Consider the following 245,034-nt stretch of genomic DNA (forward strand, 5'->3'; position numbering starts at 1 on the left):
TATATATACTAATTTCTAGAGCTTTAGTAAGAGCTTCTTATTTAGTTTATACTTAATATTTTAAAAACTAATACTATCTTTTATAAATAATTATAAGAAAAGAATATAGAACTCCTAAAATACTTAATTAGAATATATTTAAAGCTTACTAAAGTTATAGCAAGTATTTTATATCTTATTAAAGTTAGAATATAGCTTCTTTAGATAAGAATAGAATTCTGAGAGCTAATAGTACTAATTCGGATTATCTTTATTTATATAAAAGTTAGTTAAGGCAAGAGTATTACTAATAAGTTTACTAGAAATATAAATAATTTTGAGATTTTCTAAGAAATATAAATTAGTATTTTCTTATAGCTTATTCTTAATCTAAACTAGCTAGTTATTAAAGATAATATAATCTCTAGTAAAGAGAATTAGATCTAGAAGCTTAGTAATTCTAATATCTCTAAAGGAAATATAAGATATAGGGAATCCTAAATAGAAATAAATAAGAGATAATTCAGAATTCTTTTAAGAGAGGTTCGAAATAGCTAAAGTAGCTAAAATAGAAGTAATTAAAGCTACTATAAGCTAATTTACTATAGCTATATAATATTTAATATTATCCTTAAGCTTAGTATTATAGAGCTTAGTATTCTCGAAAATAGCTTTATTATAACTATAAGTATTCTTATATAAAATAGCTCTTTAGATATTCTCCTAATAGCTTTTTATAATAATATTAATATCTGAGAATAAGATATTAGATTCCTTGGCCTATTTATATAACTTTCTAGTAATAATATAGTTTTCGGTTTCTAGAAGCTTTATAATAAAAGCAAAGGGTTCTATTTCTATAGACTTATCTATAAATTCTTTAGGAATACTAATAGAATATTTGGTTTAGAAAGGGCTACTAACGGGATAACCTGAACTAGTAAGAGCTTTACTAGAAGCCTTAGTAAAAGTTAATATAGTTCCTAGTTATATAATATTCTAGGAAATTATTCTATTATATTTTTCCTCTATTATATTCTTTCTAGTAGTCTTATTACCGGTATATATATAGGGCCTATAAGGTTATAGGATAAGGCTTGAGGGTAGTAATCAGGTTACTAGCCTATAGATATCTATTACTCTAGGACTTAATTAAAGAATAGCCTTTATTTAAGATTCTTTGATTTTCGGGTTTTTAGGGAAGAATTTCTAATATATTACTAGTATATATTTATAAAGATATAAATACCTGATTTCTCTAAGGATTCTAAAGCTTTTTACTTTTATTATTCTAGAGTCTATTACTTGTATTTCTGAGATTCTATTATCTTAGTAGTGCCTATATTTCTAATAGTTCTAAATTAGTTTATTTAAATTTCTCTATAGAATTAAAGAGAAAAAGCTTTAAATACTATTATGGGTATAATATTTAGGGCTTAGAAAGCAAGATAAAAGGTTTTTTATAAAAATAATTCAAAGCTAAGAAAGAGAAAACTAGAATATAGGAGGCTATAAGAGAATATATATACCTCATAGTATACTAGTCCCGAAGGGGCTTAGCTTTCTAAATATCTCTAGTATATTTCAAGTATATTTCCCTAGTAAGGCGGCCGCATTACATATATCTAAGAAATATCTGGCATCTGGCAAGGCATCTCAGATACCGGGTATCTGGGAATTATAATATTTAGCTACTTTATTTATTTATATAAAGAACCCGGATTTCCGGCCCTTTTCTATTTCTTTTAAAAGATCTATTAAGCCTATAGTTACCTGAAAATAATAGTAGATAAATCTATAATAGAAATTAGTAAATCTAAGAAATACTTAAATATTATAGAATAATTTTAGTTCTAGCTATTTAATAATATTATAAACCCGTTTAGAATTCATATAAATATCTTTTATTCTAATAAGAAAGTTTAAGAATTCGATTTCCTTAATATTAAATTCATATTTACTAAGTTTATAAAATAGGTTATTTTTATATAGCCTAGTAAATATTTAGTAAATATAATTATAGTATTTATCTTTATTTCGGAAGTAAATAAGAATATTATTTAAATAAATAACTATAAAATAATTTAGAAGTTCTATAAATATAATATTAATATATATTTAAAATATAATTAGTATATTAATTAGCCTAAAAGATATTATAAGATATTTAATAATATATATTTTTAAGATCTAACTTTATAAAGATCTTGGTTTTTCGGAATTAATTAAGAGTTTTATTAATAAGAGAAAGCAAATACTAATTCTTAATTATAACTTAATTAAGTCTATAATAATTAATATAAAAATATAGCCCTTTATTTTTCTTAAAAATAAAAAGAATAAGTATTTTTATTAGGCTTTTACTAGACCTTATCTAATATTTATAAAACATATCTTATAAATATAAATATAATATTTCTAGTTAAGTTTCTAATAAATTATATAAAAGTTTATATAGAACTATACTATTTATATTAATGAAATATTTAATATTACTAAGATTAAGAAATTCTAAAACTTTATTAGAATTAAAAACCTCTAAGAAATTTTTATATTTATTATTTCGGAAATAAATAAGTATTTCTAAAGCCCCTTTTCGAAAGATATTAATTTACTATATTAAAAACTCCTGTTTAGTATTACTAGAAATATATAATAAAATAGAAATCTAATAATTATTATAAATATATAAAGCCTATTATCTAGAATAGTTATATTTATCTTTAATTAAGAATAAAACTTGAGATATTAGCTTAGGATATTAGTTAAGCTCTTTATTAAATTCTTTTAGTATTAGGATCTTAATATTATTAGGCTATATAAATATATATATTTATTATTTCTTAATATAATTTATATATTATATAAGAATTACTTTATAAAATTCTATACTAAAAATAAAGCTATAAAAGCTAATATTCTTATATTTATAGAACCGGAGCTTAAAAGAATATATCTTATTATAATTATTTATAATAAATACTTTAAGATTATAAACTTAATAGATCTTAAATCGGTTTCTATAAAAGGTTACAAATTCTTAGTTATATTTAACTAAAGTAATAAAGCCCTAATTTTAAGCCTAATTATTATTAAGGAAATTATAATCTAATCCGGTATTACTGAATCTACTATATATCTTTAAGATATCTATTTCTGGCTATATTAATCTTATTTAAATAGTGATATAAAGTAATATATCTTTTTTATTATAGCTAAAATTATTAATATTTAAGATTTAGTTTTTTCTTTTCTCTATTTTTTAAGAGAATTTCCTCTAAAGTACTCTTCTATAATAATAGTATTAATCTGCTTTTATAAATACCTTAATTCTTTTATGGTTTTAGTTTTATTAGAGTTCTATTAAGCTTATTTAATATATTTGAAATATTTCATATTTCCTAGAAAGTATCTTTTCTATTTATAAGTCTAATAAACTATATCTAAAATAGAACTAGTATTTTATTAAGGCCTTAAAAGAACTAAAATACTACTTAAGGATTTCTTATATAATTTTCGGAACTTATTCTTTCTTTTTTAATAGCTTTATAAATTAGAATTTACTAAGTTAAAGTTTTTAGGAATAGAGTTATTTTTATTAGATTTTCCTATTTTTGCTTTTCTTAATTTAAAATAAGTAATATATTCTGCTTTCTAAGCTTTTTTAAGCTATTTAGAAATAGATATTATCTTATTTCCTAAAAGAATAAATATAAGTATTTAATAAATCTTATAGTTAAATAGAATAGTATTAAGAGTCCGGATCTAGTTTCTTTTAGGATATAGGTTCTAATTAATTTCGAAACTAATTATTTAAATATATAATTTAGTAATTATTTTACTATCTTTCTAATAAAGATTTTAGAGTTCCTTAAAAGCGTTTTATTAACGGGTTTAAGATATTTAGAATATATTAGCCAAATAGGCCTTAAATTGCTTTTAATAAACTTTATATAATAGTAGGCTTTACTTTATTATAGTCTCTTAAATATTATAAGATTTGTTCCTAAAAATACTTATAATAAAATTAACTTTAGAAGAATATTTATTATAAATCTAAAATTAGATCCTAAAAATTACTTTTTAAGAGAATATAAATATTCTCTATTTCTTAAAGAACTTTCTATAATATAAATCAGGTATTCGGACTTTAAAAAGCTTCTTTTAGTTTAAATATATCTTTAAGATATTATATAATAGCTTCTAATAAATAGTATCGAGATTACTTTTAAAGCTTATTATATTAGAAAAAGAAATAAGTTCTAATTCTATTTTAGAAAGTTTTCTAATAAGAATTATTAAAAAAAAAATAGATTTATAAATAAAGTTTTTATAAAATATAGTAAATTATAAGATATTCCTAAAGATATCTTTATATTATTCTAATTATAGGATATATTAGTTAATTATATTTACTAATTCTTGCTTTTATTAGAATATTTTAATTTTAGTATATAAGCCCTATTTTATAACTTAAATAATAATAATTCGGGTATTAATCTCGATATTTTAATTATTACTAGAATTATTTCTGTTATTATTACTGGCTTTTAGAGGCTCTTAAGGGGCCTTATTAAAAGTATTAGATAAGCTTTTACTATTACTTATATCGGGATTAATCTAGTTAATTTCCTTTATAGAAATAGCTTTAGTAAGGAATTATATATTTTATAGATTTCGAAATAAAATTACTTATTAAACTATTTCCTTTAAAGATAGAAAGATTAGCTTATAAAGTATTTATTAGTAAATAATTATTACGAGTATAGTATTTAGGGCTTAGAAAGCAAGATAGAAGATCTTTTATAAAAACGATTTAAAGCTAAAAAAGAGAAAACTAGAATATAAGAGGTTATAAAGAAATATATATATTTTATAATATACTAGTCTTAAAGAAACTTAGTCTTTTAAATATCTCTAGTATATTTCAAATATACTTTCTTAATAAGGTAGCTATATTATATATATTTAGGAGATATCTAGTATCTGGCCAGATATTTTAGATATCGGATATCTGGGAATTATAATAGTAATAAGATAATAGAATAAATTAGTAAATTATAAAACTATAATATTAAATTTAGTATAGAACTAATCTCTATCTCTTCTATAAGATTTAGGGAAGCCTTCTCTAAATAAGAGGCCCTAATAATATATATATAATTAGTAATTTATAAGCCTAATACTTATAATATAAATAATAATTAGTTATAATATTTAAGGTTTATTATATTGCCTTTAAGTCACGTGCGATCCGAAATATATATATTATATAAAGCCTATTAATATATAATTAATATATATTTGAAATATTATTAGAATATTAAAGAATTTAAAGAATATAATATAATATTTAAAATATTTATAATATATTCGAAATATTATTTTTTATTTATTATTTTCTTATATTTATAATTAATAATAAGTATTTTTCAAATCTAGCTTTATATATATATATTTATTTTATAAAGCTTATTTATTATTTTACTAGTAAATAATAGTAGTATTTAATTCTTAATAATAATTCTATTTAGATTCCGGTAATTAATATATAAATATAGGCCGTTTTTTTTTAAATAAATATAATTGAAATATTAGCTAAGCTAATAAAATAATAAATTTATTTCTTTTTTAAGCTAATATTAAGATATTTCCAAAGAACTTTAAGCTTTTTTTTTAATAAAATATATATAAAACTATATAATAATTAGAATTCTAGTTCTAGATTTATATAATATTTTATTATATAATAATTAAATAATATATTTATAGCCTTTATAGAAAATATTTAAAGAAAGTTCTAATACTTCCTGGAAAATATAGCTATTTCATTTATAATAATAATAGTAATTCTTTAGCTATCTATTATAAAATAGATAATTAATAAAAAAATTATATTTTATATTTTACTATTTTAATAAAATTTCTAATATTTAGTATTTTTATATTACTTTTCTAAAAGAAATTAAAGAATTAATTTAATAAAATTATAAGAATCCAAATATTATATTAATATAATTTAGATTAAAATTATATAATATAAAATAAAATATATATTAGTCTTTTTTTAATTCTCTAATATATTTTTAATAATAATACTAAAAATATAATTTTTATATAAATGAATTCTGGTTCTTCTAGTAAAATTAAAGAAATTACTTTTAATATTAATAGAATTCCTATATTTAAAACTAGTTTCTTTTTTATATAATTGGCTTCTATATTTAAATTAATTAATATTCTAATTCTAATTCTATATTTATTTTTTCTTATTTTAATAGTAATCTTAATTATTATTCTTATTCTAGAAGCTTTACTTTCTATAATATAAATAAATATAATTATTATAGAATATCTTTATTTCTCGGCTTTTTTAGTTTTAAATATTTATATATTTTATAATTAGACTTATTATAGTTATAGTAAATCGATTTCTTTTAATTTAAATAAGTAATAATACAAAAATCATAATATAAAATAATAGAATTATAAGATATTTATATTTTATAATATTTTTATATCTTTTTTTTTAATATATTTAATTACTAAATTATTTTATAATTCTAGGCTATTATTTTAAAAATGTACTAGAAAGTAGAAGCTAGTAATACTATATTCTTTTAGGGCTTCTTTTTTATATTTATAAGAAATATTTTATTAAAAAGCCTTATAATAATTACTTATTTTATATTTAAGTATTATAATTACTTTACTAGTAATATTATTTATTTTTAAGAATATTTTATATCTTATAAATATCTTATAATATTTTTTGAAATCTGTTTAAAATATATAGCCTGGAACTATAAGGCCTTATAGTAAACTCAAGCTACTAAATTATATTTTAAAAAGTATTAAGAGTTTAAATATCCTATAATTCTATTATTTTATATTATAATTTTTATATAATAATTCTTTTTCTAATAAATAAAACAAATTATATCCGGTTTTATAGATTTTAATATAGGTATTATATTAGATTTTATTATTATATCTTTACTATTTCGATTTTATAAATCTTATAATAGAAATATATTTCTCTTTTATTTTTTTTTAATTCTTTTTCTTTTTCTTTTTTCTTTTTCTTTTTTTTTATTATTCTATTAGCTCTTTATTATATTTTTATTAAATAAATAGATTTAAATTATTTTTAATTCTTATAGCTATAAAAATAAGCTTTTTTTTTCTTATAAAATATTTCTTTAATAATTAATTTTATTTCAAATCTTTTATTTTAAGCTATTATTAGTTTACTAGTAATATATAATACTATTATATATTTATAGAATATTATTTATATAAGTTAATAAAGTTATTATTTTTTAGAAATAAGAATTATAGTATTATAGTATTAATATATAATTCCTAAATTTACTAAGCCTAATAGAAACTAGCTACTAGTTGAGTTACTTATATAATATAAGGTTATATAATTATTACTTATTACTTATATTTTATTACTTCTAATTATTTTTATATTATATAACTATATTATATAACTATTAATAATTATAGCTATACTAATATTAGAACCTCTTTAAAAAATATAAAAAATAGTACTTTCTTCTAATTATATACAAATTCCCTAATCCGGTCTAGTACTAGATTTCCCAAATACTTTATATATCTATATTACTTCTAAGGTTTTAGTTATATACTAAAGGCTATAGCCTTTTATATATAACTTTTCTTTCTATAATATTTTCTTATTTTATATATCTATTTTCTATTCTATTTATACTCGACTTATTTCTCTATATCTAATTATATAGTACTTGTATTAATTAGATATTTAAGGGTATTTATTAGCTTTAATTTTATTATAAAATTAGCAGAATTCAATTTTCTTTTAATTTATTTAACTTTTATAATCTCTCGTTATTTATATATTTAGTAAAGATATATTATATTAATTATTAGTTGCTTTTTTCGAGTACTTTCTAATTTAATAAAGTATATATATAATAATTTCGAATTTATATAAACTATTAATAGTAGTTTTATTTCTAGTATTTTATTAATTATAGATTTAGCTAAAGTATTTATATTAAAGCTATAAGCTATATTATAGAATTCTAAAGCTAGAATACTTCTAGTAACTCTCTTATATTTAGTAGAGAACTAGTAAATAATATTAGTATATCTAGTTTTATTTACTAGAATTAGAATATATTCGATTTAGGAAAAGAGATCTCTATTATTTATAAATAAAGTATTTATAAAAATAATTAAATATAAGAACTTTTTTACTAGCTTTATAAATCTTAGTTCTCTAGTAATATTTTTAATTTATTATTAAATATACTTATTAAATACTTTTATATTAGTTTCTAAAGATTTAATAGTTTAAATAGTAATTAATAGGTTATATAAAGCTTCTGGTTAATAGACTAATATAATATATATTTCTCTAGTATATTAAGTAATATATTAGTTCTTAATAAAAAGATTTTAATAAATAGTACTTTTATTACTTATAGTAATAGTATTTTTTATAGAAATAGTTTAGAGGTTTTTATATTAGTATTCTTATATAAGAGTAATTCTAGTAGTATTTATATAAATAATATTTCTATTAAACTTGAAATTATAATTAAAAGTAAGAAATTTATATTTCTTAGCTAAAAACTTAGTTTTTTATAGCTTTAGTTATTTCGTTTTTATAAAATTATTAGTTCTAATAAATAGAGTATTATTAATTTAAAGGCTAATAATTCCGAAGAATTATAAGTTAACTATTCTATAAAAAGCTTATTAATATAATAGAAATAGTAAGTTTTAAACTAGTAATTTCTAGCTTCTAATATATTATATAATAGTTTTATAATCTTTAGAACCGAATTATTCTTTAGATTTAGTTCTCTAATAAGCTTATAAAATAAATTAATATAAAAATTATAATTAAGTAAAATTATTAATTAGATATAAGCTTATAAGATATTATATAAATATAACTCTATAGTATTTATTATAATAATAGTAATACTATATATTTTTTATTATTATTATTAGCTTAAATAGTTAGTCTCAATTTCTTAAACTTTCTTTTTATATTCTTATTCTTAATTTTATTAATAAACCAGAAATTAAAAATATATATTTCTTTTAGTATCTGAAATCTAAAAGTAATCTCAAATATATCTTTTTCTAAAAGGCTAATAACTTTAACTTAATAGAAGTTCTTATATAGGTTATTATCTTATAGGAATACTATAAAATCCGGGTTCTTATAAGAGTATTCTTTATTATACTTTAATAAAATAGCGGAAATAGTAAAAGAAATTATATTTATATTACTTTTAGTTTTATTATAAAGTTTAGAAATAGTTTTAAATTCGGGGCTATTAGTAATAATTTTAATATTTCCTATATAAAAGAGCTTTATAGAAAGTAAATAAAAGATAGTATTACTATATAATAAAGCTAGTATATAGTTTTTTCTATTAATGGCTATTAGCTTATATAATTTATTCTAATTATTAGATTAACTAGTATTTCCTTTATATTATATAAGAATATTCGAATTCAAGAAAAGTTTATAAATATTAATAATATTAAAACTATTTCGGGTATTTAGAATATTTGTAATTTAATATCTAGCTTAAAGCTTCTAAATTTCTACTATTATCTTTTTAAATACTACTAATTACTATAATATAATTAGTAATAAGATATTATATTTAGTTATTTGAAATAAAGTACTATAAATTAAAAGAGTTAAAATAATATTATTAGGTTTAGTAGAATTATTAATAGCTTTAAAAGCTATTTAGAATATAGTATTTTTATTAATTTTATTAATTTTGGCTATAATAATAAAATAAATATATTAAATCGAATTATAGTAATATTTTATAATTCCGACGAAATTATAAGCTTTTATAAAAACGATTTTAATTTTAATTCCTATAATATTTATAAGCTAAGTAAACTCTTTACTAATAAACTACTTTCCGGTATTTATTATAATCTAATTAGGAGAACCTAAATAGGTATTAATCTAATATTACTTTAGGATATCCCAAATATATAATATACTAATATTTTAAAGCTATTAGCCGGCTTAATATTAAGTGCTTTTATTAATAATATAAAATATAGGCTTACTAGAAATATAGAAAATATTAATAATAATAGAATAGTTAAAGCTAATATTATTTTTTAGGTTAAACTTGAATTATTCTAGTAATTATTTGAATTTCTGGTATTACTTATAATACTTTATAAAGTATTTAAGGGCTTTTATATTAATATTATAGCCTGTTTATTCTAGTATATTTCGGAGTTTACTAATAAATAAATAACTAAAATAGTAATATAGATATTATAATTCGATTTCTATAAAAAAGCAAGAATTATAAATAAAGAATTCGGAAATAAAGCTTTATAGAATAATATTCTAAAATAGGAAAAAGTATTTAAAATATTATATTATATATTATAAGTATAAGATCTAGAGCCTAAAAGATATAGTTAAACTATTTCTATTTCAATAATTTAAAGCTAAAAAGAGAAGAAGATCTTAAAGAAGTCTCGAATCTAAATAATTACAAGCTATATACGAGCCTATATACTAGTTTAAGCTCGGGGTTATATATAACTATTAGATAACTATAGATATCTTATTTAGATACTAGATATTTCTTTTAGATATTAGATATTAGATGCCTTACTAGCTCTAGTCTAATTTCTACTAGTATTATATATTATAATAATTATAATATTATTCTTTTCTTTAAAATAAGCTTATTCCCGAGCTTTAAAAGTTCTTATTAAATTTTCAAGTTATAGGTTATATATTAAAGGCCAGGGCCTTTTATATATAACTTATAAGAATTTCTGTTTATATTATATAATTCTAGTAATATATTATTTTTAATATAGTCTAATTAATAGAAGAGATTTTAGGGTAATTCTGGCTATTTGAGGTTCTTATTATAAAAGCTCTCAAGAACTAGGGTACTATTATTTAATAAGAATATAAGATATTATTTCGGATCTAGATTCTATTTTTTCTAATAAACTCGATATTTAAGCTTTCTATAAAATAGCTTTACTACTAGTATCTCTTAAACTTTATATTTCGTTTCTCTATTTTATAGTTCTAATAGTAGAGACTTCGGATTTGCTTATTCGGAAAGGGAATTACCTGGATCTTTATATAGTTTTTCTATATAAAATACCGGATATATTCTTATTAATTCTAATAATTTGAATTTAAAGAAATACTTTATTTATTCTAGAATTTTATATAGTTCTTCTATTTAGTAGGCTAGCTTATAACTTAGATAATTATTCTTCTAGTATTTTATAATAATTTATATCTTGTTTCTTATTCTGAAGTTTACTAATCTATAATACTTATTAGCTTAAATAGTATAATATTCTTATACTTATATTATATTTTCTTATATTCTTTATTATAATTTATAGAGCCATATTACTAGAGCCTTTACTTCTTATCTATTTAGTTCTTTTTTCGGGATATTTAATTATATTTGGGTTTCCTAATTAAATAAGATTTGCGGTTTATAGTTCTTTTTTATAAGAAATAAAGACTAGTTTATAGTTTTATAAACTAAAGCTACTTACTAGTAATTAATTATTACTATCTATTTATTTTAATTATTCTAGTAATAATTTATATAGAAATATAATTATTAGTTAAAATACTAATTAATAATCTTTATTTAGCTATTAGTTTAGAGATAATTAGTAATTAATAACTTGAGCTTTATACTAATATACTTATAGAACTTGTTCCAGAAATCTAATATAAACTAGAGCTCTTAATTAGATACTATAGTCTCCGGAATACTAACTTAATAAACTATATAAGTAAGAAAAAAAGGCGCTATTTCTTTAATTATAACTATATCTCAAATAGGAATTATAATAGGACATTTACTTAGGCAATTAATAAAAATTACTATTATATTATATTTATTTCTATTTTCTAGGTACTTTTTAAAATCTACTAATATATATTATTAGAAGTAGTTAGGAACTAGTAATAGATATAAGAATTCTGGCTTCTTATCTCTGGGAATATAGAATTATTAGTAAGTATAATAATTATTTCTATATTAATTAATATTTGTATTTTGGTCTAGATAGTAATAATAGGCCTAAAGAAGCTATTAAAGCTTGGCTTGTTCTAGGTATCTCATAAGAAGCTATATATATATCTTCTAAATAAGAATAGTATATAAGAGTATTTTAGGTATTATTATATTATTAGGTATAAATAGTTTACTATATTATAAGAAAAGGCCGTCTTATAATACCTAAATACTTTTTTTCTTATTTCTTGCCTTATTCTATAGTTTCTCTAGCTCTAGTAACTTTTAGTTCTTACTTAATAGCTTATTTACTAGCTAGATACTATTATACTAGATTTCTTTCTAAGCTAGGCTTATAAAGGCCTTAATTAGGGCTAACTAGAGATCCTATATAAGATTATTATTAATCTTGTATTATAAGAGGAGAATTTGGGTTTAATAGGCTATTATTATCTTATTCTAGGTAATTATATTCTTATACTTCTTATTTAGGGCATCTGCTTATTTATTTGACTTGCCTACCTAATATATAAGCTTGAAATAATAATAGAAAAGATATTTTATTTAGTAAGCTTATTTTACTAAAAGCTTCTTTATAGTTATAAAGTATTTGAGAGCTTAATAGTTCGAGTAAATTATAAAGAGTACTTTCTATAGGCCTTTTAGCTCTGCTTATTATTTAGTTAAAAAGAGAATAATAATAAATATCTTTTTATTATAGATATTATAATTTAGCTTTACTAGCTATATAGTTTTAGAAAAGAATATTACCAGATACTAGAGTTCTATCTAGAGATCTTATTATAAAATACTAGCTATAACTTTATTTAATATATTTATCTTAATTGTAATAAAAAGGTTCGGGTTATAGTAATATAAAATTAGTATTAAGAATATAGCTTATTTTAGCTTTATAAAATCTTCTTAATACTAATCTATTTATTTAAACGGAACTCTTTTATATATTAAAGCTATTAGGGGCTTTACTATATAACTATATTTTATAATAAAATACTAATAAAAATTATAAAAACCTAGAAAGCCTTATATTTTCTTAACTATTTTTAGTAATTATTAGTTCTTAATAATTATCTGAATTTATTTTAATACTTCTAGTAAAGATAATAAAGCCTAGATATTTTATATAAGTAATCTTAAACTCTAATTTTTTAATATTTGCTTAGAGGCTAGTATTCTATAATTACTAAAGAATCTTTTATATATAGTCTTTATATTTCAGGAGATTATTCGAGTAAATTAGAATATTATCTAAATAAGCTATATAAAAGATATTAAAGTAATTAAAAAAAAAATATTTATATATTTCTAATATATAATAAGGCTATTAGTTAGGCTTTCCAAAAAAAACTTTATATTTATAGGCTTTATATCTTATATAGAATATTATAAATTCTTCTAATTCTAGATCTATTTAAATCTAATAGAATACTTATTAAATATCTAGCTTTATATAAACCTTGGCTTAGGCTAGCTATATAAGAATCTTATAAATAAGAAAAAGAAAATAATAATTCTTTAATATTAAGTTATTTAACTTATAATAATTAATATAGAATTAGAGAGCTCTATTAGCCTTTTTTATAAAGAAAATCAGGAATATAAAAGAAGACTAGTTTAGTTTAATAAAGCTCTATTAGAGGTTCTTTTTAAGAAAATACTTAATTTCCCATAGCTTATAAATTAATTATTAATAAAGTAGGAAATACCCTAGATTCTCTAGGCCTTTGAGATTATTAATCTAAATCTTATAATTATATAATTAATATAGAAATAAGATATTTAATACTTTCTTTAAGAAAATATTTATGAAATTCTTAAACTCTTTTAATAAGACTCTTACTAGCTATTATAGCTCTGTTTTTTCTGGCTATTACTTGCCCGGAATAAACTTATTCTTTTACTATAACTCTAGCTCTTTATTAATCTCGAAAAATAATATTATAAAGAAAAAATTCTCTTTTTTCTATAGGTTTATCTAGAAAATAGCTAGTAAAATACCTATAATATTAACTATAGGCCTCGACTAGATCTTATAGCTTTTCTTTAGATAATATAGTTTTAATATTTCTATTTCTAGCTTAAAAGAAACTTCTATATTTCCTAAGGCCACTTGTATTTCTTTATAGTATTAAGCTTAATTCTTTTACTATATATAGCTTTCTAAGCCCGGTTTAAGAAAAGAATAAGGGAATTTCCTTTTTATAAGCTAGAGTTTCTAGAACTTATTTATAGCTATAGCTTTATTTCTTTTATTTATATTTTCTTAATACTAGTTACTTTTCTCGGGTTTTAAGTTCTTATATATAATAATTAGGACCTTATTCTAATTCTTCTTTCTAGGCTAATTATCTATTCTTATAATTAATTAGAATACTAGTATTTATAAACTATTATTATTTCAAAATTATATTATATTTACTTAGCCCTATAACTAGTATAAATACTAGGACCTTTTATTTATTAATTAAGAATATAAGCTTAATATAATAAATAATAAATATGGCCTACTTATTATTAAACTCTCTTATATTATAGAATAATATTAATTAAATAGGCTTAATATCTAGAAATTATTTAATTATTTTTATAAACTTGAAATTAATAAAAGTATATTTATTTATTCTAGTATTAATAAAAGAAGAAGTTTTAATACCTAATCTATTATTACTAATTATATAAAGAAATATAAATATTTTACTTTCTAGTAGCTAGCTCAAATTAACTTCTATTATATTTATATAATATAACTCTAAAAAGAAATCTTCTTTTAGGAGTCCTTATTTCTTTATTTTATATTCTTAAATAGCTTATTTATAGTAAGTACTACTAGCTTGGCTACTAAGACTTATTTAGTATATTTGGTTTTAGGCTTTAGATAGTTTCTAGATATATAACTAAATTTATTATAATTATAATATTTGAGATCTAAGAATCCGGGCTTTAGAATAATAGGCTTATTTATTACTAGGATCTTAGAAGCAGGCTTTATATAAGAAGTACTTCTTAAGCTTAGCTTATTTATATCTTTATTAGCTTTCTTAAATACCTAGTTTTTCTTTTTATAATAAGCTCGGATCTACTAGTTATTTATAATATAATATTATATAAACTTTATAATATAAATAGCCGGGTTATTATAATATATAGCTATAGTTTCTTAAAGCTTCTAAATAAGCTTATTATTTAGGTTATTCTTAAAGTTCTATATATTAATATTTCTATCTATTATATACTTTAGAAACAGAATATAGAATTCCTAAAAAATCTGGCCCTTTTTTATAAATAGCTCCTTAAAGGCTTACTAAGTATTATATTTCTTATTCGGGTTACTATATAGCTTCTCTAGATAGGTATATAGTTCTCTAATAATCTCGTATATATATTAATTATTCTAGTTTAGGTAAGGAAAGATTAGTATAAGAATATAGCTATCTATTTGGCCGGAAATATAAATAATCTTAAGATTCTTTATCTAGTAAATATTAGAATTATTATAGAGCTTATTCTTAATCTAAACTAACTAATTATTAAAGGTAATACTATTTTTAGTTATATTTTTAAAAATAGAAAGATTAGAGAATTTAACTAAATATCTATTTTCTGAAATAGAGGAACTAGTTATTTCTATAGGCTATATAATAAGCTTTTTAATAATAGCTTTATTCTTTTATAAGGCTTACTTGGTTTCTATTAGCTAATTATAATAATTCTTATTATAGGTAAGAATATTATATGTTTTCAGAATTAGCTTAATAATCTTCTTATATAAAGCTTCTGGATTATAAAATAATTCTTAGAAGTTTGCCTTTAATAAGACAAGTTTCTTTTTTTTCTTAGCTCTCTAAAAAAGAATATTTCTCTTACTATAAGTATTAATAGGATATTTGAACTCCTTAGGAGATTTAATAAAAGGCTCTAGTTTACTTTCTAGTAATATACTAGTAGTATCTTATACTATAGCTTCTTCTAACTTACCTAATTATTCCGGAATTTACTTTCTTATAGATCTTTATTTAGTAATAAGATTATTAGTCTATCTACTTACTTAACTAGTCTAGGGCTTTCTTGCCTAGTTATTCTAGGGCTTTCTTTTATTCTAATATTAGTTAACTAGTATAGAAATAGCTATAATATATTATATTTATACTTATTAAAAACTAATTAAGTAAATATTATTTAAATCCTTTATAAGATTAAGAAATAAGAGAGCTTTAAATTATATTATAAGTATAAGATCTAGAGCCTAAAAAATATAGTTAGACTATTTCTATTTTAATAATTTAAAGCTAAAGAGAAAAGAAAATCTCAAAAGAGTTTCGGATCTAAATAATTATAAGCTATATACGGGCCTATATACTAGTTTAAGTTCAGAGTTATATATAATTATTAGGTAATTATAAATACTTCTCTTAAATACTAGATATCTTACTAGCTCTAGTCTAATTCCTACTAGTACTATATATTATAATAACCGTAATATTATAAATATAAAATATTTAGTAGAAATAATAAAATAATTAGTAAAATTATTAAAATAAACTCTTAGCTTATTTATATTAGCTAAGCTAAATAGAAATAAAATCTTTATAAATATAATATAGAATTATATTTACCTAATTAGTATTTTTATTATTATAAATTTAATAGAAAATATAGATTTAATACTAAACTAGATATTAATTTATTTTTTAGTAGTTTTATTAAGTTTAATACTATTATTAGTCTATTATAAAGCTTGGAATTAGTTAGAACTAGTAATTAAAAATCTAAAAACTCTAGTATTAATTATAATTCTATAAAAATAGTAAATATTATATTTTAATATATTATTAATTATAAATATCTAGATATTTTCTATTTATTTAATAGGCTTTAAAATATAGTTTTCGCCTATTATTTAGTATATAAGAGAAAGGGAAATAAGGTTATTTATAAGAATATTAGTTATAAAAATAATAGAAATAGAAGTAATAGAAATAGCTAGAAAGCTTTTAATAAAAATAAAATAAAAATCTAAATAATATTTCTCTCTTTTATTTATTTCTACTAATAAGGCTTTAAAAGTATTATTCTTTAGTTTATTTTTACTATTCTTATTATTTTTATTTTTTTTATTTTAGTAATATACTATATATAGGTATTATTAAAGTATTTATTAAAATTATAAAAGTTTCGAGATCTAAATTAGTAAATATTTCTATTTTTAAATCGAGTCTTTTTAGTCTCTTATTTCTCTAATATATGTTTTTATAAGTAATATTCGGGTCTCGTATATATAAAATACAATTTCGAAGTATAATTATTATAATTATAAGACTTGAAATAGTTATTATAAGTTTCAAAATTATAGCTAGATTTATATTAATAATTTCCGGATAAATAATAGCTTAAAAGATTTTAAGAATAGTATTATTAATTAGTAAAAAGAATCTTAATATTAATTTATTATTTCTTTTTATAAATAGTAATAAATAATTAGAGCTTATTAATAAATTAGCCGAAATTAGGAAAAGAATCCGAGACTATATATTAGTATATTAATATACCTTAATAGGAAATAATAATCTTATTATATAAGAATTCGGTATTTTATAAAGCAGGTACTAGTCTATATTATAATTTATATAGGCTATTAATTAGTAATTAAATAAGCTTAAATATTGTTTTTTTAGGATATTAAGTTATTATAGTTACTATTATAATAGTATTTTACTTATTTAAGTTTTAATATTAGAAACTAGGGCCTTTAAAGAAATTATAAATATTTATATAAGCCTTTTCATATATATTTTAAAAGAGCTAGTTATTATAAAAGTAATCTTATACTAGTTTCTTTAATATAATAGAGAAAGCTTTTACTAATACCTTTTATAGAAGCTTTATATATTAATAAATATTAAGAAAGATAATAAGTTTTTAATTAGAACTATTATTAGTTCTATTATATTTTTATATTTCAATATATATTTTTACTATTTCTCTAATTAGCTTTATAGTAAAAGAGCTATTTAAAAGTAATAGAAATAATAAGAGATTATTAGTTTTAGTTTTCTATAATTTAATACTAGTAAAAGTAGTTATAGATAATAAAGAAATAATAAATAATAAAAAAATATAAGTAATAATTAGTTTAATATATTAATTTCTTATAATACTATTATTTAGAAATATATATAATAAAATAATAAGGCTTGCTTTAAGATTTTATCTAGTAATAATAATATTATTAGTAATTCAGATATATTATTCTTTTTTCTAAATAGTATTAATTAAGGATTATATAATAGTAAAATAATTATAGTTATATTTAATATAAATATTACTATATTATAAAGTAGCTCGTAATTAATATAGTATATATTAATCTAGTTAATTAAATATCTTGAGATTAAAGTTACTAAAATTTTCCTTAAATAATTCTCAGAGATTCTTATTAGTTAATTTCTCTATTTTATACTAGAATAATCCAGTATTAAAATAATCTAGGATTTCCTTATAATTAGAGCTAGCTAAGTTAATACTATTCTTCTATTTCTTTATTTATTTATATTTATTTTAAAGGTTTACTATCTCGAATCTTTAGAGCTAAACTCTTTCTAGTATATATATATATAATTTATAATAAAAGGAATTTAAAAGTAAAGTAGTTTATAATAGATTTATAGAAAGGATTTAGTAATAAAAATATTCAGATATCTAATTAAAATACTAGATATCTAATTTAGATATTAAATATTAGATATTTCAGATATCTAGAAGTATTAAAGATATTAGAATAAATATTTTATTCTTAAATATTTCGTTTATAATAAGAAATTTAGGAAATGAAATATTATAATTCCGGAAAAATCTAAAGCTTAAAAGACTCGATTTAATAATAAAATCGAAGTAGTAATTAAAAAGCTTTAAGAGTATATATAAAATATATATTCCGGAAAAAGTATTTTATAAATACGAGTATTATATAAGTAGAAAAGATAGTTTCTAAGAAAGTAGTTTTAGGGCTAAAAGAAATTAATTTTAAAAAATAATAGAAGTTAAATAATTAATTAATTAAATAGCTAATTACTTATTAATTAGTAAGAACTAGAATCTTCTCTTTTAGGCTACCGAATACTTTTTTATAAAGTTAATAAGTAATTCCCTTCTTTAATATAGCTAGATTAATATTACTAAAGGCTACTAAATACCTTTTTTAATATAATTATTTTATCTCTAATTTATAAATATTAACTAATTAGTATTAATTTATTAGTAATATATAATATTATTATATATTTATAAAATACTATTTATATAAATTAGTAAAGTTATTATTCTTTAGAAATAAGAATTATAGTATTATAGTATTAATATATAATCTCTAAATCTATTAAGTCTAATAGAGACTAGCTACTAGTCGAGTTACTTATATAATATAAGGTTATATAATTATTACTTGTTATATATATCCCGTTACCTCTAGTTATTTCTATATTATATAATTATATTATATAATTATATTATATAATTATTAATAACTATAGCTATATTAATAGCTATTAAATAAATTATTTTACTTTTATAATAAACCTATATATCCTAAATTATCTAATAGATTATTTAAATAAAATATAATACTTTAAATATTCTAATCTGGCTACTATTTAATATTCTTAAATTTAGTAAAAGTATTATTATTATAGTTTCCTGAATCTAAGATAAAATTCTTTATAAATTCAATAAAAGTTTTTTAATTTATAATATTAATATTTACTAATTACTTTTTATATTTCTAGATATTTCTGGCTGTGTTTTTAAAATAGGAAATATAATATATAACCTTTATTATATTTATAGTTTAGATAATTCTACTATTTTTATACTATTTTAGTTCTATCTAATAAAAGAAATCCTAGGCTTTTTTAATACTTTTTCCTTTATAAATTAGTAATTCTCGGGTTTTTAGAGTCCTATAAACTAAATATACTACTTGTAATATAATAAGTTCTATAATAAATATCCGAATATTTTTAAAATAATAAATTTAAGCTTCTAGCTTTTCTAGATTTTCTTTTTATTATATTTCTGCTTCTAACTTAATAATATAATAATAAGCCGCTACTAGCTTTACTATTATTATTATTTTACTAACTAGTTTTAGTAATATCTGAATTTTATTTCTTTTTCCTAATTAGATAATAGCTAGAATACCTAACTAGATACTTTTCTAGATATTTAACTAGATTATTCTAGTAATAATAAAGGCGCTTTTTCTAATTATTATTTTAGCTATTAGTAATTTTATTTATTAATAGCTTAATTATCTTATAATAAATTGCTTTCTAAAAGTTAAATTAATTAGAATATAAGATATATAATAATAGAGTAATATATAAGTAATTAAGATAAATAAGCTATAAAGTAATATTTACAAATATAACTAATTTCAAGAATTAATTCTAATAAAAAAACTAATTAATACCTCTTTCTAAAACTAGAAATATCTCTCTATATATTTCTTAATACTTAGCTAAGTATATAAAGCCCTTTATTTAATTAGAAAATATAATATTATATAATTTATATAATTCTAATATAAGTTTTATCTATAATAAGAAACTAGATCTATAATATTTAATACTTATTTATATATTATTATATATATCTATTATAATATATTAAATAAGAAATAAGTATATGAAATAGAAATATAAAATAAAAGAATATATATAAATATATAAAGTATTTAGGAAATCTAGTATTAGATTAAATTAGAAAAATATTATTTTTTGCGTTTTTAGAAAATTTTTAGTATTAATATAGCTATTTCTTTTAGTATTAATATAGCTATTTCTTTTAGTATTAATATAGCTATTTCTTTTAGTATTAATATAGCTATTTCTTTAAGAATTATATATATAATTACAAGATTCGAAATACGAGATATAAATAATAAAATATAAGTAATAAAATATAAGATATAGTTATATAAACTCGTATTTTATAAATAACTCGACTAGTAGCTAGTCCCTATTAGGCTTAATAGATTTAGAAATTATATATTAATACTATAATATTATAATTCTTATTTCTGAATATTAATTATTTTACTAATTTATATACTAAGTATTTTATATATATTTCTAATAAATTAATAGATATAATTTCTTTTATATAATATTTATAATAAATTATATAATTATATTAGTTATTATAATTTATATAAATTTATTAAAGTAAATTATTAAAAATTCTTATTAATACTTTAAAATTATTTAAAGAAAAACTATATAAATATAAAGAACTTTAAAGGCTTTAGTTTATATATTATTTTTATTTTTATATAAAATAAAATAAAATAAATATATATTATATAATATTATATTTTTTATAATAATTTTTAAAAATTATTAAATTTTATTAATAAAAAATAGAATTATTTTTGGCTTTATAAAAAGTATCCCAAAGAAAATAAGTAAAATTCCGTACTACTAATATTTTTATTTAATTATTTTTATTTTTAATTTATAAAAAATTATTTTATTTTTACTTTTATAATTAATTTATTAAATTAAAGATTAAATTAATCTTATACAAGTAATATTTGATTTATTTATAAGAAGAAATAAGAAGAAATAAGCTCTTTACTTTATAAACTTAAAAATTATAAGGTTTTATAATTAGGAGGGCATTAAAGTCATGTGACGAACATTCCAGGAACTTAATTGACTTGAAGTTGGCCGCCTCCAAATTTAATTCGGATTGCAATTCCCAGCCACTTACTTTTCCTCTCCCCAGCTTTAATAATGGGAAACTCTGGATCCGTTAGTCTTTCCCCACGGGGGGAATACGCACCAGCTCCTAACATTAATCCTTCTATAGCTGGAATCTCAACTCCAACGGCGTCAATCGTCCTTCTCGACTACCCAGTCAAGAAGGAAAACCCTCAATCTCTACTCACTGGAAATACCCCAGATTCTCCACCAACACAAAACGAGCACACAACGATACAAATCACCACTCAAGAATCCCATCCACCTCCGAGCAAGATCGCATCCAAAGAGGCTGTCGAGCTTCCCCCTCAACAACGACCCACCAAACCCTCACTGCATCCCCAGCCTCGAACACACGAGACAGAAAATGCTCAAGAAGAAGACATTTTCGACTCTTTCCCGACCCTCTAATCCGACGAAGACGTTGTCCCTCTTCCCTCTCAACAACCACCCAGCAACCCCTCACTCCATCGCCAGCCTCGAACCCTTCGCCGTCAGAAAGCAGAACCCCAGTACCAAGAGGACGTCCTCGACTCTTTCGAGGCACCTGCAACCAAGAGGGCCGCCCTCGAACAACAAATTGGTGCTTCACCTCCGCCTCCTTGGACAGCCGCACAATCAAATCCAAACCCGCCTAGACCGCCGAGGACAACAACCCCCGAAAAGATCTATGTCCCGAAAAAGCCTATCCAGCTTTTTGGACGGCCGCATTCGAATGGCAAAGTTAAGGAGGAACTTATGCAGAGAGATGTGGGGTAGGGCAGAGAAGGCGGAACTAGGGGAGGAGTGAGATGTACTGTACTTGTCTTCGGCGGGCGAGGAAGGGCTCGTGAGGAAGAGTGGTAAAATTGGGTTGTGGGTTCTTAATTGAACAGGAAAAGTCGTGACGGGGATAGACGGGTTGAAAAGAGTTGATAGGGAAAGAGCTTGGATTACGACTTTGCTCAATATTGGATTCGGGTGGTTACTGAAATGCAGGAATAGAAAGGAGGAGGCGGGAAGGAGAAGGGTGGCGCGAGAGAAAGGGCGGGGGGCTTGAATCGTTACATTTCAACTCAATGAGATCCTTTATCAAGTTCGCAGCTAATGCGAGCGATGGTATACCAGACGCCGATCTAATCTATGTACGCCATTCCCTCTGTCTATGCTCCTTCCGTCTTAGTGCACCGCCCCAGGTAAAGAAATTCGTTTCCATGTCTGCTACGAGGCACTTACTCAATCGCCGAAACAGAGTGTCCGGCGGTAACAGGATTCATGGCATCACTCCACTCAGTCCTAAAATCCTGCCCCAGCTCTTTCTTCAACGCTGTCTCCACCGCTTTCAACACATTATCAAAAACGCCAAAGCTCGCAGGATTCTGCTTATCGTTGCCCTCCCCCTGATACACGCCCGTCCGCACCAGACAAGTATTCCATCCATACATATTCCCGCCGATAATATCGCTCTGAGGATTATCGCCGATCATATAGATGTTCTTGGGCAGTCGTTCCTCGTTGTGGATCGTGTCCATCCAGGATGTCATTACATCGTCCGCGTACTTATAGGTTGCGAGTTCTGGTTTCCCGTAGACGACGCGCTCGAGTTCCACGCCGGTGATGGCTTTGTAGATTGCTTCAAGTGCGATGCGGAATGTTCCCTGGGACATTCTCGGCGAAGGATGTTCGGTGGGACAGAGGAGATCGCCTTGTGAGAAGTAAATTGGGATGCGTTGATTGGTAGGATGTTTGGCCCGTGTGCCGAGGACGCCGTCCTCGGATTGTAGCAGGTCCATAATGATTTGCAGGTCCGTGGCGTAGTCGCGGGAATCCGAGAAAACGAGGATGGCGTCGATTTTCACTTTGCTGAAATCGCGGGGGGTGGAGGTGGCCCGTTGCTCGGCGGTGAAGAATTCTTTGAGCGGGGAGAGGGTGGGTTGCGAGGCGACGATGTCGTTGGGAACTACGATGTCTTTGAAACCGTACTGCTTGGCTACTTCGCGGCATTGGTAGTTCTCTCCACCAACGACGAGAACGGTGTCGTAATATTCTGCCAGAGCCGACATGGGTGTGTGAGATTGAATGAATTGTTCAGTGGAGATGGGTGAGTGGAGGATCTTTGAGAGTTGGGCACAGCGTGCAGCTTCCGGCTTTCCGGATCCGTTCGTGAGGAAGATGTGAGGAATTTTGATCCCAAGCTCATTGTCTCCATTGAGAATTTCAAGAACACGCTTTCCTTCCGGAATCAGGCGGTCCCCATGGACAAGAACCCCATCAATGTCGAAGGCAAATGCCATGTCCTTTGCTGCAGCTGTCTTCACTGATGACATATCCTGGACTTGTGAAGATAGGATGTCGCGGGTTGGCTGGATGGATGGCATGCCAGGTCTCGTAGGTCTTCCATCTGCAGTTGCAACCGATGAAAGACGAGATTGGCGTTTCGATTTTGGAATTGGCAGAGAAGCTCCGAAGCTGTTTCGTGAGCCTCGTCTGTCAACCTGCGAGGGTGAAATGCTCAAGGAGTGCATGAGGGCTTCGCTCTCTGCAGTTTGTGATCTCGTTGCTGGGACTTCGATTGTCCCAGTTGTTCCATTGTGATGGGTTGGAGGGTGGATAGTGTGGCTGTACTTTGCAGGAGAACCATGGCTGATGATCTTTTGCAGGTGGTCATACTTTGGTGTTTGTGGGGTGTCAACGCCAAAGTCGGAGTCGTCGAAGGCAGGCATCTTGAGGATGTTGAAACAAAGTGAAGGGGAGGCAGAGACTGGGTTGGGTTCTGTTGTAGACGTGAATGGGCAAAGGAGAAGTTCGACTGGATGAACAGGCTACCCCTGTGCGGGCTCCAAGTCGTATATATCTGGAATGAAATCAATGAAACAACACTAGAAAATAGAATCTTCGCCGCAAAACTGCACAACTGCCCAGCATGTGAATGTCGTCATGGTGGCCAAGAGAGCTCCCGTTATCTTCCTTAGGTCCCACAAGAGCAAGTTGTCCGTCGTACCAGGACTCACTATGAAACTCGAGCTCCAGTGTATAACATGACGGTGTGGAAAGTCTCTATCAAAAGCGGAGCGCAGGATTGATGCTGAGGCTGAGCCAAGCTTCAACTAGGAGCTCTCTGCCTAAAATCTTATTGGAATAGCCTTTCGGCACCTGGTTAGATAAGGTCACTGAGTGGATCTCTCGGGAGACTGAAGCTGAGCTATTCATATCAAGCTGTTTGAGTGGAAGCAAAGGGGTCCGGGATGACGTTTAAGAAGGCTTAGCGCGGGGCCGTCGACTTGAAGGCCCATGAATTCGCCGAGGACGAGTGACAGGCGGATGGGAGATCCACATGGCACGTTGCCTGTTCCTCTTTTCTGATGCAAGCTGGAGCCTTACCTAAAGACCCACCGCGATGGGCGATGGCGATCATGATGAAGATGTGCCGAGTGAAGCGTGTGATTGGTGATGCTGAGGAGAGAAGAGAAGAGCGAAACGCGCTAGAAGGATCTGAGCGATAGCGTCTTCCCCCTGTCAGGTACGGCTTCTGCTGGACGACGTCAACTCTTTCAGGGTCTTGACTCTACCTGACCAGAAACACCGAGTATCGGTTACAGATCCCATAATACGGGTACGCAAACGTCATATGCCGCTCTGTTGAGAATGGCAACATGCTGTGTCCACGGTCCGGAGAATAGTCGTGCAGATTCTGCAGCTGTTGAGACGGGATGACTAGTATCCTTCACTTACGGTAACAAGAAGTGACGCAGCACAGACCACTCGTAGAAGACACCTTTCGAATCCCATTCTTCTCGAAACATACAATCCTTCAGAAACAACAATGGGTTCCTACGCAGAGACGACAACGGCAGTGACAGGGCCGGTACTCAAGCTGAACAATGGCGTGGAGATGCCAGCTCTTGGCTTCGGAACCTTTGCCAACGAAGGCAGCAAAGGGGAAACACATAAGGCTGTTGTGCATGCCTTGAATGCTGGATACCGACATCTCGACTGTGCCTGGTTCTATCGGAACGAAGACGAGGTTGGGTCTGGGCTTCGAGACTTTCTCTCTCAGAACCCCTCTGTCAAGAGATCCGATATCTTCATTACGACGAAAGTATGGAACCACCTCCACGAACCAGAGGACGTGGAATGGAGCTTGAAGGACTCGTTGGCGAAGCTTCAAACACCATACGTTGATGCATTTCTGGTACACTGGCCCATAGCATCAGAGAAGAACGCCGACGGAACGGTCAAGATTGGCTCCGACGGAAAGGTAAGCAAACCCTCCCTCCTGCATACGTAAGCTAACGCCCATTTTAGTATGTGATCAACAAGTCCCTCACCGAGAATCCAGAGCCCACCTGGCGAGCAATGGAAAAGCTGTACAGCGAGGGCCTCACGAAATCAATCGGGCTCTCCAACTTCACAGAAAAAGGCATCGAGTCGCTGCTCAAATACGCCAAAGTCAAGCCCCAAATAAACCAAATCGAGATCCATCCCTTCCTCCCGCAACAGCCGCTCATCGAATACTGCATGTCGAAATCTATAATGCCAGTTGCATACTCGCCACTCGGCTCACAAGACCAAGTCCCAGGCACAGGAGAGAAAGTCAGCACGAACAAGGACCTGATTGCTATTGCAGAGAAGAATGGCTGGACTTTGGCACAAGTGTTGATTGCGTGGGGATTGAAGAGGGGATACTCTGTCTTACCGAAGAGCAGCAATGAGAGTCGGATTAAGGGGAATGCGAAATTGGTGGATTTGAGCGATGAGGATTTCGAGGCAGTGAATAAGGTGGCAAAGGGACGGTGGAGCAGGTTTGTCAACATGAAGGATACGTTTGGGTATGATGTGTGGCCGGAGGAGAGTGCGTAGCAGCATTTATTTTGGGGATTTAGATAGGATAAAATAGAATAGATGGATCTTAGATGCTTGATAGAATACCACCTTTTGTCTCGCAGGTCGGGCTTCATTTGTTACAGGGATATGATATGTAGGCGAAGCTGAAGAGTGAATCAGCATTGTCCCCATCCAAGTTTTGTTGCATATCGGCTCAATGTTTCAAAAGTTCTGGGTACATTGAGAATGGTCTCGATGTCCAGGGTGAACCGACCCTCCTCAACCGTTTTTGTAAATGGCATTCAAGGGTCCGCGGTTCCCGGTACATTGGGATGCCGATTCGACGCGGGGTTCTCTGTCATACAAGATTTTGCATTATTTCGTCCCAATGTTTGACACGAGTGATGATTTTTCACTGGGTTTTGGGGAATACATAAGCAACCAAACTCTAAGGGAAAGGCGACAGTGACTTGCCTTCAACACCCAGCAAAATTCTACATTTGACTTGACATGCTCAATATACCAAACCAACTCGGGACATTCGAGCAATCTGCAACAAAACTCTGAACTTTCTCGTATTTGAATTTCTAGCTGTTCTCGGGGACATTGTCAACCCTGTTTTTCATAGCTTTTTCCAAGGATTGAAACGTACTTCCACCAAGATCTCAACAATCATCCTGTCCCGTTTATCAAGGAAATTTCAAAGGTGTGTTCGTGCTATCTGAGAGGCGTAACAATACCAACCCACCTCTCACTTCTCTCCCTCAAAATATCTCGCATTCCACGCATCCACATTTACCAGTTTTCTCCTCTACATCAATATCAGAATCGCACCAATTAATTAATCTAAATTTCTTTCCGTCTTTCTGCCATTAAAACCTCCTTCGATACCGTCCGCTAAGACTTTCCTTTGTGAAGGAAGTGCAAGTGTCTCCCTCCTTCGTCTCAATACCAAACCCTCATCTATTCCCACCGACATGCCCCCGAAGTCCCTCCACACACATACCCCGCGCAGCAACCAATATACGTCCATCCAAAGCCGCCGAAGATTTCTGTTTCAATGTCAACTTTTGCTCTTTCTGTTTTCTTTCTCTCTTTCTCCCTCTCTTCCTGCTTCTTCGCTCTTTCTCTCTTCCAGAGGGAGGGGAGGGGATTGAATACCGCCATCACATCCACCGTCTACATCACCAGGATGGAGACTGAAGGGGTTGAAGCGTGATTGGTTGAGGGCCTAATTGCATTGTGTTAAATTTGAATTCATCTCAAGGTAAAAGGGGGGAGTTGGTGGAGGAGGGCGGGAGGAAGGATGATGTTTGAGAAATGGTGGGGCTGTGCCCACGGTATCGATTTCAGCTTCTGCTTCTACGAGGGGAGCAGCGACAGCGCATGTGGCAAGAGAGGGCGAGGAGGGTGAAGAGTGACTTCATGTTGTTTGAGGTTGATGGTGTTGGACGAGGTGGAAATCTTGTTCTTGTGGCTGCTCGACATGCTTCGTTGGGGAAGAGAAACCTAGTTCGATGAGAGCGAGACTTGTATATTAAATTATAAGGCAATTATGCGCCTCGCAAAGTAAACTCTTCTTCACACCTACTCTCAAGGCATCAGATAACTCGGGCACGAAACAGGACAGAAGAGCCGTTGCATACAAGGCTACCAGCGGCGCAACACACGATTAAGATCTATCTGTGCAGCACAGAAGAATCATTGGTAGCACGAGCACTGTTGTTTTGTTTCCCGTTGTCACGACTTCGAAGTATCGCAAGGGCGGGTGGTTGTTAGGAGAGGGGAGAAAGTGAAAGATCAGAGGGGAGAGGGACGGGCAGCTGATATCGATTCATGCGATATATGTTCTTACAAAGCCGCGGTTTTTGATTTGAAATTCGTCAACTGCTTCATATTCTGCACGGTAGGGTTTCCGTTGTGCAGGTAATCGCACTCCAAACCGCCCAACAATCCCATCGACCAACCATCCATCCTCCGATGATCAGTCCTTAGAACCAGCTGCAGCGACTATAATTATACACACCCCCGATTTAGGGTTCAGGCTATTACCGAAATAGCATCTATAGTCCGGACAGCAATTCTTCATTACCCCCGATGTCGACATCCCGCATTGTTCTTTTTCACTTGTTAAAGAGGGGATTGCGGGATTGAGTTTGGGGGAGGGGAGTGGGGAGGCAGTTGTGGTGAGACGTACGAAGGCTGCACACTTCCGTTCCCTGACGGGGAAGGAGAGCGTGGAGGGATGGATTGGAAGACCGTGGAAAGTTAAGATAGGGGTAGAGGGAAGATTTTGAGAGGCGAGAGAGAGGCGCGTACAGGGCTGTGCTCTACGATAGGAGCAGCTGCAGTGAGGGTCAGGAGTGCCAGAAATTGGGAGGCGGAGGACCTCATGTTGAATGGGGGGGTTGTGAGAGGGAGTTGGGTGCTTCGAGTTAATGCAAGATGCTACTTATTCCTGGACTTGTGAAAGGTGGAGGGGATATCCTAGATTTTGCTGCAGGGACGAAAAGAGAGACCCTCGGTAGCAAGAGGGGGGATTTATACTGTAGCTGCGGCTTTTCTGAAGTAGAGAGAGCAGGAGTCATGTGACGGTTTCCTGTCTACACACTCCCGGAACTTGTTCTATTCCACCGGGGTTATAATAAAAGGGTTTAGCTAAGATTACCTAGTTAATATAATTTAACTAAACTATTTCCAATAAATCCCATTAATAGGATTTTAATAATTTATAATTTTTAAAATATTATAATATTCTAGAAATTTACTCGTATTTAACTTTATATTTATACACTAGAGTTTGCTTAAATATAGTAGGTCCGATCTAAAAGCAATTGGAATCGTCCATAGAACCGGAGTCGTCCCTATTCGACTCGATCTCGACCTCAGAGCCAGAATTAACCTCCACGTCCGACTTAATCTCGGCCCTAGTGAGCTAGATTTGCCGGGGTCTTACCGGCTCTCGGTCTCCTTAGAGTCTGACTCCTCATTTCCCTCGTCGGCAAAAGAGGGCAAATCGTCGGCAGGAGAACGTTATAAACGGACTTCTCCTGGGGTAGAATCGTCCGAGTCGTCCGAATTGGTCGGAGGGTACTATACGCGACTAGGGAGTGGTTTTATTAAAATAGTTTCCTTTGGTTTTGAATCGGCGAGCTTGAACCGATTACCGTATCTCTATTTTAAATCAGCGACCCGAAACCGATTATCGTGTCTCTTATTTCAAACCGGAAGACTGCCGATTATTGGAGGGGGGTACCGGTTCTTTTACTCTCATTAATATTAAGGGAGCGTCATTTGCTCTAGTTAAGGGCTAAACTCCGAGGTTAACAAGGAAGGCCTCGGTACAATGATTCCCACTAGAAATAGAAATGAGGACGAGTGTATAGTGAAGGGGTAAAAAAAACATTCTTCGAAGCCAGCTCAGGCATGAAATGCCCCCGTTTCACTGGATTTTTGACTACAGGGGCTTAAGAAAAAAGCTTGGTATCAAATTCATTAAACTCGTACTATACAGCCTCCCAAACCAGTTCCCGCGTGCCAATCCAACCCGTTGTCTCTCCCCCGCCTCAACCTAATGCTCACCTAAAGCAGCAACAAGCAGCTTCTCGTAATCCCCGCTCGTCTCGCTCTTAATCCTGCTCACCGCACTGCGATGATACTTATGCTGATACGCGCCTTTAACATTATTCATATGGTTCCTATCCCAATGCATTCTAATCACTCTGTTCGTGAGCAAGGCGTCGTGAGTACCAGCGCCAGCCATGGCAGCCTCGAGGAGCATGGCGTCGCGCATTGCTTTGTCGGTGCCTGTGCGGAGTTGGTGCAGGAGGGCTGCTTCCATGTGTCCAGAGAATTCCTAAGAATTGAGCGTTAGGAGGGTAAGGGGGAAGGGGGAGGGGAGGTAAGGGGTTACCTTTATGATGACGGTTTCGAGGTCTCTGGTGAACTTCTGCTTATATGTATGCGCAATAGCCCTGATCTGCGCATCACTCCTCTGGCTCAAAATACTGCACACCAGCAGCTCATCCGTGCCAACCTTTCCTTCCGTCGCCTTATATATCTCCATGACATCTTGATCCACCTGCTGCGGAATCACAGGTGTGCTCTCTTCATTTCTGTTCGCTGCAAGTACCATCAAGAAATGCCTCTCCGTCTTCATGCTAAGATCGGCCTTGATATCAGATTCGAGAGATGTGCGGTATGTCTTCAGGTAGGCCTCTTTGATCGCGCGTAGGTCGGCATTCGAGCGTCCAAGCAGCACATCATTGAGCACTTTCTCCTTCGTGCCCGGTCCATCGGTTGCCCCTTTCAGGAGATGGATGTCCGTAAGCAATGGGCCGCGGATAATAGCGCATAGACCCTCCTCAAACCAGCCGCTTACTTCGCTTTGTACGTCGGCTATGAGTTGACGGTGGAATTTGCGCTGGTAGGTATCACGAATAACATTCACTTGTAGGGGATCTTTGTCTGCGAGGACACGGATCAAGGTCTTCTCGTCGGTGCCAAAGCCTTTCATGGCTTTGCGCAGGGCTTCTGCGTCTGCGTCGCCGTTCCAAGCAATCTGTTGAGGAGGACCGTATCCTACAGATGGAGGAGTGGGTTGAACGTATGGTTGTGGTGCGCCGTATTGTTGGGGTGCTCCATATTGCTGAGGAGGTGGTGCTCCGTATCCAGGAGCTGGGGATCCATATTGTTGCGGTGGGGGAGGTTGGCCATAACCTGGCTGTTGTGGAGGATATGCTGGTTGACCATATTGGCCTGCCGGTGGAGCTGGAGAACCGTATGGGGGCTGCTGAGGAGGATATGCTGGTTGACCGTACTGTGCTGGGGGTGGCGCACCATACGCTTGCTGTTGAGGGGGATATCCTTGAGGAGGGTATTGATTTGGAGGCGGTTGACCATAAGCCGGTTGGCCAGGAGGAGGTTGGCCATACGGTTGTTGAGGGGGAGGATACTGTCCATAGGGCGGTTGAGGGGAATCTGTTTACCATCAGCGTATGTCATCATCTCAATTGCGTGTACTCACGACCCTGAGGCGGGGGAGCGCCATAAGGAGGATATCCGCCCTGATACGCCATGTCTGTTCCTGCTGTATCAATTCAGTTCCGTCTGCGAATCTGCGAGTGATAAAAGAGGGGAGAAGTTAAGAGAAGAGCAAGAAGGGGGTAGCAAAGACGGAAAGGAAGCTTTTATGGTTGGTCGTCGTACGTGCAGGCGACAGTCTGTACCTTGGTCGTCGCAAGCCCAATGATGTCTGGCTGATCTGGAGGGGCAGTGCGCGCTAACGAGTAAAATCAGGCTGGACCGCCTTCCTGGTGAAGGCTGGGGCTGGGCAGCACGATGTGTGGATGGTTGAAGGTGGGGAGAGGGCGAGGCTGCTTCAGCCACCGCAAGCGGCTTGGCTGTGAGCGTTGGGCAGGGAGGGAATGCGAGTGTTCGGACTTGTGTAACTTTGGCAATGGCGTGTACTTGCAGGCGCCTGCCTCGGTCGTGTGATATTCTAGGTGTTGCGATGCGAAGGAGATGTGAAGGAGAGGTTGGTCTTGGTCTGATGTAGGATTAGTTAAGGGGAAGTGGATCGTGAAGAGGTTCGCATAATAATAAGCTTGCGACCGCACGCTGGAATCACTGCATAGGGCTGAAATGACGTCGAGTCCAGGCTCCCCTGTTCGCGACGGCGGAACTCTGGATGATTCGAAGAATAGCATTGCAGCTGTTGCTAAACGTTTGAACTTTCAATGTTCTTGTGCTACTCACGATATAATAACGGTCGAAAGTTATTGAGACATGTGCATGCAGCATGCAGCGTGGCTGCAGGAACGGCAAGCCAACCTCTGATTCCCTCCTCCCCTCTCACCACGAACCAACCAAACATTGTGACCGTGTCTCACAGCAAGCTGCTTGGGTCATTCACGAATTGAATGACGAAATTATTCCCTCCTTTCCGTACATTCTATAAGTTTGCACTTCTTCTTTATGTACCGCGACCACGAGTCTGCATTCCCCGTTCTGCCCGACAATTGACCTTTCTATTCCGAAGCTTCACGACAACCCTCGCCATGGGCGGCAACGCCTTCAACAAACATTCCCCAGCTCTCCCCACGCCTCGAATGCCCCCAGAAATCTACACCAAGATCCTCTCGCAAACATTAGATACATTACGGAAGCACTATCAACATGTTGGCTCACCCATCGAAGCACCAGGCAAGCCAGACTTCGGGGATATCGACATCATGGTCGCGTCCCCTCTGTCCCGAGATTTCGACACCTTAACTGCGCCCCCCAAAACCGTCGCTGAGAACCTTTCCAAAACATTGGGCGCAGCTGCCTCGATATTGGAGTCTGGGAACCCGACGATAAACCTCGCTGTTCCGTGGCCTGCGGAAGAAGTAGAGGAGCAGAAGTACGTGCAAATCGACATCCACGTCTGCAAAGACTCAAAGGACCTGACCTGGAACCTCTTCCACGCCGCACACGGCGACCTCTGGAACATCCTCGGCACGACCATCCGTCCCTTCGGCCTCACCGTGAACGACAAAGGCATGTACCTCCGCATCCCCGAAATCGAGCTGCTAGACAGGAAGAAGAGTATGATTTTCCTGACCGACTCCCCGTCTCAAATCTTGGCATTCCTTGGGCTGGATGAGAGCAAGTGGTGGTCTGAGTTTGGCAGTAGGAGGCAGATGTTCGAGTTTGCGGCGGGGTGTCGGATGTTCTGGGTTAAAGAGAAGGAGGTAGAGGGGGAGGAGGAGGAGGGAGGGGTGGGTGACGTTGTTGGGGAAGTTGAGGGAGGGGTAGGGGGCCAAGAGGGAGGCGAGAAGGGAAAGAAGAAGTTGAAGCATAATGATCGACAGCGCATGGCGAAGAGACCTATTTTTCGCGAGTGGATCGAGGAGTTTATCCCGCTTTTGAGGGAGGAGGGGTGGTGTGGGGAGTGCAAGGTCACCCGTGAACAAGTCATGGAAGAGGCTTTTGCGAAATGGGGAGTGGAGACGGAGTACGAGGAGAGGTTGAGGGCGTGGAGGCTGGCGAGACATGAAGATGAGCTTTGGAGAGAAATCAAGGGAAGCATACCCGAGGATGTCGATCCACCATTCAGAGGAGCGGCAATCAGGCAGTTGAAGGTGGTTATCATGGAAGGCGAGGAGTGGGAGGGAACCGTTCCCGATGCGGCGAAGAAGAGCGAGCAGGGATTCCATGATTTGGAGGTTGTAAAGAAGTTTGTCCTCGACAATTGGAAGAAGGCGGGAGAAGTGGGATGGGAGAGGCAGCAGAAGAGGGCCATGGAGGGGATGAAGGCTAAGGCAGAGAAGAAGAGGAAAGTGGGCGAGGAGCCGAAGGTATCTGTTTCATAGAACTGAGTGTACAACATTGGAGCTCGATGTTTGAGGACAAACTTGACTTGATCCGAACCTCTTGGAGTCAGTTGAAAGGCAAGTATAAATTAGATAGACCCGGGCTTACTGAAGAAAGTAACGTGCAAAAGTCATTTAGACCTTCAACAAAGCCTTCTCGTCAAGCCGGAACACATCTGGCTGAGACTCTCGACTTGTGTTTCTGATAGTCTGGCTATTGAATTGTCTTTCACAGCCCCATATCCGTTCTGAACAATTCCTTTTGCGCTCCTCTAGCAATGCTGACGGGTGTCCTTAAATGGTGCTGTCAATCTCCACTCCTAGTCGAACGCATGCCCCCTTCTCTCATCATATGAACCGCTTTCCTATTCTAACAAGCTTCGACTCGTCACGTATACTCGTTCCCTCTTTGCCTGTCTCTTGAACCGTCCTATATCCCCTACACACTCCATGCCTCTCCACAAACCAAGCTGCTGCCTCCTCTACGAATGGACTTTGGCGTGGTGTGCACTTCTAGCTATGTGGAGAAGCATAGCTGCTATATCATAAATTCATAATCTCTTGGCAAGATTCCTAGCATTGAAGAGATGTTACAAGGAATAGTCTGACTTGCAGATGTAAATGAAGTGTTGCTGTCAAGGGCTTGTGTCATGTTTTAGCGGGTTTGTCTTTTGAATGCGATGAAAAATAAAATAAAGTAGAGAAGAAATGACGAAGAAGGTTCAGTGGTCATTGTACTTATTTCTATTATACCATTGATCTCCAGCTCCCTTCCTCTAAGGAAATTATTGAGAAACCCACCCATTTGTCCAGCCTCTAGTGGCCGCAAGATCTTTTCTATATACAGTATGTGTTCATGGCATCCTGAAATCTTCCCCAACGCCGTTTTTGTGCTCAAGTCAGTAAATGATCTCGCTGTCTGAAGGGATGCGCTTCCGTGTTTCTAAATCTCGTCAGCACCGGCTCGCGGCAGGGGGGAGGGGCAACTCACAGTACAAACTCATCCAAGCTCACCGTCCCCGGCTCACTAAACAACAAATAAAAGTACTTCAACGTCTCCGTCAACCAAAAGCTCTCCATACCATCCTCCTGCTTCGGACTCACGCTCGTCACATCGCGTAACCGCGCGTTGGCGATCTCGGTCCGCGTGTGATTTGCAATAGGCTGCCACATCCGCCACCCCTTCTCCATCCACTCTGGATCGCCTGTGATGCGCCACATGATGAAGATACTTTCAATCGCTTCCGGTCGGAGCTGATAGGTCGAATCATCGACCCGTGTGAATCCATATTGTTTCCCCAACCCGGTTTTCTCCTCGTCGGTCCAGGTGCAAGAGCCTTCAGCGGGACATTGATCGATGTAGAAGACCTCAGGCATGATTCCAGAGGCGGTGTTTGTGTACGCCCAGTAGCAGGAATCAGACAAGCGGATGGCCATCGCGAGTTCGGAGGGGGAGTCGTTGATGCGTGCGCCGAGACCGACCATACCACCTACAAAGCAGCCGAGGTGCTGCACTTCTGTGCTGAGGACGGGGGAACCGCTGCTGGCTTCTACCTTCCCGGTAAACAGGATGTCTTGGTCGCCTGGTGTTTTGGGTTTGAAGAAGTGGTATTCGCTGGCGGGGACCAGAGCTGTGTTGTACATGCGGAGGTATTGGTCGCTCTTTCCGCCGAGAAGGATATGTTCCTATTTATCTTAGTATACCGAGCCACGTTTGGCGAAGGGGGTGGGACTACCTTTGGTAAGTACTCATACAAGGAGTCGGCCCAAGCACCTAGAGTGAAGGTTGCAGAGGGGAAATCAGGACCCGTTGTATCGACCGTCCAAGGCCACAGCCCCGGAATCAGAGTGTGGTTCTGTGCTTGGTCCAAGTAGCCTGTAATCCTCGATATCCCATCGAAGTACCTCTTCTTCCCAGTAAGTTGAGCAAGCCGTGTGAATTCGAGCGAGAGGGACCCTGGGATGATCAGCATTTCATATCCCTTTTACCCTTTCAATGTTCCCGAGCTCACCCATCTGCGCAATCAAAACATTGGTCTCCCCTTGCAGTTTCTTATCCTCTTTCCGCCAAAAGTAATAAGGCACCGGTATCCCATTCGCCGTGTTAAAAGCACGAAAGAGAAGTTCGCCCAATTGATCCGCTTTCTCTAGCAAAATCGGATATTTCCCCCCGCTGATATCATATGCTCCCAGCATACCACCGAGGTACCTGATCGTTGTCTCAAACACGGGTACCCTCTCCACATTCGGCTTGCTGAAATCGATACTCTCCAGAGCTTCTAATGCGTATTCGAATTCCTCCTGCAGGCCCATGATATACAGTGTATCGAGGCCGTCGACAAGCGTTGCGGCCCACCCGACGAATGGGTCTTTATACCCCCCTGATATGGGCAGCACTTCATCGTGCAGCCACGCATGCTTCTTATACCCCTCCCACGCGTGAATAAACGCCTCCTTAACCTCTTTCTGCCTCTCCAATCTTATGCCCTTCGCAGCTGCAGTCTCGGTCCCAAACTTTGCTTGTATTCGAAATGGACTAGCATTTTTGTTCGAGCTGCCTTTGGAGGGAGGAGGAGGTTTTGGCGTTGGGGGCACGAAGTCTTCGCCGGCGCCGAAACCTCCGTTATCTAGTGGTGATGATGATGATGGTGGTGGTGGTGGTGGTTCGTGGGAAGGTATAAATACAGTGTATATTACAAGTACGAAGATGGCGAAGGCAATGTAGCGGATCTGCCGTGTGGAGAGGGTAGGCGGCGCAACTCCATACCGCTGCAGCCGGCGGAGTGCTCTGTTCATGAACGATGGCGGATAGCGAGCCTTGTACTCATAGGAGAAAAACTCGGACGAAGAGACGGGCTCGTAGTCCATCGAGTGTCAGGAATAGCTGGCAGGGAGAGGGCAATGGATGTCGTGTGCTTCTGATGGCGTCAAAGTTCTCGGTACAGTTGACAAGATTCAGCCTTTAGGGAGTGTCGCGGGGCTGAACGGCGGCAGTTTCATTGAAGCCGTGCCAACTCGCAGCTGTGGGCGCGTTTAGATGATGACTTAGCATCTCAAGAAGCAGGTTCGCGGCGTTTGAGGTTTCCATTTAAAGAGTGATTGGTGCTGGGATCGGACACATTTGCAGATCCCTGAAAAAGGGGTCAACGCCTCTGATCTCCAGCTGGCTCGCTTGCTCCCGCCTCCCCAGCCACCCGCGCCCCTGACAACCGCAAGCTTTTTTGGCTTGACGGCGGCCGCTAAGGGAGCTTCGCCTTGCAGAATCGTATTTTGTCTGTAAAAATTGGTTGTTCTCTCTGATTTAACTCTTTCTCACTACTCTCACATGGAAGTGTAAAGCCAACGTAAGCGCGTTGGCTGTTGGCTGTCTGTCTTCTTTTTCGCTCGTCAGCCCCTGAAATTGGCATTTGTGCCCCTGCGACGGGCCCTAAATCATGATCTTCCGGGCATTCTGATTGGCTTAAGACGATGGGTCCAATAGCTGCCAAGCCAGAGATCAAATGCTTGTTCATCACTTGCGTTTTTGATCCAGTTCGAAAGTGCTTGAATCGGATTTTTAATCCTTTTGATGGAAGGTCACTTCCCTTCCTGAAAAAGCTGGCCTGTCTGAAAAACGTCGAGACACGGTAGAGGGCCAATGCCAGCGCCGGAAATTTCTTAAACTCCACTAAAATCTCACCATTTTTGTCCAAATATAGAATAGTGAAATTGAGAAGGACTCCAAATTCTGGGACGTTTAAACTTGTGAAGTTGCAAGAATGGAAGAGGGATTCGTTGGAAGATGTCGAGTGACAAAACGTTTACAACCTGGTCCAACCTCGGGCAGGAGAGCTTCAAAATCTTCAGCCAAGCGGGAATCGAATGGGCTCTCATGATCCAAGAATGAATCCTTCGAGGCTCTGCTGCTCAAACGCCAGAAGCTTTCCCTTCTCGTATCTTTGAACCTACCCACCACCCAGGTTGGAATGAGAGCAAGTCCACTTCGGGGCCAGGCGAGGCACAGCCTCTGCTCCCTTGAATAAGTTCATTCCCCAGCTTCACCCTCAGAATCGAGCCAGTTCCTTTCAAGCATTTCCTCCACTCTGACCCACTTGGAAAAGGTCTGCGGCGTCGACGGGAGAGAAATAAAGAGGTAAAACAAGGTTCCAGCCCCAAGTCCTGCAATACAAGCAATCCATATTCAAAAATTCCGATTTCTACTTCTCCACCTGTTTGTCACTGTCGTTCTCGATCTCTGTTTTTCTGGTCGCAATATATATACTTTGGCTTTGGCAAAGTTGCACGAAGCCTTCATGTCGGGTTGTACGAGTGCTCTGTACTTCTGTTTTTGGTTAACGGGTCGAGAGCAGCCACCGCGAAAACATGCTACTTCTAGACAACGAAGTCTCAGCAAACGATACAGCATGCACAAGCTCTACTGCAAGCACATGCTGTCAAGCGGGAGCTAATTTTATCGACAATGGATCATGTTTTGATCCGTTTGGAAGTGCTGTTGGAGGATACATTCGCGGTTCTTGCACAGAAAAACCTGGGCATCTTCAAGCTGTCCGCAATATTGTACCCACGGTCAGTGCCTCTCAAGTTCAAAACCCCTCGTGCAAATCTAAGTAGGATTGTCTGCAGACAATGCAACAGCGGGTCTCTACAGCTCCCTCTCCGACGCCGGTGTCCTCAGCTGTGGACATGAAGGCTTCTGCTGCGAAAGCGACCATCTCGCAAGCTGCAACTGCCGAACCGGTGATGGCGTCACAATCTCAGGCACTAACGCAGATTCATGGGCGCCCGGGCTAGGCGTGTTCAGGGATAATGAGCTTCCGTGACAAGACGTGGGGTATGCGAGGTCACAATGTGCACGCCAGCAGAACGATAGGTGACGGAACCCGCCAGGGTGGCGTTTTGTGGCGACTGAGTAGCATGCACAGCTGTGCGGAAGGAGCATAGGTGATCAGCACGAACTTCACTGCTTCTTCACGCTGTTCTTCCCGCTTGGTAGGGTCCAAGACAGCCAGAGAGTCCGGCTACAGGCCGCAGCTGCAGCTTCGACGTGGGGAGGATGTGGAAGAATCTTCTGCTCAGGATTCTTGGGGCTCTTTTGTGGGCTTTTTGGAGGCTGTTGTTGCTTTTTGGCGTACCGCGTCGGTCTAGATAGCAGGGAAGCATCTTACATTCTGTTTCGTGGTTTGAGGGATACTAAGGGAGCACTTTACAGCCGGGGTTGTCATTCTAGCGATCTTAGGAAGATTCCAACCTCTGCTTTTGTGCTCTTTGCGTCACATTTCGCGCATCAGATGTTGTTTGTCATAGAATTTATGAATTGGTAGCAATATGTTGTCCAGCTAAAAATGGATTTGTCATTCCGAGATCAAAGTCGCGATTGATTAGTCCGTGAAAGTTCTACATTTGTTGAAAGAACTGAAATCGGCGAGTGTCAATCGAAATCTGCGGCCGGCATAACTTTCACCTTTTGCAAGTATAGGACTTACCTCCAATTAGTTCTTTTGTCTGCCTATCGAAGCAGATAATTTCAAGCGTTCCCTGAGACGTATGGTCACGTATCTCTTTCGATTTTGCGTCTCTAGCCCCAGTGCGTTTCATTCCACCGGGCTAGAATATTTCCACGGCTCGACTGTGTTTGCAGCAAGACCTACCTGGAGGACCATAGTTTGTTTCGGAGACCAGAGGACAGATGGAAGTTCAGCCATCAATTTCATTCTCTATGTCCAGCATGAGAGTGAGAGTGCATTTAAGAGCTCAGTGCCATGTGTGTTCGAGGCTCTCGGTTCGCTTAAAAAAGGGGCTTCAAGCACAGGGTGCCAGCATTCACAACCTCTTATCTTCTATCGATTGGACTACCAGCCCTCTGGTTTCTCTCCCTTGCACTCCTGGCTCTTTATCCAAAGTCAGTTCGCATCCCGCAACGCCCAATCCTGCGAGTGCAAAAAGTCGTGTTCTGGAGAGGAACTCTTGGCACGCAGCGGGATCCACCACTTTTGCACCGTAGCGCTTGGCCCGAGTGAGCGAGCACCCACGTGGGGACACCCGCACTTCTCATACGGCGAAGCTTTCCCCGCCAAGAGCAGCACCCAACCTCACTTGCAACTCTACACTAAATGCAAGATATATAAAGCCTTCTTCGGACGTTCCAAGACGATGCCAAGTCATAGCCAAGCAGACTGCCAAGTTGATCCCACGCAATTATCGAATTTTGCAGGACGGATCCAGCAGCTGGGTATGGCTAGATGCTGGACCGAGGCGCTGGTCCAACGCCTCATTGCGAATCATATTCTGCCAGGTGAACACGGGCGCTGAGGTCTTTTTAAGTGCAGAGCGCGATATGAGATTGCCACTAAGGATGAAGGTTTTTACAGCCAAGATGCGATGGTGGGGTTGACCTGATGGCTGAGTCCCGACTACATTGCACATGAGATATGATAAAATGCTGTTTCCTCGCACTCTCTATCTCTCTTCTGTATCCCCTGCATCCAGCACCAGTATCTATCCTGTGTGATATTCGACTGCTCTTCAAGATGTTGAGCCAATACACCTACATTTTCGTGATCGGCACGTTCTTTGCCATGCTCGATGCCTTCAACAATGGAGCAAGTGCGTATCTCAGAACCCCTCCTCTTGGTGTCATAATATTGACAGACTGGTAGACGATGTTGCGAACGCCTGGGCGACCAGTGTCTCCTCCAGGTCCATCAGCTACAGACAAGCAATGATATTCGGCACCATCTTCGAGATGCTCGGAGCCATCACGGTCGGAGCACGGACAGCAGACACAATTAAGAATGGTATCATTCCAAACGCCGCCTTCCAAGGAAATGCCGGAGTTCAAATGCTCGCTTTCACTTGTGCTCTTGCAGCTGCCTCGACATGGGTCATGTGGTGCACACGACACTCTGCCCACGTCTCCTCAACCTACTCTCTCATCTCGGCCGTTGCCGGAGTCGGTGTTGCAACTGTCGGAGCCTCAAAGGTACAATGGGGATGGAACAATGGGAAGGGACTCGGAGCCATTTTTGCTGGTCTCGGAATGGCACCCGTCATCTCAGGCGGCTTCGCCGCCACCATCTTCATGCTCGTCAAGCTCGTCGTCCACATGCGCAAGAATCCCGTCCCATGGGCCGTCTTCACCGCACCCTTCTTCTTCTTGATCGCCGGCACAATCTGCACGTTGTCCATTGTCTACAAAGGCTCCCCCAAACTCGGCCTGAACAAGAAGCCGGCGTGGTACATCGCTACCGTCACTTTGGGCACTGGTGCTGGTCTCGCTCTCCTGTCAGCAATCTTCTTCGTTCCTTACGTCCACGCCAAAGTCATCAAGAAAGATAACACCGTCAAATGGTGGATGTTCATCTATGGCCCTGCTCTGTTGAATCGTCCTGCACCAGCTAATGCCGACGTCGCCAACGTACCCAACTACTCCGTCGTGCAAGAAGACGAAGACCTCGTCGACTCTTCCGCGCGCTCTGTCGAATCCGGCTCCGAGGCAGATGCCAAAAAGACGGAAATGGGAATTCAGCCTGTACCCAGCCCAGCCGAGGACAACGAGAAGAAGCTTGTCGCAGGAGAGACCAACCAACCAACCTACAAAGAACTCATGGCTCAAGGCCAGGACAGACTGCACGCCAAGCTCCTCAAGAAGCGCGGCCCGATCGGTTGGGGCATGCGCACGCTGCGCGATAACCCTATGGGACCAGGACAAGTCTATGAGATTCAGAACATGAAGATTTTGTTGAAGCGTATCCCGGCCATGGTCACTGTTGGTCTTCTCTACGGCCTGCACTACGACATCCATGCTGCGCAAACTGGTATCGCTGGTACCCCTGATGGAGCCAGGATGCAGAGGGTTTACGACCACGCGGAGAAATACCCGAACGAGGTCGAGCACACTTATTCTTTTGTGCAGATTTTGACCGCGTGTACGGCATCTTTTGCACACGGTGCGAATGATATTGGGAACTCGGTTGGACCTTGGGCCGTCATCTACGGTGCGTGGCACACTGGTACTGCGGCGGCTGCCAAGGCACCCGTGCCAGTCTGGCAGCTGGTTGTCCTGTCTGCGATGATCTCTCTTGGTCTGATTACGTACGGATATAACATCATGAAGGGTGCGTCCCCTCCTCCTCTCTTACATTTCCAATTTTTGCTGACAAGAATTTAAATAGTCATGGGCAACAAAATCACCTACCACTCCCCCTCCCGCGGATCCTCCATGGAAATGGGCGCTGCCATCACCGTGCTCGTCTTCTCGCAATTCTCTCTCCCTGTCTCAACATCCATGTGTATCACTGGTGCTACTGTGGGTGTCGGTCTCTGCAATGGTACTCTCAAAGCCGTGAACTTTCAGCGAGTCGGCCTTTTGCTCCTCTCTTGGATCGCCACCATCCCCATTGCGGGCACATTGGGTGGCGTATTGATGGGCATTGTGCTTAATGCGCCGCACTTTGCTGCTAAGAAGTAAATGGGCTTTTGGGGGCTAGGAGAGTTGAGGAGAGGAGGTCGCTTTGTATATAGTTGTAAGCGATTCTTGGAGCTGTGGTGTTTGAAGGGGATAGAGGTTGGTCAGGAATGAAGCGATAACAATCATTGTAATAGCAAACAACCATCCAGTTATACTGTGGTTCACTTTGCAGCCCCAATCATGTTTATACTCCGCAAGCCCAAGTAGGCGTATCGACGTACGAACAGGAAGACAAGCTTGCGGAGAAGTCGAGGCGGTAGTCTAAGTAAGCGAGCCCCTGAATGAAAAAGAACGGCCACGTTGACGGCAGATAATGGATTGAATTAGCTGTGAGAATTGGGATTCTAGCTGTGAGATTATATTGATTTATGTGGCGTAGACTTGAAGTTCAACAGATCTGTACTTCGGTATCTCACAACTGTCCATGCCATCAAAGCCTGCTGGACGCATTATTATCACGTGACCAATTACCAAGGTCAATGACGAGTGTGCTTGCAGTTATGCAATACCCCCTCGTGGAAACTACGCATCTTTATTAGGATTCAGAACACATCTTTGCAATCGCTGTGCGCATTGGTTCTGGCAGACAGAAGCCTCGGCACACTTGTGGGCGCCTGAGATACATGAAAGCTTTACGAAGCCAGTAACTATCACACGGATAATCTCAACTAGAAAAATTGATGACGCACGCGAAGATGACAAAAGACATGGGTATCATGGAAAATTGGGCAAATACATGAAGTACGGCACTACGAGGTGTGTACTTTAAGTACTTTTGCAAGTTCGCATTTTAATGTTCTGATCCTTGACGACCACCTAAGAACCTGCCCTAGACTTTGGCCATGCAGTTATAGCTGTATTTGGTATAGTCGAGAGGAATGGCCGCTGAACATGGACCGGGGATCAAGATAGGCACGACGTAGCAGCCACCAAATATTAGGAAAAGAGATACAGAATAGAAATGCAAATCAAGGAGATAACAGAGAATGAAGACAAACATCTGCCACTATATATGACTTCATGACCAATCCACACTTCTGCCAACAGCAATAGAAAGAATATAGATTATGTAATTGCTATAGAGGGATGAAGTGCTGTCCCTAGACATGGTAGTGGACGCTATCAATAAGTATAATGTAGGACCTTCTCATTGAGAGCAAATATCGGATTACATGTGAGATTAGGGGCGACTCTGGGCTTGCGAAACTTGCAACGATACACAGAAGGGCCGTATGCCATCGCTTCACCCTTTCAAGATCCACACCAAAGGAGCCTCAGTCCTCCGCGGAATGCTCAACAGCTATTGCCTTTTCCTTCTGTTCGTTTTCTGCCAGTCTCTGTTCTAGATCATGGGTCTCAAAGTCCTCCTTCCTCATTGTCGGAACAAACCAGGACGAACCGCTAAACAAGGCGTTCATCTCCTCCAGTGGGCGCTTCGCAGTCTCAGGCATAAACGCCCAGAAGAAGATGGCATTAGTAAAGTTGCATACAACAAACAGCAGAAAGTAGCGCCAGTTGATGCTGTTGATAGCTGGGCTAGTGACTTGTCCGATCATCGTGTTGAAGGCGAATGAGACCATCGCGCCGAGAGAAACACCTTTGGATCTGGTCTTGGTATCGAAAATCTCAGCAGGAATTATCCACGAGAGAGAGCCACACGTGAATGAGAACGATATCTGGTACACCCAATTCGTCGCGATAAAAGCCCAGCCTAAGGAATGTTGACTCGAGCGCGACGCGTTTGGAAAAGAGGCGATTGCGGCTGTGACGATGATGAAACAGAGACAGTTAATCAGGTTGCCAATGATCAAGGGCCATCGGCGGCCAAGTCGGTCGATGAAGAGAATCGTGCAAAGAATTGCCAGAGTTGATAGAATGTTGCTAACGCCTTGGTACTTCAACGCATCTTGAGTAGGGATCTCCAAGGTGGCGTAAATTTGCGGGGAGAAGTATTGAATTGCTGATACACCAGTCATCTGTACAGATGCTTGGAGAGCCGTTACAAGAACGAGACGTCGGAAGCTTGACCTGTTCGTAAACAAATCGTGATACCCTTTAGCAGAGTTTTCATGCTCGTGGGCGATGGCAGCTTCGATCTGCTCATATTCGGATCGCACCCAGACGTCCTGGTCGTTACCGCTGGCGTGTAGTCGAGCTAGTGTTTCCAAGCCTTGTTCCGACTTGCCGTGATCGATGAGCCATCTTGGAGACTCTGGGAAGAGAAGAATAAGAATGGCCAATATTCCAGCAGGAACAATCTGGATTCCAAGGGGAATGCGCCATTGGTTGTTGTTTGTAGGACCAAGGTGGAGATTGGTGCCATAGGTAGTCCAAGCTATGAAAGGTTCAGCGCCGTTGAGGTATTCCGGGAATAAAGACACTTACCAGCGACAGTGGCTCCAATGGCTAACATAAACTGTTGGAGACCTGTGATACGTCCACGAATAGAAGGATGAGCAATCTCGGCTTGGTATAGTGGAATGATCATAACCATGATCCCAACACCCAATCCCGCAATAAGTCTTCCAGAGTACAAAAACCCGAGATTCTGAGCAGCTGACTGGAGGCCGCCTCCTAAGCAGAAGACGATGGCACCCATCATAATGGTCATTCTGCGACCAAACCAATCACCAGCAGGTCCGGCAATAGCAGCACCAACGAAGGCGCCGCCGGTAAAAACAGAGACCACAGCGCCGCTGAACAAAAAATTAGCTCCCATCGCAAGCTGGATACGGTATGGACGTACACCTCATTTGCGCCTGGATTTTTGAAAGTAGACTCAAAGGATTTGGATGCGACGACGCCACCAATCACACCGAGATCGTATCTACAAGCTTCAGCGGCCGAGTTTTCGAACTTTGTCCCAAGATGCGTACCCAAAAAGGAACGAGCCTAACGAAGCAAAAACACCAACCAAAAACTATTTCGTGGTATTAGAAGATGCCAGAGTAAGTTACACGGGACAACTTACTTGGTAGGTCCTAGGATTGATTGCCATGTTGGGAGGCAAATGGGTGACTTGTAAAGAAACCGGGGATAGGAAGGGTTGCCTGCTCGTATGTTGAGGAAGTTGAGTAGAGACAACACTGACGTCGAGAGATGTCGAGAGGGATGTCGAGAAGGTCGCGAGTTATATAGCCTTCTGCTAGAGAATCCGACCGTATGGCACCGAGCGGGGTCCCCAGTCCCCACAGCCGCTAGCGTGCCTCAGCTTGATAGAATGTTGGATCATGACTCCAGTAATGCAGTATACTAGCCGGGAATCATCCCAGCCGCATGGATAAAAAGTCAGGTTAATTGCTTGACTTGACAGACCAAAGACTATTCGACAGAAGTGAGACATGAATAGTCCGTGTCGTCTCTCATTTGTGCGCATAGGCTTGACACCGGGACCATCTTCGGTAGAGGGGGTGTTCTCGGACGGCAGTGGAGAGAGAGACAACGTGTGGCATTTTCGTGAGACAGGCGCAGCCGATACTTCCCGACTAGCGTATTCTTGGAATAGGGGCTGCTAGTGGTCATTTACAATGGCGCAAACGCATTAGTCAGTTGCAGTTGCTGCCGATATTCCCCAGGCGATCAAATCGCCTACGAGTGCAGTCGATCCGATCCAAAAGCGACAAAAAAAAAAAGTCTACCAAAATACTAATTGATATAAATCATATTAATCGGAACTATCGTATATCTTATAGTAATTATTTCCTTGGTCTCCGATTTTTAATACCTTTAATATTACAGAAGTTACAAAGCACGTGACCATTTTTATACGAGCTCGCATAGAAATTTTGGCGTTTTGTAAGAGTAAAAAATCACATCTCGTATAGTATACGAGGCTGCACGTGATTAAAATCATAAACTTTTTATACTTTATATTCTCTTTAGTAATAACTCTTAAATTTAAGCTCTTACTAGATATACCAAGCTTATAGAAGCTTAAGGAGCTTTATAAGACCTTATAAGTCTAAGTTTAATTTATTATTTACTTAGGTACACGTGACTTTCGTGAAATATTTTGGCGTTTTGTATGGTCAGAAATCAAAAAAGTAAGAAACGTCCGTACACTTCAAAACTCGATTACTAATTAATCACAAATCGCATTAAAAATCTGATTAATAGGTTTTATTCGCTTGCTTCTTCTCTATAATTGCATTACTTAGTATTAATTACTCGGTGTCGTATGGATACGGGTACTAGGGAGCTTAGCTTCGCTTACTCAGCGGCCCCCTTTTAGTTAGCTAGATCCAGAGGCTCCCTTCAGAGCTTCTTTTAATCAGACAACCATTTATGCAAAATCACTGTTCCTTGCTATTTGCAATACTCGGGGTTGTGATTAAAAAGTTATTATGGATATAAAAGGGCGACCGTTTTGTCGCTTTTGGATCGGACCGACTGTATGACGCGGAATGTCGGCACTGCAGGACTTTATTTGCTCCACGGATTGTTTTTACGACACGACACGACATCCAAAAAACGACTTTGGTGTTTGGAAGCTGTAGGTGGACTTTCCGACATCATGTGCTCCCAGTCCCTGAGCGTGTAGACGGAAACAGACCTAGATCTTAACTTAGTCTCCGCTTCATTAAGGGGAACTGCTTTCTAGCCTGCTTCATCTCTCTTCACCACGAACCATTTCCATTTCTCCCAGAACCCCAGACCTTTGAGAACACACCCTTTAGACGACATCAAGATGTTGACCACTACAGGCTCTACTTTGCTCAGAGATCCCCATCTGACAGACACGGTAATACCGACATACACATTTCAGCAGGCAGTTCAAGCCCTTGAAAACGGAGAGCCTTTGTCTCAAACAACGCAAAGACTGCTCTCGGAATTGAGTAAAGTCGAGTGTCTCTACCTCCTCGATGGCGATGTGCCATTCTACGAAGGCCTACGAGGAATCCTTTGTGACCGCTACAACCGGGTGCCTTTTGTTATGGGCGCAATCCCACGTCTGGAGATCCCCGGCATCCGCTTCACAGACGGTCCTCGTGGAGTTGTCATGGGCGCCTCGACGGCCTTCCCGGTGTCCATGGCTCGCGGCGCAACCTGGGATATCGCGTTGGAGCGACGTATCGGCGATGCAATCGGTCTGGAAGCAAAGGCACAGGGTGCGAATTATTTCGCCGGGGTGTGCGTCAATTTGCCGCGCCATCCTGCATGGGGTCGTATTCAAGAGACGTACAGCGAAGATCCTATACTCTTGGGGGAGTTCGGTCTTGCCCTTGCACAAGGTGTGCAGGGCCATATCATGGCTTGTGTTAAGCACTTTGCGCTGAACTCGATGGAGAATGCTCGCTTTCGAGTAGATGTGAAGGTTGAGGAGAACGTTCTGCATGAAGTCTATCTCCCGCATTTTAGGCGCATCATCGAGGGTGGCGTGGCATCTGTGATGTCCTCCTACAACGCAGTGAACGGCGAATGGGCTGGTCAAAGTCAACTTCTGCTCACGGACATTCTACGACACGGGTATAAATTCGATGGGTTCGTCATTTCAGACTTCATTTTTGGTCTTCGAGATGCCCCACTTTCATTGAAAAATGGTCTGGATATCGAGGCTCCCTTCAGACAACAGAGGGCCATGCACCTTATGGAAGCGTTGAAATCCGGAGAGCTTGACTGGTCGGTTGTAGACATGGCTTGTTCAAGAATACTACGGAAGCAGCTTGAGTTCGCAGCGAACATTGGTGCAAGTAAAGCCGAATCCTCCGTCGTGTTCTGCGAGGAACATAGGACATTGGCTCGGGAGGTAGCAGGTCGATCAATCGTTCTACTGAAGAATGAACCAGTTGAAGTTGATGCCAAGCCTCTGCTACCACTCGATCCAAGGAAGGTATCGAGAATTGCCGTGGTCGGACGACTGGCCAATGTTCCAAATACTGGTGACAGGGGTTCGTCTCAAGTCTTTGCTCCTCATGTGGTGACGCCAGTCGAAGGATTGAGGGCCGCATTTCCCCAAGCTGATGTTATCCTCGAGGAAACTGATTCGGTGGAACGGGCAAGGGAGCTTGCAGAAAAGGTCGATCTCGTTATTTGTGTGGTAGGATATGATGCGACTGACGAAGGTGAATACGTTGTTCCATCGTTACAGTCTGATGTTTGCCTGCTAGACTTGTTGCCTCCTGCCGAAACAATGGAAGAGAAAGAAACGCTGGCCATAGTGAAGGGAGATGCAAGCGATGGCAAGCTGGAATCTGCACTTGAGGTTGGGGCTGGTGGGGACCGCAGATCGCTCAGGTTGCGATCTCAAGATGCTGAATTGATCGCAGCCGTCACTGCTGCGAATCCACACACGGTTGTGTCCATAATAGCGGCAGGTGCCGTTATCATGGAGGAATGGATAGACCAGGTCCCTTCATTGGTTATGAGTTGGTATGCGGGCTCAGAAGGTGGCCACGGTCTGGCTGATGTTTTGCTTGGCCACATTGATGCTAGTGGGAGGTTGCCTTTCTCTATTTCCAAAGACGAGAGCCATCTTCCATACTTTGACATTGACGCGACAGAGATCAAATATGATCGTTGGCATGGCCAGAACCTGCTCGACAAGCTTGGTCAAGAAGCTAGATTTCCCTTAGGTTTTGGCCTGTCATACACCACCTTCTCCATCACAGATCTTCGCATCGGCGCTTTGGGCTGCGGCGATGTTATGGACACCATGCAGATTCATGTTGATGTCGCAAATACTGGGCCGCGTGGCGGAAGGCATGTTCTTCAAGTCTATGGACTCGTAAAGATGCCCGACTTCCCGTCTCGAGTGCTCTTGGGCTTCCTTCCGGTAGACTTGGATATCGGACAACTCAAGGGTGTCACAATAGACGTATCGGTAAGACCTCTTCAGCGGTGGGTGGCTGGTGAATTTGTGTTACCAGGCCAGGAGGTCACAATCGAGGTGGCAGCTTTTGCGGGCGATTCCAAGGCAGTACGAGGAATTACCTGGTTATAAAGAGCGAAATGGCGGTCCGCGTTAGATGATAGATGAATCATAAAGGTGTAACATTGGTTGTCTTCTGACATATACCAAGAAAATTTACATTTCATAATCACACAATGATTACAGTGGAAAGTTTGAGGAGTCACGGTCAGCGTAGATGGAGAATTATAAGTAGCTCAGATACCGGTAGAACAGTAAGAATTCATTCACCTGCATGTCGAGCATTATGGTTTCTTATTAATATACGTATGGCATCTTCCTACAGCAAACATTCGAGAGCGTCTTCATTGTTGCTGGTAAATATTCGAGAAAAGGCGGTTCAAAATATCGATAGTAATAGCTAGTTCTGCGCAATCGGTACTCCAGAACTGGAGCATCAAAATAGTAGCTTCGACAGCCTCCTGCCAGTTTGGTGGTAATAATTCAGATGTGGACGAAACCTGGGCGCCTGCAAGCAAGATACATGCGCTTCGAGCAGAAGACCGCACCATTAACCAAGTACCGTGATGCCTGTGGTAGAATCCTGGTCGGTTGATACTCAATCTCTCAAGATGGAAAGCGAAGCCTCTGGCCGCCCACTCTCTGACTCTTGGTGCATCTTCCTCGTCGTTGACTACCGCGAAGACGAACGGCCATGAAATCAGCTCATGGAAATATGTGGTGCGCCCTCTGAGAACGAATCTAAGAATATCACCGTCATCTCCTGTTGGTAACTCATGTTCCGCAATGCTCACACTAGGTGGCAATGAATCTTGCCAAGCTATGACTTGCTGAACTTTTTCGTCAGCTATATCGGCTAGAGCATCAAGCACCTGAGCCGGTGTCTCGGCCACCAGGCTTCTCATTTCGTTCTTTACTGCTATCTCCAATCTCCAAAGTGAGATTTCAGATAGATAGAAGTACCAGGCTCGGAGACTGTCGCCTTCGTAACTTTCAGAACAGCTCGGAAAGGTTCGTGGTGTGTTAAGACCCACGTCGCCGAAATCAGGGAGGCCTAACTCCCACCTCAACTCCCTCTCTGACTTCCATGCAGACCAATAAATGCTTCCTTCCGCTTCCACGGTGGACCCGGACTCGCCGTCACTTAGGGGGTCAGGTTGGTCACAGTATGTGAAACTCTGACAGATAGCGAGCGACTGCAGAAACATGCGCCATGCGTCGAACGGCCGTAGAGTGGACATCAGAAAAACACCTGCGAGAAATAGACACTGCGCCTGTACAACGCCTGCAGACCCCAATGTGGGACCAAGTCGCTTTAGTGATGCCACGAATAAGGCATTAGGAGTTGACAAATGAAATTCATCATCGGTGGAGACAGAAGGGCTGAGCAAAGGACGAGCCAGAGCACCATTCGCGCAAACAAGAAGTACCAGACATGATTCGGAATCCCAGCCCACCCCTTCCTGGCAGACTTTGCGAACTAAACGTCGAGTACTCTGCTCATCCAAGACTGGATTCTTGCAATGGCCATGACGGAAGAAGGCATCTAGCCACTGATTACATGCTGGTGGATGGAGCTCGTGGCTGATAGCCGATGCCTGTGTGGTGGAACATATTGGGGCTGGGCTGCAATGACTAGGAGTTGGCGTGACAGGCAGAGTCAGGGGCTGAAAAATTGGCCACTTCAGAATTGCATCCAGGTTTTCTGGCAAGAAGTTTCCGAGCGGTTTTTTGTGATGTGGATGTGCATTTTTGCTGCTGCCATTCTCATGGTGGAGGTGTGAGAGCTGGGGAATGGAATCGATCTTCCGTTCTAGACTGTCTAGCCGCTCGATGATCGCAATGCTTGCCGGATCAAAGGTGGATAGGGAGGCAGGATCTGAGTTGCACACGGCTCCGATGCTCTCGCAAAACGAACAAGAAGGCTTTTTCTGATCACACTTTGTTCGCCGAGCACGGCAAACCTGACATGCCGTAACCGCTCTTTTCCTCGGATAGGCGGCACTTCCCCTGCTAATTGAGATGGATCTCTTGGTTGAAGAAGGAGAGCGGATCTGACTCTGCGATAAGGAGGAGGAGCGTTCCTGCTGCATAGCGAGCATGAGCATGAGCATAATCAGCATTAGCGAATGGTGCGGATTATCGGGCCATATATACGAAGTACGGGAGGGTGGAGAGCGGTAGAGAGCGGTAGTGAGTGGTGGTGAGCTTTGGCCCAGCCACCAACGGAAACCCCGCACCAAACACAGGTCCAAGAATCCACACCTTGACTCAACGCCCTGATTTTTCGTTGGATCAACGTCTCTGTGGGATCTGCAATGCTTACGAGTAGATTAGGGTGGGGTGATTGTGTCAAGACCGGTAATAATGTACTATACTTTCATCTTTACATAATGTAAGGAGCTTTTATCGTTACAGCACGTGCGTTGTTGAGGCGTAGCCGTTCTAGAATTTAGGAGGCTTCTCAGGCCTGGAAGAGGACAATTTTAGGGCTTACCGGGACATATCTCGTACTTTCCAGGCTTTTAAGGCCTAAAATCCAGGATCTCATGTCGGAAAGTGGCAAAGGAAGAGACTATGCCCCCCATTGGGAGTTTCTAGTACTTCTTGGGCCTAGTCCCCCGCTTTCTTCTTACCTAGATAGGTTAGTGCATCACATGACTGTAATATAAGGTGTAATCTACTCTGATCCTTACATTACCATGGTAACGGTATTCTACTTTTCTATTACTGTAAAGTACCCACCCTAGAGTAGATGCTGGGAATCTGGTGTGAAGGGGTTGCCCAGCAATGAATCCGGCCCCCATATCCCCAGATGCGTTGGCCCCCCCCTGTTTGAGTAACGCAATCTCTTATTCGTACACGTAGATATACGCCTCGTATTCGCTTGCCTGACAATGTAATGAGTGTGAGGCTGTCGTAAAGTCTGATTGGTGGCAGAACTTTTGTTCGCTCCCGACATTCCGCAAGAGTTCGATCTTCTACCTGATTCTGGCGGTGGGCTAGACTACAGGCTAACCCAGTCACGAGTCACAACGGGCCCTCGTTTCAGAACCTCACGACCCGTCCCTGGCTTAACGTTGATCAACCCGTGTGTTCCTGACTCCCAAGACCCAAGACGCGACCTGCAGGGTCATTATTGCGTATGGACAGGGACGGGGCACAACGAACTCTGTGGCTGGTCGCTGATCCAAATGTTGGCGTGTGGCGCCTCGGGGCGCGTCCATTATTTTCATAATTAGGTCAGCATCTTCACGAGGGATACGGAATCCCCTGGTTTTCTCCAGCCTTGCGGAGTAGAGTTCCCGACTCTCCCCAAGAACCTTTCGTGCACTATGGTGCGGAGCTGCCCCTCAATTCAATCAAAGCCGCGTTATTTGGTTGAAGCAAGTCCTGTCGGCGAGGCAACCCGGGAGCCCTAACAGAATCTTGCACACGATCCCGCGCGAACCCACAGACAACGTCTAGCAAATGTCTTCGATCTCATGACCTTTTCAATTGTGGAGTTCTCCCGATACTCCATAGGGGAAGTGCAAATTCCCCGTGGGGAATATGGGCTAGTGCAAGGGATGATTGCTTTCGATGGACCTTCTCAAGACACTCGTCTCTGTGGATGCCCTGTTACGGGTTCTCTGAAAATCCAGTGGGCTAAGCTAAGTATTAACTTTTTCAAAGTAGCCGAACTGCTCATTCGCTTTGCCAAAGTATGGCACCTGCTCAAGTTCCAGGATGAGTATTTAAAGTCTAACGGTCTGCCTTCTTGGGACAACGACAACTCCTCCCATCATCATCCCATCCTACAGTCTCATTTCCACAAGCCAGATCGGCCGTCTCTACTCATATCATATCAACGCCATGCACTACACCCAGCTCATCGGCAGCCTTTTTCTGCTGCCATGCATTCTCTCGGCATCGGCTTGTGTTACGCCAAACCCAACTCCAGCCGCATTCACGAACTTTAACGATAACATTTTCTTCTTTCCCGCTGCCAACGCCGTCAATTGGAAGACTCTCTACGCACGCTCTCTCCAGCTACCAGATGAATCTCTCCTGATGACATGGGAGAACTATCCAGCAGAACCTCCCTTGGTCAACCACCCCATCTACAAGTCGGTGGACGGCGGTGCAACTTGGTCCAACTTCTCCGCCATCAAAGACCAGGTCAACGGTTGGGGCATGCGCTTCCAGCCTTTCTTGTACACTCTGCCTCAAGCGTTCGGTGGATATCCCGCGGGTACATTACTTGCTGCAGGCGTTTCCGCCCCATTCAGTCTGCAAGGTGGAGTCTACATTGATCTCTACGTCAGTCAGGACAGTGCAAAAACCTGGAACTTTGTCAGTCACATCGCCTACGGGAACGGTCCCGAGGATATCACCACTGGCCATGCAGCGATCTGGGAACCCTTTCTCATGATGTACAGCGGCTCACTGGTGTGCTACTTCTCTGATCAACGCGATTCAGCACATTCCCAAAAGCTTGTCCACGTTACCACCACTGATCTCCATACCTGGTCTGCCGCAGTCGACGACGTCTCCTATTCTGCAAAAAATGATCGGCCGGGCATGACCACCGTCGCATACATCGCGTCCAAGCAGCAATATATCATGACATACGAGTACTGCGGTACAGCAAAGTGTGCAGTGTATTACAAGACCGCCCCCAATCCGCTCAACTTCAACTCGGCGACAGGCATTGCGCTGGTCGGGAACGATACCAGCAAGACCGTACCTAAGGGCTCCCCTTATGTCATCTGGACGCCTAACCCAGCAAAGACAGACGGCTCAGGCGTAATCATTGCCAGCAGCGGCTCTCTTGAACCAGTCCTCATTAATGACGATAGTGCTAGCCCGCAAGGGTGGAAGGTGGTCAATGTGGGCCAGTGGTCGGCTTACTCGCGCAGCTTGAGGATCATCACCGTGCAAGGCAAGAAGAAGTTGTTGTTTGGCAACGGAGGCAACATGGGGGACCCAAACTGCAACTCTGTAGCTAACGGTGTCATTGAGGTTCCCTATTAGAGATCCGCATATGCACAAAAGGCAAAAGGTGGGCGGCGTTGAGATCCCGACGTAGAAATTAACAAACTCGGAGGTCAGCGAAAAGGGGGGGGACTGGACTGAAAATGAGCGACAGAATATGTGACTAGCTTGGAGGGCTGTATTTACACACTTTATGTACAAACTAGTTTGGTATCTTATGCCACGTGAAGGTTCTCTCTTTAAGGAAACCCGAGGTCAAGTGACCGTCATAAGCGAGAGACCTCTTCCTTTTGCAAAAGGGGCTTAAGCGAAACCCGACCCTGTTCTAAACTTGCTCAGCATAGGTCAGTTTACTTCATCAGCAGTTCAAATAACTTCTCACTTCCTGAGTCAAAACCGGAATGCGTCAAGTTAGTGTTCGACTCTGAACCTCTTGTTATTTCTCGGCTGCTGAACTAATGGGAAAAACTTAGACACATCCATCCCCTCAACAAGCGCCATTCCTTCATGCCTCACAGGCCAAAGCCAGCATCTCACTTCCCCTGAGTCTTAACATTCTCCCGCTTCGAGTAGGCCAATGCAGAGCCCTCCCCTCTAGAGGTAGCCACCATGTCCCCATTCTCCTTGATCACCGCCGTCGCAGTGCCACTGGAGTATACGACGTCCGTTTGGCGCGAGACGCTATTGCCAACCTGAAACCCGTATTAGCCCATATATCATATGAACACGGCCATGGATATAAAAGGTTTATTGAGCCCCCACTTGTATGGTTCTCTCGGACGTGTAAAATGAACCTTCTCCCTTTCTGATCACGTCTTTGTAGCCTGAAAACCTTCCTGCTGCTGCTCCGCCGATTTCGAGACCGCCCATTGTTTGTACGGAATGTGTTGCTAAAGAGAGAGCCTTGAAGTGTCGGATTTAGGTTGAAGTCTTGTGCTGTTGTGGAGTTGTGGGGATCTTCGGGGGCCTTGGAGAGTAAGGAAGATCAGGCTCAGGAAGACCAGGAGTCTAGACTTTGAGCAATATATAGCATGACTGGATGTAGGTGGGTGTTGATAAGAATCAACTGTGGTAGGGGTATTGAGGGGCTTCGCTTAAAACTTGTCTGTTGTACGCCCTGCTTGTTTGAAGAAACTTAGAGCCTTGCATCAAGAACGCCCTTCTGATCTGTCGGCAAACGCTTTCGGAGTGGTTTTTTTAAGCCACTGTGAATCTATTGGACTTACCAAATAGCATTGATCCTGCACTGACAGCACTGTCCTTACAAATATGGTGCAGCTGCATGCAGACTCGTTCTGGTCGCGCCTTCTGCACCAAACCGCCGATCTTGGGCCTTGTACTCGGGCGTGGCATAAGCGTACGGAGTCATGCTTCCAGACGTAAGGCTCAATCGAGTTGGAATGTTTCTAGTTATCCAAAGACTAAGGTTTCGTCGGCGGTAGTGCTGCCCCCGTATCAACAGGTCAACGACAAGGCAAAAACAACCGTCACCCAAACTACATCTACCGATAGAAAAATAAAGAATAAACATGGGAAACGAACAGAGTCACAGATCTGAAAATAGTGGGGAGGTCACACGTAAGTCTCCTGTCCTTCAATCCTAGACAGACCTGGCTAAACTAGGTCAAGGCTACCGCGACACCATAAACTTCGAAAACAACCAGAGCAGCAGAGGGAATTTAGCGGGTTCATACGGTAACGCAGACGCGCGAGTCATCAACAACGGCACAGGCGCGTTTGCAGTAGCCAAAGGGAAAAGCGGGCATGCGGGTGCGTATACAGATGGCCGTGATATCCGGCTCGAGGCTTCAGGCAATGGAAGAGCGGGCGTAGATGGCGGGTTGGCTTGGGCACAGGCTGGGGATGGGAATGTTGCTGTGGCGTTTAGCAACGCGGCGCAGGAGAGGCATAGGGCATTGCCTGCGGCGGAGAGGCAGTCGGGTAAGACCTGTAAGTGTGAGGATGCGAAGTGTAGGAGGAATAGTTGTCGTTGTCCGTGTCACTTGGTGAGACAGAAAGCTTTGGGGTACTAGAGATTTTCGTTTATCATCATCTGATGAGCCGTCCATCCTTTGGTTTGGGTAGAAGCACGTATCAGAATAGCATCATATTGATTGCGACGAGAACGCAAGGGATAAGGATGACATAACGGCCTTCAATGAAATAACCATATTTTGATATTCTATAATACAGTTTCCCTACAAATTCTGGCACGTTCTCTGAATCATAGTTCACACTTCGTCTCCTCAACCTGACTCAAGACACCAGTGTGGATATCATATTTAAGGCCAACAACCTGAGTAGTTTTCTTGATCAAGGGCGAAGCTCTGATCAGTGCAAGATCTTCTCTGATGCTCTCCTCAATTCTATTCTCCTATTAGCATCAAATGGGCAGTCTCTCGGATCGGAAGACTCACGAGCCCTTGATCTCCCCGAACTTCGAAGCTTCAATTGAGGCCTTCTCTTCCGGAGCAATTTGAAGCAATGCCTCCTTAATAGCATCGTCGTGGAAGTGTGTCATTCCGCAATCAGTGTGGTGCATTACGACGATTGTTCCTGGCTGTCCGATTGTTTGGAGAACGGCCAAAGTTCTGATTGCGTCGAATACCCTGCCACCTGCATTCCGTACCATGGTCGCCTTGACCGTCTTGCCATCGATGCCCAAAATTTGATATGGGTTGAGGCGGGGATCGGAACAAGAGAGAACGACGACTCCAGCTCCGGTAGCGATCATTCCTTTTCTCATTTCCATCAATGGCGGAGGTGCGGTGTAGGTCTCTGAAAATTTGCTGGGAAGAGTCAGTGTGTGAATACTTGTTTGACTAAACGACTTACCTGTTGCGGGCCAGCATCTCGACGAGAGGTCCGGTCACCATTTTGTTGGTTGGGGATTGATGATCGTGAGGCTGATTTGAAGTTGAGATTGTGTAGGAGGTGGAGCTTTTGATTGAAGAAAGTGAAGATGCTTGGTGTGAGCGAGGGCGATGTTGATGTAAAATGAATGATTTTCGAGGGGATGATGGTCCTCTTTTATAGATGGAGGATAAACTGATGATGCTGCGTCGTCCGGACATGTTTGCTGCGATGCGGGATTGATTTCCATCCCAGACAGAGAAGAAGCCAATAATTATGGTCTCCGTCCATCAAGCTTTCTAAGCGGCGAACATCAACGGCCATAACGAAGCTTCAGAATTGGTAACGAGACCACCGTTGAATGCGCGTCACCGAAGCTCCGATGGGGTTCGGGTTGGATGAAGTCCGAATATGCCCCCCAATACGTGACACAACACACGTAGGACAATAAGCGAGAGATATGCCCAGGAGATGTCGCCAATGACGATGAAGGCCGAGGTGCACACTGTAGACCCCTTCCTACAAATTAATTATTTAATAGGCTGCTTGGTGCATGCAAGTACAGTCCGGACGCCTGATTACTCACGTCCATCTTTCAGGGTTCCAACGTGGGGTTGGACCGACGCAAGTAAGATTCGGCACGTGATCTCGATCAGTAATCAATCCAGGAATCGAGACTGCTCGAAGACGCGAACTATTCTTGGACTCTGCGCATCCTGCAACTGGAATACCTTGACGTTCTTTGACTTTGACCTTTCTCTGAAATGTCTTTGGATTGAATTTGTGCCCGGTCTCGACTTCGAGATGACATTTTAAGTGATCTTTTTAAGGAAAGTCATCTGGTGGGGGTCCTAGTCATAATTTGTGAAAGAACACTAGTCCCCATGCTTTGAATGCAGCATCATTGAGTCAAGGGACTCATTTGAGACTTTTCCTCTTGGAATTTAATAACGAAGCACACTCCAGAGGAGCAGAAATCAAACGGAATATTGGAGTGAAAGGTATGATACCAAGAAATGATCCATTTTGAACAGCTACTTGCCGGCTCGTGGTAGGGCGAGGCGCCGGTCTCAGATATTTGGGGACGACATGCATAGGCATACAGATTAACGTCTGGGCATGAACAGAGAAGTCAAGGGAGCAAATGGCGGCCAGAATACCCAGCAAAACTTTTGGTTGACCCGGCCTTTGGGACTCCGCGTGGCTGTTTTAGCCCGTCTACATCCAACAGCTCTCGTAAAGGATCCAGGGTTGCTGGCAGAGGTGTAGGAACTTGACCGGGTGAGATATGAGCCTCGGCATGACAGCAATGAAATGCGACTTGCATGAAAGGGGTGGTGCAAGCGAGGTTGAATCCTGATCCTGCTTCGTATCATGACTACAGAAAAACCAACGACAAAGGCCACTGCAGTGTGTATCGTATATTCGTCAGACTCCCAAGGCCATGCTTTAGCCGATCCCATGCTCAGCCTTGTATCCTCTTAATGCCATCAACGCCGTGTTATCCAAGAAAATCGACTGCTCAACCATCTCACGCACAACACTCCAGATCGTAGAGTCGCTCATTTCTTTCCGCTCTTCTTGATACCCTGACTGCCGGTATTGAGAGGCCCCTTCTTCCCCGAGGCTTTTGCCGCCAGCTCGGCCTTTGCCTTTGCATCTATTGTTGTGATTAGTGTATGATCGAGCTGCATAGACTGCTGGGTACACACCAGCCTTCTGCTTCTCCTGGAACGCCTTATCTTCTTCGTCCAACTCGGCTTTGGGGGCTTTCTTCGGGGCCTTCAAAGGCTTAGCCTTGCCTCCTGTTGATGATTAATATGCGATTTCAGCCTGATGATTGTCGGTGCCCGGCATACCTGCTCTGTCAGCGCCTCCCATTGCGATATGCAAGATTCGTCGTCTGGGATGAACCAAGGCTGATTCGTGTGAGCGTGTAGCGTTTTTTTGGGAGGTGAGAGTGGGATGTTAGTGCAGGATGGCGGGGAGAAGCTGAGGTTCTTGATTTAGACTTTGGCACATATCGCGCTATCCCAAATACGGCTAGCCCGACTCCGAGGCAGGCCTTCTCGTCATCTTTCTCAGAGTCGAGCCTTCTCTAATATCCAACAACATTCCCCTCGGCGCGTCACCACAGACACCACCAGTTCGACTTGAGCCTGATTCTCCCGCAACGCTTGAGAACAATGCGCTGAGGCCTGGAAGGAGAGACGATAGGCACCCGGTTGGGCTCTTCTCACATTGAGATACTACCGTTCTGAGCTTTGGCTAACACAACTTTTCCACCACAAGGCAGGGGTCTACGTCCAAGAACTGCACTCAATATGGCTTCACCAGCCAGTTCGGACGAGGGCGAGATTCGGGATGGGAATGTAGAGAAGGCAACTACGTCGCTGCCAATGTACGATGGCACTTCCGTTGACCGTCCAGACAGAAACCGCTCTAGCAATTCCAAATCGATGTCACCGGAGCATGGTGGTAGATTCAGAGATAGGAGATCCCGCGACAGAAGTCGGTCACCTTATTCTGATCGACAACTCCGAGGCTCGAAGAGAGCAAGAGAGGAGGAGTACACTGATCGATCTCGAGACCCGCGAAGATTCAAGGTTCACTACGAAGACGCCCCGCAAGATTACAAATACCGCTCACGAGTTTTGTATGAAGACCTAGATCGTGGACCTGCATCTTCTTCCGACCTTCGATATGATGATCGAGATAGATATGCCGAGAAAAGACCACGAACCCGGAGCAGGTCACCGTACCGATCAGATCGTGGAGGAGACCGTCACGGACGAGGGGGACAGTCAAGAAGAGATGATCGACATAGTCGTGGAAATGAAGACCGCAGACCCAATTCTTACGGAAATGGGGACTACAGTCGGGAGAGAACGGACCTGTCAGTGAGCAAAGGGGGACCAAGCCCGCTGCCAGCTGATAATTCAAGACGAGAGGCTAAAACTACGCAAGGATATTCACAGCATCATAATGACCAATCTAATAAGAACATTGAGTTTGAAAAGTAAGTTTCCCAGCTCTGCATTCTGTATGTTTGCTAACAAATTTGCTAGGATGAACGACACTTCCAACACGCCTTCTGTGGGAGCTCCAGCAGAGGAGCCACTTGATGAAGCAGCTCTGATTGAGCAACGCCGGAAGCGTCGTGAAGCTATCAAAGCTAAGTATAGAGGTTCTGCCACGCCCTTGCTTGTGCAGGCCTTGCAACTCGGAGACAAGTCAGGAGATTCGACACCCGGCCAGCAAGATGACAATACGCCATCTGCTCGATCCAGTATGTTTCTGTCTCCACCTTCCAGTAGACATTCTAACCCCAGTCTTGCAGCCTCCCCCAACATCTCGACTCCAGCTACTCCAGTTGAATCCCAAGATCCTGCATCGCCCTCTGCTTTCTTGATCACAAATGACCAAGACCTCGCAAATACCAATGGAGATACCACCCCAGGTGACGAAATGGATGGCCCGTCAGCCGCAGACTACGACCCAACAGGAGATATGCGAGAAGACAGACAACGAAATGACCTCAGACACAATGACGACGTCTCTTCTGGAGCCTACGACGAGACCCTGCCAACCACTGAACAAGACGTATTGCTTCCAACCGAATCAGCCAAAGACGAGGACAAGCCAAAGAAGTCCAAGGACGATTTTGACATGTTTGCGGAAGACGATGATGACATGTTTGCAGAAGATCCGATTCCCAATGGCAAGCCAGCTTCCTCAGATGATATCGCTAAAGCAGTTCCTGTTCCGCAAGCCAAAGAACTCGATATCGGTATGCTTGATAACTGGGATGACATTGAAGGTTATTACAAAGTCATCCTCGGCGAGTTGCTGAACAGTAGATACCATGTTCAGGCAAATCTCGGAAAAGGTATGTTTTCGGGGGTCGTTCGAGCTATGGACGTGACGACGAAGAAGCTGGTTGCTATCAAACTTATCAGAAACAATGAGACAATGTAAGATCACCCCTTTATATCACTGGAGGCTGTACTGACCTTTGGCAGGCGAAAAGCTGGCATGAAGGAGATCGAGATTCTTCAAAAGATCAATCAAGCAGACCCCGAGGACAAGAAGCACATGATTCGTCTTGAGCGACACTTCGAGCATAAAGGCCACTTGTGCATGGTCTTTGAGAATCTCAGCATCAACCTTCGAGAAGTGCTGAAGAAGTTTGGACGCGATGTAGGAATCAACCTTCGAGCTGTTCGAGCTTACGCGCAGCAAATGTTTCTTGGTTTGAGTTTGATGCGGAAATGCAACATCCTGCATGCTGATCTGAAGCCTGACAACATTCTGGTAAGCATCAACTCCCACAGGCAATGAATCTTAACTAACTAAGAATAGGTCAACGAGACTCGCAATATGCTAAAGATTTGCGATCTTGGATCAGCTTCGGATGCATCCGAAAATGAAATTACACCGTATCTTGTCAGCAGATTCTATCGTGCGCCCGAGATTATTCTTGGAATGCCATATGACTTCGCGATCGATGTTTGGTCTGTCGGCTGCACCCTCTACGAACTTTACACAGGTAAAATTCTATTCACAGGCCGCACCAACAACCAAATGCTCCGATCAATCATGGATTGCAGGGGTAAATTCACGACTAAGATGTTGAAGCGAGCCCAGTTCGCTCACATCCATTTCGATGAGATGGCCAACTTTAGAAGTGTGGAGCAAGATAAGCTTACTGGAAAGGTACGTCTATTTTCGTTGTGATCTGTTCGAATTGAAGCGCTGTGGCGCCTGTGCGGCAAGTGACAAATCTGTCACTTCCGACTCCGACGACCCCAACGACCCCCAATCCCACATCACTGTCGGCTCCGGGCTAAGAATGGAACGTTAACTGACGTGTGTCCATTGTAGGACACCATCAAGACTCTTGCGTTCAGCAAGCCGTCTCGCGATCTCCGAACGCGCCTCATGTCTGCATCGAAGGGCCTCAGTGATGTAGAAATTAAGGAGCTAGAACTGTTCAGGGATCTGCTTGACCGCTGCTTGGCACTCAATCCCGAGAAGAGGATCACCCCTGCTGAGGCGTTGAGACATCCGTTCATCATGAAAACCTTGAAGTGAGATGGTGTTGGTGTCTGCGGATAGAAGGGAAAGGTGGTCGCCCATCACAACGGGAGATATTTTGGGCGTACATAGAATATGACATCCTCAAGAGAGCTCGATTACCCCGAGCGGTTGCAGGAATACATAGATCGTAATGGCAATTGTGCTGAAAAGTACTTCCTGTTTGGGAAAATTCGCGCCCCCTTTCCTGCCAACTTTACTTCATTTATTTTCTTTTCTCTTGCCAATAACCCAACAAACATATCAATTTTCTACTGGTTGATTCACAAATTTACGATTATGAAACCGTGTTCCATTTTCAGGGATCTGCATTGCTTTCTTGCATTCTTTGTCGATTGTCCACTTCGAAGTTTACTTCCTATTTAGGAGAATTCAAACTCTTTTCCCATGAAATTCAAAAACACCCTGGGGAGAAGGATTCCGTCAGCCTTGCAGCAAGGCTCTACATCTTCCAGATGTACCCCCTCGTCGAAAGCTTTGCCGTCACGTACCTTCGGATTGTAGATCCGGTTGCTCCCTACGTACCCCTTTAGGTTTGCAGGGTCCTCCGTCGCCCCTTTGCGGGCTGGCTCGGGGTTGCTTTGAAAAGGGGCGATCACTTCTTTATGTTTGTATTCATTCGTTTCAATGGTAGTCTTCAAACAATCTTTGTCCTTCGTTGCTTTTGCATTTTCACCATTGCAGCCCGTACCGTGGATGAAGGACATGGAGGAATCTGTTTTCATCAAAGCACTTCGACGAAAACGAAAATCTCGCATCAAATCTCAAATGACTGTGTCTCTTCGCTAGGCTAAGTCAAGTGGAGAAGAGCCTGCCTCTTGCAGGATGCGATGGTTGTTGATATTAGCCGCAAGCGCCGAACTTGCTCGCTCGGTAGTTGTTTAAAGGGCGCATGTGAATCCTCAGGGGCTGAGCCAAGGGTCAGATTTGCCGCGGCTGATCGGTAGGCGGAAGAGGCATTTGGGATCATGATGTGAGGGAGGTAGGTCGTCTGGTTGGGCTTGGTGGGTGTGTTTTTGGGGTGTGGTGCGAGAATGATTGTATTGTGTGATGTTGTGTGATGTAGGAATCAGGGTGGAGATGTGCGGGTGATGACTGTGTTGTGTCTCGTGCTGATCGATGATGTAGGCGGGTAAAGGATGGTGATGACGATGGTTCTGAAACTTTACAGCCAGCTTGAGGCGAGTCCTGTAGGTCGAGGTGGGTTCAAAGCAAAAGCAAGTCGAAGAAGGTTGGTAGAAGGTCGTTATTATTTCAATAATAAGGTGTGCATGATGGTATCTTCGCAGCCGGTCTGTCAGTCTAGCAACAGTCAAACTCCCAACGCCACGGTCCAGTCTTTCTTGAAGCCGGTTCCATTAAGTTCTCATAATTCGTAACTCCACAGCATCACCATTCAAAGAGTGTAAAACCATACACCAGCACATCTTCCCAACCCAATCTACAGTCCCCTCCAAGGGCCATAGAAGGTCATCTTCTTAGAAGAAGATATACGGCCCATAAGCACTCCAGTGAACTCCCTGTGCATCACTGGGAACCTCAAAGTACCTCTGCAGAATTGTCAGCTTTAATTCCCGAGACGATGAACATCCCCTAGGCCCTCACGCACAGCAATCTGTTTGGTTCAGAGAACTAGATGAGCCACCCACGGCTGTTGAACTGAAGGACCCACCCAAAAGCATCCACAGCACCAATTCTTGGTGTCATCTTCCTCCTCCTCCTGCGCTCGCTGCCTTGAATTCCGCTGCTGAAGCTCGTACACCGAGTCCGCGGCGTCGGTCTCCACGTACGGGTCCTTCCAGGTTGGGGTCGATGATCTGGGCTGGCGGGTAGCGGTTGGTTGGGGGATTGGCCGCGGTGCTGAGATTATGGATGCGTATTGTGGTGGTTCGGCCGGGGCGATGGTTGATATTGATTGTGCTGAAAAGGAAGATCGTGATGATGTGGTGGTAGTATTGCTGGTTGTTCTGTAGACTGGCGGAGGCATGGAGAGTGGGTTTGAAGTTGTTGAGAGGGGTTGAGAGCCAGATGACTTGTAGGGTGGTGGCTGTGATGTTGTGCCTGGGTAACGTGGCGGGACGGCCGCGGCTGCTGCTGCGAAAACGGACATCTTGATCCTTCCCTCTTCTTCAAATCCTGCTTTAGAATCCTTTACTATCTATCGCTGGATTATGGTGTTTGAAGAGGCTTCATTAGAATGAATGTTTGGTTTCGTTTTGATCTCGTAAAAATGAAGAAAGCGTTTGTGGGGGTACAACTAGAAAATGTACAATTGTATTAGGCCCGATGGCAGTCGGACGCGTGAACCATCGTACAAATACACGGTGGGACAAATGAAAGACAAATATGTAGATGAGGATCGACCCTCACAGCCTGAATACGACTTAACCTGTGCGCTGGCAGGTGCCGGTGATCTCTCACGTCAGAAAAAGCATCGCTGAAATTGCTGGCTGCGGGAGTGGCTTAAGCTTTCCGGAAATCGAAAGGGGAAGGGCGGTTTCAGACGACCTTATTTGTTCGTCTGGGACACTTTCTGAACAATATAAATTTACAATTAGAGAGCCAATGAGGTTTGAGATAGCTCGAACTTTATGACTTGGGACGCGCACATCGTGGAGGAAGAAGGGAAGGGCGATGTCAGTCACGATGATGTTGATCACTCAGCCACCCGTTCATGCGCAAAATGATGGAGATCGACGAATGAGAATCCGCGAGGTTGTAAAAAATATATAAGGAGACGAATAAGATTCTTGTCAGACGGAAAATATTTCAGCCTCAGCCTCAGCCCGCCTGCAGCCTCGTAGCCTTTCTGCCACTTGGTCTGACTGCCGGAAGGTGGCTTCCATTGAATCTAGGTGAAAATCTTCCGTTCCTTGACTAGGTCTCACCTCAGAAAGCTTTCTCAGATGAGAAGCGAACCAGCAAAGGGCCCAAAGACACAGACCAGCATGATGATATCTTTGAAAAAAGTATAAATAGAAACAGACCTTTGGGGTCTTTGAGCGGCCGCCAAGAAGCTTTGCCTCAGCGATGCTCCACATCGTCCTCTTTCCGCGGAATCTTCATGAGCTTTGGAAAGCCGGAAATAGGACACTGGCATCCAACCCAAAAGAAGTGAAGCACTTGGTGAACTTATTTTTGATTCGGCCGACGTGATTTCCGGACACGTATCTGATGAACGATATTATAGGAGAAAATATGGCGCACTGTGGAGTCGAGGTTTTGCGAAGCGCCCAAGCGGGTTCCTTTGCTGGTCACGACATCGACACCTTCTGCTATTCCTGTGCCTTGGTGCGGGGACTCATCACAAGAGGGCGTCTATTTTCAACGTCAAAATACTCCAACACTTGCTTTTGTGATGACACCCCGCATTTCCCCAAATCCAGCACAAGGGTTCTTCGTCGAATCCACCCACGATTGACGTTTTTAGCACACTGTGGCGCATGAACGTTGGATCCACCTCCAGCCATGTTCGAAAGAAGCTTCTATCACATCCGAGATCATTGCATCAGCACGCGCATACCAAACTTCATGCTCTGCAGATTCTGTAACAAAGTCACTTGCTGGAAATAACCTCCAATAGATCCGTGCCCACCCATTTCCCGTTTCCCGTTTCTTCAGCCTGCACTCTAATTTCAGCTGCCTGCAAAGGCCGGGCCGGGGGAGGTAAGGTTGTTTCGGCCCAGCGCGAAGCCGTGATCTGGTGGGACAGGCAAGGCTGGGATATCTGCCACAGGGAAGCTGTGGCTAATGAAGGCACCACGCATGGATCATGACTGCAGAGGATGCATATTCTGCCAGAAACGGGGCGATTAGTCTTAGATGATTCAACAACTGTTAGAAAATTTAATCAGTTCCCATGAAAATGATCGCTGGGCCTTGATGCGGTGGAATTGCTGCGATGCACGTACCCAGCCGCTGCGAGCAGTTGATACCGTGACTCGGGGATGTGCGACAGGCATGGATGGCGAGGCCGTCATTCAGTATGGAAATTGATGCTGCAAGACGGTTGGCTGTATCTTGGTAAATGCGATGGCTGCATGTGAGACGGAGGATGCTAGCGCATGTGGAGGTCAGGTGAGAATAGGCGGGCGGGTGTGACCGCATGGATTTATTAGCACGTGACTGGGTCGTAAGCGAGCAATCTAGCGGGCAATGATGTGCCGCTAGTGAAAACAAGCCCATCCATTCCCTGGCGCCCTGATTCGCAGATATTGCCACTGGAAATCTCGCCCTTCAGACAACACCCTGCCACAATTCGATACTGCAACGGTACAAGGTACAAATTGCAAAACATCGCACAAGCGTACGGGGTTCCGTGGGAAAGCGAAGACACACAGACTTCAATATTGCATCATCCATGGCGATAAGGATCTGTTGGGAGGCAATTGATTCCTTGCATAAATCGAATCAATAACTTTACTCCTAGCCAAATACAATCTGTGTCAAGGAAGAGGCAACAGGCGGTGAGGTTCAGGGGTCGATAGTCGGCTTGTTCGGTGGATGTTTAAACGGTTTGGTTTGATGTTTGGCAAACGGCGTTTGAACGGCTGACCTGCTTGCCGTTCTGAGTTTCTATTTTCTGGCCCAGCGGTCACGAGCTGTGCATCATGGAGCCTTCAGGTTTTTTGTCTTACGGCAACAGCGGCAGTCAAAGGCTGAGAGGATTCGAGATCTCGGATGCTGACCGACGCATACGTCCTTGGGGCGCTGGGCGTCCCGCACCACGGTATTTTCGATGGCAGGCAGTGATGGCTGAGGCAGTCGCCGGCATCCAGGCCCAGCCTGACCAGCATCCTTTGCGCGGAATTATGCAAGCCTGTTCAAAAGAATGAGCGACAGATGCAGCTTGTGCAGCGAGGCTGTGACCACCAAGTGATGTCCACTCGACGGGTAGAACAGGCGGCCAATCAAGGGGGCACGGCTGGTGGTTGGACGCTGGTCAGCAAATGGGGACATGGTGCTGGCGACACAATTCTTCTTTTGCCTGGATGAGCTAGGCCTCAAGCAGTGAGGGTGCAGAGACGGCCTCACTCGAAGAACGGCAGCTAACCAGTAGACGCCTAGCTCTCTAGCTCTCCATCCCGTGTCTTACCCGCTTGTCCCACTCTCCGTTTCTTCTGCAAATCATCTTCAGTCTCGAAGTTGAATCCCTGCTCCGTCTCGCTCTGGTTTTTCCTTCTGCCGCCACCAGAATGCGTATTACAGCGCCACCGTCACATTCGACTGGGGCCCCCCTTTGAATTTGCCAATCGACCTCGACGATCGTGCGTCGAACAGCCTCACTTTGTGTGGAGTCGGGCACTGATTGGTCTCCATATGGAAAACTGGAGATTCTCGAATGACACCGTGTGGCTCCAACTCGACAGGGCTGTCGCATCGGCTCGGGCGCAGCGGCGACATTGTTCTGCTGGCCGCCCCTGATTTGCTGAGCACTTCGGCTTCCATCGTCTTGCAGTGCGTCTGGAAGGATTGAAGCGGAGATTGGCTGCCAAACCGTTTGGTGGCGATCCTACTTTGCTTGAGACGATGACACATCACGATGCAGCAACCAATTCCCCACCCATGCTCCATTGCTCTGGGCCTCTCCAATCCATCCCTTGGAACGATCTTCAGAAGATGAAGGAACAGCCGAGGAGGCCGTGGAGGTCGTGGAATGGAACCGCCAGGCGCAGAGGGCTCCCCAACCAATCACTCAGCTCAAGACACGACAAACAGGTCGATTACCCGCATTGATCGCTGGGAGCCACGAGGCAGCTTGTGCGGCAAGTGCTCAAGGACGGCAGCATCACTGGTCTCATGGTTGATCTGTGGTTGGTCTCAGATGTCTTGAGTCTGACTGCCAAATTCATGCGAGAGCCAAGCGGTGCAAGGCGACGCCTGATGTCCGCTGCTGGGGCCTGCTCATCGTACTGAGCGCCACAGAACACGCAAACAGCCATGATCTGTGACACCCAACCACTCACAGACGCTTTCGGTGCCTCCTACCACTCAAGGATCCATGCTCATGGCATGACCCAGCAGCAGGCTGCAGCAGGCGTGGTGCAGTCGCAGAAGCTCAGAAGTCAGAACGGAGCATCAAGAGGGTTGTGCCGTGTTGGCCCGTCCCACACGCACGACGCCCGCCCTGCCCAGCCCTGCCTGGCAAAGCACAGACAGCGAATGCCTTTAGGCCATGCAACTATTTTGAGCAGGCTTGTGACTGCAGGCTGGGGGAGCGGGCTCTGAATGCAGGTTGACGAGTGGGTCACAAGTATTCGCGCAAATTTCTCTGGCCTTGAGGGCGTGTCTTTTCGGCTTAGCTTCTCGTCTTAGTTTTCTGGCACCCCGGCGAACTGCTTCGTGAGTAATTACTTGGCTCAATCTTAGTGGGAGGACTGGGCCCCAAGATGATGACCCCTTCCGTGACGGTTGGAGCCCACACCTGGGTCCATGACCCACTCCTGGGCCATTAATCATATCCCCTGCTCTGGGAAGCCTCGTCGCTGGAGCCCCCCCAGTCAAAACGATTGTCGATATGTAAACCCGCCGTCCGGCCCCCCGCTTCGAACCTCATCTCAACCTCCCGCTACCATCAACTCACCACCACGACGCTTCCTGCTTCGCCATTCTCCCTCATCGTCGCCTTCATCGAACTCCTCCACTACATCTCTACCTGAGAGCCTAGCCTCCTCTTCGCGACCACTTCTCCATCAACACCTCGTCGACCCCAGGCACTCGCACCAGCTGTTAGGATTCGCTCTATCCAGAGGTCAAAGGCCACATTTTCTTTCTGTTCTTTGGACCATTCCACAGGATCCCATCCGTAGGACTTGAACTTGGTTTTCATTTTTGCCATGTATAACAATGGTCTATTGACACCGCCTTCAACACCACCACCGCAATCAGAACATCAACCACAGTGTCCGCCACCTACACCCGAATCACGGATAGGTAAACACCTTGGGAAGTCGCTGCAGTTGAAGGGGATACTAGGGACGGGAGCCTACGGAGTTGTGTACTCCGCGTTCGACCACTGCACCCAAAATTGGTATGCGGTGAAAGCCTTGAGCAAAACCAATGCCAATGGAGAACCTTTGGATAGAAGACAGCGGGAATTCCAATCCAGGGAGATCCAACTTCATTACTCAGCCTCAGCACACCCTAACATAGTTTCCATGCTCAAGATTTTGGACGACCCAGATTGCACATATGTCGTTCTGGAGTACTGTCCAGAGGGCGACCTTTTCTCCAACATTACGGAGAGGGGAAGGTATGTTAGCAATGACAGGCTTGTCCAGCAAGCATTTCTCCAAATCTTGGATGCCGTGGAACATTGCCACCGTTTGGGTATCTACCACAGGGACCTCAAGCCGGAGAATATCTTAGTCTCCAACTCAGGAAACAAAGTACTCCTTGCAGACTTTGGGCTTGCAACCACGGACTCCGAGTCAGAGGACCACGGCTGCGGATCGACCTTCTACATGTCACCAGGTAGGCCTTCTTGTTCACTCCTCCCCCCCCTTTACCCACTAACCATTTTTATTTTCATTTAGAATGTCTGGACCAATCTTCAAGGAAGCCATCATACCGATGCGCTCCCAACGACATTTGGTCCCTTGGAGTCATTCTTGTCAATCTTACATGTGGCCGCAATCCATGGAAACAAGCTTCCGCTGAGGATTCCACATACAAGGCTTTCACCAGGAACCCAGATTTTTTGAAGACAATTCTCCCCTTGTCTGATGAGCTGAACGAGATCCTTGGCATGATCTTTGCCCGCAACCCAGAGGAGAGGATCACCGTTGGCCAGCTCAAGTACCGCATCTCTCAGTGCTCCAACTTCTCGGCTCCACCCCAGTCTCAACAACAGCTCCCTACACCACCACACTCACCCTGCCAAGTTGCATTCGAACCCGAATGTGCTTCACCATCACCTATTTCTTTCGACTGTTCCGACGACGGCTCCATCAGTTCCGACGAAGGATCCTTAATCAGTTCCTGTTCAACTCTGTCCGACAACACCGATTCCGATTCCGGCTACGAGTCCATGGAATCAGAGCCCTACGAAATTGTCGACCCAGCAGTTGGACAGCCCAAAGTGCAACGGCCCGTTGAACAAACCCCGTTTTCGCACCAGGCATACGTTCTTCCTTCCCAGCAGGAATACAATGGAAACCCGTACGGAGTTCCTCCCAAACCAAGCCTTTGGACATACCAGACCCAGAATTGGGGACAAACCTATGAGCAACAATATGAACAGATGCATGCTGTACCTCAACATGTCCATGCTGTTTATCCCTTTTGCCAACCTGCCCTTTTCTCCTCTCCTTACCCATTTGCAAGAGAAGCGGTCTGGTAGAGAGGTACTCCCCTTTCCTTTATAGCGTGACTGGTCTCGAACATGTTAGTTCTTCTAGCTTGCTTCCATCAGCTTCCGCTTGGGATACTCCGGACAATCCAGTGGAAAAACAGGACACTGGTTCCGTCATCATTCACCCCTTTGGACTCTTCGCCCCATTTCAAGGACTCCATGGACATAACCACTTGAGACGCTGTCTCGGTGGCAAGCACGGCAATCCATGAAGACTTTAATCGCACCATGGCCACTCACAGCCAAGGACATATGTACCAAGGCAGGCAACACTGCCCCACATCACACTGCCGTGGACGGCACCAAAACCACACCAAAAAGCGAAAGAAAGCCCTGTCTTGGAACTTCTTCTTTAAACAGATCATGTCGTTATACAAAAACCTCCTGTACAGACTTTTATTACATATGTTCTCTTCTTCATCCAAGCAAGGCGCACCGGATTTGCAGCGTTAAAATGGCAGGCTATTTCTTATGAAAGACGTTGGAAATATTTTACAGTTATTCTAATTATCTATTTTTTCGTTTGCTTTGTTTGGCGTTTAATTTGGTCCAGAGCTGGCACGCTCTGGCGGAATGGGAGGCTGGGAATATCTGAAGCATTTTGTGCAGCGTAATAGAACGCTTGCATTGGAGTCTTGTCTTTGGGCTAGATGTCTCGATCTTGTTGCACGTTTCTTCTACCATATATGTTTTCTACTTTCGTTGAGAAGAATACCCGATGTGTGTTGTGTTGCAGGCAGATTCGTGGTGTTTTGGAGCTGGGGAAGATACCGGTAGACGCTTGTCTCGATGGCTTGGAGAATTTAGACGCTGCATTCGTGTGGTTGTCACTATATACGTTTGTAGGTCTCTTGGCCTGCATCAATTTTGGGTTGGAAGGGAGGACACATGGAAGGAAATGGGCTCGGGTTGTACAGGTATCGAAGACCATGAAGATATGAACCGAGACTCCCTCGAGCTCGATGTTGGCACGAAAATACACTACCAGATTCACATCTACCTCAAACAACACTTGCCTCATGCGCGTCAATCCATCTTGAAAGTGATATTCGGTGATTCTCAGCCATAACCCAATGATGTCAAGAACGTCATCATACAATCAACATCAAACCCCCCCTTCGATGCCAAGATTTCGGTACCCAGGATACCAACCTCGTATCTCAACTTTACCCAGATTCAAAATGCCAACAATTCCGGGCTCACTTACCTCACGCCTCTCGTGTCGTCTCTTGTCATCCCACACCACCAGCCCAAACAAAAACAACAAAATAATATCTCACGTCCCAAAATCATAACACCTTCTTCACCGCTCCGCTCATTCCCCTGCCTCGTCTCCCTTCACCAACCATTCATATTCCAGAACTCAGCACGGGAATTAAACCCCATCCCAAATTACGATGCAACCTGCATCAGCCCTCTCTCCCTCCCAACCACTGCCCCCTCCCTACTATCGCAACCATCCGTACCCAAAATGCTTATCAGCGCACTTGATAGGTTGTCCGCCTTCATTGGATGAGGAAGCAAGCCTCCGTCCGCCTCGTTTCGCCTTACATTTCCTTCCCCCTCCCCGACCTGCCACTCAGCGGCCAGCGAACGCACACCACCTCCCCCACCTCTCACACACATCTACTTAAAATGCACAGCGAATTACAAGTGCAGGCAGGGGATGCGGGAAAACGTGCGTCCGTCCGGGATTGAGGTGTGCGTTGCGTGGCAAGACTGAACTTGTTTTCCTTGTTCCCGCTGCAGAAGGTGGTGCAGCGATGCAGATGCGCGGGGCTGGGAATGGAAGGCTGGGGAAAAGTGCGATTGGTTGGAGGTGAGGGAGGGGGTGATTGGTGGAGGCGATATGTGGGTTGCAGTGAGGAGGGTGAGTTGCAGTGATGCTCCTGCAGGATGGCGGATGAGATGGATGATGGCCGAGAATGTGCAGTAGCAGTAGGGCAGGCTTCGGTTGGATCGGGAGACAGCGAGTCAGGGCTGAGAGGGAGAGGTTGGATGAGTTGGTCAGCTGATGTGGTGGACGCTCATTGCTTAGGTGTAGTGACTTCCTAATTTGGTATCTTGGGAGTAGGTTGAAGTTGGAGTTGACTTTAACTCAGACTTTGGGACCGGAGAGCCCGTACCCCTTTTTGGGACTGCGGTAACAGCGGGAGCTACTTGGTTTTCGACAGTAAAAATTAGATCAGGGGTTAGTCGACGGCTTCTATTTCTGAACCGTGGTTACATTTTAAAGCTATTTTGCAGGAAACTCTTGGAACATAGACGGTGCGACCGGAATAACCCATTAGGCCCCAGAGTTGAGTAGAACGATTTGTCAATTGAGGAATGGGATGAAGAAGAGTTTGGTTATCATGAGTTCAACACACAATGCTCTTTGAACTGAGTCAGCTTTGTTGAACGAGGCTTCAAATCTAGTGACTACCCAATGTAACCATGGCCAGAGAAGGGGAGACATTGTATTTTCTCGTCTGACGAAATTGCACGTAAAGTGCGTTTTTCTGTGGAGTTAGTGTTCAGCTCAGGAACACTTTTGCAGTATCGGCTCCAATGAGACCAGGAGCCGCGTAATCCATGATCTTGGCTTCTTACAGTATTTCAGCCCATTTGCATGTCGTAAGGCGGACAAGCACCGTTTGGGTACTTCCCGTCGAGAAGGCTACCACAAGGTCGGAAGTGGGGCCTCCCTCGCCTTAGCCTTATCAAATACAGCAGCATCATCGTAACACATCAACCTCCTCCGAAGCATCCGACATGATCAAGCATCCACAAAACCCTCGGACAAATGTCCATCTGCGCTGAATCGTCAGCACACAAAAATCTCCAACCGTCTTACCCTCCCCACTAGTCAATTGACTTCTCACCCCTCGTCTCAGGGCCGCCGTACCTGTAAGACTTTCGGCGAGGTCAGAAACTCAATCCCAGTTCCAAGACTTGAAGATGATCTCACGCCTTCTCGTTCCAACCACTTGCAGCCAAGAATCGCAGCTTAGACTGAACTCAATCATCCTCCAGAAGTTTCTTCGCAGCCAGCCCCGGAAACCATGCTTCCCGTTCGTCTGCACATAGCCTAGATGCATTTCCAGTGTCGCCTCTACCTGCCAACCTCCTAGAAAGTCAAGAAACCAGCCAAGTAGTCAAGATCGTTGCGCACGAGGAGCTTCCCAGCCCCCAAAAGTAGATCCCAGAAGCCGCCGTCAAACAAGCTGACGAAGTCAAACGTGCCTTCTGCTCCTGCCATTCGCCTGCTCTCCTCTTCCTATTCACACCGCCTGTTCTCGCGATGATCTGTGCGAAAGTAGAAGCAAGTAGTGTAGGGTCACGGCCTCACGCAGTAGAACCAACGAAAGGGCGACAATGCGAGTTCCAAACCCGCAGCTGTGGGTGATCATCGCCGGAACCTCGGTCATCTGTGCGCAAATTCCGAATACCTGCGCCAGAAATAGGATGCCTCTGTGCACTGTGAAATCACATCACACTCGGCCTGCGTACAAGGCATGAAGTTTTCCTCGGCCTTGGGATGAAAACCCGCAGATTACCGGTGTGCCGCCTCTGAATTAGGGTTTGCGGTCAAAGCGCAAGGGTATCGAAATGTCCAATTCGGTAACTTCCAGACCACGAGGTCGCTGTCCCAGCGCATTGGTCAGGTCATGATTTGGGTGTGTGATCAACGGCGACTCGCCGTTGGGACTCCCAGCCAGACAGACATCGCTGACGGGAGTGAGTGACAAGAATGAAGAACCAACAATCCGTCAGCGCTTTCCTCTGCATCCAGCCAGCCCCTCAGCTTATCGATAGCAAGCTGCCCCTGCACCCCGCTACTGTGCTGTAAGTATCCTGCATCCTGACACGACTCGTGGCCTTGCCTCCCTCGGCAGAGATCGATGTCAAACACCACGCTATCGAAACGGCGTCGGCTTCCTCCCTCCATCCAATCCATCGTCTCAAGCCTCCACCACGTTCGATTTCTCGAATCGATCGAACACAGATTCGATCTGCGGTGCTTTAGTCACAATCCCAATCCCCATGGCTGCTCATCCCTCCTGTAACACCACGAATAACACCACTTGTCACCTCCCGCTTCAGTACAAGGGAGGGGTTGGGACCTCGTTTGAACTGCAGATCTCATTCTCCTCCAAGTGACATCCCACATCACTCCCGTGTCCCCTAGTCCATCTCATGACATTCCTGCCCTCGGAAAATTCCCAAAACATCGATTCCCATGGAACATCAGACATGGCTTACAGATGGCTGGCTGGTGAAGGAAGGGAACAGGGTTCAGTACATTCGTAAAGAGGCCTGAATGTCAAGCTCTCTCCGAAGCGATGCAAGGGAGCATGCGGTGTTGAGGCACGGACGTTGGAACATGCCATGCGACGAAACTTGTTTTTTCTCAGTCCTCTCATGCGGAAGTGAGGTGGTGTTTGTGAGCTGTCATTTTTGAGGTGGGGAATGAGGCCCCGTTCTGCCTTAAGAACGAGGTTGATCATGTCGAGGGCGTAGGAGATGGTGAGCATGTGACTTTGAAGATTTTTTTTTCGTAAATGTTGTCGTCCCGTGATGAAGTCTCAATATCCAGGTGAAATAATGTGAAGTGTCGAGAATAAGGAGGCAGGCTTGGAGAGAGAGCATTATATGTTGCGTTTGAAGTCGATTCCGAAATCGACCGAGTTGTCACGTGATATCCACGTGATTTGCGCCCAGCAATGTGCTGTTCGTGTTTACAGCCAGAGGTCAGATGAGAAGAAGGTAGCCGAAATTAAGTTTAGAGAACGCGAACTTTCCCGAAGAAGGTATTCACTTCGACAAAATGACGCCTTCCCGAAGCTCCCGTCTAGGTCCCATCCTCTATTAGGTTGGATAGGCCTCACTACCACCGCTTTCGGAAGGGCGTAGCAAGTCGAAGACCTCACCACACTTGGCTACCCTTCATCTGGGTCATAAGCTAGCCTACATAACCACACACTCCTCCAATCCTTTTCTTCTTCTTCATCGATCAGCACACTCCATTTTCTCCACTATTGGCAAATCTCTTCCTACTTCATCACCGCACTTTACAACGATATTTTTTATTGCACTGAACACAAATACCAATATCTGAAGCTAAGACGAAGACTAAACAATGAACAAAAACATCCCAATCGATCGCTCAGTCGCCCACAACGCCTCACGATCTTCGCTTCGCATTGCACCGCGGCGGAATCGGTGCCCTCTATAAATCGATGAAACGTTTTCACTTGGCCCCGATGTGCCTTTGGGCACGGAAGCTGTGTGTACGTCTGAGCCGAAATGTTTGTGCCTTCCTCTTGGTCCGAAGAGATCTCACCTTCGAGGTGCCTCCCAACGAATTGAAGATTTCCGGACAAGTCCACCACCGTTCTGAGCCCCTGCATCTAGTCTTAGATGGGTGCTCCGAGAGGACATTGACAAAGAAGCACGATAGGATTTTGAGGAAAGAGCTGAGAGGACACACAACGTGACAAGCAAATCTTGAAACTCGAGCGATGAGGGAAACCGGTGCAAAACTGTGCTGGAAATTTCGGCTTCGGGAGGCTTTCAAAGTGGGCCGGCCCGCTGATACCACGAAAGAGACTCGAGAGAGATCTTTAGAATCCTTGGGTCCCAGGTTGGAACGAGTACCAAAAATCACGTGACTGCAGAAAGAAAAGGGGTCTCGCTAAGCACCCCCTTATTTTGACGACGTCGCAATCTTCAGAATGAAAACACAGGAAAACTCGGGCGTAAATATGCTGAACTTGCAGCCGAATTCATTTAAACACGAATAGAAGAGGTTCTGTAGATTCACAAGCTTCGTTGAGATAGATTCCTGGGTAGGTTTAGAAATTCGAGAGAAAAGGTCGTAGACGATGAAGAATGCATCAATTCTACTACTTTTGTACAATTTGACATTGTCGGCGCTTGCCTGGGGTGCAACGATGATGTTTCGTGATTTTCGAATAGCCTTAAAATCGTACAAACTACATCCTAAGCTATAATCCTGCATCAGAATTGCCTGTTTCGTGCCAGTGTCGATTCTCCCCCTTTTCAGGAAAGGAATCAAAATGCACTGAACAGTCAGTCACTGCTGTGCAAGCGCATTGAGTAGCAATCCCTCCCTAACTGTTTTCCTCACTCTTGCGATGTTGAGGTAGGACACGCCTGCTAAGACTTCATGTCGAGCATTGAAGGGCTCTTGGGATGGTGATATGGCCACCCGGCTTCACACCATCGAGAACTCTCAATGCATACCCGAGGTATAAAAAAAAGCCACTTACTCCAGCACTTGGCCAAACCCTCGACCTCATAATTCTCATCATGATTACCAGCAATTGCGTCATTTCGGCTCAGGTTGCGCTGTCTTCAAACCAGCTTTGGCTTGCCAAGAAGTATCCAGAGAGCATATCATCTGGATATAAATATGGTTCATGTCAGTTCATAGTCTCCTGATTTACCCCAGTGAGGTGCCTTAGATTTAAGTTGACAGCTTTGAGAAAAATTGGAAGAGGCAGCTCCATCCAGGTAGGATGGTTCCTGGTTGGTAAAAAAACACGAGATGGTATGCTATCGAAAATTTTCAACACTGAGCGAGGACTAAATCAAAAGTTGGGTGGTGTGAGGTTTGGTGCGAGGCTCAAACTCAGGTTGCAATTCCCGGCTCCAGGGAAGGGTATGAGGTATGAGCCCAGCATCCTAGGGCAAACGGGTAGCTTTTGGCACAGATGAAATTGACCATTGCAATTCATATTTCTGGAAGACAATATTGTGCGTGTGTGCGTTTCGAGGTATCTTAGTACTCGCACAAAAAATAAACAAATCTGCAGACATGCAACATAATTCGTGGCTCAGTGCTACTGAGCTAACCGCGCCCGGTCAACTCGCCCGGTCTCGAACGACTCAGACAGATGACAGAGAAGCGCGAGTCTATCCTCAACACGAAATAACGAAGCAACCACAAGACAGAACAGATTGGTGCAAATACAGCTGGTTTCAATTGCGGGTACAACCAGGTAGAAGAAAAGATATGCACTTGCAGAACAGTTAAAGGCTATACTTCACGAAGTACGACCAACGATTTCGCCAAGAATTTCTTCATGGTGGTCACCGCCAGTTTCTAGATAAGATGTCTAGAATTTGTTATGCAGTAATCGCAATCCACATCGCCGACCAAGTCACCCTCCCTCCGCCAAGCTGGAAACATCCGCTGAGAATCCGCCGTCCTCTAGCCCAAGTCTCGAGTATCGCAACCCTTCTCTTGCCCCAACTGAGAGGGTAAGTTGGAGTGAGGGCGCCCGTTCCTTGACGTCATTGACGTGGGCGAAGGGTGTTGCTTTGTCATCGAATCCCTTCGGTCTGCATCGTCGGAAGACCCAACTCCAATAACCTAGAAGCATATCGTTTGCTTGATTCCCATATCATCGACCTTGTGTTCGTGATATGGGAGCTGGGTATTGGGCCGTCCATAGTGATGATCCTAGACCGTCCGATTGAGACTTTCGACAACTCGGTTGAGAAAATTGATGGGTGTTAATAAAGCTCCACATCGGTCTGGCCTCAATCATCGGCCATGAATCATATATTATGAAAGAATGTCGAACACTGCCAAGAAATACCAATGATCGGTTACATGATTTGATATCATAATCCGGATGGTCGAGTAGATTGATGTAGGTTCCGTGTATATCGTGCTTCAACCTGTTTTGGGCTTTCGAATGATGACCTTCGTGCCTTCCAACTGCCAACCAACTCCATGGGCCTTGGTCAAGGAGTACCACGTTGAGTTGGTGTATTCTTCCAGGGCAGGCAAATCAATGCTCAGGTAACTTCGTCCAAGGCACTTCAAAGCCTGTTTTTTAATCCCTTCTTCAGCAAATTCCATGAGTTTGGCCTTGTGCCCATCCACGCTGCGTCGAATTCTCCAGAACATGAAGTAATTGTCATGAGCCAGAGCTTGTAAAATCGCGTCGACCTTGGCGTCGTGAAGTCGGTACTTCTGCCTGACCACATAAGCTTCAGCCAAATCATTCTGTCGACAGGCAAGATCCAAGACCAGATACCCCACAAACTCCTGAAGCTCAGCCTTTGAAAGAGGTAAGATCGCGTGCATTCGTTTGAGTAGGTGCAGAATTGCGGGGTGGTATGACTCCATATTTTTCACCAGTATCGACAGGCGGATGCAGAAAATATACGCTTGAATCGAGAAGCTGTCCACCCTGCCCGAAGCCACAATTCCCTCGCGCAGTTTTCGCATTGCCATCATTATAATTGAGAGGTCCTTTTGGCCGGCAGCGTCAAGACTCGAGTCAGTGTTGCTGGGTCGCACTCCTGGGGTCGAAGGAGGAGGTTGTTGTGTCTTGCCGTTTTCGGTCGAGAGGCTCAATTGCCCAAGCCTTCGCAGAAGCTCATCGGCTTTTCCAGCAGCCGAGCAGAATGCCATGTATCGCTCGACAATCTTCGTATAGTATCGCTCTTGTGTCTTGTAGTCCAGAAGCCTGTGTCTCGTGTCAGTAACAAGCACGCATCTGCGGTCGCGGGGCTGACCTACCTGTTGTCGCCCTTCGAGGGCAGGCCGATGACCTCGAGAGGGTCGACATTGACAGGTTTCAATCGACTCCATGGCCCTGGGTTCGAGCGGCCACCGCGCGCCGACATTGAAGATATTCGAGGACGGCGTGGGGGTGGATGGGAAAAGTTGGAGATGACGGTGATGCAGGAACATGTGAAGAGGCCACCCAAATTTGTCGCCTCTTCAAGCGCGTCGCCGAGGTCGACCCTTCCAAACTCGCTCCACAATCCTCAACAAATTTCATCGTGGGTAGGCTTCCATATAATGCCTGGCTGTGCCTTTCTTCTTTCTCATTTGCATTTTCCTTTCTGATCTCACAACGTAACAGAAGTCTTTTCCTGCCCGTACATTTGCTGCTCGCAGTGCCTCCCCAAAAGCTCCTCTTACCAGATCCAACTGTCTTCCATGTCAGTCCGGCAAAGGAGGCCTTCGGCAACCGAAGTCATCACAGATGCAGCCAAGAGCCTCGAGAAGAAGATCGAAAGTGCTCTGACTGTGCTCTGGGATGATCTTCCATCATGGCAGCAGGACAACCACTACATTCAGTCCGGGTATCGACCCGCGTCCGCGTCTTTCAGGAGGTCTTTTGCCAGCTTGGGCTATTTGCACAATGAGTCGGTCAACATATACTCTCACTTTGTCGGAGCAGTCGTATTCTCGGGCTTGGCTGTTGTCTTGTATACAGCGATCAAGCCAAGATATGACACTGCGGCAACGTCGGATATTTGGGCATTTGCCTGCTTCTTTACTGGAGCTGCTTTGTGTTTAGGGATGTCCGGAACGTACCACACTATCTCGAACCACTCTCCAATTGTCAGCAGAATGGGAAATAAGCTGGATTATGTTGGGATTGTCTTTCTCATAACTGGAAGCTTCATCCCAAGCGTATTCTATGGCTTCTATTGCCATCCTCATCTGCAGGAGTTCTATTGGACCATGGTATGATCCTCCATAATACTATACACATAGCCCAGTGATTAATCTTACTTTCAGATATGCTCAATTGGCCTTGGATGCGCCTGTGTTTCCATCTTTGATCGATTCAGAACCCCAGCCTGGCGTCCATACCGAGCTGGGATGTTCGTTGCAATGGGTCTCTCTGCGATCTTTCCAGTGTTTCATGGTCTCGAGCTTTACGGGGCCGACGAGATGCGTAACCGCATAGGATTGACTTGGCTGGTTCTGCAAGGGTTCTTGTACATCATGGGGGCAGGTCTATATGCTGTAAGTTCACCCGGGTCGCCTGCCAAGATGGATCTAATTTTCTCAGGCTCGCTGGCCCGAACGATCATGGCCAGGCTCTTTCGACATCTGGGGGAGTTCGCATCAGATCTTTCATGTGCTTGTTGTTATGGCTGCAGCATCGCATTTGTACGGCTTGCTGAAGGCGTTCGACTACCACCACGGAGCCCTGGGCTTGAAATGCTAGACACCCTTGGGTCCAGAGCAAAAATAGAATAAAATCCTGAGATTTGGTCGGATTGCCAAGAGACGCACATGCTGCACACAAAATCAAATGGATCCGCGTGTCAAATTGATCATGCACAAGTTCTCGTTGACCTCGGTCAGCCTTGTTAAGTTAACACGAGGCTGCCGAGCGCAGCCACACAGCCTCGGGTGAGCCTCGGTTCATCACGGCATCCGGAATCTGGGGAAGCTTCAACCCCAACTTGCCGATGCTCATTTCAACTCACCACACCACCTCACTTTGCAACCTCCGCATTCTCCTTTCAATATACAATTGAGCTGTAGCAGCTTTATTCCAACATGGCTCAACGCGCTGCCCAAATCGCCGGCCACCTCAATTATCCCAATGGACTCCTCGCCGGACAAGTAGCTATCATCACTGGCTCTGGGCAAGGAATCGGCGCTGAAGCAGCTCGTTTGTTTGCGAATGAAGGGGCCAAAGTCGTGGTCTCAGACATCGATGCAGGTACAGCACGCCATTGCCAATAGGAAGTCGGAGACTGACTGTGATACAGAGAGAGCCAAACAGGTGGCCGAGAACATCAACAAATCAGGCGGGAAAGCAATCGCGGTCCCGGGGGATATGCTAGATGCTGAATATCTGAAAACTCTAGTGAAGAAGACCGCAGAGTTTGGGAACGGCAAGATCCACATTATTGTCAACAATGCAGGGTAAGCGTTGAATCCTTTGTCAACTTGTTCCGCTTTTAACAGCTCTGCAGATATACTTGGGACGGGGTAATCCACAAGGTAGAGCAATTTCAATACCAGCTCGGTCTACGCTACATGGCAGAGGAATGGGAGATCCTAGACCTCAATCTCGAAGAAGACCATGATGCTGATCTCGTCTCGTGGCCAGATGACCGATAAACAATGGGAGAATATCATAGCCCTGCATAACACCGCACCCTTCAAACTTGTCCGCGAAGCCGCCCCCTACTTCCGCGTCACAGACGGCGAGCCCCGCTGCATCATCAACATCTCCTCCACCTCGGGCGTGCACGGCAATGCAGGCCAGGCAAACTACGGTCTCGCGAAGTCGGGCATCAACGGGTTGACGAAAGTCATTGCGAAGGAATGGGGTCCGAAGTTTGGGGTCAGGGCGAATTCGATAGCGTTCGGGCATATTTTGACACGCCTGACGGCTGCGAAGGAGGAGGGTGCGTTTGTCACGACGCCGGATGGCGAGAAAGTTGCGCTTGGTATCCCGAAGGGGACGGGGTCGCTGAAAGACAACGCTTATGCCGATATCCCACTGGGTAGACCGGGTACGGCAACGGAGGCTGCAAACAGCATTCTTGCTGTTGCGAGCCCGCTATTTGGGTACATTACTGGGCAGGTCATCATGGTCACCGGAGGTAGGAATATGTAAGGAGCCATAAAAACTGTTCTGGATACTGCCACTTCCTGCAAATGTGTTCTCCCGAGACAGCCAAGCCCCTACTGATTCCGCTTTTGGTCTTTGCCCCATGATAGTAGAATGAGACTTCGGGTTCAAGGCCATCCACTCTTGAGTTGCCATACGTTGGCAAGCGATATCAAGTGATTCCACTTCTACCGTCGTTCCTTTGCGTCGCCATTTTTGTTTACCTTCACTCTTGCCACACACTTTACATTTAGAGTCGCTGCATATTGCCCAATAACTCATCAACATTAATTATGCTTGCACCTATATATTCTTGGCTTCGACCTACCTTCAGTTTCTTCATCTTATCATCAACAAAATTGCTTCTTCACACAACTTTATTTATATACCCCAACCAATACTTCAAATAACTTTAATCTGAGCTGCAGAGCCACACGAGAGCTAAGTCACCATTCTCAGTACGAAAAACACCTACAACGCCAGCCTCACATTCTTATGCCCCTCCCCCCCAAAAAGTGCGTCTTCGAATTCGACATCTGGCCGTGACATTACCAGTACGGATCCCAGGAAACATCTTCTTACATGTTCACATCATCTCAGTCGACATTCCGCCTGTAATACAACATCCCATTCGCCTCCACAACAAATCTCCTCATGTCAGCCCCTACTTGAAGCTACTCTACCCACCGGCGGCTGGTCTCGCTGGCGCTACATGTAAGATCTCCTCGTCATTCCAAGACACCACCCCATAATCAACACTCAGAACTCTGGTCAAGCTTCAACAAAACCCCATTCGAGACTTTCTCCGTACAGAACCCACCAAATGTCACCGGTCGACAGCTGCACAGCAGACCGTCTCTGCTCGGAGGGGTTTCCATCCCTCGAGTTCGATTGATTTCAAATGAGGTGGTATCTGTTTGCGTAGTAGGCCGCACGCATGAAGAAGCACTACAGCGCGGCGAAAAGCAGACCCAGGCCCGTACGGTGCTCACATCGACCTGCGATTCATCCACGGCAGACTTATCAACGGCCCTCTCTCGGGTACGTCTGATGGATCGGTTACGAGCGAGTTATGGGTCACCACCCGAAAGCGCTTTACATATAAGCTCAGGCTATAGAACGCTGGAATCTTGAAGAAATCATCATTAGCTCAAAGCAACCAGCAATACCCGCCAAAAGAACAGACGAACCTCTCGCGGATTTGCAAGCATAAGCCAACGTCACCGGGCATCTCTGATCTCAGCAAAGCTCTCGTTACCAGACTCACCGGCGCTGTAGAAATCGCCTCGATCGAAACCCCACGCCGGCACCTCGCAGTCTCGAAGGCATCATAGCATCCACTTGCCTCATCCTTGCTCTACGACACGGCTACCAAAGTTAACATAATCAGCGGAAGCTGCAACCTCTTCCTAGCTGAAGCATTGATTGAAGGCAGTTGGTTCATCAGTCAGTCTCAAGTAACTTCCCCAGCAAATTGTATAGCCCACACACCAAACCAAAGTTATGCAATAGAGGAAGAGGCCTTGGGTCTATCCTAACAACCAGCAGATAATACGCAATAGCTCGTTTCCTTCTATAGCCTCTCCAGCCCCACCTCTCCAACCTCTTTCAGCGCTCTTGGAGGGTCCCGCGATCCTTCGGTGGACGAAAAATGCAGCTTTTGCTCTCAATTCTCAACTATCAACCTTCGCGAGTGATCTCCAAACTAAAATCGTTCCGTCAATGGAGACGTTGCCAAGATTTGGGGATTGACGGCAAAGAAATCCCTCATCCTAAGGGGTACACAGTGACAGCAAAGCAGCACGAAGCCCTCCCTACCAGTGAGCCAACTAGATCATTCTCGTCCCCCACTGGGGAGCCGAGTGGTGAACCGGCCCCGCTGTTACCAGTCACTCACACTAGGATCATCTCATTCTGCCACCAGGAACAGGCCCAGAGTCTATACTTACACGGAGATGAGAATGGCGGGCACATCTCGGCATGGAAGGCGAGCTTGCGAGGCAAGGAAAACTCCGGCCTCGAAAGCAGTCACTTCTTAGCCAAGCCAATCTGTGTCTCGAGTATCAAGGATGTCATAACTTTAAGCGTTGTCAAAAATGGGAATGTGGCTGATATCTTTACGAAGGGAATGTCGTCTGATCGTGGCGACTAACTCATTCGTTCGCTCAGTATGAAGGATGAAGCTTAGACTTTTTGGCCATCTTTCGTCAGAGAAACTGGGAGCAAGACGAGGGGTTGGACTCCAGCGCTATCACTTTGGCTACTCTTGGGGGGATATGCCGCCAATCGCAGAGAGAACTTCCTGCTCTGCAGGATATGCAGAAGTTCATTGCTTCTGAGATCAAGGAGGTAAGGGCACAGAATGCCCTTGACGTGTATTCATTGCCCAGCGAGACTGGTGCAGCTAAGTTGTACTCAAGGTTATGTTGGCGTATGAGGAAATTCTCAAATTGGGCTAAGCTCCTCAAATGGAGGTGCAGAGGAAGAATAATCCCGAGTTATCTTCCAATCCGAATGGTCAAACTGGGTGCAAGGAAGAAAACACCGACATCCAGCACGCAGCACGGAGGGGCCCGCGTATCGACCTTCATTCTCGAGTCTGGGCTGGGAGAGTATTACCCAGATGAAGATTGAATACCTCCAGGAGATCAGGGCGCCTCTACCGGAGATAGAAGCGAGCATCTCCCGAAGAATAAAAGGCGTGCAGAGGGATATGGAGGAGATGGCGCATATTTCTCGCTGTGTGCTGTATGGAGTGGTACACAAATATCCATTTCAGGCTGCGCGAGTGAATCGAGGAATGGATGGTGTTGCAGTGGACGGAGTGCACGACCCTACACTTGAGTTGAGCCACAGACGCTTGGCTCCAAGAAGTCAAAAGAGCACCCCCGCTCACGATGGCCAACCACCAAGAAGATTAACACTCGCATTCCAAGAGGGATTGCTCTGCCAGAGATTAATCCATGACAACCCGCGAACAGCGGGTTATATCTACTAGGACTCTTCTGAAAGCTCGTCCAAGGTGGAGATGTGACTCCTATGAGGATATGAAGGAGACAACGAGGTACTCTATGATAAAAACTTCGGTGTCAATGAGAGTATTGGGAAGCAGGATGTTGTTCCACTCGGAGGTGCCACATCGATGCCGGGGATGACGAAGGGGACTCGGATGACGCAAGGAGAGGGAGTTGATCACAACAGGGAAGAGGATAAAATCACCATTAATGATACCGACGATGACGACGAGCCGGAGGTGACACGGACAGCACAGAGAACAAAGTCGCTGGCATCAACACGCCTTCTCATATTGATGTATCAGGTAGCACAGTAAAGGTTGGCATTTGCTGGAATGCCTGCCATGGCAGCAGTAGCAATAAACACTGCCCCTCCTTGTGCCTCCAAATTTGAGGAGGCAACGACGGATGGCGAAAAAATCAGCATCGCATTTCCCAAGACGCAACAAACTTGAGGTGTGACCCCCCGTTCACCAATACGAGCGATTCCCTAATCGGGGCCCCCGATTCCCAAATCGGACGCTACGATTAGGGAATGGGAGCTTCTTTACGAATCGGGTAATATTTGGGTATTGGGAACAAAATGAAGATATATTAAAGACACTTCACCCATACTAAGCTTTACTGTCCATGCCTCCCACTACGTCTAGATACTCCCATAGCTGCCTTAGCCCTTTTTGGTACCCTCCCCCCCACTTGATTACCTGATTCTCCTCTTCCAGCTCCATTCTCACGTGCTTGCTCTCTAGCTACTCTCTTCTTGGTTTTCTCAGATGCCCTACCAGCCTTTTGAACTAATGCAATTGATCCACGGCCATTTCCCAAAGCAACTGACTTTGGTAAGGTAATCTTGGTCCGGAAGAACGAGCCCCTGGAGCAGTAATATCAAAATATTACCCCGCCCATAAGTACGCTAACGAGGCGTACGTGGGGATGGGGATGAACGAAGGGTTGAAAGAGACATATTAGAAGTGAGGTAATCAATTGAGAGGTATATCAAACCAGTGGTTGTGCTTGGAAAGTTAGTGTTTGTACCGTGAACTGTGTCTAGGTAGTAAGGGAGGAGAGGCCCCATATATATTTAGGAGCTCTGGAGAAGTGTCTTTGCCCCTATTATTACCTCCTTTAATATCTTAAATTAATAAATTAAACTATGACCGATAGAATCAAAATATGAGGTGTGATAGAGTAAAGAATACAGGGCTGAATGAGCTAGTAAATAGGGGGAATTCAGCTCCTTCAGCCCCGATACCGAAATATCGAGCGATTGGGAATTCGGGCCCCCGATTCCTGAATCGGGGGCCCGAATCGTAAAGAGGCTCCCATTCCCTAATCGTAGCGTCCGATTCCCTAATCGGGGGCCCCGATTCGGGAATCGCTCGTATTGGTGAACGGGGGGTCACAGAGGGATATGGAGCGCAGGAGAGCAGGAGGCGGGAGGGCTCAAGTGTCAAGTAGAAGGGTCACGGTACATATGTGCGGTGTTGCCACAGTCTTGACATTCACATACTCCCTTCCTTGCCCTCTCTGTTCCTCCACCTGATTGTGTCTTGGCATATCAGAGGCTGGTGGAATGCTGTCATGAAGCCGGGAGAGTGGCCCTGGATGGCGGAAGTGGAGTTGGATGTATGGTGGCAGGAAGCTTCAGGCACTTGAGCGAAGGTGTAGGCGTTGTGGACATGGGTTAGAAGACTTCTTGGTATACAGGAATTTTCTAGACGAAGCGGTGATTCTGAGGAGATGAGGGTAGAAGAAAGAAGGAGCATCGTATATATGCCATTGCCTCAAAGTGGAGCAGGGGATCAACCTATTCAATATCAAGATTCCACTTGTCCGATTTCTGGTTTTGGTTCTGAGCAATCCGAATTATGTCCCTATGTCCCTATGTCCCGAGCAGGTGTTGGAGCTATATTTCGCTTAAGCCCCCTGTTCTCCTGCAACCGAAGTCGCTTCTCAGGCGATCACATGACACGAACTTCATTTAGAGACGCATTTCACATTATCAGAGTCCAATTGCAGTTAGATGCGAAAGTTCCAATTTTGTTCCTCAAAAGAGCTAGATACTTTGAAGTGAAAATGCCACATAGACTCCTGCTGATGATATTGCTCCTCGGTCCACCTCGTGGTCCTTTCTCATTCCCTCCAAAGACTCCTCCATCCACCCAGCTCAAATCATGACTTAGACATAAGTGCATTGAACTGAAGAAGAGCTGGGGACAGAGCAATCAGTCAATACCTGATTGTTCTGCTTGATATCGATGATGGTAGCCCCAGTCGTGCCAACAGTAGTCGTCCCCTCGAGCGCAGAGCAACTAGTAAAGGTGACAGATCCGAAGTCAGCGAAGGGAACCAACGAACTGCCCGACTCATAATCCTCAACAATCCACTCAGCATTGGTCTCGCAGAGGCTTCCCAACGAACCCTCGTTGCTGAAGGTGTGGGTGACAGTCTTCCCGGTGGAGACGTTGGTGACGGTGGCCGTTCCACCTGTCAAGCTGGATGCCGTGACTGTGACTTTGATGGTATTTCCGGCTGCGAGCGTGATGCCAGAGAAGTCGTACGAGTAATCGGGATACCATTCATACCAGGCATCGTAGGTGACAGAGCTCCCGGACTTCGTCCAGTCAATACCAGTTTGCAGGATCGCTGTCCCGCAAGTGTCGCCGTCAATACCCACCCAGGCGGCACCGGAGCCGGTGGTGGAGGGAGTTGGGACGGTAAAGGTTCCGGTGACGCTCTTGTAGCCACTGCCGATGAGAACTGCGCCAGCCCAGTTGGAGCTGTATTCTACGAAGGTGTTGTTGCTGCTCTCAGCCTCCGGGCCGGAGGAAACACGATTGATTGGTTTCCCCTGTGTTCGGGAATTGGCTGCACGCTTTGCGTGGCCTGCGAAACGTTTGGCGGTGTTGGGAGCAGCGACTGCTGAACCGGCCAGGAGAAGGGTGCTTGCAAGTGTGAGGATCTTCATATTGATTGGAGAAAAGCTTGAGCTGAAGGACTTGAAGAGGAGGAGGAGGAGGAGTAGGAGCAAGCGAATGAAATGTTGGTATTGACTGCTTGAACTTGAAAGAGAAGTACCGAGCAAGATATGTTTATATGTTTATATATACAAGTACTACCCTGGCATTCGAAAATAAAGGATCTACAGTCAGAACTGTGTTCTAGCTACCTTCCACATTGAGAACAAAGTCACCGTTATCATGAAGGAAAGTAGGTATTATACCTGTTCGGTCCCGAACAGCCTCAGTTGAGTGATGTGCACTGCACAGCTGGCACACACTCGAGGCTTTAGCTTCAACACTCAGCGCAAAAACGCTGTGTCATATACTACTACCTTATCAGGGCCGCTTGACTTACCCGGCGGTGACCCGAAGAAAGGAAGGAGAAGAAGCAGAGTTGGATGCAGGCTCGATCAATTCTTGCTCTCAGAAGGTCTTTCGAAGAGTGATTGGACAACCTGACTGTGTGCATAAGATGTGTTGTGCAGATCACCTTCCTGATCTCGGGGGAAGATCCGGTCCATGCCCTCTTCGCAAGGACTACCCCCACTAGCAAACAGGTACACGGCATGGAGGACTTCGACGGAACGCCAGGCCCACCAATCAATTGCGCAGAAGCTTATATTCTAGCTCGCGGTCTGAAAAAGAAGCTCGAAACCCCTGCACAACACCCCGCATTGAAAAGTGGGGGAGATAGCAGAATCTGGGCCCTTCGCAGCAAAGCCTGAGGTCTGTGATCTGGCTCTGCCGAGATTACTAACTCTATTCCTCCAGCAACCGGAATGCTTAATAGGTTAGATATTATAAGATCTAGGAACAGAGATAACAGAGAAGTAGAAGCGAAGACCGACGGCGTACAACATTATTAAAGTTTGAGCCCGCTGAAGAAGCTTATCGCACACCTGTCGATCCCTCCTCTTCGTCTGATGTGCGAGGAGAGAAGCAGAAGCAGGTTCCAATTGGTCTTTGCTGTTGATGACTGCCGAAATTAATGGGCGGAGCAGGTGGTGGTCAGAGAGGGGGTTGTGGCGGTGGATGAGTGAGGTGTGTGGGTTGCGCTGACACATGAACTTAACATGCACCTGAAAGATGCTTGAATCAACGACAGGCCCTGACCGCGATCGAGCCACCTCCTTGGCATGTTGCGCCATATGTTATTCCTTCCACGGTCCCTGACCCGTTATGCATTGGCTCATGCCATTCAGAGATTGTCCGAAGAGCCTCGGACTGAGTGAATGGCTTTCGCATCCATAAATACCTTCCTAATTGGGACATCGGGCACCCACTTCACCACAATGTACGGAGACACTTCCAATACCAAACTACCATTCAAAACCGTTTCTTGTTTTCATTGAATCCTCTGGGACTCTCAACTTCCTTATTCGGGAAGAACCAGCAGGTTTGTTTTCTGGAAAGTCCAATGCCAATACGCGGATGGCGTGGTGCGGCATGTCTCGGCCTCGTGCCCTGCACGGATATGGATAAATGTAGCTGTCCTGTGGATTTCCTGCTAAAGCCCTAGAGCGCGGGTACAATCCATGAATTGTGCCATGAATCCACGTCTTTCCCGAAATTACAGCCTTGCGGTGACTTTGTTGAGGTTCTGGACCTGACCGATCTTGCGAGCGAAAAGGGGGGTGGGGTGTGCTCCAGTATCTGCATACAACATGCCTTTAGCGACGACCGGGACCACATATGGTAATGATATGCTTCGTAGCTTCCTTTTTTGATTATGTCTTTGGAATCAGAACTGTTATGCTGGTGAAGTGAGGAAGTGTTGGGGACGGCAACGAAATCATGCCATGTGGATAGTGCAGTGTGACCATTCGGTTTTTGTAATGACGTATCCCAGTCATCTGTAGGGCCTGAGCAAAACACGGATTCCGAGGTGATAGGTGATGGAAAAGGGTGTTAGGAATCCCCGGATGTATGCTTCCTGTGGCGAGGAGAGAATCCTAGCATCTGCGAGGGAGTTCGAAGAACACTTCTACAGTAGAAGCTGTTCTTAGAAGAGTTGAATAGAGGTGAAATGGGAAATGTATCTCAAATATGTACAGATTGCCAAGCCGTCATACAGGAAACAATCTTACTTACCAAGATGCTGGAAATGACCCGTTAACCCGGCAGAATGGCACTAAATCAATTTGAATAAATTCCTCTGTTAGGAACAGGGAATCAAGGACCTATACTAAATCAATTATATTAATAGTCAACCTGATGACTTAAAGAGAAGCGTGGTCTACATCACCGTGACTCGAATTCTCCTTTCATGGAGCACACGCGATCCATTGGAAGAGTTTATCGATGAGGTGAAGGAGCTGGAGCTCAGCATCAAGGAAGCTGTCACAAAGCCCCGAGGCCGAGATGAAGATATAAACAAACAGGCTGGTGAATTGACATGGGTAATGCTTCAGGCGGAGTTAAAGACGCTTTCTTCTTTCTCTCAAGAAATCAACTGAGTATCTGTTGTTGATTTAAACTAACAAAAGTGGAAGGCTGCAACCTTCTAACTGCTCAGCCGCTCACAAACCACACTCTCTAACGAGAGACGTGGTTTTAACTAGCTCGACACGAAACCTTGTAGTCTGGGATTTTCCAAGCTTCCTTTGATTTCGAACCTTGCTGTCAAGGAAGAATATGCGGTCAGCTTTTCGTCGACTTACCTTAACTTGCGACGTTTATTCTTTCCAACGAGTAACCCCTCCTTTTGAAATATATTATGCCTGGTAATTTCAAGCCCATATCAAGACAGAGTAAGTCAAATTGGGTTATTAGAGGCAAGCTTTGCTAAATTTATCAATTCCAGACCTTCAGGCGACTTAACGCCTCCCGGATCCTCCTCGCTATCTCGTCATTCTCACTCTCCTGACTTTCGACCTTGTCACATTATGAACTTGACTTCTCGGGGGAATTTATTACTTGATCATTGCATTCTAGGATATCGGTGCCTATAGGAAAGCACATTATGAGATCAGTCAATGATGGCAACCCCTTTTCCTGGGACTCGGTTTGGAGAACTTCATAATACTCTTAGACTCAAAGAGGGCTCCCTACATCTGCCTCTTACTGGATGTCAAACGCATTGGATATGAGACTTTCCTCTTCCCACCCCAAGTTATGCATCCCTTTATTTGTAATATCGAAATGTGGATACTCGCGATATCATGAAATTAAATGTATCATCAAATGAGCTTCCAGACTCTCGTGGCATCTCTCCCTAAGCCATGACTAAGCTTGCTAATCTTACTCGCCTATTTAAATCCATTCTAATTTAAACGACCGATCTTGAGTACAGGCTTGCCGTGGTGAATTTACTCGTGGCACGTGAGCTGCCACGCGTGGTGGTGCATAAATATCTCCCCCCCTTTCAACTTTCAGCGATCTCGTTCGCTCAACACCACCCTGCGAGTCGAGCATCTGAACTCTGACAACAACCTTGAATAATCGAAAAGATAAGCAGCCCGCCGGCACTAAAGTTGCTCGACCTGTAAGTACTCTTTAATTTACTATATGCCCTTGCTAACATTGCCTTGATTGCCAATATGATGAAATCTCGCATTACCAAACCGGCGCCGAAGGCTTGCTTCATGGCTATGCCAGAGGAAGTCCTGGCTAGGATTCTATCCTATGCTTCCACTCATGACGACACAATTATACCCGAACAGTTGGCACCCGGATCTGCAAAATTCTCTATCCAGGCCGATCCTGCAACTCCTCTCGGTAGCGGCTACTGCCCAGCCTTAACCAGAAAAAAGGGTGCACTTCCTGCCGAGTTATCAGCCTTAGACGTTGCCAGAACTTGCAACACCTTCCATAATGTTGTTGACGGAGACAAAATGTTCTATGCCAACAACACCTTCGAGTTTACCAGCACGCAGTTCCTCCTAAACTACCTTGTTGCGCTTCCATCCGAACGTCGAAATGCCGTTCGATCTCTCAAAGTCAAATATGACTACCATGGTGTCCCTGTTGCCGCATTCATTGTGCTTGCGGTTTGTTATAGACTTGAACACCTGATACTCGACATTGGAGGGATGACGAACTTTTTCAATCCTGGTTTGACCAACTTCAGTCAAGCTCCGGGTTATGCGCAATTGATGGCCTTGAGGGGACTGAAGTCGGTTAAGCTGGCATATGGAAACAAGAGCTGGACCTTGATCGACGATATCCTCGCCCGTATTCCTCGTGCTTGGGTGTCGCAAGAGAAAGCAGAGTCTGAGAAGGCGGTTCTCCGGGTCCTCAAGCAACTCGAAAATGATATTAACCGGGCCACTACCCAGCCTCGAGCTCACGGCTCTGTCGCTAGAGGGGTATTGAAATATGCTATGAGTCAGGCAGCAGTCAATGCGTGGGGCGACACTATAAATGGCATGCTCACACCACAAGGACAGGCCACAACTGATCTTTTCAACAATAACAATCATAATATAAACCAAGGAATTGCCCTCTCGGTGATCCCGGCCGTTCAGCCACCAACTCTCTCAGAGACGGATCAATGGGTGGAAATGGATCGTACTAATCTGGCATCTTGGGATGTCTGATCGATCTCTTCGACTCCTTCCTTGATTCTCTGTTGTCGAGAAGCCTTCTGCTGTCAAGGTCTCACCGATGTCCAGGACATACGGTGAAAGCACCTCTATTACATGACTACAGACGACACCTCGGTTACTTTTCCTTCTGTAAGTTTAGTCCAATGTTTCATCAGATGCGAAGCTCACCGCGAAAAGAGGAAGCTAACGTTGGCAATTCCAGAAAACTACGAGACGGACATATTTCCTCAGCTCACTTGCCACTCGTCGCCCTCTTCCAATTCTCGGTTTCGCCCTTGTACAATTCGCGACCTTTACTTTTCGATATGATTCAGGGCATATGAGCATGTCACTCCTGGGACAAAACATGCAACGGAAGTACAGGGCCTTGATAGTTGCCTGGCGTGGGCCGGCACTAAAGAACTCTCAGCAAAGGTCAGAAACTTACGTTTGATCTCTGCTCTGGCCCCAGGGACATAATAAACATACGTAAGATGAACTTCTACTTATCTCAGAAGATTCTGCCACTGCTTTGACTTGCGAGAAAGCAAAATGTGATTACTCGTACGTTCCTGGTAATGAATACATCGTGACGTGCCTTAAAAGCTCTCGTATTACATACCCCATGCCGCTTTCAGGCCTTGCCGTCATATTCGTTATATCTAAATCCGTCCCTATTTGGGCTTGCAACCTCTGGCTTGACTTCGACGCCATTCCCGTTCGCAGGACCATTTGAAGCGTCCCCAGTCTTCGCTTCAACTCCGGTCTTGACACCAGTTGTGCTGTTGGTATTGCCATTCAACGCGGCTTTCTCTAACCTGGCAGCTCACTGTTCTCGACTCTCACTCTTCTGGTCGAAATATGCTGCAAATTGTCAGTCAAGGATCTTGCAACAGGAATCCGATGTCTCGCACGCTTTTCTCCAACCACAGTAGTCGTAACACCTCTCCGAGGAGCATCATAATTCCCTGGAATAACACGATGAACCGTACACCTCTGATTCTCCAAGTCAGCAACCACCTTTTCCCGTTAAGCGAGACTCAGGACACTCACATTATCCCACATAGCAACTGAACCAACAGCCTACTTCCACCTCACATAATGATTATCGGCAGAATGAATATGAAACCTGAAGAACTGAAGCAACTTATCCGACTCCTCTTTCTTCAGCCCCGGGAAGGAAGTTACGAATCCATTGTTCACATTCAACGCTTTTAGACCTGTGACAGGGTGGGTACGGACAGCGGGATGATGGGTGTCAATTGGTGGTCTATTGGGACCGACCTGCCAAGAATCGAGAATCGTGTCGTCTAAATTGTTAGTTATGACTGTGTTGAATGGTGGAGAAGTACACGTACATTGGAGACGAGAAGTATGGGCTGTGTGCAAGCCGTCGACGAATCTTTTCATGGCATCGGTTAAGGCGTCGCAAAGACCATACTGAGATACCCAGGCTGTGTCGGCACCTATTGTTGGGTGTTCTTCCATTCTGAGCATGGAGTATAAGGGAGCTTTGCCAATGTTAGTTTTGAGGCTTGAGGCACACAGCCCATCACTTACGGTTGATCTCGAAAGAGGTATCGGCGTGGAAGTCTCCATTCGGCTTCAGTTCAATATTAGCCTTTGATATTCGAGCTTCTTCATGCAATAAAGCTTACCCATGGTGTATAGGCTGCTTCGGAACGGTGGTCAAGGGTACTTCCTTTGATCGTCACGTGCTATATACTGTGAGGCGACGCCTCCAACACTTAACAATAAACACTCACGCGTTGATTCTACCACATTGTTAGTTTCGCAAGTAGAGTCAATAAGTACAAACCTTGCCTTTTGAGCTGGATGTCTGTCTAGGATACCTATTTTCTTGTCTCAGTTTCGATGATTTCGTCGCTTCACTTCGACTCACCATAATGTTCAAAGAGCTTGACTTGCTGCTCAGTAGTTAAGTCCTGATCACGAAAGAAAACAACTCCTCTCTCATTAGCCAAAGCTGCAAGTTCATCCAATTGCTTCTCATCGAGCTGCGATAACTGTGCCCCTTCCAAGACGGTCCCAATTGATTCGGTTAAGTCAACGGGCTTCGCTACCGAGAATAGTGCTATCTTTTCCGGATCCGCGAAGAATGCTCGATCTTTGGGAGGTGTTATCTCTTTTCGGAGGAGTTCGTCGGGAACATGGTCTTTGATGTTTGGGTTGAAGTGAGGGTGCATGACGATGGGGAATCCCGAGCCTGGCGAGATGTTTTGGTAGGCTGCGAGGTTTGACTTCTTGGTCGGCATGTTGGCAGTTGGAAATATTGAGAATTGATATGAGAGGCCTTGTGCTTTGTTTTTAGTAATACGTAGGAGAGTTCGAAACCAGTTGGGGGTAGCGATGTAAATAATATGCTTATCACGTGGGCAGTGGGGGCTTGCAGATGGTGTGATATGCCTCAAGGAAGTCGCAATTCTCTTCTCCTCTCAGATTTGTATTCAACCGAACCTAGTCTACGGATATCGGCACCGAGACCGTCCAGGATCCAATTAGATGCCATTCAGGTTTTGGAGTTCTGCAAACCTCCTGCATCCAACTGGCCATCGTGCTGGACCTCTCCTGAGGGATGGCGGTCTATTTTGACGGCATTCTAGCAGTCGAAATATTGGTCTGCAACCACTGATAATAGAGAACCCCCCAGAGACCACCAATGGTGTAGCAGTTCCTCGGGAAAGAGCCAAAGGTTGGTGGCCGGTCGCTGGGCGTGCGGAGGCCAATGATGACGCTGAAAATGGCTAGGATATCATAGGTCCACCCTCAGCGGATTGCGTGTAGGAAGCTAAAAGCTGAAGAGAAGTTGTTGCGCTCGTGGTTGGGAGAAGAATGGGCTGTCGGTGCCGTATCTTACGAGGAGGGCAGTCACTAAATCAGTAAAGAAGTAATTCCAGGAGATTGTGAAGCAGTTCGCGGATCCAGTGGCCTTTAGGGCAGAATTTGGGAACTGGAGTGAGCGTGCTTTCGCATTGGATATTTAAGCCGATTCTTCTGTTCTTTTAGCACTGCTATAGAGTTTCAAGGGAGGGCCCATCTTACCTCAGATTGAGGGATTACCAGCTCAACATTTCAACTTCACCCATGATCCAGATGGCCCGTTAACTCCACCGGATTTCCTTCTAGTATCATTCTTCTTCCCAGCATCATCAACCAACCAACCAAACAAACAAACAAACAAACAAACAAACAAACAAACAAACAAACAAACAAACAGAAATCACACTCTGGGTCATGAATTACAGTGAAGTCTATCCATCGGAAAAGAACCATGAAGCATTATATTGCATGCGTGTATGCGATAACGTTGGTTTGACTTCCCCAAAGCGAGGTAGGAAACGATTTGAGCAAGACAGCGCCGGCAGCTAGACGAACCTTACCTGCTGGGAACAGGATTAAGAAGATACACATTAACTAAGACTTTCGTAAGCAGGTATCAAACTTACCAGCATTGTAGGCCAGATCCATAATGGTGGAGGAAGAAGCGCTCGATGTTCTACGGAGCGAAATGCAGGTTCAATCGTCCTTGCAATCAAGGGTTGTTGGAATGAAAACTGATGAGAAAGTCAAGAAGTGGAAAGAAACTTCGCTCGTGGAGAGGTTTGGGTTTATGTTGGGATTGCTAAACGATAAATAGTTCTGGCGAATCCTTGTTGGTCACAGAGCCATAGAGAATCCATCCCGTCAGCTTTCGTTTGTACCCCTGGCAACCCATTAGGGCTTGGAGGGGCGTGGCGCCCGAATGAAAGATAATTAAATTCTAAGGGGTTTGAATTGGCCTCAAAGCGGTCAGAAATCAGTACGATGGTGTCCGTGGTTAACATATTGCTTGCCGAGTTTGTCGTGAGAGGTTGCCGCTTATGCCTTTCTTGGACTTCCCAGGGGAGAAGTATAGGGGGGGCTCTCGGTTAGAATCAACATCACGTGATTAAAACACGAACCCCCACGATTCCATGGGAACTCTGAGGGAACGAGAAGAATGGCTGGGGCTTTTTGTGACATTATTAGTAATAATTGGGATGTGGTATGTGAGGAGCTATAGAATTTGAATGCTAGTCCGAGTATTTGAAGCATACAGAATTATTTCCTCTCAATAATGTCAAGACGATCTTCCCGAGAGGTGAGTCAGGCATTGTTATCTGTTGATCCGCAGGTCGCCATGTAGATGCCACGGATCGCGGTTTCAAGGATGTATAGCATTGATTTGGCTCCACTTTCATCCCCTCGGCAAGTACCGAAAAGTCCGTCACGAATCTGATACACACCCGCACAGGGTGACCGCAATCCACCGATGTGGTTTTTCAGAAAGATGCGAAGTAATTACAAGTTGAAGTATTTCTTGATGTAACAAGGAGTGGTGGAGTCAGTGTGCCAAATGAATAGAGTAAAATAGAATAATGGCCGTTACTCTTATTTTATTAAAGCATAAACCCCGTTACTCAAGTTATTCGTGAATATTCATGAACATCTTGAATAACTTGAATAATCCTTTGACGCACTGGGTGGAGTATAACAAGCAACCAAGGGCGACAATATACAGAAAAATGCCAACTAACATCAGCCGGCTAACTTGTTCGCCAAGACAAGTATTGCGTTTCGTCATGGTCCAAGACGCCTCAATTAGCCTGCATGTCCCCGTATTCAATTGCAACACCTTTTGTTGCTGTTGTATCGTTCTCTCTCTCTCGTACAATTTATGTTCTTCTCACGTTTGACTGTTTCCCGAAGCAGCCCTTCCGCGACTCTCGCTAGGAGATAGGACTCTTGTGACGCGAAGAAAATCCAAGAACAGTTTGAGTCCCTTCCTATGACAGTCGCCGTCTGAATGCTGCCTTCGTAATTGTTGACCCGATCAAATATCGCCTTGGAAACCTTTGCGAGCTCGAAGTCGAACGTTGCCATCATGAGGGTAGAATCGTCGGTTGGAGGGCTAGTGACCAAAGAGAAAGTGTTGCTTTTCGACCCCAATTCGATGTGTTCAACCTGAAGAGCGACTTCATTCAACACGATTGTGAGATGCTTGAGACTTGGAAATGCAGATTGTCCAAACGCTTTCTGCAGAATCAACACTGTCGTCCACTCACGAGATGCGATTGCCAATGACTTTAGGCCGGCCACCTTCAAACCAAAGTTGTTGCCTCTGAGGAATTCATTGAAGGCATTTGGGTCGAAATAGAGGATATCCCTCTCCAAGCCAATGTATCCGTGTTGTACCAATCCCTTCGTGGGATCCAGATTCGATGGACGAAAGTCCGACAAAGTAATCGCTGAGTTGCTATAATTCTGACGAAAGACGCGTGATGACTCCTTGCAAACATCCAGGAGGACCATGGAGAATAACGCATCTTTGCTGAAACATTCTACGTGGACCTCCTTTTTGTTCCAGAATTTGAGCTCCACGAGGCGGGGTCTGGGTAGAGCCAGCTCCCATATCTTGAGACGAAGTTCGGCAGGGAGATCTGGGAAGACCGTAAAGGTATATGGGAGACCTGGCCTTGAGCGTCGTTGGAGACAGTGGTAGGTTCGATCGACGTGGTGTTCGAAGAGGTCGCTGCAGCATCGCCTTGGATGGCGGAGACTGCTTATATCAGCACGATGCAAGAGAAATATGATATGCGCAAGCATCTTACGTGTGGCCAAAGCAAAATCACCAAACCAGCCATGCTCCTCCCCCGCCTTGTTGTTGATGTTGTCGTCCATCGCGATTTGATGTCTGGTGGATACTTCGACTGAGATTCAAAGGTGTTGATGCAGAATGATTCTAAAGGATGCCGAGGCTTCCCTTCAGCTTCAATTGGTGAAGATGGTTGTTGCAGCCCCTCTGGTTGATGATTGAAGGAGTTGGGGTGAATGTTAGGAGAGGAACTCGAAAGCGAGTCTGGATGTCAACACGGAAGTCGCGGCCAAGGTCATGTGGTTCTGGACCTCCCCCCCTTTTACCACAACATGAGGTTGTAATGCAACAAACCCACGATTTGCAGCAACTTTTGAATTTTGGAATACGAATATCTTGGGAGGAAAGTGACTAGTTGAGTGATGCCTTATGTCTCCAGAGCCTTCGCACTTTCCACAAATTCGGCACCCACCCGACACACGTCAATCAATTATTGACAGAGTAGATAGGATCCCTTCAAATCAGACTTCTCACATATTCCCATAAAGCTCATACGCCATCATCTCTCTTTCTCTTTTGGGTTCCAGATGCCGCATCAATTCTGAAGTGCAGCTATTGTATGAATCTGATAAAGACAGCATCCGCCCGAACACCTACCTTTACTTCTCTTCTTATTGCCTCACTCGGACAATTTCTGAAGGTAGTGGAGGAGCTTCCTAGTGAAGGTGAGCTTCCCGTTTCTATGGCACCGGGACATTGACCTTTATCTCCTCGCACTGAGTCAAGTTCTTAGTAGAAGTCAACACTCATTTCTGCTGCAGAGCTCCTGTATGACTAAGTACAACTTGATGGGCCCCTCTAATGTGCAGCGCAAAGAATTTTGAGGCTCTGCTCTAACCCATCTCAGACTTCAGTCTTCCTCAAGAAATGTCCATCACACCCAACAAGATATGCCTCAACTCCACCATGGATAACCAAAGTCATCCCTCCTCAGATACTCGGGGAATGTCCTCGAAGATTTTTGAATAAGTAACTACCTTGCCATCCAAATAGCACAGAACCCGGCCATCTAGTTGCTCCGCTACACACCGGCCTACTTACTTCGGAGATGGTTCTACTTCGGGCATGTACAAAGTAGGTGTGATATTAGACGGAAAGCGCCAATGGGCCATGTCGCCCTGATTCAGAGGCGGTCAAGGTGCTCATGTTCACAGAACAAAACGGAACCACTGGAGGTGCGATTAGACTCTGATTTTGTGGTAGCTCAACACAAACTTATCCTTTTTCTTGGTAAAGTTGGTTGATAAGTCTTGTTGCATAAACCCAAGCGAACCAGACCTGGGAGTCTGGGGCTAGTAGTCTCGAGGTAATAATGCCTTTCGCCATTTTATTTATATCAAATCAAGTTTGGAGCATGGCATGGGGCGGCAGAGCTCCAAACTTAAGTATAAGCTGAAAAGCGAAGATTGCCTCCTTTCATTGGCTTCATGTTGTTTGTTAACATTATTCGCTTGCTCTTTCAACGACGGTAGAGGCAGACCGCAAGTGGCTGTCACAGTCATAGGACAAAGACATGTAGGAAGATATATCAAAAAGCAAGAGCTGATGGGCGCAGGAATGAATAGCTATCAAATTGCTCGCAATGTCCCCTTGACGGAATCAGCCGCTCTCGTTGAAAACGGAGATCAGGCAAACTTGCCGACAGCAAGCGTGATTTTCTGGTCAGGCAAGGAGCAGAGAGAAAGGCGGAAACCAGCGAGGAGGAAAACGTCATTGTATTAAGTATCCCATCCGAGACTCCGCCCTCCAAGGATATTCCTAAACCTTCATCCAAAGTGTCAACACCCCTTTCGCATATTCTACAATCTCGTCTCCACCCAATTTACTCTCTCCGTAAACACGATCCACAAACGAAATCGGTACCTCCGCAACTGTACAGCCCATCGCCTTGGCCCGGACCATCATCTCCATCTGGAAGGTGTATCCCTTGCTCTCGGTGCTCTCAATAACCTTTTGCAGCACTGCTCTCTTGTACAACCGGAAGCTCCCGGTCAAGTCGCTAACACCTGGTCGAAGAACCGTATCCGCAAACAAGTTCGCTCCCCTGCTGACCAGCTTCCGCTTCAAATCCCATCCGTATACTCCTCCATCGCCAGCATACCTTGTCCCTGTAACGATATCATATCCGCCATTCGTGGGGAGCTCTTTTTGCTTGGCGATCATCTGGGAGATGAACTTGGGGTGGTGGGAGAAATCTGCGTCCATGATTATCACGAAGTTGCCGGTAACGAATTGAAGACCATGGACGTATGCTGTGCCGAGACCAAGCTTTCCAGCGCGGGCTTTGAGAACAACATGTGGGCTGTAGGCTTTTGCGAGCTGATTCGCGACAACTTGGGTGCCATCTGGTGATCCGTCGTCCACGATAATCAACTCCCAGTCGAGTTTCCTATGGCCACACAGTCAGCTTCGAGAACCATGAGTTCATTCTGGGAATTTCGGAGGCCGTACTGCTCTGTGAAGGTACGGTTCAAGAGCCAAGTGATAATGGGGAGGTTGCGGCGCTCATTGTACGTGGGTAGAATGACCGAGTACTTGTCCTTGGTAACAGGAGCCATCATGAACAAACGGTGTTAAAGGAGCGGAAGAATCGAAGTGTACAGCCAGCTCGCGCGCTGAGATTAATGGTTAAAGGAGTGTGTTGTTGAGATGGAAGTTAATCCGAATTGTGATGTGGCTTCAATTTGTGGAGGTGAAGCCACGAATGCTGACATAAGGTTAATAGGCGCACATAACCTCTGTCATTTTAGCGGATGGATAATTCAACCTCACTTCATCAACAACCTTAACCTTCTTTGCTTCACCATTTTTCAATCTTCATTGCAAGTGATGAATGGTTCACAAAATACCAATCCGGATAAGTCAGGAACGAAGATATTCTTGGAATATATTCCATGGCGCAAGCAAGGTTCAGACAGCACGGTATGTCCCGAAAGAAGTTGCTGCATGAGATGTCCCCTCTTGCAAATATCTCATTTGTCTTTACGTTTAGCGGCTTGCACGGCGGACTCGTTGCCAAATGCCACGATCAATTCCCTTAGCCTGAATGCAGGAAGAAAAGAACTGTCTTGGAGATGCAGAACCATACAACAAGGAACGGAGCTTACAAACAGCTCCCCAGTGATTACAGTCTCTCTTATCCTTAGATTGTTCCGCTCTGGTTGACAAAATTGGCACGCCATTGTCAGACATTAGAGGACTTGTCTTTCCATACTCTTGCAAATTCTTCGCAGTTGCATGAATGATTTTGAGATTCTGTCGTTCCCATGTACCAGAAAAGCTACTTGCTCATCCTTCCCCCCAAGTCCTGATGCTGGGGTTGCCGGGAGGTGACCGGGAAGGACCCGTGACAAAGTCGTTGAAGAAGGCTGATGGCTAACACTGACCATATCCCGCTGCCCCTCTCACTCCCCTACCTCCAGCGCCGAGAACTTCTCAACAATCCCATCCTTGAACCAATGGGCCACGTGGTTTGAATTACTCCTGCAAAGCATCTTCTTCCCTCGCTCCAAAATCAAATATTAATTCCCAAGAGGCTCCGAACTATCGCAATCGGCGAATTGGTGATCCTGTCGTGGCCACTTTCCGCACTGCAAATCACCCACCACGAGTCTTTTTAGGTTATCTTCCCCGACTTCACTCACCTTCACCTTACCGTCTTCTCGCACCATCTCACCTGCTTGTCTCGGCAGGTGAACTCACTTGAGTCATATCTACACACATCTCTCGCCATTCTCCTAGTCCCGCACGACCTCACTTCTGCGCGTTCTGCGGTCGCTGGCCAGTGAACCCAGATCGCGCCTCAGACCTTAGATCTCACGCATCCCTTCCATGCTCAGCTTAACCACGCATTTCGCTTTTGAGACTTAGCAGAGTGCAAACCTGGCCCAGACACAGACACACATCTCAACCGCCCAACAACATTCACCTTCAGGAACGACAACAACTGATCGGTATAGTTCAAACACACGATTTCCGCGTCTTCTCCTGTTCTTCATCTTCCCAGATCTGCAGCCATGTCTTCCACCAAAGCCGCAAGGCATCAAGATCAGCGAGGACAGACGGCAGCTAAATGTCCACAGAATGCCAATGGCAGGAATAGCCATCCGCAAGGAACAGCCCCTGCTGCGCGCCAACTACCCGGAGAGTCCGATGTCAACACACTCTTCGTTCCAATTCCAAAGCGAAAGAAGAAGAAGAATCCACTTGACTTCTCGTAAGTCCACCACACCAAGTAATATTATTGACTAACAAAAGAATTAGAAAGCCCAACCCTGAATTCGTCAATATCTTCATAGGTTCTTTCAACTCCCAGCCGTTCAAGATCCATCTGGATGTCATCATAGCCTACTCACCATACTTTAAAACCGCTTTCACAAACAACGAATTCGAAGAGGGTAGAACGAAGAGCATGAGACTCAAAGATGTCGATGAGAAGGTCTTCGGTATCTTCAACAACTGGCTCTACAAACCGGATTGTCTTCGTGCGGAGGACGCCACAGAGCTGGGATTGCTGAAAGTTGCCGAGCTCTGGACTGCTGCTGGTAAATGGAGGATCCCTTGCCTGCAAAACCAATGCATGAGCCTTCTCGTGAGGGTGATCATCAAAGATCCGAAGCCTCCGACGCAAACCAGTGACAACGTCCTCCACCAGTTCCTTGTCCATGCTTACTCGGCTAAGGAAGAGACGCAATTGAAGAAGTTGGCTGTGCAGAAGATGATTCGGGTCCTGCCTTCTGTGATCTCATTGAAGGATTGGGCTGCTGAATTCCCTAATGGCTTGATGGTTGATATCTCTGAGGCGCTGATGAAGCATCATCGGTCCCTCCCAGGTGGCTTGAGGAATCCTCCGTTTGTGGTCAAAGATTACATGTTGCCTGAGGAGGAGTGAAACCAAGCTGAGCTCGACGACGAATATAGTCGTGAGGCAAGGTAGCTGAAGGTTGGGAAAATATCTGGGTTTGAAAGCAACTCTTTTCAGAACTTATATTGCGGTGTGTTTTCGGCTTCTGCTGCTTAGAACCCGGTATCGATCTTTTAAAATGGTCATCGTTTCAAAATCTGGCAGATGCCTTTTCTTTACAGAACATGTATTCAACATCCATACCTTCAAATCAAGTTTCTAATTCATTTGGTGCAGATTGAATCCCGCCGAATTTACTTAGACTGGCTCAATGCCTGGGCGTATTCTCAACTCCAAAGCGGTTTCAACCGTCTGGCTCGTGGTCAAGTTGATACTTATACTCTCTAGAGGTGTTTAAGTATCTTGTTGATGAGCATTGCCATTTGAATCTTCGGCTCTCATTTACATGTTGATCTGTGACGTCGGTAGAAGGAGATTTGCACTCCATTTGAAAGAGGGAAGGCAAGAAGCCGGGGAGAGATGGAAATGGGAAGTGCTGTCAATGACTATTTCTAGCACTCTTTGGCTGCCCTCTTGTGACCATCGTCGCTGCTTCAGTTCATCAAGAACACAAAGTCTTATTTGGCATCCCTGACCGTCTTCTGAGATAGAGGGAGCCCGTACTCTTCCACGAAGTCGCAGCCAAGGTATCTCCCACCTCCCACAGCCAATAGTTTAGACTGCTCCCACCATTGTATTCCTCGGTGCGCGGTAACAGTAGAAAGCCGAAAATTCGTGCTTGGTTGCTCTATGCCGAACTCCCAGTATCTTTCCTCTGCATTGTCATCGGCAGCAGGCAATTCTTCGTAAAAATAAAAAAAAGTCCCGTTTGGAATACTCTCAATGATCTACTACGTAGATAACGGCATAAAGTGACGGGAATACGGGGCATACGGGCAGGTTCAAGGCTGCGAAGGCACTAATATACGTGATCTAAAGGATTCTACCCGCTAGAAAGGCCTATAGCTATAGGCCTTACCCCCTAATTTAAGGCTGCGAGATATTTATAAGGGGTACTATACCTTTTAAGATTTGTCCCCTATACTTATAAGGGTAACTTCGATAAAGATCCCTATAAAAGCTTCCCTTATAGCTTCCGGGCGCTGCAGTTGCCCTGCTAGCAATATTATAACCCTTAAAGATTTTCTATAACCTTGCCTAACGTATATTCTTAATTTTTAATATCAACGCGATAGAGCCAGGCACGGAAGTTAAGTACCAAGGGCGTGCAACTTAGCCTGCTTATGTACGTGAGTATAGCTCCTTATAAGCAAGCTACGGTACACGTGAATACATCTCCCTGTAAGCAAGCTGCCTAGTATCGGTAGAGACAAGGTTAAGAGCTCCCAGTATTAGGCCACCGTCTAGTTATGTTCTACACGCGGTTCCCTCTAGGCGATCCTGCGATGTCCATCTAGGCTCCTTGACCTTGAGGGGACAGCGGTGCGCCCTTTTCCAATTAGTTGCCCTGGTAGTCATACACGGCAGAAATGTCACTTAAGTCAACTTTAACTTAATAATTTGCTCTGCCTCTCTAAAAACAAGACTTTAGGCCGATCCTCCTCAAAAGTTAAGTCTTTCTCCGACATGGAAATCTTCAAATCTATCGGTCCCTCTCGCAAAAACCCTCTGCTGCCTCCCTCCTCTTCAAGGGTATCAGGTTGTGTTAGCACATGTTCATACCATAGGTGCAGATTGTATGACTTCTTGAGCGCTTGCACCATCATTACTTCCACAGAACACCAAGCGCGCGAATGGTACTTGTCGTCGACGAGGCTGATGACAGCGTTGCATTGTGCAATGATCATTGGCAGGGCGGAAACGCCCTATATCGGGTCATCTTGATCGACGCATGCATAATCCTAAAAAGAGAGAAAAATGTGTGTTAGTGAAGAGAACCTATGGAATCATCTCAGTTTTGGACCCACCATCCAGATGCCTAGTCTCTCTCGATCTACGTAGGGATGAAGGCCCAGAAATTCCTCGGTTGCTTGAATCATGCGTCGATATTGTGTATTTTTGTCGTCGTCTGGTGATGTTGCCCCCTGGTCGTGATTGATCCATCTGTACGAAAAGAAAATCACAAACTCGGCTGCAATATCCGGATGCGTCGTGAGTGATTCGGCCATGCATCTCTGTACCAAGCCGTCGCTGGATCGTGGAAGCTTACCACACAAGCAAAAGTCGGAGTAGCTCATGAATTTAAACCCATCAAACATCCGGTTCTTACTTTCATCTTCAGCTAGCGCATCAGCGTAAACAACCCGCAGAATCCGTAATCTGTCGCCGCCACGGCCTCCAAGTAGCACAGGTCGCAACTTCTCTTGGAAAAGCTCACGGTAGCCTTTTCGAAGTCTTGCTTCCGCTCGTAGTTCGATGAGCTTGTTCTCTGCGGCTCGATAGAGCCCCCGTCGGAGTCCTTCAAGCACAATCTCCTCCGCCACCGCATCGCCGGCGAATACGGCGTAATCTAGCGCCGTGTAGCCTTGCTCGTCAATTAGATCCATGTCTGCACCAACCTCCGCCAGTTCTCGCAAATACTGTCGGTTCTCTTCCGAGGGCTCTTTGCACAACGCAATGGCTGGCGAGCAGGTTTCATGTTGATTAAACTGCTCCAGTGCTTGTCTCAGCTGCCCATCCCGCATTAACGCCCGCCCGTAGAAGAAACGTGATAGTGCAAGCACGGTAGAATCTCCTAAGCTATAGGAATTGGCAAGATTCAATCCTTCTAATGCTGTAGCAATAGCCTCCCTGATATTGCCATTGGCAGTGTAGCAGAGCGAGAGCCGAGCCAAGCCGATGGTCTCCCAAGCAGCAACTTGTTTACAGCGGCGAGTTCTTGTGCTTGGGTCTGCACACGAAGATGTGTCATCATGCTCTTTAATGCGTCGTGCAATTTGAACGCGCTCCGTCAACTGGGCTATCGCCAACTTTAACAGTGTTTCGTCATGACCCTTCATCAGTGAGAGCTGATAGTTGACCATTCCCATATTACCGACCGCGCGACACATTGCTCTTTCAAATTTGAGCTGTTTTGCGGTCTCATACTGAATTTCGAAAGTACGCTTCGCATCCTCGAAACGGTCCATATGACGGTATACTATGCCAAGCTCGCCACTTGTGGAGACACGCTCCAGGCTTGGTCCCACCTCGGAAAGTGCCCCTTCCAAGATGTCCTTTGCCTGTTCATACCTCCCAAATAGTCTGTTTGTATATCCAAGCATGCCGAGGACCTGATGTCTATAGCTGGTTGCATTCGGGGAATCTTCAACTGACGGGCACAGCGCCAGTGCACTATTAAATGCCCTCAACGCGTACTCCAGCTCGGCATGGGCGATATGTTGCTTTCCTTGGGTCATGAATATCTCCCATGAAAGGGCGAAGTCAGCCATGCTTGCGAGTGCTCCAGGCGCGGCGGGGTTCGTGGAGTTGGGTAAAAAATTCCACGTCTCACAGACCTAGTCCACGCACATCTTTCACGAATCCGGGGAGTGGGGTTGGCTTTCTAATGAACCTGATAATTAGTAATCAATCGATCGGCTAATATTGCCAATAATTGTTGCAGTTGAGATCTCTCAATTGGGCATAGCGCGATTATTTCGCTTAGTCACGCTCTATTATTCAATCACTATTATTCAATCACTATTATTCAATCACTATTATTCAATCACTATTATTCAATCACTATTATTCAATCACTATTATTCAATCACTATTATTCAATCACTATTATTCAATCATCCAGTCTCGTTATTAACACACAATAGTTCTAACTACAACCGCCATACCTGGGTTTCCATTTCACTAGTTTCTCGTCAAGTTCCCGTCTTCTGACTGTCGGAGTTTGCCTTCGTTAGCTTCAGCCTTCACCAGACTCAATTATGGCGTCTGGTATGGCGAAGCCAACAATTCGGGATCTTGCCCGCTTAGACAAGTTCCACCAATGCTATTTCTACCCCCGATGTTAAGCCTGATTAGGTTCCTAGATTCTGTCTTCCCAAATACCGGACTCTGTTGTTTCACCTTTGTTGCTCTCAAAACGTCTTGAACTGCCTCTGTCCTTCTATCTGCTCCTGATGTAATTTGACATGAGAAAAATGTTGACTTCTTGATATCTTAGCTCCTCGGGCAATTTTTTCGCAAAGACAGTTCCGTATTTCATCGATGAGCTTCTCGTGAGTAAATTCTTAGCACAACATCCGCCCCTTAGCTTCATTAACACCCCGTAGTTCGCCACAAGAAATGGTCACGATCACTGTTGGCCCTGATGGCTCCGAGCAGACGTTTGTCGCCCACCAGTCAGCAATCAGTTACCACTCGCCATTCTTCGCTGCAGCATTCAGGAGCAACTTTGTCGAAGGTCAAACCCAGTCTATGCGATTGGCAGACTGTGCATGACCCCGGAGCTGCAAAATCCTGTAATCCTTCTAATCCGAGACACAATTTCTACAGGTGTTGTTATGAAGACAACCCATGTCGGCCTCCGTGACTTGATTCTTCTCGCCTACAAGTCCAAGATTCAGAGCCCTTTGAGGAAGCTCCTCGCCGATGTTATGGCGCCTAATTCAGCTCAATCCCTCAGAAAATTTCTGGAAAATTTTCTGGAGGGAATTGATACGCGAATTGCTGTTGATATCGCCACGGATATTGCAGTACTTTTGAGAACTGAGGGTCAAAAGTTGAACCACCAACGCGGAGCAATCCCCATCCAGAGTTTAGTCCCCATCCAGAAGCACTACGTGGATATTCCGGAGCGAAACGAATCTTAATCAGACAATATAAGGAGGCCAAAGTACAGGGCAAAATTAAGTTGAGAGAGCATTGGTCTTTGCAAGGAATGGGTGCAGTGGAAGCAACTATGAGACACATGACGCGCGTCATGATAAAGATTGCCGCCTTATTGCTGCTACACCTTGGCTGTGGAAAGACTTGGACTTGGACATGCTTTTTTCTCAGGAAATAAATGGCGATGACAATAATCAAGAAGGAATTGAATGCAGAAAATTGCACATGGAGTCTGCTCAAACGTGAGGCGCTTCTATCGCCAAACCCATATGACGCCCATCTGCTGAAGAAAGTGATTCACCTACCTCCATGAACTTTGGCTTTCCTCTTCCTCAAAACCATACCAACACACCAACCACATCACTCATCTAATCCACAATGGCCACCGAGTTGAGCGCGACCGCGAAACCTCTTCGAGATCCTCGTATCAGGCTCATTCTGGTTAGTCTCCTTAGAATTGCCCCCTATTACGCCATTCTATGGTGAACCGCACGCTGACCACTTTGCAAGAGGCCCGCCTCGTCAGTGTCCTCGGCGCCGACGCCTAGTGTCAAGAACAGATCGAAGCCTCCGTCCCTCACGTAAGTCGGAAAATTATCTAGACGTTTCAGCGACCTCAATGTTCTAAGGCTGACATTTACATTGCCACCTACAGTGAGCCTCAGTCCATCGTCACAATCCTGGTTGGCGGCGAACCAGAGCCAAAGCGATTCAGCGTCCACAAGGAGACCTTGTGCTATTACTCTCCGGTCTTCAACAAAGCATTCAATGGGGTGTTCCTTGAGGGAGAGACTCAAACTATGACACTCGAGGATGTGGATGCTTCTGTCTTCGGACTCTTGGTCTCATGGCTGTACACCGGCGACATCGCTACGCGCGAGTCCAGACAGCATGACAACAGCTTCAAACTATACCAAAAGCCCATTCAGTTGGCGAAGCTCTGGATTCTGGGCGAGAGATTTCTCATGCCGCGGTTACAAAACCGGGTTGTCGATGAAATCTTCATTGCCATAGACGTCATGTTCGATGTGAAAATATACAAGTCCATTGAGAACGAGACACCTGCCGAGCTCGTTAAGTCCTTCGTACAGTTTGCCTACTCCGCAGGCTCCCCTACTCTTCAAAGGCTGGCAGTATCTATCCTAGGTCATCGCTGCCCGGAGAAGATTTTCATGCAGCTTATTGATGGTCTACCTAAGGAAGCCTGGTTGGATGTTGCTAAAGTTCTGAAGTGGGGTGAAGAGATGATGTGTGTCGAGGATTTCTACTTTGCAGAGGGCTGAGTTTGGAGTCAGGTGTTCTACTATTGATGGCCCAGATCAGTGTCAAATAAATAGATTAGATTAGAATGCCTACTCGTAATCTAATCTATTCATCAAAAATACTCACTGATTATATTCTAATCAAGCCAATCATGAATATTCGTGAATATTTGGAATATCTTGATTACTTTTGTGGCACACTGCCCCAGATCTGGTTTTGTGTCCGATGATGGGAGGAGAATCGAAAAGGGTAGCCATCCATTGTGTAAACACCAAAGTTACAGACATGCGATTGCTCGTAGAAAGCTGCTCCATAGCATAAATGACACGCACTCCCAGTTTTCCCGTTCACGTAGATTCACTTGTTCCAGATACTCTTAGAAGTTTGACGAAGGTGTCCATTTCTGTCTGCCAGTTCTAGTTGGAACAATCAAGATTACAATGGCACAATCCCCAGCCAGGTGCAACTTCGCCATTATTCCACAATGCGTATGAAAATTTGATTGTCCAGGAAAACAGATTGGAGAAGATTATAAACAATCTTGATCTTTTTTTTTTTTTTTGCAAATTCAATACTATCTCAACCATCTGGCCAAGATCGTTGTCAGCCAGGGGCCGGAAATTTACTGCTGGCCTAAGCGAGGAGCCAGTCAACATCAATATTGAATCGACCCTTGTTAAACTTCCCGACCTTCCCCACACCAACATCTGAAGCACCAGCCTCCACTATAACTCCACCAACCACTTAAATCACCTTTGGAGTGTGACTGAAGATCGAGGTATATATTTTCACGTGCTTCATGCTCTTTATTGACTGATTGGCAGGCCGGCAGAAGAGCGAATGGCAGCCACCGTAGTAACGGAAGCGAAGAAGCAACTCCCGACGTTCTCTTCCCTCACGTAAGTTTTCACGAAGCCACAAAAGACAGAACCGTTGGCTGACTGAAGCAGGATATCTCAATCAACCGTGACAGTGATCATCGCGATTCCGCCGAGTTCACCGAGCAGAAACATTTTCGCGCGTAAGCCCTCGACAATCCTAGAAGAGCACAAGTCCGTGGTTCACACGGAGTTTATCTGTTACTACTCGCCATTTTTGGCTGTGGCTCTCAATGGCAACTTTGAGGAGGGAAGAACGCAAACGATGAAGTTATGCGATGTCGACCCCGCGTTGTTTGCGATAGTGGTGAACTGGATCTAGAGCAAAGTCGTCAGAGATGATGAAACGAGAAGCCAGATGTTCTGACCTGAGCCAAAATCTGGATTTTGGGAGATCGCTTTCTGATGAGGAAGCTGCAGAACGAAGCAGCCAAGCAGATCCATACTAGATCAAATGCACCACGCGACATAGAGGTGGCTGGATTTGGTGGGTTTTGCAGAATCGTAGCAGAGCTCAAACGCGAAGACAATCCTTTGTCAAGGATTGCAGTCAAAATGATGTGCTGGAGCAAGAAGAATTTTGACCGCTGGGTCGATGAAGCTCCGATCTCAATCGTGGCACCGGTTTCGAAAGCTCTGATCAAGTATCGGGACAAGGCATGTAGCACTCCAAATGAGGCATCCTAGATTAACGATGAAAAGAATTTCTTCGTGAAGGATAGAACCGGGAAGGCAGAGTGTTAGATAATGGGAGGAGCTCATTGACGAAGATATTGAACTGGCTGAAGGATTGCTGATTGAGCATTACGGGCAACCAACTGTTCCAGAGATTTCGGAACAATCTGAATCGGAACACAGTTGCCGATTTTGGCTTTGAATCGAGTCCCATTTCATCCACTCAACCTCCCCCACCTCCTCAATCTCTGATCTCTAACCCAGCTAACCGGTGTCCTCCACCTTGGCAGACTCGCCTCGCTCTCAGCCACAGACTCTCTCTTCGCAACCGTAATAGCATCCTCCCACAACCCAGAGTTCGCCTCAATCTCAACCCTATCTTTCTCATTAATACTCCCACTTCCCCTTGCCACACCAAAGGTCCCCTTATTCCTAGTCTCCCCTTCTCCGTTTCTCGCTAGCCCAGTCTTCAGCTCTCTATTCCCAAGCAAATCGGTCCGAACCCGAGCCAAACGCTCTTGTCTTTCCACACCATCTTTACTAATCATACTTTCTCCTCGATTATTAGGATTGAGCGTGAGTGGTGAAAGCAGCGCACGCTTCGACCGCATGCTCTTGGGTGCGATAAACAGCCGGCGGGGAGCGCTGGGAAGTGTCGCCGTCCACGTTGACTGTCGATCTTGGGCTGGATCGCGGTCCTCGGTTGGGGTTACAATGTTCGCCTCTGGTATTCTTCCCTTCCTCCGACGGACGAGGAAGAAGAGAAGCGCAAAAAGAAACAGAATGAATACTACATGAGAATTAGCTGAAGGTTGAAAGGGTACGAAAGAGTCTTTTACGTACCAACAAGACCGACAACAACCCCGACCAGAGTTCCAGCCAATGGATGTGAAGTCAAGCCATTGGAGATACCTTGTGCTGCCACAACACCTGTTGAACTAGCTCTTGAGGAGCTAGAGGTTGCGCCGGCATTTCCTTTGCCCTGTTGTGTCACTGTGATGCCGGGAGGGGCCGTAGAGACAGAGGTGAGGAGCGTTGTTTTGATCGCCGTTGACTTCTGATTTTTGTTAGTTTTGTTTCCACAATGCAACGAATTTCAGGGCATCGAGCGTGGCAGGAGAGGATATACTTGCCACAAATGTGATAGAAGTCGCTGAGGTTCTTGTCTGTGACGATATGCTGGTTAGGGATATAGTTGAGCTTGTCGAAGCCTTAGTCTGTGGTGATGTGCCATCCAAAATTACATTCGGGGTAATCGAGGTTCGAGTTTGTGAAGTTGAGGTTTTCGACTGCGACGTGGATGTCGTGGATTGGTCTTCGTTTTCGCTCTCGTCATCGTCTTCCCCATCATCTCGTTCTATAAGATCCGCACGCCAAGCCAGGTCCCTTTCCCAAAGGTATTCACTTAGCGACATCTTAAAGTTAAATTTTGTATAGCATCTGGGTGAAGTCCTTCACTGCAGATGCGGCCAAGCCACTGGAATAAATGATCTTGGACTTGTAGAAGTGGACTCCTATTTTTGGTTAATGCACTTGGGGGACCCAGACTTCAGCCAGGATCGGCAGTCTGCAGATGTCTGTGTGCAACATGATCAACCATCCTCTACGCGTCAATATCATTTGCAACTCAGTTGAGACAGCATGCCAAGAAATGCTTGGAGGGTGAAGTTCGAGCCTCATGGTGGTGTGGTCAGGTCCGGGCCAATGGGGTGGGCCGCCACCAACTTCTAAGGGCGGCCCGGAAATCGTTAGGTATCTGAGTAGAGTTTGAGGTGGCGTCCTGTGCTTGGCAATGTTTCAGCCTCAAAGTTTAGTGGAGAAAATGGGATCTCTGATACTGCCGAGCGATCTTGGCGTTTGAAACATCCTGCCTCGGGCTTGGGCGTTCAATCAAAGCAAGAATAAATCCTACAATATTTCGGGACCGAAGTTTCTAGCCTTCTAGCCAGGCGTAATGATGGTAGAAACGATTTAGAACTGCGATCTGAACAGACCTATCGAGCTGAATTTGAGACTCTCGCTTAATCTCAAATCATCGAAAGTCACTCTAAACACTTCAAAATTCTATCTTTATCTACTGTTAATATCTTCTCAATTCAGTCTCATGAAGAGTAAAGACAACCAGACATCCATTCTATGATTTCTTGAATCAAATCAAACCAAACCAGAGATTCTTTAAAGTGTTCAGAGTGATATTCGGCAAGCGAAAACATCGAATTTCAGCTGCGTGGGGGTGGGAGAAACTTTTGCGTAGCTCGTTGGAGTATGCATTACATCATGGTTATCGTCAATTCGTAAACAAAATCGCTCAGACCTTGGACCTCCAGCGAAGTCTTCCATACCAATTACTCGTGTCTCACGCCCAACCCTATGTACCCCTCACTATGCCACACCAATCCCCTCCACACGCGGAGCAGCACCTGGCCAACTGTCTGAATTCCTTTGCAATACTTCGATACTTGGTCTACCCGATGGATAGTCTGGGGGTTGCGTTGGAGCAATTACCATTGGCGTAAAGAATGTCCCTCTTCGGTCAAACGGAGAACTTATTGGTGAAATCAATTGTTTCTCATAGAGTGAATTCGAGTGGCCCGAAGAATTCCTGTTCCGGCTGCGGAATTGCTTCCAGAAGAAGAAAATGAGTAGCGCGAGGATTAGAATACCGACTGCATGATCGGTTAATCTGAAGCTCTTGGGAAGGAGAGGGGGAATGCGGAGGTGGGAATATACCGAACACAGCAATTACAATTCCTGCAATGCCTCCCGGAGATAACCTGGGCTTGGAAGTGCTGGAAGTACCGCTGGCGTTTCCAGCAGCTGTTGCACTAGGATTGACTGAGCTGGTAGAAGCCGTGGGAATCGTATTAGTTTGCATTGGCGACGAGCCGTTTGTTGAAGATGTAAAACTTGAGGCGGTTGGTCTCGCTGTCGAAAGTGTTGAGAATATCTTGCGACTTTGTTAGCAGTCATTCTTTCAGCCTGGTCTCGAGACTCACAGGAACTGATGTTGAGGTAGAGAAAAAGTTTATTGAAGATGCGGGAAAGCTCGTGAAGGGTATTGTCGGCTGGAATGGCGAGATGGCCGGAAACGAGATTAGAACAGAGGTTGGTCCCAAAGAAGCTGTCTGCGGTTCTGTTAATTTCATCGGCACAAAAACCAGAGAACTTTTGAGAGGGCCTGACCGAGAAGGATATAGTGGAAGTGAGTGCCGTTGGGATCGTCACGGAAGGAAAAGTCTGGGTGAGAATCGTTGGAATAGTGACTAAAGGAAACGTCTGTACCGATGAGGTTTGCGGAAGGGTTGAAGTCTTCCTCCATAAGGAGAGCCTCTCGTCCTCCCCGCAGGACTCGCCATTGTCGTTCTTACACGTGTCTGTAATACCCCGATGTAGAATATAGAACATTATTCCTCTCGTGCGAGAATCCTGCCAAAGTCATGACAAGAGGGGAACAACATCCAAAAATTATGAAGTGAGGTTTAATAAAGATGCAGAGTTCGAATGGAGGCAAGGATTCAAACAAGAATAGTTCGTTGACACATTACGTCAGACGGTCAGACATCCTTGAAACCAAGCCCGTAGCTGGAGGAAGCTCGAGCTCAGGTTTGGACGAGAAACTTTCTGGTAAGGTTGAATTAAGCACATAAAGTTCTTAAGTTAATACATTTCCCAACCCAGATAAATTTACTTCAGGAAACAAGACTGACATGGTCAAAAGTGTCTGTATCGTGGGGGATGAAGGGAAGTTCGCTGACTTCATTCAATCCCCGCCAGTTCCGCGCCAAATGCCAATTAAGGTTCCTACAAGATCGAGAACAAGCTTTTCCTGCTGGGGTTTTGAAACCGCGGATCCCCGGGAAGAAACAATTTATGTTGCATGCGGGAGCCTGGGCGTTCCGAAACATTGGGTCCAGACCCGGGAATCATGGGCTGTGAAAAAGTATAAACCTAGCGGAACGACTCATTTTATTCGGACGAGAACCCGAGTTAAAGAGCAACGAGATCTCTCTCTTCCAAAAAAAAAGGGTGCAGATAGTCGCCCTATATCTTCGATTTTCCCGAATTTTGACAGCTCGTTCGAACTGAAGGGAGTTGACTACTTGAATCATTAACCAGACGCAAACCATCTTTCAATACGAAGAACATTGGATTGCAAATCCATGTTCCAGATTGGGAGAACTTTACTCGTGCAGCCGAACAAGCCTCGCAAAACGAGAAACTTCCCCGCCCTTTCTCTCGCTATAATCATACCCCTATTTAGCCGAGACCGTGGGGGACAGCCATGACCCCAGATATCTGATGACTGGGACGCACGTATGGAATCTGTCGCACGCTATTACAGTCAAGGGTGCCAAAATGGTAGATGGGAAGCTGAATGTGCAGGTTATCAACACGGACGCGAGTGCCTCAAGTGTCAGCGTGACGACCACTGGGTTCGAAAGCATCGTGGTGAAGGCTTGCATTATGGATAACAAAAATGATAGGGAAACGGCGACGGCGACGATCTCAAGTGCTGGAGTGGGAAGCGGTTCCGTGCCTGGATACTCGATTATTAGTTTTCAGATTTCGAGATGAATGTGGCCATTGAGAATTAACTCATGTCTTGGCGAATGGTATTTCGTAAGATTACCACTCCGCCATCCCCTTTTCCCTCAAGAGACCAAAAACCCCTCAATTATGCAACTCACATACCCCCTCTCATCCCTGCCAACCGTATACTGCTCCATCGGTTTCCACCCCTCATCACCTAACGGTGTCCCTGCCAATCCCTTCCCTTTGATCCATTCTTCACTACTGATCTCCGCTGCGTTAGCCGGTCTATAGCTCTCGAGATGCTCACTCCCCTTCCCTTCCCCCAGACTCTTCTATTCCCCTTTCGATATCTCATTATAAAAAACAACGCCATTGCCAGTACCACTAAAGCAACAATCCAAATTCCCTCCCCAATCCCGCCTTCGCGCCCGTCGAAAGACCGCTTGTCGGTGCTGGTGCCGGATTCGAAGCCGAACAATTTCCCGTAGGCGCGGCACCTTGCCCCGAACTCGTCGCCCCCCACTACTACTCATCGCTCTACTCGATGTCATCTAGCTCACAAAATCCGAACTCTGGTATCTTATCAAAGCCCCCAGTGCATTAAATCCAAAATCAATCGTCCCCAGGAAAATAGACGTGGTGTGTCCGGGGCGATCGTACAACCTATAGTGGAAGGCCAGGGAAAGGACACTGCCTCGGTTCTCATGTTGCAAGCCCAGTTAGTGGGGCAGAATGTCGCGCACGTCTCGGTCACAGTGCCGGCGTCGATGGTGCTGGAGCAGGCGATGTTGTACCCGGAAGGTCAGATTCCTGGGGAGAAGTACTGGGACGTTGAGTCCCGCCTGAGAGCTGGCAGAGGCTCGTTGAGGGCGGGCCCAGGACGTAGTATGTGTAGGGATCTGTCGCGGTCATGTAATAGTGAAGTATTGTGCTGCTGGGGCGAATGTCATAGTGAGAGGCACGGATGCCGATATGGCTGGGGTCATCGTTGACCTCAATTGTTGCTGGGGCTGCAGCGAGAAGTGCAGACTTGGGGGGAAAAGCTGGGTCCGAGGCTGGAGAGGTTTATAAGGCTGCGGCAGAGAATCCTTCAAAAACGGCGAAGCATCGCGTCAATGATGCGCCTCCCGTCGCGTAATCCAGAAAAAAGGGGGTTATCCCGCCGACTGTCATGCATTCCTGCCCGCGTACATCTCAGAACTTTGTGCGCAGGATCTGTCCTTGACAAATATTTGCTGGAGAGCGGACCACCGCATGGGGAGATGCGATTGAGCGCAACATGCGACAGAAGGATCGGCGCTTAAATCAGATTCAGATACGAGAGAAAAGCAGGGCAGAGACCTCGAAATGATAACGAATGCAGGGCAATTATTCTCAGTGCCTCAGCCACACAAAGCAGGTGATAGGAGGACTCTCAAAGAACCAATTGCTTGTCTTCAAAGGACTGGGGCGAAAAGTCGCCGAGGCAAGACGTGAAATTCACAAAGACGAAACAGCGAGGTTAAAGATCAAAATGCTAGTATCTCTCATTGGACGAGAGCTCAAGGCATGTCACTCGACATTAAGTAGGTTGGAAGAGGCTGATCAAGTTCATAAGTCGCATCCAAGCAAGCAGGGTCTGAAATGTGTAATATTTCGCCCTGCCTCACCAAGGGAAGCAGAAGCACCAATCTCCACTAATACACTTCGTCTCGCCTCACCGCAAGACGCACACCACCTCAAGTTTCCTCCATCATGAAAGGCAGACGGAACGAGCTGAAGCTGATAACGCTGAAGCAAGGACGCCATGTCGGGCTTCGCCATGCAATGATACAAAGAAGAATTCTTCGGGAACTAAGCTGCGGCAAGGAGAAGAATGGTCTAGAAGCCCGGAGGAGGACCTGTGAAACGAGAAATTCCACCGCTGCCGATGATGGGCGATCCAATCTCGCCAGGGGCGCCAACGGGACGATGCGGCGTAGGCAAGTCGTCTTCGTAACGGATAGAGTAGTGGCCCTTGTTTTCCTTACGGATATCGAATGAGCCACCACCGTTGATTGCACTGCCTTCGGTTTCGCAGATATCAAGCAGTTCTTGCTCCGAGGCTGGCTGGTCAAGCTGGCTAGCTTGGTCCACCTGTTCCTTGATCGCGTTGATATCGTAGTAGCCATCAGGATTGGAACCTTCGAGATTCTTGCAAGCCTGGCAGATGAGCAATCGGATTACCACCGAACGAGGCTGGGATGGTCGAATGGGTTGAGCGCCTCCTACAGCTCCAAATGAGTTGCCAGCTGGCGGTCCCCAGCCTCCCATGAAGTTGGAGCCAGGCAAGGACGATGGCGCAAAAGGATTTGGCGGGGCTCCCCAGGTTGGGAAGCCACCAATTGGGCTCGCAAATGGCTCCATACCAAATGGGGGTGGAAAGTTCGGACGAGTATTGAGGCCATGTGCAACACTCGATCGTCTCGCGCCAGCTCCCGAACTCAATGGCTCGTCTGAATCATCCAACAGAGCGCTACTGCCAAGATGGTTACTCAAATCGTCCATATCACTGCTTCCATCATTTCTACGACGCTGACCATGCACAACACTTGACGGTCGGCCGATTGGAGCAGGTCTCGCAATAGGCTGTGCTTGTGGCGCGTTTCCTGGTGCTTCGAAAGGCTTGTCAAAAGATCCCGATTGTTGTCTCGAATGCGGCTGGGACATCGGACCCTCCTTCGGAGCAAATGGTTGACCAACGCCTCCCAAGCCATTGGCAATTCTCTGAGGAAAACCTGGTGGACCGTGGGGCGGAGGAAATCCTCGACCTTGTGGAATTTGGTGCATCAGTCCGGGATGCACAGGCATGCCATTTGGGCCACCGAGTCTCGGATCGAAGGGTCCAGGTCCAGGATACATTCCACTGAACCCGGGAGCCATTGGGAAACCTGGTTGAAAGCCCATGCCCATCGGTTGCATACCGAATGGACTCGGCTGCGGCGGTATTCCGGGTGGGCTCTTTAAGGCGGCGTGCATGGGAGAAGTAGCTTGCGGTTGGTGTAAGAAAGGGTTCTGCTGTGCCTGCTTGCCTGGAGGCCCAATTGGTCCTGGGCTGCCTTGCAATGGTGTCGTAGGAACGGGAGAGATATTTTGGGTCACGCTACCCGTTTGAGGAGTTTGAGGTACGGAAGAGTTCGAGTCTTGCTGAGAAGAGGTGGTCCGAAGTTTGATGGGGGTGGGCGCCTTGGGAATTGCAGGAGTAGCAACGGGAATATGCGGTGAAGCGACTGTATGCGATTGAAGGTTTGCGGGTATTGGGACTGGTGGTCGCTTTGCGGCTTGGGTTGCAGCAATGACGGCTTGAGCAGCAGCTTGTTGTGCGGCTAGCTCCTCACGCTTTTGCTTCTCCTTAGCCTCTTTGTCGGCCTTCAACTTGGCCTCCTTTTCTCGCTTTTCCTTCTCCAATTTTTCTTTACGTTCGCGTTCCTTTCCTTCCCTCAGCTCCTTTTCCTTTCTCTTCAACTCCTCCTTCTCCTTACGCTCTTTTTCCTTGGCCTCCTTGGCTTTGCGTTCGGCTTCTGCGGCTCGTTCTCGTGCCCGCTGCTTCTCGGCTTCCTTTCGTAAGCGTTCCTCTTCTTCAGCCTTTTTCTGGGCTTCTTTTTTCTTTCGCTTTTCCTCGGCCTTCAGACGTGCCTCCTCAAGCTTCTTCTCCTCAGCCGCGCGGAGCTCGGATTCCTTGGCAGCCTTTTCGGCATCTTGCTTCTCTTGAGCCTCTTTGAGAGCTTTCTTCTTTTCTGCTAGCTTCTCCTTTTTCTTCTGAGCATCTTTAGCCTTCTTAGCTTTCTTCTGCGAATCAGCCCTGCTTTCCTCTTCCAGTTCCTCGAGAAGTTTTTGCTGTCGCTCCTTCGAAACCTTCTCTCGATACGCCTGTAAGACTCGTTGCTCAAACATCCGAGCAGCAAATATCTGGAACATTCGACGTCCTTCTTCCATTCGCTGTTCTTCAGTCATCGAGTCCTGCTGCAAGTTAGACCATGTCTCTTACGTAACCGTCTCCCACCACGTACCATTTCCTCTTCATCATAATCTTCCTCCTGACTATCGTAATCTTCCTCATCCTCTTCGTCGTCATCATACTCCTCGTCGTCCGGCTGAGGTGGATGATTGTGATTATGGGAATGAGTGTGCATGGAGCCATTTGGTGGATGGCCATAATTCGGGTTGGAGAATTGCTCCCTAGCGTCTTCTTCTCGTGCCATCCTACGTTCAGCAAGCTGTTCCATCATTTCGATAAACTTCTTGCCATCGTTTTTCAGCAAATCATCAGCAACCGTCAGAATGCCGCCTTGCACCGTAAGACTATTGCCAAAATTGAAGAAATCGCTTGCAATGGGTCGAGGAAGCTCTTCAGGCTCTTCGTCGCTGTAATCATCCTCATCTCCTTCGTCCTCGCTATATTCCTCATCACCCTCCTCCTCCTCCTCCTCGTCGCCTAGATCTTCCACTATTCGACCACGAGACGGTTGTCCATTAAAGGCTGGTGGTAAGCGATTCGGAGGCTGAAGACCACTTAAGGCACCAAATCGGCGAGGGGGGGCCATCATAGGTACTGGCCGACCATCTCCTTGGCCATTCGCATATTGCTCGAGCTCCTCGTAATATGCATCATACAGTACCTCCAGCTCCTCTTCGATAGCAGTCCGCTTCCGTCCACATACAGTACAACTACACGAATGCTTTTGTTGCTCCTTCATCTTCTTCAGAACAGCATCTTTTTCAACCTTGACTAGAGATTTGCGCTCATCCTCGCCAAGGGATAACCAAAATTCCTTGATACGCTCTCGTTCCTCCGCCGAGGACGTATTCCAAATCTTCTCCTTTGATATGCCGGGGCCTCGGGGCATGTTTGTCGAAGCGAGCGGTGGAAGCGATAACTGGTTATGTGACAGGCCGTTTGTGCCGACATGGGAATGGACATGCTCGGAGGTTTGTGGCGGGAGACCTTTGGACTTCTTTTTCTTCTTGGATTTCTTGCCAGTACCAGAGGTTGGGGCCGCATATCCATTCAACGATGATCCATTTTGACCATAGGAGCCTGAGTACCTGTCACCATCCTCCTCGCTGTAATATTGTTCTCCTTCAGCGGGGTCGAATTGTCCATTGTCGTCAAACGCCTCGTCTAGGTTCGCACCTAGGCCAGTTTCTCGCAGACGTGCTTCCACTTCCTGCAATCTTTGCTCAGGGCCTGAAGATCGTGCACCGTTTGCCGCGGGGCCTGCTGGCTGTTCTGACTGGAGTTTCGCAGCTAGCTTTTGTCTTCGCTTTTGCTTCTTCCGGTTTACGGCAGGAGCACCATTTGTACCTGGAGCAGGATTGGGGGTCTGGCCGTTTGCTTGTGTTGTCGTCTGAGCCATGGCTGGGGATGTCTCAGATGAATCTGTGGTGATCTGGGACTTGGGAACCTTTATGTACTTGGAACCATCCTTATTCGTGTACTTTGCAGTGGCTTTGAAGGTCGGGGAGGTAGGAGACTGGGCCGTCTGTGGTCGTTGGTTTGCGGGCATTCCGATCCGATGAGGGCGAATCTCGCAGCATGGAAGGGCGGCAACTGCTCCCAGGGCAGACGTTAGCTAAGGGAACATCCTCTACTGTCCAAGGATGGAGCTCCCGGACACGAACTTCTTCCGGAGACTCACAGCAAAGGTGAACTGGAGATCCAAGGGATTGCCCCACCAGGACGTATGCGTTTGCCGGGGGGACAATGGGAGTGTTTGTGCACGATAGGGAGGCGCAGAGGTCTCTGAAAACACGGAGGGCACGGGGGAGAGTGTGTTCGTCGTGTTGCGGGGTTGTCGAGTCGGGCAGAGACCGGGCGCGGTGGATGGTGAGGGGAGGTGGTTGAGTCTATCTCAGAGATGGAGGCACTCGTCAAGGAAGACGGCGAGCCTCAGGCGCGCACGGCACGATCAGGCACGGCTGGTAATTCTTTCCCAGCCGCGACTAGTGAGAGCCTGAGAGGTCCATGAGTATGCAGTCAGCACGCGCAAGCAGAAACCGCTCTATTTTGACTAGTTCGATGGAAGTTCTATGAAGCTTCTCTCTCGGTTCTCCTGCATCGGCGTCGCTTGGCTCCTCACAGTGAATTTCTGCTCCAATATTTGCACTCCGTATCCGCCAAGTGACAGCGGCTTTAAGTTGTCACAGATCTTCGCACGCGAAGCATCATCGCTGCCACTAAGCCGCTTCGAGAGCTTCTTGCTGAAAGGCGCTCGGTTCGGCCGACTCAGCCCAGTTCACCTCCCAGTTGTGGTGCAGCACAGGACGACCAAGAATATCCTCGGCCTTGGTAATTAACCTGTGGCAGAAATAGGGACTTATCACCCAAGGCTCTTGGCCGTCGATATAAATCCCATCCTCCCTCGACCCCCTCGACCTCCTGCCCCCTGGGCTGGCGTCATTGTCGCGTTTCTTTTGCTCCTCAACGTTCCATCAGCGGCTTATCCGAGCCTGCGTTTGCTGTAATCGCCAGGCTCGTATTGACAACCCTCATTTTCTGGCGTCGATAACTCAAGAAACGGCCGGACCCCCTTTTCTCTTCTCCCTTACCTTCACTGGTACAGGCTTTCGATAACTTCTTCGAAATTGCTCCTCGAAACGAAAACATCACACCACCCGATCTCCGACCATGGCCTCCCAACAACAAGCACAAAATGTGATGCGAAGGTACGTCGACAAGAGGGTGACATTTCTCTGCGAGATTGATTCACGTTGGAATTGGGGGCTTTTGGCAACAGATCTGGGGACAATTGGGATGTTCTTGAGCTCTGCCAGTGGCACATGCAAGCCGGCTGGGTTGCGATTGCCTTGGGGAGATTCTGTATCCGTTTTGCATTCTTGCTGCACAGCAACATGCGAGGGGGTTCCTTCACAAACATCTGCTGATTCTGAGACAGGAAACTGGTAATTATTGGTGACGGCGCGTGTGGAAAGACCTCGCTGCTGAGTGTTTTCACACTGGGATACTTCCCAACCGTGAGTTTCCCTGCTCCTCGATCCCATAATCAGATTGCTAACGGTTTTGCAGCATTATGTCCGTTCCCCACTTTCATATGCCCATAACATCCGCAAATCCTAACCTTCTTCAGGTCCCAACCGTCTTCGAGAACTACGTCACAGATTGTAGGGTGGATGGGAAAAGCGTGCAATTGGCGTTATGGGATACGGCAGGACAAGAAGATTATGAAAGATTACGACCCTTGGCATATTCAAAAGCACACGTGATTCTGGTAGGATTCTCAATTGACACGCCGGACTCTCTGGACAACGTCAAGCAAAAAGTAAGCTTCCTGTGTTCAATTGCGGCTCCTAATGCTGACTTTTTGGAGTGGGTGGAAGAAGCAAACGAGAAATCCCCGGGCGTACCCATCATACTGGTCGGTCTGAAGAAGGATCTCCGAGAGGACCCAGTAGCCATTGAAGAGATGAGGAAGAAATCACAACATTTCGTTTCCACCCGAGAAGCCACAGAAATCGGTCACGAAATCGGAGCACGAAAATACCTCGAATGTTCTTCACTGACAGGAGAAGGCGTGGATGATGTTTTCGAAGCCGCAACAAGAGCTGCTCTGCTCACATTCGAGAAAGGAGAGGGAGGGGGATGCTGTGTCATACTATAGCGGGAGTTGGAGTTTGCAGATTTCAGCCAGGTCGTACGGAGAAACAGCACAACATTTTGGCCGGGAAGGCACAATTCGAACAATACAACTTCTAATCGAACGCACACGGCTTCTTTTCAACCTCAACGGCCTTCTTCCTGCTCATCAAAAGTTTCAAAGCCCTTCGATTTACTGTGCCATATTCGGTTCTGGTTTGGAGGAAGGGAAGGGGAGGGGAAGAAAAAGACGACAGATAGAGACATTAACGACTGTTTACGAACCGAGGTCGAAAACATCACACTCCTTTTGATAAGTTGATTGGGCTGTTTTCTTCAACTACATACCCAGCGTTGCGAACGGGTGCAATGGATGAATGGAATGGGAGGGATGGATCTGGATTGAATTGCTGCATTGCTTGCGAAACAACAGCGTTGGTCTAATATGGACAAATTGTATAACACATACAAGCCAGCATTTGAACATCAGTTGCGCCTGGAATGCTGACTCTGGTAATCTTCCATCTCCTCTTAGGCCTTCTCAACCATCCATGCTGCAAGATATCATACACCCCGTCATCAAATCTCTTGTTCAAGTCCCAATGACACGAAGAGAGCCCTTTTAGCACCTCTCTCTCCAGCCCTTGAATATCACACACCTCTCCCCCACCGCACATCCATCATCACAGGTACAACCCACAGCACCTTCCCATCTCCTTCCCGCCTTCCCCTCCCTTCAGCGTAATCACTACCGCGTCCAACTATGATCCCACGCTTCTCTCCCCGGTGTATCGGTCTGCAACCGCGCATACTCAATCGGCACGCCCCCTTGCCCAAAAATCCCTTTCTTCTCCAACGCAACCCTATAAAGCCTGCCCGCCTCTTTCCCTCGCCCAAGCCCATCCTTTTCATCCATCGTTCTCAACACCTCCATCGTATTATGCATTGACTGATACATCCGCTGCAATTCCAATTCCTCAGCTTCGAGCTTCTTCCTCCTAGCAAGCATCCACGCTCTATGGATCGTCCAGTGGCGGAGCGCGCGCGTGCGACTGAATTTCAATGGACGAGGGGTCGCTGTGTGTTGGAGGTGGTACCGGATGAGGGTTATTCGCGGGTCGACGGATTTCTTCTTGTCGCTCTTCGCGGACATCGTCGAGCTCGAGGTGAAGAATCTTGAGGTGGAAGGGAGGACATTTTGGGAGGTGAGAGATAGGCTGCGGAAGGATTGCAGGAGAGGGGAAACCATCTGCCGGATGGAATTGTGGGAGGGCGCCATCGTGAAGCGCGTGAGGAGGTTGTGTGGGAGGTGGGGGAGAGACTGATGTGGAGCAGGTTGAAGCTCGAGATGCGTGGATTTTTCGACGGAGCTTGGGGCACGTGAGGATGGCGAACCTCGTCGTTTACGCTAAAATTGCAGTGCTCGGAGTATCCCCCCCGAATCCGCGACGAGATTGGTGCACCGGTGAGTTGGAAGCATTTCGCTTGCGCGCGGCAGGAAGTCAATTGTTTGCTTGCGCTCTGTAGGCAAACCTGGACGGAAACCCCGGGATTGCCGTCTCACCAAGAATCATCAACAACTCTAGAACGTTCGAATGCCATTTTGGCTTGGGATAAAGGGCACTTGAGAGAATCTGGAAGGATTTCCCCAATTATAATTTGTTCGTGTGGTCCTTGAGGAGCGTGAGAATTGGCGCTGACGTTATCTTGCATGGTTGAGCACCTCGATTCGTGCTTCCAGGTACATAAAGCTCTCTTTATCCCGTTTCCTCAAGTCAATTAGAATTCTAAAGCAGTTGATAGAAAAGGGGAAAGATGGCCGTTCCCAGGAAAGGGCTCGTTCATCTCTATGTGAGTATATCTTCATTTTTCGAACTCCCCGCCCTGAGCTATCCCATATTCCCTCTTCTCAGTTGGGTATCTGCTTTCGATCGTACTCAACTTTCAAGCCTCAATCGCAAGCTCTTAACTAACCAATCCCAAGAAAAACAAAGGCTGGGACCGCCTCACGGCTTTTGAGCACACCCCTTCCTCCACCTCGACACCTTCTCAAAACCTGCTCATTTTCATCGGCGGACTCTTCGACGGCTTACTCACCGTCCCCTACACCTCCATTATATCCGACGCCCTCCCACCCTCCTGGACACTAGCCGAAGTACGTCTCTCCAGCTCCTACACCGGCTGGGGGACCGTCTCTCTACAAAAAGATGCCTCCGAGCTCTCAGACTGCATCTCCTACTTCCGCGGTATCAAGACCGGGAAGATCGTCCTAATGGGCAACTCAACAGGCTGTCAAGACATCATAGAGTACCTCACTGGCGCTGGTCATGAGAACCGTCCCAGTATCGAGGGTGGCATTATCCAAGCACCAGTTTCTGATAGAGAGGCGTTGGTAATGATGATGGATCCAGATCTCTACCGCAATTCCTGCCTTGCTGCGCAGAAAATGGTAGATGAAGGGAACGGCGAGGAGATCTTGCCTAAGAAGGAAACGGGGAATGTGTTTCCGGCACCATGTACGGCGAAACGGTGGTTGAGTCTTGCGAGCCCAAATCATGATGGGGATGATGATTTCTTCAGCAGCGATTTGAGCGATGAGCAGTTGGGTAAAACATTTGGGAGGTTGAAGAAGCGGAGTCCGTTGTGTGTTCTCATCAGTGATAAGGATGAGCATGTGCCGAAGAGTGTGAATAAGAAGGGATTATTTGAGAGGTGGATGGGCATTGTTAAGAGAGGAGAGGGAATCGTGGATGAGGTTCACTCTGGGGTTGTTCATGGGGCGTCGCATAATTTGGGGAAGGATGGGGAGGAGATTGTGGGAGAGTTGGTGAGGAGGGTGTTAGGGTTCTTAGAGGGGCTGCCGGAGAAGGAGAGTATGAACAAGCATGGAGATGAGAAGCTCTGAAGCCGAATAAATCTATCCAATTTCTTGGAAAGATGATTATTCTATCGCGAGCGATCCTTAAAGGGATAGTCACTCCTATCTTTATGTTGGGAAATTGGAAGGTACGTGAGGTGTTAAAGGAGTCGATGTTCAACACGAGGAGGACATTGAGTTGTCACCTTCGCACTCAACCTGCTTCGTATTTGCTCTTCATCTGATAGTTCAAATTTAATTCCCTCAATCCGCTAGTCCCGTCTCAAGTTGAGCTTTCTGCAGCGAGTTTTAAAAATCATCTACCCCTCCCACTTTCCTCCACATCGAACTTCAACTCAATCTCCCCCCTTCATCCCCTTCCCCTACAATCCCTCCACTCCATCTACACAACACCTGTATCAGCACGAGGAGAAAGGTACGCAACTTCCTCCTCCCTCAATTTACACCACAACCACTACCCTTTAACTTCAACAGCTCCTTCGTTGAGACACCTTCAGCTTCGTCTTAACTCAGCTTCTTTTGCTCCTCCTTTGGTAGCCAACTTGCACAGCACCAAGGAGCCCGATTCGGCTGATCTGACGGCTACCTATCACAAAAGCTTGCTTGGAACCTAATAGCTCTCCCTTCGTCCGACGTTGTAACGATTGCGACGGATTTCCACCTTCTTGTCACCTTCAACACAGTAAACCTCTCAAGAAAAGTGAGAACTCCCCATCTTCAAGTCATGCAACACCGCAGCTCTAACACCCCCTGAATAGCAACCGTCATCCGACCACCAGAGCTCTCAAAATGGATCTCAAATCCATAACCGCCCTCCTCACAAATCAAGAGTCCATCTTCCGCACCATCCTCTCCTCCGCCTCCTCCTCCATCTCCGGCAACGCCCTAAAGGCGAAACTAACCCAGCATTACATAAACCTGGTGCTAATTACACGCGACCGCTTTCCGCTCTCCGGCCTCACTTTAGACGACCCTTTCGAATTCGACTCCGATTCGCCTCCCCTCTCATCCTCAAACTCAAAATCCAGGTCCCGTAAGCGCCGAAACAGGACACCTCCAATCGAGGGACAAATGACAGCGGTTCCTGTCGAGAAAGGCACCAGCTCATCAGGCTCTCAGAGGTGGCAGAAAGCAGGAGGATCGAACCTTTTCAGTGGCCGTGGTGGAGGCGCGAAAACCACAAACAGAAACAAGAGATCTGGAAAAGGCGTTGCGGTGTCTGTTGTTAATCTTCTTGATACGACGGATGATGAGAATGCCGATGATTCGGCGGGAAGTGCGGCTGAGGACGAAGAAGATGAGAACTCGATTTTTGTTATCGAGAGGAAGATTAAGAAGGCGAAGAGAGGTAGGGGTAGCAAGAGGGATAGGAATGGATTGTCGAGAGAGGAGAAGGAGAAGGAGAGAAGTCGGGGTAGAAAGTCAGGAATGGGGATGAGTGGATTGATGGTGCTTACTGAGAGTACGAAACGTGATGGAACGGGTGCGTTGAGGGAAGCCGATGAGGAGACTGCGTCCGGATTTGAGGGTGGTAGAGAGGGAGAGGACGGCGATCGGGAGATGGAAGAGGGGCTTATGTATGCTGATAACGACGACGAAGCCGTTCAGATTGAGGGTGGTTTTGAAGGAGAGAGTGAAAACGAGAATGAAGGCGAGAGTCCATCGAAGAGACGTCGGAGTGTTTGAGGGCTCTTGGATAGGAAAGCGAAGGGGTGGGGTTTACATTCGTTTATTTTTCGGTGGAGAGAAAGGGTAGGGCTTAGACTGGATTGAGCGGCTCGTTCTCCGGTTACTGGATTTGTGGGATTTGAGATGGGTATTATCGCGGGATATGAAGGAAGGAATATGGGAGGGGTGAATATGGAGGAAGATCTGGGTATTTCATAAATTCTAGGAGGGGTTGTTTGCACATCTTGGGAAATATGGATGGGATGTTTAAGATGGGAAACATTATGGAAAAGCGATGGAATGCTGTCTCTCCTCAGTGCTTTGCTAGGATGAGTTACAGCATATTTAATGGGCAGGGAGTAGCATATTGTGAATAGGATTCGGGAACAGGAACATAAATGGAAGACCTCCTTCATAAAATCCCCTGTCGTTTTGCTGCTTTAATATGTGCCGTGACAAGTTTGTTTTCGTTTTCGAGGACGAGTGTTTGGAATAGCGTGTCTTCAGATGAAAGGCGGTCCTTCCCTGCATCTATGAATCTCTCGGCGATTAGTCCCGGCCGAGTGCTGAGAGGAATTGAAGTGAAGGACTTACTGAACCAGTAAAGTTCTGTCTTGATATTGCAAAAGAGCCTAATTAGCTCTGGATCTCTCCCCAGCATCTCAGAGCCCTCTTCCGTGCGCCAATCGAACAGAAGTGGAGAGCTCGTCCTAAACAACGCAGAGTAGATGGCGGTGACTGCATTGTATAGATGTCGCGCTAGGCCGTAAATCGGCTGCACAACTATTTGTAACTTAGTCGTTGATATCTAAAAAGTGACGTGTGTGACTATGTCGACAGTTGGTGACTTACTTAGTGGATGATCTCTCCAGGTTACTGCAACCCATGGCATCACCCATTTGTAATGAAGTAGTAGGTGCCATAGACACACCCACACCACTAACGAGTTCTGCCTGTTGACGCCGCCAGGTCGAAAAAGGATGCTTTCGAAGGTGGAGAGAATCTTAGCTTCCGTTTCGTTTAGAGCTTTTCGAATCACAATGTCGAGCTCGAAATTCATAAAGGTTGGCGCCCAGTCAACCTGGCCTTCCCCAGGTCGCTTGATGATGGCCACATGTAGATAAAGGCCGAGTAAGGCTTTTTGTCGTAGAATACTAGCCATCAGTGTTTGCTATCCTGTGTCAGCCAGTCAAATCTTGGAGAGCAAATGGCTCCTGTGGATGAATACCAGAGGCAAAGCGGCGCTTGAGCGGCAGTACATTTCTCCAAAATCGCTGAAAGCAATATGCAAAGGAGCAAATACTCCTGAGCTGCACCCGTGGTACTTTTTCCTTCCCCGACATTCAATCAACTGGTCGATAGAAGGGAGCGTGTTTGGGTCAAGTGCCCAATTAGGGTCCGCCACTTCGTAATATTCCAGTCCCTCATAGTTCCATTCAACATGAACTGATGGTCGAAATTCTGGGTTTGGCAGTCCCTCGTGGTCCTGCATTCGACTTTCGATCCACACCCTTTCCTGGTTGTTGTCGTCGCAGCACGTTGGGTAGCTCAGGAACACTGTCTTCTCTGTGCCTGGAATTCTCCTGCACTGACTCATGCTAATTTCTTCGTACTCATCATACTCGAGATAGAGATCTTCTGCAACATTAGACATATGAGATCTAGGTAACGAAAAGATGCCTCACCGATATGATCAAACCTCACCGCTAAGAGACTCTGACGGGAGCACAGTTCCTTACCTAGGGCGTTACTTCCTGCCCGCTTGATGCACTGTTCGCAAGGAAGACCAAGTTCGCACTATCCTAATATCAGCAAAAATACTTTCAGATCCAACAGAAGATTGTTTTTTTACCGATCCTTTTCGAATTCTACATTGAATGCAGGCCCCGACCTTCCGAGTGAGGGCAACCTCTTCCCGCCTCGATTTCCCGAAGCTCTTTCTTTGCCTTGGGGCTTTCGTGGACTTTGGCTTCGAGGAAAACACAACAACAGATTTGTCCCACTTTGTTTTCTTTGCTTTGGGTTTCTCGACCTCCAATAATCCTTCTTTATGAAGTGTGCAAAGTCTAGCTTGCTGGTCGACCTTGAGCAATTTGGACGGATCTCGGACTGGAATGGATGTTGCTTGAGATCTCAGATGTTGCTCTAAGGGCTCAGGGCAATCGCCGATGGTTTGGAGAGAGTTGGTATCAATCTCATCATTTCCTAAAAGGGCCTCAGCCGGAAATGGCAGCGTCAAGCTTTCACCCAGAAAACATGGCCGGAAAGTTGGGGAAAGCGGTGCTGTCGTTGCGTAGAGAAGTTGGTCGAGTGGATTAGCATCGAAGTCTACATTTCCAAAAACGTCCAACGAATCGTCAAAGAAGGACGAGTAGTCGTCGAGGTTGTCAGGTGTCTGCCAGTGGTCCATGTTGGTAGACAGTCAATAATTGGTCAGGGTTCAGAATAGAATAAGAGCAAAAGTTGGCGATGGAAAGAGGGTAATGAATCCATTCACGGGAAGTAGGAAGAGGGTTCACTTTATACATTCTTGTGCAGTAGATGTGTCAGAGACAAGCGAGATCCAAAATCCGGTGACCAAGATCGGAAGTGGTGGCGTTTTTGATCGAGGCTGCAGGAGCTTCCTCCAATCAAGTTCACTTGCAGCCTAGCTATCCGGTGAACCAAAGATTTCCAATTCGAGAATGAGAGGGTATTGTTTCCATCTTCTTCACCATAGTTAAAACAATGTGCATCACTTGTTCGTCTCATACATGAAACATCAAAACTGGGATATTTGTGAAGAGGAAAAGGAAACTAGTACATCACAGACCCCTCGTTGACAAGACGTCTCATTTGCTCCGGTTCGATAAGTCCTGGGATCAACTACTTCCCCTGCCTGCGACGGGTGAATTGAACCGTGTCTCCCTTGAAAACTCCTAACCAACCAAGAACGGCACAGAAAGACTGAGCAGAGAGAAGAATTCAGATTGCGGTAATAAAGAAACGCCTGGCTCATATTATTCCCTGTCGTTGTGCCGCTTTTATATGTGCCTTGGCCAATTTTTTCTCGTTGTCCAGAATGAGTGTCTTAAATAGTATATCTTCTGGAAACAATTCGTGTGCATTTGCGTCTGGTACTAGAATTAGTTCCGACTTTTTGATCGTAGTCGTTTATCAGCAGCACTTACGGAACCAGAACATTTCGGTCTTGATATTGCAGAATAGGTTAATAATCTGAGAGTCATTGCCCAACATGACTGCTACTTCATTACTTCGCCAATCGAGTGTAAGTGGCGATGTTGTCTTGTATAGGGCGGCGTAGATTGAGGTGAGCATGTTGTAGAGGTGTTCGTTGAGATTGTATATCTTTTCGCCTTCTGTTATTGTTAGCCTGAATTTATTTGGTCAAGGGAATGAATCAAGGTTACCGGAAACATAGCCATAACGCCAAGCTTTGCAAAAGATCATATAATCCTTGTAAGCAAGAACCAAGACCCACAATGCAGCCCAGGTTGCCAATGGATTTTGTCTTCCGATGCCGGCCTTGCTCTGTATCATTCTGTCAATCTCCGTTAAGACGTCTGTTTCGGTTGCTTTGATTCCTTTTGCAATTGGTAGACGTAATTGCTGCCATATAGCTGTGGACACAATGTCGCCGTCGCCGTCCCCGTCATTGGCACAAGGTGCTGACTTGATGACAGGCGAAGATCGGTAAATGTTGAACAAGCGCTGAAGTTTTACAATCTTTGATAGCAATCCTTTCTAGAGAAATAATCAAGTTAGAAACGAGTGAAGGGATCCCGCACTAATCCAAGAACAGATGCTTACCAGAGGCAGTTCCGCAGCGCTGTTGCAGTAGCTCTCTGCGAAGTCACGAAAAGCTTTGGATAACCTAGCAAAAGGACTAGGCGTTGGTAAGAAGTTTTGTCTTGAAGTAAGGTACGCTTGTAGCAATCTTTCAGTCGAAGGAACTGATTCCGGGGCAATCGCTTGGTTTATATTTGGCAAGTCGTGGAAGGTTCCCGAGTAGTAATCCGCTGCGAGAATTACCCTACGGCGTTGAAAGCCATCTTGCTTCAAATGAGTAATTGGTACCTTGATATATGCTTCAGGGTTATATCTGTTGTGGGAATCGGGAAACCAAATATATCCCGAGCCATCGAGTTCTGGTTCGGCCGGGAGAGGCAATCTGCTCACCGTATATTCTACGCTGGCGATTCTGATCAAGTCTAGAATGTTCTTAGAAGGGCGCGTATTATTTGTCAAGAGAATTTGAAGACACTACCTATGTGATCAAACCGTGTAGCAACCAAGCTTCTGCGCATGCATATCTCCTGCCCGGAGGAGATACTTCCCGCGCGTTTAATGCACCGATTGCATGGAATTCCATCGTCGCACTATACACCCAACAATTAGCCTCAGTGGGAGTTGGCTTTATGTCGTGAACTTGCAGCAACTTTCCGTAGTCGGCAGTGAAGACACACTCCGATTATTCTGTTGAGTGCCACTACTTGCCGCTGTTCTTTAGAAAATCGCTTTCGGGTGTGCAGCTGAATCTCCTCCCCAGATTCTACGGAAAATGCTGTCAAGAACTCTCTTTTTCTCAATTCAGTCTTCGTTTGATGTTCAACTTCTTTTCCGGATACTGGAAAGCCATCCGTAGACGTCTGATCCTCGGAAATTGGGCTTCGAGCTGAACTTGGAGAAGATGTGGAAGTATACTTGGACGCTTGGAGCTCTGCTTCTGGGTTCGGGATCAAGTCTTGCGGTTCTCCGGAAGTTGGTAGTGTGGCGTCAAGCCTAGGCAGGGCTGGGATCATGGCTTCAATCTGATCCCATTCAGCTATGTCGAACGTAGCACTGGCTTCATCGAGGGCTGGCAAAAAGGAATTATTCAAGCCAAGATCGAGATCGTACTCTCCGAACAGATTAAAAGAATCCTCTGGCAAGAAAAGGGAGTAGTCACCGAGGCCATTCCAGTTTTCTGCGGCATCCATCGTGGAAGAAGTCTCAGCTGTATCGGCTGTAGTAGTGCTGTTGTGATGTGTGAGGCCTGTAAGTGAAGATGCAAGTCCACGTATGTCCGAGTATATTATCGATAGACTTGTTTCGATGAAGACCAGGTATTTATACACAAGTTTGATATCTTGGTGTTGTAAGGCTGTAGGATCAGAGTCAAGTCCAACCGAGCTCGGTCACCATTTTAGGAAGTGGTGGAATGTTTTTGCGAGACTTGCAGGAGGACAAGCCAATCAAGCCCACTCCACCTCTCTGACCGAGATATAGCTCCCAATCAGTGTTGAGCAGCATGGTAAATTTCTTTTCCATCATCCAAGCGCCAGAAGAAGGAGATAAGACTTCGGTGTATGATAAAGCTAAGTCCCTCATGCAGAATCGCAAACTAGGCTTTTAGGAAGTATCCTTCCAAGATCTCCTCAGCTGCAAGGGGACGCTTGGCCAGGAAGTCGCATTTTGCAAGCCTTTTTTGATAACATGTTGCAAAGTATCTTCCATTTGGGCCCTGGAGTTCTGCATACGTCTCAAACACTGTTATCTTATCTTTGAAGGTTTGTACGTAGGATTGAGGTACTAATACAACTACGGGCTACTTTCAAACCTCTTCCACCGCGGTGCTTCCTTGGAGTCCTGCCATTTCGTAAGACTCGGGAGCTGTATCAGGACGTCGTAGGGTTGCAGAGGTGTTTGTCAATAAAGGCTCATGAGTGATCCCATAAGCACCCTCCCACTGCTCCTCTTGCTTCCTCCCCTGTTCTCTATGCTGCCGACACCTCTACTCTCTGGCCTCATTCTTAATCCTTATTGGACGGTACTTCAACTTTGGCAGTTTTTGCCCTGGTGGGCTTTCTCTCGAAAAATTGACAACCACTCGTGCAGGCGACTGTTGTTTTGTTTTTGACAAATGGGATCGGATGTAGATGCAAATTCACTACTGCTTGTCGTCTTGACACTGTCCTGGTCTTTTGTCCGAGAGTGTTTGCCTTCTAGAGTTAAGAGCAACGTGTTGGTCAACCGAGCCAAAACTTTGAGCATGCCACCGTTGCTCAGGATATAGTATTGTTGAGCCATTCGCCATGACTAATGCCGGAGTCAGTATTCATATCCCGCTTGTCAATACAACCGAGCACAAAGTGGATTGTGGGATACTTGCGTATAGGTACCCAGATGATGTCCGTGGACCAATTGGTCTCGATCTGCGCTATGCTGGTATCAATTCCGAGGTAGTTCAGACTTATGTGGTCTTGGGCCACGAGCATAGCCGATTTCATTGCAAATGGCTGTCAACGATTGACCAGGAATCTGCAAGTTTAGCACAGAGAAGACCGGTCATGCTTCTTCGACGGCAAGATCTGCAACATTCGCTATTCATGTGGGATCGAGGACGGAGCACATTTAGAAACACACTATTACCTACCACCTTCTTCCTCCCAGAGGACTTTTTAAGTAGGTCCGCTTCGTAACGAAAGTTTTCTACCCCTCAAGGCACTGGAAGAAAATTCGCTTGGAAGGTTATAGCCTCCCGTTTCCTGGCAACCTAGATGCCGGTGCCATCCAGTTTCGAAAACAGGACCGTTCTTTCCTTGCGATGTTTGGGCTGAGAGAGAGGAATGGTCTACAGAAGCCCTATCTGCGCCTGGATTAATGTTAAATTGATCGACGAAGAGCTCGTCACTAGAGAATTAATCTAGGAGCACAGATTGTACTTCTACACAAATTTTGTGAATAATTCATCGACTCCTTTGAATCCGTTCGAAGTTGTTGAAAATGTGGATCACAAGAATGGTGGTTATGGGTGACTCACCTTCGAGATACAAGGGGGAGTAAAGAACTTGTTCAACCCACAGGGAATTGATCTGAAGGACTCTTAAGATGTCCCGGGCCAACTCAATACAGCACAGACTCAGACCAAGGGCGACTGGTATTCAATTGTTCACAGTTCTCTTTTGAGAAAGTGTTAGATCCCGGTCACGTGCGCGTCCTCAATTGATTTGTAGGACGGTTATGGCATGCTTATTTGGAATGGAATCATATGAGAATGGGGCAAAACTAGCTATTGTTTAATAAATGGCCGTGTAACAATCAGAAGAATCAAACACGGTATGTCCCCACTTCACCCAGACACCGACCACTCCAGCTACTTTCTCCTCCACAAAACCCCATTTTATGACCATTTGGCCCAAACCCAACGAAGTCCACTGCGTAAAGCACTTACAAGCACTGAGAATAGTACGCATTGGAATAAGTGCAAGTATATGGGCTAACGCAAACCGTCGCACCCGTGTAGGTGAGCCCACCACACTGCCCGTAATGTGGTACAGTCCCGCTGGCCGCAGAGGTAGTGCTCGTTGCCGGACTGGTGCTCGTGGAGGCCTTCGATGTAGTTGAAGTCTTCAACGTGGTCGCTGACGAGCTGCTAGAGCCGGAGCCCGTGCCAGATGAGAAAGTAGAGCCGATAGGCCCAACCTTGATGTTTGAGTAGATGACATAGGAGTTAGGGCTATTGGCTTCCACAGTGGCAGGAACACCGGAGCTGGTAGAGCAAGTGCCGCGTGCGATTCCCGGCGTGCTTGGGTTCGCGGTCGTGGGGTAGTCGCTGTCGAGCCAGAGCAAGTCAACATCGTAGTCATCCCAGAGAGAGAGGACGAGGACCATGCCGTCCTTCATAGCGGTCGTCATGGAGTTGAAGCCACCATGGGTTGCGAAATCGTTGGTATCACCGAAGACGGTTTTTTGAGCATTGCAAAATGCGGGGGTGACTGAGTTGCCGGTGACACCGGAAATCGTCGACATGGAGTTAGGAATCACTTTGCCGTTCTGGACGTAGAAGCGCTTGATCTCGTTCATTGTTCCGGAAGAAGTTCCGGTATCCGTGAGAAATTGGGTGACCACGGTAAAGACTGAGTTGGTATCTACGGTCATGCCTGGGCCGTAGAAGGTAGTGTTTCCCATACGGTAGGAGTTGAAATCACATCCGTCTGGATCTGTGGTTCCGGCGTAGCGGTTGGAAGAGGCTGCACCTCCGCATGCGTCCCCGGTACACATAGTCTGCGTTGCAACATCGGCAGAGTGGGGAGTAAAGGCTGCTGAAATGGAATTCGCCTCCCAGATATCCATTTCCGCACAGCATGACCCATGATTACCGATGCCTGTGTTAACGTTATTGCTCGAGGGAACCCAGCCTTCCACATTGGCCTGGCAGATAATTAGCATAGGCCCCTCATAATATTGTTAGAGTGGCATACCTGGCCGTTGATAAATTTGAGATCACGAGGGCATTGAGAGTCACAATAGCCGACACCGTACTTGGCTCCAGCTTTGTTGCCGGAATACTGAGACAGACCTCCGTCCTTTGCCATGCCTGGGTGTGTTAGTAGAATACAGACAGAGTTTCGAGAATAATCACCTGACATATACAGGGCGCCGTTAATGCCGCATGGAAGATGAGAGACATCCACATCAAAAGTAAACTCTTGAGCGAGCATATTGAATTCCTGGTAAGTGTTGTCATCGGCCATGAGATATACGCGTGACCCAACATTCTTTTGTGCTGAAGAAGTAACAAAGTTGAGTCTCAAAGCACTGCCGCTGGTTGTGATACCATAAGTACCAGAATAGTCGGCTCCATCCAAGGCACAGTTTGTCGCGCAAGTAACATCGTTCGGGCAGAGTGTGGTGTCCCAGGTGTTCCCAGTGTAGCAGTTGGTGGAACCTGAGGTCGAGTGCAGCCAACGCCAGTTCGAATCAAGAACTATCTTGCCGTTGTTGGTAGTGCAGGCTCCTCCTGCAGTGCAGGTCTGCCAGGTGAGGGCGGGGTGAACTTCTGCTGTGAGAGTGCCAACTTGTTGGGAACGGGCGATGCTCACAAAGAGCGAAATCAACGCGATGGTAGAAGACATCTTGATGGTGATTGTCGCTTTAATGCTTTAAGTTTAAGATCATATGCGTTTGGGAGTCCAACTTAAATAGTCACTTCTATGGAACGCGGTGTTTCTAAATTTGCAGCGGTGAAATACAGGGGTGCGTAAATTTTTGCACCCGAGACTCCTTTCTTGAACAGTTTTGCTGCATTAGATCCGCCGGCTCCGTCGGTCCCAGCAGAGTAAAAAAACACAAGAACCCAAGCTAGGGGACGGTGACACTGGCTAGGTGATCCGCACCGAGTAAACCGAATAAGACTAAAAGACCGAGCGACGTAGGAGCTAACCAAGCGTTGCTTAAGCCCCAAAAGCGAGCAACTTGGTGCACCAGCTAAGATTCATCCCCTGGTGAAGCGCAGTCGTCTAAGAAATCTATAGTCCTATTTACGTCTCAAGGAAACCTTGCATCTTGCAGCAATCAGAAGCGGGCTACCGGAATATCTGATGAGCGAAATATTGAAATCCAGCTGCGGTGTGTTGCACGAAAAACGCGCACGATTATACTTCGAATATATTCAGATTCAGTGAGGGGTTCCCCAGTCGCCTCTTTCGGAGAAAAAGCAAGCCAATTACCGAGACCACTCAATCTCCTTGGTCTTGGACTGTATGTCAAATGCCGAACTCAGAGGAAGGAGGCAACACCGAGCTCAGGACTTTCAAGCTAAGAGCGGGTAAACTCCAGAATTCCATGTGAAGGAAAGTCTACACGATCTTCCCATGCTTTGTGTTACTCTGATGTGTTTACCCCAGACTAGCGTGCCTCGGCTTGAAGGGAACGTGGATGATAAGCAAATGCGGGGATAAGCTTGAAATCGTAGCAAAACAGGTTCTAGTATTTGATGGCGACAGCTTTGGAGAAGGAGATTGCAGGATGGAGCTAGACCAATCGCATCCCCCAAGGCTTGGGAGTTCGGCAAGACTTCCGAAATTCGTGGGAGAAAGAGGTCAGGAGGGCCGGGAACCACCCCACAGCACACATATCGAACGATGGGTTGAACTCTGTGCAGCGGCAAAAGGGAAGGATAGCAAGCCGGAGAGATGGAAGAGACGACATGCTCAACCTTCCCAAACTTGTCGATTTCAAGACTCGCGAGATGCATCCCATCGAAGGTTTTCAGGGCAAGCAACGACGACTGCGGCAGTAAGGTGTACCTGCCACGGAAGCCAAGTTCCGAATTTTGATGAAGGGAGCTGGTGTGGGGTCGGCTCCTCCCGCAGGGTGTTCCTTGCCCCTGTCCTTCCCCGGATCGTGCCTGAAATCTTCCCCCAATCGTTTAGACGCAGCTGCACGGCACAGATTACACAGCAAAGACGCAGCCACTAGAGACAGTAAATTCTTTAATTAAAAAAAGATAATCTCTTCAAGTTTTGGAAATTGCCATGGTTGGTCTTTCGACCTGTGCCTTTCCAGGGCCTACTCCAGTCGGAGGTACTACCGCAAAACAACTCTGGTTGAAACTCTTCCTCATTTAACGCCATCGCCAGGGTCCTAGCCATCATCTTTGAATGTGCAGCGGCTCTTCGGATCGTACAATCGCGAGATGAAAAATTGCGTGCGGAAGAAACTTGATTGGAAATATAAGAGGTCAGATTGAGGTTGTCGTCCCCCAGGGCATTGCACTTCTCTAAAACCATCTTCTTGTAAATAGATTTTGTTCAAAATAAAAAAAAGAATGGGTATCTCGACGTTCATCCTCCTCTTCGTGAGTACGGTCACCGCTCAATCAGGAGCTTGGGGGCAGTGTAAGTTTACCCAACTCTAACTGCGTTGAATATGTGCTAAGCTTTTCAGGCGGAGGATCCGGTTGGACGGGGGCAACTACCTGTGTCAGCGGATATGTTTGTACGTATTCGAACCAATGGTACTCGCAATGTCTCCCAGGAACTGGGAGCTCCAGCACTACTCTGGTGACCTCTACAATGAGTGTCCGTTCATCAACATCTGCAACAAGCATTCGCTCGTCATCATCTTCGGCTTCTGCAACGTCTGCATCTGCAACTGCAACATCAACAGGCCTCACTCAATTTGCTGGAGTCAACATCGCTGGATTTGACTTCGGTTGCACTACTGATGGCACTTGTATCATCACTGGGACAAGCGGACCATATCCTCCACTGCCAAGTTATGGAGGACCTGATGGCCCTGGGCAAATGTCGCATTTCGTCAAAGATGATCATATGAACATCTTCCGCCTCCCTGTGGGATGGCAGTTTCTCGTGAATGGAGTACTAGGCGGGACTTTGAACTCCGCAAACCTATCTGAATACAACACTTTGGTTCAAGCTTGTTTGAGCACAGGAGCTTATTGCATCATCGATATCCACAACTGTATGAATTCATTCCCAAGTCACAGATAGAGACTGATCAATAACAGACGCTCGCTGGAATGGTGGAATCATTGGGCAGGGTGGCCCTACAAATGCCCAGTTCGTGAGTTTATGGGCTCAACTTGCGACATACTACGCAAGTGACTCCAAGATACTATTTGGCATCGTGAATGAACCTCATGACTGTAAGTGGAAAAAACATTCCGGATAAATGACCACTGACGCACACCAGTGGCTGTTACCACATGGGCACAGACTGTTCAAGCAGTTGTGACCGCCATCCGTCAAGCTGGTGCAACGTCACAAATGATCCTACTTCCTGGCAGCGAGTGCGTATCCATGACCTCCTGGATCAAATGATATGCTAAGTGCCATAGTTACACGAGCGCAGGATCATTCATCTCTGACGGAAGTGCCGCAGCACTTGCTGCGGTCAAGAACCCTGATGGAACAACAACCAATCTCATATTCGACGTTCACAAGTATCTAGACAGCGATAACAGCGGCGGTGGCGGAGATTGTGTCACCAACAACATCGCAACTGCGTTCCAACCACTCGCCACATGGCTAAATTCCGTCGGGAGACAGGCGCTCTTGAGCGAAACTGGTGGTATCAGCTCGACTACATGCGCAAAATACATGTGCGAGCAGATCGCATTCTTGAAGTAAGCTTTCCCGGATTTACCCTGCAGACTTGTATTGACAGAAAAGCCAAAATTCAAACGTCTTCCTTGGATACGTTGGCTGGGGAGCTGGCAGCTTTGCCACCGAGTACGCTCTGAGTCTCACACCGACAAATAGTAACGGCGTCTGGACGGATCAACCACTGGTGAAAGAGTGTTTTGCACGATAGGACGCAGTGTAGCTTCGCCGGTCTTGAGAGAATATCTGGTGGAGGAGACAATGGCAAAGGAGGTAGGACTATAAACATCAGCTGCTGTATTTACTCTATCCGGAAACGTGAATGAGCCTTATGCCTATAAGTGGAGTGTTCGAACAAGCTATGTCGCTACCTCACCCACTGCTAGAATGACTCACGGTATCTTCTTTGTACTATGATATATCGTGTGTGCCGATCGCTCCAGAAACTGGACTCTCATCTGTGCCTAGACACCCCATATACTTTAGGTGCTGGCCACCAGCTATAACCAAGCGCACGTGTAGGCCTTTCTGGAAACGGTTGGCGCACGAGGTTAGGTCCAACTGCGCCAGATCCACTGGGTCGCGGTTGGGATCTAGGCATCTGTATCCGTCGGCAACAACGCGGGATTTGCTGTCCCAGAGGCGGTCACATAGTGCACCTAATAGAGAACGCTTCATGGTATTTCCTGAAGCCATATCCAGTAATACAGAAAGAAAGAAGAAAGCAAGATCCCAGAAAGATTGTACAGAAGTGAATGGGCAACAGCTTTGGCTCGCCCAAACAAACCATGTCGCACGCAGTGAGCAACTAGGGTGCCTGTGACGTGGGCATTTACGAGCAACTCAATCAGGTAAGAACGAGATTGATAGATTCAAGCTCTATTCAGTCCACAGAAGATCCAGCCAACTAATCAGCTGGCCCCAGATGCTCATGGATGCGACGTAGTGAAATGAGGTTCAGGATTGAGGTGAGGTTGTCGCGAGGAGGTGACGTTGAAATTCAGTGGCTACTCGTTTAAAATTAAGCGGTGTCCTACGAGCTTGCTGACAAAAGTCTATTTTTTTAGCGTGTTTCACACCTAAATTAATTATTAAACTTGTGAACCTTTAAAGCTCTTTTGATAGAAACTCCGGTGACCTCTCATAACCTCTGATTTACTAAATTGCAAGTTCTGTTTATTTATTGTTGTCGTGAAACTATAAAGTGATTCCAATAAATCGAGAGGTCCGGGCCCTGAAGACGGGAACGACGGGGTCGTGAGGCCTAAAAATCGCTTAAAAATCGCCCAATAAAACGGACTCCTGTCAGCAGGCTCGTTACCTCGTTACTGGTTAGCAGCCTTATGAGTTAGCGTGCTCACCCTCTTGAATCCATTCTAGTCAATCTGGCAGCCCCTTCTCAAGTCCAAAAAGTATGACCAACTTCATTTGTGTTTAACTATATCAGTTCTAATCTCTCAATGTTCGCTCCAACATTGGTTGGTAAGCCTGGCCTAGGGCTGGTATCTGAAGATTTTGAGCTTGAATCAGGATTCCAGGCCTTGAGTTGAATGAACGTGAATCGAGCCTAGCGTTCAAATTTAACGAATCAGATTTTTAGGGTCTTTAATTTACAAATTCACAAATTTTATGAATGAACTAAGTAGAATCTTTTTTATAGTTCAAATTTTGTGCGGAGATCTCAAAAGAATCTCTGGCCACTCCGCGGCCAAATTAAACCCCGATTTTACTTAAAATCTTCTTATATTTCAGCTCCCCTAGCTTCACAAACGCGTTCATGAATTCCTTGAGTATTCTAAAAATGGCTCGATGAGTTTGAAGTAAGGTTTAAGGCCGTTTGAATCAAAAAATCGGGCACTTATTCAAAAAATTCAAAATTTTCACGTTCAGCTGCAGCCCTAGCTTAGCCACTCCTACTCAAGTGTCAATTGCCCCGCAGCTGATTTTCGGCTCAGCTAGCTCGGATGAGTGCAATAGAGAAGCGCGAACAAAAATTATTCTGGCCACTAGTTTACACAACCATTCGCCTCCCTTTCCTCGAGAACACAAGGTTGGCGATAAGGCCGGATCGAAAGAGGAAGCCTGCTTACAAATCAAGAGGTGTTGTGGGTGCTGAGCAGGGGTGCAGAAGTAACGTTACTTGGCAAGGCTTGTAAGAACAATAGCGTATCTTGCCCGAGTCAAACCTTGAAACCATTAGAAATAGATCACTTTGCATCTTTTCAAATCACTAGTGCCTTTTCCCTCTGGCTACCGGAGACTCTCGGTCAAGATATCGACAATCTATTAAGCTTATCTCGTACAATCTCCACCACCTCCCGAACAGGAAAGCAAAAGATAAGAAAGGAACGTCATCAAAATGGAGAATTTCGGGATGTTTCCAAACCTGCCATTCGAACTGCGTCTCAAGATCTGGAAATTCACCTTCCCGGGACCCCGAAACGTTGGCATACAGATCAGGTTCAAGGATTTTGGCTTCGGCGGCTGGATGTCTAGGAAACGCAGTCCCGCTCCGCCAGTGGCCCTTCAAGTGTGTCATGAATCGCGCGAAGAGGCTCTGAAATGCTACATTCTATCCTTCGGTACATCAACTCATCCGCCTACAGCATATTACAACTATAAAATCGATACTCTCTGCTTTGGCGACGGACCCGATATTCATAGCTTGTTCCCGAACGCAAGGCTGGATATGATACAAGCCCAAGCAACTACTTGCTCAACCTATGGCATGGGACAAACTACAACCCTAACCGCCGTAATGACTCCAAGGCAATTCAAGCAGAGAATGTTAGATATGTCCTTCTGGATGTCGATGAGAGTATCTATGGCAGACCGGCTTTCTGCTGGGAGGAAGTTCGCCGCTTTGACGGATTGGAGGAATTGCTCGTGGTTACTTGGGATGCAGACGACAGAACGGATGATCTTATGTCTTATTTCCAGACGGCAATGAATGCTGTGGCGGAGGCTCATCCTGACTGGGTGGTTCCAAAGACTAAGGTTGTGTCCGCTCTTTTAGGTAGGGATTGGGGGAGTCTGAAGCCAGGACGAGTTGAAGAACTAGCATAATTAGGTACGCTATGCTGGAGTCGGGAACCCATTATGTGATCTTCAGGGATACAAATAACAGCGTAAGTGACACTGAAGTCCTTCGAGGAACTTTGGTGTTGAGGAGCAATCAATAGATTGAAGAACAATTTTTCAACTGCAGGAGGCACAAAAAACCACAAATGCAGAAGCGTTTGCAGCCCGCCAGCCCAGTAAAAGAATTACAAATCACCCTTTCCCGGTGCAGCCTCATACACCTTGACATCAGTCCAAGCCTTCTTGACTACGGCCTCACCCTCCGCATCATACAAGTCCTTTGCATGCTGAGTAGTAAGATCTGCAAAGACCGTGAAAGCAGTCGAAGAATCGATGCCTTGGAGCTTGTCGTCGGTAAGGGCTGCATACCAAACCTTGCCCGCCTTCTCCCACGAATATCCCCCAAATCCCACTGAAGCAAGGTAAAAGGCACGGTTGGGGATCCCAGAATTGATGTGCACGCCTCCATTATCTCCAGCCTCGGTGTTGCGCATCTTGACGTAGCCGTCCATGTCAGCCGGCTGTCGGTCCTTCCCGATCTTGGGATTGTTGTAGGCTGTGCCCGGGGCCTTCATCGATCTCAACGCCGTTGCACCGGTGATAGACGGCAAGAAGATACCCTCGCCGATGAGCCAGTCCGCATCTGTGGCGAGTTGTTTGCCGCCTGGATAGAAATACTGCTTGATCATGGAACCGAAGACATCCGACATGGACTCGTTGAGAGCGCCTGATTGGAATTCGTATTCCAGATTTGCTGTGAACTGAGTAACTCCATGGGTGAGTTCATGTCCGATGACATCGATGTTCTTGGTGAAGCTGCCGAAGATCTCGCCGTCTCCATCGCCGAAGGCCATTTCGTTGCCATTCCAGAAGGCGTTGTCCATACCTGGGGGCCCTGGGATGTCATCGTAGTGGAGGTTACCTATGAGCGCAAGGTTGTCGTTATCAACAGAGTGACGACCGAACACCTCTGCATAAAATTGATACGTCTTTCCGAAGAAGTCGATGACCTCAAGGGCGCTTTCGTTGGCTTTGAGGGTGGATAGATCATTCCCTTCCGTGTAGAGAAGCTTCTGGCGCAGCTTGTTTGTCTTGTGTGAATCGTAAATCTTTCTGATTACATGCTCTGTCGTAGTGGGAGCTTTCGCTCCTTGGTCGGTGTCTGAACGCTCACCATGAACCTGTTGGCTAATTTTCAAATTGTGATGAGCGCGCTGTTTCTGCTCCTGGGAGGTATCTTCAGACTCCGCTATTTCCTGGAACACGTACCCTGGGATAATAGATTGACCTTCAGCACCAGGTCCATGGCCACGAAGTTGTGCCTGTTTATGGATCCTCTGTGTCTTGAGCTTGCCGCAGTGGTTGATAGTGTTCTGAACGGCAACACGGGTATCCTCAGATACCTGGTCGTGTTCGAGGATATCTAGAAGAAGATGGGGAGGAACGATGAAGCAGACATGGGGCTTAGTGCAGTGCTGAGCGGCAGCCATGGTGGAATGATATCTCGAAAAGATATTCTTTACGGCTAATTGTTTTGGAAAGCGGTTGGACTTGATAGATTTGATCATTAGAGAACTTACCAAGTAACACTTTCATGGAAATCGGGCGGTGGTTATATACAGAGCGGTGAGATGAAAACTAGGCTCGGTGCAAGCCACAATTCACGGCAGGCAGGGTAGTAGACGCCCACACGGGACAGCATAGCCTATCGGACATACCCCAACAAAAGAAGCAAAGTTGAACTCTCCGGCACTAACCGTCTTAACACGGGTTTCCATTCCAATTGGATCACATGAAGAAAAGAGGGCAGCTTGCCTCACGCTTTTCCCCATGTCTCACTGCAGCTGCGGGGGCCATACAATAGGGGGGGGCATCAATCAGGTTGGTTTTTGAGGGCTGTGTTACACAATATGATGCAAGCCAAGCAACGGGCTGGGAATGTGCGCTGCAGATAGCCCTGAACGGACCTCTTAATGGTGGGGCAACTGGGGCTGTGTCAAACGACCCCTCATTGAGGAGCATTCAGCCCCGTCAAATCGTCCGAGATCCTGCATAGGGCTGTTCAGCTGGAGCTCAAACTGGGTCTTGGCGCAGAGCCCGAGCTGAAGTCATGCATGGAGATCTTAAGTCGGAATGATCAGGCCCAAAAACCTGCGCAATCAGAGGCGCTATAGTGAAGAAAGCCGGGGATGTCACTGGATATTCTATTCCACAATTTTGAAAATGTAGTCAGTGTATTCTTCTCCTTAGAGTTAGAGACTGGCCGGAAAGTGAGGACCCCCTATAGCTATTGTAATTATGGACCTAAGACATATAGTAGGTTGTTTCCAAGAGCAGAAGGAAGTTGGACTATTCAATAACATCTCTTGCAGTCTTGCTTGAGCTTACCGGCTACTCAAAGTCTTACTTGAACTAGTTTATCTGAATTAATTACAATAAAGTTAAACTAAATTATAAATAGCAAATATAGGAATGAAATTACTCGATATACTTTCAAGCGTTTGCCGATTCTGTGTCAGGTTACAGCCGCGGTTTGAGATTTGGACTTGGTTATATAACGTTTATTAATATAGCTATAGAGTGCTATAGCTTAGCTTCAAGCTAAACTATAAGTTAATATAAGAAATAATAAAGAAGCCGTATATTTTTAATATTATTATTCTTAATTATAAATTATATTATAAGTAAAGAATATAAGCTAGTAAGAAATAATCTCGAAGTTATATAATTAACTAAATATTATATATAATATATAAAAGGAAGTTAATAATAATAAATGGCAAATATTAACACTTTAATAAAGAATTGGTTTTTTTTATAATTTACTTTATAAAGATTAAATATAGTTTTATAATTATAAATAGAGTTAAATAATTATTTTCAAACCTAATTTTTAAAGAAGCTTTATATAATTCTAATACTAATAAAGAACAGAGAACTTTAGAGGATATTATTATTTAGTAAGTAATATTAGAATTAAAATAAAACCATACTAAAGGCGATTATTTAATAAATATAAGCTTGTATAATATAATTATAAATTAAGAAACTATATTAGTAGTTTATATAGCCTTAATTAGAGTATTTGAAACCATATTAAACGAGTCTTAAGAAATATAATTAAGACTTATAAAAGAAGTTATATTAATATTATAATAATACTAGCTATTATATATAATAAAAAAGAAATATAAGAAATAGACGGAGAATTGGTTGAACGATGATTGTGCCATTTTCGCTGCAGGTCGACATGAGCGTTCGTATTCGCGTTTATAGAAAGTTCTCAAGACTATTGCGAGGCTTGTAGAAATTTTTGATTTGCTTGGGAGGGCGACGAGAACGAAACTTTTGGGGTTATAATTCTGGTGATTGACTTGTCACAATTCGAAGCGGCCCATGGTTGATTCCAAGCTTCCTTAAGCCAAAGCTTTCACTCCTTGATTCGACCTTTTATATGAACATCCCTTCAATGTTTCTCTGAATCTTACAATTTTCCGACAGCCACAAATTGATTCAGGTCGAGTCTTCAGAGCTTGCTCCAGAAATGTCCTCGTCGTGGCTTTGCTCCAGCCAATCAGAGTTCTGGGTGCCAGCTTCAAGACTCCCCATCAAAGATAAGACACTCCCCGAGCAGTCATTTCAACTCCTTACTATTTTGCAGACCGCATAAACATACAAAGTTGGGACGAATCTCTTCTCGAGGTACAATTACAAGATCAAACTCTTCTGTTTATTAAGGCCAGAAATACTTTCAGATCATTTACATCATTGGAAAGGGTACCGGACAGGCTCGGTTATGAGACATCTGTAGATTAAAAGGCATATCTTCATTATATCAACCTTGGAGGGTGTACCAAAGGAGCACAATTCCATACCATGGACTCAATCACTCAATACTACACGCTTCCTCTGGTTGTCACGTCATTCCCTCACACCCCTTCGATCTCCGCCAAATCCAGATGTCCACCAATCCATTCTCAATCCCCCTCCAGTTACAACCTCCGAGAAGAACATCTGGTTTTAGTGAAACACCAACTACTCAACCGTGCATAACTGTACCAAGAGGAATGTGCGCTCATGGTCCAGACAATTCTCCAAACAAGGCTGTACGGTTCGAATCGCTGATCGTGCATCCGGATCTGCTTCGCATGTTGAGGATTTTTTTGATACAAAAGACCCAGAAAACTACCCTTGAGTATTTATTAATGAGACGATTGGTGGAGAATTCGGACCACAGTATACATCGGATTTCGTGCGGTTTCCTCTTCTCATCAAGTATGGAGGTAATCAATGCCGACGTGGGAGTGATGCGGTCGGCGGCCTTGATCGGTTATAGAACGAGGCGATTGGGAACAATCTTGATTTAAGGTTATACCATACAATCGGGGCGGTGTGGATGGCCGAAGTCTGACAAATTACTTCATGGGTACTGGCCGTAAAAATCTCTTTTTTGAGCGTTGTCACAAACTTTTTCTTGCAATGTGGAACTAGAATGGGCTACGATATCGGCGCAGGAAATGCATGCGAGTTTGTTGTTGGTTGGCATCCCTTTAATGAAACACAATTCAGAATTCTAGCAGAAGGACTTAACGGATTGCCGCACTCACGAACAAGCCATGACCGCGGCTATGCGGCTCGTAGGCGAGGAAGGCGGTTAGTATAGACCAAAATATGTGGATGAAAATTTGTATGGGATAGACTACATGGGATGTTCTTAGCTCATCAACGAACTTACAGATTGGGATGGGCGTCGTGCGCTTGAGCTAATGTCTCTTCGACTTCCAAAGGAGGGGGAAGTTGAAAGCGAGGATCAGAGGCTTGTGCGGGCCATTGTTGAGGCTTGCTTACAGAGCAGCTTCAGCTTCAAGCTTGCCCATGGAATGATTTTGAAGTTAGGAGCCGAGACTTTGGGCTCGTTGTGGAGAGTCGACGGAGGATTTGACAACATACCGAGAACTTACAGTCACTCGTTGAGGCATGGAATATCTTATTGGAATTAAGATAATCCTCCGCCATATTTGAACTTTTAAATTATTGCGCCCACTAGGGTCGGACCCTTGTTGAGAGAGCTTTAAATTGTGGTAACTCTTCGCCGGGAAAGCTTATGGATGGATATCTAAACTATAAACACCTTACGTACCGATATACTCCTGCCTATCCACTTCATGGAAACACATCTATACTCTGAATAGCATTTTGCAGATCTTACTTGCTAAGAGCCAACATAATTGTGTTCTGCTATTATCATCCACATCCTAACTCCCAGTTTTTTGAAGTACCACTCCCCAGCTCGATTTAGTCAATGCTACAATTATGTTTATTGTTGTATCAGGAGAAAATATTGATAGACGAAAAAGAGATTTTTCAGGCCTTGGTTCCATCACTTAATTAAGCGAAAAAAAATTATCTCGCGACGACTATTTAGGGGTAAGTAAACAAAAATGTTCGTGATTGATTAGCAACCCAGGCTTAGCGTCCTGCCCAAACTCAGTAATGCCAACCTTGAAATATAATGATAAGTTCTTTGCCGTGAACGTATGGTTCTAATCGCCGAACGGACTCCGTTTTATAATCCCCCTTAATTCTAAGGGAATTTGGTGTCGCTGCTCTCGCTTAAATTTCCACAAAAATCATTGATTTGAAAGTGAATTTTCTTGTTGAAATGTTATACTGAACATTGGGCTCTTGAACTCGATTTCACTTATACATCGCCAGGCTCTACTTCCCACCACCTTCGATCTCTTTTCTTTCACGAAAACAAAGAATCCGAACGGCGCACAAACACCCTCGATATGACGACAACAAAGACCACAACCCCATCTCCAGCTCCTTCTTCCACCATGGTCGGAGACATGCAGCTACTATCACAGTCCACAGGGATGCGCACGATGAGCCCCGAGGTCTCCGAAAAGAAGGCTCCGAGTCTTAGGCAAGGACTCCCAACTGCCCCCGGTGCCACTTGCATCAATGCTGACAAGTACATAGACGTCCTCAGAGCGTGGTGACAATTACCATTGGCCCCGAGGAGTCGAAGGAGACTTTCATCGTCCACAAAGAGATCATCTGTCACTACTCCCCATTCTTCTCCACAGCCTTCAACAGCAAGTTCACCGAAAGCTCTACCAAGACCATGAGCCTCCCCGATATCGACATTGATAGCTTCGGTCTCCTCGTTCATTGGTTCTACACTCAACAAGTTGACCTCGATCCCAAAGACCGCGACGCAAACGTCCTTCCCCTTGCTAAACTCTGGACCATCAGCGAGCGTTTCATGATCTCCAAGCTCCAGAATAATATCATGGATAAATTGAGGATCATGGTTGAGTTTGCGGAGAAGCAGAGCCTCAAAGACTTCTTGCATTATGCTTACGAGTCGAAGGAGATGAGTCCGCTTAAGCGGTTGGCTGCTGATAGAATGGCCTGGTGTACTTCAGCACAGGCCTTGGGTGCTTGGATTGAGCATTTGCCTGAAGGTATGTTGGTGGATATTGTGATGAGCCTCAAGAAGGAGCACGTTCGTGGAAAGGCGAATGAAAGCAAGGGCTTGTGTGACGCGAGGGAGTATTATGTTGAGCTTGAGGAGTTGGTCAAGGCTGATCCCGAGGAGAGCTAATATCCTTCAGCTAGACTCGAGCTAAAGTTGCGCTAGAGTGAATAGACGGGTGGTGAATAATAGTACCTTTTCCAGCCCGACTCATGGCATTCAATTGACACGTAAATCATTATTTCATAGCAAAGGTGAGGGCAAGCTGAGCACTTTGCAGCTTCTGATTGGCTAGCGTGGAAACTATCACCAACAAGTGATTTTGCCTGCAATTTAAATTGTTTCTAATCCGCTTTTAATCACCTACCGAGCCTGACTGTTTTCAAGCAAATCTATCATGGCATCAGCCATCGGGAGGTCTCCTAGCATCATCTCTGGGCATCTTAGAAGCACTTACGATGGCCCCCGAGAGATTCGCTCAGTCAGGAACGCATGACTCTCACGTCTGTTGCTTCTTCCTCGGTTGGCTGCGCTATATCCTACGGTGTCCCTCATCCTCGCTCCCCTCGGGAGTAAACATTATGGCATGGGCGGCATTCGTCAAGTATCAAGATCGCTTCTTCGTGCAGGCATTTATGGAAGATTGTCGTCCAATGTTATATACGTTCTAGAAACGTTCGATTAAGATCTTCCGCGGTTCAAAGAGGTGGTACGGTTTGACTTTTCAAGGAATATTCTGTGTCGAGAGTGTTGTTGAAGGGTATGGCTTCTCGGAGATTCTAGGGGAGTGGGTCACCAATATTCCAGCTATCGGTTGACCTTGAGAAGCTGGGGGATTTCTTCCTCGATCATCGCTAAGGTTGAGGCACTTCGCGAGACAAGGCTCTGGATGAACGTATGGGTGCCCCTGAGGAGTTGACGAATGCGTCAAGAAAGTCAGCAGACAAGCTCAGTAAACTTGGCAATGGGGTAGTTGCCGTGGGCGTAGTAGAAAAGGCGCACCTTTCTGGTAGTTCCTGCGTGTGGTGGCGTTTTTAGATAGGCTTCTTCTAGTCTCCATTTTCTCAGTAACATGGGAAGTCTGTTTCATTGATTGGCGCTGCAGCATTTCCTAGCCGCAGTTGTACATCGATGATAATAAATGCAGATCACACAAACCTTCTTCTCTATTTTGAAATTAGCAGAATAATCCCTATGTCTCTTGCAGTGCATTAACCTGTCTTGTTCTACTCATGTGCTCCCAGTTTCTACATTTAGCTTCTAAAATTAGTCGGTGTGATGGTCAAGTGTTTAATTTTTCTTGCTATCAACACATATGCTTGAAAATTTTGGAGTTTGTAACTTCAGGTATGTTCCACTTATCAAGAGCTAACCCTAATGAAGATTTAGGAGGGACCGGTCTGAAGGCCAGGGGGTAAAGCCCAAGTATCACAACGCACTCACATCAAGTAGTAGAAGTCGCTCACCCTTCTACATTCACTAAATTCTTCATAGAAAGCTTTGCAATCCTACTTTTTGGGCTTATTTAAAGACCTCTCTCCCTCGCGTCTTCCAATCTTCTCCCTTCTACCAACATCTTCACAACTCCAACCACAGCAACCATCCTCACTACCCTCCCTGGCCATCAAGAATCGCAACGAGCACACCCAACGTTGAGCTTTTAGCAAGAGTTGATAATCATCAAGAATATCACAATGTCTTCTTCTGCCTCAGCTTCCAACTCCGCTCCCGGCGCCGTCAAAGATACATCTTCGAACCCCCTGCCAAGCGCTACTAAAGTTTCATCTTCAACCGCAAAGACACCTCTCAATTTCTCGTAAGGCCACGTCTTGAGCACTGCTTATTCAGTGCTCCACTTTCGTCATTTTAGCTGACTTTCGGAAATAGCTCTCCTGAAGCTCAAAGCTTCGTCACCATCCACTGCAAAGGTGCTGTCCAACCATTCCGCACCAACAAGAACGTCATTACCCACTATTCACCTTTCTTCTCCGCTGCCTACAATGGTGTCTTCAAGGAGGGAAAGACACAAAGCATGTCCTTTGAGGATGTCGAGGCTCCTATCTTTGGCTTCTTTAACAATTGGCTCTACACCCAAAAGGTCGTCAACGAGGATGGCAACCGACTTCAACTAATCGAATATGCCAAGTTATGGTCATTGTCCCAGCGCTTCCTAATGCCCGATCTCCAAGCCATCTTGCTCAAAGAGACGGAAAATACCTTACCGAGTTCTGATGCCAAGTCTGGAAGCACTCTCAAGGATTTTCAACAATATGTCTACCTTGTTGTGGACCAGCAGGAGGATTCAGACTTGAAGAAGGTTGCTATCAAGAAGACTCTCTCATCTGTCAATCGAAATAACATCGATGCGGTGATGAATAACATTCCGGAGGAATGTTAGTTGATTTCACCAAGGCTTTGTTAGAGGATTGTACCAAGCTTCGTGGATGGGAATTAGGTCTAGGAATCGAAGGAGTTGCCCTCAGTATGGTGACTCTTAAAGGGGATTACTCTGTTGAGCCCGACATTGAGGTAGCCAAGATACCACGTCAGAGATGCCAAGGCAGACGTCGAATTCTCTAAGCGAGCGCGGGCGCAATCCTGACCCTCGCCATAAGAATTTCTTGTAATTCTGTATCACATTTAATTATCGCAAAAATTCCACAAAAGTTAGATCTGCTTCCTTTCTATCTCGCAAAAGTATTTTGAAGACTTTTAGATGTTATGTTGCAATCAAATTTATTCTAATTTATCAGTCAAGGCTTTTCGGTGTGAACCCTAATATAAAATATCCTCTCACGAACAGAAACTCGCCCTGATTTCCTAAACTATACTATTTCCCAAAGAATCACAGAAGTGGTCCAGCCTTGGATGACACCAATTCTGCACTTATCTTCCGACTACAATCTTACTTGAGTTAGAGAGACAATACAATCAACAACATGTCTTCGACTTCTGTCCCCGAAACAAAAGGCAAAGTCCCATCGCAACCTTTAATAAGGATCCCCTATTGTTCTCAAAGGATTGTTCTAACTATGAACAGTGAACAGCACACTGCAACCCTTCATGACCATCATCAGTATGGTGCTAATGGAATACAATATGAACGGCAAGGTCGCAAGCTCGCTCCTCCTGAAGGCCAACTGTGCGGCCAGCAACAATAGCGCCGACAAGCAGGCTGCACACATTACACACCATACCTCCGCCATGATCTGCCACTACTCCCCGTTCTTCTCAGCAGCCTTCAATGGCGAGTTCATTGAGGTAAGTACTCAGTCCATAACGTTCGACGAGAATGCGTTTGGTGTTGTAGTAAACTTGGCTCTGTAACGAGATGGTTGTCACCGAGATTAGAAACCATCCCTCGCTCGCCATCTTGGCAAAATTTTAGATCACGACTGAACGTTTCCTGATTCTCGAGCTGAAAAACGAAGTAGTGGACGAAATCTACGCCAGCTTTGGAAGCAACTCGAACTGTATAGACTTCAGAGAGTTCGCTTAGATTGCCCCCACGAGCGTGGGGATAGCGATAATCCTCTAGTTAAAATCAGCGTTCGGGTTTTACGTTTCCGTCTCAAGGAGTTTTCCGATCTCTGTTTTGATCGGGTTCCTCAAGCCATGCTTGCGAACGTGGTCGGACATTCCAAGAAGGCCATGAATCCTGTCACGATAAGATCTTGAGCGAACGAGATGTTGGTGGCTTCTACGTCGCTACGAATAATAAGACGTAGGCGTGGGGATGGAGTTGATGGAAACTCTGAGAGACTAGATGAATTGGTTCAGAGCTTGGGCGCTGCTGCCGCCTTTTGTGGGATTGAGATGTAGAGATGGAGTAAATGCCCAAATTAAGACACCAGGCAGTTTTCAGGGAGTAACAAAAACAATACAGATAGACTAGTGAGCAATGCGATACTCTTCTCCAACCAGACTCGTGATCCTATATATCCTCTTCGAATTCTGAAACCCGCTAAACCTAGGCAATGCGAGCGTTTGGTTCTAGTAAACCGACATTGGCCGCAAAAAGGAAGACTTCTTTCCCCCACCATCACAAACCTCTTGATTTTACATGTCTTAAGAAGCTCACCCGGAGTAGGAAAGAGTTTTGATTCACCGAATTTACGAGCTCTTTTCTTGTTCTACGAGGCAATACATCTTGACTCAAAGGACTAGGTACTTTGTCAATGCACTGGCTTCTATCTCAAGAAGCCAACCACAACCACAGTTTCGCAATTTCACACATCTACTTGGCCTCCATTCCGAGAAGTTACCAGTCCAAGAGCAATGTAGATCTGCAAAGAACTGCTTCACTCGAAGCACGACAAAGCACCTAAAGCCCCAGCAACAAAGCACAGAAGAGAACAAAAGAGAACCGAACCGACTTGCAAATCTTTGTGCTCGATTTTCGGCACACCCATCTAAAAAACCTCTCACCGCCCACTGTATCTCGAGGGGGAAACCCCGCACCCTTGATTGAACGCTAAACGCCACGCAATGCAGTTCTACATCTCAATCGTGATCATTATTTCGTCTTCGCTTCCCCATTCTTCCTCTTCCCCACGAAATCAAGCACCCTCCTCCGCCCAAAATCCCGCGCTTTCCTCCATTTGCAATATAACGTAACTACATCCTTTAGCACGACGAACAGACAGCCTCCCACCAGACTCCGCCCCCACTTCTCCGTTAGGAGTCCTCTGCCCCCTACCCTCACCCCAACACCGCGTCCGACCCATTTCGCTGGCAATGAGATCTTGAGCACTTCACCCATGGCTGCTGCCACCGCCGGGAAGAACAGAGCGCCCATTATGGTGTCTGCAGACAAGGTGGCGGACACGTCTTGTCGGAATTCGAGGCCGTTGGGCCAGTTTTGCCCTTGGGCATTATTATTACCGTTACCATTACCATTGCCAGCAGCCCCGTCTCCATCTTCAGCCGGGGCATTCTCCCCAGCTTGTGGCTGTGCCTGAGCAGGTTGTCCTTGATTCTGCCCTTCATTTACTTCGTGACGATTAAGGGCCTCCGGATCTTCATGTTCCACCTCCCGAATAATCTCTAGCTCAAAGATAGCATGTTCTTCCTCTTCCGCCTCCTGCGCTGCAGCGATCTGCTCAGCTGTTTCGCCTTCCCTTGGTGTTCGCTGTACGGCGCGGTCCCATTTCTTTTCTAGGTCGCCGACGGTATATTTATAGAGCTCTACGTAGAAGGAGCGGAGGTAAGGGAGGGTTGCGAATGCGAGGCCTGGGGTGGGTGGCCAGGCGATTTCGCGATTGGCTGAGTCGAAGAAATACTGTTTCAGTTAGTAGAGGGTTATGGATGAAGAGTCAGTGAGCTTACAATGGGAACCAGCATCGTGAATCCGAGATGACCGTAACTCGTTCGCCATAGAACCAGGGAGGGGCCGATCAGTGGTAAGCCAAGGTAATACGGAATATTGGCCGGGGAGCGAATCCGTGGGAAGAATGGGAACAGCTGTCCAAATGCGGTCAGTGGATAGTCAGCCGCAATTTGCAGCCACCTCCTCACCACATGTGAATTATGAATTGAGTCGAAGGTCTGCGGAGCAAGCAGGGCATCTGCAGCTTCTGTGCCAAACACCAACGCCATTGCATTCGCCCCATAGCTCAGAAACCCCGAATAAAAACATCCAGCTATACCGCACAACGCGGTCGGTAATATCAGAGTCCTCGCTACCTTATGGACCCCGTCCGCCAAAGTCACCAGTGCATCTCGAGGCCGCTGGATCTTCAGCGGTGTTTGGCATTGTGGACATTTGATCTCGTGGTTATGTGCAATTTGCCCGGGTGGAGGTGCTTCTTTGTCGGCGATCCATTCGAGGAGGCAGGATTCGTGGGCTGTGAGGGAGCAGGGACATGGACTTCGCCAGACGTTGTTTTCTGGATCGTCTGTCTCGTCGCCCATGCACACCCAGCATCTTCGTATCTCTGGCGCGGGTGTTTGTGGTTGTGGTGTGGGGGAAGTTGCAGATTCGGCTTGGGGGGCGTTGATGGCCACGACGCCTGAGTCTTTTGGGGAAGGGGATTGTCGATTGCTCGAGGTCGAAGCTTGAGGTGGTGTTGGTTGTTCGGACGGAGAGGAGCGCCTACGTGAGGCTTGTGATGGGGCTGAGGCCATCGTGAGTAGATTCAGGAGCAATGCTTGAGATGGATGTTATTGCATTGTAGGTGTGCAGCTTCAATTGTCGCACGGCTGTGTTGACGCAGAGGCGTCGTCGATGATGATGTTTGAGTCTAGTCAGGCTGCGTAAGGTTTGGGGAGGCGAGCCGAGGCGATCGTCAAGCCACTAACCAAATCCGGGGTTCTTCCTTTATTTCACTCCGGTCTCTCTTCAAGTTTAGAATAAATATTTATATCCTTTTTATCAATTGACACTAAGATAAGCGAGTATTTCCACAGGCTTACGGAGTAACAAGTTGTGGAGTCAAAGGAGCTCACATGAGTGAGCCGGCGCTCTCGGCTGAGTTACACGAAGTCTGACTGTGTCAGCCCTTGCATTTAAGCCACGCCGTTTCTCGTGCCCAAATCATTTGTCAATTTCAACGTCACCCACGAACTTCTCCTCCTCCCATCCATCGAGAGTGAACCATTTCTCCACACCCCCAGATTTCACGTTAGTTCCAGGGCCGGGGCCGCAGGAACCACGTTCTATCAGCCTTCCAGAATGCTGCCAGGTCAGGGCTGGCGGGACCCACGCGGACGGGATGGAAGTCGGTTCCGCAAAGGACTGAGCGCCGTGAGTCTTGCTTCCACTTTCTGTGTCTCTTTCTCAGACATAATTTCCGGACAGACCTTCCTTTTATGTATCTGCTATCGCCGGCAACGCTGCACCTCGAAAATCTTGAGGAGTGCTTGTGTAGGACTCTGTGCTAACCTACGACGGTTCCGGTATAGTGCCACCAAAGTCCATACAGAAATTGTTGGACACAGGGGCACTGGAAAATGGATCCCTAATGCAATGCTTCAAGGAAATGAAGTGCAATCTACCGTATCCCTGAGAAGATAACCCGCTGCCCACAACAGGGACAAAAAAGATGAGCTTGATGGAGGACCAGCACAAGCTATCTGTTCCCCTCAGTTCTAATGTTCTGGGGCGCCTCGTTCGAGGAGATAGAAGGCAACCAACCGCAGGTGTTGGCCGCCCCAGAACACTACATGAATAAGTAACCATCCCGGCGGAATTCCGTGCCTCGTGCAGCTAGGGGTCGAACCGAGCAAGCAGACATCGATGAACAGAGGACTCTCTTCTCTTCAGAGAGAATTCTTCCAGATATAGCCACTACTCGCTCCTGCTGCATGCTTGTCTCTCTTTGCTTTTTGCTTGTCCCGAGGGTGGCTGCTTCGCCAATCTCACTGGGTGTTTTTCGCGTCATTCCCGGCCATCGTTTCCGTGCTCTATCTCCTCTCTGGCCAGGACAACATTGAGGAGATGAAGTTATCGTGGAATGTTCAGCAGGTTAGTGGCCCCGCGCCTGTCAATAGTGGGGGGAGTGGGCCGTCCAAGATGTTGCCGCTCTTAGCCTCAGCCACCAGAAATTAGTTGCTTGTATGTGAAGAAGTCGTCGCCGTCTTGCAAAAACTGGGCTAACGGGTGAATCTAGGACTTCACCTCATGAACGACGAGTCTCGTACTCGTTCTTCCCACTTCAACCCTCGACTGCATCTGCGCGCGACCACCCCGCGACTTCATGTAGTCTGGCCATGCCCCCACGACGACAACTTCTCCTTATCGCCTTCCTCACCGTCCTCACCTTGATCGTGCTCGTTGCGCGCACCGGCTCTCGCGATGGACAGAGGGGAGGTTGGCTACGGAAAGGAGGCCCAGAGGAAGATCCTACTCCAAAGCCTACACCGTGCGTCGAACATCTGGGTTGGCTGGACCAATACCAGTTCAACTATCCTATCCAATATGTCTCCCGCAAGATCATAACTTCGACTTCCCCCACCCATGATCGACCCTCCCTCTCAATCCAAGAATACCCTCTGTTTGACGAATCTACAGCGATCGATCTGGCGGAATCTGCGACGGTCAAAATCGAGAAGTGCCTTCCCCCGCTCGAACTGGATGTTCCCCACGGAAGACTACGACCAGCGGACGCATCGAACCTGGTCTTCGGCCTACAAACTACAATGTCTCGGTTGAAGGATACAGTCAAACATTTGGCCCGTTGGTTGCCGCATACCGGGGCGCGTTTATACGCCATAGTGATAGAAAACGAAGAGACCCCCGCCGACGACCGCGAGATGGAGAAGGTTCAAAAGAAATTCAAAGAAGCCGGCATGAACGTACACCTGATACACCCCGTCCGCGAAGACCATACCTTCGCACAGCGCTACTTCTCTCTCGTCTCCGTCATGTACAGGATGCGCAACGCCAAAACGCAATGGGTCATCACCATTGACGACGACACTTTCTTCCCCAGCATTCACGAACTCCTTGCCTTACTCTCCAAATACGACGCCTCAAAGCCGTACTACCTAGGCGCACTGAGTGAAGACTGGTGGGCAGTGAACCGTTATGGCTTAATGGGCTTCGGCGGCGCAGGCATCATGATATCTTTGCCGCTCGCGCAAACCATCGCAAACCACACCGAGGACTGCGAAGAGCACCTGCGGACCTCAGCAGGCGATATCTCGGTCATGGATTGCATATACGCGCATTCCCTCACAAAACTCACCCATATCCCTTCCCTCCATCAAGTCGACATGCACGGCGACCTATCCGGCTTCTACGAATCTGGAAGAGAATTACTTTCCCTACACCATTGGAAGGAATCCGTGGGGTATAGACTGGAACTGGATAAGATGCATCTCGTTGCTGATGTATGCGAGACCTGTTTCCTGCAACGATGGCAATTCCCCAATGATCTGGTCTTGACGAACGGGTTCTCGATCGTGCATTACCCGCAAGGCCACATAAGCGGCACCAAACCCGGCGTCTTGGGAGGAGCGATTGAGAAAGTGGATCTCAATGAGGTGGAGAGGACTTGGGGGGATGATATTAACGTCCTTCATAGCCTGGCGCCGACGAGAGCGAAGATGGAGGCGGAAAGTAAGACCAGTTATCGGTTATTGGATTCCCAGCTCGTGGATGCCGGCGATGGGGTCAAGGATACGGTGCGGCAGGTTTATTTTCGAAAGGGGGAGAAGGGGGTGAATGAGGGGAGGGACACGGTTATGGTGTTGGATTGGAAGGCTGGTCCGAATGCTGGGCCGGACGACGTCGGCGTTGTTATTACGGAGGAGACGAAGACGAAGAACGAGCAAGCGAAGAAAAGGCCCCACGGTAATGAGAGATTCGAAGGAAAGCGATGATAGATGAGGAATGAGCGATGAGGGGACTGGTAATTATGTTGTACAATGACTGCATACTGGCGTTTGGGGCTTATTAACGCATCGTTTAGCGTGGCTTGGCTGGTTCGGTTTGGTCTTTGGAAAGCATCGAGACAACCTGGACGAGAAACCCTTTCTTTCTTGTAAATATTCGACCGAAGGGGGAGGAAAGGGAGAAGTGTATTTACGAGACAAGCCCGAGCCTATCACGGCGTGTAATTAGAATCAACGAATTTCCCGCGCCCTCTTTTCAAGATCGCGTGGGGGATACAAGTGCTTGGATGGATCTCCAACCCGGGCGTGATACTGTATCGTGACAAGAGGGAAATATTGACGCGTGTTGCTTCCCTCTCCGGCTCCATATGTACAAGACGGAACGAAAGAACGGAATTCAACCTTGTCTTTGTTGCAGATCTCAAGAATCCGGCATTCCGCTCCTGTGTGTTGTTCCGTCAAGCTAATTAATGAGCTGTTTTAATGCCGCACTCGTACAACGAAACGGCTACATCCTCAGCCGCCTCCTTTCCCCGTCGGACAGCACCCGCAGCCAGCTCACTCCCACCTCCCACCTTACTCGGTATGCAACAAACTAAGTATCAACCAGTTCCGCAGCGCGGAATCCACTTGCCCCACAAAACAGCCCACCGTTATCAAGAATTCCGTTCCAAGCCCGCCTTGGGATTCCGCGTTCCGTCCTGCATTCTTGCCGCTATGGCGTTGCTTCTGGGAATATCAGGTGACTTTCGCTCCGTCCCGCGATTCTCGCCCCTTAAAACCCTGGAAAATGGGGTGGGAACAGCCGAGAACGCAACACGTGAAAAGGGGGTGATTCGAGAACCCACTCCCGCGCAAAACAGCAGTTTTTTTTGGGACCGGAAGAGGAGAGGAAGGGGAGGGAAGCGAAATGTTTATCCGGTACGGATATCTTCGGCCTTTTTGCGATCTGCAACAGAGTTTTGGGTTCCGCTATTCCGTGGTGGATGGGGTGGTGGCGGGTATATATTTTAGAGGTTTGGTGGCATGTTTAGGGGGCACGTGGTCGTAATGAGATAGGGGCGAGCTATTGGGAATCCGGAGGGTGAGGAGGGGATGTGGCAGGGGAAGTGAGTCAAGAATTGGGGTGTTGGGGTGCTTTTATGGGGTTGGGTGGGTGAGGAGGAGGTGCGGGTTTGGGAACCATAGGATAGGGTTTGGGAAGGAGGAGTGTTGGTCAATGCATAACTCTGCTTCGCGATTTCGATATTCTGCTGCTCATATCTATAGCTAAGGAGTAATTGCGGCTTGGGGTTATGGGTGTATTGAGGAGCTGATTATTATTATTATTTACTTTCTTTTATAATTATATTTCTATTTATAAGTTAATTCTTATATAATGAATTAAGTATTAATTAAAGTAATAACTTAGTTGCTTTTATTAGAATACTTATAATATTACTCTTATAGTTTTATATAAAATATAAGAAAGGCTTATATATAAGATATATTATTATATTTAAAAAATTAATATAAATATATAATATTTTTATAATTTATAAAATCCTTTAAATATAATTATATATAGCTTTATTCTCGTAATTAAATAAAAGAAATATATAAGTAATTTAAAGTACATTCGAGCAAAAAGAAATAGGCCCTTGAATTACGCAATATTTATATATAAAAGCGTTTTGAATAGTAGAATATATATAAACATAATTAAATAAATACTTAGAAGTCATTAACTAGCAACAAATTTTAGCCCCGTCCTCTGTAGACCGCTGATCTATTAAACCCACAGACTTTCCAGTTCGTGCATTCAATGTCAAATCTTTAGCATCCACAAATTCTACTTGTAAAGGACAAATTAACTTCAGATCAACGTGCTGTTGAAACATTGGCCTTTGGTCCTTGAGCTTGGCAACAACTGCCTTAGTTGCTTCCACTAGATCTGGTGGACGGTATCCAATACGGATAGTCAATGAGTCCAACGAGTCTACACGATTTAAGACGAGCTGGATTCCGGCAATGGATGCGCCCGGGAGAGCCTGATCAATGATCTCGCGGACATGAGAAACGTCTAAGGAGACAGGGCCGATGCGTGCTGACTCGCTATGACGCCCTAGGACTCTAAATAGTCCCTCAGATTGATCTACCCATTCCGCACGATCCCCGCATGGATATCGAATTACTGGCTGAAGCCGGCGGCTGAGATTCGTCACAAGGAGGCGGCCGGGAACCATTGGCTTCGTGGTAGGGACTGTGTCGGCGCTGTCTGGACATATTTCAAGTTCGACAAACGGACGATTCACTCGATGCAAACGCCAGTCAGTGTCGGATGCTGAATATCCCATAACCCCCGAGTCCATGCTACCGTATACTAATGAGCGTATACGTGCTAATGGAAAGGCAGCCTGCACCACCGTTCTTTGATCGTGAAAAAAAGCTTCTCCAGCAAACATGAATGTGCGGATTTGGTCCATGGTCTCCTTTTGTTCTAGTAGATGTTGTGCGAGTTGCACCACCTTCGTGACAGTGCCGAAAATTACAGTTGCATCGAGTTCCTTCATGTACTGGATCGTGGCGGACGGATCACAGGATCCACCAATGGGAATATGGACTGATGGGACAGAAAGATCTTGAATTGACAGAACATGCAATAAGAAGCTGCCATAAAGGTCTCCGGCATAGAAGAGGTTTGCGATGCGATCCGCCGAAAGTAGACCAGCTTCAATGATTGCTCGACCCAGTTGGCTGCTGATGCTTTGTAGCTCGCCTTGGGAAATGAAAGTTATTTTGGGATGGCCGACGGTTCCTGCACATTGAAAGGCAATTTATCAGTGACCCTGCTACATGTGGGTTTTTGGGAGCTGTTTTTCTGACCTCCTGTCTTCCAAACTATGCCACCTGAGAGTGGCATAGTAAGGACCTGAGAATTTTTGCACTCGTTTGCCTTCCAATATGAATCGAGATCAATAATTGGGTAGTCTTGCAGAGATGAAACATTCATCGGAATGTTCGAGTAAAGTGAGCCGTAATAAGGTGAATATTTTCGAGCGAAATCAATTAGGCCGCGGATATCAGGTCTCGATTGAAGGGATATCAACGCGGTAGATAATGCGACGTCATCGTGGTCATCGTCAAACGTAACGTATTTCTGAGCCGTATCTAGAAGAGTAGAGGTAACAGGCTTCACAGGTCTGTACATCGCTGCATACATGTTTGAAACGAGTTCGCAGGTACGATTGAGATATTTAAATTCGACGGGCGGCGGTAGGACAGAAGTAATATCCGAGAAAGAGAGACGAAATTTACTGCACAATAGTCGTTAAGATGTGAGAGCTCAATATTCGGTTTGGGCGCTGCTAAGCTAGCACGAAGGAGATACAAGACAACTACGGGATGGATGGCATAGAAAAAAACAGGGACTGGCATTCCCTCTCAGAATGCCACACTGCTTCATGGCAGACATCTGGACTATAGCTTCAAGGGGCATCCCCACAATCAATCAACCCGCTCCGGGAAGTTCATATGACAATCAAGATAACATGAACCTCCGGATTCTCCAGGACAGAGTAAGAGTCATGAACGGCCTAAGAAACCTTATATAGGAAGAAGCTCAACACTTATTGGCTTTGATTCTACCACATGCACGAGGAAGCCGTACGATTGGGAGGATTATATGCAATTGGCAAAAATCGCGCGCAAAGTCTAACCAGGAATACACTGCACTTGCGCGTCAAGCAGTACAACTCAATTGCCTCTCTACTGAAGAAGCCGCTAGGTGCGCGGGGAATGGACTGAGTCCGTACTTATAAATCAGGAACCCAAATATAAAATGAGGCTCACGATCCCTACACGGGCAAATTGTAAGACAATATTCCTCCTTCGCCAAATCGATCGAGTCTTCAGCGGTTCTTTCCGCTGCATCAAAGCTTAGTGCTCGGACAGTCCCTCCAAGGCACTGACCTTGTATAGGCAACTGCTCCAGTCCCCACGCAGGCTGAAACAAGAGTTGGGATTTAAGCAGAACTAAAGCCGGAAAAATAAAGCTTGGATAAACTTTTCTTTCGCAAGATGAAACGGCCTGTCGGCCAGATAGCAGCCACGGCGGTGGTGATTGCCACCCAATTCAAGTGTGAGAAATCTTCCTAATCGAAAAAAAGGAAGAAACTCTACTATATATCCGTACATTTAAATAAACTTATTTAAAACTTTATTATAAAGTATAAAACTAGTAAGCATTAATGCCGCAGAATAAGGGGGTATTAATTAGAAATAGTAAAAGGGTAACTGGCAGAGGAGTAGTACTAAGGAAGGGATACAGAACATATAGGTGGGGACTGTCTTGATTGATTAGAGTAAGGATTGAAGACCCCTATTCTACTGAGTATATCTAGGCGTCTGGCACATGCATGCTAGAGCTCGGTAAACACGAGCTATAGGGAATGTAAATCGGTTATTATTCCCTGTCGCCTGTGGTGTCATTACTCAAGTTGGGTCAGGAGGTCAGATGGCGATGGCGATTTTATCATCGTCGGTATGAAAAAGGAAGGATTGAGCTGGAGCTTGTTTGATAAACACGCCCTCGCAAGAATGGGCGATTTTTCCCCTGTTCATTTGTTTAATGAACACGCCCTCGTGAGATGGGATAATTCGTTTCTCTTCATTTGTTTAATAACTACGCCTATGTGAGCCGTTCAATTCGTTGGTGTGCACGTCTTTATGAAAGTGGATTTATTTCTCCTCGTAATTTAATAATCACGCCCTCGACTAATTCAGAAGACAACAGCTTATAGCAGCTTATAGAGTATATACAAACTCCGGATTCTCCTTATCCGTCAAATCCAGAAATTCCTGCTTATCCAACTTGGTATATCCAGGCTCTAACCCAATCCCCTCATTCCTCTTATTTATTCTTTTATAATACCAAGAAATAAACCCCAATTCCAATACACATATTTCCTAGCAAACCAGAATCGTAGTTTCAGTAAGAATATACCTCGGTTTATCCTTTGATTTAAAAGGTTGGGATAATAATAATATTACTAGCGGAGTATATAATTAGATACAGGGCTCTAATAGTGGTTTTCTTGGTATATCCGGCGACGTTGCTAGAAATTAGAGAGAGAAGGGGTATAAAACCAGTGAGTAAGGCTTGGGTTAGAGAGTAGCTAGTTAGAGAGCCGGAGTTATTAGATAAAGAAATGCAAATCATTAGGAGAATATTAATTATAATAAGAATTATATCGGATATTTTTATTAGAAAGCAGTTATAATAGTAATTGCCTAGAAAGCTCTAGATAATAAGAGCTATAACCTTAATTACTTTACCTGAAGTATTATAAAGAAGAGACTATTTAGTAATATAGCTAAAGGAAATAATTAGTTAAAAGAAGAAATTCGAGATTTTATTTAGTAAGTATTAGTATAACTTAAAAGAAGTTTTAAAAGAAAAGCAAGTATTAATAATTAGAAATAGCTATAATAAAAGCAAAAAATATAAATAATTATATAATTAGATTTAGTTAATTATTTAATATAAATATTTCTCGAAGATTTATATAAAGTTATTAAAGTTAAATTAAATTAAATATATATTTATATTTTTTAATTTTTATATATATATTATTATAATATAAATAATATATAACTAATTATATTAATAAAATTACTAATTATTACTAAATAATATAATATTTTTAAGTAATAAGTAATTTTATAAAGTTATTAATTATTATTTTAATTATAAGTTTTTTTTAATTATTTATTAATATAACTAATATTATTAAATATTTAAGCTTAATTATAAGCTTTAATAAGTCTTTTATAAGCAAGCTAATAATTTAAAAATTATTATAAAAAGTAATAAATATTTAATTAATATTAAAATTAATATTATAAAAGAATTATAATTATTATATAATTTAAAAGTAAAAATAAGCTAAGGCTAAGAAATTAGTTTTTATAATAAAGTTTATAATTACAGATTATAATTACAAATTATAATTAGCTTTATTAATTAAAGATATTATTAATGAAAATAAAACCGTTTTCTTTAATACTTTATTTAATAGTTTTATTATTTGTAAAAGTAATATTACTTATTATATTAAATATAAACTTAAATTTAATATTACTTTTATATTCGAGTATATAAAATTAAGTATTTTTAGAATAATCGAGGTATTTATAAGTAATAGCTAAATATTTAATACTAGAGTTCTTAAGATTTTAAGTAAATAATTTAATATAAAAAGAAATATTTAATTAAATAATAATTATAAAGTAAGTAAATAAACTAGTAACTTAAAAGTAATTCTAAATCTTATTATAACTAGTATTTTAATATATAGTTTATATAATGAAATTAATATAAAAGTTATAGATATTATTTATAAAGAAATATAAGAAATTTAATACTAGATTTAGATTTAGATTCTTATATTTTCTAATAATTAAATTATATTATAAAAGCAGAAATTTTAGCTAATAATAAAAAGCTTTAACTAGCTTAAAATAAAAATTAATTAATTAAAAACTAATTAAATATTATATATATTACAAAACGCGTTAATAGTATTAAATTATTTAATATTAAGATTAATACAAATAATAATAATTATTAGTACTCGAAAAACATATATAACTAATATTATAATATAAGTATTTCTAAATTAGAATACTTATAAATAATTACAAATTACAAGCTATAACTTGTATTTAGTAAGGTACTTATCTTTATTTATTTTATAAGTATAAACTTTGAGTAATTTCTTAGTAATTAAGTTTTTATAATAGCTAGATAAGAGAGGAGAGGGTATTTACTACTGCGTATTTATAGCTAACTAATAATGAAAGCATTTCTAATAGTAATATAGAAAAAGTAATAATATATAATAAGTAATAAAATAATAGTATCTAAAAGAATTTATAAAGCTTTCTTATTTACTTACAGATGTCTGCAGAAAACAAAGCTTAATAAACGGCTTATATAATATACCCTAATATACTAGCTCTTATAAAGTGCATATTGGCTATTATAGTAAATAATAGCAGTATTACTAATATAATCTCAGACGAAAACTGACCTCACGAAAGTTCATTTCTGTCTTTTGACCTGAGCAGTAACTGCTCTAACCTGAGCCGAGCTAGAAGCTATTAGCGCAATGTTAAGTTAGCCAAAGCATATTTAAGAAGGGTACTCTTTGGCTCCTCAAGCATCCGTTATAGTTTCTATATTGTCTAAATATAAAATATTATACTCATTATTACTAGACGAAGTTTGAGGATATATTTATATTTTCCAGGCATGTAATAAAGCCTTTATAGCGCACTTTCAAATTTGTGACAGTTCTCGTCACGTCACGTGCTCCGCACCTAATTGGGACTAGCGCGGCTCGCTAAGCTACGCGCGCACACTTTGTACTTAAGCTCGGTTCTCTCCTTGAACCTCTTCTTCTTTCCTTACCTTAGAATACTCAATAAACGATTCCCTCGCAAGCGCTCCATTCGTGAGCTCCCTTTGCAGGTTCGTGACAAAATTAGGAAATAAGAGAGAAGAGAAAGTAAAGAAAGAAAGAGAAAATAATAATAAAATGTACTTTGTATTTCTTGGATTAGATATTATAATCAAATCTTTTAATAATAAGAATTAGAATTATTATAAATTTAATATTAATATATATTTATGTATTTATATAATTATATAATAAAAAGATTAGCGTTCGAGTTTTAGTAAGGAATAAATATACGAGTATAGATAGCTCACTTTTCACGAATAACTCGCTTTCCCCGACTAAAGGCCACTGAACTTTAAGAGCAACGTTAAGTCCGACTATTAAAGTCGAGTTGAGTTAATCCAACTTTCTCAACTTGGATAGAGCGTATTGGCAGATGTAATATCGGTGGCTGCTGATTCTTGCTGGCCATTCCGGCATGGCTGCAGACAATTGCTCAGTCTCGGACTGAATTTGTACTAGAGCATGTTGCAACTCGGTCTTAGGCTCACTGGATGGGTGATATCACTGGACTGCACAACCCAAGTCAGTTAGTCATCAGATCAATACGAGGAATATCAGTGTCGTGCAAGAGTCTCCGGTATATCTGTTTCCCCCGAGATATCAATACGAGCGATTGGGCAATCGGCGCCCCCAATTGCCTAATCTAGTAATATTGGGGTATCTTGGACAATAAATAAAGATATATTAAGACACTTCACCCATACTAAGTTTTACTCTACACGTCTCCCACTGTTTCTAGGTACTCCTATAGCTACCTTAGCCCTATTTAGTACCCTCACGCTCACTTAATTACCTGATTCTCTAGTTATAGCTCCATTCTCACGTGTTTACTCAATAGCTGCTCTGTTCTTTGCTTTCTCAGGTGTTCTGCCAACCTTCTGAACTAATGCAATTAATCCACGAGCATTCTCTCATGTAACTGTCTTTAGGAAAGTAATCTTGCTACTTGTACTATAAACAGAGTTTAGGCAGTAAGGTCGCAAAGGGCCCTTATATATTCTAGTATTCTGGGGAAGTGTCTTTATTTCTGTTACCTCTATTACTGCCTCCTTTAATATCTAAAATAAATAAATTAAACTATAAGGTATAGCATAAATATATGAGGTATAGCGAAGTGAGAAATAAAGCTTAAGAATATACTTAGTACTAATTATAGCGAGGCTATTCTATAGCATAAATATTAAGGATTAAGCCAAGTGAGAAATATGGGGCTTAGAATATATTTAGGGCAAACTAGTAAGTAAGGGGGTTTTAGCTCCTTTAGCCCTAATACTCCAATATTATGCTATTGCCCAATCGGGAGCCCGAATCGTATTCTAGCTCCCATTGACTAATTGGGGCCCCTCTTGGGCTATTGCTCGTATTAGTATATCGGGGAAACATATCTACTAATACGATACCCCCGGGATATTACCCCCTATAACCAATATTCTGATTTTCTTGAAATTAATTACAAATATCTCAAGTTTGGTTTTAATGAGTAATTCTTTCTGTGGAATTAAGAGTATAGTAGTATTGGTTTTGTTTTCGTTACGACATAAAACAGTTCTTTCCGAGTGGCTTTACATATCTTCATTAATTATTCAAATGTGATAACATATCTCATACGCATGCCTTCCCCGTATTTCATGCAAAACCATGGAATCGGCGCTATGGCCACTATAATAAAGGCGAGCAAGCTGTTGCCCCAACCGAGACCAAGTTTGTCGTACAAAGGTGGACCTGCGAGGGGAAGTGTGGCCCCAAAAAGTGACCGGATGATCGTCGCCGCTGCCATTGCCGACGCAGCATGTCGGGTAAATGCATCGATAAGGTATGTCTGGAGCGGCATCTATATTCATGCATTAACACGATCTCTCGACTGCTTAGTACTTGGGGAGCAAAGTAGGAGAAGGAATCAACTACCAGCATTAGCATTAAACCGACGCCGACTATACTTGTGCCCACCATAGGCAGGATCCACGGAAGCTTCACCTCGGCGGCCCAGCCGTAAATCAGCATTCCGATTGGAGTTATGGGGCTTGTGTAGGTCATTGGCGGGAGTCGGAATTCGGGTTTGCTGAGTCCGCCGTTTCGCCTGGTGAGATAGAGCACCAAGCGATCGCTGAAGAAACTGCTGGAGACAACACCGACTATAAAGCCGACACCTAGACCGAAATAACAAAGACCGACTATATCTATGGAGAAATTATATTGGTCTTGGAAGATGGGCGTAAATGTCGTGAAGAATATATACTTGTCAGCTTCGCGTCAGAATGCTTTCTATACGATGTTGTTAAGGGATGGGGATTTATTTACAAGATATCCGTACACGACTGCAACATAGATCGATAGGAAGAAGATAACTGGGTGCATGAAGAGCATCTTCAACGGCCGGAGGATCGAGCGGGACAGGGCCTCCCTAGGTAATAAGTCGTCCGCAAGACAAGATATATATCTCTCGTCGCTCTTTTCTTTTCGTAGGCGTCTTGCCTTTTGTTCGAGAAGAGTCTTGGCCGATGTCTCTTTTAAGAAGGTTATAGAGATAATCGTCACGATACCGCTCTGCCGAGAGAACACACCGTGAGATATATATAATCTTACAATATGAAGAGGAAGGTAACCCAGAGAGAGACACTAACCAGTATAGTTAAAATGTAAAATATCCATCTCCAGCCAAGGACCTTGGTCACATATCCGCCAGTGATGGGGGCTAGGACCGGCGCCAGGACTGGGCCCAGCGAGAAAATTGCTACAGCTCGCCCTCGACGTTCTAGTGGTATTATATCAGCTATGCTGCCCCCGCCGACGGCTAGCGGTGCAGCGGCGGCACAACCAGCAAGAAAACGAAACCCAATGAGCATGCCCAGACTTGGAGTCAAGCCGCAAGCTAGGGTGAGGATGAAGAAAAGGAGGTTGGTAGTATTGTAGAGTTTGACTCGGCCGTATAGTTCTGAAAGTGGTGCAATTATTCTACAGAAATTGCTTCGGTCAGACAGCCCTGGAAGAACCACGTTTGCCCTTGGTAACGGGGTTTGTAGATATCATCAATTGCTTACGTTGGGCCTGCCGCATAACCCAAGACGTAGACAGATAAAACGAACGAAGAGAGTTTGTTATTATCGTTGCCAAACTCGTGCATGATTTCAGGTAAGCCGGGCGCAAACATCGAAGAAGCAGCTGTTCTAAGAAGAATGTTAGCAGAAGTCGAGCTAAGGTTGAATCCAACAGTTGGTTCACATCACCATGACAGGTACATACGTTAGAAATGTAATGACGCTTATTATCCCAATATTTACCCACTTTTTCGTCGTTTTCCAGTTCACCGGATTGTTGGGATCACATTTTGATTCCCAGTTCACCAGGAACACTCGACCTTCGGGTGGTGTTGTCCATAACAACCCGCTGGGAAGGTCTGGAGAGCTGAAGAACGCCAGGTCTAGCAACCTCACCAATTCGTCTACTGCATCGATTACTCGCACTGACAGTCGAGAGTTCGCTCGGACCGCCCACCGTAAGTTCGTTCGTCGTGATGCGGCTTCTTCGGTGGCTGGCATGGCTGGAAAATCCGAAAATCCTTCTCCGGGGTGGGTTCAATGTGGCTCTCCTGTTGCCAGACTAAAGACGAGACAGTCCAATAGCTTAGTGTTATACAAATGCCGATTTGACGGGGTTATAGGGGATCGGAGATATTCAATCGGTGGAATAGGTACCCGTGATGCCCTGGAAGCTAGGAACGGACTGAGTCTGTTCTTATAAATGAAATACTTCATATCGGTTGCTCTTAAGACCACAAATATAAAATGAGCCTCGCGATTCCTACCCTAAATTATAAGACAATAAATAAACCTTCTTTGCCCGATCGACCGGCCGATCGGCTCTTTAGCGGTTCTTCCCGCTGTGTCAAAGCTTGGTGCTCGGAAGGAGTTCCTCTGGTGAGGTTGGAGCCTAGGGTGGTGCACCTGCTGAGGGCGGTGTCCCAAAGGGGAGATGGGGCAAAAAGGACCTACATTCTGCAGGCAACATCTCCACCCCCCACGCGGGCCGAACGAGGGCCGGGATTCAAGCCGAAGTAAAGCCCAAAAATACCCGCAAAGCTTGAATAGGTTTTGTTTTGACCCCAATGCGGACGGTGGAATAGCTAGTCGGAGCCGGACGAAACCGATGGCAGCCACAACGGGGCAAAACCAGGGGAAAATGTAAAACGACACCCCCCCGGGTGTCGATTAGACGTATCAATGGATTTCAGAGTTTTAATAATGCCTAATTAGTTGCTTGTACTTACTTAAGTCCTTGTCTCGAATCAGATTTCCTAATATAGGTATAAGGAAGTTTGTATATCAGAGCTCTAATTTAGGGCGTGAAATAGGCGAGGCAATAACCGAGATCCAAGGTCAACGCACGCCCAAGGTCAATGCACGCTCAAGTCTAGCCGGATACTCGATATTAAATGCTTAATTATTAAATGATTACTAATTAAAATAATAAAATTCTTTAAGTTCTATAAAGAAAAGAAGCCGGAAATTTAATCTATAATTTTTCATAGCCTTAAACTTAGCTTTTATTAAAATATTAAAAAATCTAATAATTTTTATTTAATATTTAATAATTATATATATATTCTTTGAAGTTAATATAAGTAAGAATGCTTTACTATATATGAAAGTATAAAGGTGTAATATAAAAATTTTATATTATTATATATTACTTATAAAAATTTTAATTTTAATTTTTAAATAAAATATTAATTTTTTTTAAAAGAAGCTTAAAATAAGAAATATATAATATATAATATAATAAAAGCTGTTTTATATAAAACTTACTCAAAATTATTATATTTCTAGTATTAAATACTTATATAGTTTATAATTTATTATAATATAATTTAATAATATAAATATTTATTTTCTGCTTTTAAATATTATTATATATTCGTTTATATTTAATATATTCTTTATCTTATATTCTTTTCTTTATATAATATTATAATATTATAAGAAAAAGCAATTAAAAATACTTTTATTTATTTTTAATTTAATTATTATTAATAAAAAAACAATGTATTTTTAAATAAAATTTAAAGTATATTTTATTTATTTATTAAAGTAAATATTTATTTTTATATTATTTAAAAACGTAATATATTTAAAAGTTTTTAATAAATAATACTATTTTTCCTTTATTAATAAGATTTTTTAAAAACTTTGAATTTTTAAATAAATTATATTATAATATTAATATTTTACTTAAACTTTTAATTAGAACCAATATTCGTAATATAAGATTAATTATATATATTTTTCTTTTATATAATTATTATATAAATACTATATATTACTAATTTTCTGTTTTTAACTTTAATATAAAAGAAGCCTTTTATATAAATATTAAACTTTTATAATATAATTGTCTTTAAAAACTAGTATACTAGTAATATAGAAATTTTAAAGTTAATTAGGTTATTAGTTCCTTATTTATTAAAGTTCAAAAATTGGGAGTTTTGGTGTAAAATGACCGTGCGTTGACTCTGGTCGTGTGTTGACCTTGGATCTCGGTTAATTGCGCACGAGATAAATTAGTTCCAGGCGCTTGATCGCTAAATTTTCAGGCTCTCATAGTGCCTTAAAAATTCCGACTTTCCCTACCTTCTTTAAATTTTCTTAAATTTACTAATTATTATATAATAAAAGCTTTATATCCTATTAGCTTATAATCTAGCATTCTATAATATAAAAAAATAATTAAATTATAATAATTCTTTATATAGTAAATTAAATTTAAAGGAAAACTAGATTTTTTGGTGTTCTTCTCTACTTTAGGTTAGTCCGGCCCCCAATCGACACCCGTGGGGGGGTCTTTTTACATTTTCCCAAAACCAGTAAGCACTAATGACGGAGGAAAGGAAATATTAAGCGGAAAGTTAAAAGCTTAGCCGATTTTTATTTTAACTTTGCTCCTGATTCGTGAAGATGCTTCAAAGTTGAACCCAGTAATAATTTCAACTGACTTTGGGTTTTTTCTCGAATTAGAGAAATGACCTTGTGCTCGTGACAATGGCTTTCAATATCGGCGACACGAAATTTTCGTGGACAATCTATCAGTTAGCAACGTGTCTGCTGCTCATCTTGCTCATCGCCCAAAAAATTAGAAATGTAATCATTTCTCTTAGATCTCCACTCTCTAAGATCCCTGGACCGTAAGTTTACATGTCTTTTGAGTGGAAGCGCTTGCTAATGATGTAAAGATGGTACGCAACCTTGACAACTATTCACTTAAAATGGGGTTGTAAGTCGTTAAGCTCTCTAACGTTTCTGTCATAGTTGCTTACCAGAGACGCCCAGTTGCTACTGGGAGAGTCTGGAAAATGGCAGAGGCAGCTCACAAACAATACGGTCCAATGGTCCGGCTAGGTCCTCGTCAAGTCTGGATTTCAGATAAAGAGTGCATGAGACAGATACTGGTTTCTATTGATCTACCTAAGGTTGCTATGTATGCTGAGATATCTCGTGACCGACACTACCCAGGTCTCTTTGGCGAGATGTAAGATCCATTCACCGTTACCCCACCTCGTGAAATTAACGCGTAGTAGTCGACCGGTTCCTCACCGAAAGCTCAAGAAGTTTCTCTCGCCAGCCTTCACCGTGGCATATGTCGACAAACTCGATACGTTGTTCAGCCAATGCATTAATGATCTATTTCGGAAATACCAAATTGCTGTCCAATTGGACATCCAAGACCATGCAAACTATTACGGTACAGAGACTGACCTCATGGAGGATATTCACAATGTTGCTCTTGATATGTAAGCCCACATAAACTTTTGTAGCTTGGTGAATGCACTGACGTATGTCCGTACAGCATGGGCGAATGCTCGTTTGGAAAGTCATTCGGGCAAACGAATCCAGACAAGAAAGCAGAAGTAGGCGTGGAAGACCGTATATGGAAGTCCATTCCACGAGCCATCTTTGACGGCCTGGCCAAAAGATATCAAGTAATTGAACTATTCTTCCCCTGGATAGATAAAACTAATAACCCTAGAATGTCTATTTGAAGCGTTTCTTCCGCGCTCTCGGTATAAACCTTGAGTTCGACTGGCCTGCGTAGATGATCACTGCTATCGACCATATAGTGCAAAGACGTAGGACGAACAGTGAAGATTCCCGTCCTGACCTCCTCCAGCACATGATTGAAGAAGGCATGAACCCTGCCGATGATACGCGAATGTCCACACGGCAAATTGTGGACCAGATGTCCGAGGTCTTGCTGGCAGGAACTGAGACGACGTCGGGCACGATTGCATGCTTCTTCTTGGAAGTTGCTCGAAACCCAGATGTCAAAGCCAAACTGCTGGCTAGCCTCCCGATCCGCAAGCCGGATGACCCCATTATAACAAGCAAAGAAATTCGCAATACAGAGCAGTACAAGTACCTGAACGCTTGTATCCAGGAAAATTTAAGGCTGCATCCTATTGCATCGGAAATGGGACGTCGCACAGGTAATGAATGGGTATTCCTGGGTGGATATGATTTGCCTCCACACACCGTTGTCTCCTCGTCTTATCGGGAACTTCATCGTGATGGAAAGTATTGGCCTGAGCCACTACGCTTCTGGCCTGAGAGATGGCTGGAAGGCGATGATAGGGATGGAGCGCCTGAACCTGAGTTAGTACTGCTCCGTCTGATATGGAGGGTTTGGCATTTATTGGTGGAGGCTGACATAATTCTAGTATAAATGCTTATTTCCCTTTCTCGGCTGGAAAGCACTCATGCATTGGCATTAAGTGAGTTTTCTGCCCTCGTTGATTATCTTCATATGCAACATGCTGACTCCTGGTTAAAGCTTCGCATGGGCGGAAATGCGGATGGTGGCAGCGAATTTCCTCACTAGGTTTGACTTGGAAGAAATCATCGGACAGGATGTCGACTTCCGTCAATTCATCACAATGCAATTCAAAACAGGTAGCTGGAAGGTGATGATCAAGCCTCGAGCCGAGATCTTCTAAAGTTTTCCCTGGTGGTTGGCTGAGGCTGCAAGCAGTGAGGTCTGATCACGTACAGCTACTTGTAAAAACATCGGATTTTGGCGCTAGTTTCGCGAAAACCACCATTTCCCCCCGCGCACGGGAAAAAGTAAAACGAACCCCGCACGCGCGTCCGCTTAGTCGTGATATACACAGCCCAAATTTGTTAGCGGACACCAGCTTAATTTTTTAGCGAATTGAAACTGAAAACCTCTTCCCTTGTTTATTTTTCACTACGCTAACTAACGTATTTTCACTTTAAAAATTGTGTCGGGCTATGCGCATTTAACTAAAGTACTCCTAGAAAAATTGTAATTTTTTATTATAAATTATTGTGGGAGTTATAGTAGAGAACGTTGATTTTCGGGCCAGATTTTGGTGTATCACGACTAAGCGGAGGCGCGTGGGGGGGTCGTTTTACTTTTCCCGTGCAAGAAAAGGTATGGGAGAACGATGATGTAGAATTGGTGAGGTGCCTCGAAAATGTACAGGGTCTTGTAGTTGCCTAAGGCACCCCCGCTTTCAGTGCACGGGGGGAAATGGTGGTTTTCGCGAAACTAGCACCAAAATCCGATGTTTTTACAAGTAGCTGTACGATGAAGGTACGTGCCAGTGGTGCTCGTTGGGGTCGACTTCCGACCCGAGATTTCATGGGGGGAATCCTTTGCGCAGCCTTATTCTCCCTCTCTCTCTCTTTCCATTCCCTTCCTCCAAATAAGTTTTGGTGATGCCAACAAGAGTTTGATTTTGAGAATTCATGTCTTCTTACGACGGGCTCCAGGTTGTGCAGCACGATGGATCTCAACAACGGCACTATGAAGCTCCAATACCTGTCGGGCAGCATTCGCACGAAGCCCCAATACCAGCCTTGCAAAATTCATATGAAAAGGGGCCCCAAATTGGAGTTGAGAGTGGAGATGGAACTCCTTCTGGGAAACCAATATTAGGCATGCGAAGGAAAATATTCTGGCTTGTTCTTGCGATTGTGGTTGTAGTGATCGTGGCCGCAGTTGGTGGTGGTGTTGGGGGCTCGTTAGCAAACAAGAAGACGACGTCCAGTGGGCCGCCTGTTACGCAAAGGTTAGTTCATCACTCAGTGTTTACTTAATTTATGCATTTGCTTGATTTGGGCTTACAAGAATCTAGTTCTGGCTCTACCACACAATCAACTGCTTCCCGAACATCAGCAACCAGCTCCGCCTCGACACCCTCAGCCTCCACACCTATCTCAACTGCGAGTGGTTATACCGGCTGTCCCGACGTTAACGGTACTATCTTCACTGCTTCTTCCGGAGCCAAGTTCATCCAGTACTGCGACTATGATATTATGAGCTCCACAGAAATCAATTTCGATCACCAAGCGACCCCTAATCTCGATGGATGCATCAACCAGTGTGATGCAGCGAATACGCTAAATAAGAACACGGGGTGTAAAGCGGTGACATATGACTTTGTGGGACATGATTTTCTGCTTTGTTGGTTGAAGAATGGGACGGGGACCTTGGAGTTGGATTCTTTGGCGGGCGCTGTGGGAAATTATTCGGTTTCTGCTGTGTTACAATGATTTGGGGTAGTGGTATTGGAGTGTATAGATATGTAGTTGTGTAATGGTCCATCTCATCAAGAAATGAGTCGTAAGGGGTTTGTAGTTTTCCAGGATCTTACCACAGCACTTCACTAGAATCGAATAATGGCCAGGATTATAATCGGTAACGATCCATGCATATATTTTAGTTTAAACCATTGTGCGCAACGTCTAGTGCACTTCTAGGTAGTATTTCATTGGATGTTGAGCGGTAAAGTGTTCGCGTGACATTCGGCTACGACTTAAATGGAAAGGGGTAATGGACGAGAGAAAAGACCCATACGGTAGGGGGCTAGAGGAAGGAAGGGGAGGTTGAGAAAAATAAATGATGAATTGTGAGAGACGTATCTATTCACTAATGAGGACGACACTCCGACCTTCTTTACCCTTTGGAAGATGCTTCATCTTATTAAACATACAGCGACCCAACAAATACACGCAACGGCAAACTACAAGCAACCCCAAAGTGTGGCATACCCACTGTTTCTATAATCTTCAAATTCGCCGCCATACAACCCAAAATATAACTCCTCTCTCGTCAATCCCTTCTCCGTAACCAACCCATTAATCAAGCCCCTTAACGCTTTCCTGCTCGCCTCTCTTTAATCAGTATTAATCCCTAGACTTATATACTTCCCTTTCCTACGTCCCCTAACTAAATTCGTCGTATATTAATGCGAGGTACGAAGATTGCGGCATAAAGTGACGGGGTTACAGGGCGTTCGTACTGCAAGTCCATTTTCAGGCCACTTTCTACCACACTCACCCACTGAAGCCCCCTATATTTCCAGGCTACTCTCCTGTAAGCACGCTATAAACTATAAACAAGGGGTACCACACCTTTAGAAGGCATATCCCCTGTACATACAGGGGCAGAGTCGCTAAAGGGTCCTATTATTAGCTCTCTCACAGCGTCCGAATACTATAGTTACTCCGCCAGTAATATTATAACCCCTGAAGATCTTCAAACACCTTGCAAATATCTTACAAAAGCATACGGTATTGAAATCCGACCAACTCGATAAGCGAGGACCGGCGTAATTTTAATACTCGTATTACAAAAATTCTTATAATTCCGTATGATATTCTATTATTATAAAAATTTCGCCAAAGTTAGATCTGCTTCTTTTCTATTATATAAAGCACCTTTGAAAAGTTTCGAATATTCCATTGAGATTTGGTATAATTTTCTAAACGTAACGATTTTGGTATTCCTCACATTTTGACAGATGGACGGTTTTCAATACCATATATTTTTGTATAGTTCTTGTTTTAGGGGTTCAGGCCTAGAGTTACAATGCTTATAGCAGGTACAGTACCTTAAACCATACCCTGGAGTCCGCTAAGACCCCTATACAAGCGTAAATACCCTGTAATCCCGTTACTTTATACTATAATTTTTATAATATAATACGGACTCTCTACCTGCTTTATCCCTTTCTCTATACTCGACCTAACCGTAATATTTATCGGTATCTTAATTGCAATCCTGTATATATCTCCGAGTCCCTGGGCTATATATCTATCCCTATAACTAAATAATATATCCTTTACTTTTATAAGAAGATATAGTATATTACTAATAGTAATATATTTGCAGTTAATATTCCTACCTATTTTAACGCGGAATCGTACTCTACTCCCTAGCCTCCTCTTATACCAGACTAATTATACCAAGGAACGGGTTAAGCGGGATAGAGATTCCCCCCTTAAAAATGTGTATCTCTCCTCTCTATATATCTCTAAATCCCAAATCTTTAATTTGTAGTCTTGAAATTTATTATATAGTAACTCGAATCCTATAAAGCTAGGGAAAATAAAGGTCTAGCTATAGCTTGTATATTTCAAGGAGAGAAAATCGACCTTGAAGATATTACCAGGCTCGGCGGTTTTCTATAAAGATAGATCCGTAAGTAGGGTTAATAATAGAGAAGTCGAAAGTGAGGATGTCTATATCGGTTGAGGAGGTCGACGGTTAGGGTTAAGCCTAATAGGATAATAGCTATGGGAGGGAGTAAGTTGTTCCATTTGAGATACCGAGAGGATTTCGAGATATAGAAGGTCTGGGATGGTTTGGGAGGAGGAAGTATTAATTATAGAGGTCAGGAAATACTACCAAACGGCCGCTATAAGGGTGAGAATATTAGGAAGGAAATAAGTTCAGATTTCTGCTTCTAGTTCGTTTATAATATAAAAAAATATAGTTTAAGTATTATATTATATAATTAAATAAGTCAAAGGAAATAAGATAGGAATTAGAATCTTCTTAATTAAGGATAACTTCTCGGGAGTGGAATAAATTTTTGGCTAAAAAGGGTAGCCCAACTCGGCTCCGGCAAGGAGCCTTGGTAAGTATAATAGAAGAGCGAGAACGGCTACTGTTACGATATCCTCAGAGGCTCAAAAAGATAGCTGTATTACAGTTAATATAATATTTAAAATTCTATTTTTAGATAATATTAAAACTATAACCGATTCTCAAGGAAGCTAGAAGGGAATCCTTTTAAATATAATCTATTTACTATTACTCTTATCTTTAATTTACCCAACCCCGCTAGTAAAGCAGCTCTGCTTGCCTTTCCGAATAGAAACAGGTTTTCTTTATTCTAGGATTAGTATATAATAATAGGCAGTTATTATATCCCAATCCCCCGACTTTGGTTCTATAGTAGTTCGAAAAGTTAAAAAGAATCCAGATACTATTATATCTCAATCCGGCTACAATTATTATATACTATATATAGGCATATATATAGCTTCTTTACCGCTTTTAGGGCACTATTATTTCTTATAATATATATAAATATACCTATATTCCACTTCTATAGCTTGTTCAGGCCGTAATAATAATATAGACTTACTCTTTCTTTGTTTTTGCTCTCTTTAGGACTTAAATATTATTCTTAATATAAATTAATATTTGCTTCTTTTTTTTCGTTCTTATAATTTATACCGATACTAATTAAGAAGTTGGAAAAGTACTGGTTAAACTTCCTATAAATATTCTTAGATAATCAAGTATCCCCGAAATAATATTTTCTGTTTATTAATATTAATATATATAAATTCTTAAGGTCTATCAGATTTTTTGCTATCTAATTTTCAATCTCAATCTTTTTTTAAGCAAAATCTATATATTTAAGAATAGAATTATTAGATGATATAATAAAGTTTATTTGATAAGTTTGTCTTATTAGGTAGTAAACCTTATCCGGCCTGGTATTATATCTATAATTAATACTAATACTATTTATTCCCAATTAACTGTATCTCTCTGGATTATCCTGTATACTTAATTATTATATTCTTGCCAGAAGTCGTAATAGAAATCCAATCCGTTTCGTTGAAATTCATATTAATAACGAAAGTATTTTCCGGGGAAGAGCAACTCTTGGTACCGACAGTAGCAGCCTTGTAGTCAAACCACTTAACTTTCCCAAAGTCCGTAAGAGGAACAGGCTTTATGGGATCGCCGTTTGCGCCCTCTACAAAGTCCTCTACGATCCATTCAGTATGCTTCCCAACCAGTATTATTATTGAAGATAGAGCGGTTATCGGTTGCGAAAATACAATCCCCGTATTATGGTTATAAATCGTACAGATACCATAAGAGGAGTTACTCGTCTTATAGGATACGGTAATAATATCGCCAGCCAAAATCTTGAAGGCTTCTCGAAGCCGGCCGAATTGGCTAGCACCTACTCGTACCATACACCAAAGCTGGTTACGAGCGAGCCGTCCTTTGCTTTCTCAACTTACCAGCTAATACCCGCTTGGAAAAGAGCGGGTCCATCGTCCCAACCATCAATTCCTACCCAGGTAGAGCCCTTCCATAGCCCTTCTCCGGTTGCCTTGGATAGCGGCTTGGGATCCGGAACAATAAAGGAGCCGACGACGGTATAGTAAGATATATATAGGGCTACAGCTTGGGCCACAGCCCCGCCCCAGTTAGTACTCTTTCTGGTAGCTGTAGGAGAGTAAATAGCATCATTGTCTAGAAGTTTGGCAAGACATAGGCTTCTGGATATAGAGTTTCCATAAGCAAAGACGGTAGTAACGAAGATGACAAGTAATAGCTTTATAGTAATAAGCTTCATATTTGTTATTTGCAAGTTGGTTATAAGTGGACTCAAATATTATAATATTGGGATTAGAGAGAAAGAATTGAAGTCGTACATCTTAACTAGTGCTTTACTAATATTCTCTGACTATCCTTGACCTTTAAATTTTTCGTTGACTATTCGGTTATTTATTACATATTAATTGCTCGTTCTTCTGGATGTTTTTCTTTGTTTCACTTCTCGAAGTTCTCGCTATACTTAATAGTTATTATTATTATCACCCATACTTCACTTACCCCTTTATTGACTTCTTTGTTCTAGAAAGCTCCCAGTTATTTATTATACTAGTAGGGAAAGCTTATAGTACTGGCAGCTAGTATAAATACTTGCAATTATATTCATTTCGTAGTAGTAATTTTACATTATCAATATATATGGTTATAGAGATAGTTCAGTACGAAGATTACGGTATAAAGTAACGGGACTATAGGGTATTTGAACTACAAGTCCACTTTCAGGCCACTTTCTGCTAGATTCAACCACTAAAGCCCCCTATATTTCTAGGCTACTGCCCTAAACGAATACTATAAATCGCAAGTAAGGGGTACTACACCTTTTTAAGGCGTATCCCTGTACTTACAGGGGAAGGTTCGCTAAGGTACCCTATAATTACCACCCTTATAGTATTCGAGTGCTATGGTTGCTCCGCCAGTAGTGCTATAATCCCTGAGTATTTTCCGATAACCCTGCAAATGTCTTATACTCTATTTCAGGGTACGAGGCCTGGAGTTATAAGGCCTTATAGCGGGCTTAACCCCTCAATTTGCACGCTATAGTCCACTGAGCGCCCCAAGCGAGTCTAAATGCCCTGTAGTCCCGTCACTTTATGCCGTGATCTTCGTAGAGTATATTGTTATCCAATGTTCTCAGACCCTCCAGTACTACCCCTTTCAGGCTGCAAATCCTATTCCGGTTGAGTACCAATCCCGCTGCAAAATACCGATGGCCTATGCTGCAGCCAGGGACAGATGCGCAGGCAGGTGCGTAAACCGCCACTATTGCGGAGGAATATAGCGTATCGTGGCATTATTACCCGCAGTCGTCACATTTGTAATGACAACATTCATCCAAGTCAAAACAGCAAACTGGGGTGCATCGCTCGGAGAGAACTTGGTATCGTTGCCAGCAGCATCTTTGGTCGCAGCCTGACAGTCGAACCATTCAATGCTGCCAAAATCAGCGAAAGGAAGCGGTCCATACCCATTCTTCTGGTCCTCCACAATCCACTCCACGAACTTGCCTTCCAGGTCAAACTTCGTGGCATTACCAGCATCAGCAGGTGCATGAAATCCCTGCTGGGCAGCGACTCCTTTATTCTGGTTCTGAATTGCACAGGTTCCATAAGACGTCGAGTTTGTCTCACAAAGGATTGTGATGGTATCTCCAGGTTCTATGACGAAGTTGGGGAAATAGGTAGGCAGGTCGGGAACCCACTCGTGCCAAGCGCGGTACGCAGTACTAGTGGTTCCGTTGTCTTCGACGCTGACGGTCCAGTCGATCCCGGCTTGGAAGAGAGTGTTTTGTCCAAGCCAACCGTCGATACCGACCCATGCCGAACCAACCCACTTGCTCGGTTGGCCGTCAAAAGTCTTCGCGGGACGTGGATTAGGTACGGTGAAGGAACCGATCACGGCGTAGTATCTCGAATTCTCGGGTGGTGGACCGAGAACCACGCCTGCCCAGCTGGGTGTTTCGGTGATTTTGGGGGCGGCTGAAGTGTCTTTGTCTTTAATATTGAAGTCCTCTGCAATTTGGACGAGTCCAAAGGTTGAATCAGTGTAGTGCGTCCCATTTCGGAGAGCAAAAGCAGAAGTAGCCAGGAGGGCAATAGCGAGCTTCATGGTGAGCTTCATTGCTGCGATCTTGAGGTTCGAGGCAAGTTTCTCGAGGTATTGTAATCGAATATTGAAGATGGCTGTGTTGAGTTGGTCGAGAGCTGACTTAAGAGGAATGGAAGCAAAGGTCTTCCAATTTAAACGTGTCACACTTCCTGTTTTCTCATTGCTACTCGCATTTTTGAAATTTGACTATAAATCCGAACTGTTTCTAGCTGTTCTTCGCATATTTAGTCACATAATTTTTATTGTTGTTTCTCTTTGTTGTGTGTCATTGACATGATGTTGTTACGTGTTGGAGAGGGTGCTTAGGTGGAGATGCCCTAGTAGCTAACTCGCCGTTTCCGTAAGCAAGTTATGAAGTCGCTTTCAGCCAATGAAAATTCTCAAATCGTGCCAACAGAGAACATGGGCAGAGACCATGGGCAGGATACCGACCATTCGGGTTGACAGGGGACGGACCGAAGTCGTATGGCAGCGTGCCGTCACACCCGCGGTGGTGGGGTTTTACACCGACATATCATTATATCTTGCTTCCGGAAGCATGCTTGGAACTGAGGACTTCTCAAATCATGCACGACACCGGGTGTGGAGTGCTGTCCCCGGGCCGATTCGATGAAGAATAGCTTGCGTCGAGAGTTGAATAGAAGCTGGTTGAGTGACTCGCAGATTTGTAGGTCCTTGAAGATTGTTGAAGAACAGACGGGAAGAGGATAAGAAGAACAGAGTAGGTTGAGTCATCACAAGGAAAGATGGAACTGTTGAAGACGGAGACTACTCTCACAACCTTCAGGTCAACCAAAATACGGCAGACTCCCCAATGAGTAAAGTCTTACCCCGTCCTGGCACTCGCAGGAACCAGAATCTCCTCTCACGGCGCAACAGGACCTCGGCTATTCAAATTAATTTTCCCATTTTTTTCTTCTTGATGTATATACGCTAAAACAAAACCTTCGTCCTCCCTACCATCAACCTCACCCCCCTTCGCCGTCGTTTCCTCTCCTCAAACCTAATCCTCTGATTCGCTTCCATCTCAACCGCCTTCTCCTTCTCCTGTCCACTCATCTCCTTTCCATATCCAGAACTGCCGATCTCGACCGGCTCTGGCTCTGGTTGCGACCCTTCCACCTCCATCACATCCGCCATTTCAATATCACTGCCCGTCGTTGGCCTCGTGCTCGTCCTCCTACTACCAATCGTCGTCGTCGTCGGACTGCTGACTCCAGCGCTGACACTTCCTGCGTTATCCAACGCGCCTGACATCTCTGCTCCTCGCCCGTGCTCGAGATCTGTATCTTTGGGGATGACACCATCTCCATGCGGTGGAGTTGTTGATGTTGAAATTTGGGAGAGACGCTTTTTGCGCGCGATCCGCTGCCGGATGAGGGAGATGGCGAAATAGGTTGTAAGACCTATGAGGAAGAGAAAGGCTATGGCGACGCCTACTTTTATAGCTGTCTTTTGCTGGTGCCGTGTTGGTGTGCCCATCTGTGCTGCGGAGCTGTCTGCCGCTGTGCTTGATGATGTTGCTGTTGAAGTTTGTATTTCGGTGGAAGGGGTGGATGGTGTTAGTGTCGAGTCTGAGGATCGTGATATGGATGCGCTTGTTTGGGATGCGATGGTAGAGCTCGATGTCTGGAGGAATAGAGTCAGTAAGGACAGAACCGACTCCGATTCAATCTGAACATACGGTTGTGACAGGGACATTTGTGAGCTGGAACTGAGGTGAGTACACTGGCTCAACTGCTGTGTCCGCAAGTTCTATTCGATATGGGCCGGTGGGAAGGATGGGTCCAGGAGTCCAGACGAAGGACGGCCCTGTCAAATCAACTGCGAGAGTCAGTTAGTATCACGGTCTCTCTCGAGATCCGAGGGAACGTACCCCAAATGGCCATTGCATTTAATTTACTGAGGTCGGTGCTGTTGCCCATCCTCAACAACATTGTCACCGAGCCCGATGCACCTGTCCAAGTGACCGTAAACGGTCTCCCTGTTTGGATTCCATCGTAATTTGTGTTCGTGATCTGCACAGCCGTTGCGGGCTTAAACAAGAGGAAGAAATACAAGAGCGCGACATTGAAACATAGCATCTCGAGACAACGAAAACCATTGAACTATGCAGATTCATGTCTCAAGCCCAAAAATACGGAAACATAATTTACTGCGGGAAGAGCAGTTTAAGGGGAAGCGTATCTCTTATGTGCAAGGGATACCCCTCGTTGTGTTGACAAATGGATCGCGCGATCTATCGATTCTAAGACATCCCGGTCAGGAGCTGAGGCTATCTCCACACCACCGGTGAAAATGGGGCCCCCGAATCCGGGAATGAGCCGATATGTCTCAGCCGCAGCGAGCCACTTTTCCCTCATCCGGCAATCACGTGCGGAAACTCCCAGCAAATGTAACCCTATGCTGGCTTATCCCGGAGATGTCGTTGGCTGGTTAGCGAACCAGCGTCTCGGGGACCGCAACTGCAGATTGATCCCCGAGAGACCCCCTTGCCAGCTGAAATGCTTCTCCCCACTTGACCTTTTGTCTGAGATTGCCGTGATCTCACACGTGGAGCTCGACCCCAAGTTGGAGAAAGGGCGGCGCCACTTCCTTCCACTTTCCCAGACTAAAGCAAAAAGACTGCGTTGGCGGCCGTTACACAAAGCTAGTTGTGGGTTGATTGTGCACTGTGGCTGGGAAAGCTCGGCGCTGGCCCCTGTTGCACCCAAGAACGGAAAACGCATTGAAAAAGTAAAATCGCCCCTATCAAGTCGATCGGGCAAGGAGGAAGCGGATCCATGCTCAAAATGATATTTCGAAGATCTTAAAATGCGAAGCGGCCAATAGAAGTGCAGGCACCGTTCGGGTCCAGACCTCGCAACACTTCAATCTCAACATCACGGACGTGCGGCGTGATGTGAAGAAAAGACCGCTCTGGCCCTCGGATGTTTGCGCTTGTTCAGAGGACCTCCCAGATCCCATACAGTAGATCTTCAAGCGATCACTCGAAATCGACAAATTGCCTTCGCCGCAAACATAAATAGTGCCCCTGAAGCAGGCGCAAGGCTGGTGATACAGAGTGTGGTGGGATTTCGGAGAGGACCGAGGAGAGGACCGAGGAGAGGACCGAGGAGAGGACCGAAGTGATCGAGGTGCATGCGATTGTTGCCAGATGCTGGTCTGGACGGCGAGAAGCAACCGATACTTTGAGATCATTCAGAGCAAGTATCTACTGCCGCTTTTCCATGATCCTGCGATCTTGAAGTGATGTTGTGAAAAGACGGTTTGGGTTCATCTGAAGCATATTTTGTTTTATGTAAAACTCGCTTGGCTTATGTCATCCATGCATAAATTATGCTTAAACGTCCACACCCTGTTGTAACATTTTCACTAGATTCCTTCTCCGTCCTCTCACTCTATTCTTTCCTATCACGATCCTTGAGTTTCGGTATCTCCGATTCTTCCCTGCGCCTAACGTAAAGATTTAGAAGTGCCTCAACGCCGTTGGCACCAATGGCGAAGTGTCATAAGATGTCATTGAAATAAATCAATTTGCAAAACGATCCCCGCATTCTTGTATTTGTTTGAAACATATGTTAAAGACAGAGTTGTTTGAAGGTCTCAGTAGTGACCGGATGAAAGAGATGATAGCTTCACGTGATGGCCTCTTCCACGTTCCACAAAACCACGTTCCTCCACGCACAACGAATGTATGGAACTCTCTAAAAACCAGCTTGTCTCTCGATCTTCCTCTTCAGTCGAACGTTTTTCGTGGACTCGTCCATATCGCACCATATCAGCTGAAGGCCCCGCAAGCGATGCGTCTTCATATGCTTCTGGCAATTGTCCTCACGTAGGAAAGGAAGCATCCTGCCGCTAGCTTTAGATCGCTTGCAAGTGGCAACTGGGCAATAGTACTTTTCTGCATGCGTGTGGCATTCGTTGACATACCGATTGAGATGCCGCTTGTTTGCAAACCTTGCACAGCATGCGGAGCACTGGTGCGGGCGAGTATGGCTCTTGCAATGATGACTGGACAAGCTAGTCTCTGCTTGTCTCTTGAAGTAGGAAAATCCAGGACTTACTTGTAATCGCTCACTGTGCTAAAGACCTTCTGACAGCCAAGCCATGCACACGTGATGCCAGTCTCGTTAGGAAAAGTCGATGGCTGAGCAGAGTCCACTGGCCCGGAGTCAGGTGAAGGAATGCTCGACAACGAACTTGTCGGGTTGTCGGGTTGTCGGGGTTGTGTGTTGGGTTTCTGAAATCGTTGGTCGAGAATCCAGATCGAACAGCAAATTATCAGCGGGCGAAATGGTTGGAATGTGTCCACGGGTTGGGAGAGGAACAAATGGGACGAGATCCGAGCTCTCTGGCGCACCGGAAACAAAATTTATATCCAAAACAGCTGAATGAGCGAAATTGCCGACTGTCTCGGCAGACCGTAATTCCTCTTCCAAGGCGGCTTGGTTGTCCAAATGATTCAGTAGCGGGCCAGGTGGATTTCCCAGCAAGGTATCGAGGCTGAGTTCCTCTGAGATGGTCACGCTACAATCGTTCCTGGCGCCCGTATTAGGATGTAGGCCTTCACAAAAAGGAAATCCCTCAAAAACGCCTTGCTGATGGGAGTTCGCTGTTGAATGCAATGACGATAGTGGCTCAAATCTTCTGACGCCTGAATTAATACTTGATGGGATGCATAAGTATACGAGTCGACATGGTGAAGATTAAGATCAATATGAAATTGCAAACCAGAGTCGAAATTCGGATATTCAAATCCGAACCCTTCCGGATTGCTCGTCTCGAAAGATTCAAGAGCAGATCCAGGAAGGCCCCCACTACGTGTCGAAACGCTTCTAGATTGCTGAAAGCGAGAGGTCTCTTGAGACCCCTCGCGATAATTAAAAGGGGATACTGTTGGATAATTTACGAAGTGTGTTGGGCGGGTGACTAGTTCTGAGGCAGAAATTGTGAGTACCTCAGGAGGGTGGGGCCGGCGGGGCCGGGTTTATGCTGTCAAGATCGTTGCTCTCGGTGACGGCCCAAAGGGCCGTCAGAGATGATGGAGACCTTCCGTGCGCATAGGGTTTCCCGCAATGGCGATAAGGTTCCTTGAGCGCGGGAGGAAGTGGCTGCTTAAGTGCGCAGCTCATGCGATCGAGGGCTCCGAGGGCGCTAAAAATGAGGCCCCCGGTGAAGGCGTTCGGCGTGCTGAGTTCTAGTCTGTGCTCTTCAAGCTACTTTTCAGGCCTCCAAAAACCAAAGTCACTCACTTCACTTGAAATCCCCTAAATAACCACTAAGTAATATTTCTTATGCCTCGATAATATATTCAAGAAGAAGCTAAAGTATATTATTTGATAGTAATTTACGAATTTATTAGAAAACTCTGAAGGTCGAGTTTTCGCGATAGGGCTCGCTAGGTAAGCAAATGGTCCTGAACAACACAGACTAGTAGGTTGGGCTCGTTAGGGACGCCACATTCCGCCTCACTTTAGGCAACAAACTCGATTGGGCAGCGACGACGCTTCCGATTCGAATGTGACTACCTGCAAAGTCGAGTAGGGATTTGTTGAAAGGGGTTATGAATTCCATATTAATATAATTCTTGTAGAAACTGGATGTACGGGGTAGAGGAGACTAAAAGCTTTGCTGCTAGACTCTTGTTTGGCTGTAACAGCCATTATCCTTACTAGATTACTCATATTATCATGCAGACTAGTTTTCATGATCTCCGCCCTAATTGTGTCGTTTTCCAAGCACTGGGGGTATTTTTGGAAGCGTCAACTTTGGGATCTGGGAACTTGTTTGGGCTCCTGAGCATCTTCGTTAAACTCCACGAAAATAATATGACAGAACAGAAGGCCAGTCCAAGTGTGATTGGCTATAAAGCGAGAAGTCAAAGCACGTGATGATGTGGTAAATCTTGCTCAGGATGATCATGCTTCCTCTAGCGTTATCGTTGTTTTTGCATTTTTAAAGAGGAGAGTCATGCGCTCGACTAGTTACAACTGGTGTGCAATAGTTCTTCCCCAAACCCTAGCCATAGAGTGCTCCCCCGTGGCACTGTACGCAAAATTACCCGCTAGTAAAGCACCCTAAACATTGCTCTTCCGATCATGCTTCCTCAGGTGAGCTGCTCAGGGTGCTCAGGTTACTCAGGCGAGTTGACTGAGCCGAGGGTGAGGCGAGGGTGATTAGTGCATGAGCAAGAGCGGCAAGCTTACTAACTAACTGCGATACGCAAGAAAGAGAAAATTGATCCATAAGACTCCCACACTCTGGACCACTCTCAGCAATTTCAATCCAGCGAGAGACTTTTGTAATACAAGACCAATATTCGCTATAATGTAAATGGAGAATGTAAACATATATATTGGGCGGCATCCTGTCAGGTTCGCCACTGGTGCTATAATGGAAGGGATGACGGCTGAGGCGATGAGATAAGACGTGGCAGTCAAGTTGACGCCTTCGATGCTGGTGTGAAGATCTAAAGCAATGAGGCTGAGGGCTGGAAAGTAGATGTAGATCAAGCTACTGAGTGTGGAAACCCAGGCTATGAAGGCGATGAAAAATGTGATCCAATGTTTCTGCGGGATTGTGAAGACCGAATAACGCATTGGGGCCTGCGAAGAAGCCGCATCATTGTTCAGAAGTGTTGGTGCCGAATTCTTGGTTTCGATAAAAAGAGTAGAATTCAGTGGTGAAATCTTATTGTTATCCTCTTGCGAATGGGTAACAGACATTTCGTGTGTTAGGAGGGAAGGAACCATCGCCAATACCACCAAATATAACATTCTCCGTTGGGTGGGTAGCAACGGCCGTGATATCGCCCTTTTCGTATAGTTCTCTGTTGCCGACGGGCTTGGGGTCAACTGGATAGGTATCAGACACACTTTCCGATTCAGTTGCAATTTCTCTGACCAATACTGATGGCTCCCAAATGTTGGAATGAGTGCCTCGAACATCCAGAAGCCGCATGCTATCGGTACTGAATGACATACTTCGAATGGATTGATCTGCTGCCACGATTCGGTACAAGAGTCTGAGCGTTTCAAAGTCATAAATCTGGATGACACCGCCAGCATCCCCGGTGGCAAGGGTTCGTCCGGCTGGGGAAGCTGCAAGAGACTTTGCATCTGCGCCATTTACCAGAGTGACAAGTTCTAGCTCCATAGTATCGTAAAGTGCGAGATCTCCATCAAGGTAGAGAGCAGCGATGAGGTTCAGTTCCGGGTTTGGGTTAAAGATCATTGATAACAATGCGGTGTCTCCTCTTCCCTCTCGAACCTCTTCCACTCGAGCACATGAACCTAGAAATTCGTTGTTATCCATAGTGTAGATCGCAATTGGCAGGCCTCGGTATACCACAGAAACCAAATTGTGCACAAGCGAAATTGCAGCACGGTCAATAGGCCGTCGAAATCCAAGCTGTTGTGTCTCGAATGGATTTTGTTGTGTCGTAGATGAGATTATCTTGCCCGTCGACACGTCGCGAATGGTGATGGCATTCTGAATCGAAATGGAGATTACCATGGTGTCGCCGTCTGAGAATAGGACTGCAACTGGTGGGATTGATAGTGTCGAGCTCCAAAGCTCTGCACCATTCGTCGTATTCCATAGTCGAATGCTTCTAACTCCAGCACAAAGGAGCAGGCCCCCAGATGTGTCAAACGCCATGAGTTTTGCAGGATCTCGTCGCCCACTCTGCTTCAAAACCCTCGCTTCCTGACAGGTATCTTGAAAATATAGATGAATAATGCCACTTGACAATCCTACTGCAAAATGTTTATCACTACACGCCGTTGAACGAGCTTGTTCGCTGCCATAAGTGTTACATGCCAGTCTGTCGTTCCAAACCGTGTTTGAAAGACCAGCGACCGAGAAACCACCACGGGAGGACCCAAATTGGACTTTGACAGGACTTTCCAGGGGGCAAAAGGATGGAATCAGCCAGTATATAACAGTCGGTGACTCCAACAGATGCCTTCCAAATTTTGCTGCAATGCGTCCAAGATCAGTGCTCCATTCAGCAACGAGTTGATAGTGTTTTCCAATTGGCCCCGCATGCTTTTTGCGAGACTCCAAGAAACCTCGTAAGTTTTTGGCGGTAAGGATCAACGGACTCAGGGTTCCTTTGGCAGCAGCCACTTCGATCCAGCTGAGTACATTGGACCGAAAAAATTTATCAAGCAAGACCATGTAGCTGTCACTTGCTGTATCCGCACTTCTAAGGTGATCACTGAACGACGTACATGCATAGTCTGCAAAGAGGGACCGTTTCTTGATTCGTTGTTCTGTAGGCGTGAGGAGTTTGCGATTTCTTGGTGCCTTCATCTCGTTGCAAATCAGATAGTGGAGACAAGTATCTGCAAGTGCGCTATGAGCATCGCGGCCTCTGATTGCGAATTCGGAATCTAGATCATCACGCAGGAGAAATTCTTTTGCTGTCTGGTGGATCATCCGAACCTTCTTGTATCTGTCAACATACACCAAATTTCCGCATGTAGACGATATGAACTTCTCCAGGGCGAAAATACTCCTGTCTTTTGTTTGTATTCGCAGTGCAGCTTCAAGTTCTTCGAGTGTTAGTGCGCGAGTTGCACAAGTTGACCACATGAGAATTGCTTTTGCCAGTGGTTTCCCTCGCGAAGCTTGAGACATCCCTTCGAGAGTCCTTGCGTATAATGGATCCATGCCCACTGGTACTTCCTTGAGAATGAGTCCAATTTCTGATTCGCTAAAAGCACTTTCGAGTTCTTCCAAAACAAGCACAACCCACAAGAAACACCCCTCTGACTTTTCTATAATGGTCGATGTAATCTTATGCCGATACTCAATACGATCGATATGGAGCTCTTCTACCTTCTTCTTGACATATAACTTAATGTCGCCAAGGGTGTTCTCCGGGGAAGCAGTTTCAATTGCCACATTTTGCAGTTGTGAGAAACCTTTTTGGATCGTTGGGGTGGTGCGACTTGTGATGAAAATACGCAATGGGACTCTACTATCGAGTTTGGCAAGCAAAGGAAACAAAGCGCTTTTATTGGAACATTCGTTTAAGCCGTCAATAACCCAGTATTGTGTGCGTTGAAACGATGCTCGGAAAATGCCACTAACAAAAAGCATTCGCCAGAGTGCCCGCGGTTCGTCTCGGTCGAGGTGTATTTCATTTTGCTGCATTGCCGAGATTTCTTCTCTTACGTTGAAGTTCATGAGTGCCATTTGGAAAGCAAGAGAACGAAGGCACGATTCAAGAGTTGAGCTAGACTTGTCGCCATGTCTGATGAAGAAATAGCTCGTGTCCATATTGAGATCCCCCAACGAATTGATGACATGTGTAGCGATGAAGCTTTTGCCTGACCCTGGCTGACCATTGACCCAAAAGACTGCTTTTAACGGTGCATGACCATCCCTCCAGTCGCAGTATGTTTTTGAGAAAGTCAACCATTCGCAAGAACCTTCAATCTGCCGTTCTTCATAAGCAGTAAGGTCATCTTCAGATATCTCTTGTACTCCAAGGTACTCCAAGGTACTTCTCCAAGATACGGAGCTGTTTTTGCTGCTCTTCTCGTTTTTGGTGATATATATCACTCACAATATCTTTGGTGATGGAAGCAAGCGCATTCCGGATGGTCAGGTAATTGGGATCCGATGGACTGTGAAACTTGCAGATTCCACGATGGTTGGCATTTATCAGGGCACTATATTCGTTGGGATATCCTAGAACAGCAGACTCACGGCTCACAATTAAGCTCGAGGTTGGCCCAATTTGAGTTTCCACTGCTTCGTAGAAAGAAGGTAGCTGGAGATTCCCGGAGACATGACGGAACCCATCGTTAATGAGCTGAAGCATAATCGAATCATCCTTAAGGTCGTCAACATATGCTTTGGAGCCATAAGGCATGAGCACGCTTTTCAGCGAATAGTTGAGGGCCGTTGCCAATCCGGATCCTCGATGCGGAGTCCCAAGGAAAATCATAGTATGAAACCTTTCACCGAGAGCATTGTAAAGAGGATCCTCCCGAGCAATTATATATGCCTTCTTGATCACCAATCCACCCATGCTGTGGCCGATCAATACCAGTGGTGTCCGCTGTCCTGTGCCCATATGAGGTGAATCCTGGATGGCAGCCACCAAGGATTTCGCGAAGTCGTGGACATTGAGAGTACTGGATTTGATCTCGGCCCATTTCGAGGCATATCCGAAGGTATGTATCCGCACATTCTTGAAGGGCGGGTCTCGAGGAAGCCATTCTTGAGGCCAGTAATGTAATGGTTCCTTCGACAAAGCCCACGTTTTCCGCGAGCCTCCGCCTAGCCCATGGACGAATATGAAGTCAATCAGAGGCTCCGAAGGCTGGAACAAAAGAGTCAGCCCCAGACTTCCAACAACATCAACAGGCGCGTCGATGTCCGTTTGCTGCGTCGATATTGATAAGCGCTTGAGTGCCCTTTCTAAGGAACTTGTGGAGGATTTGCTACGTTGAGAGAAAGGTCGAGAGAACTGCATCAATTTGGGTCAGGCTGCAGTACTGTGTTGCGTTTGGGGTTTGATGTGGACCTCGCGGGGACGTACCATTCTATTGCCGGTCAAAACGTTGGACGGTCATCATCATCAATATGCCGAGTCGAATGCAGGCTGTAGGGCATAAAGTCGCAGTATATTCTTGGCTACAAAGCGTCGTTTCTGTTCCGCGGATAGATTATTTTACATGTCGATGTTGATGAGGCGCGAAGCGCAAGGGCGACGTGGTGGGATCAGCCCCCACGCTCAACTAGGCACTGCTGGGCTACCTGCAGAGCACCGCCACGTCGAGATGCTGCAAGAATCAGATTGGCCAGGAGTCAGAGCTCCAAGCTTGACTGAGATTGAAGCGAATATATCCTTGATTTATATGACCAACGCCTGCGGAGATTCGATTATAACATAGGGGAAAAGCCAACGTAAAAGGCTCACTTCCTTGTTCAAATTAATGCGTACACGGTGACCGCTGTGGGAGAGCGCGGGCCGTGGCGAGGAGCGTCAGGCTGGGCCTTACGGAGTAGTCAGGGTTTAGGCAAGGTCTTAGGCATCCAGTTGGGTTGGTTCTTCGGCGGCTATCTCGTGTTTCAGGGCTTTGTCTGGCTCGGAAGCTGCTGTACAACCTCACTCCTTCACAAAATAGATACCACTGATGCCTGCTGTGAGCTAGTAGATTAGACGCACACCGAAATATAAGACTGTAGATTTAATACCCAACACGATATGGCTACATATCAATTTAATTAATTCTGCTCTGTCTACCATCAATACCTCATTCAACTCTTAAAGATAGTAAACGTTTGAGTTTGGCACAGAATTATCCGAGTTCAATTTACTCACGTTTGAAGAGGCAACAATTGATGGCAGGCCGTCGAGTGCGCTGTGGTGGATGAAACCGTGATAGCAAGTAGGTTTAGAAGAGTTCTGCCAAAATTGAATCTGGGATTAATAAGGCTATTCTGGCTAGAATTTCTATAACGGATCCATTCTATTATAAGATAATTGTCATTATACTTATAATATCGTGCATGCGACAACGAATGAGCCAAGTACTATACAGATACCACTCCGTGCACGGACCACTTCAGCAACCTGTTGAGCGCTCAGACGGCAGACATGGGTGGCACGGTCCGCAATTGTCAACCTCGACAACAGCCTCACTCCCAGTCCCACCTATTCACGCTCTCGCAGCCTTCTCTCCTTCTCATGATGCGTCAACAACAACAACCAACATGGCAGAACCCTTCACCGTCCTCAGCATTGCTGCGAATATTGCTCAGTTTCTTGGCTACGGTCTGCAACTTCTATCCGACGGGAAAGAGATGTACAACTCGCTGCACGGCGCACTAGACGAATACCATGAGCTCGAGGCTATCATCGAAGATATTCGAAATATTAGCAATGAGACGAAACATCTATCTGGGCACTCGATTGGCGAGAACACTATTCGAAAACTTGCAGCTGAATGCATGCCTTTGGCGGAAAAGTTGTTGGGAATCTTGAATGATCTCAAGGTCCCAAACGATGCGCGCTTTCGGGGCTTGAAGACTTTGCATCAAACTTTTAGAAGTGCCGGAAAGAAGAAGGAAATACAAATCTTGAAACACAGATTGATGGATCTGGATATGCGGTTGAGGACTCGAACTTCTTGGATGCTTCAAAGGCAAGTCATCGTGTAACTCTGTTAGCAAAGTAGAAGCTGACTGTGAAATAGGAACTGCCATTCGGACGTGATGTCTGCCATCGATTCTCTTGCGCATGTCGATGATGGCCTGAAATTAAATTTGACATCGAATCTGAATCAGCTAAGAATAGATATCTTGGAGAAACTTCAAGTACCGGCAACATCAAATGCACGGGGAAAAGACTTCGGGTTAGATAGTCTATCCAAAGAGCTTCTGTCTTTCCTGGACGAAGGTAAAAGGGTGAAGCATCAGCAAGACGTTCTTCAAAGCCTAGTCTTCGAGGAAATGAAGCAGCGTGAGGAGACGATTAAGGATGCACATGAGATGACTTTGAATTGGATGTTTGAAAAACCTGAAACTGGCTTTATGAACTGGTTGAAGGCCGACAGTGGAATTTACTGGGTGAGAGGAAAGGTATTTCATCCCTACATTATGTCACAGAGAAGTCAAGTCACTGAAGCGACTCAGGCTGGTAGTGGGAAGTCCACCCTCATGAAATATATATGTGCCCATGACACCACCTTGAACGCACTGGAATCCTGGGCCACCAGGGCCGGATCTCGAACTCTTGTTACAGCAAGCTGTTTTTTTTGGAACGCTGGGCTGCCTATGCAGAAATCCATTCGTGGACTCCTCCAAAGCTTGTTGTTTCAGGTCTTTCGGGCATATCCGTCCCTGATATTGGAAACATCTTCGAAGGACCCAAAAGTTTTGTGGACACAAAAGGAATTGACTTCAGCTTTGGCAATTGCCTCGAAAAGCTCGAAACTTCCTTCAAAATTTTGTTTCTTCGTGGATGGTCTCGACGAATACGATGGCGATCATGAAGATATTGTGCAACTACTTCAATCTTTAGCTGCCTCACCAAACATCAAAATTTGCGTCTCCAGCCGCCCTTGGAACGCCTTTATAGACGTATTTGAACAATGCAGTTCGAAGCTGGTTCTCGAGGATTTTACTAATAATGATATGCAAAAATACGTGCATAACATGCTGGCCCAAGATAAAATCTTCATGAAGGCCGCCAAAGGGGATTCTCGTTGTCAAACGCTTGTACCACAGATCGCAGACAAGGCTCAGGGTGTTTGGCTATGGGTCTACCTTGTTGTTCGTGACCTTTTGAGAGATCTGAAGGGAAGAGAAGGATTCCCTCTCTTACAGCGCCGATTGGATAGTTTCCCGGCAGAACTGGAGAAATATTTCGCCAGCATTATTGAGAGGATCGACAAGATCCATCGTGAAGAGACTGCTAAGATATTTCGGATCACTGTGGACGCAGTGACGCCGATTCCAGCACTCGGTCTACAATACTTGCTCGTTGAACAAGAGGACCCAGAATACGCCTTAAAGATGCAAATCCAACCAATCTTTAGGGAACAAGAATGGGAAAATGCGCAAAAGTGGGAAAGACTTCTTAACAGCCGTTGCAGCGATCTGCTTGAACTGAACTTCAGGAGCACAAACTATGCTCCGCCAATCATGCACCACAAAGTTGAATTTCTACACCGAACAGTTATAGATTTTCTGCGAGATAACTACCAGAACGAACTACGAGAGTGGGCAGGTCATTTTTTCGATACAAGCTCTTCACTGTCTAATATCATACTTGGACTGATAAAAGGATACCCAGTGCCACAAGGTACTAAGGACCTCGAACTCAAGCGCAAGTTTGAAAACGACGTATCAGCACTGACTGCCGAATTGATATGTTATGCACGGAAGCTGGAGCGCAACGGCAAGAGTAATATAAAACTCCTCAACGAATTTGATCGTGTCCTCTGTTATCGTAGCGGTAAAATCGGCGATCCTTGCAGTCACGAAAGGCACTGGAACAGTATGAGACACAAATTCAATGACCTCGGTGGACTTGAAGAATTTAGCCATCGTACAATTTTAGCTCTTGCTATTCATGCAGGGTTACGATTATATGTTGACAAAATGCTGAACGAGTACCCCGAACTTCTCAATGACAACAAGGAATATACTTTACTGGAACATGCTTTGGCACCTTTCGTAGCCCCCTCAAATAAAATGGAACAAATCCGCAAATTCACCGATGATAAAATGCGGGAATATGCTTTGGTACCTCCCGTAGGATTTCATTCCCCCTCAAGGAATCAAAAGGATCAAATCTACACACTTATCGATACTGAAATGCTGGAAATACTTCTTTCGCACGGTGCCGACCCGAATAAAAACCGACGACCTGACCAAAAGGGGGACCAGAACACTGTCTGGATGGACTTCTTGAACGAGCGTGCTCGTGAAAATAGAAGTAAATATATACCCGAGGACATCAAAAGCAACTGGTACGAAGCATGCCAGTTATTGATTGACTATGGCGCGGATCTTGATACAAATATTTCGATAGCTCAATCAGGAGCCTTGCATAACTCTTTGAGAGTGTCAATGGCGTCGAAGGCTTCAATCAACTCGAATCTATTGGAGGTATCGATTATATCGATAATTCACGAAATTTTCGGACACGACAAAGCAGAACGACTAATAGCGAAAATCAATGAAGAAGCTAAAGAAGTACCATCTAAGACGACTCGACTATCTATCATCTGGAGGCTACTTGCATCGACATGAAGCGCAATTGGTAAAGCCCCCTGCAAAGAACTACTTCTCAAAAAAAGAGAGACAACTGGGATTTCCCGACTACCCAAATTCGATAAAGTGCCTATGGTGGTCTAAGACAACGCATGAAGCTGTATACCTTGTTCCAAATGGATGTCTGTTCAGATTCTTCTTCTACATCGTGCTGTGTAGCTTGTTTAGTGAGTATCTACTGAGTGGTTGAACGTCTTGTATCTGCCCTTCTCGGTGATGTGACCGATGGCTGACCAGTCTCTAGGTAGTTGAATGATATATCTACTCTCAACTTCTTGCTTGCCCGAAATAGGTCGCCCCATAGAACGAGCTGCCTCTCTACTACTGACGAATCAATGTCTGTGTCATCAAATATTTTTGTAACACCAGGATCTCCACGTTTGGCATTTGTTATCATAATTTTTGTATCCTCGCACTTGTCAGTTTTATTCTTTGCTACAATTTTGCGCAAAAGAACCTTCTCCAAATTCAGCATCAGGAAGAGTCGCCAGTAAAAAGCAGGTGTAAGAACTAAATCTTGTTCTGTGTCCTTTGATACCTCCCTGTTGTTCAGCTTGACCTACAATTCGATTGAGTAACGTATATACTTTGGCGGATCTTCATCATATGTCCTCCCTGCATCCCGGTCAGTAAGCTGACACGAGCCAAGCTTGTCTGCGTCCACTTGGATTTATTGCTGACTGGAAACTTCTTCTTCAAAAGGGTCCCATTCGTCTTCGTAGAGAGCGTCACATCGAAGGCTCTTCGGAGGGAAAGTGGGAGGACAGTGTTCTGTACGCGAGAGGGAAGGGTAGGAAAGATGCTGGCAGACGCTCTCTATGCGGTAGTCTAGCTGTTCATGGAAGCGCTGCTGTCAACAGAAGACAAGTTGCACGATGGGAATACGGGGGCCGGTGCGCTTGTTGACCGCGACAACAGCGTTGAAGGCATTCTCCAAGCCAACGCATCTATTTACGGACGAGTATAGGCAACCTCAGCTATTTGCCTTTCCAGCGCGTAAGCGACTAGAGGGTAGAATCGTCATGCTACTGCAGAATCTATCATGTTTGAGACGGAATTGCGACGTCGACTTCAAAGGGACTGCGACTTGATCTTGTACTAACCTTCCAACCTTCATACGCGCCTTTGGTCATAATGGGCAGATTGGATTGCGATGCAAGTGAGGCGATACTTACGAGTTAGCATAAGAGGAAGTACTGAGGCCATTAGCGAGCTAGAAGTATCCACTAGCCAACCGCCCAAACCCCCATCCGCCCACGCCTAAAAAAATCGATTTTTAATCACACCTTCATTATAATTACAAATCCTTCAATATATTAACATCCCATAGTATGTTCGACATTCTGACAACTATATATTCAATTTAATCTTGTGGTGCGGCTAGAATCTCCTGTTAAAGTCGAATTTTTATTTTTTTTGGTACGCGCCCGCATCAAAAAAAATTAAGGAAGCCGGCCGCGTACCAAAAAAAATAAAAATTCGACTTTAACAGGAGATTCTAGCCGCACCACAAGATTAAATTGAATATATAGTTGTCAGAATGTCGAACATACTATGGGATGTTAATATATTGAAGGATTTGTAATTATAATGAAGGTGTGATTAAAAATCGATTTTTTTAGGCGTGGGCGGATGGGGGTTTGGGCGGTTGGCTAGTGGATACTTCTAAGCGATAGTCATAGATTTGAGCATCCTCGCAATAGACAAGCTTTTACACCTCACTCTCTAGCCAACGTCACTACGTGACATATAATATCAAGAAATAATTAACACCTTATCTTGGGGCATTGGGTGCACATTATTCCATTTGGCAGAAAGAATCTCGTTCCAAGGTTTGAAATAATGGCTCTCTGGGAGTCAGTATTCTTTCGCTAAAGACTGCTTGCGTTTAAACTGCCAACCATTCCAAAGTGGATTTGTGAGCTTTCACGGATCAGCGCAAGCTCAGGTCTTTCATCCATAGAAATTCCCTTCCATTGCTCTCCGTCACGGATGATAGTGCTGCTATGTTAGCAGCTGATTGAGCAGCCGTTAGATGGACCTATACTGAGACGGGGACTATCGGAAGCAGAGACGTGCTGGATGGCCGTTCATTATCCACGTCAGCCTTATCCAAGGTCTTGACGCCATCAACAAGTCCGGCCGCCACCTCGAGGCAGTGCCACGCCCGAAAAGAAAAAAGAAGAAAGGGTCGGCTTGAATGCGATTCATGAAATCCTCAAGTCCAAAACTGGGTTTCACCCTATGTAGTGCCGGCCACGCGACATCTCACCACACCGATGGCCGCTGAGAGCTATCTTGTGGATATTCGGGCATCACTAGTACAATTTTGAGATCATCCACCGTTGTGATGCTGGTTATCATGAATATCGATGGCGATGCTATTTTGAAAGAAGTTATGCTTTTCGTTCGAAGTTTCATAATTCATTATGCAAATCTCGGTTAACTTATGTCATCCCTGTATAAATTAATGCTTGACCTCCTGTCATCGCGAAACCTCAAACAGAACGTCATCAAATCACCCACCCACTATGGAGACCTCATCATCAGGAGAATCAACGCCAAAGAGGCATTCCAGGCATGGGTCATCAGGCAGAGGTCAGTCATCTACAAGCTCACCTATTCGTTCCAAGCACGTTGTCGGAACCTTGATTCAAATCTGCGACGTCGGTCACGGGATCGAAAATACCACAACCTGGCCCTCGGGACTGCTCCGGTGCACTGTACTGCGGCTCAGCGTCGAAGCCAAATATAGAATAGATGGCGCAAGCATGCATGTGTCCTCTGTTGAGCTTAGTGTCGTCTGGTCAGAGGGTGATGGCCCAGGTCACGTGGCGAAGCTTCAAGACATACATCTCAACCATCGCGGCTAGAGCCTTAAACAAGTGTATAACAACTCAAACCGGCGTCTAGGCGCTTAGACGACGTGCAACAAAAGATGACTTCGCATCAAGGATAAGAAAAGGATAAGATGATGTTGGACAATGCTTCCCTGGATTTGCACCAGCACTGCCACACTCTTAATCTGGATCCTGTCGCCACTCACCCTTTTCTCAAACATCGTCATCGTTGTGTTCATACACTCAAAACTGGTTCACGTTGGAAACTGACTTTAATTAGCTCTCCCCAGACGCTCAACCCGTGGTCCCCTTGACATCGGCGAGTACGTTTCCCCTCCCGTCACATATATCGTGCATACTAACATATCCAGTGCCCCAATACCAGTCCCTTCACCCACCTCCACCGGGCACTCCCTCCCACACCAATCCTCCTCCCTCCTCTCACCCTCAACCTCTCAATACATGACCCCCCGCCTCCCCTCTCCACAACCAGGCTCCAACCTCTCCACCCTAACCTCCCCCTCCTTCCGCACCGCCCACTCAACACTCTCCCAAAACCCCCTTTCCCCCTCCCGGTCCCCATCTTTAGCGCCAACGAAGAACTTCTCCTTTCTGCTCCGCCCTGAGATCTACCACCCGCTCACACTTCTCGACGTCCCACCTCCTTTCCGAGTCTCAAGTCTGCAACCAGACCCTGCGACACCCCTCCCTGATCTCGTTGGCTCTGGGAATTTCCGCAGTGCAGCGATTAAGGCGGCTCAACTTCTTACCTCGCCGGATCTCAGCCCGAGCTTGCCAGCCGATATAGCAACGATCTTTGACTTGATCTACACGCGGTTGTCCTGCTTGACGCTGTGTGGACAGACCGCCCTGGCGGCGCAGGAAGTCAAGGCATTGGAAGATCTGAATTCGAGTTATTACCGCGACGAAGAAGGACGACATCTCGTGCCATGGGAGTTGAGAGTCTTGGCTGTAAGATTGCAGGGAATGGGGTTCAACGACGCTCGAAGAGGTGTCATGGGATACTATGAGCTCGCTCGCGAAGCACGCCTCACGCTCACCTCTCTCAAGAAATCCCGCACCTTAACTTTATCTCTGGAAGGAGATGGTGATGGAGAAGAGAAGGCGGATGTGGATGTGGATGTGGATGACATTTTGGAGGCGGAGATTAAGAAGTGGGAGACACGACTCCAGGAGCTGGGCATCAAAGTCGCGAGCGCGTTGGTGGAGATGGACGATCTTGAGGGCGCGGCGAGGTTCTTATCCACACTGTCACCCTCATCCGACTCGGCATCATTGAGCTCGGCCTTGGAGAGCCAGAAAGCGTTGTTATATCTATGCCTAGGCGACGTAGAAGCGGCACGCTCTTGCATTTCTGTAAGGAAAGAAGAGAACGAAGCGAAAGTCATCCTCGCCCTCGCACACATGGCAGACTCAGATTTCACCTCCGCGGTAACTATTTGGAACAACCTCATCTCCAGCCCGGAATCGACTGAATTACCAATGTATCGCCAAAACCTCGGTGTCTGCCTCCTCTACCTTGGTCGAATGTCCGAAGTCTGTCCCCCTTCCCCTCTCCTCTTGTTGCGCATTACCTTGCTGACTCGCTATATCTATATAGGCGCGCGAAATCCTCGAAGCATTAGTAGAAGAGAACTCCTCCTTCCACGCACTCACCTTCAACCTCTCAACCATCTACGAGCTCTGCACCGAGCGCTCGCGGGCTTTGAAGATCGGCCTCGCGGAGAAAATCGCTGCGCTTCCGGAGAGAGGGGGCGAGAAGGCGAATGGTGATTTCAAGTTGTGAATTGTGGGGTGTGTGGTTTGAGAGAGTGGATGAAGACAGAGCAGAGGGGGGAGGGATGGGCAGGAATGAAATGTGATGTGAGCTATGCATGGCTGAGTTTTATGTATGGGGAGTTCAGGGTGCTTAGAGTAAGCTTGCTTAAGGTGAATAGATGAGATGAGTAAATGACATGGAATTGAAGGTCTCATTGTACCAGGTTTGTTCGGGACATCGAGGCGATGTGCAACAGATTCCAATACGAAGTACAGGTGATTGATTCACTTCAGAAGAATGATCAGATGAAAAGCGGTTCAGCGTCACTTTCATCTGAAAAGAGACTCCACAATTTCCACCTCAATGTACCAGAAACATATAGAGCATCGAGTGGATGTGCAACATTTGGAGTAGATCGACATCCCTTTGTACCAGAAGGCTTGGTACATTGAGTGCGACGAGGATTACACCAGAAGTACTTCAAGGGCTTTTTTACAAGCCGAGCGGGCGGCGAGCTTCGAGTCGACCGACAACCTCAATGTACGAGGATAACCTGGTACAAAACTTCTATTAGTTCATCGTCCACTCTTTCTCCTCTCCTCATTCTCGTTCTAGCCAGGGTGAGTATTGGTTACAAAACGCCCTCCCCCTCAACAACAAATACCGCACTCCCTCCACCCGGCCTAGAAACCACAACCGCCGCTTCCCTCTGCTCTGCCGTCAACTCCCTCTTACTATAGTACATCTCCTCCCACGCCTTCTTCACAGCCTCCACTTTATCCCCAGGCACCAAATGCACGCTACATCCACCCCATCCCGCGCCGGTCAGCCGAGAACCGCAGCTGCCCGCCTCCCTCGCAATCTTGCAAAGCTCATCGAGCTCGGGACAGCTGCACTCGTAGTCCGCTCTACAGCTCTCTTGCGTCTCGTTCATCAGATCACCGAGTTTTCTGTTGAAGGTTTCGGTTGAGGAGCCCGAGTCGGCTGACAGGGAAGCAGAGGGATTTTCGAGGACGGAGAGGAATTGCAGCACGCGGAGGGCTTCGGAGAAGACGTGCAGTGCTCTTTGGCGAAGTTTGAATTTCTCTGCTCGAATAGGTACGGTTGAGGTGAAACGGGCGTTTAGTTGTGGGACAGTCATTTTCAGGACGGAGGCGATTGCTTCGCGCGTGTAACCCTCTTCTTGGGTGAGTGTTGATTTTGTGAGATTTATGAGTTTTGTGAGTTGTTTCTCGAAGGGGATGGCAGAGTCGGCGAAGTAGTTTGTGTGGAAGCCTCGGAGGGAAACGCCTAGGGGTCCGGAGTCTTTGGGGAGGGGTGTACCTTTCTGGTTCAGAACCGCGTTGAGGTATTCGGCTGCCAAACTGCATTCTACGACTCGAAGGTTGTAGCATACAGGTGCCGTGACTTGTTTATCTGATGTGACAAAGGTTTGTGCTATAACGAAGTTGAGCTCGGGGTTCGTCTTCCGGAATCTGATGGGCCGCGCTGTTAGGGATGGGACGAAAGAGACCAGAAGAGCGGAACCGCGCAGAGAGAAGACCGAGGCGGATTGATCCATTCCTCCTGAGTTGACACCCACCGCGCGTTCACTGACAATGGCGAGCTCTGTCAATTCAGTCTTGTCAACTGCCGTCTCTCCGTTCGCAAACATAACGGCAAGAGCAGATGCGCTGACGAAGGCTGCTGAACTGCTTAGTCCACCTCCTGCTGGTACCGTGCCATCCATCAATATCTCCATGCTCTTCGGTTTGAAATCCGCACCGTGTTTCTTCCGCAAAAGCTCTAATGCCCCTCGCAGACCCGACTTGAAGTAATTGGTCCATTCGTGAACCGTCGCGTCAATGTCTACCGAGTTGTATGGGATGTCGAATTCGTGGGAAGGGAATCTCGAAGACTGAACATTGGAGACTTTGATCTTGTAGGAATCGGTAGAGGTTCCCTCAATGACCGAGACTGCGAGGAGTACATCTGCGGTAATTGCTGCTGGCAGGACAGAGTAGAGGGAGTAGTCGATGTGTTCTCCGATGATGTTGACTCGGCCTGGTGAGCGAGAGACGAATTGTGGGCTATTGCCGTAATTGGCCGCGAATTGCTTCAAAAGCTTCTCCCACCTCTCCGTCTGTATAGGCAACGCATCTTCTGTATATATGTCCTTCAATGACTTCGCAACGGGGACTGCTCCTGCCATTGTGTCGGGATTCGAGGAATAGTGGGGTTCGGGCGACTGTCTCCGAGCTGCTGATTTCGTGGGTATTTGGGGACAACAAGAGAGAAGGAGAACGGAAGGGGAAAGGTAGTGACAGAAGGTGGGATGTGAGTCTATCCAGCAGCTGAGGTGAAAGTATTCTTATTTATCGCGTGACTGTCGCGAAATGGTTCCTGCGTGAGCCCCGCCCCGCCATCTCGTCCAACGGAAGGGCCGAGGAGCGGAATTGAGGGGGTTTGATTCGTGCGCTTGTTGCTGCAAAGCCCTTTCCCTGGTCTGTGGAACACGCGGCGGTGTTGATGGAGAAGGTGAGTGTGTTACGGTGTCCGGCAACGAGACTTGCTTTTTCTTGGACCATTGGCCTCGTGCACAAGGCTGACGCTTTGAAGGGGAGTGCTGGGCAGCGAGGCCGAGGCATGGACAAACGGAGTCTCGGACAAATGAAATGGCTGGTCTCGTCTCAGCGAATCATGTCAACGGCATTCTCTTCGGCAGCTGATTGGCTGCTCAGTTTCTGCCCCGGCTTTCTGCCCTTCCCCACATCAAAACCCTGCAAAGCCCTGCACGCTCCGATTCTCGCTAGCGGGCGAACATTTTGTCTGGCCGCCCCAGAGTGATTCATCTCCAAGATCCAAGAGATCCAACACCCACAATATACTTCCCGCCCAAACGAAACACCAAAGGCAAGGAACAATCCACGTCCTGCTTGTGTTACGGCCAACCCCCATAAAGAGCTGAGCTGAGCCAATCGAGGCATCCCTCTTTCACACTTCTCTTCCTTCTCCCACTCTCCGCTCCGACGCCGCTCAAAATGCTTCGATCCTATCCTGCGAGGACCGCCGTCCGCGCCTTGAGGCAGAAATCAAGATGCAATACACAACACTTCTCGTCCTCACCAGCGGCGGCGGGTACCGCATTGGTGCGAAAGGACCCCGCAGGTAAAAGAACACAGGCAACGGTTGCGACCGCTCCAGCCACTTCACCGTAGGATTCCCCCTCAGTGACTCACAGTATACTGACAATTGTATAGACAGACAAGTCCAAGTTCTGCCTTTAATTCCACAGCACCCAAACGGGAAAACCCTTTAGAAACCGCCAAACATGGCCGACAATTGGAAATGGACGAGTCGTGCGTTCTGAGTCACCGCCACTCCTCAATGCTCATACTGACCGGGCCTACAGATTTATTGGAAAGACTGGAGGAGAGATCTTTCATGAAATGATGCTTAGGCAAGGTGTCAAGCACATCTGTGAGTGATCATCTTGTTCTAATTAATCGATGTTGCTGACCCCTCGTCTCAGTCGGTTATCCTGGCGGTGCCATCCTTCCCGTTTTCGATGCTATCTACAACTCAAAACATTTCCAATTCATTCTCCCAAAACATGAACAAGGCGCTGGGCATATGGCACAAGGGTATGCGAGGGCTAGCGGAAAACCTGGTGTTGTACTTGTGACTTCAGGACCTGGTGCGACAAACGTTATTACACCGATGCAGGATGCCCTCTCCGATGGAACTCCGATGATCGTTTTCACCGGCCAGGTAGTCACGGCAGCTATTGGCAGCGACGCTTTCCAAGAAGCAGATGTTGTCGGTATCTCGAGAGCATGCACAAAATGGAACGTGATGGTTAAGAATGTGGCGGAGCTTCCAAAACGGATAAATGAAGCCTTCGAGATTGCCACATCCGGAAGACCCGGTCCCGTGTTGGTGGATTTACCAAAGGATGTTACGGCCGCCGTCCTACGAAAGGCCATTCCGATGACCAGCACTATCCCAGCCCTTCCTAGCCAAGCATCAAAAGCAGCACAAGAAGTGTTGAAGAGACAGCTCAAGGCCACAATCAGCCGTGTGGCTCGTTTGGTCAATATTGCCAAGAAACCGGTGATCTACGCAGGACAGGGTGTTATTTCCCTTCCCGAAGGTCCTAAACTGCTCAAGGAGCTCGCCGATAAAGCCTTTATCCCTGTTACAACGACTCTCCAAGGTCTCGGCGGCTTTGATGAGCTTGATGGAAAGTCGTTAAACATGCTTGGAATGCATGGTTCAGCATATGCCAACTTAGCAATGCAAGATGCAGATCTCATTATTGCTCTCGGAGCACGTTTTGATGATCGTGTGACTGGAAGTATTCCGAAATTCGCACCACAGGCTAAGGCTGCCGCTGCCGAGGGACGAGGAGGCATCGTCCACTTTGAGATAATGCCCAAGAACATCAATAAGGTTGTTCAAGCAACTGAGGCCGTAGAAGGCGATGTTGTTGACAACCTTGCTCTCCTCAACCCACTCATCGAGAACCGGAGCATGGAGGACCGAAAAGAATGGTTCGACCAGATTAATTTCTGGAAGAAGAAGTTCCCTCTCAACGACTACGAAAAGGCAGCTCGTGGTGGTCTCATCAAACCTCAAACTCTCATTGAAGAGCTCTCAAATCTCACTGCTCACCGAAAAGATAACACCATCATCACCACCGGTGTAGGCCAACATCAAATGTGGGCAGCGCAACATTTCCGCTGGAGGCATCCAAGAACCATGATCACATCTGGTGGTCTCGGAACAATGGGATTTGGTCTCCCCGCTGCCATTGGAGCAAAGGTCGCCCGACCTGATGCTCTCGTCATCGACATCGACGGCGACGCCTCCTTCAACATGACACTCACCGAAATGTCAACAGCCAAGCAATTCAATATCGGCGTCAAGATCATCGTCTTGAACAACGAGGAGCAAGGCATGGTCACCCAATGGCAGAATATCTTCTACGAAGATCGATACGCGCATACCCACTCCGAGAACCCGGATTTCATGAAGCTTGCCGACGCGATGGGTATCCAGCACCGGAGATGCATCAGGCCGGAGGATGTGAAGGATGCCTTAACTTGGTTGATTGAGAGTGAGGGCCCAGCTTTCTTGGAGGTGGTGACGGATAAGAAAGTCCCGGTCCTACCCATGGTGCCGGCTGGGAGTGCGTTGCATGAGTTCCTTGTGTATGATGGCAGTATGTTCCTTCCCCATTCCTCACTCCCCTCTATCTACCTTCCCTGAACCGAAACCAATACTGACAACGAAACAGCCAAAGACAAAGAACGCAGGAAATTAATGGCGGAGAGAACGGGCGGCAAGCATGGTGGTAATATCGAATAAGCATATTCTCGTTTGATCTTTTGCATGAACTTCATGGAATTGGTGTTGAATTGGGAAAAGTACTTTGAAAATCGTTTTCAGGAATTTGATATTGAATGGTTTCTTGATGCACGGGTTGAACTCAGCTCGTTGGGATCAGAAACCCAGACCGAAATACGTTGAGGGACGGAGTAGAGGAGAGGAGAGTGGAGAAGTGGAGTGTAAATGTACATAATAAAATCAAAGTGTGATTCAAAGACGTCCTTCCGAAAGTGTCAGCTGGATATCACGTATTACTTGGTCGAAAGACTTCGTGTCACAATCGGTGCAATGGTCGCGTTTTCGGGTAGTGCGGGTACGGACTGGGACCCCTTGCTCTCCGCCATTGCTTTTTTCGGGACCTCCGTTGCTCGCTTAGAGTAATTAAGGGGAAGCTCGCAAGACGTAAGATTGCAGAATACGAGGTAGAGAGTGGCGTCAACAACGAGCTCTGCTGACGTACGCTGCAAAGATAGGTGAAAGGGGCAAACGAATTATGAAGGAGTACATGCACACACCTCGGAAGACCGGTGTGGACGTAGCTTAATCTGAGTAGTTGTATATACCGCGGCTAAAATCCTAAGAATTGATGCCATAACTTAAGTTAGTGGCGCTTTTACTGAGGCCGCTCGCGAGCTAGATTTCGTCCTGGCGGCCTCAGTATTGGTGGCGTTTATGCATGTTCGCAGGCAATCCATCCGAACGGCACCAGGGACAGGTACACCAGGGACAGGCAACCAAAGCCCCAGGGGTTTTTGACCCCACTCTGGTGAAAGATGAGAAAGAGCTGCAGTCCTTCACACTAACCGATTCGCGAGTAAGACGGAACAGACACCAATAGAAGCACTCAATTCCATATAACCATATGCACAGCAATTGATAAAATTCATAAATTCACTTGTCGAAGAACTAGTCCCAGGAAATAAGGAGAACACCTGGCTGTGACAAAATCCCTCGCTCCAGAGTAAAGCAAACTTATTCTAAACTCCAAGACCTTTATTAATCATCTCAAAATGCCCGTCTATATTTCCAACATCAAACTCCTCTAGATATCCATCCATCATAGCCATCATTAACACTACCAAACGTTAGACATTCAAATCACCAACTAAACATCATCAATGCTGGGTTCAACGCAATAGGCAATAACAAGTGGCTAAAAACCACTGCAGCCAACGGATATATCGCATTGAATGTCGTAATTGTCCAAAACACCGGGAAAGCGACCGCACCAGCGATCATAAGACCAATCATCGCAAAGCAGAAGATGAAGGTGAACTTGAATCTCTTAAGGAGGCGAGGAAGTTCTTCGAAGAAGGTGGTGTTTTCGACTTCTTTGGAGGTTGCGCCCCACGACATATCGATCTCGAACATGTGTGAGAGGAGCGCTTGTGAGACGTGCAAGGAGATGCCGCCGAGGAAAATAGTGAGGAGGAGGATCCATTTCGTGTTCTCGAAAACTGAGGATACGGCTAGTTAACTATCTGCCATTGTTTGAAGGGGGATATTAAACAATTAGAGGATGGAGAAAATAGGATAACGTACGTGATGGCAACAGAGCCTTTTCAGAAGTTCGATACCGCAGCACTGCAAGTGCGACGTTACCCAGGACCGTGAACACTGCTATAATCGAGAAATAAACCTGGAATGACCCAATGTAGAACTTGTCTACATGTCCAACAAACCATCCGGAGATGAAGTAATTTGCAAGGGTCATGACCCAAGCTGCACCAATAGCGTAATAAGTCCCAATATACGCTAGAATAGTAAGCTTCGCTCCAATCGCCATGTTCGACCCAATAAATTTCTTAAATAAAGGCGTGAAGGGTCCACGTAGAATCCAGAATCGAAGCGGATGAAATAAGAGCTCGTTACAGCCATAAGCGTACTTTTCCCAACGGGCAAGCTCGTCGTATACAGTTAGTGAAACGCCTTCTCTGAACCCGTCGCCGTGGTAAGCACCGAGGCGAATGCTATATCCAAAGCATTGGAGCCGCAGGGCCATGTCGAAGTCTTCAGATACATGGGACTCGGACCAAAACTTTTCGTATCCGTCTTCATCTTCGTATGAGACCTGTTGTAGAGCGGACCAACGGAGAATGGCATTGTGACCGACGAACGGGCAGACGTCTCCGCTCGATACGGCGAAGCGGATCATGGTGTAGATCAAGTTTGTAAAGAAGGTAATTCCATTCTACCAAGTGTCAGCGGATATGTTGACATTGGAGTCGACTGCAAAGTGAAAGGTATACTGAAATTAAATCATTCTTAGAGAACAGATTCAACGATCAAGCCCGGGGTTACGGCCCAGGCCATTTTCTGTCCAGCGAGACATCATAACCCATTGCAAAAAGAAAAGACACGAACCTCGAAGAAAGTATCTGTGACTTGCATGACGCCCGAGGAATACTGCAGAATAGCGACTTCCGGTGACGCCTCCATCTCGCTGGCAGCATCAAGAAGACAGTCCGTAGGTACGCGAGTATCCGAATCAATGAGTAAGACGTAATCTCCAACACGAATATTTCCCTTCGCCCATGCTCTGCCATTCAGTTCATCGAGGACTTCGGCGAGGCATTTCTGATAAGCAGCGTCTTCGTCTTTCTGAGACCAGACCGGAGTTCGTGGGAGGGCTAGAAGCTTATCTTCGACTTTGTTGCTCACCATGAGAGCAAAGTTCATATTTGAAGCTTTCTTGAACTTTCCCTTGCGCACGAAAAGGGTGGACTCGTCGATTGGTGTGTCATCATTCTTCGACTTTTTGGGTGGAGGATTATGTTTCGGGCGAGCGACCCAGCCGATGTTATGCTCTGCATAGAATTCGCAACGTTCGTTCACCTTATCCTCAGGGAGGAGTTGGAGACCATCTTCGAACATTAGTATCAGTCCTTTAGGGCGGAAGGGTTGGCAAACTGCTTACCATCGTTAACGAAGATGTTGGCAGTGCCTCCCTGTAGCTCATACGTAGAAATGGCAGCCTTGAGAGAAAGCACAGTCGGTCGGATGACGGCAGCGAGGCCTTCCTTGTATACTGGCATCTGAATTGTGATATGTGGCAGGGTACCGCTTTGTATCCGAGGAGGTGGCTTGCCGGAGTATGCTTTGGAATTGCTCATCATCTGGTTAACTGGGCCGAACATTTGCATAAAACATCCCATAACACTTTGCATCATAAACTAGAAGAACGTTAAGCAGGGAATAATGAAGTACGACATGAAATAACTCACCAGTCCCATGAAAAAAATAACAGGCAACAAAGCAAGTAGAGCCAAGCGGAGATATGTGCCATCTACCGCAATCTCCAGGGCTAGAGACCGAAACCCCAACCCGAGCGCTGAACACATCAGTGTCAATGTCCCAGCAACCATAGTTGGACTCCATAGGACGATTGATCTGGGCTCTGGTGCCATGGCTTCAAGGTCAATTTCATTTTGAGAGTCCAGAACCGGAACTGCATCAACTGAGACATTCTCCTTCTTCCCTTCCATCTCTTCCATCTCGTCGCCATTCCAGATCGTGATTAATATTGATGACTCCAGCTCAACTGCTCGACTGACAAGGTGTTCCGGTTCATCGTCCCACACAACTAGGCATCCCTGGTCCTTTATGAAGGCCGCGAACTGGTGTTTGAAGCATCGCGGGAGGTATTGTACGCTTGGCAGAATCTGTATAGCCAAGCCGTTTCGCATGGAGGCTTGGTCGTGTTGCTGAACCGATAGAAACAATTGAGTGGTATGTGTATTGATCGTCATAGCACACTGTTTAAAGCAAAATCAGTTTGAGGTAAAAAGTTTCAGATAAGTAGGACTGAGCATACTCGGGCGTTCATCATGACGATTTGGTCAAATAGACCGCCCGACTCCGCCTGCAATTGCGGCGGGCAAGCAACGTATTTCCCTCTACCCTGCTTCAGAACAACACCTTGACTTGGACCCCAAGTATACCACAACCTGCGACTCTGCTCGTTATACAGTTGTTCCAGCATCATGTTGCCTCGCATCCCCTCCATATCTTCTTTGGAATATCTGCGAAAGTCTCCCTCGGGGTACATCGATGAGTGTGTGCGTTTAGGCTCGCTGCGAGAAGTCCCATTGCTACCATCACCACTTGAGGTCTGGTCTTTAGCTCCGTTCGACTGTGCAGCTTCCTTCGTAGCCCACTGGAATTTGAAGGACGATTTGAAAAGACTCATTTTGAGAAGCAGGGATATATGGTACACTGAGTTATTGAACACTCCACAATGTAAAGTAGGCAGATAGACTTCGGACCTGCCGTCATGCAGAAGTGAGAGGTAGAGGATGTGTGGGATAATGTTGATAATAGTTGAGGAAAGGGAAAGTTTTCAGAGGGGGAAAGAGACGAAGGGTACCGAATAGTACTTCAACACGTTCATAGTCCAAGGCTGAAAGTCTCAGCTAGCCCCGATTATGAGGCGGCTGCTGTGCCAGGCCAAACCTTGACTGGGTATTCTTCGCTGGAAGCATACCAATCTTTGGGACTCGTTCCTTGCATAGCTTGGAGCAGTGGACCCCCTGCCTTGAGGCATGGAAGGCTTGGCAGTTGTGACCATTTCTATTTGCAGTTAAGCGTTAATTCTAGGACGATAGCGGTGTGGGTGTTTGCTATCTTGGGGACTCAATCCTGTTCTAAACACTCGAGCCAATGACCCGGCTTAAAATAGACTTCAATAGAATACCCCCCCGTGGAGACTTTAACTTCTCACCCTCACGTTATCCTCAGAGCGATGATCCAAGCGTAGTAGTTTTAAAGTCTAAATTTGCACTGGGACAGCAGTCGTTGACGAGAAAGATTGGGGGGCGAAAAGACAAGTCCTCGTATGCACGGAGCAGGTTGCTCGATCCAAAGGACAGGAACCCAGGCTCGTATTCAATTTTTCACAAATCAATATTACAGTGCAGATGCAAGAGGGGCCACCAAGCTTTGAAAATCCATAGAGGTCTGCGGAATGTTCAGAATTGAGAATAGAGCCGGAAAGCGCTGGAGCCATCCCGTGATAACAGGGCGGCTGCCCACCCACGAGGACTTAGATTCGCTGATTTGGTGTTGTGACGTCTAACTTTGGACGCCAAGCCACCAATCCGAACCCTGATCAATCATGCCGAGAACATGGGCACGAGTCAACCGAATCCCTACGGCGAGTATAGTCCCACCTTCAGCTGGAGGGTGCCGTCAGTGACACTCCCTCGCTGTTAGTGATTAGTCAAACCAAAGCAGACGAATGAGGCCGTTTACGCGATATTCATAGATAGCTTCAATTGGATATTTCATTTTTGTTAGTCGAACTACGGAAGTGTACTCCATCCAACCTTTTTTTTTAAAAAAAACACCTGTACGCAATTGAAAACGAAAGACTATCTAAATATTTTGCGATGCCCGATCCCCGGTAGGCTGGGATTAGCTTCCCCCTTCCAAATCTGCTCTACAGTACTCCAGACCCCAGAGCAGATCCCGCCTGCCCTAGGTATGCAGCCAATCATCAATTCGTGGCGACCTTTGCTTGCACACAGATAACCGAGGCTGGGATTTACGAGGTCACCATAGAGGTGCGCTGGAAGACATTTTGTCCCGGCACAGCGACATACCTTCGCCAATCCCTGTCCGCGCCTCGACTCTTTGCTGGGGGTAAGAGATAGGAACACGACTAGAATGGGAAGAGCAAAACTAGCTCACTTCACACATTCAGCTAAGCCACCCGACATTACTGCATCTATCGAATAGCGGTGCCCTTATCTTCCGGATCTATTTTTATAAGTTTCGATCTAACTTGTGCAAGTTGTGTAGTTGTGACGGCAGGAACGAAGCAATGGAACGAGACTCAAAGATCTAAAATTCCAGTGTCTTTCAGAATCTAAAGCTAAGGAGAGAAGGAGTGAGGTGTGGCAGTGGATAAGTAGGTACGGCAAAGACCACTGGAACGCCGAGCTTGTCACCTTAGCTAAAACCAACCATATGACACCAACCGTCACACTACCCCCCACCCGCCGGCCCGGCCCGCCCCCTGCCTCCAAAAAAGCTCATCCACGAGCGCCAGAGTGCCAAGATAGTATAGTGTAGCAAAACAAAGGGAAAGCTAAAGTAAATATAGTAAAAACAATAAAATAAAGGAAAAGAACTCTATTTCCAAACACTAGTAATAATGCCCCTTCTCTAGCTTATATCCGGGCATACTCCTCCAGAATCGCAACCAGAATCGTCGTTAATTGCGGCAATCATAACCCGTTTGCCAGAACCGGAAGAAGCAGCGTTTGCAGGAGCTAGGGAGCAGTTCCTTACAAAGTAATCCTAGGACCTACATCTAACACATTTGCCGGTTTGACAATATAGCTGGCAGAGCTCCTTTGAGGTTAAACGGGCTATTATAGCCAGTAAAAGTGGCTCAGAGAGCTATATGAGAGCACCAATTATTAGTTCGCTAATGTCCATGGGATCGATGGCAATCTTGGGAGCAATAATATACGGCGGAGCGGCAGTTTTGAACAAGAGCTACTAGACAGTCCGTAAGAAATCAGTATATATCCGCAGGAGGGTAAGCTGCTAGACTAGGCAAGAGCGAATCGCAAAGTTAAGGCCACTGCAAAAACTAGATATTTTATTAATATCTAGCTAGAATGGGCTGTCCGCTTTATATAAGGTGCATTCAAACTTGGTAATATAGGCAGGGAGGGAATTATTGCCTTGGCAGAGTATATGCAGCTTGTCCTTTGCTTCCAATTACTTGTTTGGATTATTATATACCCACAAAGGTTAATGTAATCCCACAATTGCATATCCTTTATATAGGAGAGCTGTAGCAAAACCATTATTAATTGAACTAAGGACTCCAGATTAAAGTAAATCTAGTAAAACTGGACAGTAAAGTCCCCAATTACCAAACTATTAATTCGCAGTTTTGCTTTAATTAACAGAAGCCAGGTATCGAATTTGTACGTACTTCTAGCAAACTTCTCAGGATCAGGAAGCTTCGACTTTTAACTGGGTTTTGCCGTAAATACTATTAACTAGGCTTGGGTACTAGCGAGTATAGCTCGCAAGGTAGCAATTTCAGTTCGTAAACTATCGAATTCGCACTAAACTTGCATTTAAAAGATTTTTATTTTTGAGAAAATATTAGTAAAGGTAATAAAGAAGTAAAAAATCCTATAAGAGTAAGAGTTCTAATAAATAATAAAGTAAAAAACTAGCTAAAATCGAGCTTTTTAATATTTTATAAGAACTATAAATAATACTATATAAATAATAATAATAATAATATATTATATATTATATAAAAGCAAGCTAATAAATAAGGGTTTTAATAAAATAAGTAATATTTTTAATTAATTAATAATTAATAATATTACTATTTATATTTATAAAATAAGAGGTTTAAATTATATAATAGTAAGAATGAAATAATAAAATAAAGCTTAAAAATTAAAAAATTCAGTATTTTTTAGAATTTAAATTTAAGGTAAAAAGAAATAAAGTATAATAATATATAAGTAAATATAACTAAAAATACTAAAATATCGATTTTAGTTTAGATCTTAACTTAAGATTTTAGCTAAAACCAATTATATAATAGTATATAATAGTATTATAAGATATAGAGAGAGATATATATAACCTAAAGATATATAATAAACCTCGGATATTACAGGTATTAATTAGAGAGATTAATAGCCCTTTAATATTATAATTATACTATTATTTATATTATAGGCTTTAGGCTTATAAATTACTAAATATATATATTATTAGAAGCTTTTCTGAACCTTATAGAAGAGACAGAAATTGGTTCTATACTGGATTTAATACTATAATTTTATAACTTACTAATTTATTCTATTATTTTATTATTTACTAATAAATACCTTATAAGTATTTATTATTAAAAAGCGAGAAAAATAATAAAAGTAGCTATAATTTTAGTTTCTAAAAACTATTAAAAGCCTAATTTAGACTTATTAAAGAATAAGATTTATTTATATAAAGTAAGCTAATATAATATATAATTTATAAAATTAAAAAACTTATAGAAACTTAAAAAAAGATTTAAGGGATTTTTTTCTAATATTTAAAATTTTTTCGTAATTATAAATATAATAAATATATTACTTTTATTTTTTATATAATTTATAAAAATGAGTTATATAATTAAATAAAAATTACTTGCTTAAAAAAAGTTTCTTTTTAAAGTTTTTTTAAAATTATAATTTCTGGTCTTTTATATATTTATAAATAAATTATAAATTATTTATTAGTTTATTTATATTATTCTTTATATATTTGGGCTTATAATAATATAATAGAAATATATAAAAATAAAATAGGCCTTTATAGTATGGAATTATAGTATACAAGTGAGGCGTGAAACCAAAAAGTAAAGGTTAGTATATTAAATAAATAGAGTAGAATAAAATAATAGCTATTACTCTTATTTTATTTATATATTATTTAAGTTATTTATAAATAACTTGAATAGTATATATAATCTATATATATAATTAAGCTAGCTTAATAGAATAAGGCTTCGGGAAGGCCTATATCTAATAGTACTTTATTATCTAATTAAATAATAGTAGTATTTAATAAATAAATTAAATCTTAGTAATAATTAGTTTATATATTATAGAAAATTAGTATTTAAATAAACTTATATAAGTATTAGCTTAGTTTATATAAGACTACTTAATAAATACCTTAATTTTTTTTAAAATTTAAATAATATTAATTTATTATAATTAATTAACTTCTATATAACTTTTATATAATTATTTATAATTATTTTATTTTATTTAAGTTATTTAAAATATTTATTATTATAAATATAGTATTTAGGGCTTGAAAAGTAAGGTATAAAGTCTCTTATAAAAACGATTTAAAGCTAAAGAAGGGAAAATTAGAATATAGAAAGCTATAAGGAAATATATATATCCTATAATATACTAGTTTATAAGAGATTTAGCTTTCTAAATATCTCTAGTATATTTCAAGTATACTTTTCTAATAAAGTAGCCGTATTATATATATCTAGAAGGCAATGAAATATAGGTAACGAAATATAGGTAATGGAATATAAGTAACTATTAGATAACTATATTAGCTAATAAGGTCAAAAGCTGAATTATAATATTTATTACTTATATTCTATTTAAGTTATTTATATATTATTTATAAATAACTTGAATAACTTAAATAATTCTTTAATATACTAGTAAAGGTTAATTAATTCTAAAATAGAGAAGAAAAGCGGGAAATATATATATAAAACCGGATATATAAATATTTAAAGGTTATTTAATTATACTATATAATTATAAAGTTAAAATTTCTATTATAATAAGTATTTGCTTTCTTTTATAAAAAAAAAGCCTAATTTTAATAAAGCTAATAATTTATAAAAGATATATTTTATATATTAAAAATTAATTAAGAAATTATTTTATAAGAAATATAAATCTTTATAAAAGAAAATATATTTAAAAATATACTTAAAATATTAGAAATTATATATAAACTTATTAGTTATTATTATTATAAGTCTAGAAAATCCTTAATTAATTTTTATATATTTAAATTTATTAAAAAAGTATTTAAATTTATTAGAATAATATTTAAAAGTAATTTTCTTATAACTCGAGTAATTAGAATTTCTTATAATAAAATAATAATAATAAATAATTCAAATTTTTTATTTTTTATTAAATAAAATAAAAATAAAAACTTATATATATTATAAGAAATACTAGTTTAAAATAAGTTTAAAATATTAAATATATTATAATTTTATTCTTTAAAATTATATTTATTAGAATTATTAGAATTATTATAAATCCAAGAGAGATTTTAAGCCTTTAATTATTTCTTTTTATAATTAAAGAAATAATTATTACTTTGATTTATATTTAAATAATAGTTTTTTATAAACAAGGCTATTAATATAAATATAAAGAGTATTATATTATTTTCTACTAGTTATTGATATTCTCTGCAGTGCTAAAGCAGTGGCACAAGCGCTCCACGAGACGGCAGAGGAGGCATTGGAACACATTCTGAAGTCATGCAAGGTGAAGGCCGAGAAGCTCCAGGAAATATTCCAGAAAGGTATTCGGAAAGATGACGACAAATGGTACGGCCGATACAAGAAAGCCCTAAGTACATTAGGAAAGGGGGGACAAAGTGGAGTGTTTGACGGAAGGAATATTGAAGGACATCCAAGTGCTTGTATGCGAGAGGCTGGAGGGAGCTGCGACCGAAACTCGAGTTATTTACGTTGGATCAGCGACTAGCAAGCAGCTCTTTCATCTACGTATATCTCAGAAAGACGAAAAGGGATTTTATGCAGCACTCAGCTACTGCTGGGGTAGACCACAGAGAGTAACGACTACATTAGCCACCATCGATGCATATATAAAAAGATTGCCCGCCAATACTCTTCCGAAGACAATTCAAGATGCTAAATTTATTCCCCTAACCGCTTCTAGAAACTTTGCGTAGAATTCCTCCACAGATAAGACTCGACCGGGGGACGTTATCTAATGGCTATTATACAATGGTTTGCCCAACCAATAGACCCTGTCACAAATGTACTCAGATTTCTGCGGTCTTTTCTTCTGAGCACTCTTCGGCAGCCGGCTCTTCGTAACTCTCATCCTGGAAGAAATCCTCCTCTTCATAGAACCTGAGCACAGCTTCCAATAATTCCGTCCTCTTCCTAGGGACGAAGATTCTCCCCTCGTTCTGACCAGCACCTGCGTCTGGTTTAGCTAGACCGCCCTCAATTGACACAGCTTCCTCCTCGCGACCCGCCGAGTCCATTTCTGTCTCCTCGCCGTCGAGGGCCGGTTGATCTAAGTCGATGTAGCCCGCGAAATGCCGCCGGATAACCTCAGTGAATTCCAGGCCATCATAGCCCAATTGTTTTAGCAAATCGGCCTGGATGCGAGAATAATCTTTAACCACCCTTATTCGCCTATGCGCGAGAGTGTCGAGCAAGATCCGGTTTACTTTAGTCCACCACCAGTCCCAATGAGCCACAAGACCCCCTTTTGCATACTTCTTCCAGCGATTCGTCTCATCCCAGCATCCGCACTGCAAGGGCGTGACAAATACAAAACCCTCTTCAAGCACTGGCCATGTTCGGCGCGAGTTCCGATATGACGTCATGAATAGATCGAGTTGGGTTTTCAGCTCTGAATCGTCATCTTCTTGAAGTCGTCTTATTTCGGCGTGGCTCCTCACCGGCTTCCCAGAAGAACAGCACGTGTGGATCATGCCGAGACGGTTGAAGAGTTCCAGCCGCGTCGCTTCCTCGAGATAGAGCTCTTCGACTTCTTCATCACCACCGCCTGTAACCTTAATGCCGCAGGAGACCATCCAGGAAACGACTCGGTAGCCCCTGTGGTCGTGACAGCTGCAATCAGTCCACCATCCCGCGTCGCGAAGAAGATAGTGTAGTGGCAAGCATCCCCCCGACGAACAGAAGCAGGTGCATTGATCTGTCTCTACTGGTGAGTACAAACCAGCCGCGTACTCAACTAACGCCGTCATTCGACCCGAAGTAAAGTTCTCAATGTAACGCTTCTCGGTGTAAGAAGCGAGAGACTTGGCAACACCAAATAATATATTGTTGACCGTGTTTGGGCCGCGGAATGTTGGAGAAGCGCCCATCCTCAGAAACCAGAGACTGATCTCTACCCAGATCTCATCACTGCTAACATTGGAATTTAGAATTGATTCTAGTGGGGTGTAGGAAGTATTGTCATCTCTTTCGTCTATGTCGCAAAATCCCGCAGCATAAAGCGCATACAGGGTTTCTACTATTCTTGAGAAATAGAAGGCTTCGGAATGCTGTTTATACGTGTTGACAGCGAGGCTATATACTGAAATAGCCGGGCCTGGATTCAAGCCAGCAGGAACTGGAACGGATCTTTTCTTGAGGAGCTGGTAGACTGTGTTGGCCTGCGCGTCCAGAGTCTTCCGTTCAGTAAGACCCAAGAGGGCCTGATCGCCTGGCGACAGGTATTCACGGGCAAGTTCAGCTAGGCTATCTCGTCTCCGCTTTAGAGGGTGGACGAGAAATAATTGACCAAAGTGATAGAGCAAAGCTCTCATATAGCTCATCGACTCCGTGATATCCTTGAATAGGGGAAGCGGAAATTCGCGTAGAACGGTCACGGAGTTGTAGTCGTTCTCGTAAGCAGCTAACTCAATTGTGCCAGAAATGCCGTCCGTCCACACTGTAGAGAGGAGTCGTAGGCCATCAGGCCAACCAACTGCAAGATCAAGGGCGTTGAGAGGCATGCAACTGGAACCGAAACCTGCTTCCAAGTCGATAATGGGGAGGGCTTGCCCCAAGCGGTCGATATTCCTGTTCAAGATGGCACGTGCAAGATCGCCCTCGAAAAAGTCTGAATAAAAGAAAATTAGGCTTAAATGATATAATTTAATTGCGGACCACGAAAATGAGAGGGGAAACCTTACAGTTAGATAACCACGGCTCTCGCTGAACCGTTCTCAGTATCGAAGACCTGATGCTAATCTTCAAACCTTGCTCCTTTACCAATCTAGCTAACAGAAATTCCGTATCATCACCATCATCACCGCCGGATTGATGGATGCATCTCTGGAAATCGATGCGGAAACTAGAGAGACGGCTGAGAAATGAGAATTCTCGAAGCTCCGAATTGAACATCTTCACGCAGTTTCGAGCAGCATCTGCGACCGTCCAGTTCCTATTAGAAAAATCAGGTCTAATGCCCATTTGATTTTTTTTATTCCTTTTCAAAAAAATTGGCAGTTCTCTTAACCTACTTCAAATCGTTGGGCTTGAATCCACTCCAGCCTATCATCTCAAAAGTGGAATATCGTCGGGATCCTACTTTACTGTTCGCGACGGCATCTTGATCAACCCCGTATCTGTCAGCTAGTACTAGCAGCGTATCAATTTCATTGACCAAATTTGCATAAACTGGAGCAAGTAATCCAATTAATGTAATAATTTCCTTTTTGTCTCGTTAGCGGTGTGTTTGTGCTTTGACAGTTTTGGTCAAACTCCTATTTCTTCACTACGTACGTGCAGGATAGTGTGTCCATATTCATCCTTATCGCTGATAGAGCCGATACCATTCTCACTTGCCTCGAGCAGGGAGCCGTGGACCTGCTGTAGTTGGTGTTTTGCGACTTCGACGTCCCACGTATAGCCAAAGAACATTTCATAGTCTTGCTCGCGGTCACCTTTCTGCAGCCTCCACCAAGCGGCTGGCTGATTCACACGTCTTTTCCGTGCCCCGCACCGGTCTGGAAACTGTTCAAAGAGCTGGAAGATGCGTGACTCCGATCTTTTCACCGTTGCAAACACCGTCAGCGGCGACTCGACCTGGAAACCCCCGCCGCAAAATGTTGCTCCAAATGTCAGCTCCACGGTCTTGTTCAGGAAAGGAAGTAGCTGGATGCCTAGCTGGTATTTCCATGAAAGTGCGGAGGGGCATTTTTGCGGGCATGTCGGCTCATGGCTTCCTCCTGTTTTAAAGCGGAAGTAGAAGGGACCACGTGCCACAGACTTCTGTTTCCATTGAGAATGGCAACGGCATTGCTGTGATGGTTTTGGTGCAAGGGCTGGCGACAAATTATCCCAAAGCGTCAAATAATCGCAGGCATCTCGGAGAGTGCCCGGATGAGACATAAGCTCCCGTCGAAGCTGCGTCACTAGGTCTGCTTTATCTCCGTCCGAAAGCCTGGAGGCAGCCGCCCTGTCAAGACTTGATAACTTAGTCTGGATTCCCATGATGACTGGCATGACGGCGTTTCGCAATTCTAGGAGTTCCTCCTTTGTGGCGCTAGATTCTTGTCTGACCGTTAGTTCCAGTTGGGAGGCTATTTTACTTTGCGTTGATATAACCCTCTCGCCAAGTCCATCCACCTTCATATGCACCTCGTGTGAAGATGCCCCTAATTCATCCATCTTAGGCCCTATTTCCTCAATCCTAGATCCGATCCTATCAAGCTGTGCCGCATTTGCGGTGCTGCAAATTTGCGCCTGAGCAGCATGAGATTTTGCTTCTCTAAGTTCGCTATGGACGCCCTCTGTGAGTGTTTCCAAGCTGTCAAACCGGGTTTCTGTTTCTGAACGGGACTGTTCCACTGCTGCCAGAGCTTTCTCCGAAGTATCCCTATATAATGTTCGTCAGAAATATTGTTATATCTACACGGAAGTCGCTCACGAGAGTTGAATCTGGATATCAAGACCGCTGAGCTGAAGCTCTCTCATGATCTGATTGTTGAGTCGCTGGATCTTTTCAATCTTGTTTTCTATGTCACGTCCCATTTTCACCGAAACCACGCTCCTCCACAACTTAGTAACATTTTGCGATTGTGCATTCTGAGTCCGAAAAAGTGGCCCCAGCATTTCTTGCAAGCTGATTGTCGTCTGGCATGCATCATTTACGATGGTGGCAAGAGCCGCGTGTTGGCTGTGGGAAAGTCGTTGAACCAGTGCAGACTTGGGGTCCTGTAAGGTCTGCTGCAGGTGGATAATCCGCGCGACTGATTTTTCTGTGTCGCAGAGAAGTTCTGTTAGTCGGACTGGGGCTTCTTTCAGGCTCTTCAAGAATCCGATTGCGCCCAGGATGCCCTTGGCAGCCACCCCAGCGAACTGTAAGGATGCAGCGGCGATGCCCACTGCGCTGATAGGATCCATCTCGATGAGTGCCAGTATTTTTCAAGGGTTGCTCCGAATATATATTATTCTTTTAGTTACAATTGAAGGGATGGCCAGGAGGGACGGGAGGGAAAAGGCTTGTTATCACTTATTTTTGTTCCCTCCACGTTGTTTCAATTACCGCTAGAAGGATTCACCAGCCAACCACTCATCCCACTCAACCGCCCACTTATATCCCTGTCAACCCCAGTCGGAGTACTAAAAATTTGAGATGTTTTTCTTCATTTCGTGGTATGGTTATAGTCAAATGATTTTTGGGCGGTTGAGCGGGATGGGCGTGAACCCTTCTCGCACTCTCAGATTGCAGATTGGGTTAGCGCAGGCCGCGTAAGATCACCACACCTGACCCCCCGCAAGCACAGGTATTTGTTGAACTAGCTAAATAAAGAAGCTAGGGTCACGTGCTTGCAATGCAAATCAAGTAAAACGTACTGAATTGACTGCTGTTCTACAGTGGTAAGTAGCCCGTATATATAGCCCTGAACCCCTAAATCACATGCACTAAACCCCTAAACCTGCTGAGCCTTTTACCTATGCCAGCTGAACCAATTCAGCTTTACAGGGCATACTACAGGGTATTCCAGCTATACAGGGTATTCCATCTGGACAGGGTATTAAGCTAGCGCACAGCCCCATGGCGTTCGGTTCCAGGGCTTACTAAGCCTATTAGGGGCCTCAGGCCCCTAATTTCAATAGTATTCAAGGAGCTAACGTTTCAGAAGTTGTCTAATTCCCCTTATATCACTAGTTAAAGACGCTCTATTAGTTTCTCGGCTCGCAAAGGGGTTGAGCTGCTTGCTATCCAATCTGGCGGGGGAAAGGCTAATCGTGCGTCAGGACTTGCACTAAATCCCCTACGTCCCTGCGGGTTTAGTGCGTATCAGCGATACGGTCAAAAATCAGTAATACGGTCATTTTTTTAGAACACTAATTTTCGGAATTTTGGTGAAAATCAAAGAAAAATATTTTACAGTTTATATGGAGTTTATACTATAATTAATAATTGAAATTCTCTTACTTTCACATCACATATATACGCAGTATAAAATGCTAGAAATATTATACACTTTACCTTGTCGGCGACCCCCCCAAAATACTTCGATTCTAAGAAATTAATTAATTACACAACCACCATGTCTTAATTCGTATACCTAATAATTGTCTCCTTTCTATTAGTAGCTAATCTAACTATATTACCAAAGCCATTATTATAAAATAAAGGGGGAAGGGGGGAGTGGCTTGACAAAACCAAGTTCTCTACCTAGCATTTATTATTATGTGCAAATATACGTCGCCTGGTGGGTGGATGCGCTCTCTCCCAGAATCTTATTAGCTATCCCCTGCACTCTCTTGAGGTTAATATTATGGCCTAAGTAGATTAAAAAATCGATAAACTGCTTTAAGGCATTTTCCTGATTACGATAAAGGGCCTTATTAAAGCCCCCTTTGGTGTTTTGTGGTAATCGGCCAGCGAGCCGCGCTTTCCAGAGGCACAATTTGACCCTGAATTAACGCGCAATCGCAAATTTTTGACGTATGGGTTCCTGGCATAGAAATCGGAGGCCTGGGCCATCCTTTTCTCTTCTTCTGGGTCGAATTTGGCCATGGTATTAATATTTAATTAATTAAAATCGATATAATAGTGAAAAAAATGACCGTATCGCTGATTTTTGACCGTATCGCTAATACGCACTAAACCCGCAGGGACGTAGGGGATTTAGTACAAGTCCTGACGCACGATTATTACCTCTGAGCGGACTATATTCCAGCGCATAGAAGTATCCACTAGCCAACCGCCCATACCTAACCGCCCACCCCAAAAAATCGATTTTTAATTATACCTTTATTATAATTACAAATCCTTTAATATATTAATATATTATAATACTTTTAATATTCTAATAACTATATATTTATTTTAATCTTATAATACGGCTAGAATTACTCGTAAGATAATATATTTTTGTTTTAATATATACTATATTATACTTACCAAATTTTTTTAGAAATAAATAATAATACCTTGCTTTATATATATTAATTTATTAAAATCGAGGTTCTTTTCTTATAAACTATTAGTAACTATTCTTATATTTTTAATTTTAGAATATATTATTAAATTATTACTTTTTTCTTTAGTAATAATTACTACTATATTATTATAACTTTTACTTTTAGTATTATTTCCTTAATTTAATTTTGAAGTATTTTCTAATAAACTTTATATTTTCTAATAACTTAATATATTAATTTCTTTTTATTTTAGTTAAGATAATAGTTATAAAAACTATTTAAAGCCTTATTATTTTAGAGAGCTTATTAGAATTACTTTTATATTCGGAATAATAAAATATATTAGTATATTTCATTTTGATTATAATAGAATTATATTTTACTAATTATATATCTATTAGTTATATTAAAATAAATGCCTAATATTATTACGAAACCGGGTCTCTGGGCTTGAAAAGCAAGGTAGAGTGGCTCTTAATCCGAGAATTCTAAACTAAGGAGAGAAGCTCTAAGTATAGGAGCTTTGGTATTCTAAATACTAGCCCCAGCCGCATGCCTCATCGCGGTCACGTGACGCTAAATTTACCAGTGAAGCGGTAAAGCATAACAAATATTTTAGTATATATTAGTAATATAGTTATTTATTAATAATATTATTATTTATAAGAAATATATAACTATTTAAATAATTTAAAAATTATTAAAGAATTAATAGAAACTATTGCAAATAGTAAGGAATAGTAATTTGTATAAGTAGTTATCTGATTAAAAGAAGCTCTAAAGAGAGCCTCTGGATCTAGCTAAATAAAAGGGGGCTACTGAGTAAGTAAAGCTAAGCTCTCTAGTACCCGTATATATAACAGAAACTTTTATAAGTTATTATTAAAAATTTAGGCTTATTTTTACTAATTACTTAAATATATAATAAATTAAATTAAAACTTTAGAATATATATAATATTTAAAGTTATTATTATTACTTTTTAAAAAAATATTAATTATTTAATTATTATATTTTATTTTGTTTATTTAATAATTATTTTTATATTATTAGTATTTAATTTAATTATTATTATATAATAAATAATTATATATATATTTGCTTATTATTAGAAAAGCTATATTACGAATTTACTAATTATATAATCTTATATTATATATATAACTTAACTTATAAACTAGTTCTAATTAGGCTTAGCAAATTTAGGGAAATTATCTTAATATTATAATATTATATTTCTTATTTCTAAATAAGAATTATTTTACTAATTATTCCTTTATCTAGCAAGAAATAATCTATACTAGTAGCTGTATTATATAAATAGCCTAATTAGAGGAGATTATTATATTCTTACTAAATAAGGGATATTTATATACGAGTACTAGTATAAACTATTTCTTGCCAGATAAAGGAATATAACTAGTACTTTATATATATTATATAATAATACTATATATTATTAGTAAACTAATATTTACTTTTATATATATATTTCTTTTATTTCTTTTATTTATATAATATTAGCTCTTTATTTTCTTTAATTTTAATATTATATTATTTATTTTTAAGCCTAAATTTATTCTTATATATATATATATATAAAGTTAGTATTTTATATACTAATATTAATTACTTTAATTAATAATTATTTAGTTTAATTTATTATTAATTAACTATAATAATAAAGCTAAAATAATAAAATAAGGCTTAAAGATTTTTATTTCTTATTTTATAAATATATAAAATATAAAAGAAAAGAAAAAAGAAAAAAAATATATAAAGAAATATTAATTAAAATAATAAAAATAATAAAAATACTAGCTAGTTAAATAAATGTAATATATATATTAACGAGCGTCCAGCTGGATTTAGTAGCCTAATTAGGCTAGTGCTTATGTGGGATCGCACTCCCAAATTGGGACTAGTGCTTCCGTACATCCAGCGGAATACTAGATTCTATATATGGAGGCATGCGAGCTTTGGAAATGGGTATTGATTAGTTTATTACTGAGAACCAGTTCTTGGAATCAATTATACTTCCACGCTTCACTCTATACTTTACCCTATATTCCACTCCTTTACCTTGACTACTTGCATAGCACCCTGCTATATTAGGAGCCTTATAATAAAACCAATTAAGTAATAATTAATCTTATATAATATTAGCTAATAGTATTATATTATTTCTTTTAAATATTAAATTTAAATATATTTATTTAAATATATAAAAGAAATAAGATATTAATAAAATTCCTAAAATAATTAGCTTTTAATAATTATTATTTAATATATAACTACTTTTTTAAAGCCTTAAAATTAGTTTTAAAACTAGTATTATTTAAAATATTATTTATAAAACTGAACTTATTTATAAATATAAAGTTATTTGAATTATTTGAATTATTTGAATTATTTGAATTAATTAAAAAGTAATTATATAAAGGATAATTTAATTAAAATAATTACTTTTATTTTAAATAAAAAACTCGAAGCTAATTATTATATTCTTATTTTAAATTAATAACTTTAAATTAATTATTATATTTCAAATTTCAAATTTCAAATTATTAATATTAAAAAAGTATTATTTATAAATTAAGATTTAAACTTCGAGATTAATTAAATTATAAAAATAAGGGCATTATTTACTTTAGTTAAGAATTAAACTTTAAAGTTAATTAAATTATAAAAATAAAGGCATTATTTACTTTAATTAAAAGCTAAGTTCGAAATTAATTAAATTATAAAAAATAAGGCTCTTTTCTTTTAAGTTAATAAAAAATCAATTATTATAAGAAAGAGTATTATTTGCTTTAATTAAAGGTTAAATCCTCAAATTAATTAAATTATAAAAGATATAAGTTATTATTTTTTTCTTTTTTATTATAATAAGGTAATATTGCAGTAGTAGTAAAGAGCTTGAATTGAGCTGAAGGCTGTGCACCCGACTAAAAGCACTGGCTACACGCTAAGTCACGTGTAGTGGCACCACGTGACTGGTACCACGAAATATTTTCTTTTAAATTACTAAAATAAAACTAATTATTATAAGCTTTAAAAATTATACTTATTATTAGAAATATAAGAGCTTATATAATATAATAAAAAAGTATATTAATAGCAAAAAATAATGTAGTGCTAATAAATGACTGTATTGCTAATGCGTACTAAAATCCCAGGGGTTTATTTGGTGCGGCCGACAGGCGTACGATTATTAATCATGCGCCAAGACTTGCACTAAAGCCCCTGAGTCCCTACGGGGTAAACCTACAGGGGGCCTGGTTTACAGTAGGGTGCCACAAGTATTCGACCTGGTACGTGCGAGTCCCACTTTTTGGACCAATAAGATCTTTTGTTGTTCAGTTGTGGCAGCTTTGATTGGTTCCGTGTATACGTACCAGGTCGAATACTTATGGCACCCTACTGTAGTGCGAGCTTCTCCGCACTATTACTGATCGGCAGTCGTTAACTTGTGCCTAGGTGTGATGTGGGCAGGGTCGCACGTGACTTAAGGGCATGTAACGAACCTCGGATGTTGCGGGTGTCGATCAGGGAGATCGGCAGCCCTTCGATGTCCCAACCAACTACTATTTACATTATATATATTAGGCTTATAAATCACTAATTATATATATACTATCAGTGTGTCAAATGATTAGGTTTGATTTGATTAGACCCCCCTACTCAAATCAAATCAAGTCAAAATCAAGCTAATTAAATCATACTTAATTATAATCAAAGATAATTAAAGATAATTAATTAGATTTATCACGTGATTACGCACATGACTCTGGAGCTTCGGAAGCTGAGATAAGGCTAAAATAAGGTCTGGGCAAGCCATATTCGGTATTACTAAAGGCGCTCTTTACTAAACCAGGCCTAGTACTAATTAGTAAGCGAAGCTAAAGGCGCTAGAACCTCCTTGATTTCCAGTGTTCCAGTAGTAGTAAAGAGCTTGAATTGAGCTAAAGGCTATCTGCCAGGCTAAGGAAGCACTGGCTATATGCTAAGTCACGTGTAATCGCACCACGTGACTGGTGCCACATAACAAAAACTAGTTTGTTATTTTAGATTTAGACTAATTTTATACTCTTATATATGTTTTATAGATTTTATTTATATTTTATTAATATAGCTATTAGTTATTTAATAATCTTTAGAAATGCCTAAAAAAGTATACTTTTATATTATTATATAATAATTATAATTAATTATAATTAATTCTAATTAATTAGCCTTAATTATTTTTTGATATACTATATATTATTAGGGCCTTCTATTTAAAGGAGACTTTTCTAATCTTCTAGAAGAGACAGAGATTAGTTCTATACTGAATTTAATACTATAGTTTTATAACTTACTAATTTATTCTATTATCTTATTACTTACTAATAAATACTTTATAAGCTAATCTCTCTATTCTTAAAGAAGGTAGTTTAATAAGTAATTATATCTCGAAATCTGTAAAATATATAACCTTTTACTAGAGCTATTCCTATAAAGGAAGTTAACTAGATTAACCTTAATATAGGTAATAGTAAAGGCTTATCTAATACTTTTAATAGGGCCTCTTAGAAGCCTCTAAAAGCCAGTAATAATAACAGAAATAATTCTTGTAATAATTAAGATACTAAAATTAATATTTAAGTTACTATTACTCAAACTATAGAATAGGGCTTATATACTAAAGTCAAAGTACTCTAATAAAAGCAAGAATTAGTAAATGCAATTAACTAATATATTTTATAATTAGAGTAATATAAAAGTATTTTCAGAAATATCTTATAATTTATTATATTTTATAGAAACTCTATTTATAAGTCTATTCTCTTTTTCTTAATAATTTCTATTAGAGAATTTCCTGAAATAGAATTAGAACCTATTTTCTTTTCTAATATAATAACCTTTAAGAGTAATCTTAATACTATCTATTAGAAGCTACTATATAATATTCTAAAAATATATTTAAACTAAAAGAAGCTTTTTAAAATCCGGATATCTAATTTATATTATAGAAAATTTCTTAAAAAATAGAGGATATTTATATTTTTCTAGAAATAGTTTTTAGAATCTAATTTTAGACTTATAATAAATACTTTTCTAGAATTAACTCTATTATAAATGCCTTTAGAAATAAATCTTATAATATTTAAAAGGCTATAATAAAGTAAAGCCTATTATTATATAAGGTCTATTAAAAGTAATTTAAGGCCTATTTAACTAATATACTTCAAGTATCTTAAACTTATTAATAAGATACTTTTAAGAAACTTTAAAATCTTTATTAGAAAAATAGTAAAATAGTTACCGAATTATATATTTAAATAATTAGTTTTAAAGTTAACTAGAACCTATATTCTAAAAGAAACTGGATCCGGACTTTTAATACTACTTTATTTAATTATAAGACTTATTAGATACTTATATTTATTCTTTTAGAAAATAAGATAATATTTATTTCTGAGTAACTTAAGAAAGCTTAGAAAGTAAAATATATTACTTATCTTAAATTAAGGAAAATAAAAATAGAAAAGTCTAGTAAAAGTAATTCTATTTCTAAAAACTCTAATTTAGTAAATTCTAATTTATAAGACTATTAAAAAAGAAAGAATAAGTTCCGGAAATTATATAAGAAAATCTCAGGTAATACTTTAGCTCTTTTAAGGCTTTAATAGAATACTAGTTCTATTTTAAATATAGTTTATTAAATTTATAAATAGAAAAAACACTTCTTAGAAAGTATAAAGTATTTTAAATATACTAAATAAGCTTAGTAGAACTCTAATAAAGCTAAAACTATAGAAAAATTAAAGTATTTATAGAAGTAAATTAATACTATAGCTATAAAGAAGTACTTTAGAAAAGATTTTTCTAAGAAATAGGAAAAAGAGAAAGCCAAATCTTAAATATTAATAATTTTAGTTATAATAAAAAAAATAGATTATTTTATATAACTATTTAAATAAGATTAATATAGCTAGAAATAGATATCTTAGAAATATATAATAAACTTAGTAATACTAGATTAGACTATAACTTTCTTAATAATAATTAGGCTTAAAGCCAGGGCTTTATTATTTTAGCTAAATATAACTAAGAATTTATAATCTTTTATAAAAACTAATTTAAGGTCTATTAAATCTATAATCTTAAGATATTTATTATAGATAATTATAATAAAATATATTCTTTTAAATTCCGGTTCTATAAATATAAGAATATTAGCTTTTATAGCCTTATTTTTAGTATGAAATTTTATAAAATAACTCTTATATAATATATAAATTATATTAAAAAGTAATAGATATATATATCTATATAGCCTAATAATATTAAGATTCTAATACTAAAAGAATTTAGTAAGAAGCTTAACTAGTATTCTAAACTAGTATTTCAAGTCTTATTTTTAATTAAAGGCAAATATAACTATTCTAGATAATAGGCTTTATATATTTATAATAATTACTAGATCTTTATTTTATTATATAGTTCTAATAATATTAAATAGAAGTTTTTAATATAATAAATTAATACTTTTTAAAAAGGGGCTTTAAAAATATTTATCTATTTCCGAAATAATAAATATAAAGATTTCTTAGAAGTTTTTAACTCTAATAAAGCTTCGAAACTTCCTAATTTTAGTAGTATTAAATACTTTATTAATATAGATAATATAGTTTTATATAGGCCTTTATATAATCTATTAGAGATTTAACTAGAAGTATTATATCTATATTTATAAGATATATTTTATAAATATTAGATAAGGCCTAATAAAAGTCTAGTAAAAGTATTTATTCTTTTTATTTCCAAGAAAAATAAAGAGCTATATCTTTATATTAATTATTATAGACTTAATTAAGTTATAATTAAGAATTAGTATTTGCTTTCTTTTATTAATAAGACTTTTAATTAGCTTTAAAAAGCCAAAATCTTTATAAAGCTAGATTTTAAAAATATATATTATTAGTTAAGAATTTATAAAGAATATAAGTAAAAGATAGCTTTTAGGACCTATTATAGCTATTTTAAATATCTTATAATACCTTTTAAGCTAACTAATATACTAGTTATATTTCAAGTATATATTAATATTATATTTATAGGACTTTTAAATTATTTTATAGTTATTTATTTAAATAATATCTTTATTTATTTCCGAAATAAAAATAAATATTATAATTATATTTACTAGATATTTACTAAGCTATATAAATATAACCTGTTTTATAAACTTAGTAAATATAAGTTTAATATTAAAAAAAATCAAATTTTAGGGCTTTTTTATTAGAATAGAAAATATTTATATAGATTCTAAATAGATTTATAGTATTATTAAATAGCTAGAACCAGAATTATTCTATAATATTTAAATATTTCTTAAATTTACTAATTTCTATTATAGGTTTATTTACTATTACTTTTAAGTAACTATAGATTTAATAGATTTTTTAAAAGAAATAGAAAAGAACCGGAAATCCGGTTCCTTTATATAAATAAATAAAGTAGCTAAAAGCTTTAAAACTTTAAAAAAAAGTTTTTATTATAATATTTATTCTAGTTTATTTTAATTCTTCTAAAAGAATTTTTATTAAAACTAATATATTAAAATTCGTAATTACTAGTACTATTTTATAATAAGTTAATTCTAGTAATAGCCCGAAAAAATACTAGTATTTAATAATATTCTTATTCCAGAAACTTTTCGGAATTAAATATAATTATAGTATTTATAATAGAGAACTACTTATAATTATTAAAGCTTTTAAGTATTAGTACTATTACTTTAAAGAATTTAGGTTTATAATTAAGGTTATTATAGACTATAATAATCTCTAATATTTTATAGAAATAAAATATTTAAAGAGTTATTAAGTATATTAGGTAATATATTTTATAATATATAATTTTAATATTATTTATTATAGAGATATTTTAAACTTAATAAATAGATCTAATAGAAGATCTAATTATAAAGAAGATTCTATTAATATAACTTGGCTTCTAATCTTTTAAAATAAATTAAAGAAAGCTTTTATAATTATAATTTAGAAGTTTTTATAAATATCTGAAAAGTTCTTTCTTTAAAATAAGTATTATTTAATATTTACTATATCTATAGTAACTAAGAAGAAATATTTATTATAAGATAAGTAAATAAATTATTTTATAGATTTCTTAACTATAGAATTAGTTAAGAAATAAAATATAGAAAGATATTTTAAAAGCTTTACTATTATAGCTAAAATAATAGAAATATTTATAATTATATTATTTAATAAAACTAAAAACTTTTTAGTTTTCCGAGTTTTTAAATTAGATAGTTATAAATATCTAATTCCTTATATATAGATATATATAGCTATTAAAAGAGCTATAGTATTAGCTTCTTTATTTAAATTCTTTCTGGATATTATTTAGATAATTTAGAGAAATAATTCTCGATATTAAAATATTATAAAATAAAGGCTTAATAAAAAAGATACTAAAAGAAAAGAAATCTAGAAAAATAATTCGAATCTATTTAGGTACTATTTAAGAATTATTATATCTAATAATTCCGCTTTATATTAAGAAGTTATAAAGCTTTATTATAATAATTTAATAGTTAAATATTATAAAATAGAAAAGATTTTTAAGCTTCTTAAAAGATTCTAATATTAGAAAAATATAAAAAGAAATATTTATAATTATTATTAAAGATATAATATTTACTAGAGAGTTAAAATAAAGAGGTATTTACTATATAGTTTATTTAGTAGTTTATTATAGCCTAAAAGACTCTAGAATAAGATTTCTATAGATTTTATTATAGATTTACTATTATATAAAAATCTAATAAAAGATTTTAATTTTAATATAATTTTTATAGTTATTAACTAGTATTCTAAAATAATAAGATATATTATATATTATAAAACTATTAACTTTTTAAAGCTTATTAAAATTATATAAAAATATATTTTCTTAATTTTTAGCTTTCTTAATAGAATTATTTCTAATTAAGAAATAGTATTTACTAGTTAGTTCTAGTTTGCTTTCTACTTCTATTTAATATATAAATAGTATTTAAGTATAGCTTATTATTTTTAAATAAATAATTAGATAAAAAAATAGAATTAAATCCTGAAATATTATTTAAAATATTATTATAATATTTAAAAAAATAACTAATTTAAGAAGTTGTTTTTTATAGAATTTATATATAATAACTTAAAATATTAGATTTTATAAAATATATCTTTTTATATATATTATAGATACTATTTTTAATTTCTATAAAATACTAGCTATATATAAAAGGCTAGAAACCTTTAAAATAAAATAGAAAAAGCTTAAAAATTTATAATATTATATATAAAATAACCGGAAAACCTATTATAATAAATACTAGTTAGCTAAATACTATTTTAAAAAAGTCTAAATAATATTATTAATAAGAAATATTAAATTTAAAATAAAAAAGCTTAAGCTAAAATTTATAAATCTATTTAAAATTCTTAAATATATTAGTAATTTAGTATATAAATTAGAACTACTAAATATATATAATTATTTATATTTAACTTTTTATATTTCTTTTTTTAAAAAATATATAATAAAAAAGAATTAGAAGCTATATATATATTTTTTTTAGAGAACTTTCAGAATTAGTAAATAATAATAAAAAATAAGAATAGAAAATAGAAGCTATTATTAATTACTAATAAAATAGTAGAAATAAAAAGTAATAGTATTTAATTAAATAGAAAGCCTAGCCTAAAGATTATAATATCTAGTTACTTACTTTTTCTAATCTTGAAAATTTCAAGAAACTTCTAAAATTATATAACTAAAACTATAGTTTAGAATCCAAACTATTTTTTAATAATTTCTTAAAATTAAATAGAATTCTAAACTATTAAGAAAAAGGCTATTTAAAAAAAAAGAAAAAATTTAAATAGCTAAGAAAAGACTAAAAATAATAATAGTAATACTCTTTTTCTAGATTTTTTTATTTATAAAGATTTTCCAGAATTTTATTAAAGCTTATAAGAATTATATTTAAATTATTAGAAAAAAGATTTAGAATTAAAAAAGATTTATTATAAGTAAACTAGCTATAAATATTTTAAATAAATAAATTCTAATTCTTATAAATTTCTAATTTCTAAAATAAAAATACTAAATACTAGCTTTATTTAGAATTTAGTAAAGAATTAGCTAATATTTTCTGAAATCTGCTTATTTTTTAATAGAATATAATTATATTATAATAATATTAGTATTAAAAATATTAAAAGAAATAAATAAGAAATTTATAATAGCTATATATATTTTATAAAAGGCCTAAACTTCTAAAATTAGGTTCTAAATAACTATAAGTATTATATTATTAGTATTTAAAATACTAGTAATAGACTATTTAGTAGTTTTAGTAATAAGCTTAATAATAAAGTTAATATTTTAAAGATAAATATTATAGTATTTCTTTAAGAAATTAGTAAATATCTAAATATATTAGAAAAAACTTATTTTTAAAATACTAATCTAAATAGTATTATTATTTACTTTATTAAAATAGAAAGAAGAATTCCGAAGCTTATTAGTATTTTTCTAGTTTTTAAAAACTTAATTAATAGTATTATTCTTATTAGTATAATACTATTTAGAATATATTTTAAGAAATTTCTTAAAAGTTATAATAGTATTTTTCTAGAATTAGTAAGCCTCTAATAAGTAGTAAGAAATCTGAAATTATATTAGCTTTAATAAATATTAAAGCTAAAGAACTTACTAATATATAAGACTTAGAACTCTTATTATAATAATTATAATTTTTCTTACTAGATACTATAGTATATAAAGTAAAGGAATTAATAAATAAATACTTAAAATATTTCAAGTATTTACTAGTAATAGAAAAAAAGGCTATAAAATTACTTTTATATTTATTATTATAGAAATAGATAATAAAGCCAGAAAAAGATATTATAGAATTAATTAAAAATAATTAAAGAAAACTTGAAAAAAAAGTAAAAGAAGAAACTAGAAAGTAATAATAGAAAAAGTTATTATATATATAATTATTAGAAAGAAAGAAAGTATATAGTAATATAAAGAGGTTCTTTTATAGAAATAGAAAACTACCTGAATTAACTACTAGTTTTTATACTAGTTCTAATTAGAAATTAGTATAACTAATTAATATATATTTCTAAAAGCCTATAAATAATTTCCAGAACTTCAGAAATATTTATATAAGTTTCTTATATAAATATTTATTAAATTCTTTTTATATAACTATTTAGATTATTCTAATATAAGATCTAATAAATAGTATTAATTTTATAAAGTAGTATTTTAATACTTTAAATTGAGCTAATTAAAATACTATTATATAGTAATTACAGGCTAGTTACTCACGTGACTATATATACTATATTTAGCTCCGGCTACCTATACTATATCTCTCTTCTAGATCGAAAATCTGAATATATTATAATATAACTATATTTAATATAATAAATACTCAGATCCTAAATAAAATTATAATTACTAGCTAGTTTCTATATCTGAAATACAATTACTCTTTCTTCTTACTTACTTAGCTCTAATCTAATTAGATAATTTTTATATTTATTATTTAGATTATATTAGTAAAATTATCTCTTAAGATACTAGAAGTTTATATTAATTAAATAAATAATCGATTAAATATTTACTAGAATAGATTAATGAATTTTAGAAACAAGATCCTAAAAGAAAAGTATAGTTATAATATAGGTAGAGTTATATATAATTTAAGAATATATAATAAACCTCAGATATTATAGGTATTAATTAGAGAGATTAGTAGCCCTTTAATATCCCAACTAACTACTATTTATATTATATATATTAGACTTATAAATTACTAATTATATATATACTATTAGGGCCTTCTATTTAGAGAGGGCTTTCCTAAACTATATAGAAGAAATAGAGATTAGTTCTATACTAAATTTAATACTATAGTTTTATAACTCACTAATTCATTCTATTATTTTATTACCTGCTAATAAATATCTTATACTAGAATTACTACTTTATTATAAAAGAAAAATATATTATTATTATTACTATAGTATAATAATAAGAGTATTTTATATCTTATATTATAATTATATAATATACTAGCCTAATCCGGCAAGTAATAAGTAAGTAGTAGTAAAAAATCTCTTTCCTGAATTCTTTATCTCTCTTAATTATTAACTATTAATACCAAAACAATTAATAAAATAAGAGGTAATAACATTTAGTATACTTTTAAATATTATTGGGTTTATAAAGTCTTTAATAAGAAGCCCTGAAAAAAATCTGGATAATTCACGTAATTTCCCTATTACTGCTATTACAAAGACAGGTAAAGACCCTCTATTATATACTCGCGATTATAATGCACAAGCCTTATTAGGTAAGGAAGTTAAGGCAAGCTAAGCCCAAAAAGTACTAGAAACCTCCTAATATAGTATAGTCTTTCACTTCACTCGCGACCCTTAAATTAGCCGAGATAAGCTCGGCAAGCCCTGATTTTAGGCCCTTAAAAGCCTAAAATATCTCAGAAAGGGCCTCTACCCAAAAGCCCGAAAATCTCCCTTAAAAAAAGCACGTGCTGTAACAATAAAAGCTCATTACGGTACGTAATGGTAGAGCCTTTTTACATTATTACAGGTAACGATACAACCCAGCAACCCGGTAAGCAGCGCACTGGGTTAACCTGTGTGCTCCCGGGTGAGGTACAGGGTTGCGAATAAGGACGCACTGGGTTATTTCTCCCTGATTTTTGACTTAAAGAAAATCGACTTTTCAACCTGAAGATAGAATCGGTTCTATAACGTTTTTATAACAGTTTATATACAGTTTAGAAACGCTTAAGTTAGGGGGTTAGGGTACTGGTTAGTTAGAGTTTGCCGGGGGTCCGGGGGGCGGTAGAAGCCCCCGCTTGGGAATACTTTAGAAATGGTTATAATACAGTTAGAAAATGGTTAGAAAACAGTATTTGGGTTACTTACCATAAAGATATAGTTAATGTATAGCAAACAGAACACAGTAAAGCTGTATCCTGTTTCCTGTATTATAGAAGGGAAGCTGATACCAGGCTTGGCAATAATACCTGAGGTATTGATTCGGTATTAATACTAGATAGTATTACTCAGGTATTACTAATATTAATACATATCGATACCGAATCGATTCTTATACCGCTTTCTACCCCGCACCCTTTAATTTTTACTCTCTTTGCTTCTCTCACCTCATATTACGATTCCATTTAGATTATACTCTTAAAATGTCTTCTTTATCTGAACTAGACTCTTCCTTTTTAGCTTCCACTTTAGCAGAATTAATTTCGACTTCCCAGAATTATATAAAATAGAGGTCTCCTGCTTGGGAGTACTATTATTCTCCTACTAAGGAGAAGAACCAAGCTTATCTTTATTATACTTATTATACTAATTCAGAAAAATCGCTATATAGTACTTCTATTACTCAGAATATAAAGAAGTACTTGAAAGGCTATTACTAGATTATTATTAAGAAGGTTTTGAGCAAGAATCAAGTAGTAGTTAATTTGTAATTAAAGTAATATTACTAATAAGCTACTGGAATAAGCAAGAGAGAGGAGCTTAATACCGAGATCCTGGAAGCCTATTTTAATAGCTCAATTATTACTAAAGCTTTAATTTCTCTTATTATTATATGGAATTTGTCTTATACTCTTGTTAAATGGCCAGAGTTCTATATCTTTTACTAATTACTAAACCGAGCTATTATAGGCAAAATTATAACTTCTTATTTAGGAATTACTAGCTTAATTAAAGAAGTTTGGGGAAAATATTAGAATACTATATAATAAGTACTCCAGGCTATACTCTCACTTATTTATATCTTTCTTAATATCTAGACTTCTCTAAATTAATGGCTTTTACTTATAATCTATAGTTACTTTACTATATATAATAGAAAGTAATAAAAGGCCCTTCTTATTTTAAAGAAGATTTCTGGCTATAGATTAGAGGCTTAAATAGTAGTTTTTTGGCTAGTTCTTTAAAATTATAGTATTATTAATAAGCTTGGAGCTATTATAAGTAATAATACTTCTATAAATAATATTCTTTATTATATGGTTTAAAAGAAGCTAAAGAATATACTTGACTTAAATTAGGAAGCAAATTACTAGTATATTTGCTATCTGGGCCATATTATTAATCTAATTATATAAGCCTTCTTATTTACGAATTAGGTTAGCTTAGAGAAGCTTAATTTGTATAATAAGCAAAAGCAAGCTAAAGTCTTTAATATAATAGAGGCAATAAGGGCCCAATTCAGGCTAATGGGTTCCCTTGGCCAAGTATATAATATTATAGTTTATATTTGTAAATTGGCTAGAAGAATAGAGAAGTTCTATATACTTATAAAAAGGCTAATTCTAATAGATAATTATATAAGATAAAATAGCTAGTATAAGATACTTCTTATATTACTTAACTTATAGCCTATAGTAGAAAGATATTATTAAGACTATAAAAAGAAGCTTAAGGAGGATATCTTGACTTCTAAAGATTAGAAAAAGCTTTATATAATTAAGAAGTTCTTTATTCTTTTATATAAGCTACTCTTATTACTAAGGGCTCGACTTCTTTTAATTCTATCCTTTTTATAATAGATATTTTAATTAAATATCTCTAAAAAGAGAATATAAGTTTTCCTTTTTTATTATATAATTATACTAATTCTAATAGACTAAATATTAGAAGAGTAGGAATCTAGAGGAAAAAGACTTTCTTTACCGAATTAAGACAGTATATAAGGTTCTGGATAATTATTATATAAAGACTAATATATCTCTAATTTATACTATTATATTAATTTTAAATCCTTATAATTATATAAGATATATTAAAATATACTAGCTAAAGAAATAGTTCAAACCAGTTCTAGTTAAGGTTAAAAAACTCTAGAAGAAGTATAGGGAAAGAGCTATAATTATATCTACTTCTCTAGCTTTTTCATATAATAGCTTATCTTATAAGATATTAGAACTAGATACTTTTAATTAAATTTTTATATCTCTTCGGATAGTAGCTTGGCCTATAAGTTAAGACAAGTTTAAGAACTATAACTTATTAGTATTATATAATTCTAGTAAATAGAGGGCCCTTATTTAGTAATATTAGAATATATAGAAATAATACTAGCTAAGGCTCTTTCTTATAGCTATTAATATTCTCTCTATTTTACTAATAAGTAATAAGCTAGAGAGAGTATTTTTAGGGGATTAATATATAATAGACTAGAATAGGGCAAAAATAGAGGCAGTAACTATTAAGATATAAGAGTATTTAAAGTATTAGAAAAAAAGTGAAATTCTAAATACTTTCCTTAAAACTAGCTAGAGAAAAATCAAAAAAGAGCAAATATTAAGAGCTTAATATAGTCTATTAGGTATTATATAAAAGCCAGGTAATTATATAATATAAAGAGAGTAGTTCTATCTATTTATTTATAATAGAAGAGATACTCTAGCTAGGATAATATCTAGGCTTTAAAACCCGGCTATTTTGTATAATTTAAGGGGGTTTGAGTTATTCTCTACTATTACCCTCTTCTCTATTATTATTAATATCTCGTATACTATAATAGGTTATATAACTATAACGAATATAGTTACTATATACTTTATATTACTCTTTTTCAGGAACCCTTAAATACTTCTCAAAAATGCTTTAACTATTTTGGCAAGTAGTATAAGGAGTATAGATATTAACTTGGCTACTATATTATTTAGTATAGATTATATAAAATATAAAGAAGTAACTTATACTTATTAAGTCAAGATTATATTAATAATCTCAGGAAGAAGCGGGATATTAAAGGTATTAGAAGTATAGGGACCCTTAATTATAATATCTAAGGGGGCAGAATTAGTAATATTAAAGGTATTTCGCTATTAAGGGCTACTAGTAATAATAGATGGCTCTAGTTTATTACCTCCTATATAAAAGAAGTAATATACGTTATTATAGTTATTAAGACAAGTCCAGATTACTAGATCTTGCTAAGCTTGAGCTACCATCTTGACTAGTATATATATATGTGTGTGTATATATATGTATATATGGGGGTAGGTAGAATGGAGGATATGTGGAAAGTATATATAGATTAGAGAGAGGGTTGGAAGCTGAGAGCTTATTTTAAAGGTATCTGGATTATCGAAAATTAAAAATGGGAGTATAAATGACTCAGATTAAGCTATATTGTATTATATAAAGCTATGATTTATATAGTTATTTGGTATAGTTCAGACGATGGCACCAAAATTAGCTGGGGCCTTAGAAATAGGGCAAAGTATTACTAAGAATCGATTCGGTATTGATAGTATTGATACCTTACGATTCTGGCATCAATACGTATCATACCGGAAATTAGGTATTTCTGCCAAGCCTGGCTGATACCTGACGAAAATCTTAACTGGTTACTTTGGACCCCTGTAATCTCACTCGGCGGAGCACACGGCTTAACCAGCTAAATTTACGCTGTAGACTCCCCAGCAACCCTACCTGTGCTGAGCTTCAGTGCATCAGCCGGAGAAGAGTTCCCCGTTTCGGCCCCAACTTTTGCAGCAATCTTGCTCAATCCAATCCATGTACGACAGGCGAGCCAATTGAAGACTTTCCGGTCCTCTTGGAAATTTCCCATTAAGGTCGTTTGTCATGACCAACCTCCCGAGACACCCGCCTTACACGAGCTGCGGCTCTATCTTCGTTCAATCACATCCGTTCTTTCGCACTTTTCCCCTGCAGCTAGTGCATGCTGCAATGTTAAAATGGAAAGATGGGGCCAAAAGAAGCAACCAAGCCGGTGGATCCAGTCGGCGGCCTGTCTTTACGACCCGACTGCTGTAAGGCTGGGGTGATGCTGCCCTCCTCTGTCAGATCAATTTCCAAGGTATCGGTACTGCAGAGGAAAACGGTCAGCAGAGATCTCGGTATACATATATCGGCAACCCCGTCACTGAACCTTTCTTTTACTGGGTGCGTTTTTGTTAATTCCTAATTGTTCCTCGTTCCCATCCAGCTTCACGATGATCCTCTCGAAGCTAGTCTTGGTCCTGCTTGCAGGGTTGGTAACTGCTCACCCTGGTCAGTCCTGCTCCGATGAAGATGCGGCCAGGATACGGAAATACGTGGGGAAGAACTGGCACCACGCGCTGGGATCGACATGCGCGTGTGAGACTTTGACAAGAGAATTTTCAGAGAAGGTACTCCACCCAGGATCAAACAATTATACGACAGAAGCGAAAGCCTATTGGGACGTCAGAGAGGATCTTTCTCCGAAATGTATCTTCATTCCAGGCAATGCGCATGAAGTGGCAAAAGGAGTCATTGTTTTGACGGCATGCAAATCTCAGTTTGCGGTTCGAGGGGCAGGGCACATGCCGGTAAGTCTCCTTGCCAGCTTTTGTTTTCACAAATCCATTCACACTTGAGCAGGTCAAAGGAGCTGCAAATACCGATGGTGGCGTCCTCGTTGCTCTGAATTCATTCAAAAACTATACAATTCTGCCCGAGGAGGGAATTATGGAAGCTGGTCCAGCTCTGAATTGGGGTCAGGTGTACTCTGCATTGGTGCCTTACGGGAAAATCGTTATTGGAGGTCGCCTCAAAGATATTGGAACGGGTGGCCTCACTCTCGGTGGGGGCATCCACTACTTCACCAACAAGTACGGCTTCGCAATGGATAACGTCGTCTCGTACGAGGTTGTGACGGCTGATGGAAAAATCGTGGATGCCAGTGCAACCTGCAACCCAGATCTGTTTTGGGCTTTGAAAGGCGGTTCCAACAACTTCGGAATAGTGACCAAGTTCACTTACAAAACCTTCGATGTTCCCGTTGTCAGCACCCAATTCTCCATTTACGCCGAAGCTGCCCTTCCTGCTTTCAGTAAAGGCATTGCTGGTCTCGGTCAGATGGACGACGCAAACCCTATCGGCGCAGGAGGAACTTTCAGTCTCTTGTGCAATGTGACGGGTGGACCTGGCCTTTTGCAGATACTCGGAGTTCAAGAAGGGGCAACGACGTCCCAGTTTGCAAATTTCTCGTCGATTCCAGCCGAAGCGACCTTGCTGAATGTCAATAATGTCACTACGTTGGCCCAGGCTTCTACCATCCTCAGCCTCATTCCTTACCAAGCATCCAGGTATGTACTGCTGTCGAAATTCTCGTGCTACTGGTTGTTGACGCTACATATAGGTGGACCTTTGGAGCAAAAAGTATTGTCGGGATTGACGCTGACAACATCGTCGAAATGTACCAGATGCTCAAGACCGCCGTAGTCCCAATGGCGAACATCACCGGCCTCAATCCGACCATGACTTTCCAGCCGATACCAAAGAGTGCCGCAGCAGTAGCAGCACACAATGGCATTGGGAACACCTGGGGCGTCGATGATAGCACCCCTCACAACTGTGAATCTCCCTCCCCCATCACATGATATCAACTGCAGACTTCTGAGCAATGCTGACCTTACTCTCTCAGGGTGGCTTATCACAGTATCATGGCAAAACGCCAGCGACGACGAAGTAGTCCTCGCCTGGCACAAAAAGACTCTCGAAGCCATCCACGCCTCCAACAAAGCCAAAGGCATCGCTTCCGACTTCATCTACCTAAACGACGCAGCGGACTACCAGAAAGGCTACGACGGTATTCCGACGGCTAATCTGGCAAGAATGAAGAGCACCAGGGCAAAATATGACCCTGATTTAGTCTTCACGAAGCTTTGTAGTGGAGGGTTTAAGTTGGATTGAGAGAGGGAGAGAGGTGGGGCCGAAGTAGAGATTGCATTATGTAGGCGGGAGTTGGCTTGGTGAGGGTTTAGGCTTGAGTTATACTAATGCCCATGGCTTAGCCTGGTGCTATTCTCCGTCTTGCTTACTTTGCGTTCGAGAGGCGATGATGATAGGAGAGTAAGATTCGGAAGTCCCGTTATGTCCAGTTACTTGCCATCGCAAAGTCTTCTTTGAAGGGCGTTTGCCTGAATACAATGGACTGAGAACTTGGTAACGGCACTGGAACAACAGCGACTCGCCGGCACTTCTCTGTATAAGGCATTCTGGTTGGGGTTTCAAGCCCGAGAGGAGGATGCTACTGATGCCCTCAAGTCCCCGGACTATTGAACCAGCTTAACGAGTTTTGCCTCTATTCCAACAGCGGACGTCCGACCGCCAACTACAGCAAGCCAATATAGTACCCCAAGACCCCTCACCCTCGTTATATAGAAGTGAAGAACTGCCGAGAGAATGCCAGTGATACTATAATCTTGGATCGCGGGGTCACACAACACCGACGTCCGCAAGAATTTTATAAGAGCACACGCGATCGCGAAAAAAATCGGTTGTGTTAGATGCTGATCGCCTTTTTGAGCTTTTCAAAACGACGACTAAGAGGCTGGAAAGTGAGACAGATAGACGGGAGGATTTACTCCAACCTGCATCTCCACCGACAGACCCCCGCATTATATCGTGACCCCGTGTCGCCCTAGCTCTCCCTTCTTCTCTTCCCCGTCGCTCTTGCACAACTCTCGCCTTTCACCATATAAAAGCACGCCAACAACGCGTCAATTTCAACTCGGCACTTTAAACTCAACACCTTACTTCCAACAAACAAACCCCCCACGAACTCCCTCAAAAATGACAACATCCACAGGTTCCTATACACACTACGCCGTTCATATGAAGGGGGAGGAGTTGATGGAGATGAAGAAGAAGGGGGGAGTCCGTGAGGGGAAATTGCGGAGGCCAGGATTGGAGGGGGAGCGCGTGTTTGAAGGGGTGGCGAGAAAGGGTTTGATGGAGAGGAGTGGCGATTTCAGCGTGCTCTATGATTCCCTGGTGTGTTTGGATTGAAAATGGAATTCGTGGCTTTTTTATTTGGGGATATGATGATAGGATGGAGGGTGTTATGTTTGGGTATCTGTACCGTTTTGTGCCAAGTGGCTTTCCTGTGACTTCAATGTGCGACTTGGGCTGGTAAATTCAGGTTACTCCATCTCAGTTAAGTGGCTTTTGCTCTTGATAGTTGGATCGGTCGTACGTGTGAGGCAAGGCACCTCTCCTTAGTCTCATAAATTCGATCGATCGCACGAACATAAGCGGCATTTTCATCTGAAGTCAACTTTTCGCTCATGGTGTAGATCATTCAGAAGATGGAGGATAAAGCGCTGCCGTCCCATCCCATGGGCTCCTTGGATTTTTGCTCTTGGGTGTTTGGAAACTGGAACATCAAGACAGACTGACGAGCTCTTTGCGACTGGAGCGCTGAACTGTAGCTCTCAAAATTAAGGACGCGGAACACTTCGACTCTGTCTCTGACTTTTGCTAAATGCTTCGTACTTACCTAGTCCGAGTCAGCAAAAGGTCCTCCCAGATCTAGCATCATTCCAAAAGTGAACCACTTCCTCACCTCTCATGAGCTCGATGAATATTTTTGCTCTTTTCAGACGAGAACGGAGACTCTAGGAGTCGATCTCGCTCGAGAAGAAGCGAATGTTTACTCCAGTCATTGAACAATACAGACTCAGAAGTAAGTCATAGTCTCTTTTATAATTCACTTGTGTCATAAGAACATTCAGACGCAGGTGCATAGAGAACTGATATCCTTTGAAGCCAAGGGATTTGGATTCTTGAAATGAATTGACCATGCTTTGACCGCTTGCGACAGTGCCCAGGGTAATGAATTTCAGTCTGATGAGTGCAATTCTGACAACGATGAGCGTGTTGAAAATGACGCGGAAAGGAAAACGATAGATAATAGAATGTTTGAAAGAGTGATTGTACGTGTAAAAGTCGTGCATAAGGTTCGTTGGAGCACTTTAAGCCGCATCAGAGAAAAGCTTTGCTAGTATCTTTCCTATCTCAACAACGCAACGCAACTATTTTTCATGGAGAATGCTTACTGACGTCTTTAAGTCAACCTCTCATCTCCCAAAGAGGCCCAGACCATAAGATGATCTGGTCGATGAATGCCTCTAGATCCCGTGACGTAGGCCCGCCCTGGCTTCGGGACCTAAAATTCGCCGTTCTGCATGACGGACCCGATAATCTCAACTCTGACACTGAAAATGTCCTTGACGTTAACCGGGCCCAGGAACCGGGGGAAATTCTTCTTACAACGTCAAAAGCAGGTACAAACGATAATCCGAGCCGAAAGCGGCAACAGGCACCTCGACCAACTGTGGCTTGCGAGCTGTTGTGTGACCCGAAGCCAGTCACTTGACGGCAACGAAGCGCATCACGAACCCGCGCCTCATTCTTACCTGTAACCTTATCCATATGGGAATCGGGGACAATTTATTGGGGTTCCTCCGCGTTCTTCCCCGTCATCGGTTAGTTCGCATCATCTGGTCTCGAGGTCGGTGCCTTGCATTTGCAGATGGATGGTGTGCCGGCACAAAGTTCGCTCGATTGTAGCGCGGAGGGGAAAATGTAAAACGACCCCCCCTCCCTCCCTCTCCCCCCGGGGTGTCGATTAGGGGTGTCGATTAGGGCAAGGTGTTGATAAACTTGTAATTGGCTACCTAAGCTCTTTAAAATTCTGAAGTTATATTTTTAATATAAGTAAAATCTAGCATATTACCCCTTCGTCCGGCGAGACATTGCTACATTAGCGGCCGCACATGAATATCCCTAATTCGGATTATGTTCTGGCCGAATTAGGGATTTTCATGTGCGGCCGCTAGTGTGGCAATGTCTCACCGGACGAAGGGATAAACCTTACATTATAATTATATGCTTCTTAACTTATAATAAAATGAGTTCTTAAAATAATATTTTAATTTAAGATACTAATTAATTAAGTTTTAGTTTTTGAGACTTATAAAGCCATATAAATTATAGGCTTGTAGGCCTCTTATATCTGGTTTTAGGGACTTATTTGCCAAATTTCTAGGCTTTCTTAAGCTTATCTTTAAGCTATAAAGTATATGTTTTTTTAACTTCTTTAATTTAGAGAACTATTACTAATTCAAGTTTTATAAAAAGTCTATATTTAAATAGCCCTTAATTAGTGCTATAAGAAAGTAAAATAAGTATTAGATTATAGTAATTCCTTATAAAATTTAATTAAATTAAAGAAAAAGCCAGAGTTTTGGTATTCCTGTCCGAGCGCCTCTACTTTGGGTTAGTGGCTAGTCTGGCCCCCAATCGACACCCCTAATGGGGTGGGGGGC

At 42.9% G+C, this 245,034-nt stretch overlaps 68 protein-coding genes across 68 annotated transcripts; 33 read left to right on the forward strand and 35 right to left on the reverse strand.

The window, feature by feature from the left end:
• Positions 1–21,850: 21,850 nt before the first annotated feature.
• Positions 21,851–22,228, forward strand: K444DRAFT_626560 (uncharacterized protein; the record flags this gene model as incomplete). The annotated part of the gene is made up of 1 exon (XM_024882669.1): positions 21,851–22,228. One exon carries the CDS (start codon positions 21,851–21,853, stop codon positions 22,226–22,228), a length of 378 nt encoding a protein of 125 aa, XP_024740379.1.
• An 800-nt stretch (positions 22,229–23,028) lies between these two features.
• K444DRAFT_522342 (HAD-superfamily hydrolase) lies at positions 23,029–24,519 on the reverse strand (the record flags this gene model as incomplete). Its single annotated transcript, XM_024874200.1, has 1 exon — positions 23,029–24,519. The coding sequence occupies one exon, from the start codon at positions 24,517–24,519 to the stop codon at positions 23,029–23,031; it is 1,491 nt and encodes a 496-aa protein (XP_024740380.1).
• Positions 24,520–25,152: 633 nt separating this feature from the next.
• On the forward strand, positions 25,153–27,105 carry K444DRAFT_660960 (putative alcohol dehydrogenase). The gene is made up of 2 exons (XM_024886520.1): positions 25,153–26,054; positions 26,102–27,105. Exons 1-2 carry the CDS (start codon positions 25,620–25,622, stop codon positions 26,654–26,656), a joined length of 990 nt encoding a protein of 329 aa, XP_024740381.1. The 5' UTR covers positions 25,153–25,619; the 3' UTR covers positions 26,657–27,105.
• Positions 27,106–27,576: 471 nt separating this feature from the next.
• K444DRAFT_609686 (uncharacterized protein) lies at positions 27,577–28,186 on the forward strand. The gene has a single exon (XM_024879619.1). It carries the CDS (start codon positions 27,681–27,683, stop codon positions 27,837–27,839), a length of 159 nt encoding a protein of 52 aa, XP_024740382.1. The 5' UTR covers positions 27,577–27,680; the 3' UTR covers positions 27,840–28,186.
• Positions 28,187–29,833: 1,647 nt separating this feature from the next.
• Positions 29,834–31,912, reverse strand: K444DRAFT_609687 (Annexin). The gene is made up of 3 exons (XM_024879620.1): positions 31,647–31,912; positions 30,534–31,600; positions 29,834–30,476 (listed from the first exon to the last, which is right to left on the reverse strand). Exons 1-3 carry the CDS (start codon positions 31,696–31,698, stop codon positions 30,192–30,194), a joined length of 1,404 nt encoding a protein of 467 aa, XP_024740383.1. The 5' UTR covers positions 31,699–31,912; the 3' UTR covers positions 29,834–30,191.
• A 379-nt stretch (positions 31,913–32,291) lies between these two features.
• On the forward strand, positions 32,292–34,166 carry K444DRAFT_609689 (uncharacterized protein). The gene has a single exon (XM_024879621.1). The coding sequence runs from the start codon at positions 32,680–32,682 to the stop codon at positions 33,973–33,975; it is 1,296 nt and encodes a 431-aa protein (XP_024740384.1). The 5' UTR covers positions 32,292–32,679; the 3' UTR covers positions 33,976–34,166.
• A 703-nt stretch (positions 34,167–34,869) lies between these two features.
• K444DRAFT_522566 (glycoside hydrolase family 47 protein) lies at positions 34,870–36,771 on the reverse strand (the record flags this gene model as incomplete). Its single annotated transcript, XM_024874219.1, has 4 exons — positions 34,870–34,918; positions 34,967–35,661; positions 35,712–35,932; positions 35,988–36,771. 4 exons carry the CDS (start codon positions 36,769–36,771, stop codon positions 34,870–34,872), a joined length of 1,749 nt encoding a protein of 582 aa, XP_024740385.1.
• A 3,731-nt stretch (positions 36,772–40,502) lies between these two features.
• Positions 40,503–42,442, forward strand: K444DRAFT_522796 (putative sodium/phosphate symporter; the record flags this gene model as incomplete). Its single annotated transcript, XM_024874233.1, has 3 exons — positions 40,503–40,578; positions 40,632–42,089; positions 42,147–42,442. The coding sequence occupies 3 exons, from the start codon at positions 40,503–40,505 to the stop codon at positions 42,440–42,442; spliced, it is 1,830 nt and encodes a 609-aa protein (XP_024740386.1).
• An 885-nt stretch (positions 42,443–43,327) lies between these two features.
• On the reverse strand, positions 43,328–45,833 carry K444DRAFT_651130 (general substrate transporter). The gene is made up of 5 exons (XM_024885680.1): positions 45,414–45,833; positions 45,319–45,362; positions 45,189–45,269; positions 44,828–45,138; positions 43,328–44,777 (listed from the first exon to the last, which is right to left on the reverse strand). Exons 1-5 carry the CDS (start codon positions 45,438–45,440, stop codon positions 43,717–43,719), a joined length of 1,524 nt encoding a protein of 507 aa, XP_024740387.1. The 5' UTR covers positions 45,441–45,833; the 3' UTR covers positions 43,328–43,716.
• A 1,296-nt stretch (positions 45,834–47,129) lies between these two features.
• Positions 47,130–49,404, forward strand: K444DRAFT_584288 (glycoside hydrolase family 3 protein; the record flags this gene model as incomplete). The annotated part of the gene is made up of 1 exon (XM_024877857.1): positions 47,130–49,404. The coding sequence occupies one exon, from the start codon at positions 47,130–47,132 to the stop codon at positions 49,380–49,382; it is 2,253 nt and encodes a 750-aa protein (XP_024740388.1). The 3' UTR covers positions 49,383–49,404.
• Positions 49,405–49,554: 150 nt separating this feature from the next.
• K444DRAFT_609694 (uncharacterized protein) lies at positions 49,555–51,455 on the reverse strand. The gene has a single exon (XM_024879622.1). It carries the CDS (start codon positions 51,431–51,433, stop codon positions 49,655–49,657), a length of 1,779 nt encoding a protein of 592 aa, XP_024740389.1. The 5' UTR covers positions 51,434–51,455; the 3' UTR covers positions 49,555–49,654.
• A 1,710-nt stretch (positions 51,456–53,165) lies between these two features.
• Positions 53,166–54,326, forward strand: K444DRAFT_522457 (glycoside hydrolase family 93 protein; the record flags this gene model as incomplete). Its single annotated transcript, XM_024874206.1, has 1 exon — positions 53,166–54,326. The coding sequence occupies one exon, from the start codon at positions 53,166–53,168 to the stop codon at positions 54,324–54,326; it is 1,161 nt and encodes a 386-aa protein (XP_024740390.1).
• A 1,272-nt stretch (positions 54,327–55,598) lies between these two features.
• Positions 55,599–56,510, forward strand: K444DRAFT_321370 (uncharacterized protein). The gene is made up of 3 exons (XM_024871882.1): positions 55,599–55,666; positions 55,730–55,865; positions 55,917–56,510. Exons 2-3 carry the CDS (start codon positions 55,817–55,819, stop codon positions 56,318–56,320), a joined length of 453 nt encoding a protein of 150 aa, XP_024740391.1. The 5' UTR covers positions 55,599–55,666; positions 55,730–55,816; the 3' UTR covers positions 56,321–56,510.
• A 1-nt stretch (position 56,511) lies between these two features.
• K444DRAFT_522794 (carbonic anhydrase) lies at positions 56,512–57,021 on the reverse strand (the record flags this gene model as incomplete). The annotated part of the gene is made up of 2 exons (XM_024874232.1): positions 56,512–56,641; positions 56,705–57,021. 2 exons carry the CDS (start codon positions 57,019–57,021, stop codon positions 56,512–56,514), a joined length of 447 nt encoding a protein of 148 aa, XP_024740392.1.
• A 1,187-nt stretch (positions 57,022–58,208) lies between these two features.
• Positions 58,209–58,827, reverse strand: K444DRAFT_321378 (uncharacterized protein). Its single transcript, XM_024871883.1, has one exon. It carries the CDS (start codon positions 58,601–58,603, stop codon positions 58,247–58,249), a length of 357 nt encoding a protein of 118 aa, XP_024740393.1. The 5' UTR covers positions 58,604–58,827; the 3' UTR covers positions 58,209–58,246.
• K444DRAFT_609698 (translation machinery associated TMA7) lies at positions 58,265–59,079 on the reverse strand. The gene is made up of 3 exons (XM_024879623.1): positions 59,000–59,079; positions 58,853–58,945; positions 58,265–58,800 (listed from the first exon to the last, which is right to left on the reverse strand). The coding sequence occupies exons 1-3, from the start codon at positions 59,019–59,021 to the stop codon at positions 58,703–58,705; spliced, it is 213 nt and encodes a 70-aa protein (XP_024740394.1). The 5' UTR covers positions 59,022–59,079; the 3' UTR covers positions 58,265–58,702.
• A 370-nt stretch (positions 59,080–59,449) lies between these two features.
• On the forward strand, positions 59,450–62,463 carry K444DRAFT_609699 (kinase-like protein). Its single transcript, XM_024879624.1, has 6 exons — positions 59,450–60,159; positions 60,209–60,429; positions 60,481–61,114; positions 61,163–61,454; positions 61,503–61,856; positions 62,025–62,463. The coding sequence occupies exons 1-6, from the start codon at positions 59,465–59,467 to the stop codon at positions 62,232–62,234; spliced, it is 2,406 nt and encodes an 801-aa protein (XP_024740395.1). The 5' UTR covers positions 59,450–59,464; the 3' UTR covers positions 62,235–62,463.
• Positions 62,464–63,861: 1,398 nt separating this feature from the next.
• Positions 63,862–64,347, reverse strand: K444DRAFT_626575 (uncharacterized protein; the record flags this gene model as incomplete). Its single annotated transcript, XM_024882670.1, has 1 exon — positions 63,862–64,347. The coding sequence occupies one exon, from the start codon at positions 64,345–64,347 to the stop codon at positions 63,862–63,864; it is 486 nt and encodes a 161-aa protein (XP_024740396.1).
• A 4,747-nt stretch (positions 64,348–69,094) lies between these two features.
• On the forward strand, positions 69,095–70,113 carry K444DRAFT_501543 (kinase-like protein; the record flags this gene model as incomplete). Its single annotated transcript, XM_024873349.1, has 2 exons — positions 69,095–69,710; positions 69,773–70,113. Coding segments are annotated over 2 exons (957 nt in total), but the record flags the coding sequence as incomplete, so codon positions are not given.
• Positions 70,114–76,673: 6,560 nt separating this feature from the next.
• On the reverse strand, positions 76,674–76,953 carry K444DRAFT_609709 (uncharacterized protein). Its single transcript, XM_024879625.1, has one exon. The coding sequence runs from the start codon at positions 76,926–76,928 to the stop codon at positions 76,761–76,763; it is 168 nt and encodes a 55-aa protein (XP_024740398.1). The 5' UTR covers positions 76,929–76,953; the 3' UTR covers positions 76,674–76,760.
• A 1,324-nt stretch (positions 76,954–78,277) lies between these two features.
• Positions 78,278–79,239, reverse strand: K444DRAFT_641320 (uncharacterized protein; the record flags this gene model as incomplete). The annotated part of the gene is made up of 2 exons (XM_024884610.1): positions 78,278–79,079; positions 79,133–79,239. The coding sequence occupies 2 exons, from the start codon at positions 79,237–79,239 to the stop codon at positions 78,278–78,280; spliced, it is 909 nt and encodes a 302-aa protein (XP_024740399.1).
• A 319-nt stretch (positions 79,240–79,558) lies between these two features.
• On the forward strand, positions 79,559–80,582 carry K444DRAFT_522554 (HlyIII-domain-containing protein; the record flags this gene model as incomplete). Its single annotated transcript, XM_024874217.1, has 3 exons — positions 79,559–80,092; positions 80,147–80,377; positions 80,424–80,582. The coding sequence occupies 3 exons, from the start codon at positions 79,559–79,561 to the stop codon at positions 80,580–80,582; spliced, it is 924 nt and encodes a 307-aa protein (XP_024740400.1).
• Positions 80,583–80,794: 212 nt separating this feature from the next.
• K444DRAFT_609712 (NAD(P)-binding protein) lies at positions 80,795–82,112 on the forward strand. The gene is made up of 4 exons (XM_024879626.1): positions 80,795–81,086; positions 81,136–81,292; positions 81,343–81,370; positions 81,480–82,112. The coding sequence occupies exons 1-4, from the start codon at positions 80,921–80,923 to the stop codon at positions 81,990–81,992; spliced, it is 864 nt and encodes a 287-aa protein (XP_024740401.1). The 5' UTR covers positions 80,795–80,920; the 3' UTR covers positions 81,993–82,112.
• A 4,902-nt stretch (positions 82,113–87,014) lies between these two features.
• K444DRAFT_609713 (uncharacterized protein) lies at positions 87,015–88,063 on the reverse strand. Its single transcript, XM_024879627.1, has one exon. The coding sequence runs from the start codon at positions 87,966–87,968 to the stop codon at positions 87,180–87,182; it is 789 nt and encodes a 262-aa protein (XP_024740402.1). The 5' UTR covers positions 87,969–88,063; the 3' UTR covers positions 87,015–87,179.
• Positions 88,064–91,541: 3,478 nt separating this feature from the next.
• K444DRAFT_626580 (uncharacterized protein) lies at positions 91,542–92,540 on the forward strand (the record flags this gene model as incomplete). Its single annotated transcript, XM_024882671.1, has 1 exon — positions 91,542–92,540. The coding sequence occupies one exon, from the start codon at positions 91,542–91,544 to the stop codon at positions 92,538–92,540; it is 999 nt and encodes a 332-aa protein (XP_024740403.1).
• A 622-nt stretch (positions 92,541–93,162) lies between these two features.
• Positions 93,163–94,804, reverse strand: K444DRAFT_641324 (TauD-domain-containing protein; the record flags this gene model as incomplete). The annotated part of the gene is made up of 9 exons (XM_024884611.1): positions 93,163–93,341; positions 93,375–93,392; positions 93,443–93,522; positions 93,616–93,838; positions 93,887–94,039; positions 94,089–94,131; positions 94,187–94,246; positions 94,344–94,381; positions 94,432–94,804. 9 exons carry the CDS (start codon positions 94,802–94,804, stop codon positions 93,163–93,165), a joined length of 1,167 nt encoding a protein of 388 aa, XP_024740404.1.
• A 2,386-nt stretch (positions 94,805–97,190) lies between these two features.
• K444DRAFT_626582 (uncharacterized protein) lies at positions 97,191–98,249 on the reverse strand (the record flags this gene model as incomplete). Its single annotated transcript, XM_024882672.1, has 1 exon — positions 97,191–98,249. The coding sequence occupies one exon, from the start codon at positions 98,247–98,249 to the stop codon at positions 97,191–97,193; it is 1,059 nt and encodes a 352-aa protein (XP_024740405.1).
• A 1,522-nt stretch (positions 98,250–99,771) lies between these two features.
• K444DRAFT_584320 (glycosyltransferase family 2 protein) lies at positions 99,772–100,894 on the reverse strand. Its single transcript, XM_024877858.1, has 2 exons — positions 100,675–100,894; positions 99,772–100,612 (listed from the first exon to the last, which is right to left on the reverse strand). The coding sequence occupies exons 1-2, from the start codon at positions 100,782–100,784 to the stop codon at positions 99,982–99,984; spliced, it is 741 nt and encodes a 246-aa protein (XP_024740406.1). The 5' UTR covers positions 100,785–100,894; the 3' UTR covers positions 99,772–99,981.
• A 1,345-nt stretch (positions 100,895–102,239) lies between these two features.
• Positions 102,240–103,114, forward strand: K444DRAFT_626584 (uncharacterized protein; the record flags this gene model as incomplete). Its single annotated transcript, XM_024882673.1, has 2 exons — positions 102,240–102,439; positions 102,487–103,114. The coding sequence occupies 2 exons, from the start codon at positions 102,240–102,242 to the stop codon at positions 103,112–103,114; spliced, it is 828 nt and encodes a 275-aa protein (XP_024740407.1).
• A 1,520-nt stretch (positions 103,115–104,634) lies between these two features.
• On the reverse strand, positions 104,635–106,518 carry K444DRAFT_651144 (uncharacterized protein; the record flags this gene model as incomplete). Its single annotated transcript, XM_024885681.1, has 2 exons — positions 104,635–104,952; positions 105,055–106,518. 2 exons carry the CDS (start codon positions 106,516–106,518, stop codon positions 104,635–104,637), a joined length of 1,782 nt encoding a protein of 593 aa, XP_024740408.1.
• An 850-nt stretch (positions 106,519–107,368) lies between these two features.
• Positions 107,369–108,126, forward strand: K444DRAFT_660979 (uncharacterized protein; the record flags this gene model as incomplete). Its single annotated transcript, XM_024886521.1, has 2 exons — positions 107,369–107,486; positions 107,579–108,126. 2 exons carry the CDS (start codon positions 107,369–107,371, stop codon positions 107,893–107,895), a joined length of 435 nt encoding a protein of 144 aa, XP_024740409.1. The 3' UTR covers positions 107,896–108,126.
• Positions 108,127–108,257: 131 nt separating this feature from the next.
• On the forward strand, positions 108,258–109,194 carry K444DRAFT_715290 (uncharacterized protein; the record flags this gene model as incomplete). Its single annotated transcript, XM_024888349.1, has 3 exons — positions 108,258–108,352; positions 108,422–108,492; positions 108,567–109,194. The coding sequence occupies exons 1-3, from the start codon at positions 108,290–108,292 to the stop codon at positions 109,192–109,194; spliced, it is 762 nt and encodes a 253-aa protein (XP_024740410.1). The 5' UTR covers positions 108,258–108,289.
• Positions 109,195–110,256: 1,062 nt separating this feature from the next.
• K444DRAFT_626588 (uncharacterized protein) lies at positions 110,257–112,142 on the reverse strand (the record flags this gene model as incomplete). The annotated part of the gene is made up of 5 exons (XM_024882674.1): positions 110,257–110,370; positions 110,421–110,735; positions 110,997–111,517; positions 111,571–111,784; positions 111,972–112,142. The coding sequence occupies 5 exons, from the start codon at positions 112,140–112,142 to the stop codon at positions 110,257–110,259; spliced, it is 1,335 nt and encodes a 444-aa protein (XP_024740411.1).
• An 882-nt stretch (positions 112,143–113,024) lies between these two features.
• K444DRAFT_322184 (uncharacterized protein) lies at positions 113,025–114,283 on the reverse strand. Its single transcript, XM_024871886.1, has 4 exons — positions 113,911–114,283; positions 113,724–113,852; positions 113,458–113,674; positions 113,025–113,393 (listed from the first exon to the last, which is right to left on the reverse strand). The coding sequence occupies exons 1-4, from the start codon at positions 114,130–114,132 to the stop codon at positions 113,110–113,112; spliced, it is 852 nt and encodes a 283-aa protein (XP_024740412.1). The 5' UTR covers positions 114,133–114,283; the 3' UTR covers positions 113,025–113,109.
• A 2,837-nt stretch (positions 114,284–117,120) lies between these two features.
• Positions 117,121–121,160, reverse strand: K444DRAFT_651146 (uncharacterized protein; the record flags this gene model as incomplete). The annotated part of the gene is made up of 4 exons (XM_024885682.1): positions 120,918–121,160; positions 119,289–120,829; positions 117,270–119,238; positions 117,121–117,230 (listed from the first exon to the last, which is right to left on the reverse strand). The coding sequence occupies exons 2-4, from the start codon at positions 120,783–120,785 to the stop codon at positions 117,121–117,123; spliced, it is 3,576 nt and encodes a 1,191-aa protein (XP_024740413.1). The 5' UTR covers positions 120,786–120,829; positions 120,918–121,160.
• A 120-nt stretch (positions 121,161–121,280) lies between these two features.
• K444DRAFT_609720 (uncharacterized protein) lies at positions 121,281–121,960 on the forward strand. Its single transcript, XM_024879628.1, has one exon. It carries the CDS (start codon positions 121,309–121,311, stop codon positions 121,573–121,575), a length of 267 nt encoding a protein of 88 aa, XP_024740414.1. The 5' UTR covers positions 121,281–121,308; the 3' UTR covers positions 121,576–121,960.
• On the forward strand, positions 121,742–123,259 carry K444DRAFT_322132 (GTP-binding protein-like protein rho2). Its single transcript, XM_024871884.1, has 5 exons — positions 121,742–121,944; positions 122,175–122,253; positions 122,306–122,311; positions 122,367–122,558; positions 122,607–123,259. Exons 1-5 carry the CDS (start codon positions 121,907–121,909, stop codon positions 122,895–122,897), a joined length of 606 nt encoding a protein of 201 aa, XP_024740415.1. The 5' UTR covers positions 121,742–121,906; the 3' UTR covers positions 122,898–123,259.
• A 361-nt stretch (positions 123,260–123,620) lies between these two features.
• K444DRAFT_641329 (uncharacterized protein) lies at positions 123,621–124,151 on the reverse strand (the record flags this gene model as incomplete). Its single annotated transcript, XM_024884612.1, has 1 exon — positions 123,621–124,151. One exon carries the CDS (start codon positions 124,149–124,151, stop codon positions 123,621–123,623), a length of 531 nt encoding a protein of 176 aa, XP_024740416.1.
• Positions 124,152–124,419: 268 nt separating this feature from the next.
• On the forward strand, positions 124,420–126,003 carry K444DRAFT_556199 (DUF1749-domain-containing protein). Its single transcript, XM_024876735.1, has 4 exons — positions 124,420–124,530; positions 124,588–124,613; positions 124,676–124,723; positions 124,857–126,003. The coding sequence occupies exons 3-4, from the start codon at positions 124,688–124,690 to the stop codon at positions 125,775–125,777; spliced, it is 957 nt and encodes a 318-aa protein (XP_024740417.1). The 5' UTR covers positions 124,420–124,530; positions 124,588–124,613; positions 124,676–124,687; the 3' UTR covers positions 125,778–126,003.
• Positions 126,004–126,539: 536 nt separating this feature from the next.
• On the forward strand, positions 126,540–127,819 carry K444DRAFT_660983 (uncharacterized protein; the record flags this gene model as incomplete). Its single annotated transcript, XM_024886522.1, has 1 exon — positions 126,540–127,819. The coding sequence occupies one exon, from the start codon at positions 126,540–126,542 to the stop codon at positions 127,434–127,436; it is 897 nt and encodes a 298-aa protein (XP_024740418.1). The 3' UTR covers positions 127,437–127,819.
• K444DRAFT_322359 (uncharacterized protein) lies at positions 127,634–129,887 on the reverse strand. The gene is made up of 6 exons (XM_024871887.1): positions 129,271–129,887; positions 129,104–129,215; positions 128,647–129,053; positions 128,271–128,589; positions 128,013–128,201; positions 127,634–127,949 (listed from the first exon to the last, which is right to left on the reverse strand). The coding sequence occupies exons 1-6, from the start codon at positions 129,826–129,828 to the stop codon at positions 127,831–127,833; spliced, it is 1,704 nt and encodes a 567-aa protein (XP_024740419.1). The 5' UTR covers positions 129,829–129,887; the 3' UTR covers positions 127,634–127,830.
• Positions 129,888–130,290: 403 nt separating this feature from the next.
• On the reverse strand, positions 130,291–130,800 carry K444DRAFT_322443 (uncharacterized protein). The gene is made up of 2 exons (XM_024871888.1): positions 130,589–130,800; positions 130,291–130,531 (listed from the first exon to the last, which is right to left on the reverse strand). The coding sequence occupies exons 1-2, from the start codon at positions 130,734–130,736 to the stop codon at positions 130,413–130,415; spliced, it is 267 nt and encodes an 88-aa protein (XP_024740420.1). The 5' UTR covers positions 130,737–130,800; the 3' UTR covers positions 130,291–130,412.
• A 396-nt stretch (positions 130,801–131,196) lies between these two features.
• K444DRAFT_322470 (uncharacterized protein) lies at positions 131,197–132,550 on the reverse strand. The gene is made up of 2 exons (XM_024871889.1): positions 131,852–132,550; positions 131,197–131,797 (listed from the first exon to the last, which is right to left on the reverse strand). The coding sequence occupies exons 1-2, from the start codon at positions 132,395–132,397 to the stop codon at positions 131,663–131,665; spliced, it is 681 nt and encodes a 226-aa protein (XP_024740421.1). The 5' UTR covers positions 132,398–132,550; the 3' UTR covers positions 131,197–131,662.
• A 942-nt stretch (positions 132,551–133,492) lies between these two features.
• K444DRAFT_626598 (uncharacterized protein) lies at positions 133,493–134,061 on the forward strand (the record flags this gene model as incomplete). Its single annotated transcript, XM_024882675.1, has 2 exons — positions 133,493–133,862; positions 133,928–134,061. The coding sequence occupies 2 exons, from the start codon at positions 133,493–133,495 to the stop codon at positions 134,059–134,061; spliced, it is 504 nt and encodes a 167-aa protein (XP_024740422.1).
• A 461-nt stretch (positions 134,062–134,522) lies between these two features.
• K444DRAFT_651150 (carbohydrate-binding module family 1 protein) lies at positions 134,523–136,315 on the reverse strand (the record flags this gene model as incomplete). Its single annotated transcript, XM_024885683.1, has 3 exons — positions 134,523–135,611; positions 135,662–135,777; positions 135,823–136,315. 3 exons carry the CDS (start codon positions 136,313–136,315, stop codon positions 134,628–134,630), a joined length of 1,593 nt encoding a protein of 530 aa, XP_024740423.1. The 3' UTR covers positions 134,523–134,627.
• Positions 136,316–138,009: 1,694 nt separating this feature from the next.
• On the forward strand, positions 138,010–139,561 carry K444DRAFT_651152 (glycoside hydrolase family 5 protein; the record flags this gene model as incomplete). Its single annotated transcript, XM_024885684.1, has 6 exons — positions 138,010–138,079; positions 138,129–138,665; positions 138,712–138,849; positions 138,897–138,993; positions 139,042–139,329; positions 139,376–139,561. 6 exons carry the CDS (start codon positions 138,010–138,012, stop codon positions 139,515–139,517), a joined length of 1,272 nt encoding a protein of 423 aa, XP_024740424.1. The 3' UTR covers positions 139,518–139,561.
• A 2,104-nt stretch (positions 139,562–141,665) lies between these two features.
• On the forward strand, positions 141,666–142,372 carry K444DRAFT_641333 (uncharacterized protein; the record flags this gene model as incomplete). The annotated part of the gene is made up of 2 exons (XM_024884613.1): positions 141,666–141,973; positions 142,006–142,372. The coding sequence occupies 2 exons, from the start codon at positions 141,666–141,668 to the stop codon at positions 142,370–142,372; spliced, it is 675 nt and encodes a 224-aa protein (XP_024740425.1).
• A 200-nt stretch (positions 142,373–142,572) lies between these two features.
• K444DRAFT_584339 (putative protease prtS) lies at positions 142,573–143,958 on the reverse strand (the record flags this gene model as incomplete). The annotated part of the gene is made up of 1 exon (XM_024877859.1): positions 142,573–143,958. One exon carries the CDS (start codon positions 143,953–143,955, stop codon positions 142,573–142,575), a length of 1,383 nt encoding a protein of 460 aa, XP_024740426.1.
• A 4,178-nt stretch (positions 143,959–148,136) lies between these two features.
• K444DRAFT_626602 (uncharacterized protein) lies at positions 148,137–148,748 on the reverse strand (the record flags this gene model as incomplete). The annotated part of the gene is made up of 1 exon (XM_024882676.1): positions 148,137–148,748. One exon carries the CDS (start codon positions 148,746–148,748, stop codon positions 148,137–148,139), a length of 612 nt encoding a protein of 203 aa, XP_024740427.1.
• A 1,586-nt stretch (positions 148,749–150,334) lies between these two features.
• Positions 150,335–152,370, forward strand: K444DRAFT_660989 (uncharacterized protein; the record flags this gene model as incomplete). Its single annotated transcript, XM_024886523.1, has 4 exons — positions 150,335–150,687; positions 150,759–151,264; positions 151,912–152,132; positions 152,260–152,370. Exons 1-4 carry the CDS (start codon positions 150,566–150,568, stop codon positions 152,368–152,370), a joined length of 960 nt encoding a protein of 319 aa, XP_024740428.1. The 5' UTR covers positions 150,335–150,565.
• Positions 152,371–152,960: 590 nt separating this feature from the next.
• K444DRAFT_651154 (uncharacterized protein) lies at positions 152,961–155,180 on the reverse strand. The gene is made up of 2 exons (XM_024885685.1): positions 154,200–155,180; positions 152,961–154,152 (listed from the first exon to the last, which is right to left on the reverse strand). Exons 1-2 carry the CDS (start codon positions 154,995–154,997, stop codon positions 153,388–153,390), a joined length of 1,563 nt encoding a protein of 520 aa, XP_024740429.1. The 5' UTR covers positions 154,998–155,180; the 3' UTR covers positions 152,961–153,387.
• Positions 155,181–157,010: 1,830 nt separating this feature from the next.
• On the forward strand, positions 157,011–159,042 carry K444DRAFT_641341 (glycosyltransferase family 31 protein; the record flags this gene model as incomplete). The annotated part of the gene is made up of 2 exons (XM_024884614.1): positions 157,011–158,060; positions 159,013–159,042. 2 exons carry the CDS (start codon positions 157,011–157,013, stop codon positions 159,040–159,042), a joined length of 1,080 nt encoding a protein of 359 aa, XP_024740430.1.
• An 892-nt stretch (positions 159,043–159,934) lies between these two features.
• Positions 159,935–161,409, reverse strand: K444DRAFT_715317 (uncharacterized protein; the record flags this gene model as incomplete). The annotated part of the gene is made up of 2 exons (XM_024888350.1): positions 159,935–161,004; positions 161,073–161,409. The coding sequence occupies 2 exons, from the start codon at positions 161,407–161,409 to the stop codon at positions 159,935–159,937; spliced, it is 1,407 nt and encodes a 468-aa protein (XP_024740431.1).
• Positions 161,410–167,291: 5,882 nt separating this feature from the next.
• K444DRAFT_641343 (putative MFS multidrug transporter) lies at positions 167,292–169,717 on the reverse strand (the record flags this gene model as incomplete). Its single annotated transcript, XM_024884615.1, has 8 exons — positions 167,292–167,531; positions 167,618–167,947; positions 168,011–168,256; positions 168,334–168,664; positions 168,751–168,876; positions 168,953–169,067; positions 169,559–169,639; positions 169,702–169,717. 8 exons carry the CDS (start codon positions 169,715–169,717, stop codon positions 167,292–167,294), a joined length of 1,485 nt encoding a protein of 494 aa, XP_024740432.1.
• Positions 169,718–171,744: 2,027 nt separating this feature from the next.
• On the forward strand, positions 171,745–173,693 carry K444DRAFT_626610 (cytochrome P450; the record flags this gene model as incomplete). The annotated part of the gene is made up of 9 exons (XM_024882677.1): positions 171,745–171,887; positions 171,936–171,976; positions 172,012–172,231; positions 172,281–172,493; positions 172,550–172,682; positions 172,730–172,763; positions 172,821–173,352; positions 173,418–173,471; positions 173,531–173,693. The coding sequence occupies 9 exons, from the start codon at positions 171,745–171,747 to the stop codon at positions 173,691–173,693; spliced, it is 1,533 nt and encodes a 510-aa protein (XP_024740433.1).
• A 635-nt stretch (positions 173,694–174,328) lies between these two features.
• On the forward strand, positions 174,329–175,422 carry K444DRAFT_660992 (uncharacterized protein). The gene is made up of 2 exons (XM_024886524.1): positions 174,329–174,791; positions 174,858–175,422. Exons 1-2 carry the CDS (start codon positions 174,469–174,471, stop codon positions 175,273–175,275), a joined length of 741 nt encoding a protein of 246 aa, XP_024740434.1. The 5' UTR covers positions 174,329–174,468; the 3' UTR covers positions 175,276–175,422.
• Positions 175,423–180,553: 5,131 nt separating this feature from the next.
• On the reverse strand, positions 180,554–181,138 carry K444DRAFT_486831 (concanavalin A-like lectin/glucanase; the record flags this gene model as incomplete). The annotated part of the gene is made up of 1 exon (XM_024873126.1): positions 180,554–181,138. A coding segment is annotated over one exon (585 nt), but the record flags the coding sequence as incomplete, so codon positions are not given.
• A 1,004-nt stretch (positions 181,139–182,142) lies between these two features.
• On the reverse strand, positions 182,143–183,502 carry K444DRAFT_660993 (uncharacterized protein). The gene is made up of 3 exons (XM_024886525.1): positions 183,135–183,502; positions 182,943–183,082; positions 182,143–182,887 (listed from the first exon to the last, which is right to left on the reverse strand). The coding sequence occupies exons 1-3, from the start codon at positions 183,340–183,342 to the stop codon at positions 182,192–182,194; spliced, it is 1,044 nt and encodes a 347-aa protein (XP_024740436.1). The 5' UTR covers positions 183,343–183,502; the 3' UTR covers positions 182,143–182,191.
• K444DRAFT_322648 (uncharacterized protein) lies at positions 183,106–184,145 on the forward strand. Its single transcript, XM_024871890.1, has one exon. The coding sequence runs from the start codon at positions 183,557–183,559 to the stop codon at positions 184,052–184,054; it is 498 nt and encodes a 165-aa protein (XP_024740437.1). The 5' UTR covers positions 183,106–183,556; the 3' UTR covers positions 184,055–184,145.
• Positions 184,146–187,960: 3,815 nt separating this feature from the next.
• On the reverse strand, positions 187,961–192,060 carry K444DRAFT_584346 (uncharacterized protein; the record flags this gene model as incomplete). The annotated part of the gene is given in 3 exon segments (XM_024877860.1): positions 187,961–190,750; positions 190,770–191,750; positions 191,823–192,060. The coding sequence occupies 3 exon segments, from the start codon at positions 191,823–191,825 to the stop codon at positions 187,961–187,963; spliced, it is 3,774 nt and encodes a 1,257-aa protein (XP_024740438.1). The 5' UTR covers positions 191,826–192,060.
• A 940-nt stretch (positions 192,061–193,000) lies between these two features.
• Positions 193,001–196,045, forward strand: K444DRAFT_626616 (uncharacterized protein; the record flags this gene model as incomplete). Its single annotated transcript, XM_024882678.1, has 2 exons — positions 193,001–193,443; positions 193,483–196,045. The coding sequence occupies 2 exons, from the start codon at positions 193,001–193,003 to the stop codon at positions 196,043–196,045; spliced, it is 3,006 nt and encodes a 1,001-aa protein (XP_024740439.1).
• A 40-nt stretch (positions 196,046–196,085) lies between these two features.
• Positions 196,086–196,751, forward strand: K444DRAFT_322760 (uncharacterized protein). The gene is made up of 2 exons (XM_024871891.1): positions 196,086–196,233; positions 196,311–196,751. Exon 2 carries the CDS (start codon positions 196,402–196,404, stop codon positions 196,558–196,560), a length of 159 nt encoding a protein of 52 aa, XP_024740440.1. The 5' UTR covers positions 196,086–196,233; positions 196,311–196,401; the 3' UTR covers positions 196,561–196,751.
• A 1,846-nt stretch (positions 196,752–198,597) lies between these two features.
• Positions 198,598–200,713, forward strand: K444DRAFT_626617 (uncharacterized protein; the record flags this gene model as incomplete). The annotated part of the gene is made up of 4 exons (XM_024882679.1): positions 198,598–198,664; positions 199,187–199,229; positions 199,278–200,463; positions 200,528–200,713. 4 exons carry the CDS (start codon positions 198,598–198,600, stop codon positions 200,711–200,713), a joined length of 1,482 nt encoding a protein of 493 aa, XP_024740441.1.
• A 604-nt stretch (positions 200,714–201,317) lies between these two features.
• K444DRAFT_651159 (Galactokinase) lies at positions 201,318–202,909 on the reverse strand (the record flags this gene model as incomplete). Its single annotated transcript, XM_024885686.1, has 1 exon — positions 201,318–202,909. Exon 1 carries the CDS (start codon positions 202,875–202,877, stop codon positions 201,318–201,320), a length of 1,560 nt encoding a protein of 519 aa, XP_024740442.1. The 5' UTR covers positions 202,878–202,909.
• Positions 202,910–203,489: 580 nt separating this feature from the next.
• K444DRAFT_609744 (putative acetolactate synthase catalytic subunit, mitochondrial) lies at positions 203,490–206,273 on the forward strand. The gene is made up of 5 exons (XM_024879629.1): positions 203,490–203,879; positions 203,926–204,024; positions 204,078–204,145; positions 204,198–205,889; positions 205,965–206,273. The coding sequence occupies exons 1-5, from the start codon at positions 203,707–203,709 to the stop codon at positions 206,033–206,035; spliced, it is 2,103 nt and encodes a 700-aa protein (XP_024740443.1). The 5' UTR covers positions 203,490–203,706; the 3' UTR covers positions 206,036–206,273.
• An 881-nt stretch (positions 206,274–207,154) lies between these two features.
• On the reverse strand, positions 207,155–210,062 carry K444DRAFT_522826 (uncharacterized protein; the record flags this gene model as incomplete). The annotated part of the gene is made up of 6 exons (XM_024874236.1): positions 207,155–207,513; positions 207,599–208,247; positions 208,421–208,920; positions 208,974–209,229; positions 209,281–209,811; positions 209,871–210,062. The coding sequence occupies 6 exons, from the start codon at positions 210,060–210,062 to the stop codon at positions 207,155–207,157; spliced, it is 2,487 nt and encodes an 828-aa protein (XP_024740444.1).
• A 6,406-nt stretch (positions 210,063–216,468) lies between these two features.
• K444DRAFT_660999 (uncharacterized protein) lies at positions 216,469–220,754 on the reverse strand (the record flags this gene model as incomplete). The annotated part of the gene is made up of 5 exons (XM_024886526.1): positions 216,469–218,466; positions 218,540–218,790; positions 218,870–219,060; positions 219,132–220,227; positions 220,279–220,754. 5 exons carry the CDS (start codon positions 220,752–220,754, stop codon positions 216,647–216,649), a joined length of 3,834 nt encoding a protein of 1,277 aa, XP_024740445.1. The 3' UTR covers positions 216,469–216,646.
• An 18,814-nt stretch (positions 220,755–239,568) lies between these two features.
• K444DRAFT_584361 (FAD-binding domain-containing protein) lies at positions 239,569–241,986 on the forward strand. The gene is made up of 4 exons (XM_024877861.1): positions 239,569–240,249; positions 240,302–241,008; positions 241,062–241,276; positions 241,347–241,986. Exons 1-4 carry the CDS (start codon positions 239,893–239,895, stop codon positions 241,613–241,615), a joined length of 1,548 nt encoding a protein of 515 aa, XP_024740446.1. The 5' UTR covers positions 239,569–239,892; the 3' UTR covers positions 241,616–241,986.
• Positions 241,987–245,034: the final 3,048 nt, after the last annotated feature.

This window comes from Hyaloscypha bicolor (genome assembly GCF_002865645.1).
Source record: "Hyaloscypha bicolor E unplaced genomic scaffold K444scaffold_50, whole genome shotgun sequence".
NCBI classification, from domain to species: Eukaryota; Fungi; Ascomycota; class Leotiomycetes; order Helotiales; family Hyaloscyphaceae; genus Hyaloscypha; species Hyaloscypha bicolor.

Coding starts and splice junctions, on each gene's coding strand:
- K444DRAFT_609687 (XM_024879620.1), bottom strand. CDS start 31,698: ATGGCGTATCAGGGCGGATATCCTCCTTATGGCGCTCCCCCGCCTCAG. Junction 31,601..31,646: donor CGCTCCCCCGCCTCAGGGTC/GTGAGTACACGC, acceptor GATGGTAAACAG/ATTCCCCTCAACCGCCCTAT. Junction 30,477..30,533: donor TCGAAACCGTCATCATAAAG/GTAACCCCTTAC, acceptor CTCAATTCTTAG/GAATTCTCTGGACACATGGA.
- K444DRAFT_322132 (XM_024871884.1), top strand. CDS start 121,907: ATGGCCTCCCAACAACAAGCACAAAATGTGATGCGAAG. Junction 121,945..122,174: donor GCACAAAATGTGATGCGAAG/GTACGTCGACAA, acceptor ATTCTGAGACAG/GAAACTGGTAATTATTGGTG. Junction 122,559..122,606: donor TGGACAACGTCAAGCAAAAA/GTAAGCTTCCTG, acceptor GACTTTTTGGAG/TGGGTGGAAGAAGCAAACGA.
- K444DRAFT_322184 (XM_024871886.1), bottom strand. CDS start 114,132: ATGTTCTATATTCTACATCGGGGTATTACAGACACGTGTAAGAACGAC. Junction 113,853..113,910: donor CTTCCACTATATCCTTCTCG/GTCAGGCCCTCT, acceptor ACAGAACCGCAG/ACAGCTTCTTTGGGACCAAC. Junction 113,394..113,457: donor AATTGTAATTGCTGTGTTCG/GTATATTCCCAC, acceptor CCGATCATGCAG/TCGGTATTCTAATCCTCGCG.
- K444DRAFT_584361 (XM_024877861.1), top strand. CDS start 239,893: ATGATCCTCTCGAAGCTAGTCTTGGTCCTGCTTGCAGGGTTGGTAACT. Junction 241,009..241,061: donor ATTCCTTACCAAGCATCCAG/GTATGTACTGCT, acceptor CGCTACATATAG/GTGGACCTTTGGAGCAAAAA. Junction 241,277..241,346: donor TGATAGCACCCCTCACAACT/GTGAATCTCCCT, acceptor TTACTCTCTCAG/GGTGGCTTATCACAGTATCA.
- K444DRAFT_609709 (XM_024879625.1), bottom strand. CDS start 76,928: ATGACGCAATTGCTGGTAATCATGATGAGAATTATGAGGTCGAGGGTT.
- K444DRAFT_322443 (XM_024871888.1), bottom strand. CDS start 130,736: ATGCTCACCTCAATCTACGCCGCCCTATACAAGACAACATCGCCACTT. Junction 130,532..130,588: donor GACCGAAATGTTCTGGTTCC/GTAAGTGCTGCT, acceptor TTCTAGTACCAG/ACGCAAATGCACACGAATTG.
- K444DRAFT_609689 (XM_024879621.1), top strand. CDS start 32,680: ATGGGCGGCAACGCCTTCAACAAACATTCCCCAGCTCTCCCCACGCCT.
- K444DRAFT_609720 (XM_024879628.1), top strand. CDS start 121,309: ATGAAGCTTCTCTCTCGGTTCTCCTGCATCGGCGTCGCTTGGCTCCTC.
- K444DRAFT_660992 (XM_024886524.1), top strand. CDS start 174,469: ATGTCTTCTTACGACGGGCTCCAGGTTGTGCAGCACGATGGATCTCAA. Junction 174,792..174,857: donor GGGCCGCCTGTTACGCAAAG/GTTAGTTCATCA, acceptor ACAAGAATCTAG/TTCTGGCTCTACCACACAAT.
- K444DRAFT_651154 (XM_024885685.1), bottom strand. CDS start 154,997: ATGGCCTCAGCCCCATCACAAGCCTCACGTAGGCGCTCCTCTCCGTCC. Junction 154,153..154,199: donor TCACGATGCTGGTTCCCATT/GTAAGCTCACTG, acceptor TAACTGAAACAG/TATTTCTTCGACTCAGCCAA.
- K444DRAFT_660960 (XM_024886520.1), top strand. CDS start 25,620: ATGGGTTCCTACGCAGAGACGACAACGGCAGTGACAGGGCCGGTACTC. Junction 26,055..26,101: donor AGATTGGCTCCGACGGAAAG/GTAAGCAAACCC, acceptor CGCCCATTTTAG/TATGTGATCAACAAGTCCCT.
- K444DRAFT_609712 (XM_024879626.1), top strand. CDS start 80,921: ATGGCTCAACGCGCTGCCCAAATCGCCGGCCACCTCAATTATCCCAAT. Junction 81,087..81,135: donor GGTCTCAGACATCGATGCAG/GTACAGCACGCC, acceptor ACTGTGATACAG/AGAGAGCCAAACAGGTGGCC. Junction 81,293..81,342: donor ATTATTGTCAACAATGCAGG/GTAAGCGTTGAA, acceptor ACAGCTCTGCAG/ATATACTTGGGACGGGGTAA.
- K444DRAFT_660993 (XM_024886525.1), bottom strand. CDS start 183,342: ATGCTATGTTTCAATGTCGCGCTCTTGTATTTCTTCCTCTTGTTTAAG. Junction 183,083..183,134: donor AAATGCAATGGCCATTTGGG/GTACGTTCCCTC, acceptor TGACTCTCGCAG/TTGATTTGACAGGGCCGTCC. Junction 182,888..182,942: donor CAAATGTCCCTGTCACAACC/GTATGTTCAGAT, acceptor CTATTCCTCCAG/ACATCGAGCTCTACCATCGC.
- K444DRAFT_609698 (XM_024879623.1), bottom strand. CDS start 59,021: ATGGGAGGCGCTGACAGAGCAG. Junction 58,946..58,999: donor GGGAGGCGCTGACAGAGCAG/GTATGCCGGGCA, acceptor AATCATCAACAG/GAGGCAAGGCTAAGCCTTTG. Junction 58,801..58,852: donor CCAGGAGAAGCAGAAGGCTG/GTGTGTACCCAG, acceptor TCACAACAATAG/ATGCAAAGGCAAAGGCCGAG.
- K444DRAFT_609694 (XM_024879622.1), bottom strand. CDS start 51,433: ATGCTGATTATGCTCATGCTCATGCTCGCTATGCAGCAGGAACGCTCC.
- K444DRAFT_322648 (XM_024871890.1), top strand. CDS start 183,557: ATGGGGCCCCCGAATCCGGGAATGAGCCGATATGTCTCAGCCGCAGCG.
- K444DRAFT_609713 (XM_024879627.1), bottom strand. CDS start 87,968: ATGAAGATCCTCACACTTGCAAGCACCCTTCTCCTGGCCGGTTCAGCA.
- K444DRAFT_609699 (XM_024879624.1), top strand. CDS start 59,465: ATGGCTTCACCAGCCAGTTCGGACGAGGGCGAGATTCGGGATGGGAAT. Junction 60,160..60,208: donor AAGAACATTGAGTTTGAAAA/GTAAGTTTCCCA, acceptor CAAATTTGCTAG/GATGAACGACACTTCCAACA. Junction 61,857..62,024: donor AAGATAAGCTTACTGGAAAG/GTACGTCTATTT, acceptor TGTCCATTGTAG/GACACCATCAAGACTCTTGC.
- K444DRAFT_584320 (XM_024877858.1), bottom strand. CDS start 100,784: ATGATGGCTCCTGTTACCAAGGACAAGTACTCGGTCATTCTACCCACG. Junction 100,613..100,674: donor AACCGTACCTTCACAGAGCA/GTACGGCCTCCG, acceptor GTGTGGCCATAG/GAAACTCGACTGGGAGTTGA.
- K444DRAFT_609686 (XM_024879619.1), top strand. CDS start 27,681: ATGTCAACTTTTGCTCTTTCTGTTTTCTTTCTCTCTTTCTCCCTCTCT.
- K444DRAFT_322359 (XM_024871887.1), bottom strand. CDS start 129,828: ATGGACCACTGGCAGACACCTGACAACCTCGACGACTACTCGTCCTTC. Junction 128,590..128,646: donor CAAGCGCCGCTTTGCCTCTG/GTATTCATCCAC, acceptor GACACAGGATAG/CAAACACTGATGGCTAGTAT. Junction 128,202..128,270: donor CTGGAGAGATCATCCACTAA/GTAAGTCACCAA, acceptor AGTTACAAATAG/TTGTGCAGCCGATTTACGGC.
- K444DRAFT_609744 (XM_024879629.1), top strand. CDS start 203,707: ATGCTTCGATCCTATCCTGCGAGGACCGCCGTCCGCGCCTTGAGGCAG. Junction 204,146..204,197: donor GCAAGGTGTCAAGCACATCT/GTGAGTGATCAT, acceptor CCCTCGTCTCAG/TCGGTTATCCTGGCGGTGCC. Junction 205,890..205,964: donor GTTCCTTGTGTATGATGGCA/GTATGTTCCTTC, acceptor ACAACGAAACAG/CCAAAGACAAAGAACGCAGG.
- K444DRAFT_321378 (XM_024871883.1), bottom strand. CDS start 58,603: ATGGGATCGGCTAAAGCATGGCCTTGGGAGTCTGACGAATATACGATA.
- K444DRAFT_556199 (XM_024876735.1), top strand. CDS start 124,688: ATGGCCGTTCCCAGGAAAGGGCTCGTTCATCTCTAT. Junction 124,724..124,856: donor AAGGGCTCGTTCATCTCTAT/GTGAGTATATCT, acceptor ACCAATCCCAAG/AAAAACAAAGGCTGGGACCG.
- K444DRAFT_322760 (XM_024871891.1), top strand. CDS start 196,402: ATGTCTGTGTCATCAAATATTTTTGTAACACCAGGATCTCCACGTTTG.
- K444DRAFT_321370 (XM_024871882.1), top strand. CDS start 55,817: ATGGGAAACGAACAGAGTCACAGATCTGAAAATAGTGGGGAGGTCACA. Junction 55,866..55,916: donor AAATAGTGGGGAGGTCACAC/GTAAGTCTCCTG, acceptor AACTAGGTCAAG/GCTACCGCGACACCATAAAC.
- K444DRAFT_651130 (XM_024885680.1), bottom strand. CDS start 45,440: ATGGCAATCAATCCTAGGACCTACCAA. Junction 45,363..45,413: donor TCAATCCTAGGACCTACCAA/GTAAGTTGTCCC, acceptor ACCACGAAATAG/TTTTTGGTTGGTGTTTTTGC. Junction 45,139..45,188: donor AATCCAGGCGCAAATGAGGT/GTACGTCCATAC, acceptor TTTTTTGTTCAG/CGGCGCTGTGGTCTCTGTTT.
- K444DRAFT_322470 (XM_024871889.1), bottom strand. CDS start 132,397: ATGGATGCCGCAGAAAACTGGAATGGCCTCGGTGACTACTCCCTTTTC. Junction 131,798..131,851: donor GCCGACTACGGAAAGTTGCT/GCAAGTTCACGA, acceptor TTGGGTGTATAG/TGCGACGATGGAATTCCATG.